This window comes from Perna viridis, chromosome 7 (genome assembly GCF_037379345.1).
Source record: "Perna viridis isolate PV_CMFRI_1.1 ecotype Kerala chromosome 7, ASM3737934v1, whole genome shotgun sequence".
Classification (NCBI taxonomy): domain Eukaryota; kingdom Metazoa; phylum Mollusca; class Bivalvia; order Mytilida; family Mytilidae; genus Perna; species Perna viridis.
Genome location: NC_142451.1, coordinates 1,675,322 through 1,891,794, shown reverse-complemented (window position 1 = coordinate 1,891,794; position 216,473 = coordinate 1,675,322). Strand labels below are relative to the sequence as shown.

At 32.3% G+C, this 216,473-nt stretch overlaps 8 protein-coding genes and 1 long non-coding RNA gene across 30 annotated transcripts; 5 read left to right on the top strand and 4 right to left on the bottom strand.

Annotated features, from left to right (window-relative positions):
• The first annotated feature begins 628 nt into the window (after nt 1-628).
• LOC148610913 (acetylcholine receptor subunit beta-like) lies at nt 629-2,574 on the top strand. Its single transcript, XM_088590825.1, has one exon. The coding sequence runs from the start codon at nt 696-698 to the stop codon at nt 1,878-1,880; it is 1,185 nt and encodes a 394-aa protein (XP_088446951.1). The 5' UTR covers nt 629-695; the 3' UTR covers nt 1,881-2,574.
• A 12,802-nt stretch (nt 2,575-15,376) lies between these two features.
• Nucleotides 15,377-26,337, bottom strand: LOC148610912 (uncharacterized). Its single transcript, XM_088590823.1, has 5 exons — nt 26,185-26,337; nt 22,987-23,091; nt 17,727-17,836; nt 17,067-17,204; nt 15,377-16,252 (listed from the first exon to the last, which is right to left on the bottom strand). Exons 1-5 carry the CDS (start codon nt 26,189-26,191, stop codon nt 16,118-16,120), a joined length of 495 nt encoding a protein of 164 aa, XP_088446949.1. The 5' UTR covers nt 26,192-26,337; the 3' UTR covers nt 15,377-16,117.
• Nucleotides 26,338-26,457: 120 nt separating this feature from the next.
• On the top strand, nt 26,458-48,666 carry LOC148610911 (cullin-1-like). 4 transcript variants are annotated; one of them, XM_088590802.1, is made up of 20 exons: nt 26,458-26,582; nt 28,558-28,824; nt 30,348-30,528; nt 31,516-31,683; nt 32,755-32,896; nt 33,446-33,609; nt 34,163-34,325; nt 34,800-34,930; nt 35,274-35,381; nt 35,626-35,732; nt 36,207-36,255; nt 36,453-36,584; nt 37,508-37,631; nt 38,528-38,604; nt 39,657-39,788; nt 40,215-40,307; nt 41,289-41,404; nt 41,738-41,843; nt 43,503-43,616; nt 46,235-48,666. In XM_088590802.1, the coding sequence occupies exons 2-20, from the start codon at nt 28,688-28,690 to the stop codon at nt 46,313-46,315; spliced, it is 2,325 nt and encodes a 774-aa protein (XP_088446928.1). In that variant the 5' UTR covers nt 26,458-26,582; nt 28,558-28,687; the 3' UTR covers nt 46,316-48,666. The 4 variants fall into 4 exon arrangements, with proteins under 4 accessions (XP_088446928.1, XP_088446931.1, XP_088446929.1 ...); XM_088590805.1 differs by having other exon boundaries at nt 26,478-26,494; XM_088590803.1 differs by lacking the exon at nt 26,458-26,582 and adding an exon at nt 26,677-26,728.
• Nucleotides 48,667-50,597: 1,931 nt separating this feature from the next.
• LOC148610910 (protein transport protein Sec61 subunit gamma) lies at nt 50,598-54,400 on the bottom strand. The gene is made up of 4 exons (XM_088590824.1): nt 54,264-54,400; nt 53,667-53,762; nt 51,236-51,338; nt 50,598-50,955 (listed from the first exon to the last, which is right to left on the bottom strand). Exons 2-4 carry the CDS (start codon nt 53,758-53,760, stop codon nt 50,946-50,948), a joined length of 207 nt encoding a protein of 68 aa, XP_088446950.1. The 5' UTR covers nt 53,761-53,762; nt 54,264-54,400; the 3' UTR covers nt 50,598-50,945.
• On the top strand, nt 53,965-62,988 carry LOC148610909 (uncharacterized). 3 transcript variants are annotated; one of them, XM_088590820.1, is made up of 6 exons: nt 53,965-54,048; nt 58,909-59,048; nt 60,020-60,115; nt 60,982-61,046; nt 61,709-61,837; nt 62,319-62,988. In XM_088590820.1, exons 1-6 carry the CDS (start codon nt 54,044-54,046, stop codon nt 62,640-62,642), a joined length of 759 nt encoding a protein of 252 aa, XP_088446946.1. In that variant the 5' UTR covers nt 53,965-54,043; the 3' UTR covers nt 62,643-62,988. The 3 variants fall into 3 exon arrangements, with proteins under 3 accessions (XP_088446946.1, XP_088446947.1, XP_088446948.1); XM_088590821.1 differs by lacking the exon at nt 53,965-54,048 and adding an exon at nt 56,501-56,553; XM_088590822.1 differs by lacking the exon at nt 53,965-54,048 and adding an exon at nt 56,512-56,638.
• A 756-nt stretch (nt 62,989-63,744) lies between these two features.
• Nucleotides 63,745-104,023, bottom strand: LOC148610908 (molybdenum cofactor sulfurase-like). Of its 5 annotated transcripts, XM_088590799.1 has the most exons (16): nt 103,843-104,023; nt 96,600-96,756; nt 95,561-96,303; nt 93,802-93,867; nt 91,377-91,500; nt 76,123-76,199; nt 75,190-75,389; nt 74,636-74,752; nt 72,087-72,644; nt 71,450-71,612; nt 69,913-70,000; nt 69,046-69,164; nt 67,501-67,620; nt 66,473-66,582; nt 65,321-65,425; nt 63,745-64,124 (listed from the first exon to the last, which is right to left on the bottom strand). In XM_088590799.1, the coding sequence occupies exons 1-16, from the start codon at nt 103,904-103,906 to the stop codon at nt 64,041-64,043; spliced, it is 2,895 nt and encodes a 964-aa protein (XP_088446925.1). In that variant the 5' UTR covers nt 103,907-104,023; the 3' UTR covers nt 63,745-64,040. The 5 variants fall into 5 exon arrangements, 3 of the variants coding, with proteins under 3 accessions (XP_088446925.1, XP_088446926.1, XP_088446927.1); XM_088590800.1 differs by lacking the exon at nt 93,802-93,867; XR_015924010.1 differs by lacking the exons at nt 63,745-64,124; nt 65,321-65,425 and having other exon boundaries at nt 66,553-66,582; nt 67,501-67,678.
• Nucleotides 104,024-104,226: 203 nt separating this feature from the next.
• Nucleotides 104,227-205,390, top strand: LOC148610906 (poly(rC)-binding protein 3-like). 13 transcript variants are annotated; one of them, XM_088590807.1, is made up of 14 exons: nt 104,227-104,360; nt 140,096-140,141; nt 146,683-146,776; nt 175,545-175,727; nt 180,505-180,528; nt 182,663-182,695; nt 183,270-183,386; nt 184,602-184,748; nt 191,425-191,553; nt 192,450-192,569; nt 195,953-196,112; nt 196,845-196,989; nt 197,345-197,464; nt 199,243-205,390. In XM_088590807.1, exons 4-14 carry the CDS (start codon nt 175,641-175,643, stop codon nt 199,559-199,561), a joined length of 1,401 nt encoding a protein of 466 aa, XP_088446933.1. In that variant the 5' UTR covers nt 104,227-104,360; nt 140,096-140,141; nt 146,683-146,776; nt 175,545-175,640; the 3' UTR covers nt 199,562-205,390. The 13 variants fall into 13 exon arrangements, with proteins under 13 accessions (XP_088446933.1, XP_088446943.1, XP_088446941.1 ...); XM_088590817.1 differs by having other exon boundaries at nt 104,245-104,975; nt 195,953-196,025; XM_088590815.1 differs by having other exon boundaries at nt 104,246-104,975; nt 184,629-184,748.
• Nucleotides 159,408-162,043, bottom strand: LOC148610907 (uncharacterized). Its single transcript, XR_015924013.1, has 2 exons — nt 161,734-162,043; nt 159,408-160,720 (listed from the first exon to the last, which is right to left on the bottom strand). It is a non-coding gene; the product is annotated as an uncharacterized LOC148610907 (long non-coding RNA).
• Nucleotides 205,391-207,350: 1,960 nt separating the features above from the next.
• LOC148610905 (gigasin-2-like) lies at nt 207,351-215,184 on the top strand. Its single transcript, XM_088590793.1, has 10 exons — nt 207,351-207,742; nt 208,170-208,250; nt 208,580-208,705; nt 209,047-209,166; nt 209,661-209,875; nt 210,388-210,494; nt 211,203-211,348; nt 212,355-212,439; nt 214,329-214,506; nt 215,041-215,184. The coding sequence occupies exons 2-10, from the start codon at nt 208,205-208,207 to the stop codon at nt 215,119-215,121; spliced, it is 1,104 nt and encodes a 367-aa protein (XP_088446919.1). The 5' UTR covers nt 207,351-207,742; nt 208,170-208,204; the 3' UTR covers nt 215,122-215,184.
• Nucleotides 215,185-216,473: the final 1,289 nt, after the last annotated feature.

Sequence of the window (216,473 nt, the reverse complement as noted above, 5' to 3'; positions counted from 1 at the left end):
AATTATTCTCATTTTTTTTTTCGAGGACTAAATGATAACGTAACATTAGAAGATGATCCATTCGACAAAATTCACAACAGTACTATCCGGGAATCGAAGTGAGTGATGACATGATTGGGGTTTTTACAGTTTTGGCTATCCTTACGGATCGCGTACGACCGCCCTTTACGGGGACTGTGTTAGTAGATGTCTGTAAGTAGTTGGAGGTAGCGTAGCCCAGCCTCCGGGATACCTGACCGAAGAACTCCGAGTATGTTCTACTAGCGGCTGTGCTGCTCTATTGACGCTCTGGCTTACTCCCGGACGTGGGTCCGGGAGCGCTTCTCCACTAACTATTTGGGAGTATGTCAATGTGTAGAGTGCGACGAGAGTGTTCCACTAGCGCAGTATTTAACTTCTTAGAAACGGAACGTTTTGATTAGATATCCGCATGCATGTGCTAAAATATATTTCATAGTGCAATTAACAGCATGACGACTGGAAGTTTTCGTGTTGAGTACTTTAACAACACAAAATTTCTTTGTATGATTACATTACAAATCAGAAGATTTTAAAAGAGTTTCGATATTTACTAAACAATGCAAAAATAGAATTCAATGTTGGCTTTTAAAGTAGTTATACGGTTGGTTAGTTCCCGTTATTAACTGCCTTGAGAAAAATTAAATAGAACGATTCATTTATTTCTTCATGGCATAATGTATCTAGTAAAAATTGTGTTATTTTCACTTATTATTACATTGGGAACTGCTCAAACAGGCGTTGATGTCAAAAACCTTCTAACATCTCTCTTCACTACAAACGGCTATAACAAAAATGTTCGTCCGACTGCCAACCAGACCCAACCGACACAAGTCATTGTGGATTTATTTCTCGTTGGAATCAACAGTCTCGACGAAGTCTCACAAAAGTTGACAACAACAGGATATTTATACATAGAATGGACAGATGAATATCTCACATGGGACCCTGTAGTTTACAATAACATAGAACTTATTCGTGTGTCCCAAAGTGATGTGTGGAAACCTGATATTACCTTACAAAATGGATTTACAAAACTGAAAGAGCTAGGGGATCCGTTCATCATCGTTTCCATTGATTCGTCTGGTTCGGTACAATGGTTGCCGATGGAAATTATGCAGACTAAATGTCAAATTGACGTGACATATTTCCCTTTTGATAGACAAACATGTGATATAAAGTTTGTAGTATGGTCCAACAGCATCAAAGAGGTTAATGTCAGCCGGGGTGGTAAAGGAATTATTTTAGATGAACTTGATACTAATGGGGTCTGGAGAGTGATTTCCACGTCATCTTCGCAAGACGTTGAGGCATTTGAATCTAGGGTTTCATTTTCCCTAACCCTTGCTAGGAGCGCTTCTTTTTACGTCATCAATATAATAGTACCAGTGATACTTTTAGGTGCGCTGAACGTCTTTACTTTCGTACTTCCGGCCGACAGTGGCGAGAAAATGGGATATTCTGTAACTGTTTACTTGTCATTTGCCGTTTTTCTAACTATAGTCAGCTCCGAACTTCCCAAAACATCGGGATCAATCTTGGGATATTATCTGATATTTCAACTTTCAATGGGAACTTTAGTTGTCATAGTAACAACGATCGAGTTACGCTTTCATCACAGAAACGGACCCATTCCAGAAAGAGTCATAAAAGTTCTCAAAATTGTTTCCTGTAAAAGGACAAAAAGTTCAATAAAAAGTTCTGATACGTTAGACGAAAAAAGTACCAGTAACAATACTAACACGGATGTAACTTGGAATGACGTCATTTCAAAAGTAGACTTTTGTTTCTTCTGGGTAACATTTATTGTGACGCTGATAGTAACTGCCTCTATGTTGGGAGTCCTTTCATCAAAGTATTGACCAACCTATAACAAACTCGGGACAGTGTATTCTCTGGAAATGTGGGATGTCAGGGTACGCTAAACTCTAAGCAGTTAACTTTTCTGTATTTTTTTTATCTGTACATGCATACCTATCATCCTTAATTTTTCATGGTAAATTAATCTTTATATATTTTGAGACAGGGATTTTAAAATGACATCCAGGTCCTACTATAGTTATAGGATACAAAGAAATCAGAACTCCATGTTTCCCTTACGAGCATACTTTCTCGTTTTTTAAGTACAAGTCTCTGTTAAGAATCGGTCAAATGGAGAAAATCTGACACATACACGGAAAACAACTTATACAACAATATAAAATTTAAAAATTGAGTCTTTTCTATTTGAAATTACCCCTTTTGATCGCTGAATCACTGGATTACTGGAGATTAAGGTTTTTGATGGATCTGCCCCTGTATGTTAATGCAATTATAACCCAATTAACTAAAATGAAAAATCTTGTCTTTATTCCTTGATCCTGATGGTACGAATAGTCAAACTAAACTATCAAAGTGTTAATTTTCTCCCACTGCCTAATTCTTACAGAGACTAAGGTAGAGGTACTAAATTTCTTCAATACACTTATATTCGATAATCATTATGTTTGAGAATTGGTTCTATTAAAATAAGAGGTGTCAAGTGCTTTTTAGTTATTAAAATATGTATCTCTGAAATGTTGCCTTAACTCGCCGAAAACACATTGGTATTAATTCAATGTGAATCCTGAAAAATTCGAAAGATGTTCTGAAAACCTTCAATTCAAGATCATTATCAGAATACTATAGTATTACAACCTATGATTTTTCTGCTCTTTGTACTTCTATTTCCCATATTCAGTTAAAATCCCGACTCAAAAACATTATACATCGTTGTTTCTCCAAAGAAGATGGTACACCTAGATACAAATATGTAGTTCTCGTGGTAGATTCCTCATGCTCTGTAAACAATTCGAAATATACAAATATATAGGTTTTCAAAATTCTTTTTGCATCGACAATATATTTGTCCAGTGTGATGGACGCGTTTTCCAACAAACGATCGGCCTTCCAATGGGAATAATTTGTGCTAATCTACTTGGTGAACTATTCCTTCACTCTCATGAGGCTGACTTGATAGTTGATCCAAAAGAAGGAGCACCGTTTAGCTAGATCCTTTAATGACAGTTTCCACTATATAGATAACGTATTATCGTTAAACAGTCCTAGTTTCGCGGACTTCATGCATCGCATCTCCCCAAAAGAACTCGAGATAAAGGATACTACAGACACTGTGAAATCATCCTCATATCTTGACCTACACTTAGAAATTGATGGTAAAGGTAAACTATTGACCAAACTATACGACAAACGCGATGACTTTTCATACCGTATTGTCAACTTTCCATTCACTTATGGCAACATCCCTTCAGCACCTGCGTATGGAGTTTTCACATCACAACTCATACGTTGTGACAGACTTTTTGTACCGCGCTAGACTTCTTACAATTAGGTTTTGGGAAAATCAGAGGACTTTTACACTACCGGGGCGTTTGGTCCATGCTCCCAGTTTTTAGTGGAGTCCAAATTGCTCATTTACTTTTTTTTACTTTGTATGTATTATTTTGGTTGTTTTTGTTGTGTGTGTCTGTTTTCCATGTCTGTAAGATCTTTATCCCTGGATTACATTCTTTTGATTTCCGCTAGCTAGAATCTTGGTTCCCTTGATTACGTCTTGTATATACAATTTATATTTGGACTTAGCTCTTACTTGTGATTTGATTCTAATGCTGCTGAGTTTGAAACACGTGTACAGCATGCCCAAATGAACAATATTGATGTAACTGTATTGTTTCTTTGCATTTTGTATGATATATATCATAGAATAATTACAGAAACCCAGAATTAAAAATCGAAAACCCTAAATCTCTGAGGCTTCATTTTTGTATTGCACGTGATAGAACTTCTCGATGCTGCATTTGGCTTCCCGTGTCGATATTATTGGGTTATGGTACTTCTCATATACACACCTATCTTACTCTGTATTGATTCCTATGTATTCGGTCCTTATATGTTGCAGATTAAAGGTTACTTCTTGGATTACAACGAACCGAAATGAAAAATTATTATTATATATAACCAAGTAGTGGTATTTTTGTCGATTATATAGCTTGTGTTCCACTGAAGTGAATTCGGCACATGCTAGATTATCTTGATTATCAAATTCGTTCGTCAATTGAACATAACACACCATTCTTTTTACAAGATTCCTATTTTTTTTTCTATGTGTACTTTAACTGTCGTTATTGGCTTTAATATCAGGGCTTATTCTCATTGTTCAGAAGAATAGTCGAGATTTGTCTTTCCATATGACCTTTGTAAGAGTTCTATAATTTAAATTTCTGACTAGTCAAAAGCAATTATACTAAAGATTATGTCAACATAGAAATTGAATAATTAACAATTGAATAAGTTCAACTTCATGAAGCGTTTTACGTAGAGATCTCATTGTCACCTACGAGTTTTTCATTAAATTCTACTGTCGACCGCTGTACTTATCTACTTCTTACAGACGGTGTATTGAAAAAAACACAAATAAATATTGTGTATTAAAAGGAACAAAAAGATATGATTGTTTCATAATACACTTTTCACTTAACAGAATGACACAATGTGATGGCAAGTAATAAATGGATTTTTTTTTACCTATTGTCGAAAGTGGTCTATTGTTGCTTTTTCGGGGATTGGGAGGGGGTAGAGAGACAGCATAACAGGTTTCATTATGATTCGTTTTTATTTAATTAATGACAAAAGACTATTTTAATTGGCCATTATGGCAGATTAAGACATCGTAGAAAACGAATCTTTCCGCAAATTCGTTGCTCATGGTCCCAAATACCATTAGCCCCGCTCTATAAATTGAAATCGTAACTTTTTTATGGATGTGAAGGATATGCCAGAAAATGGATAAAACGAGAACAAGAAGATCTTTGTTGGTTGTCAGAGTGGGTGAAAGCTGTGAGGTCTTTATTCTTGAAGCGTATGAGCTAGAGTTGTAAGTAGGTCAATGAGTGTCAATGCTACATCAGTTTGCAAAGATCCCGATATATCCAAAACAAGTGTGCTCTTGTACCAACAGACAAGAGAACATTATTTTTGTCTGAAAGACGCATTTTTTCCAATGTTTATTATCGAAGGTGAATGTAGAAAAGCACTAGTAGTAATTAGACCTATACTGCTACCATGATCTCCAAAGAAGAGATATTTGAAAACTATAAATTCGGCATATCCTCTTTTGGTCTCTCTACAAAAGACAATGATTGTGATCTTCCGTCGATCTTTTGGTTTCCAAAAACTCCACAAAAATCCATTCAAACAATGCTTTACAGGTGTCAATTATGTCTTCAGCCTATCGTCGACGCTTGTTGCTACCGTAGTGATATCAATTTAACAAGTATCTTTAAAAAAGGTAATTGACGCAGTAAAATTTCTTCTTTTTACTTATTATTTTATATATGTCATTCAGGAAGTAACACATGGCACGCAATTTCAATCTCAATTTCCGATACATTTTTTTTTCAACGCCACTACGTCATCAGTAGGCAAATCGGGAAACAGAATTTGATCAGGTGACTTCCGTTTCCATGGAAGGACGTCTTTAAGATCACAAGGTAAAAAGCGAAACTATACCGACTGCGTCTGAAGAATCGAAAGATTTTCTTGAACCCTTCAATGATAGATTATTATCGGAATATTATGGAATCAAGATGCATGTTTTTTTTCCAACCCTTCATGCTACTATTACCCATAATCAGTTAAAATCCCTACTCAAATGCATTATGCATCGTTGTTATTCTAAAAAAGATAGAACATCTAGATCCAAATGCGTAGTATTTGGCTGAGAGATTCTCTATTCTTTGTAAAAATCAATTCCAAATTATCTTCTATTAAAATGTACCGAAGAAGATGTCAAAATTTAGGAATTTTTTTTTTATCGAAAACATACTTGTCCAGTGTGGTGAACGCATTCTTCATCAGACGGTCGACATTCCAATGGGAACACATTGTGCTCCTCTGTTTGCTGATCTATTCCTTCACACGCATGAATCTGACTTTTAGCCAGATCATTTGATCTCAGTTTCAGCTCCTAGATCGGGAAATTTTATATACTGCATCTACACCTAAAGAACTTAAAATAAATGACACTACTAACACTATGAAGTCAGTTCAATATCTTGACATACTCATATAAGATCGATGGAAACGTAAAACTCATGACCCAATTATACAACAAACGCGATGACTTTTCATTCCGTATCGTCAACTTTTTTTTTTCATCTTTGGCAACAGCCCTTCAATGCCTGCGTATGGATTTTTTTATATCACAACTCATGCATTATTTCACAGCTTATCTGAAAGAGTAATCAAGGAAACCAACATTCTAGCGGAAATCAAAAGAATGTAATCTGAAACTTTGTGGACTTTTTGTACCGTGCTTATGTTGCTGCAATTCATCATTACAAAAGCTGTATGTTCGTCATCGTGAACTCGTCGATCGTTATAGTGCCTACACCCACACCATGATCATGATAACCGACTTGTTCATCGTGCCATAGTGCTCCTCTATACTCTCTGACTTATTCCTTCACTCTCCCGATGACGCATATCGTTAACCAATCCTAGTTTCGGGAATTTTATACATCGCTTCTACCCCAAAGAATTTGAGATAAAGGATACAACAGGCACTGAGAAGTCTGTCTCATATCTTTACCTTAGACATCAATGGAAAAGGAAAACTATTAACCAAACTATACGACAAACGCGATGACTATCGTCAACTATCTTACATCAAACATTATTTATCATCTCCTGTCGTCAACTATCTTACATCAAACTTTACTCATCATCTATATTCGTCAACTATCTGACATCAAACATTACTAATCATTTGCTGTCGTCAACTATCTTACATCAAACATTACTCATCATCTACTGTCGTCAACTATCATACATCAAATATTATTGATCATCTGCTGTCGTCAACTATCTTACATGAAACATTCTTCATCATCTATATTCGTCAACTATCATACACGAAACATTACTAATCATTTGCTGTCGTCAACTATCTTACATCAAACATTGCTGATCATCTACTGTCGTCAACTATCTTTCATCAAACATTACTCATCATCTATATTCGTCAACTATCATCCATCAAATATTGCTAATCATTTACTGTGGTCAACTATCATATATCAAACATTACTCATCATCTATATTCGTCAACTATTATACATCAAACATTACCAATCATTTGCTGTCGTCAACTATCTTACATCAAACATTACTCATCATCTGCTGTAGTCAACTACATTACATCAAACATTGCTGATCATCTACTGTCGTCAATTATCATACATCGAACATTATTTATCATCTCCTATCATCAACTATCTTACATCAAACATTACTCATCATCTATATTCGTCAACTATCATCCATCAAACATTACTAATCATTTGCTGTCGTCATCTATCTTACATCAAACATTACTCATCATCTACTGTTGTCAACTATTTTACATCAAACAATATTTATCATCTGCTGTCGTCAACTATCTTACATCAAACATTACTGATCAACTACTGTCATCAACTATTTTACATCAAACATTGCTGATCATCTACTGTCGTAAACTATCATCCATTAAACATTATTCATCATCTGCTGTCGTCAACTATCTTACATCAGACATTACTCATCATCTGCTGTCGTCACTTACCATACAGCAAACATTACTAATCATTTACTGTCGTCAACTATCTGACATCAAACATTACTAATCATTTGCTGTGGTCAACTATCTTACATCAAACATTACTCATCATCTACTGTCGTCAACTATCTTACATCAAACATTACTCATCATCTGCTGTGGTCAACTGTCTTACATCAAACATTATTGATCATCTGCTGTCGTCAACTATCTTACATCAAACATTATTTATCATCTCCTGTCGTCAACTATCTTACATCAAACATTACTCATCATCTATATTCGTCAACTATCTTACACCAAACATTACTCATCATTTGCTGTCGTCAACTATCATACACCAAACATTACTAATCATTTGCTGTCGTCAACTATCTTACATCAAACATTGCTGATCATCTACTGTCGTCAACTATCTTTCATCAAACATAACTCATCATCTATATTCGTCAACTATCATCCATCAAATATTGCTAATCATTTGCTGTGGTCAACTATCATATATCAAACATTACTGATCATCTATATTCGTCAACTATCTTACATCAAACATTACTAATCATTTGCTGTCGTCAACTATCTGCTGTAGTTTACTATCTTACATCAAACATTGCTGATCATCTGCTGTAGTCAAGTATATTACATCAAACATTGCTGATCATCGACTGTCGTCAATTATCATACATCAAACATTATTTATCATCTATATTCGTCAACTATCTTACATCAAACATTACTCATCATCTATATTCGTCAACTATTATACATCAAACATTACTAATCATTTGCTGTCGTCAACTATCATCCATCAAACATTACTAATCATTTGCTGTCGTCAACTATCATCCATCAAACATTACTAATCATTTGCTGTCGTCAACTATCTAACATCAAACATTGCTGATCATCTACTGTCGTCAACTATCTTACATCAAACATTGCTGATCATCTGCTGTAGTCAACTACATTACATCAAACATTGCTGATCATCTACTGCCGTCAATTATCATACATCAAACATTATTTATCATCTCCTATCGTCAACTATCTTACATCAAACATTACTCATCATCTATATTCATCAACTATCATCCATCAAACATTATTTATCATCTGCTGTCGTCAACTATCTTACATCAAACATTACTGATCAACTACTGTCATCAACTATCTTACATCAAACATTGCTGATAATCTACTGTCGTTAACTATCATCCATCAAACATTATTCATCATCTGCTGTCGTCAACTATCTTACATCAGACATTACTCATCATCTGCTGTCGTTACTTACCATACAGCAAACATTACTAATCATTTACTGTCGTCAACTATCTGACATCAAACATTACTAATCATTTGCTGTTGTCAACTATCTTACATCAAACATTATTTATCATCTGCTGTCGTCAACTATCTTACATCAAACATTACTCATCATCTACTGTCGTCAACTATCTTACATCAAACATTACTCATCATCTATATTCGTCAACTATCATGTCTGATGTAAGATAGTTGACGACAGCAAATGATAAATAATGTTTGATGTATGATAGTTGACGACAGTAGATGATCAGTAATGTTTGATGTAAGATAGTTGACCACAGGAGATAATCAACAATGTTTGATGTAAGATAATTGACTACAGCAGATGATGAGTAATGTTTGATGTAAGATAGTTGACGACAGCAAATGATTAGTAATGTTTGATGGATGGTAGTTGACGAATATAGATGATGATTAATGTTTAAAGTAAGATAGTTGACGAATATAGATGATGAGTAAACAGCCTATTGCTTGCTTTGCATTTAATTTGCTTATAAGTGCTTGTAAATGTCTTCGTCATATTTTATTTATGTCTCGTTTTATGTATTACATGTATGCATGCACTCACTGTTTTATTATTCACTTTATTTCGGTTATAAAAGCTCTTTGGGAGCTTGTGTTGTTTTGTTGCATAACTTGCCGACTTTGAATAAATCTTATTTGATTTGATTTGATTTGAAAAGCAACATACTATGATTGGTAATGTTTGATGTGACAACAGTAGATGATCAGTAATGTTTGGTGTAAGATAGTTGACGACAGGAGATGATCAGTAATGTTTGATGTAAGATAGTTGACGAATATAGATGATGAGTAATGTTTGATGTAAGATAGTTGATGACAGTAGATGATCAGTAATGTTTGCTGTATGGTAAGTGACGACAGTAGATAATGAGTAATGTTTGATGTAAGATAGTTGACGACAGCAAATGATTAGTAATGTTTGATGTATGGTTGTTGACGAATATAGATAATGAGTAATGTTTGGTGTAAGATAGTTGACGACAGTAGATGATTAGTAATGTTTGCTGTATGGTAAGTGACGACAGTAGATGATTAGTAATGTTTGATGTAAGATAGTTGACGACAGTAGATGATGAGTAAGGTTTGATGTAAGATAGTTGATCGCAGCAAATTATTAGTAATGTTTGATGTCAGATAGTTGACGATAGGAGATGATGAGTAATTACATAGTGAGTGCATGCATACATGTAATACAAATAACGAGACATAAATAAAATATGACGAAGACATTTACAAGCACTTATAAGCAAATTAAATGCAAAGCAAGCAATAAGCTGTTTAATAAAACGTAAAGCGTAAATTTAAGCAAGATATACTATTATTGCAGTATCATTTATTGTCTTTCCATGGATACATTTTTACGTTTAAATTCTTCGTGGTTTGGCTCGAGTGAGTGATAGTATTAGCTTGGCGCCATATGGAAACATATTTTAAATTTGATTTTGCTCCAATCTGTCTTCAAGGGCTACATTGTTATTATCTGTCTTCAAGGGCTACATTGTTATTATCTGCCTTCAAGGGCTACCTTGTTATTATCTGTCTTCAAGGGCTACCTTGTTATTATCTGTCTTCAAGGACTACCTTGTTATTATCTGTCTTCAAGGGCTACCTTGTTATTATCTTTCCCTGTCTTGTTTGTCACACCATACACTAAAAGCAGCCAAAATATACAAGGAAATAAATGATACTGCAATAATAGTATGAATATTTTTTTTTATTTATTTCTCTAGTAATCGACCCCGTGCAGGTCCGGGTGTTGAAAGAATAGGCCTGCAGCAGCGCTAAGCTTGTCGTAAAAGGCGACTTAATAGTGCTCAGAACCTTAGCCGGGGCTAGGGCGCTCTGCCCACAGAGCAACTGGGGTGTGTGCCCCGGGTGGTGGAATGGGGTACCCCTGGTGTGTTACATGCTGGGGTTGTCAGGCTATAATACGGAAAACCTGACCGCAAACCATAGTGGTGCACCGTGTTTGGAAAGATGACACGTTCCTCGCCCGTTAAAGAACCCTACTGTGGTATTCGATAGGAGTAGGAACCTCCCTATTTCCAGTGGCAATCAAAATTTGTCGACCCCATTGTCCTTGTGTCCCATCCCTTTTTCATTTCATCATCATTTCATGTTCATTTTATCATCAATGTCATGTTCATCGTCTGATTATAGCTGAAATATTGCTGCTTGGCGGTAAACCCCAACAAACAAACAAACAAACTCTAGTAATCGAATATTATAAGAAGAATTGATATGATGAGCTTGTCAAAGAGGCAACAACCCCACCGTGATAAAAATGTAAGCTCAAAACCACATATGGGTCCATTTATCGCACTATCCTCTTAGTTCTGCAAGTTGTTGGTTAACCTTTTACTTTGACGCTAAATTCTTCTCTCATATAATTTACTTTACTTTGTCATTCTGATTAACGTGATCGACCATTTTACTAGGTCTTATTGTGTCCAATAACTGCCTAAGAGGTTATTTATATCCAGGAACAAAGGCTGGACTAAGAAAACACCATAGATATTTCAAATTAACTAAAAAAAACACACAGAAACTTTAAATTAAATATAATTTCGGGTCGGACTAAATCTGGGAGTGTGTTCTCACTCCATGTGTACCCGTAGGGTAGCATCCTGTGCCCACCGAGTCACTCTTATGTTGTGAAATCGAGTTAAAACGAGATAATAAAACTGCAATATTGCGAACAAGTCAGTTTCACAGCGGAGATGGTCACGCCATAACGATCAATGAGTGTATGATGACGTTAAAGTTTTAGTCTTGTTGAAACAAAACTTTATTTATGCGATGTAAACAAAATCTACAGTGCAACCGAATTCTTCAGTGAGAGAGCATCATCTATTTAGCGGAAACTTGATTAGGTTAAATCCTTCAAATATGCTATGAAGTCTGCCTCATTAGAGTGAAAGAATTGAGGAAATAAGGAATTGTAATTTTGTGATGCTAATGCAACTACATACAAAATATATACAACAAAGTAATTAGAGCTTTTCAGTCGGGTTTTTACTTGCCTTGTGGCAAAGAAGTGTATAGAGTAGAAAAGTCAAAGGATTGATGAATGTTTCTTCAGTTAAGGACCCATTGCAACATTTCTTCCATACAAAAGTTCGGTTATTTAGGTAATTAAAATTGTGTTAATTTTTGTATTTGTCTTCAGTGATGGGCAGTGTTTCCTCTACATTTTGGATACCTGAATTTTATTGGGATTAGACATTTGACACACAGGATAAGAATTTGATCAGAATAAAATTTGCCACTTTTTTTTATCCATTTTCCTAAATGGTTCCATTCAAAACCTTCAAAATCAATCCCAATATGCCTTTGGAGTATGACACCTTGTTGTACAATTCAAAGGCGCCGATCAATTCCCTTTACTCAAGTTATCCAAAAAGATTTGTTTCTGGTTCCTTCTTTTTACTTTGCTCAAGTCACAACCCCCAAATTCAATCGATTAAATCCAAGTCTTCTTTTTGTGACATGGACATCAATATTATTTTACTGGAGTTATATAGTTAAATTATATGAAATGCTTAATTTTGGCCTCTTAATCTAAAACGGGTGGAGCCATAAACCCCCATATCAAGCCAAATCAAGACGAAAACTAAACATGATGAGAAAACTAACAGGAACAAAATGGGGTGCAAATGAAGCAAGACATTGCTCCTAACGGGACTAACATCCCAAAGCCTGTTGAACCCTGTACATGTGAGGACTAAATACAGGATGTGAGGTTTAATATTTCAAAATGCTCAGGGGGGGGGGTACAAACCCCAAACCCCCTAGCAAATTCGGACCACTTCGTGATCCTCACCGGTGATGCTGTCAAGAAATTTATTTTGGGCCCTCCTTACCTAAAACTCTGGATCCGTGACTGAAAGAAGAGATAGTGGAAAACTATAAATCTGTGCAATCCGCTTTTGGTTTCTCTACCAAAGACGATGTTGGTGATTTACCGTCTTTGTACTCGATTCCAAAACTCCACAAGAATCCAAACAACAACGTTACATAGCTGGATCTGCAAAATGTATCACCAACCCTCTTTCAATACGTTTAACTTCTAAACTCACAGCTGTCAAAGAGGGTCTCCAGTCCTACCACAACACTTGGTACTCCGTAGTTGTATTAATTCCATGTGGACCAGGAAAAATTCGAAAGATCTTCTGGAGACTCGCAATTCCACATTTTATTAGAATATAACAGCATTAAAACCTATAATTTTTCAACACTGTATACTTCTATTCCTCATACTCAGTTAAAATCCCGACTTAAAAATCATTATACATCGTTTCTCCAAAAAAGATGGTACACCTAGATACAAATATTTAGTTCCTGGTAGAGATTCCTCATACTTTGTAACAAATAATTCCAAATCATCTTCCAAATATACAGAAGAAAGCTGGAATTTTTGATCGACAACATATTTTATCCTGTGTGGTGGACGTGTTTTTCAACAAACGGTCGGCATTCCAATAGTAACAAATTTGTGCCCCTGTACTTATTGACCTATTCCTTCACTCATATGAGGCTGACTTTATAGCTTACCTGATCCAAAAGAAAGAATATCATTTAGCTAGATCCTTTAATCTCATTTTCCGCTATATAGATGACGTATTATCTTTAAACAATACTTGATTCAGGGATTTGATACATTGAATCTACCCAAAAGAAATCGAGATAAAGGATACTACAGACACTGTGATGTCAGCCTCATATCTTGACCTACAATTAGAGATTGATGGTAAAGGAAAACTATTGACCAAACTTTACGACAAACGTGATGACTTCTCATTCAGAATTGTCAACTTTCCTTTCATCTACAGCAACATCCCTTCAGCACCTGCATATAGATTTTTCACATCACAACTCACACATTATGCCAAAGCTTGTGGTAACTTCGCACACTTTTTGTATCACGCCAGACTTCTTACAATTAGGCTCCTGAAACAGGGTTATGTTGCTACAAGGTTGAAGTCATCACTACAGACGTTTGATGATCATCATCATGAACATGTTGATCGTTGAGGTGTATCCATCTGCACCATGAAAACTGATTTGTTCAACGTGTCATAGTTTTCCTTTCCTCTTTTGTCTACCCCAGACTTAACTTTTTATGAGCAACTCAGCGGATGGTTCTCGAAAAACGGAGGACACTTACCCTACCGGTGCACCTGGTCGATGCTCCCAGTTTTTATTCGAGTCCGAGTTGTTCATTTACCTTTGATACTTTGTATGTATTATTTTAGTTACTCTAAGTTCTTTGTTGTGTTTGTTTTCCATGTCTGCTCTTTGTCTCTGGATTACATTCTTTTGATTTCCGCTAGAATCTTGGTTCCCTTGATTACTCCTTCCCATGCTAAGGCAACCTCTAAACAACATCAAGAACGTATGAAAAGTAGTGCAATGGATTATATCCCTTTGTTAAATTTATGGCAAAGGCAGAGCAGGCAGACTAGCAAAGGAAGGAGCAAAATAAGAGCAAATGACCCAGTCACCATAGCTGAGATGAAGATGATTATAAAATCTTTATTCCATACAGCTCAACTACATGATAGTTACCATCAGTTGACAAGACATTCAGACTCAGAACTGAACACAATAGACTAGATCAACATTTATATAGAAAACTGAATTCAGTACCATTTTCTGTGTCAACGTCATGAAGAGGAACAACACATTCTTAAGAAATGTAGAAAACTCAAAGACCTCAGAGGCATAATTTGGGCAATACAAACTACTATTCACGAAAAGTTATATGGAACTATCAAAGACCTAAAGTACAAGCAAATTTGTCGATGAATCTAATATGCAAGTGTCAGCTGTGTACAAGAATCTAATATCCAAGTGTCAGCTATGTACAAGAAGATAAACTCCAAAATCAATATCAAATTTCATTTTGTGTTTTGGAACCTGTTCTAAAATTTTATAAAGATCAATCAATATTCAAGTTATTGCATGAAATGTCTATGGATGATGGTAGTGCCATACCATTATATGTATAAAAATGTTAAAAAATCACACTTTATGTCCCTAATTGGATTATGTAAATATATTAGAAGAATTTTTTATATATATTTATATTTGTAATTACATAAAGACTGGTGTATATTAATTATATTAATTAATAAAATGCATGTGTATAGCTCCTTGCTAGATCTATAATTTATTTATCTTATTCTGTATACAGTGTAAGAGTAATCAAGAGAACCAAGATTCTAGCAGAAACCAAAGAATGGAATCCATGGACTACATATGTTTCCATGTAATATCTATACATGATGGTGATGATGATAAAGATATATACATTAAATATGTATGTTAAACCAGTGTGATATACAAAGGGAAATAAATCTAATAGGATTTGTTTTCTACAAAAAGTTTTTATTCTAATAACAATCAACGATATACTGAAAGATTTTGATATACAAATAATCAACAATGATGCTTAAATATGACAAATATATACAAAAATAAAAACTACATTAAAATGATCTTATATCAACAATACAATACAAGAAAAAATAACAAATACTTTTGATCTCTTAATCCAATTCAACAAATAAAAAAGTAATTATGATAGAAAATTTTAATTACCAGGTATATAAGATGTTAATCGATTTACAAACTAAAAAACTGAAATGTTTAAAATGAAACTTTTTAAAATGAAAAAGTTGTTTACAGTATTTATCATATTATAATCTAGTTGTTCAAAGAACAGATTTCATCATATTTTCAATTATGGAACCCACACATTAAACCATATTCACTTAATCTTTAACATACCTTATTTGAGTGTTCTTAAAACCAACTTATTAAAAAAATGACTACAAAATTTCTATCTTCATAGTTAGTGGTAAATTTGAAAAAGTAGAAATATTTGGTTAAGCATTCAACATTTTTCATATTAAAGATGATTCACTTCATACAAGTATGTGTTTCTGAAGTATGATACCTAGGTTTTTATTTTTTTTAACATGATGACTATTGAACAGACATTCTGAATTAAGGAGAATAAAATTCTGATCAGTTCTGCATAAAACAGAGGTCAATTTACATCCACCTACACAGCATAACAGGTCTGATACAGACCAGCAGAGTCAATTACAGCCCACCAAGGGTCCACCCACCACCACTTCCTCCAGTCCAGAAATTGGACTTCTGTTGTGTACCAACCACTGTATGGCCCTGCATCTGAGCCATTTGGGCAGCATTTGGAGGGCATCCAGGGGGTGGTGGCTGAAAAATAATATCATTATGCGCAAGTTAAAAACTTCAAATTAAAAGGTTGACTTGGCTTTCATCACAGAATTTTAAAAAATCTTTTAGAACACCTTCAAGAAAAAAATAAGATCTCTCTGATTCTGAATCTACCTACATGTATTTTGATTCACTTTTTATGATGGTTAAAAGAATATAAATATATACATTATATAAAAAGATAAAAACTCAGAAAGCAGCCAATCTAGCTGAAATTAGCTCTTGGTCATAAAATCATATAGGTACATGTATCACAATTAAGTAAATATTAAATGAATATCTCAAACCATTTCAAAAATAGTTCAAGGGCAATAATTCTGTAAGAATTTATCTAACTGACCAAAAGTTAGATGTCAACTCTCTACTTTACATCTCATTAAAATTCTGAAAATTTACAGATATGATTCTGTTAAAAATTTGTTAATCTGAAAGAATTATGGATTCATTGGACATAATGAAAAATCTAAATAAACAATTAGAATCAAAGTACTTTATCACCCCTAAAATTTGACATTTTGAATTAAACCAAATTGAAAATTATCAAGAAATAAGCAACTTATACAAAGACTTAAAAAAGACAACCCGGATATGGTTCTACTTACCATTTTCATAAAAAATTACATTTACCGGTATACTTAAGTTATTGTCTGTAAACTAAATGTCTAAGGAGGAGGACACTGAGATCACCATTAAATATAGGACGGTATATTTTTGGTATTACAATGTCAGTAGGAAAGTGAAGATGATGTATTATGGCTCTAATTGTATTTTGCTTAAAAATATTTCTACTCACAGGAATTGTCTGCTGAGCAATGCCATCAAATCTGGCACCTGAGTCGAAGACATTCTGAGCTAAGATTGTTTGCTGTGTTGGGTATGGCTGTTGTGTAGGGTATGATGGACCATACATCTGTTGTTGTGGTGGTACAGACTGTAAAATTATAAGTAAATTGTTGTAATTTAATCTCTTATGTATGTAAACATTTTCACTAATGGGTCTGTGACCATCCTCTACTTATAAGGAACTTAGAAAATAGGGATTTCTAGTCTTAGGATCAACCATCATGGGGAGGACTTCCTATTTCTCTAAGATGGCTTTTAATTTTAAATCTCTGCAGAATGGTGGGCCTTTTGCGGGCTATCATTGTTTAAACTTATGTCTATGGTATCTCCTAAAGGTATTTCAGTTCAAAAGACATAGTTTGTCAAACATGCTAGTACACAGCTGGTGTTTTTAGTTAAGCAGTGGAAAAGCCTATATTCCAGTTTGGTCACTCCAGCTGGTCAGTCTTCTGTGTGTTTTCTATTTGGTTTCTATATGTTGTTGGTTGTTATTATTTTCACTGTTTTTGTCCATTATATATTGTAGTCTCGAGGATAACCATTTGTAATATCAATTTCACTTTCCATGTTTTCTGTGGTGCTTAGATCAAACTATCGTTGTATTACTTACAGCTGAATAAGGAGGGGGTGGTCCCATTGGAGGGGCACCATAGGCTCCGGGTGATTGGTAAGATTGTGCCATATGTGTAACAGATACCCCTGGAGCAGGCTGTGCATGATCTATAATGTAAAAATAACATTACAATAGTTTATCTGAACCAATTGAAATTACACATTAACATTTTCAAGGTTAAATATTGTGCTGATGATACTAAATTACATTTCCAACACCTGACATATGATGGCAACCTTCTATCAATATAAAAAGCTTCACTGAGCACAGCATGATATGACCACAGTGGTCAGACCCAGAACAGTTGGGACAAGTGTGGGCACTAGATTAGTTTTTGACACATTTAATCACAGGGACTTACAATTCATTATGGATACAACTGGTTTGCACACAATACTGGACAAAATTTGAAATTCAATTGAAAATTTTAACAATCAGTCCAAAAATTTAACAAGAGGTTCCCAGGAGCCTAAATCACTCATCTGGTCATTTTTTTGCTTTTCAAGGGCATAAACTCTAACAAGGAGTTGTCCAACAATTTTGACACAAGAAGACTTTTGTAGGACTTATCATGAAGATCATTCTTCTATTGAAAGTTTCTTTCTATCTACCATAATTTTCAAGATGTTGGCTGAAAACTGTAAAAAACATAATTTTTCACCTTTCAAGGGCAAGAACTCTAACAAGGAAAAGTCTGACAACTTTGACCCAATAAAGACTTTTGTTAGCCTTATTGTGAATACATTTCAGCATTTAATAGAATTTGAGTAAACCTATCAGTATTGGAGATACACATGCAAAAACTTCTGTCTGACCCCTATGTTCTATTTTTAGTAACAGCGGCCAGGGTTATCGACAGACAAAGTTCCCCATGTCAGTTCTATACAAAACACCCTAAGGAATATTCATACCAAGTTTGGCTCTAATGGTCAAGTAGTTTCAGAGGAGAAGATTTTTGAAAGAAATAACAATAAAAATAGGGGAAAAAAACGTCAAAAAAGGGCAATAACTCCGACATGGCTTAACAGATCAAAACAAAAATTTGACCAAAGATAGATCTCATCATACTGAACACGTATATTCCAATCAAAATTTGGCCAAACCTAATGGTTTTAGAGATATATGCGAAAGACTTCTGTCTATACCCTACAATCTTTTTTCAGAAATGGTGGCCATGTTTTTCGATGGATCAAAAATCCCCACATCAGTTCTATGCAGGATACCCCAAGGAACATTAATACCAAATTTGGTTCTAATTGTTCCAGTTGTTAACGATAAGATGACAATGACAGACTAAGCTGATTCTTTGGAGTGTTGTCCCTTTGACCCCTCATAATTCCAAAAGCATGAGAGATATCTGAAAAATGCAGGTAGGGATTTTCATAAGAAATCAAATACCAAAAAATTTGTGTTATACTATTTTTGTACAATCAATAGTTTAAATATGTAAAAATTTGCAACTTCAAACTCATTTTGCAAAGCCCATGTTGCAGATCGAATCGAGAACGTTGTGTTTATTTTATTTGTTATTCAGTAAAGAATACTTAGATATACATTGTAATATTCTATGGTGTCTTGTCATCTCTAAATTTTTGAAAATGCACTTAAATGCAACCAATTTTAGGGGCATATTTGTTCTGTGATTAAATAGTCAACTTTTTTTTGGAAAAAAATCTTTTTTCACATTTTTGAGTTCTATACATATGATCTTTAAATGTTACTTGTTCTCCAATACCAACAATGAACGATTTCACTTGAATTACTTTTTGAAGTCTATTGGGGTGGATTGATCTTTGACCTCTCCTCTAATTAATGCAAAGTAGCAGAAACTTCACCACTTTTCAGTTAAAAAAGAATGATATTCAATAGCTAAATTGATTTATCTTTCCATTGACATATGATACAGCGTATACCCTTTAGGCCCATTAAAGTTCTAAAAATTCCTTAGACTTCAGAAGCTCTATTACTAATTGACAGAATACTCCTTTGCTACTTTTAATGGCAAAAAAAAGTTAATAAAAAGCTTTGCCAAGCGCAGAATTATACGACAACAGCCAGTTGAACTGTGTTGACACAATATTAGTTTTTGACACATGGACACAACAACTCGTGTAAAATGGAAAAACCAACCCGCTCTTTTAAGACAAAGTGACAAAAATCAAAAACGTGAAATCAAAACTTTATAGAAAACGAAAAGAGCCTAAGACCATGGATACAAAAACATCCTAAAGTTTTGTGGCATTTACTGAAGGCATTTTTCAGTTAGAGTGCAAAAACAAGAAAAAAAAACACCCACTATTTTCAAAGTCCTACAACTCAAAAACTAAATAATCAAAATTAAAGTAAAATTAAGGAAAATGAGAACAATAAACCAAAGTTTTATTTAAATGGCTTAAGAGAGTTTTATGAGTTATTGAATGAAATGCTGACGATGGACAGATGGATGGACAGCAGTATGCATATACACTACATGTACTATACATATAGAAAGTCCCATCATTTTTTTTAGGCATGGCCCCTGTTACTCCAATACCATAAGAGATATCTTAAGGTTCCAGCATATAGATAAATGTAGGTTACTGCAAATAACTTAATGACAATTTGTCGAAATAATACTATCTTGAAACACTTAAACAAGCAAATCCAACAATTTTTTCCTGTAAAAAGTATATATTTTTCAAAACCTTACATTATAGAGATCCATGAAAAAAGATAGATATGCTTTTCTATCTTGTCAGGAAAATCTGTAGCCATGGTAACATAATAAAAAATATATATCATTTTTGGTGCATTCCCAAAATTAATTGTCAAAAAACAGGTTTCCTAAAATATCAAGCACTTTAAAACTGCCAGAAAAAGCAAGCATGGTGTTATTGTAAAAAAAAAAAAAAAATTAAAATTGTACCTTTTTCTGCTCATTTGTTCATGATTTTAATTTTTAAAGTTTTTGCCAAATTTTGCACATTTGAAAACCAGCCAATGGTGAAGAAAAGAGAACCCAATCTGACAAGGACTTGAATCTTTCTGGAAAGCTTAAAGCATGCATTTTACGCCTCTTTACCTTCACCAGTATTGCTTCTATTCTATTTATGTACGAATGCTCTACTACCCACAATCAATATTTGCACCAAGTTTTACCTTTTATTTTTCAGTTACACAAATAAGACCATGTCTATTATGTGTACGAAAGGGTGCACTTAATCACATCTGTATAGTACAACCTAAATCCATTTAAAAAACATGCAAGGTATTCATGCATATGAGAAATCTAATGAAAATAAAAGAACAGCGTTCCAAATTCACAGAAATTTTCAGGGCCATAACTTCCATAAAAATCAATCAACCGTAACCAAAGTTAAACTTAATCTGTAACTTCTCATAGTAAGCCTACATACAAATGATAAAATTAATTGGTAAAAGCATTACAAAAAAAAGTGAAGAAAACCATAAATTCACAGAAATTTTCGAAGTCCAAGGGCCATGACTTCTGTAAAAATTGTTCAACCATAACCAAAGTTAAACTTAACCTGTAACTCTTCATAATAAGGCCACATACCAAAAACAAATTTATTTGGTAAAAGCATAACAAAAAAAAACGTGCGGAAAATGTGGACGGATGGACGCCCGGTCTTTCCATGTCCCCTCCTGACGTGTCACGGGGGGACAAAAATTACAAAATCACATAAAAATAAAAGTCGATTAATTAGGGGTGACTCCATTTGGATCCTTATAACCAAATAATCATTAGAGATACCTTAAATCTGACTGAAAATACCAGCAGGGACTTTCAACAGGAATCTAATATTTCTTTTTAAAATCAGACCATAAATCAATTAAGAGTGTCATGGAGTGCAGTATATGACTGCAGTGCTCAAACCCTGAATAGTTGGGGCAAGTGTGGACATATTTTTTTTTTGACACACTTAAGCAAATGGACATAGTTCACTATGGACACAACTAGTTTGGACAAAATATAGCACAAGGTTAAAATTAATTAAAAATTTTCAAAATCAGATTAAGAATTAAAGTCAATTTTTTGGAGTGAGACCCCTTTGATCCCTTATAATTTGAAAAAAGGTTATAGAGATATCTGATTGAAAACCACGGGCAGATATTTTCATTAGGAAAAAAATTTTCGAAATCAAATCAAAATTTAAAATTTTTTTTGATGTGGCCAAATTTTGTACATGTACTCCTTTAACTCAATAACAGTTAAAGATAAGATCAGTTTTAATCAAGTTTTCGTAAATAAACTTAAGTTAATGAATGCCAACAATGATGACAACAGGGTTATTCCATTATGTGACCAAAAAATATTTTGCAGATGTATACAAAGTTTATTTTTTATGGTATGTGGCCCCTTTGGACCTTCCATTGACTGACAATGCTAAATGTTGTTTAAACTCTGTAACATATTCTTATAACAGAATTTCATAAGTAACAAAAAAAAAAGAATTGTCAAAATTGAATGAGAAGTAAACCTTCAAGGTTTCAACATTAATTTAGAATAAACACCTATTTTACCCCCCCCTTTTTGCCTCCCTTTTTTTGCAGAATGGCAGGGGCCAGTGACCCAATTTTAAATAGCAAGCTACTCCTGGCAGCAGTAACATTTTTTTTCAAAATTTCAGGACATTTGGTTCACTTCACTACATCAAAAGTTATGACATGGAAATGAAAATATTAACAACAACAATGATAATGACATCAACATCTTTACATTATACAACCATAAAAAATTGTGGTTGTATACATGTAATTACTCTGAATCTTATATCTTTTATATTTGTACACCTATTTAACCAATTACCGTTAAGTAGAAGTATTCATAGATGGGGTAATTGTAACTGTAATAAGTAATCAGCTGTAATTGATTATATTTCTTCAAGTAATCATTAATCAACCAAAAACCTGATTACATGTAATTTAATTTAATCAATTACTTTTCAAAATACCCTGTAATTCTGATTACTTTATGATTACATTATGATTACAATGGAAATATCAAAGCCTCAGATAGTACATGAATCTATGGACAATACATTATTTCAACAACAAATAAAGAGTAATATGATTGTTAATCATTCAATGCTTCTTTGTGAAATTTTTATTATTTGTTTTTTTTTCTTTTTTTCTTTTTGTGAAGATTTTACAAAATGTTGATTGAGTACCAACAAGTAAAAAAAATCTAATTATTATAATGGAAAAAGTATTCTGTAATACATGTAGTCAAATAATTGCTATATGCTATACTTACATGCCATATGACTGTAACCTGGGGGTGCTTGGGGTTGAGTTGGGTATCCACTTATTGGATAGCCCTGTGTTGGGTATCCTGATGTTGGATAGGGACTTGGTTTATCTAAAATTATAATTTCATCATAACATTCAATTATTAATAACAATTACAGTGAAATTTCTCCAAACCAGACCCTAAAAAACCGGTCTTCCCTTCAAACCAGCCATTTTAAAAAGTCCCGGCCAATATACCTTAAAACCTGTGTGTTCAGTCTTCAATAGACTGGTCACCCCCTAAAACTGTACATCAGCAGGTTTTTCACAGCTTTAGGTACGTAATTCAAGTAAAAAAGACCTCTCAATTCCAGCTGACCGGTTGTGGTTCACCTGTTATAAATGTGTCAGCAAAACAGTAAATGATTAAGTAACAAATAATTCATTCACTGACCAGTTTGCATTTCATCAGTGGACAGATGTTAATTGAAATGGACAGTTGTTTAAACAAACAATTTAATCCAGACATCACTTTTTGTCACTGGATGAGTGTTAATTGGTGTTTATCAGGGTCACTAAATAGTGCGATCTTTAAACTGTCAATTAATGCTATCTGTACCCAAGCAAAAATAATGAAGAGGTGAAATTATTACTTTTGATGAAAGGTAGTGTAAAAAAAAAAAAAACGAATGATTAATTACCAGCAATTACCATTTTCTCTTGTTTCACTGTAATAATTTTAATCATGATTTATTTAATCTTTTTATATAAATGGTGCAATCTGCAATGTAAAGTGAAATATGAACTACATGTACTATGTTCTACATCAGGGGTTAACCTGGGATATTATAACTATGGGGCATTAGTTCAGGCAGGAAGTCCAGGGGGTAGCTTATGGGGTCAAGGGACAATGTCCTTGGGAGTGAGGCAAAGTTCCCCAACCAAAAATGGTTTTCAGAGTATCTCGACCCCTATGAAACTGTTCTTTCGAGATATTTATCTTTACTTATTTAAATTTAGTGAACCCATATAATAATAGTTATTGCTTTTGTTGAATTACTATATTTTCCTGAATGGCAGCTGTTTTTTATTATTCTGTTAACTGCATAAAAAAGCCACTTTAATGTGCAGGTACCCAAATCCTGCCACTCAGCAACATGATCAAGAGTAAGAACTGAATATCTTAATGTACCTGCCAGGGAGGCAAGTTATCCAACAAGCTGCTTTGAAAGGTGCACTTAAGGCTGGGGATTTAGGGGCTGATCATGATCAAGCCACCCAAAAGCTTGCTGTTTGGTAAAAAAAAAAAAAAATTCACTTGCCCATTGGGATTCTGCCTTTGGATACTTATCAGTTCCTAACAATTTCAACCCAGTATGGGAAATCAGACATCCAATTATTTCAAACCTGTTACCTTCTGTTTTCAAATTATCCCACCTTTTCGGAGTTATTTTTTAATCTTTTAATATGTATATACTTTCGACACTTATTTTTTTTCCAATATATTTGTTCCTATTGCAGGAGTTCTAGGACAAAAAGCTTTTTGGTTCATATTGTGAAGATATTTTTACAATTCAAATGGATGTTTGTGGTACAATGCACAAACATTTTATTGTCCACATACTCTACCCAGGAGTACATTGCCATGGCATGCTACATGTATTTGCCTTTTAGTAATCAGGGACTTTATATTACTAAAATATTACTGTTGTAATGGGTAACCCTTTTCAACATCTGGGTCTAATTTAAGTTCATCACTTTCTCAAAGTTTCCGTTTGAAAACAAGTGTTTACCTGCATACTTATGGTTTTATGTGTTTCCTTCAATTCCTATAATGATACAGTACTAGGATTTTCCTTTTACCATGGTCACCCCTGTCTTCCTTTTATTTGCATTTCGTTCCAATGGGAAGTTGGTGATGAATACTTATACTCTGTTCTCACTAGATCAAGGGTTACACTGTATTGTGGTATGGCTAGATCAATAACATGGAACAATGCACATTTTCAATATTTGTTGTTCTTGCCCTAGGAACTAAGTGTAAAATTTGAAACCACATATTTGTCAAGTTTTCTCTAGGACAGGAAAACTAGGGACCAACTTGAGATTTTTATGTGATTTTTGACCATTTCAAAATTTTTGATGGTCATGTTTGTACAACTGTTGTCAAACTGAATGAAGATGAAGTATGGATCCCAAAGTTATCACAATCCATTGAAAAGTTGTTGAATTGCATCCTCCTGCGTATGGAGTGTTCATATCACAACTCATAGGTTATGCCAGAGCTTGCCGAAACTACGCAGATTTTTTGTATCATGCTAGAACTCTATCAAATAGGCTTCTAGAACAGGGTTATGTTGCTACAAGATTGAAGTCATCATTACAGAAGTTTTATGGTTGTTATCATGAACTCGTGGATCGTTATGGTATATCCATCAGTACCATGAAAACTGATTTATTCAACGGGTCATAGTTTTCCTTCCCTCGTTTTGTCTACCCCGGACTTGACTTTTTATGAGCAACTCGGCGGGTGTTTCTAGAAAAGCAGAGGATGCTTACCCTACCGGTGCACCTGGTCCATGCTCCCAGGTTTTAGTGGAGTCCGAGTTGCTCATTTGCTTTTGTTACTTTGTATGTATGATTTTAGTTACTTTATGTTCTTTGTTGTGCATTTCTGTTTTCCATGTCTGGTCTTTGTCCCTGGATTACATTCTTTTGATTACCGCTGTAACCATGGTTCCCTTGATTACTCTTTCAAATTATCATTGCATGGTTTTTGATAAAAATAATTTTATAGAATTTTCTATTCAATGCAGTGTTACAATGGGAACATTTTTTAGGCACAAAAATTTACCTTACCTTTTTGCAAGCAATTACTGAGTGTTACTGTTAAAGATGCTGCATAAGATTAAGATTAGGTTTTATCCAATAAAAGGTTAAATTTTGTACTAACTTCAGACAAAATAAAAATCCACTTACCAAAGACCTGTTTTTCCTCTGTCTAGAAAACATCTAATAACCGTGTTACAGCGACACCTCAGTATATACAAATGAAATGTACTTGCAATCGCAATTTTTGTAATATTAGTTCCTGATTTTTTGTTGTTGATTTTTTTCAACCAGCAGTTAACGTTATCATTATCCATAATATCTTCTTCTTTCACTTTAGCTTGGACTTAATACTAATATACGACATATGACGATCAGTATTAAACTACCTTACCTGACATTTTCTCTTTGTAATTGCAGTAAATATTTACAAAACTACTTGTGAGCTTCGATCATCCGTCACGCTTGAGTTGTGTTACCTGATGAAGTAACCGATAAGGAAAATAAATATAAGTCAACAAAAACGTCCCAATTATCCTTAGGTTCTTTATTTAAAGGATGAAAATAAAAGTCTTATAACTACAGAGACCTTTTCAAATAGGAATGCTAAAACATCAAGAAGGGCATTGTTAAATATGTTATTATTTAGTTCAATTTAGTGCGCCCTCTTTGGGGAATTTTTGAAGGGAGACAATCGGCATGAGGTCAATATCTGTTGATTCATAATGATGTATTCTTACAAATTCATCTGTCTTAATTGGTGACGTATATTGACGGGTAACTTTAATAAGTGTATGTATTACTGCTTTTTATTGATATCACAAATGTGACTGGTGTTCTTCGTGAGTTCGAACTTCATCTTTTCAATAATGTTGAATCGAAGGTCGCCATTTTGAATGATCTTTTGAAACAACGGATTTTTCCTTTAGTGGAACTATGTTAGTTCGTACATTACTTTTTGTGACTTTGAACGAGTATCACAATCAGGCCTAATATGCATTTTAGCAGCAAATTATTTTAGGGTATAAAAGTTTGTACAAAATGACTTATTGGAAGAAAACCAACAACAGGTTCCTCTAAGTCTAAAATAGGCTCTCTCATTTTCTGATGTAGTAGGATATTTTTAGCATCAATGTAATTTTTCTGTGTTGCTAAACAGAACACTCCTTTACTATATATTACTGTATAAACTTAATGTTTCCAACAATAAAGTGACTAAAAGTGTACTAATCAATTTACTTCCATGTCAACTTCATGACTATACACTGACTGTACATATACATGTATTAAATTTTTTTTTAAAATTGTGAGGGTTGTGACCAAACCAAAGTATTTTAATCCCGTTGCATTTTGTTTGTGCTTGTCCCAAGTCTGGAATATCTGTATGTCTTGTTCATTTTCAACTTAGTTATTTTTATGTTACTTGAGTAGATAGGGTTAACCTTTTTTCTGTACCTGTGTATAATGATATTTTGGGGCCAGACATAGTCTGCCCTGTGGTATGAGGATTTCCTTGATGTTCATTGAAAACTAATGGGTGGCCTTGGGGCTGACATTTTCATCCAGGTGGGGTTGTGGTCTCTTTGACATATATACCATACCTATTCTCGTTATATTTGATAAAACTAAAGAAACTGATATTTTAGAAGCTGTCAACACAACAGTGTTTTTTGTTATTCAAGATGCAAGTACATGTATATGATAATACTGGTGCCAATTTGACAAGCCTGACTCCAGATATGATGATACTGCAGTATGACTTCTTTATTGCATAGGGGCCCTTTTGATCCTGGTTAAATTCTAATCCTTCATCAAATATTTAATAGCAGAGCTGTATCAAGATTGTATGGTATGTACATCTCTTCTTTCCCCAACAGTTCAGGGTTTGACCTCTGCAGTCATATCAAGCTGTTCACAGGAAAGAATTTCATCTAAATTTATATTATTATAGAATCAAAACGTCTCATGAAAAGAAATGTGGATTAGGTAATCACATGTATCAGGTGATGATCTTGGTTTTATTCAATAGACATTGCAAGTCTTTGAGTATGCTCAATATACACTATGCTAGGTAGGGTTTGTTAAGAACAAAAAAAAATTTCTTTGTGAAAGTGTATATTGAGAATTTCCCACATTTGCTCATCAACCACACCACATTAAGAACAAATTCGTGTATTCAGTTAAATATTTTATTGGAAAGAGCACATAAGAGGCATGGTCCAGACTTGATGTATAGACATCACTTGTATAAATATTTATCATACATGTATAAGTAATTTCAGTGTGTATAACTATGTACCAAACTGTGAGTAGCTATAGTCATACAATCAGTCATGATAATTCATATCACAACAATGAATATTGACTAGAATGTGGTATAATCCCTGTCTTTAAAATGTCATTTTTATGATCAAACAAAGGTTTCACAATTTTGTTCAAAGAATGCAGATTCAAGACTTCTGATATGAATCATCTGTAACATTGTAAATTTCATATATATTTTGTAAAGTATAATACAGTCATATACATTAAGAGACTCTTTAGTGTACTTAGTTTACCCTTTACTGTCTTGTTAAATGACTTACTATAAACTCAAAGGATATAATTAAAAATAAAATTTTGTGTGTCTTATCTAGGGACTTAAAGTGTAGTTTAAAGTCACATAAACCATATTCAGAACCATAAGTTATAATAGAAGTTTTTATATAGTAAAACCATTGTGCATTGTATGCTTGGAATAATTTTTTCTTTTTTTGTTTTCTTTTAGGATCAGTAAAGAAAATAAAGACCTTGAAGTATGGGAAGAACTTGAACTGATTTTGGTGTTGTAGACTGCCTGCAAACTAAGTTAACCTCAATTTATCAATTATTACTAAGGACAGTATTATTTATACAGAATGGCTAGTTCTAGACAAAATCCACATGGATTGAAACAGATTGGACTTGATCAAATTTGGGATGATTTGAGAGGTGGCATAAAGCATGTTTACAATCGACAAAGTATGGCAAGAAACAGATACATGGAACTTTACACGTATCCTTTTTGTAAATGAATGGTACACTTGGTTGTCTTCGTCTCCTTTTGTCTTGCCCAATATATAAGTAATTCATTTACTACATATTGGTGTGTATAATGCACATTTATGTATTGTATAAAGTGCAATTTTGAAGGTCCAAATGAGGGAAAAAAAAGCTTTTTTTTAGTCTTAAATTGCAGTAGAAATTTGTAAGACAAAGGACTGATTTTGCACTTGATCGGTCAATTTATTTACCTTGATGCATCCTTCAAAAATGTGAAGAAAGGAACTTATCTTCACACTAAAAAAAGCATTTTAGATCTGTAGCTCCATGAATTGGATAATTTGAATTTGGAAGCAGGATGAAATTGCCACTGGTTGTATGAAGTGACTTATAAAACTTAATCAAAAGTCAGGAAAATCATACATTTCTGGTTTTGGTTGTTACTCAAATCTCACGATTTCTCATGTTAAAACGTACCTTTAAGGTAGAAAATTGTTAGAAATAACCAAAATTAGTTTCCAAATGCTTATTTTCTGCTGCAAAAGCATTTTCATGTAGTAAGGAGGATTTGACAAAAATACAATGTAGGACTTGTTACATTTCTGTTTTTAGTTGTTTCATGTAAATCTCTTACCAGGTTTTTTAAGAAGGAAATATTGTACAACCTTTGCCTGAAACATATTATTAAGACATTCCATCATGGTTTCAAGAAAATATTATTTAAAATTAAAATTCATAGATTTATTTGATGAATACATTGTAGATCGACTTAGTTTCTGTAACATTTTACCTCCAGTTTGCTTGTTCACATTTTTTTCTTGTATGAAAATCTTTCATTTCTTGGCAAATTCTTATACATGGTATTGATGCATAATATGCACCCCATGGTCTGGAAATGATTTCTATGTAAAATGTGTGCATTTTACACACCAAAATATGGTAATGACTTGTTCATGTTGCTGTGCCATGAAGACAATTAAATGATTACCTGTAATTCTAAAAAAGAAATATTTACTCCTTAGATTTTTTAAACAGTTTTGTTTTGGGCAGCTAAAAGCACAGGCTCATAGGCCATAAGACATTGGTAAGAATATTCCTGCAGTATCTGGATACATTTATCTTCACTTCTTTCATAAAAGAAATAAATACATGTAACTAATTGATATCACAAAATTTAGATATATAAATTTAATGTTGAAATAAATATTGTATTGATATCTGACACATAAAACATGATACTTTTCTACTATACATACACATGTATACCAGTACATGTATGTGTATATTTGGATTGTTTATTGTCACATAGTAGATACAGTGTATTAGCTTATGCAGTAAACAGTCTTCATCTCTTTCCAAATTTGATTTATTACAGATGTACATTTCACTACTCCAGCATTATTACTCTATATTTCACCGTCATGAAGATCCATGCAACATATTAAGACTTCTAACTTCAGTCATTTCTTGTCTGACCAAAATCTGAAACTTTTATATTTTGACTTAAATACTATCTTATCCTTAATAATTGACCAGTCATGTATATAATTACTGTACCAGTGTTCATCAATCTGGCCAGGCAGGGCAACAATCAACCTCAAGAGCTCAAGTCAGCAGACGACAGAAACCACCAACTGGTGGTGCACAGTTTGTTGGATTTGAACTGTATAAAAGACTGAAAGATTTTCTAAAATCATATCTGGTTACAGTACTGAAGGTATGTATGATTAATATTTGGAAGTGATAAAAATTTCTGGATCAATGTTCGTTGTGTCAACATTGACAGATGATTTGGGAGTTTGATTAGGTTGACCTCTTAGTACCATAGAATGCCTCCATTACTTTGGATATTGTTATATATTATGAAAATGTGTGAAATCATCATCAGTAAAGCCATGTGTTGACTTGAGGCCAGTGCAATCCAGGCTGACAGACAACAAATAGAATTGTCCCGTGTTATGGTTAAAATAGAACAATTTGTTTGTCAACAGAAAGATAATTGTCCAGTCAGACAAGTGAAAAGATCACTTCAAAAAGAAGGATAAAGACAAAATTGTCATATTTTAAGACATGAATGAATCGATCTTAATATCTTGAAATCAATAATCAAATCGAAGCTCCCCAAACAACCGGTAACTTGATGTTCTTGATGATCAGTGCAACACCATGTGTGATCTTTGTAGAATGACTGGTTAAATTTGAAGATAACTCTTTAGATTATATCATTTAAGATTCTATAATACCCTGATGGAGTGCTATATGTGCGATTATGCCTAGTAGTTGTGAAAAAAACAATTTTCAGGTGACTCCAGTGTAGTAGATATTCTCTGATCAAACACCCAATGAGTTAAAAGATATTGTTGAATGTCTGGCTATTCAGGCATGAAAATTTAGATAATAATATGAAGACGTGCAGGGCAGGCATCAAGTGTGACTTCTGTGCATAATTTGTTAATCCCTTCAATTTACATCAGCTGAAATTTGAAAAAAAGTAGGAAAGTAAACTCTGTAGTAAAAGCTGTGGATATATTTCTAGTTATATAAGTATTATCTGCCATGTAGTTAAAAACAAGTAAAAACGTCAATCCTTATTAATGAAATCCTGTGCATGACATAGTTCTGACTCATGCATGAGAATAGTAAATCATTAGTACTTGATATTATTTTAAATATTGAATATTATTACTATCATGGTAATTTTTAGGATGGACAAGATTTATTAGATGAACAGGTGTTATCTTTCTATACCAAACAATGGGAAGATTATCAGTTCTCCAGTAAAGTGTTAAATGGGGTATGTGCTTACCTTAACAGGCACTGGGTGCGCAGAGAATGTGATGAAGGCACGAAAGGCATTTACGAAATATATTCTGTAAGTTTCTTAAAAATTTGCAACAAACATTTGTGTTCAATGTCATTATTTTGATTTAGTTGTTTTTACTATATTTGATTTGCTGTAAACAAAAAAATATGAAAACAGTAAAGCAAATGTTTTTCTGTAAACAAAAAAATATGAAAACAGTAAAGCAAATGTTTTTCACTAAGTCAAGAAGCTTGTGCAAGCAGAGATTCAATAAATTATCCACACAAACTTTGGTAGAAGACTATTACAAGACATGATTTTTTTTCTGTTTTAAGGCGGAATTCCGCTTTTTCAAATCCAGAATTCATTGTTACGTTTCTTTTTTTTACCATATGTGGACTTCTGATTTCAACAATTTCCCACATTTTAGTTGGGTCTGTATTACCATGTCTGTGTATGTAATTTGATATTTTCTTTGTCTTGTTATGGCTTTCCTGATACCAATGGTGCAATGTATTCATTACAATTAAACACTAAGGCAAATAAATTAGTTTGAACAATGGTGTTGATAAATTGGGACTTAAGCATCATGAAGAACACCTTAACCTCCTTTGTAACAGCAAAAGTATACCAGTATGTAATACTAGTGTTCCCTACAGATTATTTTCTGGGGGTACCATTTTTGATCTGTCCTGCCCTTTTCTGTAAATTTTCCGTATGTGTAGATGTTAATACTTGCATGATGTGCCTTCAAAGCAAGCTAGAATGTCCTTTTTTACCTGAATTATCCTGCCTTTTTATAAAGTTGTAGGGAACACTGAATGTGTGTGGTAGTTACAACCTCATCAAACAGTGAAAGTACTTCTATTCGTGGGTACCAATTTTTGTGGTTCAGGGAAGAATGTTAGTTTGTAGGCCCTTGAATTCATGGTTTTGACGACACCATCTAACAGTTGAATTGGATATTTCCTTTTCCTTGGGAACCAAATTTCTTAGTTTACCAGATCCATAAAATCAACAAAAATTGATACCCCATGAACAATGATACTTTCACAGTAATATTGCAGTATTAAGTGATTGTTTGATACCAGTTTCCTTATGTATGTTGTTCCAACATTTTTATTTATTTTCTTATTACAGCTTGCATTAATTATATGGAGAGACAATCTGTTTAAGCCTCTGAATAAACAAGTCACAAATGCAGTGCTTAAATTGATTGAGAAAGAAAGAAATGGAGAAACTATAAATACACGACTTGTTAGTGGTGTTATTAACTGTTATGGTAAGAATTGTTCTGAAGGGAGGCAATTTTAATGATTTAAGAAAGATAGTTATATAAAGTGATTAAATTATATATGATTTTGAAAACTTGATGTAGTGGTCATACTTCACCATAACATGTAAGTTTTTATTTCTCTGATATTGATTTGTGACATGAGAAGAACCTTGAAAAATTTAAGTACAAAATTGATGACATCTTGCAAAAAGTTCCTGTGATACAAGGCTCTCTGTTTAAAAAAAAAGGGTACAAAAACAAAGTAAAAAAAACTGGCTTTTGGTTATTATATTTCTATAGTATGGATGATAAGTATTCAGAAGTTAATAAGTTTGATTATCAAATCTAAAGAACATTGAAAATGAATTAAATGCAAAGACGGATTCCTTGTTTGTCATTCTAAAGAGACTTTTTGAAAAGGAAAGGTGTCCTGATGCTATAATAATATATACAACTGTCTGAAAATAAATAAAACATCAAGTATCAGTTAGCATATTATAATGATCACTGTCTAATATACAAGAAGCTTAATGCTAAATTTATTTTTTTTTTTAGTTGAGCTTGGTTTAAATGAGGATGATCCCTCAACCAAAGGTCCAACTCTGAGTGTATATAAAGAACATTTTGAAAACCCTTTCTTGGATGACACTGAACAATTTTATACCAGAGAAAGTACAGAGTTTCTGAGACAGAATCCTGTCACTGAATATATGAAAAAGGTAAGATTGTTATGTTGTACCTCATGTGAGAGTTCCAACTTCCTCCAGTGAATACAGAAAGACAAGAAAATAGTAAGGTTGCTATTTAAATTTAGTACCTTGTATGGTTCACTCTATTCAGTGGCCAGAAAAGTGATATTTGAATGTTGTACTAAGTGTGAGAATCCTAACTTCCTATATAAACATGAATAAACATGAAGTGACAATAAACAAATTGAAACATTTCCATACTATACATATACCTTGTGTTGGATTCCTAACTTTCAGTATAATTATACCGAGACAATTAAAAATGGAAGATTGTTACTGTACCTGTGTAAATGGAAAAAAAATACAGGAAGAGGGTTTAGTCAAAATTTATTTTGATAGACTTGGATGGAAATTGAATTATTAAAATGAGCTTTGGAAATTATAGAAGAGAAGAATACATGTAGACAGTAAACAAACTATGAGTTCTTACAGGCTGTCACAAGATGAAGTAGTACATGTACATGCATATTACAGATGATGTATATGATAATGTTTCATGATTTGTTTTTTTTGGTTCTTGTAGGCTGAAGCCAGATTAATGGAAGAATACAAAAGAGTACAGTCGTACCTTCATGATAGTACACAGGATATCTTAGCCAGGAAATGTGAAAAGGTTCTCATCGAAAAACATCTAGAAATCTTCCACTGTGAATTCCAGAGTCTGCTTCATGATGATAAAAATGAAGGTGAAAAAATTTTTGTTCATGTACCATTTTTTGCTAGTTTGTATAAATAGAGAGAATTCAGGCCCAAACAAATTTTCCAAATAAAACTATACCATTTATTCTGGCATAGCCTTTGTATTCAAACTTTGCACAATGGAACTGGAAGTAATTTGTTGACATGTTCTGAAGTAAATCTGGTCAGCCATTTATTTTCGTGTAAATTGAATGGTACATTAACACAGTAGTTACAGGGACTGACGTTAGCTTTTTGAGAGCCTTGTCATATCTGGGCAGGTTGAAGAAAATTTTACTTACTCTAATTGAAAGTTGGGTTGTCCTCTACTAATAATCTATGTTGAAAATTTAGCTGTCATTTTGACACGTATCATTGAACTTTAATTGTTGAATGTTGATTATTCTGGCATTAGATGAGCTTTTAATGTCATACCTGTAATTATCAGACTTCTTGAGTATTAAACTATAATTATTTTATAGATTTAGGAAGAATGTACCAGTTAGTGTCTAGGATTCAGGATGGTTTGGGTGAGCTGAAGAATTTGTTAGAAACCCATATATATAACCAAGGAATGGAGGCTATTGATAAATGTGGAGAAGCTGGTCTTAATGTAAGTTAAAAAAGCAGGATTAATTAATTATTTATTAATCTTAGCTCTGCATTTGCCATGGTAATTTTGCACTAAAAAACAATTCTTAGATATGGACTGATAATTTCATGACAAATTTGGGTAGTAAGGATATTTTTTTCTTGATACTTTTATTTTTCTAAAGCTAAGAATAGTGTTATAAAATATTTTATCTAGATTTTGGAGGATTATTTGTTGTGAAAAGGTATGGAAAGTACTGTTTAAACAAGTCTTGTCCAAAAGTTTTATTTATTGAAAAATTTAGATCCTAGACTTCTGTCCACTTTAATGTCTGTTATACTAGGGACATTCTTGTTACTTTCAGGACCCAAAAATATATGTACAGACAATATTAGATGTCCATAAAAAATACCATGCCCTTGTGATGACTGCATTCAGTAATGACTCAGGATTTGTGGCTGCCTTAGATAAAGTAAGTAACTACAGTAAAATACACTGTCTACTCCGGTAATAATTATCTTGGATATTTGGCCAAACTCATAGTTTGAGGCTATCATATTTTGTGTACCACCAAATCAAGTTTATATTTTCTTTTTGAAGATTCTGTCTTAAGATTTAAAAAAAAATATTGTTAGATAAATTACAAATATTAATGATGTAGTTAACATTGTGAAGTAAAGGGAAAATCTACAGATTGTTCATTTATTTGATTACAGGCATGTGGTAGATTTATCAATAATAATTCAGTGACAAAGATGGCCAGCTCATCAAGTAAATCACCAGAATTATTAGCCAGATACTGTGATCTTTTACTTAAAAAGAGGTAAGTGTTCATGTTCATAATGCATCGACAGTTATAGATAAACATTATTTTCTACAAATCTTAGTCATGGTACAAGAAAAAAATCTATGTAGCTGGGGTTGTTATCACAACAGTTATATGTCAGTGCTGTAGTGTCATGTCACAGGGGTTATTGTCACAACAGTTACATGTCAGTGCTGTAGTGTCATGTAGCAGGGGTTGTTGTCACAACAGTTACATGTCAATACCGTGGTGTCACGTAGCAGGGGTTGTTGTCGCAACAGTCACATGTCAGTGGTGTAGTGTCATGTAGCAGGGGTTGTTGCCACAACAGTTACATGTCAAAACTGTAGTGTCATCTGTATTCAATATTTTCACAAAACTAAAAGAAAATAATAAGAATGAAGAGAAGTTACTTAAAAAACTAAATGACCATCGTGATATATGCTGTACATTGATTATTAAATATTGAGTACCTCAATCATTTGTATTTAGTTCAAAGAACCCTGAGGAAGCTGAATTAGAGGATACTTTAAATCAAGTGGTAAGTATAAACATGTATAAACATTTATAAAGATTACATCAGATGAATAGAATTAGTCATAAATGAAACAAATAAGATAAAGTTGGTGATCAGATGATCTGTCTGGTTTAGAATGCTGTATAATTTCTTTCTGTTAAGTTCTGATTTACTGAGTATATAAAGTGGAGTTTTAATCCTGCTTTTTTATTGTTATACAGATGATAGTTTTTAAGTATATAGAAGATAAGGATGTATTCCAGAAATTTTACAGTAAAATGTTGGCCAAGAGATTGGTACAGCATATGTCTGCCAGTGATGATGCTGAAGCTAGTATGATCTCTAAACTTAAGGTATTTACTCGTATCACTGAAGCTAGTCTGATCTCTAAACGTAAGGTATTTACTCGTATCACTGAAGCTAGTCTGATCTCTAAACGTAAGGTATTTACTCGTATCACTGAAGCTAGTCTGATCTCTAAACGTAAGGTATTTACTCGTATCACTGAAGCTAGTCTGATCTCTAAACGTAAGGTATTTACTCGTATCACTGAAGCTAGTCTGATCTCTAAACGTAAGGTATTTACTTGTATCACTGAAGCTAGTCTGATCTCTAAACGTAAGGTATTTACTCGTATCACTGAAGCTAGTCTGATCTCTAAATGAAAGGTATTTACTCGTATCACTGAAGCTAGTCTGATCTCTAAACGTAAGGTATTTACTCGTATCACTGAAGCTAGTCTGATCTCTAAACGTAAGGTATTTACTCGAACTGAAGCTAGTCTGATCTCTAAACGTAAGGTATTTACTCGTATCACTGAAGCTAGTCTGATCTCTAAACGTAAGGTATTTACTCGTATCACTGAAGCTAGTCTGATCTCTAAACTTAAGGTATTTACTCGTATCACTGAAGCTAGTATGATCTCTAAACTTAAGGTATTTACTCGTATCACTGAAGCTAGTATGATCTCTAAACTTAAGGTATTTATCACTGCTAGTGTTACTGGAATGTACATCAGTCATCTGTGCAACTTATATACGTGCATTATTTTACAAAAATTAAGCGTATCTATCAGACTTTACTGTGTGTCACACTTTAGTTTCCATGTGATAACTAAAACAAACAAATCAATTAAAACTTTTACCTGACATGATATTTCTGACCACATTCAATTACTATATGATTTGTATCTGCTTAGACAAATCGCAAGAATTCCATAGCATTTCATAAAATTCTCTTTCAACATTTAATACATTTGATACTTTTTTTCTTACAGCAAGCCTGTGGCTTTGAATACACATCAAAACTACAAAGAATGTTTCAAGATATCAGTGTCAGCAAAGAACTTAATGATCAATTCAGGGAACATCTAAAAAAATCTTCAGAAGATCCACTTGACAGTAAGTCTGATTATGGCAGAAAACTACAGCTGATTTATAAAGGAATGTACATTTCATGAGAAGGGTATTCATACATTTAATTTGATGATGGTAAATTGGGCTCACTTAGGTTTAATTTGATAATTCTGATATGATGCCCTGAAAAGTCTTTGAGACCTCTACTGTGGTTTATTTTTGATTGCTGTATGAGCAGCACATGACTTACTGGGTTTGGCTTGCTGCTCACTTTAAATCATGTAAACAATCACATGTAACATTCTGAAGTGTATCAGCTGTTTTCATTCACTTCAGTAGCATGAATGAACATCAAATTCATATTTAATAAAAATGTTAAACATTATGTTTTAGAAAAGTTTGTTATATTCCGTAAAATCACTTCCACACGTACACAGTAGCACTCGCCACAAGCGCCATCATGTATGAAAACATAATAAAAGTCGTTATTGAATTGGATGTTGTATTTGTGAACTCTGTGACCTTATAATGCAAACAATTATTGCCATATCTGACATCATTATACCCAATATACCCTTTATTTCATTATAAATAATATTAAGCACTAAGTTTCACTAGCGACCATTTCAACTGACATAGCGTAAAGTAATGTTCCTGTTTAATCTAGCTGAATAACATAGTCTAATATGATATTATAGTTACAGTAATAGTAAAATTAAGTGAACAATGAAAATAAACCATTCTTAGTTAAAAAGAAAAAAGAACATTTTCAAAAATTTTGAGAAATGTATAATGTATAAGTAATTTGGGGACAGTTTTGTTAGTAGTTGTCTCTAATATCTAATGATAATAAAAACAACATCTAATTACAGCAATTTCTCTATCAAAGATTGCATCATATTGTACATCATTTGAAAATCATTTTATATTTGTTATTTCAGTTGACTTCAGTGTACAGGTGCTTAGCTCAGGGTCCTGGCCATTTCAACAGTCTTGTACATTTTCACTTCCACAGGAGGTAAGCCAGATCTTACGAATACAGTAGGTGAAGTTTCAGTATATATACTTGAGTATAGGTCGATCTGCTTTTTAAGTCAGACCCCCCCTCCTTTTTCATTAAAAAAAAGTGGAACCTAACCTTGACCCGCTTATAAATCGAACTGATTTCTGACAGCTGTATTGCTAACATGCCTTAATTACAATGAGTATACTTGTTTGTTTTCTTCAATAAATTTTGAAATAAATAATTACAAGCCAGAGTCGTATTAATAGTATTAAGTAATTAAATCAAGCCATGAGAATTGTTTTAATATGGCCATTTTGTTCTTTCATTCTAATATTGGTACAACCAATAACCCAAATAAAAATCACGAAAAAACAAAGAATAAAACAGAAAGTGTATGATACTCTAACAACTTACTCTTTAAGATATTTCAGAGGTTTTGTCTTTAGGAAAAAAGAAATTCATAAAATAATTGTTATAAACAACTCAAATATTGATTACTTTTGTCATGAATTATGGTACATTATTGGGTCATGTTTCTATTACACCTTTCAGTTTTTGGGTATATGAGTGTGTACAGGTAAAAATCAATACACAAAATGGATGTCAGAGTGGAAAATATGAATAAAATCATAAAAAGCTAGTATTGTGGCAAAATAAAGACCAAACAGCAAATATTCTTCTACTGCATCACATTTAAGATGTAAAAGGTAGAAGACGAGGACAGTCTTCCTAAAACTTACATTCACAATTAACAGTGACCGTCTGACTGTTTAATGTCAGTGTCACGTTCATGTCAATTATCAAGCTTTTGACATTTTCAGGCTGACAATTTTATTTGATAAGATAGATCTTGTCTATAAGTTGGAACCCTTCTCAGCAGTTAAAAATTTAGTTCCAAAAATCTGAATTATTTTGTGAGTATATACAGTAGATAATAATGGTTTTTATCAACCTAACACATTTTGTAAACAAATTGTTTTGTTCTACTAGGGGAGATAATTTTATTTAGCTTTCTTGTTATTTATTTCATGAACTTCATTACAGTCTTTTGGTTTACTTTTTAGATGGAAAGGAGTTTCCAAAGATTTACATGTTTCTATAGTAACAGACACAGTGGTAGAAAGTTAAACTGGTTGTATCAGATGTCAAAAGGAGAACTTGTCACAAATTGTTTTAAAAATAGATATACACTGCAGGTAAATATTACTAATTAGCAGGTATTGAAGTCAATAAGTTTGAATGTGTTTATAATTTTAATAGTCAGGAAACATGTTTTTGTATCCTTTGATAATGTAATAACTATTCAGTGGTATAGGTAGTATGCAATAGGAGAAGTTTACACAAAGGTTGCATATTATGTCACTTGTAATTTTACAGTCAAATGACTGCTACAGTCACCATCTGCTCAATACTTACATTCTATGTTTATATACATGTGAGCCTGGTAAAAATATGTAACGAGGCTGTCATCTGCTAAATACTTACATTTTAATTTACTATTCATTGACTTTTATCTCTTTGAGTTAAAAATGAATATTGAAAACTCAAATTGAAGTATTTATGAACTTTCAGAGTAGTGGCACAATTATCGGGTGGTTCAATATGTAGTACTTTTTTTACAGGCCTCCACATTTCAAATAGCCGTCCTTTTACAGTTTAACACAGCAGATGCATTAACAGTTCAACAATTACAAGACAGTACACAAATCAAACTGGTAACCAGTCTGTTTATACACTATTTCATACTGATTTACTAATATCATACTAATGTCCTGGTGTTACTAAATATTAAAATGATAAGGAAACTGACCAGGGGTTCAAATTAGTGGGGTATTCCAATGTCCAGGACTGTAGAAATTCATTGACCTTGGTCCTGGAACTATAACTGTCATTAATACTTCATTGAAGAATTTGTTTAGACCATCTTAAAAAGGTCCAGGACCTTAGAAATTCATTGACCTTGGTCCTGGAACTATAACTGTCATTAATACTTCATTGAAGAACTTGTTTGTCCTTAAGTAGACTCTCAGAAAAGTCCAGGAACTTCAATTTTGATTCCTAATGACTCTTAATTTTTTTTTTGATAATATCTGTTTGGAGTTTCATTTGTGGAATTTTGGTCCCTACATCATTCTAATTCTTTTTCTATAACTGGAAATTTCTGATACTAAAATAGGAGTTTTAACATGTTGTTTCTTAGCTGGATTTTTATATTGTCCTATCTCCAGTTCTACTTAGCTCTAATGAATACTTCAGGTCTTCTTAATGGGTCAAATTAATGGTCATATAGAAGTATATATAAAAAATTGTTTCTCATTAGCGAAAATATGAATCCACTCAATATAGGTAATTCATTTAGGTATTGGTTATCAAAATAAGTAGTGACTTAAACCAGAGAAGTTATGGTGGGGAGAACATAGAAAATTTGTTTTTGCATTCATGAAATGAAACATTTTATTAGAAAAAAAGATTTACAAGTAAAGGTTGATCTTAATTCCCTCTTCTGTTACTTTTTCAAGTCCTTTATCATTCCTTTGAAGAAAGACTACCTCCTGATCACACTGAAGTTAAAAATTCAACAAGTTCAACATCACATAAAATCACTCACATGTGCTGAAAAGATATGAGGTTCATTCATTGCTGTCTTTATTTATTTGTGGTTACACATATGAAAAAATATTGATTATTATTTTTAGGACATGCTACAACAAGTCTTACAGATCCTGCTCAAATCCAAACTGCTTATCACAGAGGACGATGAGAATGATCTTAATCCTTCATCTGCACTATCACTTTTCTTTGGGTATAAAAAGTAAGTGTAGTTATGACTTGAGGAACTAGGGGCCAAAAAAGGGACCAAAACAAACATTTTACTGACTTATGGGCAAAAAGTTAAGTGAAATTGTATTCTAGTTGTAGAGTCCTGTTACAGCTTAGTTCAGGTCAGAATCACTCTCCTCTATTACATTTATATGTTGTGACAATACATGTCCTAACTGTTCAGAATGAACCAAGCTGTACCCTGTCTTTGAACCATTGACCTACATACACTATTATACATGTATGTATTCTGTTTTGATTGTGGAACTTTATTATAATACTAGTTTTGTAATCTTAGTTTTGTAATTCCATTGTTTTATTTCAGTAAAAAATTAAGAGTGAATATTAATGTTCCTATGAAAACAGAGGTGAAAATTGAACAAGAGGCTACACACAAACATATAGAAGAAGACAGGAAACTTCTTATACAGGTACCTTACCCCAGTCTTTATTATGCTAAACAAATTATTCTTGAGTGAAAAAGTAAGTTTTGAAATGACTTATTTTACAGATGGTCATATCTTTTGTACAGAGTTTTTTTGTGGAGCAAATAATTTTTTATGTGACTGTGACCTCTGACCATTTTGAACTGGAATAGCCCAAGGTAAATAACTGTTGCTAAATGAGTTACAATGGAGCTTACACTATTCTATTACAACTTCTTTCATGCTGCTGTAGGGGAATGTTTCCTTCATATGGAAAAATTACCCAATTAATTTCACACTTTCTCCCGCCAAAACGTCACAACATGAATATCAATCCGCCCTTCACAAAATTTTAAATTTATGTTGAAAATAGCAACAAATAATGGAGAAAATCTATATAATAAATAGAATAATTAATTTGTTATTGTGAATAACCCAAATATAATCACTCGTGCCCAGAAGGCATTACGACTTAACTTGTGCGTGGAACAAGTTTTGCATACATGTTAAATCTTGTTGTTCTTCGGCACTTGTGATAATATTTTGGTTATTCACTCTTTCCAATTATTTGTCCTATTAGTATTCATATTTTAGAGGGAAAAAGTCATGACACACTCTGGATAATTTGACCATCCAGTTGCAAAGTTTGCAATTTTTAATATATGTAACAATAGATGTGCTTAATAATTTTATTTCACATTAGCTAATGCAGATTTCTGAAATCCGTTTTGTATTTTATTATTGTAATTTCAGTAATTTTGATAAAAAATAAAGTTAGTCTAAATCTTTGTTTAGTTTTAGTATGAACATGTCCATTAGTTATAAAAAATATACGAAAATAATACAGCTTTAGCTGTTCACCATTAAGTCAATGTTATTCAACTTTCATCTGGCCAAAGTTATAAGGAGCTCAAGCTTTTTCATTTATTATGTCTTTTTCCTGTAGGTAAAAATTTCCTACTTTCAGCTGTTTTAACTAGCTGAATGAATGACCACAGAGATAAAGCTCTAGTGTTACTAATGCAATAGATCAGGGGTGATTTATTTTCGTTTTTGAGCGGAATTCCGCTATTTCAAATCCAGATTTTATGGTCACAATTCTTTTTTTTTACTGTATATTTACTTTTGATTTTGCCAATTTCCGTTTTGTTTGTGGACCTCATAAAATCATCCCTGAATAGATTAGTTCACTTAGCAAAACTGGTATTAACCTTTGGCTATTCCAGTTCAAGAAGGTCAATTCATCCAGGAAGTCCACTGCAAAACTTTGCCTTAAATGTTTTCTTTGAAGACAAGTTCTCCTTTATAGGTGAAAACTTATATTAAATTTGACTTATTGTTGATCTATGTTAAACTTCCCTTAAATTTAAAAAAAAAATCAAACATGTATAAGACTATGGCCAACTGTGAAGTAGATGAATTCTTGCACAATTATTTTGTCAAAAGGAAAAGAACTAAAGGATGAGAATTAACTGGTTTTTTGTACAAAGCAATTAAATGAATGATTCTTATATTTTTGGCTTATTTGCTAAAAAGACCATATAAAAGGTCTCAAATTGTTTAATAATGCTTAAGTTTTTTTTTTAATTATTTACTTCATGCTGTCCCCACTTTTACCTGTAGTTACTGCTGTTTTGACTTCTGAATTTCTTTTATTTCATGTAGGCAGCCATAGTTCGTATAATGAAGATGAGAAAGACATCAAAACATCAACAGTTATTAGGAGAAGTATTAAACCAACTGTCGTCTAGATTTAAACCTCGAGTACCTGTGATCAAGGTAGGCTTAGTGTTTAATATGTACTGTAACTTTTCTACACAACTAGTCAAACTACACTGACAGTAACCATAGGTATACGCTCATTGTTAACGTGATCTAGTCAAACTACACTGACAGTAACCATAGGTATACGCTCATTGTTAACGTGATCTAGTCAAACTACACTGACTGTAACCATGGGTCTACGCTCATTGTTAACGTGATCTAGTCAAACTACACTGACTGTAACCATGGGTCTACGCTCATTGTTAACGTGATCTAGTCAAACAACACTGACTGTAACCATAGGTCTACGCTTATTAACGTGATCTCGTCAAACAACACTGACTGTAACCATGGGTCTACGCTTATTGTTAACGTGATCTAGTCAAACAACACTGACTGTAACCATGGGTCTACGCTTATTGTTAACGTGATCTAGTCAAACAACACTGACTGTAACCATGGGTCTACGCTCATTGTTAATGTGATCTAGTCAAACTACACTGACTGTAACCATTGGTCTACGCTTATTAACGTGATCTAGTCAAACAACACTGACTGTAACCATGAGTCTACGCTTATTGTTAACGTGATCTAGTCAAACAACACTGACTGTAACCATGGGTCTACGCTTATTGTTAACGTGATCTAGTCAAACAACACTGACTGTAACCATGGGTCTACGCTCATTGTTAATGTGATCTAGTCAAACTACACTGACTGTAACCATTGGTCTACGCTTATTAACGTGATCTAGTCAAACAACACTGACTGTAACCATGAGTCTACGCTTATTGTTAACGTGATCTAGTCAAACAACACTGACTGTAACCATGGGTCTACGCTTATTGTTAACGTGATCTAGTCAAACAACACTGACTGTAACCATGGGTCTACGTTCATTGTTAATGTGATCTAGTCAAACTACACTGACTGTAACCATGGGTCTATGCTCATTGTTAATGTGATCTAGTCAAATTACACTGGCTGTAACCATGGGTCTACGCTCATTGTTAACATGATTTTTTATATACCCCACCACACAAAGGGGTGAGGTATTATGTGATACCCTCCAAAAATTTTTCTGTCAATCCATCCCCTGACAGTTTCCAGATGATAACTTGAGAACAGATAAATGAATTTTTTTTTTGAAACTTCACACAATTGTTAAATACAATACAGGTTAAGTTAAATTTTTAGCAAAACTTTAAAAAGTCGTCCTCGAGTTGTGCAATTTTGAACATCTTGCCGTCCCCTTTTTTCAACATAATGTGGCAGGGTATCACTTTATGTTCAATTAATGCATTAGTTCTTATACCACCGCAAAATTTTGTGTGGTGGATGATGGAATGGTACTGTCATCATCTGTGTCCTAACAAATAGACACATGGTTTTCATGCATTAACTTGAATATTGGTTGATCGTTATAAAATATTATGACAAGGTTCCAAATCAAAAAAGTACGATTGTATTGATTTCGGGGGTTATGGTCCAAACCATTATAGAATTAGGGCCATAAAACTAGCATAGAATTTATAACTCCGGTAGAAGCATAGGAATGTCTATGATGTTGTTCCACAATATTCTATACCACACTGTTCAGATTTGTATTGATTTGAAGGGTTAAGACTTGAACATTTTAGAAATTAGTGGCGTAAAAGGTGGCAAGAAACATGCATTTTCCTAAAGTCCAAACAATAACTTGACCATTAGTATTTGGATTGCTTTGAAATTGTATTACAAGGTGCCATATCACCAATGAAAGGCTGGGATTGGTTTTCGGGGGTTAAGACTTAATTTTGGAGGAAAAAGGGACCTTTAAAGAAGCATTTTCCCTTTGTTTTGACTTCAATAAAAATTAAATTATCTCATATAAATTTTACTACCAGGTGCCATTCTGCCAAAGGAAGACTGGGATTTATCTATGGGGTTGTGACTTGAGCTAAGCAAGAAAAAGGGGCTACAAAGGGGCCAGAAACACTTTTTTTTATTTGTGGATAATCATTTGTGTTTTAAAAGTAATGAATCACTTTGAAACTGTATCACAAGTGTCATACCACCAAAGGAAGGTTGGATTGATTTTGGAGGTTTTGACTTCAACCATTTATGAATAAGGGGCCAAATAAATGATGGCTTGAATTCTGGTGAAATTCTTATCTTTTACCCAATATCTAATCTTAATCAAAATTAAAAGCTGTATTTAGTTTGAATGGTGTGTCCATACTTGCCCCAACTGTTCAGGGTTTGACTCCTGCAATTGAATCAAGCTGTGCCCTGTGAAGCATTTTATTTTTAAGTTGTGAGGATGTCTTCATTGGTATTTTTGGCTGTATTCTTTTATTTATGACTACTTGATGGTGTATAAGAACAAACTAATAAAGACTTATCAAAAACTTTTGTTATACAAATTAGGCTGAGCATTTTCTATCCTAATCCTAAAAAAAAACTATAAAAAATTATATTACTGATTATGAGCTTTTGTCAAAATTGACGAAACAAATGTTTTCTTTTGTATTATTTTAAACTGAACATGAATATAAAAAAAAACTTTTTTTTTACTCAGACCTGATGGTCTTCACAAAAATATTATACTATATTCCATGATTGCTAACTTGAAATTTTATTCACTTTTCCAGAAATGTATAGACATATTAATTGAGAAGGAATATTTGGAACGTGTTGATGGACAGAAAGACACATACAGTTACTTAGCATAGTTTTCTCTCACTGCTGGATTTGTTATTTAATTTAATGGGAAGTAACTCTTTCTCATCGTAAAGGGAGACAATTTAAGAAACAGTAATGATTGGATGAAGAAGTTTTACCAATCTGTGCAGATTGTTGTGTGACAGCATCTGATTTTATCTGTACTTTTGAGAGTTCTCCCGCCATTCATTGGACACTTCAGTTTGGTGTATTAACACCATGTAGAAGCTGTGCCAACAGAAGTGTTTTTTTAACCCACAGAGTTGTTATGTTCAAACCAACTATTCAGGTGAATTCCTTACTGGCAAAAAATTATTTATTGTTCTGAATTTGAACTCTTTTAATGGCAGTCTTAATTTCATACATATATGAAATGATATGACTACTTTTGAATGGGTTAATTTTGTTATGGTATAGTGAATATTTTCATCTCATTGTGCCGTCTACTGGATATGGAGTTTTTTTTTTTACACTTCGGACTTTTTTTTTCATAAATACATATATCCTTCATACTAGTGAAGGTATTGCACTGACTTTTGTGCAGTTGATTGATCTATTATATAAATTCCCTTCAAGTATAAATGATTCTAATGCACTCGCTTTCCCTGAGTTTTCGTTCTTCTTGTGTTCATATTTAATTTGCATTTTAGCTTGTATTTATTTTGTTAAATACAATTCATTTTATTCTGTAGCTGGATTTTCAGGACTTTTTTTCAATTCTGAAATTTGACTGCATTAATGGCAAATTTGTTATCAAATAAGAAAAAGGAAATGAATCCAGTTAGAATGAAAGTCTAATTTGTTTTAGGCTCTCAAGTATTTTGATGGGAAAATTTAACACAGCCATTACCCTAGAATAATTTTGATAACCTGTTTTTCTGTTAGTAGAATATAAGTGAAATGTGTACATGTAATTTCATCATTATTTATTTGATTCTTAATAGTTTTGTATCTGCTACTCTGTCTTACTTTGGTTTCCTATTCACTTCCTTTTGTTCTATAAAGAATCTTTAGTGTTAGATTTTTTCTTTGTATTTTTCATGGATACTTCTCAAATCTAGCAGTTTTTAGTTTCCTCGTTTGGATGGTTTTGATCCTGCTACATCTTCAATGAATATGTACTAAATTTTGACACAGCAATGATTGTGCCGTCAAATATCTTAGTTGTGCAATGTACATTTTTAATTCTGTGTATTTATTTAAGGTTTTTATTATTTCATTTAAGCTTTAGTTTGTGTGTCAATTCTGTATAATATAAAAGTGCTTGTTTCTGTGCTATTATTTTAGTCTGCTTTCTTGGAAAGAAAGAGAACACCATTAGGAGTAGGTACATGGATTAATTTGTCCAAATCCAGTTTAATCTTAAGATTATAATTCATTACATAGATTATCCAATGTCCCTGCATACTTTTTTTCACTGTTCATAATCTTAAGATGCACTGTTTTCAATGACAGTCAGGGTTTTCCTAATGCTAGAATGCTGTTAAAGTGGGTAAGTTTCAGGTCTTCACTGAAAGGGGGTGAACTTTAACCATAGAGGTCTGGTTTTGATCACATTTAGATTCTAGAAAACAAATTTTTAGTCTGATTTGAAGTATGAAGTTTTTGTTTTTCCATTTTATAGCAATACTAATTATGGTACCAATATTTTGTATTGCTTAATTGATTTTCAAGTAAGTATAATTGGCAGGTGATGGACAAATTTGAATGGCTTGTTTTGTCCAGAAAAGGGTATTAAATTGTAGGATACCTCCTTTGTTGTTATGGTATGACATGTTAACACTAACCTTATAAACTTAGATTTAATACATATGTATTTTTTGTTATCTTTTAAATGAGTTTAGTACTAAGAAAATTATTTTTAGGAAGGTGTTGGTTTCCATAAAATTCATATTTTTATTGTCAGTTGGCAAAACAAAACAGAATTTGGGTTAACAAGGAAACACCACGCTTTTCTTTTTGAGTGTGCACTATCCTATATAAATTTGGTCCAATTGTCGACAGTGTTCTGAATTTCACTAATTATTTGCATGTCTTCATTTATATTGACAGATATCTATCAGTTGCTACTACTGTCATCTTAAGCTATAAAGATACCCCCCTTTCAGTATTAAATTCTCATTTCAGAATGTATGGGATTATACCTTTGTTGACAATAATGTAAATTTGCAAGGTAAATGAAATGTTTTTTCTAGTTAGAATGTTTATCTGAATGTCTTCCTGTTATAATCGGGTCTCTCATTATAAATAAAGACATGCCTTTCAAGATCAAAACATAATTAGAAGAACAGGAATCTCTTGCACTAAAATTGATTTAAGTTATTTGTTTCTTTTCATGTGAAATAAATTAATATGACATTTAGTTATTTGTTTTCTCATGCCTTGCAACCTCCTATGTATGTATAGGGTATAATATTTTTGTCCCCCCACCCCTGTGTGGAAGGGGACATAGAAATGCTGGTGTCTGTTTGTCACACTCAAAATCCACTCTGAATTTTGTTCAAGTTTTGAAGGATTGTTAGGTACCATATGGTGCTAACTTTCTGCCATTTTGATTTGACAAATTTTGCAGGAGTTTTGGAAATTAGCACTTTTTTTTGTGTCAGTGTTGACATGTGGCTATGTGTAGCATCTTGTTTAATACTGTCATCTTTTAGGAAGGGATGTATTACAGTATTCTGTTAATCTTTCTATCTCACAGGACACTAAAACTCAAAAATGCTTCCACCTGTTTTCATATTTGTTTATATCTACTGATGCCAAATTCCTTTTGATATGTTTTATTTTTATATGACCACAAAAACTTAGCTATTGTGTAATAGTATCATGTTGTTGTCTGAATACATTCAATGTTCATACTGTAATTTGAGTATAAGTGTTTAGATTTCTATGAAGTTGTACCGCAAGATGCCATACCTTATTAAGAAGTTTTGGATTGAGTTTTGGGTTTCTGACTTGAACCCTTTACAAAAGACTTTGACCAAGTTTCCCATGATTTTTTTCATAGAAAGTAGTCACAAGTTAATACCATTATTAGCTCTGTGGCCGATTGGAGAATCCCTGGACAATTGGGGTTAGAACATGAAATCAAAGAGAATGAGTACTGTTCATTGAGGAAATAGCAGAAAACGGTTACCCAAATTAATATATGCAGTTAGTATAATGACATTTTGACTAAAAACACAAAATCAAAAGAAGTCTGAGCTGGGGTATAACCAAAAACCTTTCCCTAACATTGTAATGTTGGTAGGACTATTACATAAATTGGGCTATGGACGCTACACTTGATTTGTGTCTTAATAATCTATTTACGGTATAGTGTTCACATGTTTGATGTTTTTAATAATGTTGCATTTTCACCCAAAAGCACATTTTTAAACCATTTTACACGATCAGAAGGGATGTGTTCTTAAATCACAGAATGCATAAAACCGTACGCTGTTATAGTTGTAAAGGGGCTACATTGAAAATTCCCTGACTTAAAAGTGTCCAAGAATCCAGAATCCAAGGGAAAATGGCCCAGGCGATTTCACAAAAAGGTCGTAAGTGTAATGTTTATCATAAGTACATGTACTGACATCATAAACTAAAATAGCATTGTGACGTGATAATTTAAGATCAATTTCACACTTACAACTTTTTGTGAAACTGACGCCAGGTTCTTAAGGGCAACAACAAAAAAAAAAAAACATGCATTTTTCTATGACCAGACAATAACTTATGTAAGAAGTGAATGTATTAGGAATGAGATGCCAGAAACAAGCCTTTTTCAACTTCTGGACAATAAGTTCAGTGCAAAGAAATAAATTTCTTTTCTTTGAAATTGTACCACATTGTGCAAAACCTTGAAAGGGAGACTGAAATTGTTTTTTTTGTTGTGACTTGAACTGTTTAGGAATTAGCTCAAAAGATCTATACACTAAAACTCAAATTTTTGTCCAAAAACCAAATGTCTACAGAAGATGGACATTGACAGTGTCATACAATTATATGACTGCTAATTGTTTGCAGTTGTGAAAAAGGATAACTAGAAAAACTGAGCAATGCTCACTAACCCACCACCCCCCATTTGATAACAGGCATATTTTGACCCTGGAACATGTAATAAACATTCTGTGAAATCCATGCAGTGGTGTCAGGAGTTACGAATAAGAGATGGGTCCCCTGTGTAACGGAAGGAAGGAAGGACTAACACCCCTATCACTTTGCAAGTGGGGGTATAATAAAAAGTTGACCAGTATTAAACCACCAATTATCATACAAAATGGGTATTAAAATCTAAATAGTGATATCTAAGCTTCACCAAGTTTATTGAAAAAAAAACAATTAAGTATATTACATGTTCTATGCATACAAGAAAGAAACTAAATGGTGTTTTTTTCACAATTTATTTAACAACTTTGTACATTACCTAGCTTCCATACAGACTGTCATTATTCTCACATACATAGTATAGTTACATTGAACACACAAAAGGAATTTATTGAATTAACATTATTGACCAGCATTAAGTCTGACAATCTGTCCAGTAAATGATACTATGACGTATTCTTCAAATTATGATAAAATATCAACAATGTCCTAAATAATTTACAACAAATAAAATCTGAGGTGGAATCTGTCTAATACTGGAGTCTTCATTCATGAACCTCTGAAGAAAGAAAAAAAAAGAAAATTGACAAAAATTAAAGAAGATTGGTCAGCTGCTTAAATTGGTATTGTACAACATGCATCAAGAAATGTTACCTTTTGTGTGTATTTTTTTACATCATTATGTATAATGTTTTCAAATGAACGCCAAAAACCGAACATGTCTTCTGGTTAGTAAAAACTGTATGATATATTTTCCCTCTCAGAGCTGTTAAAAGTCATGAAGTCTCCACACTTTATCTGATTTATGTCTGTGTGGTGTAGTAAAAGCCAGTACTTACACAATGATGTTGTTAATTGGAATGTGTATCAATTTCACAAAAAATCCTATGAAGCCCATGATAGCAAATCCAATTGCTGTTGCCATTGCAATCTTCTGAAATTCTGAAAAATAAGAAAAGTCATTCATTGATAATTACAAGAATTCTGTTTTAGTTGAACAATTAATGAAAGAGTAATCCAGAGAACCAAGGTTATTGTGGTAATCAAATGAATGTAATCCAGGGACAAAGACCAGACATGGAAAACACATACACAACAAAGAACATAAAGTAACTAAAATCATACATACAATGTAACAAAAGCAAATGAGCAACTCGGACTCCACTAGAAACTGGGAGCATGGACCAGGTGCACTGGTAGGGTAGATACAAATTGGATCTAAAAGCAACACATGTTTACAATGTTCCACACACACATGTAAATCTTGGATGCATTGCAGATTTGATTTGTTCATGACCAAGTTTTTATTAACCATATGGCTTAATTACTATTAGGAATAAAAAAAATATCATTCTAACTGATAGGATAAGCAATCACTTGAAGTTGGAATTCAGGGGCCATAGTTTCATTAATTTTTTCTGAGGCCCTGCCATAATGTAAATTGGGGAGGGGGCAAAATCCCTTCAACCTGACCACTCTAGACTTGCATAAAATGTAATGATAGTCCTAAAGATCTTCTAACTGGCTCTTCTAAATCTTGATCCAAGGAATATATGGCACATTTAAGTTTTGTTTTCATTCTAGGGAGATCCCTGAATATGGAACCATCTCAATACAAAATAAAGGGCCTTCAAAACCTCACACCAAGCAGGTGAACCTCCTGCTAATCGTATAAAAACCTGTTTTCATGGGCTTCCTCTTGACTTCTTTTAAGTTTTTAATTTTATTGTTAAATTTCTTTACATCATTATTTCTTGGCATAACTAATATTGATTATAGAAGTGAGGAAAATTTTCTACTTAAATCTATTCTAAAACAAGAGATTAACAGTTTCAATATAGTAACCAAAAAGAGGTAACAATATGGCTTCTGTTGTGTAGAATATTGGATGAATACCAGACTTGGACTTAAGGGACATGTCACAAAAGTTATCAAGAGGTTTAGATGTATATACATTATTAAATAAAAGTATTGATATGCTTCCTTTGGCAGCATTAATGGTTGTATTATCAACTGGGTCCACCAGGGATCACCAGATGAAAATTCATGGGTGTAGCAAATCAACCTATGTTCCAAATTCATAGTCTGAAATATCTAATCAAAGTTTTTCAGATACATATACATGTATGTTAGAGGTCCATAAATCTGATTTTCTGGTCTAAGCTTATATTTTGCTTCAAAAGAAAAAAATGTTATTTTCTACTCAATTTTTTAATTTACATGTAATTGATTATAAATATGGTTTTATTATCAATTTTCTCAAATTCAAGGGTGCAGCCTGTGGTAAACCATATCAACTATACATATGTGCAGAAGAAGTATCAATATCTGGTTTGAAACTTTCAGGGATTGAATTTAAGAACTTTTTCAACTACCGGTAGCTGAATTTAGCAAGTAGTGAAAATTTACACATGCTACATCTAAGTTTTTCAAGTTATTTCTTAACTTTACCTATAATACATATAGAATTCCGCAAGAAAATTTTAGCAAGTGGAAATTATTTCCACTTGTAAAATTTAAATAAAACTTGCATTTAACAAGTATTTCCCCTTAAATTTGATCACTGCCGTCATTCAGGAGCTTAAATTAATAATAGCATCATGACAGCTCTATTTTGGTATATTGTTATCAATGCAATTGAGAACCAAATCAGTTTTGGAAAACATTTGATAGCTTTGATGATTAAATAGATTAGATAGAATCATAGCTTTTACAAAGATAGGGATAGCCAAAACAATCAACAGTATGATGGCGCTCAAAAGTTAATAAAAAATGATGCAAAAAGTTTTATCCATCATTACAGAAAATTCAGTCTGACTACTACAATTAAGAGTGTGTATTAGGACAATTGAAAATATATATCAGGAAGATTTAAACTGTATTGGAAGTTTATCAGAATGATTTAACAGGGCTTACTAAATGAAAAGTGGTATTATCATTAAAGAGGAAGAAGTTCTAATTAAGTAAATAGTAATAAACACAAATTTAAGACTTAACATTAGAAGCACAGAGAACCAGATTTCAGCCTCACAGGAAATTACAAAAAGGGGAAATTTGCAGAATTTAGTGCAGGTGAAATGACGAATAGTTCTGTATGAGAAAAACAACCTGAATGAAGAGTAAGCTAGTAATGTATCTTAACAGATTGAACAACTCTGCCCGTGCTTACTAGATAAGGCCACTTTAGCTCTAACAGGTTAAACCTGCCTCATATTATTGACATTACTCATCAAAATATCTTAATGAAGGAATAATGTAATTACACATTACCTTTTCTATCAGGCTTAGTACATCTTTTAACCAATCTGATTGAATCTTTGGTGAACTGCTTTGCTGGTTCAACTAATTGCATTACTTGATCCATGTCTGAAAAAAAAGAAACCAGACACGTAATACTAGTGACTTACCTCCATCTAATATTTTACAGATCTATAGGTAAAACAGAATGTTTTGTTTATATTTTCACAAATTATGTTACATCCTGCAAACTTTTCATCAAACTGCATTTAAGTACTTAAGTATACTACTGAACAATGTTCCTACCAACAAAGTACACGTGTACGGTTTTCACTGATAAGCAGGTCGCATGGGTACCATACCGAGTAGGACTTTGATAACATAGGTAGCTAAACAAACCATTTAATGAGATGTGGTGAGTTCATTCATAACACATTTAAAAAAAATATATTCGCTTTGCAAATTGCAGGAAATTTTATTTTTAAAACAAAATAATGCCATTAATGGACACGTCATATTTTTAAACAAATTACAAATGCACAAATTTAGGAAAATAATAGAGCGCAGGATCCCTTTATAGCCCAACTTTTAATTTAAAACAAATACTGCATATACAAATACACAACTTACTTGAAATAGATATTCTAGCGGATGTCTGGTTTTCTCGAAATTCAAACTAATTTAATGAGAGAATGAGAATTGACACAAGCCGGAAGTTGCTGGCGTTTCAAGAGATTGCCGCAGGTACTATAATTTTTGATTTTGATTGGACAGGAAAATATATCATAAAGACTAAAAGCAAGATGCACATTTCGAACTCGTCATATACCAAAATACAATACAAAATATTTAAACTTTAAATGCAACTTCCGCATCTAGCACATTCCCAGAAATTTTGATAAAACTATATAACCTCAAGAGATCAACAAATCTGAAACAAGGCAAACTCAATATTCTGATACAAAATATTAGGATTGAAAAAATTTAGAGTGTATCATTGAAAAAAAAATCTGAAACGGTTAAAAAAAATAAAAGTTTCCATGTTTTGTCGATTTTCGCAACGCTTTTCATATTAAATATGGTGAATAAACATTAGTATCATGTGAATGAAATCAATATAATCACATAATGTATACAACAGGGATAGATTAGGTGTTAAATTAGACAAACAAACTGTTGGTGTATAGTATCTTTATTACTAAAATCAACTGAGAAGAAGTGATGCTTTATCATTATTTACTCACATCATTCATCAATGATCCTTCACCAACTCTTTCAGTAAACCAGATTAAATACATTTGAATGGAATAATTCAACAAAACTAGTACTGGAAAATTCATTCTTCTGGCAATTAACTGTCATCAACATTTGGCTAAAAATCCATGTATTATTACAGGGAAAATATTTTCAGTCAATTTTAATATGTATAAGAATATGAAGTCTTGTTTCAGGCATGGAAATAAAATGTCTGCATTTATAACTGTGGAATTGGCATGAGACAAGAAGAAAACTTGTATTCTTTTTCTGAATGATCTAGATACCGTTTTGCAAGACAATGAAATTCAAAATCTATAATTAAAAGAAAATTCATGTTCTGATATGATTGATGTATATGAGAAAAAAAAATTGTCATGCTTTATACAGATGACACAATTGTAATGTCAGAAACAAAGGAAGGTGCATAAAAGCATTGGACTTGTTTGCTCAGTACTGTAAAGAATATGGAAGTTACAAGTTAATTCTAATGTAAGAGTAATTAAGGGAACCAAGGTCATAGCGTAATCAAAAGAATGTAATCCAGGGACAAAGACCAGACATGGAAAACAGACATACACAACAAAGAACATAAAGTAACTAAAATCATACATACAAAGTAACAAAAGCAAACGAGCAACTAGGACTCCACTAAAAACTGGGAGCATGGACCAGGTGCACCGGTAGGGTAATCTTTGTAAGGAAGGGGTAGGAGATGAATTTAATTTACTCCTCCAGTGTCATACTAGTAACCCGTGTAACACTTAAAAGTTTAAGATCTCGTTATATTCCAAATTACTATTCAAAACACCCTAATGTGATTAAATTTGGTGCATGGGTTATTGTCTATCTGTAATGTTCAATTATACAAAATAATGTCTGTTTTTTTTTTAACGAGAAGATGCTAATATCATATAAATGTGAATGTGTATGTATTTATTTACTGTTCTGTATACTGTGCATGTATGTGTTATCATAGACCTGTAATTTAATTATAGGTCTCTGGTGTTATGTACATGTTTGTTAATTTCGTCCTCCTTAATAACAAGGGTTGAAATAAATAAATAATAATAATAATAATAATAATAATAATAATAATAATAATAATAAAACAATAAGTATAACTTAATTGTATTTTGTATTAAATTTCGTATCAATATATACACACAATACATATTCAATTACAATTACATAACGATTAGCATCAAAATTATACTAAAATACTAAATACTTCATTGACACAAACCAGGGACTTTATATTAATATACGCTCCTTGCACAAACTCATCAACAATAAAGGATGAAGGCCTAATACAGACAATCGTTACAAATATGTATAATGCATAAAATAAATAATTCTGTTGGCAACAATTTTTAAGTCAAACTAGTGTGCAGAGATTTCACAACCTTGCTAATCAAATATTAACCCCTGAAAATCAATTTTCTATAAATTAAAAAAAATCATATATCATTGACTATGAAAAATAAGAACGTAGAAAGTCTACAAACAAAAAACAAACAAACAAACAAAAACAAAAACAAAAATCAGAATCCCAGTCTTTGGTCGGGATAATTTTTGTTTTAGCAATATCACATTATGGTTTTTCCCTTTTGACTCGTTTTCGTTTGACAATTCTATTTTTAACTATCACATGTCTGGTGGTTATGTAAGTAAATAAACGTATCATGGATTAAAACAATCTTTCACGAGACTCTTTTTACATCAAAGTCATTATTTTGAAGCATTTAAAGGTACAGTAACATCTGCAACATGGATTCTTCGGTCACACTATATGAAATTTCAACCCACTCATCAACATTGTCAGCAAAGAATTATCCAGGATATTATTACTTAATATTAGCTGCGAAATCGTAGCTCTTGATCTTTTTTTTTTTGATTTTGCGATCTAGACGTTAAGAAAATATAAAAAAATAGTTAGAGCTACGTTTCGCAGCTACCAGGATATATAATCCCTTTTGGGATTCGACGCTGGAGATATTTTTTGATGGTGGTCAAAACAAAACAAAAAAAAAATCTCCAGATGGAATTATGAATTATACTGCACGCATACAGCCACAAAGCTCTTATCAAATATGCAGCCCGACTATTACATTGTATATACTAGTCGAGCTGCATATTTGATAGTGGGGGCAAGCCCCTGTGGTTCAACATTGTCATGAAGCCATTGAAGGAAAGATAAATCAATAGTTTTCCTCTTCAAACGAGAATTTGAATTGAAATATATACTTATGTAATAAATTTTCTTTTTTCTCTTACATGTAATTATGATTACTTTATCCGATTCCGCAAGTCTAAAGCAGTTTGATCAAGTTTGCTTTTTAGACATTTAGTTATGGATTGCAGCAATCAGGGTGCATATTTGATAGTGGGAGCAAGCCACTGTGAATAATTCATACGGCAAACAAATATAGGAGAGTTCTTCGTGATGTCATCACTTACCTGTGCTTTGGTTTTGGTTGGCAAAAAATCCATTGAGTGGCATGGGGCATCAACTTTAAATCATAATAACTTTTTCATTTTTAATGACGATAGAAAAATTCTTTTGGTTCCCAACATTGCAAATAAAATTCTTTTTATCCATGGAATTTTTTAAATAAATATTCAGTAATTAGACTATATGTGCATAAGATTTTAATTATACTTTTGTACAAAAATAGAGGTTTACATATAAATATCACTTCAAATTTATTTTTGAAGTAAAAGAGTTATAAATTCACATACATAAGATGAATTATTTTATCTAAATGAAACATTTCACAGAACCAAAATTGGATATAAAATAAAAAAGTTATAAAGTTTTGAAAATTGGGATTCTAATCGTGAAATTGTTAATTGTTTATTTAGTTGTTTATTTGCCAACCAATTTGACACTTAATGATATGCAAATTAGTGAATATGACATCACTCATAAGATTGGCGAACTCTCCTATTGTGGGGGTGTTAAGGAGGGTTCTTCATGATGTCAATGATCACTTACCAGTGGTTTGGTTTTGGTTGGCAAAAAATCCATTGAGTGGCATGGGGCAACAACTTAAAATGATCATAACATTTTCATTTTTTAAGATAATTGAAAAATTCTTGTAGTTCTTTAAACTGCGAATTATACCCTTTTGATCCATGGAATTTTTAAATAAATATTTAGTAAATAGACTATATGATCATAAAATTTAGATTATAATTTTAAATAGCAATATAGGTTTACATATAAATATCATTATAAATTTATATTTTTTAAAATAAAAGAGTTATAAATTCACATACATCAGGATCTATTATTGTCCTAATATTATTTTTTTTAAATTAAAAAACTTCGGTGTATTGCATTGAAGAATAAAAGGCAGGACCGACATATTTTCTCAAAATTAAATAGTAGAAAAGAATATTTGATCCTAGCCTCACCCCACTCAAAAAATTAAATAGTTGCTCCTTTAAAATAGAAAATAAGAAGGCTAAAGGAAGATAATCCAATTAAGGGTTTTACTTTCAATTAACATATAACTTCATTTGTGTATTGAAACTTAACTATATTCTCTTTGTGAGTTTGCTCACAATATTTCTAGTTTGAATGTTGGGACAAAGAAGGGATATGGGGAAATACAACAAATGCACCAGTGTATAACCTAAATACAAAATAGTAAATACTTTCATAGATCACCAAAAGGTCTTCAAGAAGTGTTACCACACCTTAAAGTAAGCTCTGAAAGGTGCAGACAACAAAAGTGATATAATTCATGGTCATAGAATGATGACAATTCTGTTGTGAGGTTAAACTAGTTATATAAGGTCTTAACCCCAGTAAGGTGAAAAATGAACAGAAACAACAAACACCATAAAATTCACTCAATAATACGTCCAAATCCTCAACGTAAACCATATAGACAAAATGAGATATCCATTTCAAGAATGCTTGCAGTTACTGAAAGTTAGCTCTCTGCAACAACAATTTACACATATTGTTGTTAAGTGGGTTCAGTATGCTAATTAGCCTTATTTCCTACAGGAATTTATTTCCAAGAAGCACACCTCTGTTGATCGTTGTAACCCAGTTGTTCAGAACAGGACCTCCAACGGCAAGTTTCTTTTCCATGGGTGAAATGTCTTCCAAAATCCAAATGCCACTGAAAGAGGAGGCACTCCCAGGTGAGATATGCTGTGAAAAGCTGATGTTACCAGGTGAAACAGTCAGGTATATAAGAAAAACCTGTTGTTGTGACAGAGTAGTAGAACTAAGAGAGCATTTCAGGACTGAATTCAGGCCTCAGATGATGATCAACAGGTTTTTGTTGGGGATTCTTAGGAGAAAATCCCCCTAAACATATTAGACTTGTGATTTACACAAGATACATGCTACTCTGGTGCATTCTGTGATTGAAACTGCATTCATTGGATATCAGACATTATTATACCTTACGAAATAAAGGATTAATTCTATTGGATGAAATATGATGACATGACATAGATTAAATCAGATATTTTTTGTTTTATTTGAGAGAAAGGTTGAATAATCCCCAAAATGCATGCCATCATTGAATGACCCTATTATACACCAGTGAATAACCCATCCAGCACATTTGAAACCATGCATTTTTTGTCAGTCCTTTCTTTGTTCGGTGAACTAGGGTTATTTCCCTGAGGGCTTTATTTTACAATAACAAGCATTTACAAAAACAAGCATTTACCATATGATCAGACAAAAACTTTACTCTGAGTAAATGGATCTCTTTAAAACTGTACCACAATGTTCATTACCGCCAAAGGAATGTTGGTATTGATTTTTGGAGTTATTACATGAAACAGTTTAAAGAGAAATGGTAACAAGTATACCATTTTCATGCTGTTCAGATGATATCTTAACTATAAGTGTATGGAACTCTTTGAAACTGTACTTTAAGGTGCAATACCATAGAACTGTTTAGGCATAAAACAGACCTCTTGGATTCTGATCAAATTCTTATGGTGTGTCTATACTTGTCCCAACTGTTTAGGGTTTGCTGCACTTGGCAAAGCTTTTTAAATTTCACAACATATAATAAACGTTAAGAATAGTACATGTATTGGTATAAGTGTGATCAGAAATATACAATTTAAAACTCAAAATAAAATTTTTGCAGGACGTGACAAGAAAACAGTTGTTTCCAATAAACATGCTGTGAATGGTCATACAACAATAGAACCTTTCCCTGAAGGTACAGAAATGGCAATGTTTGGTAAGTCTTTCTACAGTAGAACCTTTCCTGAAGTGCCAGAAATGGCAATGTTTGGTAAGTCTTTCTACATTAGAACTTTTTCCTGAAGTGACAGAAATGACTATAATTGGTAAGTCTTTCTACAGTAGAACCTTTCCTGAAGTGACAGAAATGGTGTTTGGTTAGTCTTCCTACAGTAGAACCTTTCCCGAAGTGACAGAAATGGCTATATTTGGTAAGTCTTCCTTCAGTAGAACATTTCCTGAAGTGACAGAAATGGCCATGTTTGGCAAGTCGTTCTACAGTAGAACGTTTCCTTAAGTGGCAGAAATGACTATAATTGGTAAGTCTTTCTTCAATAGAACCTTTCCTGAAGTGCCAGAAATGGCCATGATTGGTAAGTCTTTCTACAGTAGAACCCTTCCTGAAGTGACAGAAATGGCTATGGTTGGTAAGTCTTCCTACAGTAGAACCTGTCCTGAAGTAACAGAAATGGCTATGGTTGGTAAGTTTTTAAGAAGTGGAACCTTCCCTCAGTTTTGCTTTGTTAGACAAAAATATTGAGTATTTCTTTGTTGAAATTCAAATGCTGTATGTGAAACTTTCTGCTTACAATTGGCTTTTCGTTTTAATAATCTTATTTTGATGGTTGTTTTACAACTAAAGCACTGCCAATATCAATTACTTGAAATTGTTTTATACTTTTCAATAATGTTTCACTGAACACTATTCCAAGAAAGCATGAAATTTGTAATTATTTAAATGTCACAGGACTTGTGTACATTTTCAGCAGTGTAGTGATATTATAGGATTAATCATCAAATATATGGTATAGTTATTGTAAACAGTGATTCTTTCACCAGTTCTAATATTCCATATTTTTGCAGGTATGGGATGTTTTTGGGGTGCTGAGAGAAAATTTTGGAAACAAAGTGGAGTTTATTCTACACAGGTTTGTTTACCTCCTGTATATAATGATTTAATCAATATTCATAGATGGTGATTTAAATGAAACTGCAGTTAAATTGAGGGGTCACCAACCGTTGAAGAAAAATATTTAGGATTTAGTTAATATGGGGTTTCATCATTGTGTTCTCATAAAAACAAAAAATGATTGTTATACATGTACTAGTAAATAAATTGAAAACAATTAATAGATTTTGTTTGAAATTGGTGACAGTTCGTTATTTGTGATGTCGACTGATTTAAGAATTTTTTAGACTTCAGCCTGTACCAATGTCAGATAACACTTGAGCATGTACTGACATCAGAATTAAATGATTTTTAGACAGCAGTCTGTACCAATGTTAGAAGTACTGTAAACAATTCTACAGGTCTCAGTCTTGCATTAATATTCCCATAGACTTCTATAGTGGAGTGCATATTTTTAGGATTTTAAAAAAAAATATGTAAATTGATTCAATAAAACTTTCACTTATGTAGCATTTCTAGACATGAAAAATTAATTTCCTACAAAAAAGGTAGGGTGATTGAAGTTCACCCACTCAGGGATATGCAATGCAAGACTGGTACCTACACATAATTGTCATGAGACTAACACTTACAAAATAAATGATTTGAGTTATCTATCCTTCAACTGATTGTTTATTTTAGGTTGGTTATTCAGCTGGTTTTACACCTAATCCTTCCTATAAAGAGGTTTGCTCAGGAGCAACAGGTCATAATGAAGTAGTCAGAGTTGTATTTGACCCTAAGAAAGTTCCATATGCAGAAATTCTGAAGGTACAGTTTTATTATTTCTACTTTTCTCTGTTATAAGACGTTAAAGATGCCTTTTAAAAAAAAAAAAATATTTGAAATTTTCAAGGATAAGATGATTAGGCAGACAAATATTGATATTTTTATGTAACTTGGGAGACCAAAACACCGCCATGAGCATAAGAAAGATATTAGAACTTACACACTACACAAAGGAAATGATAAGTACACACAGAAACATGCAACATATATCCTAAGGGAATGAATTCAAGAGCACCACTTTCAAGAAAATTTCTCTATTCCCAAGGGATTTTAGACTTTTTTTTCAATTTTTCCTTGAAGTGCAAGCGCATCTTCAATGTTCATTGTATTTACAATATGCACCCTTTCAAACCTTCTTGCTCAATAATATAAGTATTACAGTTAGCATTCAAGAAGATAGTCATTAAAATACAGATGAAAGATATACAATTCTATTCTTGACATTCACTTTCTTTTATTTTAGGTATTTTGGGAAAATCACAATCCCACACTGGGCATGAGACAAGGAAATGATGTAGGCACTCAGTACCGTTCTGGAATTTATTACTATGGGGACAAACAAAATATGGTTGCAGAGGAATCTCGTAAAGCTTATCAGAAACTATTGACTGAAAAAGGTCATGGAAATATAACCACGGAAATCATACCTGCCTCAGAGTTTTATTATGCTGAAGACTATCACCAACAATATTTACATAAAAACCCAAATGGGTATTGTGGGCTGGGCGGAACTGGAGTTTCATGTCCTGTAGGTTTGTTTGGAAAAAAATCAAGGGATGAATTGTGATATCCAGACATTTTTTTATACTACTGTCTTTGCTCTTGGCAAATATTATACTTATCAAAACAGACATTTGTGTAGCAGATGAATGGTTCAGTGTACTTCAGAAACTATTTGTTATTTGGTATCTTCACAGGGGATATAGATTGATATTTCTGTCAGTGATCTACATTCCTTGAGCTAGAGGCTTTCTTGGGAAATTTCAATCTAGTAGAATTGATTATATATACATGTATTTAGTACTGAATGGTAGATTTATTCTAATCATTTTTTTAATGTGGATACCTTGTTCATTGTTATATTTATTGATCGCTAAATCAAGTTTATTAAAATGGTCTGATTATTTATAAAAGTATTTGATTTATCCCACTGAATTAAAGGATTATGTCCTCTGTCCATCCTTCAGTTACAATACTCTACAACAAAACAATCTTGGTTTGTTTCATTTATTGATGTGTGAGATCCATATTAATCACATGACTTTAATGAGAGTTATTGCCCTTTGAAGTGCATAGTTTTGCCAAAAAAGTGTCATTTTTAAATAGGTTAATGATTTTCAGTAGATAAAATTATTGCCATGCTAAACTTGAGACAAACAAATAAAGGAATCCTAGTTAAATAAAAATAATATATGTTGTGAAATGGCTCAAATTAAATGTACAGAAATAATGAATTAGTGAACAATAGCCACTTTTAAAAGGTAAAAAGATACGAAATACAAATAAAATATGAATAAAATGTAAAAATATTGAAAAATGTGAGCCCAAATATTTTGCCTTACGGCCTTCATCAAAAGCATTGAGCAGAAAACTGAAATAAAATAAGGTATACAAATATTCTTGAAATATCAAGAGATATAAGAAACGATAGACAGACTGTAAGTAAGACACAATCTCTATAAGAATCAGGCAGAAGTGGTTTTCCTGACCATGTTTCACACCATGCCTGATTCTGACAGAGTCTGGTACTTGATATGCTCAATATCAGCAAGAAACTAAATTTAATTATTGCTGTGATGTGAAAGAGGTGGTAAAGCTTTGACACTGAGGATATGTTTTGTTTCTTACCATAAAGAAAGGATTGATCAACAAAGCTTCGAAAAAAACAATTTGATGTACCTTGTTTCATTTTAATGGTAATATCTGTTTATAAATTAACAATGGTAAGACGTTTATAAAGTATCAACAACGACAGATACTAGCATTTAACATTGATAAAGACTCTTAAACATCAATAACAAACTGGAAAAAATAAATTAAAAACATAATCACAGTCTGAGCAAAAAACAAAACAATTCAGTACATTCTATAAGTTGTTCATTTCATAAGTGCTAAACTTCATGGAGTATCTTCAAACGGAGCACCAGACATTATCATGTTTCATGAAATCATTCATAACAGTCTTCTATTGAACCTTCAAGATATCACCAACTTTGATCTTTCCACCTATTGCTGATGCTGAATGCTGCAGATGGATTCCAAAAGGAATCTGAAATTATAATTTTCAGATTACTGACGAGTTTTATAAATTTTAATTGTTTTATTACATAATATCCGACTGATTGTAACCGTTAGTACCTGTATGATTCTCATACAATAGAACTATAACTGCAAAATACAATTATAAAGGATCAAATTGAAGTAACTGTTTATTTTGGGATTTTTTTGTATTTACATTATCTCCCTTTATCAAGGGGAGAAGAAAACATAGTATATGCATAATGACCATCATTGGGCAACCACTACTTGTACATACCTCATAACTACATGTATATAACCTTTAACCTCTGTAAAAATACATTCTTTATCTTGGGTTCTAATTTATATACTTTTTTTATTGGAAATTATTGGTAGGATTTGTTAAAATTTTGTTAGTTGGTAGACTTATTGAGAGCAACAAGTCTTTCCATTGAAGTTTTTCACTTCTTTTGAATTTTGAGTTGCTGGTTTAGACTGCACTATAAACACTTTAATCAACTTTGATAGAGACTAACTGTCAGAAAAATCTAGCAGTATTAAAAGGAACTAAATAAAACAAGAAATCTGAGAGCAATGACTCACTAGTGATACCCCTGCTTTCAATTACGATTTAAAGAAAATAAATAAAGTCCTCTGTAAACAGGAAGTTGTTGTCAAATTTTTCAGAAAATGGATCCCATTAAATGGCATACCTACAGAAAGAATGTGTTAACATTTCAAGCCACTGTGATGATCAGTTGCTGAGAAAAATGTGGTGAAAATTTAAACTTACAAAAAAATAAAGTAGAAAATTAAACAAAGTCCTTGATAAACAGGAAGTTGATGTTGAATTTTTCTGAAAATGAATTCCACCACATGGCATACCTACAGAATAAATGTGTTAAAATTTCAAGCCCCTGTGATGAGTAGTTGTTGAGAAAACTGTGATGGAAGTGTTACAGAAACATGGATACACGGATACACAGAAACACAGACTTCTTTAGAGCCAAGTATAATAACTTAAAAAAGGCAATAAAATGCTTCACAGAGCACAATTTGATACGAATCAAAATTTATCACACCTGGAACACCACTCTGTGCAATCTATATAATAATGGTTTAGACTTCAGCATAACCACTACAAATATCAATATATCAATAGTTTTTTCATGATAGAAGTTAAAACCTGGTGGTCAAATAAGAACATTTGGAGTTTTGTAAGCTTACTTTTCTTCCCCTCCAAGCAGCTAAAGTTCTTAGTGGTTCTTTACTCCTTTTCCCAGTGACTTGATCCAAACAGACCATTTGACATCTACTACACCCACCCTGACTCTGCAAGACAAATATCTAAAGGATTCAACTTTAATTAATATAGAGGTAGGACTTAAATAGACAACAATGAATTTATTTTCAGGAAGAAATGATCTTGATAAGTCAGTTTACTAATGATTACCATACCATAAATTCACGTCTTGAATATGGTAGTAAGGGTAATGACATAAATGTTCTGCATCACATGTGAGATCATCCTCCAGTGAAATGTATGAAATCATTTAAGTGCAATATAAGACTATTATATGTATTGAGCATCATGTGCTTAATATATATTTCAGTATACACATATTTAACACATGATAGTCATGTTAGCAGGCCAGTATTTATATATGATAACCATGTGTTAGCAAGCCAATATTTACATATATATCATGTGTTAAATATATATATGAAAATGTCAGCCCAAGGTCACCCATTGGTTTTCAATGAATGACAAGGAAATCCTCATACTACAGGGCAAGCTGCAGCTGGCTCCAACACAACATTATACACAGGTACAGCTAAAGAGTTGCCCATATGTACAAAAATAACATAAAAAAAGTAAACTAAAGGTGAAAAGAAAACAAAACATATCGATACACAGGCCAGATATTCCCGACCTGGGACAGGCACAAAAAATTTGGCGGAGTTAAAAGTACTTTGGTGTGATCACAACCCTCCCCCTTTAAAATCTTGTCACTCTTATAAAAATATTGCTCATTAAACAAACCGAAAAATCAGTTCAAAAAGGTCTGAGTCCCATGTTACAACAAAAATAAAGAAGCTGAATATAAATTACACAAATGTACAAATAAGGACTACAATCAGTTAATTGACATGCCAGCTCCAGACCATTTTAACCTACGAAAAGTATAGTGCCCATTGTATGTAAATCAATCCCAATTCTTCCCATGTGGGGTTGAGAATCACGGTACATCATATTTCATACAAATTGTATTATACAATAAGGAAACCCATATCATTAAAAAAACTGCTTTTGTATATAGTGTTTTAATTTCTATGTAAAGACCCTGTGAGTGAATACTTGTTTATATTACTTCATACCATAAAGATATTATTTCCTATTAATATATCCTGCCAGCTATCTTCATCAAATGGCTGCCCTCCTCCTATGACTAGATTAGCGCGGAATCTCTCTATCAGGTTTTCAAGTTCTGTAATATATTATTGACAATGAATTAAAAATAATCCAAAGATTTACTGAAATATTTGAAGTTTTGCCCCTTAATTTCCAGAAACTGTAAAACAACAATTTTTTGGATATTTTATTTTGGTAAAGAACAAGTTTACAGTAATTTCACAGCATAGACCGATGCACCTAGTCCATGTTCCCAGTTTTAAGTGGAGTCTGAGTTGCCCATTTACTTTTGTTACTTTGTATATATTATTTTGGTTATTTTATGTTCTTTATTGTGTGTGGCTGTTTTCCATGTCTAGTCTTTGTCCCTGGATTACACTCTTTTTATTTCCACTAGAATCTTGGTTCCTTTGATTACTCTTTTATTATATTTCCAGTCAATAATAAGTAGATTGGCTAATCCTATCCTACATTGTTATATACATCACAAGTATCACTGGACAGCATTATGAAAATACTGTTAATTTGAATAACATAAAGGGGAGAGAAAACCACAAAGTACCTGACTTGGGACAGATGAAAGTCATAAATGTACAGAAAAAAACAGCTTCCTTCCATCAATTTATGGTGATCCACCCCAAAAAGTCTCAAATTCTCTCCCTTGTTTCTTGGGAGTCACAAGTATTGAAACTTGTATGTCAAGTTACTATTTCTACTTGAAATCAGCCTAATTTTCTTCCTATCAAAGCAGCAAAAATAGTCCATGCAAGACAAGGCCAACTGAAGCTAATTGCTACAGCTAGAACTTCACTCACCAAGCTCATTGCTACAGCTAGAACTTCACTCACCAAGCTCATTGCTACAGCTAGAACTTCACTCACCAAGCTAATTGCTACAGCTAGAACTTCACTCACCAAGCTAATTGAAAACCATCTTAGGTCATTTAAATTTAACAAAACTTTAAAAACATTCACTATAATCATAACATATTTACCAAATGTACAATTATCTTCCTGTAGTAATATTCTGTGTTGTAATTCTTCTACACTCTTCCTAGTGATCAGTAAATACTGTGATTCATTCACTAGTGATAAAGTGGTCTTCTTATCTGATTCTACCAAAATAAATAAGTGATTCATTCACTAGTGACAAAGTTGTCTTCTCATCTGAGTCTACCAAAATAAACAAATGATTCATTCAATAGTGACAAAGTTGTCTTCTTATCTGAGTCTACCAAAATGTATCTGATTCTACCAAAATAAATAAGTGATTCATTCACCAGTGGTAAAGTGTTCTTATCTGACTCTACATAAGAAACAAATGGTTCATTCACTAGTGATGAACATTTCTTCTTGTCTGACTCTACAAAACCAAACATGTGATTCATTCACTATTGATAAAAAGGTCGTCTCTGATTCTATCAAGATAAATATATGACTCTTTCACTAGTGATAAATTAGTCTTCTTATCTAAGTCTACAAAAATAAACAAGTGATTCATTCACTAGTGATAAAGTTGTCTTCTTAACTGAGTCTACAAAAATAAATATGTGATTCATTCACTAGTGATAAAGTTGTCTTCTTATCTGAGTCTACAAAAATAAATATGTGATTCATTCACTAGTGATAAAGTGGTCTTCTTATCTGAGTCTACAAAAATGAACATGTGATTCATTCACTAGTGATTAAGTTGTCTTCTTATCTGAGTCTACAAAAATAAACAAGTGATTCTTTCACTAGTGATACAATTGTCTTCTTATCTGAGTTTACAAAAATAAACAAGTGATTCTTTCACTAGTGATAAAGCGGTTAACTTAACACCTATCTAAACTGAATCAATTTAAAGTCCAAAAAGAGGTTGGGTCTAATTTTAGCTATAAAATAGGTTAGGTCTAATTTTAGCTATAAAATAGGTTAGGTCTAATTTTAGCTATAAAAGAGGTTGAGTCTAATTTTAGCTAAAAAAAGAAAAAAAACTCTCAATAAAGAAAAAAGGGATTTTCACAACATTATTAGTTTCTGTGATCCACATATCAGCATGCTTATATGTACTCAGCTCTGTCAGAAAATGTTAAATTTGTAGTCCTCTTGTTTATTTTTTTTAAGTGCTGACAAAAATAAAATTATTCAATCTGGAACTGGGAAATTTAAAATGTACTTCCATATCACCTGAAAGCTTATGCAATGAAACAAAAAGTTATAAATAGTGGTGCATCTATTACTGATGGAAAATCCATCCACTATATTAGAAAGAATTAAATAATGTTGTGATATGGATAGTTTATATAAAAATAACAAAATAAGCACCCATACTATGAAGGTACTTAAAGTTTTACTTGACCAAAAAAATAATTCAGCATCCCTTCACTACAAAATCAAAACAAATGTTCACAGAAAAGGAAGCAGCCTTATGACACAGCTTACCTAACCATGCTGATACAGGATTAGTAAGAGTTATGGTTTATTAACTTAAGGTTCATGGCATTTTCATTTTATCATTGTGGATGATGTTTTTCTTAACCTTCTTAGCCATTGCTTACCACTAAGTTTACATGTTCTAGCCTGTGTCTTGTCCTGTCTTATTAATCTACATCCTGGTTTTTGGAGGACATCACTGATCCACTGTCCCACTTCATCACCACAATCCATTCCTGATATTCTGGAATTAAACAGCATTAACTTATCACTTCAGATAATCAGAAAACAGAACCAGAGGAATCCAACGAGTGACATGCCAGATGTAGTCACCCCCCCCATAAAATTGTGAAAAAAAATTGCACAAAATCTTTGAATTTCGCAAACTGCCTTGCTTTGCTCATCATTTAATTTTATTTATACCTCTCAAACCTGAAAACCTAGATCCACCCCTTATATTCAAGTATGATATACATGAAAAACAGATTTAAGTCTAGGAATCAGAACATATCAATACTGTATTGTACTGGAACGGATTATAAAGACAATGGCAAGATAGTCTGAGTTATCTGAAGTAATCTGAAACTGTCAAAATCATGACTAATAAAGGAAGAGATCTACTTTGATTTGTGCCAATTGCACAACTAAGCGAGCTGGACTTGTATGGAAGTAGAGATGGAAATTCCGAGCAACCTGTCCATTATAGGTCCTCTTGGTCTTCTAATACTTATATCTTCATCAGCAGTTGGCTATAATTTGCATAAAGTAACACATAATTTACTATGTATATCTCAAAAAGTTTACTTTTATAATTGTAAAATTATGTCACATCTGCATTTCATTTGATTTAAAAAAAAATCTGAATCAGTATGTTTGCAAGTAATTGCAAAACAAGTTAACTCTGTTCATGTGATTAAATGTAAAGGATAATTCCAAATCCAGTAGAAAAAAATATAACGAGATTAGAGAAATATGGTAGACATTTAAATTACCTATCACCACAAACTTTACCAACACATGGTAATGTTGTCTGCTTATCATCACCTGAGATATCTAACGACACTGTTACATGGCTCACACCTGAAAGAGATACAGAAAAAGTTAATGCATAAAAATGATATATATATTTGTATCTATACTGATAATTCAATAAAATATCATGTACAAAAAATCAATACTATTAAAGTTGTACCGGTAAATAAATTTGTCTGAATGATAGTCTGGAAAAAAGACTTACAATGTATTGTAAGACCATACAATTTTAATACTGTATAGTCCCAGTAAAAATAGGAGAGATAAAGTATATATACCCATCTTTTCTTACTATATAGTCCAGGGTAAAATTGGAGAGATAAAGTATATATAACCATCTTTTCTTACTATATAGTCCAGGGTAAAATTGGAGAGGTAAAGTATATATACCCATCTTTTCTTACTATATAGTCCAGGGTAAAATTGGAGAGGTAAAGTATATATACCCATCTTTTCTAACTATATAGTCCAGGGTAAAATTGGAGAGGTAAAGTATATATACCCATCTTTTCTTACTATATAGTCCAGGGTAAAATTGGAGAGGTAAAGTATATATAACCATATATTCTTTCTGCTGTGTTACCCCCACTGTAATATATCATTCTGAGTCTGACTGAACCAGCCGTCAATCTATGTTCTATATAATGAGAAGCAGTGACTACCAATTTTAAAGTCTTAGGAATTACTCAGTTGGGATCAAATCCACAAACTGCTGCACTTGGGGGAAACATCATCTATGAGACAACTAAAGCAGTCATAACAAAAGAAGAAAAAAAGTAAGAAAAAATAGTATGAATACAAATATATTGAAACAACAGATAACAAAACATCATGGTAACTTTAATCTCATGGTCTTGTTCATTCTCCTCCAGAAATCTACTGTTTGCTTCTTTTTATACTATGTATCTCTTCACTGTCTAAAATCGTTGTAGTGAAAAGGCATGTGCAATAATTGTTACTAATCCATGGAACTGTTTCCAGTGGACTGTTTTTACCAGTACTTGAAGAGGGGAAGTGAAGCAGGGAATGTATACCAACATTTACTTGTGAGCAATTTATTTTACTAATTTTGCGAGCACAAAAAAAAAAAAAGAAGAAAATAAATGAACCCTCATTATGCCATCTTGGTAGTCTCCCAGTAAGGCATAAACGTCAAATAAATAAATGCCTCAGTGGGTGGTCATTGAGAAAATGCCTCAGTGGTGGTCATTGAGAAAATGCCTCAGTGGGTGGTCATTGAGAAAATGCCTCAGTGGTGGTAATTGAGAAAAAGCCTCAGTGGGTGGTCATTGAGAAAATGCCTCAGTGGGTGGTCATTGAGAAAATGCCTCAGTGGGTGGTCATTGAGAACAAGTTGGATATGAAATGAAATAGCAATGAAATTTAATTGACATCATAAATTGTGAAAATACTATAAGTATCTGCAAAAATAAATTGGTTTACATTACCTCTGTGCATGAGTTTTGGTTATGTCCTGTGACCTGTAAGATATATTACCTTGAAAAGAGAGTTTTAGTAGTCTATTGGCTATATCTATTTGAGGTTTAATAAGGCAAAGTTTTGGCTCTCTCTTTTGACTGATTGTAACTCCACTCTCTGATACAATCATCCATTCTCTGTCATACAACAGTCCTGTCTCACACACCTCCCAACAATTCACCTACAATATCAAAAATATAAACAAAAGTCATACATGAGGTAACAGTTCAGCAGATATCAAAATATTAAAATACCTACAACTGATCTTGTCAAATACCAAACATAAAATCAGTCTGTCCTGTGAAAGCTGAAAAAAATGTGACAAACTTGTTTTCTGAGGCATGTGGAATGAAGGATGGATGAATGGCCAGAAAAGGTGATTGTGAAAGGGGGTATAAAATTAAGTACTACATAAAATTATTGCTTTTCCACTTAATGATTTTGCTTTGTCAATTAGATTATGCCACAGTCTTTTCACCAAAAATAAATCATATGTATGAACCTGTTTGAATAATTACTTATTCCAGTTCTACGTGTATGAAATGTATCTGTATGAGAGAATAGAATTCATTGTCTTCTACATTTCTCACAGAAACTTCCTTTTGCTTTAAGGTGTGACTTTAAAACCTTGGACAAGTTAATGGAATATACTGACCTCAAAAGCACCACATGATTTTACAGGATAGAGACAAATACTGGTTAGAATACAGTTGGACAACGAGCATTGTTGTACCACAATATGTAAATCAGATGGAGACACCAATGTCCAATCAGATTGCTCCTTTAGATTTTCTTCCTTCCTTGTGTCTACTTCACTAGTTTTTACGTATATCTTTGACTTAACATCAGTACTGTCAAAGTTCTTTGTTTCTGGCTCCTCTGCAGATTCTGAACCTGTGTCAGTTGTATTCACAGTTGATTTTGTTTCTACACTTAAGTCAGATTTGTTGTCATTTTTTACACTAAAATCTGGTTTGTTGTCATTTTTTACACAAAAGTCAGATTTGTTGTCATTTTTTACACTAAAGTCTGGTTTGCTGTCATTTTTTACACTAAAGTCTGGTTTGTTGTCCCTTTCTACAAAGCAGTCACATATGAACTTAAGACAGTGTTTAGCATCATCTATTGTGGACATGTATCCAAAGGAAATCCTAACAGATCCTGTAGGGCGTCCATTAATTAAATCTTTGTCGTCACCACACACGTGACCTGACTGTAAAAACAGGTAAATAAAGAAGTAGTGAGCATGCTCATAAATTCTCTCAAGATATCAAAATTGTTTAAGTATATAAGCAGCAAAGAGTAATCAAGGAAACCAAGGTTATAGTGGTAACCAAAAGAATGCAATCCAGGGACAAAGACCAGACATGGAAAACATACATAAACAACAAAGGACATAAAGTAACTAAAATCATACATACAAAGTAACAAAAGTAAATGAGCAACTCGGACTCCACTAAAAACTAGGAGCACGGACTAGGTGCACCGGTAGAGTAAGCGTCCTCTGCTTTTCTAGAAACACCCACCGAGTTGCTCATAAAAAGTCAAGTCCAGGGTAGCAACTTTTCATTTGTTGAAAAGAAACTAAAATAACTTTTTGCACATAACATGGGACATAACCACCTCCTTGGTAATAATTTGGTAGCATCTGAGAAGGAAAACAATCTATGCGAAATATTTTCCAGTTTGAATGAAAACCATTGATCTATTGAGGAAGAGACTGTTAGATAAAGTGGACAAACAGATCAAAAGACATACAGCATCATAGGCTAACCCAACCTTGTGTATTAGTTTGATCTACCTGTTTCCAGAGAAGCTTCAGAGCAGTTAAATAAAACTCAAATGTTCAATGTCATTGAAGAAGTAAAAATGTTTAATTGCAAGTCAACAACACTATACATATTATTTCATTTATAGTTCAAATGAGGGCTTACTTACTCTTGAATTCTGCAACAGCCTTGATTTGCACTTTACCTTCTACAGGGACTGTTTTTGTAGTGCATCTAATTTACTTCAGCAACTAAAGGCCCAAAAGGGTTTGAATCACTCTACTGAAACTTATTTCTCCGCCTTATGGATATTTTTTAAGTCAGGAATGAACCTTTTCCCTATCTAGTATAGTTCATAAGACAAGAGCCAAATTCTTGCTATATTTTGCCTTTCCAGAGACTAATGACTTAGACTCACAGGAGACTTTTGTAGGCCTTATCACAAGGATCATCTCTTAAGTGAAAATTATTAAGATATTGGCTAAAAACTACAAAACTATTTTTAAAAAAATATCTTTTTTTATATCATTAGTATTCCTCATTCAAAAATTGATCGACAAGATTCTATTAATAACACTGAAACAATTTGTTTGAAGAGTTTTTCAGATGAATGAACCACACTTATAACTGTTTTAATGCAATCAACATAAAATGCCTTCTTACATAAGATTGCCAGACTAATTTCAGAAATAATCAGAATGAAATGAGGCACTGCTGTTGTAATAAGTTAAAACATGATTATTTTTAAAACAAAATCTACACTATTAGCATATATTTGATATTACAAAATACATGTATTTTGTATTCACTAATGATGTTCTTTATACAACAGTTAAAGGCAGGTAAATGGGTGTTAGCTTTTCACAGACAATTTTCTTTCAAAGGAAAGAAAATTGAAGATGCATCTTAATTACCAGTATTCCTGTGTTTAACTAACATTGAAAGAGCTGTGGTATGTTGATAAGTACAGCAGACTGTTAACCCAACTGTATATGATTATATCTCCCCTTCAAAGAACCTAGACATACGGTTTTAGTATGCAGATTCCCTTCTGGTTCCTATTCAATCCTACTAGTACAAAGTAGCCAGGACTTTTTAGCCCCCAATCTAGGTATATAAATGAATCATACCCATAATGCACCATAATGACCTTGACTTTTGTACCCAAAATTCAACTTTATGTACAAACAGGGAAAATTTGTCTTGATGATCATTTCTATATTTTAATTATGGCCAATGATCCTTAGATTGTAGATGAATAATCACGGAGCAAAGTATTAAATACTATGCTGAAATATCAGATATCTTTAACTTTGACCTCTAGGTCAAATGCACAGAAAAGTTCCATCCATGTCATGACTTTTTTGTTAATAGATAAGGCTGCATTACAGTACAATAAAAAAAAACCATAATTGATACATTATTAAAACATTACCTCAAAATTTGTTTTGATTTGCTCTGACGACATGTTGAGATATTTCTGACATAATCCTATATTACAGAAACACCCGGTTCTCAGGTGGATATTGTACAACTGAGCCATCTTATCTACCTGCAAAACAATCAATTCATACCAGTAAGGTCACTCTAATAGTGTACGTTCATCACAACTGAAAATGATTTTTAGAAAGAGTGTCTGAGTTCCAGTATGTTGTGATATTTTTTTTAGCTATTTTTGTTGTAAAATCTGTAAAGTGAAAGTTAAACTGTTATGTAAATTTTTTATTTATAGTAAATTATCATCTGGTTTTTGGAACAATTTAAAACTGTGTGAATGTAGATAGATCACAGAAACCATGAAAAAAAGACGGAACGAGATTTCCAATACTAAATGATCTTTTAAAAAATGATAACTACGGTTAAATTGACCTGATCATGGATCTTGATTCTTCAGGTTGTATAAATTGTGTTGTCGTTGTCTTAGAATGGTGTGCTTTTGAAAGTATCTTTTTAAAGATTAATAGTCTTTTTCAAGAAGCTTGACTTTACCTCAGCAAAACCAATATAAGTGCCATTCACTCGTTTAAGGTTAAAGTTCACAATAGGACCTTGTGTTGATTGACTAGAAAAATTCCCATGACAATATATCTCAGCTACTGGTTGGTCATTGCTATGGCGAAGTCCTACCAGACTGTTGTAAAAATATTTGGCAACTTTGAAACTACGACTGGAAATAGACTTCATACCACCTGAAAAAGTATACTTTATAAATGTTCTCAATTTGTTTGCTATGTATCAAAACATGGGCATTCTATGTTTAATATCATTTAAATGATAAATTTTTTTTATAGTACATGTAACAATTATGATTAATTGCAGATCTTAAGGAGGTATCACTAAAAAAGATAGTCATGCTAGGTATACCCCCACTCACTGATATGTGACACCACCCAAAATTGCTTACAACATATGCTCCACTTCTATAAAGCCTCACACCAAATTTGAAGTCCGTGCGAGACCCGACAGGGTAGTCAAGGACGTTAAAAAACCCCTTAATAGCAGTTTGAAGTCAATCCATCCATTGGAAGCCAAGATTATTGCAACAATATTTGGAAGGAAGAACAGAGTTATGAAAGGATGAGGAGAGGAGGGTGAATAAATTCCTAAAAATCAAATGGTATAAAACTGTTACCAGACAGACATTGAACAGAATGTAACGAAACATGGCATGTAAATAGAGCCCAAATGAGCTAATTAGCATTATTTTTCATGTAAAAATCATTGACTTTTTGAATTTTTTGGTTACATTATACTTCACACTGTTTGGATAATACAAATGTACTTTCTTTTCAATTTTCAAAGTTCAGCAAATGTTCAACTATTAGTGGTTTATATTAGAAGGTAAATGGTTTTCCTGACGATGATTGTTAATTCCTATCAAAATGAAAAGTTGCCATGTATATTGTAAGCAATGTAAAGTACCTCCTAAGTTTTCCAAGGCATCAAATCCATGTCTTAAAGCAATAATATCTAGAAATGGTACTGTTCCATCTTCAAATCTGAAAAAAAAACATGAATCAACATATTAAACTTATATCAGTCCTGACACATTTCATTGAATGGTCTATCAAGTCTCAACCAAACTTCACACAATTTCCTTTACTTTTTTTAACATTGTTCCTCTTTGTTCTTTCAAAATTTTTGTCTTTTACAGTCCTGCTTATGGCACATAAAATGTAAGAATTGCTTCAAAGAAACCCAAACTGGCTATCCCATATACCATTTGAATCAAGTTTGGTCAAAATCAGTGATGCAATTTTCATGAAGTTGAGCAAAATATTCAGAGTTTAGAGCTGACAAACAACAGACAAAAAGTGATGGTATTAGCTTACTTGTACCTTTCGTTTAAGTGAGCTACAAAATTGATTGATTGATTGACTGTTGGGGTTTAACGTCCGAGCAGCAATATTTCAGCTATATTCAGACGATGAACATGAAACGGATGATAAAATGAACATGAAATGATGAAATGAAAAACGAGATGGGACACAAGGACAGTAGGGTCGACAAATTTTGATTGCCACTAGCAAAAGGGAGGGATGGGTAAGGTCGGGCAATTTAGCCTCCTGTGGCGAAGCGCAAAGGTTCCTACTCCTATCGAATACCACAGCAGGGTTCTTTAACGTGCGAGGAACGTGGCATCTTTCCCAACACGGTGCACCACTATGGTTTGCGGTCAGGTTTTCCGTATTATAGCCTGACAACCCCAGCATGTAACATGCCAGGGATACCCCATTCCACCACCTGGGGCACACATCCCAGTTGCTCTGTGGGCAGAACGCCTAGCCCCTGGCCAGGTTTCTGAGCACTATTTAGTCGCCTTTTACGACAAGCTTAGCGCTGCTGCAAAATTGAAATATCTTTACATGTTGTGACGACCTGTAAATGATAAACCAGCATCTAATGTCCATTTATTTGTTTCAATTTTTGTAAGAAAAATGTGTTTCTCATCACATATTGAAGGTAAGCTTCACTCTATTATAAGTACTACTCTGTCTAAGAATCAGGCCAAATATGTATCAGGTGTGGCAAATAAAATTTAAAAAAAACACAGAAATTTAATTGCATTTATCAAAGTTTTGATGCTTCATAACCTCCAGAAATAATCTTAAATAAGTTTGTCAAGTTCGCCATTTTAAGATATTGATAGGTTAAATTTAGTCAAAATGCACGGTTGAAAAATGGCTGGTAAAAATTCCCTACAAAAGCAGGAAAAACACATCTACATCACTGATGTTCAGGAACAATTTTGATACCTTTTCCATTGTTTTCTAGATGTATTGAAAATATTTATGGCAAAAAGGACCAAATTGAGAAAAATGACACCCACTGCCTTATTCTTACACAGAAAGGTACCTGGGATCCAAGAAATGTGTTGCTGTCAATACTGACATTAATGTGATGCCTTTTTTTTTATTTTAGTGAAAAATGTGGATATTTTTAAAAATACATGTACTGCTAAAAATATCAATTACACAAAGGTTCAGAATAATGTGCATGGGCGCAAACAAAATTAAACAAACTTTAGGTCTGAGAATTTTATTAACTGTCATGGTAATTCAATTGAAGTCCTGGGATTTCATGATTTCACAGAGAAAAAACTTTCCTCAGACTTCATATTTTTTTTTTTTAAGTTTTGAGGCAAATGGACAAGAGTTCAAGTTACCAGTGGCAAATCCAGAAATTCCAAAATGGGGAAACTGGCCTATCTACTGAGAAAGGGTGATGCTCCCATGATTCCCAGCTTTTCTATATAACCAATCAAACTTTTTAGCAGGAGGGAGGCTTTGGATTATTTGATTATTTTGCACTCTAACCTGCTTTATGTAATAGTACATGCAAATAAAAAAAAACATGTAAAGGAGATTTAAAGTATGTTATCATCTCTTAAGAAATTAAACATCATGAAACAAGACAGATCTATGATTATAAACATGATGAATATATGATATTTACACCTGATAATCTAAAGATTATATAAACTGATATCATAATGAGTGTTCATTACATAATTACTCAGACCTTTAAGAACTAAAGGCTCTAAAGAGCCTGAATCGCTCACCTGGTTCCGTAAGCAACATTCTATTTTTGTAAAAGCAACCATGTTTTTTCTTGGATAAAAATTCCTAATGCTCATACTTAGGGAACAATCATATCAATTTTCATTTAATTTTGTCCAGTAGTTTCTGAAGAGAAAATTTTTTAAAGTAATAACATTCACAATAGCAAAAGGATGTCGAAGAAGGGCAATAACTCCAACATGGCTACATAAATTTATATGAAAATTTTACCATTAACAGATCTCATCATGCTGAACATTTTCTCTATTCAGAATTTTGCTGAACATAACAGTTTTGGAGATATATGCAAAAAACTTCTCTCAGACTTTTATGTTCTATTTTTAGAAATGGTGGCAATGTTTTTCTACGGATCAGAAATCCCCACATCAATTCTATGCAGAACACACAAAGGAACACTCATTCCAAGTTCGGTTCTAATTGGTCTGGTAGCATAAGATGAGAAGATTTTTAATAGAAATAACATTACAAATAGTGAAAAAAATGTCGAAAAAGGGCAATAACTCCAACAAGGCTTACCAGTAACAGATTTACACAAAAATTGGAACACTGATAGAGCTCATCATGCTGGACTATTTTATCCTGTCCAAACTGGGCATAGCCATAAATGGCGCCAAAGTTTTTTCAACAGATCAAAAATTCCCACATTACTTCTATTCAGAATACCCCAAGGATTATTCATACCAAGTTTGGATCAAATTTGTCAAGAAGTTTTTGAGGAAAAGATTTTTAAAAGTTGTAATATTAAAATTAGCCAAAACATATTGAAAAAGGGCAATAACTCCAACATGGTTTACACAACTTAACCACTGATAGATCTCATCATACTGAACACTTTAACCCTTTCCGATTTTTGCCAAACCTATGGTTTTGGATATGGCAAGAACTTTGTTCATTTTTGAAACTGCTTGTTAATAATAAATGTATATGTATTAGATATATTTATCGTCATTTAGTGAAGATACAAAGTTATCTCCTCAATGTGAAATTTTTGAAATGGGAAAGCGAATTACATACTGAAATTCCAAATTGGAAAAAAATATTTTGTACTGAATAAGAAGTGTTGTAGTAATGCTTTTCTTGTCATTTACCAATACAAGTTGTTACATCGAGTTGTACCTACAAATATGTTTTTGCACAAGATTCATATAAAAGATTCCAATTTGTAGTCTTTTTGTAATCAGAGCACAGAGACTATAGAACATCTGTTTTTGACTGCTTACTCACCTCAAATGTCTTAGAAGATTTTCAAATTTAACTAAGAAAATTCTATTCTGATTTTGTTATGAAAATCAAAGTGCTGATAGCACTGGCAGTTTTTGATTCTTGTGAACATTGTAGAATGAACAAAATTTCAAAGATCATATGACGTTAAATAAAATTGAGATCATACATTACATTTTAAATACCATTAAGGACTGTCTTTTAATACAGAAAGTCAATCTATACTACTGAACCAACTTCACACACATTTACAAATTTTATTCCATTTCACTTTTTCCCCCATCTTTAAATCTATCCAAAAGTTAATGAGCATTTACATTAAAAAGCTTTATTAACAGAGTATTTATCTTACATAACAATTATACTTAAATAAAACCAATATCAGCTTAAGAAAACAGTTTCCTTAACACAAGATTTTCAAAAACTAGACACTTTTATCAATTTGAATTTTCCTGCCAATTTTACTTGGTTAAAATCACTGCTCTTCACTTCCTGTTTATAAAAGGTAAAATATTATTGATAGGATGGAGAATTTGACTTACAAGTGTGCTAAAATGAAAATACTTAACAAGTTTTAATGCTTCCAGAAACAATATTGCAAGAAATAATTTCCCCAAAAGCAAATTTATTACTAAATATCTTTTAAGGCCAAAAAGGAGTCCCTCAAATCATGAGTTGGTATGAAGTCTAGATCTTAATTTTATTTGCAGAAATAATAGAATATTACTGAGCTGATTAATTGCATGAAATATTTTTACTGAATATATACTACTTCCTTTTTCTGTGTTCCTGTGGCAGATATCAAATTTAATCTTTTGTTATTCATTGGAAAAAAGTACATATTCAAATGCAAATTGGAAAAAAAACTGGTTTAAAGCAAAGAATTCGACATTACTATCACATTGAACATTTTATTGCCCAGAAAAATGTATGTTTTACATAAAATTGAGGAGTTATGGGCCCCCATTTGAAATATTTCAGATATTCACTAAAAATGTGTTTATAAGACTTTAAAATACAAGACAGAATTTCTTCTTTTTTTATATCAAATTGTAAATTGAAATGTATGTATCATGGAATGATTGTCTCTTGAGCATGTGAGAGTGGCTAAGCCTGATAAGTGAAGCCTTTCAAATTAATATAATATAGTGAGGAATATTTTCATGTTTACAAAACCTCATTACACTCTAGTCAGGTAGTGATGTAGGAGGATGTTGTAAAACCCTGACTATAATATTAAATCAAAGTACTCATGTACTGAACCAATTTATATCGATCATTTGAATTTTAAGCCTCAAACAATCATCAAATTGCAAAAATATGGGATAAAAGGAAAGTATGGGGATCAAATTCAAACTTATCTAAACACAAGCTTATTGTTGTAAATGACTAATATTGAACTCTTTGATTTATTTTTAAATTTACCATTCTTGTTACGAAGGACAATTAATACAAACACAACAAAATTTGTGATGCATCGTAGCATGCAGTGCGCCAGTTTACAAAACATTCAGGTTCCATGTTGATTTACATGGAACACAGATGAATTAACACAAAACATCCCACATACTGCATAATTGAACTACAAACTACTAGTTGGTCTTTCCCAGTTTCTAAAATTTCAAGTCAAAATTCAATTTAAAGATGAACTCTGGATCGGAACTTTCTGTCAAAATATTCAAATTTAAGCCACAATCATTGAAATAAAGCATACTCTCAGATACATGTCCCTCGAAACTAGCTACACTTCTCAGTTGATAAGCTATATAGCTCAAGTCCTACAAGTTATCGCATAGACACCTGTGTGTCATGTAAAAGCACTTAGTTTCTGGGCACCTAGTTCCAGAGATACATACATAAATATAATCACCAAAGTCTTAGTATAATAAAGTTTCAACAATTATGTCTGGTGCAGGAAACACTATGCACTTTTAAGGCCCCGAAGCACCTACAGTGCTATCATTATAACACATGGCCAAATAGCTAAATAGAACTATTATTACAAAAAGCAATATCACCAGACCACAGACTTCATACCATTCCTGAGAAATGCATTATCGAAATTCCTATGCCACTGTCTATAAGCAAAGTTTCATTTTTATTTGTCATATCTGGGCTTCCAATGTCATGAGGCGGTAACCATAATAAAAATACATGATACAAAAGTTGATCAAAAAATGAGCGGAAAATATTAGTAGCCTGGGACAACAGGGAGTGTAGTCCCTGCCTGGAACCTCTTCCTTTATATAAGTTTCTTGATCGGAACCACTGCCCCCTTTTTGTAAATATATGGATCCGCCAACATGAAATATCTGAAGATAACTGGCACTCAGCATTGCTCTTTTTCATTTCTATGAATGATGACTATTTCTAATCTCGAAGGGTTTTCATTTCTAGCTAAACATCAAAAGCTTTACTAAGAATATTGCATTTTTAGGCAACTTAAATATATCAACATATTGATCATAATATAATGGATGATTGGTTTATTCGGATAAATGCATAGAAATAAACAGGTACTGTTGAGGTTAGAGGTCACCTATTTTTAATTGGATCATTGTTAAACCAACCAAATTAATCATCATATTTAGTTTTCAGTAAAAGTTGTTTATTGGGTTTGTTTATTGGCATAACTAGCATAGAATTAAATATGATATAATAGAAATAGTGATAAAATAGACCTTACTATCTGCATTTGAACCTTAATGGGGTATGCAAGACTATTTTCCTGCAGTGGTGTAAGATAATTTCAGATGCTAACAGGCTTTACATATCTAAAGGCTCTGGCGACTGCTATATCAATTGATAAAAAGAAATAAAAAATAATAATAAAAAAAAACAAACTTCTGTCTGACTCCTATGTTCCATTTTTAGAAATGGTGACCATTTTATTCAAAAGATCAAAAATCCCCATAGCAGTTCTAAGCAGAATATCCTTAAGAACAGTCATACCAAGTTAAGTTCTAATTAATCAAGAAAAATTGTTAACGGATGGCAATAGAAAGGTGAGCTAATAAACCTATAAAAATAAAATAATTTTTTTTCTAACAAGCTATATATAAATAACGAGAAAGGATATGGCGAATATGTTAAAGAAATAACAACCCCACCAAGATAAAAAAGTTAGCTCAAGGCCACCCATGGATCTTCAAGAATGATGAGGAAACCTGTACACCATTAAATATATAACTTATACTCTTTCTTTCTCACTACCTAAATCAAAAGTATACTAGGCCTATAGCTATGAAAAGGAGGAGTGGTGAATTGGTAACTCAAACTTCAAACTATAAACAAGTAAAATTTACTCACCACCCATTAAATATTCACATAACCTAAAAATCAGAAACTCATACAGGTGCATACCAGTATCTGAACAATTTGACCTTTTAACTCATAATTATTTGTTTTATAAATATAAATCTATATAACCAATTATTATGTTTGATGAAAAACTGGTAGAGAGGGACAGACAATCATGTGGCTCAATCAAACAGCCAGAATTTTTGTTACTAAATAAGAAGCAAGCTTGGGTTCAGTCAGACTCATGACAACATAAAAAAACAACATTTCATTGTCATTATAATATGAAGTATAATTTATTTATGATAATTAATCATTTTGATCATCAATTACTCCCAAACCTTTTTTTTATAATAAGTACAAATTTTTCCTGATTTCAATTCTAATACAAAGTTTCAATTTAAATATATTTAGAAAACTAAACTCTGCGGGTCTAGATAGATTGTAGTCGGAAGCCTCGCCCATGGGGCTTCACCATCATAGTTATGATCCCTTAGTTACTGTTGGCATGGAAGTTATGAAATCTAATGACGGTAGTCCTGACAAAAAGCAATTTTCTACATTCTATTATGAAACTTTTGTTTCACCTAATGGAAGCATTGTTTGATAAAAATAACAAGTTTTAACAATAAATCTACAGAACATTCTTGTCCCAAACAATAAAATACTAGGAAAGGTTACAATTTACATTATGTTATGATCAGATTACAAACAGCAAATTACAACAAGAGAATTTAATGTCAATTGATTTCCCAAGAAATAAAATAAAACAATTTATATGAATGTAAAGATAATGAGAGGTTTCCGTACACAACAGTCCATTTCCGGGCCCTCGTAACCATTTGTTATTCCTTCGTGAATAGAAACCATCAAATGTGTTATCAACACATTTCCAGAAAGAATCATAAAATACTTTTTCAAACATTATTCAATCATTTCTAAGCCCAAAGTCCTGTGTTATTTTATTCTATTTATTGGGAAAGACAATTCACAAGTTAAAATTACTGGTAACTTTCTAGCTTGTTTCTTGTCAGTCATTTTAAGACATTTCAGGATTGTTTAAAGCCATCACTATGTTTCAAGCCAGGACATGCAAATATTATATAACATTAAGGCAGAGGAAATTAAATAGTAGTGATTGAAATTATAAAAAAAAATTAATTTGAATTTACCATTTCCTTTCTGAATTCAAATAGATTACATCAGCTCAATAAAACAGCCATTTACTGAAAGAGGATAAGATTTTTCCAATGGGTTTATTTACTTAATTACACTTTAATTAATGTGAAGCAATTATTTTGGGTAAGCTTTCACATTCAACGGTTTTCAATGATTAAAGAAGCCATTTAGATGTACTTGTCTTTCATCTCATCAAGAAAATCTTATGAACTTAATACCATCATTCTATGGATAGACTTCACCACTGAAATTCTCATGTACTTTTCAAAATTGTAATTCTATCAATGGTTTTTCCACCATAAATAAAAAAAACCCAAAATTTATAAATTTGCTAAATTTAATCAATGCTATCAAATAGAATGTTACTTCTGCAGCCATTCCTGAGAACAATATGTTTTAAAATCTATAGAAGACTTGAGGCAAGTTTTGCTTAGAAAAGCAGTGATGTGTCTGGGTTAATTTATGGTGCAATAGTTAAAGGGATGAACAGACAAATTTATTGTTATATAAACCACTCACGTTGAAGTGTATCACCTCCCTACCTCACAAAACTGTCCTACCTGTAACTTCCAGCCCACAGACAACCTCATTTCTTACTAAACAGCTTCCTCATACATCAACATCTGCCATTTCTAAACATCCTCAAACTACCAACAACTGCCATTTCCAAACAACCTAAACCTACCAACAACTGTCATTCCAATACATCATTGATCTACCAATAACTGCCATTCCTAAACAATTTTAGCCTACCAATAATTGCCATTCCCAAACAACTGCAACCTACTACTGTGAAAATACTTTAATTCCTGGATGCCAATTTTCGTGGATTAGGGAAGAAAGTCAGAGGATTCTTGAATTCATGGTTTTGAAGTTTATCAACCTACCAACAACTGCCACTCCTAAACAACCTTAAATCTACCAACAAGTGCCATTTTCAAACAACTTTAACCTACCCACAACTGCCATTCCCAAACAACCTTAACTACAACCTACCCAAAACTATCATTCCCATATAACCTTAATCTACCAACAACTGCCATTCCCAAATAAATCTAACCTACCAACAACTGCCATTTACAAGCAACCTTAACCAAACTGCCATTTCCAAACAACCTTAATCTACCAACAACTGCAATTTCCAAGCAACCTTAACCTACCAACAACTGCCATTTCCATACAACTGCAACCTACCAATAATTGCCATTTCCAAGCAACCTTAACCTACCAACAACTGCCATTTCCATGCAACCTTAACTTACCAACAACTGCCATTTCCAGGTAACCTTAACCTACCAACAACTGCCATTTCCAAACAACTGCAACCTACCAATAATTGCCATTTCCAAGCAACCTTAACCTACCAACAACTGCCATTTCCAAACAACTGCAACCTACCAATAATTGCCATTTCCAAGCAACCTTAACCTACCAACAACTGCCATTTCCATGCAACCTTAACCTACCAACAACTGCCATTTCCAAACAACTGCAACCTACAAATAATTGCCATTTCCAAGCAACCTTAACCTACCAACAACAGCCATTTCCATGCAACCTTAACCTACCAACAATTGCCATTTCCAAACAACTGCAACCTACAGATAATTGCCATTTCCAAGCAACCTTAACCTACCAACAACTGCATTTCCAAACAACTGCAACTTACCAACAACTGCCATTTCCAAGCAAGTGCAACCTACCAACAACTGCCATTTCCAAACAACTGCAACCTACCAACAACTGCAACTTACCAACAACTGCCATTTCCAAACAACCTTAACCTACCAATAACTGCCATTTCCAAACAACTGCAACCTACCAACAACTACCATTTCCAAATAACCGCAACCTACCAACAACTGCCATTTCCAAGCAAATTAACCTACCAACAACTGCCATTTCGAAGCCAGTGCAACCTACCAACAACTGCCATTTCCAAACAACTGCAACCTACCAACAACTGCAACTTACCAACAACTGCCATTTTCAAACAACCTTAACCTACCAATAACTGCCATTTCCAAACAACTGCAACCTACCAACAACTACCATTTCTAAATAACTGCAACCTACCAACAACTGCCATTTCCAAGCAACCTTAACCTACCAACAACTGCCATTTCCAAACAACTGCAACCTATCATCAACTACCTAACCCACCAACAACTGACATTCACAAGAAACTCCCTAACCCATCAAGAACTTGCATTTCCAAATTACTCCCTAACCCACCAATAACTGGCATTCCTAAAGTAACCCCTACCCATCAGTAACTGGCATTCCCACATAACTCCCATACCCATCAACAACCCACATTTCCACATAACTCCCCTACCTAACAACTGACATTCCCACATAACTCCCCTACCCATCACTAACTGACATTCCCAAACAATTCCCTAATCCACACCGTACAACCATACTCAGAAAAGAAAAAATTATAAAAGTTACATTACAACATAAAGTAAATAAGATTTAAGTGCATTGCATGATACAAATTAGTCTGAATTCTCATGGTTTAATCTAATAACCTAAATGAACTTTCCAATTTCTTTGTTTCTTGGTATGGAAAAAGCATCAAGGATGCATCATTGCCAGCTAACAGCAATACCATTAAAGTATAGTTCCAATTAAACTTCATGCACAGGATGAATCAACAACTCTGTTGTTCGTAAAAATAGCTAGAAAACTTCCACAATCCAATGCAATCTTAGTGCAGTTCATATGTTTATGAATGCTTTAAAGGGAGGAAATGTATATTATTGGTATTAATATATCAAATCTGTATTAGATTTTTTTTTACTTTATTTCAAATCTATAAAATGATGTAAACCCACAATCATTTATTTTTTATATTTTACAAAGCAATGTTTATATTAGACTTACAGATACAAAGATGGAAATTTTAGCTTATTCTATTTAATGTAAATGAATCATCCTTTATCAGTTTTTGCATACCACTTAACCTGAATGATACATAATAGTCACTAGGATGAGATCATCTCCTCAACTCCAAAAAGGAGGTGTTAAATAGCAATATCCTCTTTGTCTACATCAAGATAACTGATATATTTCATTAACTATTCTATCTAAAGATAAGGCATAAAGTAGATAATGTCTACTATCAGCAGCTTTATCATTTCTATATTGTTCTTAATGCCATATTTTTTATCTCAGGGTACTACCATGATTCTAAAGAGTATCAGTAATTTCAATTGACAACTCATAAACTGTGACATTGCAGATAAACAGAACATGACATCTCGCTCTATCAGGCTCATTATGACATTGCAGATAAACAGAACATGACATCTCGCTCTATCAGGCTCACTGTGATATTTTCTATCTCAACCTCAAAATTTCTGATATTCTGTACATAGCATTGGTTAAAACACTTTTAACATGACATCAACTGGAAAGGTAAGAATCATAGAGGGATATTTGTATGTAAACTCACACCAGTAATGCCAAATTTAAAATATGTGGATAATTACCGTAGAGAAAATATTTTTTGTCATGTCAAATGTTCATTCGCAACTGAGAAAATGCAATGAACAGTTTTATTATGTACATGATATACAAAAATAGAAAAATGGGACAATAAACAATGCATTACCATCTGAGAAATGGAATTAAAATAATACGCTGCTGTTGAAAAGGAAGATAAATGTTATGTACACTCCTTTAATTAATGCCACGGGAAGATGGGCACTTAAACAAAACAATGACAAAAAAAATTATGTATAAAGTTCGCCTACTTTTAATGGTGTCAATAAGAAAAAAGCCTATTTATACTATGGTGCCAGAGGAGTGTGCATACCTTTTTGACCATTGTGTCAATAAGAGTTTGCCCTACTTTACCATGATGCCAATAAGAGTTTGCCCTACTTTACCATGATGCCAATAAGAGTTTGCCCTACTTTACCATAATGCCTATAAGAGTTTGCCCTACTTTACCAAGATGCCAATAACAGTTTGCCCTACTTTACAATAATGTCAATAAGAGTTTGCCCTACTTTACCATGATGTCAACGAGAGTTTACTCTACTTTACCATGATGCCTATGAGAGTTTGCCCTACCTTGCTATGATATCAATAAGAGTTTGCCTAATTTTGTTCTTGTGTCATTAATAATAAGCTTACCTTTACCATGACTCCAATTGAAGTTTGCCAACTTTTTTTTACCATGGTGCTACTTAGTTTGCCTCCTATCACTATGGTGTATACAATACTTTGCTTAACTTGTACCATGGTGCCAATAAGAATATGTCAATTTTATACCATGGTACCAATACAACTTTTTATGACTTAGTTCCAGTATAGATCTATATTGTAAGTTGTGGATACATTTTTACCTAACAGTATCTTTATCTACTGGTCTTAATTTATGCATTCACATTATCACTTCAAAAGCTGTACCAATTAAAATTTCTTAGTTATTTGCTTCCTGAAAATTTAATCAGTGCAAAATTTGAATATCTCACAGATATTCACTGTTAATAGCCATTTGTATGAAGCTTAATGACATTTTAACAATCAATTACAAATGAAGACGTTGTCCCTTGGTTATGCTATTTATAGAACTGAAAGTCATTACGATCCAATATGAAAAGAAGCCTTCAAGGTGAGAAAAACTGAGAGGATCTACAGAAAAATTTAATCAGCAAATATTACTCAGGCTAAAAAAGTTTAATTAGATTTTTATGATGTAAAAATCCATAAAGAGGGATGTTCATGTACATAAATAGTACATTCCTGTATATTAGTTTGCCTTTATCGTTCTTACATGAAGATGGAAAAGAAAATACCTGGCTAAGTGCAACAAACTTCCATAGGCAAACTCCTACTTACAGAATAAAGATAGACCTGAAACATGAAGTCCCACATTTGATAATAACTTTTTTTTTAAAATCCAGTATTGAATTTCTCTGAATTAAATATTGAATTTCAATTTAGTAATGAAAGTTTATCTTGAAACCAATTTTCTGAAACCTTGATGACTGTGACCATCTGGGTAAACCTGTTTCTTCCTAATGGTGATTATTGCAAATATGATTGATAAACAAGTTAAAAATAAAAATGCAAATAAATGCATAATGTGGCTGATGTTATGATATTGTCAACATAAAATATGAATATGGTAAACTTTTAACCTGAGCAACTTATTTCAGTATATAATAAACCAAATATAAACCAAAATTAATTTAAATCCAATATTTCTAACTGATAATGTTTCTATCAGTTGTTTTTACAAAGAAGATACAAATGAAATTAATTTTTTTGTTTAAGACTTGGCTACTTACAATGATAACATTAACATCTGAGAAAAAGAAACTGAATACTTTCATCTGAAAATTCTCTTAATCTATAAGATTAATTTCAATATTTGAATCATTTTCTAATTAGAAAACCTTTAAACAAGGGAATGATGTAATGATCGTCTAACAAACAACCACCACATTCCCTAATTTAATCAGTAAATTAGTAAAACCGCATAAATTAATATGTTTAAAGTAAGTTAAAATACATCTCAGTGCAGCTTTTCCTAAAATTTCCCCTATATATAACAGAATTTCAACTTTAAATTCAAATTACAAAATCATCACTCCAATTTCTTATCAAATATAACAATTAATGTCAATCAATAGTCTGTTTCATATTTTTGACTTTGACTAAGATATTATGAAGTAACTGTCTGACCCCACAGTCTGGTTTACTGTTCCACTCCAGAGACAGACAGCAGTAGACTTCATATTCAAAAATTTAACTTATTTGATAAAATTCAACTCAAATCACGTACAAATGTACTAACTGAAGTGAAAATAGTTTCAGTTTCAAAGAGCATGGTTTACTGCCAACCACAATGTTGGGCTTTGAAAATGCAATCCGTAAATATTTAAAAGGACTACATGTACTTAGATGTGGCAGTAAAAAAGTATTATAGTCATACTTTGCTATTCTAAAAAGTATTACAACATTCAATAATTTTAAAAAATGAAAAACTGATCTTATATAAAATCTTTTTTGACAATGTGGATGCAAAGAGAATGAGCACCATACATGTAATTTACATGTACATATACATTATGAAATGATAAAAGTTTTGAAAAGTGTGGTCATATAAAATTAACAACAATGCTAATAATACATTAATAATTACTGAAATCTGGTTTATAACAATGGCATAAACCGAGGGTATTTGACAAGGTTCCAGTCTAATCAGTAAACAAGTCTGGTAATTTGTAAAGAGCTTATTTTTGTTTTAATTTTCCTGTTAAGAAATTATGTGGCTGCTAGAAAATTAATTTAATTGTCAATTTCCCTAACAACTTCTTTAAACAATTGAATCATTGATTTTTCAAAAAAGAACAAACAACCATATTGATCCAAACAATTTAGTTGTTTGTCGCCTAGAACCGTGACACAGTCGTCAAATTCAGTAACATACACATTTCACAATGAACATTACTATTATGGAACGGCAGCTATATTTCCTACTTAAATTCAAAGATGTTAAGTAGTAATGGCTTTCATTTCCTCCAACCATTTGCCTTTAGTAATTCTGAAAGGGGAGATAATTAAACTGTTATCAATGATAACGCAGTGTCAATCAAGATGCCTATATCATATTATATTTTTTGCAATTTAATTATAACTAGAGCAAGTCGTAAATTGAAAGAAATGGAAAATATAGTGAAACAATAATAGGAGTCAAATCAGGACTGGCCATGTTGATAAAATGATTTAGTTTTTCTATCAGACTAGAGGGGATATTGAAACAGTGAACCAGTAAACAAATTACATTACCGATTTCCATTCACTCAACTGTCTGTGCATGACAGATTACACTTGGAACGATCTCTTTCTTGGAGAAAAAAAAACATTAGCCCTGCTGCCTAGTGTTCTGAAACCTTATCATGACCTCCTGATTCACCAAAACAAAGAACATTAAATCATTCTTCTTAAGCAAGAATCATTTACAAAATTACAAACAGGAACTAGAAGAGAGGACACCTGCCTTTCAATAATAGAGAAAGTATTTGTAGTGGTAAATACCTCTCTCCTAATATACAGTACAGTAGAAATCATTATGTTTCCAAAATTGTTTATAAACTTAAGTTCCAAGTAGATTACATTCTCAACCAATGAACCATCATTCCTAAAACTATGATAAGCAAGTGTAGCTATACTTCAAAATAATCAGTCCACTCTAAAACTCAATTTAAAATAAAGTTGAATAACAGATGTTTTATGGAAAACCCAACCATGTACAGACAGATGGATAGGAAACTACTACAATATACCTCAACCCGATCATATCAAGAACTTTTCTAGACAAGACATCTATATATCACCTGGATTCTAAATACCTGATATATAAATAGTATTTACCTTTCTGCTATATTGGGATGATGTACATGATAGAGTTCTGTAGGGGAGCTAACTTCAACTGTCCCACCACCAAAATAATTCTTCTTCAGAGCTAATGCAGATCTGTTTCTCACCAATAAAGCACCTACAATATTAGAATAAAACTAGCATGAAAGTTGTCTTTCTTAGAACAATTAAATATGAAAGCACAACATTTTTAAGACACTGTTTTTTTTTAAACTGAGAAGAACATTTCCTCAAAATGGCTGAGTAACATTTCTCTGAAAAATTAATTATATCACAACATGTTTGTTTTGATTGATTAACTGATTGATTGATTGATTGATTGATTGATTGATTGATTGATTGATTATTTGATAGATTATGGTTTAACATCCTAAGGCAGATATTTCACGCATTTCAGGGAGAGAACAATTGGCCATTTGAACAGAATTTGCTATGTACTGATCTGACATGCTAAGCCAGATTTTCATTGTGCTAGCTCACAGAAGCTACAGCCCACAGGTAGACATGCCACCCCACTCAGACATATTATTCTGACTCTGAGCAAACAAGTCTTCACTCTATCCCCTCAAATATCATGTTTGACAAAGAACTACCAATTTTAAAGTCTTTGGTATGACCCAACATGGGATCCAACCAACGACTTCCTACACTCAAGGTGAGCATGCTTCTCTAAGACCACTAAGGCAGTCATGCTAACAACATATTTTCAAAAGAAATTTCTAGGAAACAATCAGTGAACAAATACAAGAATCATATAACAGATATAACTGCAAGGCTTTCATAGTAGCAAATTCTGTAATAAATATCACATGAAATATTTACTTCATCAATTTTGAAACTTCCTCAAGAAGATAAACATTTTTGTAATTAATGTTGTCTATAATTTGTGTATTGCATAACTCTGTGTATTGGCAGATCAATCAGAGCCTAAATCAGTTCTGACAGTTTACAATGTATTACACCTGGGAAACTACAAAATAATCAAATAATTACTTTTTGGCATCATCAAAATTTCTGAGGTCAAAGTACTCTGAATATATTTCAGAATTATGTAAGGAATGAAATATTAAATCATAAAACTATAAACCTGAAGTAAGGTTAATGAGTTACAAGGCATTGGTGCCTAAAAATGGTTGCTCCAAGAATGTGATACAACTTCAACTGTTGGTTGTTATTAATTCAGTAGTTGATTAAAATAGATCAAATGTCTCCACTAAGACTACCCTAGAAACATCTTAGTGTCAAGGATAGACAGATTATGCCCCCGCTCATTGAAGATATGTTTTATGACACTGAGGCAACACAATAAATAAGCAACTTTTTCAATGAGCTGCTCGTTTCTACCAATCCTCCATAAACATATACATGTCCCAGGATACATATCAATGAATGATTGTTGTGGTGCATTTTCTGGTGAACAGGTTTTTATTTTCTTTCAATGGCATCCTTCTATCAATTAGGCTGACATTCAGTGGGGAATTTGTAACCATCTAACATATGATAGCAACAAACCAAAGGAGAACAAATGTCCCCTCGTACACTACATGTGGGCACAATCTTTGGTAGGACTGATCCATGCATGGATCACATCAGTTCTTACGCTACAAGTGAGCACAATCTTTGGTAGGATTGATCCATGCATGGATTACATCAGCAATTACGCTACAAGTGAGCACAATCTTTGGTAGGAAAGAGTAATCAAGGAAACCAAGGTTATAGTGGTAATCAAGAGAATGTATTCCAGGAACAAAGACCAGACATGGAAAAAAGACATACACACAAAGAACATAAAGTAACTAAAATCATACATACAAAGTAACAAAAGTAAATGAGCAACTCGGACTCCACCAAAAATTAGGAGCATGGACCAGGTGCACCGGTAGGGTAAGCGTCCTCTGCTTTTCTAGAAACACCAGCCGAGTTGCTGAGGACTGATTAATGCATGGATCCCATCAGCTCTTACACTATAGGTGAGCACAATCTTTGGTAGGACTGATCCATGCATGGACCCTATCAGCTCCAGCAGTCCTTTTCACAAATATCAAAAATAAAATTATTAGTAAGTTACGACATCATAATATATCAAAGTATCATGATGTCAAAACTTATGACTAATTTAGCTTAAGATTTATCTCAGGTTTTGGTGTGTCTGATGCATGCAGGGATCCTATCAGCTCCTGCATTTCAGGTGAGCACAGTTTCTGTAATGAATGATGCATGCATGGGTAATATCAGCTCCAGCACTACAGGTGAGCAAAGTTTTTGTAATACCTGATGCATGCATGGGTAATATCAGCTCCTGCACTACAGGTGAGCAGTTTTTTTAAATGACTGATCCATGCATTGAACTTCACAGTTCCTGCACTACAGGTAAGCACAGATTTTGGTATGGCTGATCTATGTATTGACCCATACAGACCTGCACTAGAGGTGAGCACAAATTTTGGTAGGACTGATCTACACATGGACTCTACCAGCCCCTGCACTAAAGGTAAGCAAAGTTTTTGTTATGATTAATCCTTGAATTGATTGATTATGGACCTTATGGACTCCAGCACTACACAATTTTCAGTAGATCTGATCCTAGAAAAATCAAATAAATTACTGCACAAAGACAAAGACAGAAATACCTAATTATGTGAAACAGAAAGTGGTAGTCCAACAGGCTTGAAATTATGAGACTTTTACCTGATGGAGAATACCAAATATTAAGAGGCTGTAATTAGTAGTTGCTGAGAAAAGTATAGTAGAGTAACAGGAATTAGATGCCAGATAGGCCTGAAATTGAAGCCTATGATACCGGATTTGTACCTGATGCTGGATACCAAATATCAAGAGGCTGCGATAAGTAGTTGCTGAGAAAAGTGTTACAAAAACAATTTCCCTGTCCACCCAACATTCACCGTATTATGTCAAATTCAGCCAAAAACAATAGTGGCAGGGCTATATTAGGGTTCTATGCTTCAGTATTAGAAGCTCTTAACAAAACATTTGTCTGCTTCTGGGGATTTGTGAATTCTGATAACTGTCTTAATGATGCTACATTATATAAGTAAGGGAAAATTTTAGATCCAGGTATATGTCACATCACTTTGACAGTGTCTAAAGATACAAATGTGTTAGAGTAATCAAGGAAACCAAGGTTATAGTGGTAATCAAAAGAATGTAATCCAGGGACAAACACCAGACATGGAAAACAGACATACACAACAAAGAACATAAAGTAACTAAAATCATACATACAAAGTAACAAAAGCAAATGAGCAACTCGGACTCCACTAAAAACTGGGAGCATGGACCAGGTGCACCGGTAGGGTAAGTGTCCTCTGCTTTTATAGTAACACCCGTCGAGTTGCTCATAAAAAGTCATGACCGGGGTAGACAAACGAGGAAAGGAAAACTATGACCCGTTGAATAAATCAGTTTTCATGGTGCTGATGGATACACCATAACAATCCATGAGTTCATGATGACGACCATAAAACTTCTGTAGTGATGACTTCAATCTTGTAGCAACATAACCCTGTTCCAGAAGCCTATTTGTTAGAGTTCTAGCACGATACAAGTCTGCGTAGTTTCAGCAAGCTCTGGCATAACGTATGAGTTGTGATATGAACATTCCATATGCAGGAGCCGAAGGGATGTTGCCACAGATGAAAGGAAAGTTGACAATTCTGAATGAAAAGTCATCACGTTTGTCATACAGTTTGGTCAATAGTTTTCCTTTACCATCGATTTCTAAGTGTAGGTCAAGATGTGAGGCTGACTTCACAGTGTCTGTAGTGTCCTTTATCTCAAGTTCTTTTGGGTAGATGTGATGTATCAAATCCCCGAAATTAGGATTGTTTAAAGATAATACATCATCTATATAGCGGAAAACTGAGATTGAAGGATCTAGCCAAACAATATTCTTTCTTTCTGATCAGATCAGCTATAAAGTCAGCCTCATAAGAGTGAAGGAATAGGTCAGCAAGTAAAGGACACAATTTGTTCCCATTGGAATGCCGACCGTTTGTTGAAAAACAAGTCCACCACACTGGACAAATATGTTGTCGATTATATATATATTTTGAAGATGATTTTGAATTATTTCTTACAAAGTATGAGGAATCTCTGCCATGAACTATATATTTGTATCTAGGTGTACCATTAGGTTTCACTACATTAATTATTCTTACCAATGCCAGTAGGAAAGCCAAACATCTTATAAAATGATAATGTTATAAAATCTGGTTTGTACTGGTCAAGGTCAAGGTCACTGGTACTAACATAAGAAGCAGCATCTAAAAGAACAAGCCATCTCCCTGGTGTTGACCACTGGAATGACATTTGACCTTGGTGTATCTTATCAATCCAATGCAAAGGATATTTTCTACCATTGAAGTTTGACTGAGCTGGATATGCAAACAAGGAGAATTCTGTATAACTGTTACCTTGACCTTTCTCATCACATTCATTTAGGAGTTTTCCAGGTAAATAATGGAGTTTAAAGTTTTCTTTACTATCTTCCTCAACACATATCATATATTTGACTCTACTTTTGACAACCTCTCTTATTCCCTGAACTGAGGTATGATTATCCAACAAGTATGCATAACAACCAGACTTGACCTTCATTTTACTTTGAAGCTCACATCCTTGTTCAGTAGCTTTTAGTTTACATCCCCAGGTATCATAATGATTTCTCTCAGATTCATCTAAATTACGGTTCATACTAGGCTGATCGATGCTGGTCAATAATTTGTCTTTCTCAAGGGTTGTAACTCTTTCATCATTCCTTTTCTGATAACTGTTCAGTGGTTCAATATCAATATCATCACTAAAATCAAAGCATTCTGCCACCAATTTGAGAGCCCCTGTACAACCTGAGGTAAATATTACTGAGTATTCTGTACTTGTTGTGTTGAAATGAGCCAAAATTCTACAAAATAAATGAGAAACGGTAATGAGTACATTAAATATGAATGATTTCCCACAGCAGTTCTTCAGGAATATGCAATAGCATGTGATTTACTACTCTTGTAATGAGAAAAAATGTTCTAATGGGGTAAAATGAGTAATATATTGTATTTCCAAATGGATTTTAGGTTAATTATCTCCCCTTTCATCAAATTTACAAGGGCAAAATCTAAAAATATACTGAAGTGATGTAATCAACAGATATTCCAGATTTACAGGAAGAATGTTGACAAAATAGAAAGCCATATTCATGAAAACCTGTATCTTATTTGGTCGACTGAGTCTGTTGCTAGGCGACTGCTCTGACTTCTGCTGTGAGGGTTGCCATACAAGTTGCTAAGCAACTCTCTTTGAAAAGCTTCCAACTGACTTTTACTATAAAGAGTAGCTCCAGAATGGTCAACATACACTGAATCTGAAATGATACATAGTCTGTTCTTCAACAGAAAATAACAATGCATCAGAATCTTTCAATTCAAAGATTGAAACCATAAAATGAACAACATCCTGTCCTACCATGAGGATGACATCTGTCACAACCAGTCAACCAATGCTGTATGGACACAATGATTACACTCACAAGTACAATAAATCAACATGTAAGTAACATATAACTTATTTCAATAAAAAATCCATCTAATTATCAGAATGAGCTCCATACATAAATTAAACCAGTTTCAGATATGATTCAAGGATGCAAATATTAACATATAACTCTAAAATCTTCCCAAACTTTCCATTTGAAGGCAATATATTTGTAAAAAATTTTGAAAAGAAATTCAAAATTTGCATTCTAAGTAGGTAGAATTTGCCAATTTCAAAAATTCATTCAACTCAACATTTTTATATTTAACTATTGAATGGACCTCTATGTTCTTTTTTTTTTTAGAAATGACAGACAACTTCTTTGGAAAAAAATTTAAGGGTGTTTTTTTATATATCAAATACAAATCACATCTTGTAAAACGTAACACATGAACTTATTATTGAATCACTGGATGTTAAAAAAAAAAGAAATTGTCAAAACTAAACAAGCAAGTAGTAGCCATACGTCCCCTGCCACAAAAAAAGTTGAAATGCAGAAGACCTGTAACTCCTGGAAATTGGCAGGGCAATAATATGGTCAACTAGAAATGGGGATTAATATTCCTACAAAACTTGAACAAAATCTGTCAGGCAGTTTCCAAGGAGTTGCGTCCACATGTGTGACTGGAAGACAGACACTGGTGTTTTCATGTAGTAGCAGGGGACAAAGACAAAACTAGAAAGTGTACGTCAGTAACACCATGATTGATGGAAACAGGTCTCTTTATTGACCTCACTTCAATAAAAAAAATTATCAACAAGACAGATCCTATCATAAAAATACTTCTTTACAATAAAAGTTAAATGAAATGAACACTTCACAACTACCTGTAAATTACTAAGTAATCATAAACTGCAGTAAAGTATAAAATAAAAAATCTCCATTGTCAACACTTTATGATGGACAAATCATTAAATTTAGAAATTGTACTTTAATCTACAAACTCAAGTAACATTTTATTGCAAAGTGCATACTAAAAGATCAAATGAGTTGATTGAATCAGTTTTACAACAAATCTTATTACAGATTTCTTTCATTTTCTCATTTTGTGACAGTGACAAAAATGTGACAGTGACTTAAAGTATTGATGATGAAACAGTGAAGTCAAGTGGGTTTTCTGGTCATTTTTTAATAATATTTTTAAAAATATTCATGAGAAAGTTCATCTTAACTGATATAGGAGATGTAAAAGGATTATACAAACTGGCTGGATCAAGGAATTATAAAGATATGTATGTATACAAAGTAAAACAAATGTTTATTGTTTTATTTGATGTTTGTTATGTTCCTTATTTTAACATTGAACTCCAACAATTTTTTATTTGAGTTTGTGCACATTTGCAAGAGGTAGTGGAGGATTGAACCCATTAAACTATAATATTACATGTAGTTAAACTTTGATGAATCTACTGTCACTGTCAGGAACCTCTAGCCTTTGAAATATCATTTGGTTATCCTTATTTCTAGAGTACATGAATAGTCATTAGTCTGGTACCCCTTTACCAGAATGATCAGTATCTTAATTTTTTGCCATTCATGAAAGTTCATTGACTGCATTTTGTTTTTTTTACTACTGTTTGTCAGGTTGTTGTCTCTTTGACACATTCTCTGTTTCCACTTTAATTTTTTTAGTTAAAAAGTTATCTTTTTAATGGAGAATGCTTTTGAACCCATTGTGTACAGGTCAGAAATCATTTGAGAGAAACTGTTTGATTTTTATGGGGGGGGGGCTAGCAAAAATTTTCATTATGTCCCCATATGTTGAGGAAATATAGGTCCTGCCTTTTCATGAACTGTCCAGCTTTTTTATTTCCTGAAAATTTCAAACCTGACTTTTTTATTTCCTATCCCTCCCACATAAAAATCAAATGTAAGTTAATTATTAAAGATTACCAATTGTTGCAGGGACAATTAACCTTTTTGTTTTGTGCATTTCAGTGTTGCCATTTTTTTCTTCCATTTCTTTCATTTGTGCCATTTTACAGGTACAATAGTTTTACAGGTACAATAATTTTTATCATCACAAATTTCCTCCCTAACAGTCAGTACACGCATATGAAGTATACATTAAAACTTAAGTAGCTGTCTTTGTAAGAATCATGCAAAATCTGAAAAATGTGATACACCCTAAAAAAGGCTACATATTTTTATTTTTATAATTCAGTTGTTTTAATGGTCGGTACTATGAAATGTGTAATTATTCATTCAAATCTACCTGCTCTTAGGAGATAATCAACATTGAAAATCCAGTACATTCTATTGTATTTAAGCGTCATTTACAGAGTTATCTCCCTTAATTTTGAAATCTACAGTGCCTTCTATACAATTTTTATCTCCTAAGAGCACGGGTTATATGAAAAACCACATGTTAATTTCTGTTAACAATGACATTTAAAAAAAATCCACAATTTTCAAAATATCAAAAATAAAAATATGTAGGCTTTTTACCCATGAATCACATTTTGCATGATCCTTAGCTGGAGTGCTACTTAAATGTTATTTATATTTTCCTGTTTTTTTTTCTAATACGGCCTTTGGAGTACTGCAGTGATTTAATTACAGGGAACCATCCATCATTTATCTCATTCCAAATGAAATGTCCCACTACAATCACATTTTTTTAACAAAAATGTTTAAGAATGGCCAATTGAAATTCTGAACGCCATTAGAAAATGGTCCATTATAAATTAGATATAAATTGTTGCTACAAAACTAGACTTTATGGTTAAAACCTTAACAGAATAAGATTTTTGAAATTCAGAAATAATTGCATATGTTTCTTCAGGAGCATAACATGTTTTTTTTAAACTCCTGAAGATTTATTATATTCATATAAATCTCCAAGCTTAGTGTTGGATTAAAGAACAGGTTTTGGTCCAACATTTAATTAAACATGCTCTAAATTCTTGAAAAAGTACATGTACAGGTCAAATATTTCCTGCTGTTCTAAATAGAACATTTATTAGTAGAATGTCCATGTAAATGAAGATTGTGTTTTCAGTTTTTGAGTAGACATTGACCAAACTGAGTGCTTTTTTGATCACTTAAAAGTGACTATGATTAAGTCCCCTTCAAGATTAAGGTTAGCTGCTTGCTCTTATCAAAAGTAGTAGAACTGTTTCACACTAAATATGACTTTCTAGCCATAACACAAGCACCAAATAGTTGCATAATACAGATTCTAAAAATCTAGGAATTGCCTAAATCCATATAAAATTTGAAGCATTAGGATGAGCACATAACAGTAAATTAGCACATCAGGGTAAATGAGCACATCACAGTAAATGAGCTTTATCTCCAGCAATACCTTGGTTCAATAATCTAAATCATCTAAAGACAGAATATGTAAATCAGAATGCCCACACAGCTAACATAATTTTTGAAGGAATCAGCAGATTTAAAAAGATCTACTAAGAAACTGAATAAAAAGAAGAATGGTTTTAGAACTAGAAAGCAAATTGACTTGACTAGAATGATTAAAAAAAAAAACAACAAAAAGCTTTCCAATGAAGCATCAAGTTTTTTTCTTGTCCTTCTAGCAAAGACTGATAAAATAGATTTCTTTGACACAGTAACTCTAACTCTGCACAAGTAAATATAGAATAATATACCCGGTAATAATAAAATAAAATATCTACAAACTATAGGTACGGCAAAAACAATATAATATTATATAAAAATGTCATAGACAAAGATGAATGAATTACTAATCATGCATATACAAGTCTCAGTGGAAGGTCCAGAGTGTGGTCCCAAGGCGCACTGGACTACCCCTTGTCGAACCTCATTTTTTTCAAGGTGTCATTTTCTCAAAGTACTGTAAGTGGTAATTATTTAATTAAATTTGATTGGATTGCAATATCCTGAGGTGTCAAAATGGCAATATATTGATCAATATGGTTTACTTGGAATTTCAACTGTCAAAACAGCTTCTAGACAACTACTTTAAGATCATCAAGGTTCCAAAAGCAAGCAACATATTATTTTAGCTGAAAAAAGTTGAATTTAGGAGAAATTAAGGAGGCTCAACTGTTAAAAGCATCTCTTTTAAAATATTTAAACCATCTTAACAACCACAGCTGTTTTTCGCTAAATATGGTGTTGGTGCTTTTGCTTGCAAATAACAACTCAACAATGAACAGAAACACCAACTTTTACTGCGGATTTCTATAGTAGACTTTTTAAAAGAGGGTGTCCCCACAAAAACCAGACAGTGGTAGCACATAAAAAATTTTATTTTCAGAAAATTTTCATCTATTTCAAATTACAAATGCATCCTTTCACAAAGTTGAGTGTTGGTTTTTGATTAACTGCAATGGTGAAAGAGAAATAAATTACATAGAAAGCATTGAAATTCATTGAAAAAGGGAGATAACTCTTTCATTTGGGCCCCGTGCAGGTCCGATGTAAAAAAAATAGGCCTGCAGCAGTGCTAAGCTTGTCGTAAAAGGCAACTAAATAGTGCTCAGAACCTTAGCCGGAGGCTAGGGCGCTCTGCCCACAGAACAACTGGGTTGTGTGCCCCTGGTGGTGGAATGGGGTACCCCTAGTGTGTTACATGCTGGGGTTGTCAGGCTATAATACGGAAAACCTGACTGCAAACCATAGCATTGCACCATGTTGGAAAAGATGCCATGTTCCTCAAACGTTAAAAAACCTGACTGTGGTATTCTCCCGGAGTAGGAACCATAGGGCTCCACCACAGGAGGCTAAATTGCCCGACCTTACCCACCTCTCCCTATTTCCAGTGGCAATCAAAATTTGTCGACCCTATTATCCTTGTGTCCCATCCCATTTTTCATTTCATCATCATTTCATGTTCATTTTATCATCCACTTCATGTTCATCACCTGAATATAGCTGAAATATTGCTGCTCAGGCGTTAAACCCCAACAAACAAACAAACAAACTTTCATATGGTGCAAAATTTGGTTGATTTCTTGGGGAACTTTAACAAAATCTTTTGAGCATTCATTGACAATTTAAAAAAATATTAGTACTTTTGGACATAAATATGATATAAACATTACTTCATTTGGATAAATTTTACCATGTGCCATCCATATAATAGGAACTGCCAGGTTTCTCATTCAACAATCTGTTAGAAATCCTTGCTTCTAAAGAACTATTACATTCCGAACCATATATAAATATGAATTCTTCTTCCTAAGTATGGGTCCCTTAGGGAACATCTAATGATGGCCTCATATATCTACCTTCCTAAAATTATTTCCTTTACATTTTCTTATTTTGATTGGATGATTGATTACAGGTGTTTTGTCATTAAACCACTAATTGTTACACATGGTCTGTGCACACTGCCAGCATATAAAGCAATTCTGGGAAAATGACAAAGAAACCCCTCTAAAAAAAATCAAATTATTACAAATACACAAATTTGGAAGAAAAAATTTAAGACACTGAGTGGTCTTGGTGTGATGGAAACCATATAATATGACATCAGTTAATCCTTAGCAAAAATGAAAAATGCAAAAAATGAAAGAAATGTAGTTAAACAAATCTTGCTTTCACAAGGTAATATTATAGATGACTCATTAACACGTATCTGCCACTGAGTCTGAAACATTATGCTCTAAAAAGGTGACTCATTAACATGGATTTGCCACTGAGTCTGAAACATTATACTCTAACAGGGTGACTCATTAACATGGATCTGCCACTGAGTCTGAAACATTATACCCTAACAAGATGACTCATTAACATGGATCTGCCACTGAGTCTGAAACATTATACCCTAACAAGGTGACTCATAATCATGGAACTGCCACTGAATCTGAAACTCTAATGAAGCACTAAACTCAACTTGATCCTTAACAAGTTCATGATTCAATCCTGAATGCCATCTAGATCAACATTTACAGACAAATGTACACCCCTTATCCCAAAATCAAGAATACACAGAGTCATCCAGGTGATGTCTGCAGAATTGATCAAATTAAAACAGCTAAAGTCAAGTCAGTTTTTGATACCATTTTACAAATACAAATACAAGTATTTATTCATTCAAACACATTTACAATAAATGGTCATGTCACAATACACAAATCTAAATATACAAAAAATAACAGTTCAATAACCATATTGAAAATCTGAAGTGGAGGTGCCTTAAACTAATACTTTATTTAATTGACAAGGCTAAACATTTAAATATATGTTCAATTATGGCTTTTAGAATAATCAAACAGCTACTGTTTAATATTAAAGATATATTATTTTATGTTATTGAAAAGAAACTTTTGTCTTTGTATTTGATCTTGTTGATGAGAACTTGTCTGGGTACTTTATAGGTGGACAGTGTATGAAAAAAATGCACTTCATCTTCAATTTGTGAAGTGCAAATATGGTTACTTTTGGGGATATTTTGGTAGCATCCCCTCTCAATTGCAAGAGAGTGAGCACTAATCCTAAATTTACAAATAGTGGATCTGTTAAAAAAGGTTTAAATTTGCTACATTGATGTAAGCAAGTCTACCATTTGATTTGTATAAACTTTTATAAAATCAGAGTTTATCTTAAGCAGCTATATTGATTTTGAATAGCTTGATCATATTCTTTGTTTAATATTTGATATATTTCTTTGATATCATGGGTATTTAATATGAGGAAGCTAAATCCCAATCCTTTCATCCATTTCCGGATTGTTGAGATCCATTTGTTATTTGGGGGAATATTATTATACATGTATGTCATATTAACAAGTGATTTTTTTTCAATTACATATGTGTTCCCAAATTTTTCATATCTAGGGGATGCTGTGCCTTAAAATTTTTATAGATACACATGTTTGTGTGTAGTCAGATGGAAATGTGTTGTGATTTATGCCATATTTGTCGAAAGGTCCTGACGAACATCCCTATATAAGATGTGATATGTGCTTAAGAAAAAAAATAGTACCTTTCAGTTGAGGAAATTCAATGTCTCTTTCATACAAGGTATTTTTAGTATCTGAATGTGACATTGCATACACTTAGAGACTTAAAATCCTTACGCGCACGTAAAATAAATACACCATCAAATGTAAATATTTTGTAACATGGGGGCTGCCATTTGCTTGATCATGTGACAGGCCCCTGTCGGTCATGACCTTAAAACGTCAAAGTGTAAAATATTCGTCCGCATGTTTAAATGAATTATGTAAAATGAATATAAATGCTTAAATTCCTGCAGAACAATATTTTTATTTGCTTTTATATTATTTATTTCGGTTTTGAATAACACTGTAAATCATCGCAATTACAAAAACACAATGTTTTGATCGAGCGGAGTTATCGGTAAGCGTAAATCGGCTCTCTACACATGATTATTATATTCCCGCACTGCTCATCTAATTGCATCTTTCCCTGGCTGTGTATTCTTGTGTGTTATATTTACTGTCAACCAAACCTGCCTATCCCTTGCTAGTTTATCCAAAGGTATGTTTACATCACTTTTCCTTTTAGCTTTTTACCTTTCACTTTGTTAACATGTTTTTCTTTTTATTTTTCCATTCATATATTTTTCATCATGCGCGCACGTTGCCATGAACGCACGTGCAGTAGTGGTGTATTTAGATCGCTAAGATATACACGTTGCTTTTTTCATGAAACTGTTTACCATGCATGTGTGTACTGTATACACCTTTTATTCTAATTAAAATCACGGTAAATGGAAAATCAATTCTCTTTTCCTCCGATATTTTCCCGTAGAAAATATCTGTATCCGACATACGCATTTCCTACCCAGATCCCAAACTTAATTTTTGTTCACCTGTCTTAATCCTAATCCCACCCTTATCGTGCGCGACCATCATGAAGATATCTATGAAGACTTCAGCATGGAAACATCCTTACATCCTTACCTTACTAACCCCGAGCTTTTTTCCGTAGAGCAGTGTACGTACATGTTGGATTTCAATAAACGGAGATTCAAAACACAGGAGAGGAGGAGAAAATATGTATATTTAGTGACACTTATCTATGACAATGAATTTCTGGAATCTTATTGTTAAAATTGCAATATTGAATGTTGGAATAAATTTGCATCAAAAGGTGGAGTACTTATTTTGTTATTCAGTATTATTAAAAGTAAAAACTTGTGTTGTGTGTAAGCAACAAACTTGTGAAGATTTAATGCAGTCCTTGGGTATCTCAGTTGGTGATTATTGTGAAAAATAAATCCCCTGAACAGTCATACATCTTTTATGGAGAGTGAATGGAGTTAATCTGAATAACAAGTTACTTGGCCTGTGATTTGTTGTTGTCTAAAATTTGTGAATTTAAACAATACATGTAAAATATTCTCAATCAGGCTAGCTAAGAAGGTTCTTGACATTGTGCATTGAAAATTGTTTTCTTAGATATTAGTTTAGATGGATTATTCTAAGAGTGTTCTGATTAAAAAAAAATTGAATATTAAATGCATAAATTACTGATGCAGGTCTCAGTGCTTTAAAAAAAAGTTGCTTAAAAAAAAGAAAACAATTTTCTTTGATAGTGACATAATTAGATGTTGGAAGAAAGTTACAAACAAATACATTGTAAATGTCAAAACACAAATAGCAACAATGTAACAATAACCCAACTCCAATACACAATTGTACATAAATACTGAAGATTACACAAAGTTTAGCACCTAGAAAAGAACATTTATCATACCTACATAATTACCTGCTAAAGAAATATATGTCAACATAGATGATTACAATGTCAGCTTTGATTAGGTAGAACAAAGAGAGTAATCAGTCATCAGATTTGGAGCATTTTTCTCCTGTTTTATGGTAGTGTTTGTGCTGGAATATCTTTGGTATGATTTAATGCATAGCATAAAGTTCAATCATTTTAATTGCTCTGAACTAATGCCAAATGGAATTGTCAATTTTATTTTTTTCCAGACTGCTTTAATGTATGGCTTCAACTTGGTTGCTATCATGTTAAAATTTGGAAATATCCTTACAAGCAAGTAAAATCATGATAGCAATGATGTTGGAGTACTTTTAAGTAAGGATATTGAATTGAGATACAGTGCTTTAGTGTAAATAATACAATTATGGTTAAAAGTGATTAAAAGCGATGTCAGCTCATTATTTATCTCAATTCTATACATACATGTAGGTATTAAGTTTAGACAGATGATGTTAATTTTATGGCAAACATCATGAAATATGAATATATATGTACATGTATATGTAACATGTGGGTGATAGTATAAACAATAAAACCATGTATTTCTAACATTTGTTTTTCTCTTTAAAAATATTGAAGTAAATTTAAGTGATGTAGCTGTTTCACACTTCATGTATCTTAAACATCACAATTATACTATTTCACCATGACAATGGATCAAAAGCAAGCTGTTGATCATGTTATGTAATGGAGAGAAAAAACTCAATCCTCATATGATTTGAATACTCATTGGTGTAAATCTAAATGGTGTTGTAAATTCAATATCCTTTAAAGTAAGGATTAAAATAAAAATCTTTCTGTACCTAAGATTAGAAATGCTTGACTCCTTTTGGATAATTCTATTCAGTATTTTGGAAGTTGTAATGAGAATGACTTAGTTCTTATGATTATTCATGAAGGATTTGACTAAGTTTGAATTTATACAAGAATTTCTCGTTCCGACGAGTGATGTCCTGTTATGATATTTGCATAAATCTTCTTTTTAAAAAAATCAGTCCATTATTCAGTATTTATATAGATTTTAATCTTCATTAAAATTTTATCCAAGTCTATTTAGAATCATTATCAAAAGCCTATACTTTGTATTTAAATTCACCTCATTAAAAGTTATTATTATATAATATATAAATCTGTTTAATCATCTTGGGTATATAAATCAATAGATATTTAACAGATCAGTATCATTTCATGCTTGAAGGGACACATTTTCACCTTGTGTGAGTTTGTTTACTGCCTTACTGCACCTGAATGCAAGGAGGTGGTGAAAAATCAAGATTCATATCTGTGATTTAAATATCAAATGTATCTCTACGGATATACAATACCTTTATTGAAATGTTATCAATCTCCTAATTTTATTTAAATATTGATGGATATCTTAAATGTGTTGAATTTACATAGTTATCTCCCTTTAATGTATGCATTTTGCAAACTATAATTATTTTAAATTCAATTGATTTTTATACATATTTTTTGTTGCTAAAAGTATTGAATTGGGTTGCAAAACATTCTAATGAATATATTTTATTTCTCTTAAACCTTTATTTATAGTTTAAGCAAAATAATTTCAAATTAGAGAAATAATATATTTTCATATTGATAACAAGAACCAGTTGACAACATAAAATAAGGGTTTAGCTAATTTTACCAAATGTCTTCGGCCTTGAGATAAGTTTCATGTCAAACAAACATTGACATTGTGTCTTAGGTCATGACTATAGTAGATCCACTATAAAAGGAAAGAATATCTCAAATATGACTAATCATATTATAATCCTTCTTTAAATGAGTTATAAAAGATTGTAATACCATGCCATGGTCAATATACCATAATAAACTACATGTAGTACCCAATGTACTACTGGTACTTTAAACATTTAGGTGTATTGAAAGTTTCTAATTAATGCCAAATCTTCAGGTATTAACTGAATGGCTATCAGACTTTTTTTTATATTTCTAATGCTCATTATTGGAAGCATTTTTTTTCTGAAACATCCTTGTGAAAATTTGAACTCGGATGAATTTCTTAGTGTCATCAAATCAGCATTAAAATCACAGATGATAGCAAAAGAGATATGATAAAGAACCTTCAATAAAGTACAAACCCCCATGGCCATTATTGGGTGGTATATCTCCTGCAGTGTTTTGAAATAACATACTTTTAGTGTTAAAATACTGTTTTATGAAAACAAGAAAAACTGAGAAGCAAGTCCAATTTTGACCCAGACTTTGATGTATAGCTTAAAAGTGTTCAGATGTTATGAAGACAATGTTTTGATTGATGGTGTTCGGTTGTCAAAGCTTTATGTCAACTTTATATCTGTTTTTCATTCATTTTACTATAAAAAGATATCCTTTTGTGTTAAGAAATGGTAGGTTAATTATGTACATGTAACCTGTACTGGCATATATTTTCTTCCACCTTTTCTGAGTTTAGGTTCATGAGTAAATCTTTTATTTTATATAATACTACCAAGTGAAGCAGTACTAGCTGGCAGAGCTCTGGTTTCCCATGTCCTGTCACCCAGCTTGGGGTATTAAGGCAAAGGAAAGTAACATGTAAGATTTGTACTTAACAAGTCTTGTATGTAGTTCAAGACCTAGGTTTGTGTATATTCCTCAATCTCGTAATATGTCTTGGGTCATAATTGTACCTTTATCACTAAAGTTAAGGGATGTCACTACAGTCTTTATATACCAGGGTTCTATCCAATGTAACAAGGTGCTACAAAACCTAAACATGTCTGAAAGTACATATACATGTATTATTCACTTTTACATGATTGTTGGTACAGATGGTATATTGTACATTGACATGTTAGTAGTACCAGATGATGTTTGAGTGGTGGATACTTAAAACAAGTATGGCTGATTCTTTTCTTTTTACTGCTGTGAGTGCAGTATATTCTTACCACATTATTATTGGCTAGTTGAAGTAGTCAGAAAGGAAGTACATGTAGTGGGGATTTCTCTTAATTATTTTACTTCTTTAGTGTCACTTGAAACTTTATCCCAAACATATAAACTTACAGTGTCACTCTTGTGGTGCTGACATACATGTAGATCCATGCCCTTTTAACCTACATGTTGTAGTAGATGTAGAGTTTATGATATGTTATGAGGTTGTCATTTTTGGAGTAGTTAAGCTGTCAATATATCTTAAAAATTGACTTCTACAAATCTCTTCTCAATACTATTTTAACAAATATTCTGTTTCTTGTCCTGATCAAGTGAAATATAACCCCGGGGAAAGTAAACACCTGATAATGGCTTGGAGACCATTTTAATCACACTCATGGGAACTTTCAACTTTTCAATATCCTAAAATATTAATGTAAATTAATTGTGGATAAATTAGGTGATGGTTTGATATCTGAGGATTTCTGGCAGGACATATTGCCTCAAGATTTTCATTGGAGGGTGTTGCCTTTAATAACAATACAAACAATAATAAGTCAAGTGGTTTGAATTAGTTTTCATTTGTCAGGAACACACATTCTGTTTAGAAATCGACTTCATTAGAAAATGTTTAGGATCCTAAATGTATTTATGTATTTGGGTTTTGGTAGTGAAATGTATATCTGTATTTCGGATGTTGGTTCATCTGACTTTATTATTATGAGATATAGGCCATCCAATAACTTTTTTCTATTTAGGTCAAGGACAAAGCTCTATCCTCCTACACCCATTAATTTAACTGTGAAAGATATGGTCCATTCAATAAAATCATTCTCATGTGAAAAGGTAATGTCTGTGTCTGTGACAGACTTTTAATTGGAGTAAAAGGCTAACAAACTTGGAGAAAAAGTAAAGCTCAACTGTTACTATAATTAAAAGTCTTCTTAAGTTTTTTCTTCATTTTTCTGAAGCGAATTAAAGAATGAATAGATTTTTATAAAACAATTTTAAAAATGTAATTCACATACTTATGATATTTAACAGAACGTTCTAAGCTACAGTTGCTGCTTGTTTCATAACAGATTTATAACAAAAGGCTTAGTATTAAACCCCCATCAACCCCCACCCCCCCTCCCACTCCCCCCAAGAAAAAAGACTTCCAGCAATCATGTGTTCAAGCTTAGCTATAATGTTGTTTCTTTGTTTCGTGTGTATAGTTTAGACTGACTGCACCTAAATAAGATAAATGCAATGTTACATAATTCTGGTACCAATTGTAGGAGGTTGCTAAGATTTTTCTGCTTTTTCTGAAGATTATTTCTGGCAGTAACATTATCCTAAACTGTCACATATCTCCAGCCTTATCAGCTTGTATGGAGGTACAGATCTCATTTAAGGACAGTTCCTTTGTTCATGGTTTTAGTGTACCGGTAGCTTTTGTTTTAGACACTACAAAGTTTAATTTGTTGAAGCTTCTAAGATAGAAGTAATTTGCCTGCTCTGAGCAATTGGTTGATATTTAGTTACTCTTGTTTCTGTATTCCTGCCCACAATTTACTGCTGCTAATAGAACAAGTTTATAATGTCCATTTTTAGTGAGACTTTCAGATAGACGTGCAAATTAACCTGCTTTGATTCAGTCAGAATACCAGTATATTGTAGCCTTTCCATTGTGCTGGAGAAAAAAGAGAATTGTTTGACTTCACAAACAACATAAACAACCACACGAAAAAAAATAAATACCAGATTTTATTAGAAATTAGAAAGTTCCTATATACTACAACACAAAAAAAATTAAATACCAGGTTTTATTAGAAATTAGAAAGTTCCTATATACTACAACACAAAAAAAAAACTACTAAGATGATCATTTTTACTGTTAGTTTCATTTTTCTGCCTTTTTCTGTACACACGTTTACAACCAGGCTTCACACTAAGGAACAATTTATGTATAGTTCTGACACAAAGGAGATTTATGAATAGCATACTCTCATTTTCTTGTAATGAAAGAAAATCTTGACTTAATATTCACCTTCACACTCTTTCTAATACACTACAGATTTTCTTTAACATCCTATCAAGTGGAAACATCTTCTTAACTTATGTGAATGTAATTACCAATTTGGTATTCTCATTGCTCTGTTATTCTCAGTACAAAAATAATGAGAAAACTTCAGCTTTTCCTATCTTTGAGGGATTATTTCAGTGTCAGCTGAGACTTTTTGAACTAATTGATACTTTCTCTGGGGTACAATTTTGAGGCTTTTTTTGGGGTATTGGCATCTGTCTGCCTGTGGCCTTGATGTGGAAATTGGTATTTTTGGCAGGAGTTACTGAGAAGTTGTTATTATCGAAGTTTATTTATTCTTTTAACAAGTTGAGTAATAAAATCTTTTCTATGCATTTTTTATTGCCAAATTTTCTTTTCTAAATTGGTTCAGGTTTTAGAAAACAGTTGAAAATAACATTTACCTTTAAATATAGTTTGCTTATTACAATACAGTCAGTATGAATACATGAACATACAATATACAAATAAATTTCTCATTCCATAATTCATCCAAAAAAAGGAGTTATTTCCCTTGGCCTTAATGTTGACAATTTTATTTCTCTTGGCCTAATCCCTTTCCACAACTGTCATGGTGTACCTGGGAACATCCTTATGAATACATAAACAAGGATTAAGAATTCAGTTTTTATTATACAACATTTTCTGTAATCCCTTTTATATTATTATTTGATATTTTTTGTGATGTAAGATTACACAATCAAGAGGCTGATTAAGGCTACTTGGTTGGAACTTAACTACTCATGTAGAAGTCCTCAGTGGTCATTATTATGGTGAAACACTTAAGTAGGCTTAGTACATCTTCTCACTTCTCTGGTATTTAATGATAAACATATGTAGGTTTTTTCTGTTGAAAGTCTTGTATTAATTGAATTTTAAAAATTATTAGTAATTGTAATTACAGTATATACATGTATTTGTAAAGATTAATCTTGTGTAGTTAAAGTGGATTTTTTCAGTTTGTTTTTAGGAAATCTAATCCTCTGATGTGACTTATCTCAGTAAAGTCTGTCCATATTTTTAGAATCACTCTTTAAGATTTTAAGCTATTAATGTTTTCTCAGATGTGGTAGGGATTTACATATTTATGAGATTTTAATGCAGTTTTTGTGTTGGGTCTAAACTTTAAAAGTAACTGAACTAGTTAACCAGTATAAAATCTACAGTATATGATCTTTAAAGGGGTCTTAATTCTTCCGTTGTTTATGAAATATGTTTTTGTTATTGAAATCAATATGTTTTAAGTATTTTACTATTAAAATCTTTTTTGATATGAACATGTCAGAACTGAAGAAGATTTTAGACAAACAAAGTCATTAGTCACTTATGATAGATGTGCTAAGTATAATTAGGTCTATATTGTTCATGTCAGATATCTGTATTGAAGAAAGTCTGCCATCACAAAGCAAAATTATACTTGTACTGTATCAAAGACACATGTATTTTAAACTTGGGAGATTTAATGTGTACCAATACCAACTTATATCAAGAATGAATTTTCATTTGAAACATTGCTGTTCATCAATAAGCAAAATGATTGAACCCATTTTTTTGAAATTATAAGTCTAAAAGTATGGAAATTAGGCCATTCAATTAAATATTGTTTTGCCAACAAAAATAACCAGTCAGAACAAGGGTTTGGCTACATCAAATTAATTTGTAGATTCTCATCCCCGCCTGCCCCTGCTCAAAAGGGCCCACCTGAATTTTTTTTTTTTTTTTGGATTTTTTATATTGGTTCAAATGTCTAGATTTCTTTTATGTCCCTGTCCCTCAGGACTCTGCTTAAACACAATACTATAGACTTCTGGTTAAAAAAAGAGTAACAAGAATAACATGATGTATGTTAATGGAATATCTGTGTGGTTTTCGTTGTTAGTCACATTACAGAAATAAAGCCTTGGTATGGAACAAACATGACCGAAAGTACACATATCCAGGATTTCTTTATAGAATTTGTCAGCAGGAATAAGATTTTACAAATCTTGGAAAAATAAAAAATAAAATCATCCCACCCACCCCATTTTTTTAGTTGCTGGTGGATGAGAATCTATAAATTAACTTGATGTGGCCTTTGTTCTAAACTGTATTATTTGGCTTTGTTAATAAGGAGCAACTTTGACTTTGTTATCATTTTAGAATTCACCTCCTTCTTTATTTCAAACTTCAGTTATGGCAAGCATTTCATAGTGCAAGTTTGAACTATTGCAATCATACTGTATATTTTCTCAGTAATTTCTGAATCTAAAATGTGGATGAGATGTTGATTCTCTACTGACTATAGTGGTGGAATTTGATTTTTCACAAGTTTATTGTATCTCACCAGTATCTGTTATCAATCATACAGTTATTGATTATAAATGCCAGAATCTGATGACAGGTGCTAAGAAACACCTGTTGGGAGTGTGAGGTGATAATTAAAATGTTACATGTAATGATTACAGGTGTTCTATGTACATGTAAGAGGATTCCTTAGGTAGTTATTACTTATTGAATTGATGATGAGCCCATTTACGGAAGGGACTTGAAGTGGATCAAGCTTTTTAAGCCTTTCAAGTAGGTTTATATGGAAAAGCTTTGTAATTGCAAAGTGATAATTTGCCATAACTAAAAGAACAATTTATCAATCACAAAGAGACAAAATATTAACAAAAACAGTAAGCTGTATATCAAATGTAGACAAATTGTCATTACTCCTTGTGATGAGATTGTACACTTACCCTTCAAAACCATACTTTCAAACTACTTCTACAAGATACTTATTCCATTTTCGGAATGTGTGAATGCAATGTATTAGTGTTATAGCTCCTAGCTGAATTTGTATTAGTATGGCAAGCTATACAACTTGCCAAGTAGAGGGTGGCTGTGCGAAAACCTTTTTTAATATATATATTTATTTAATGTAACTTTCAGCTATACCATGCTTTTACCACAAATGATTATTAATAATGTGGCTGATGTTGTCCACTATGCCCCTGCATGTATCTCATCAGTCATGCATTGGACAACCAGCATAGGTCATTCTACAGCTTAAGGTCTATTATATTTGGTTTCTATTTTATTGACCAACTGTTACAATCTCTAGTTCTGCTTACTGTTTCTTTGCTTTGTCTTATAACAAACCCTGTTGGTTAGGGCCCAAAAGTGAGAATGAACCAGTACTTCAGCAGATATGTACAGTTATACATGTCCTTACATTCAGTACTATAGAATGTACGCTTAGTCTACATGTAAATTCACTTCTATTTGTCTAAAAACTCAGGATTGTAGAGAGTGTGAAATGGCTGTAAATTTAGGAGTGCAGGGTTGATGGCTCTAGGTTGGAAGGATTTTATTGGAACTTAAGTGTAAAGTCATGAATTTTTATGGCAGGATAATCACACAATTCTCATTGTGAATTCTGGGAGTCGTCTCTGTGATTGTTTATGAATCAATAGAAAAACATGATATATTGTGGATTTTTACGGAAAAGACGTCGGAACTTAATCCAAGAAAATAGATTTTCTATAAAAAATGTTTTGGACCTTAAATCTCTCAATTACCTGGAAACTGGAATAATTATGGCAGTACTATTGATTAAATCATCACGTAACGATAGAGATTTATTTTTTCTGGTGTCCTCAGGCACGATGGCTTGGCTGAAGGATGTATTCGTTAAAACTTATAGAGAATAATTAATGAAGGGATCAGCGTAGGGAGTTTTAATGAGAGACATAGTTGGTAAATCAGCTTGTCGTTAGTCTCAAGTCTATATGGAAGGCTGGTGTAATCATGATAAGCAATCTAAGTCACTAATTGCATGGTTCTGCTTCACTCTAAAATTAGTCCAGAAATTCAATATCTATAGACACAAAAATCAATTTTTAACTTCATTCAGATTGCTTTAAAAAAAAAAAAAAATGTTTTCTCTGGTAGCTATTTAGGTTAAAGTCATTCCACATAAAAACTGACCATGTAAAATGCTGCAGGTTCTCTTGAAATTGCCATGTGTATGTTTTCTTGTATATTAGAATCCATTATCACAAAATCTGGCCCTGTCTTTCAATTTTTTTGTAAAGTAGAGGTAATTTTTAAAAAAAATACTGGTACTGTAAGGTTTACCAGTTTATACCAGGCACACCGGGCCAAAAACATGATTGGGTTATAACCCACTACTCTCATAAACACAAAGAACAGATACTGTAGGTACAACGGTCCCAAACAAAACAATTCTCCATGTCAACAATAAATTGTCACAATCATCTAGGTGCTGTAAACTTGTTAGCTATGTCCTCATGTTAATTGAAATGTATACAAATATCTATGTTTACATTATTAGTAACTGATTATAACCTTTCTGATTGTTTGATCCAATTGATGTCATAATGTCCTTTAAAACCTCTATCATAGCTTGTTAAGTCAATTTTATACTGTTAGTTAATTTGATGTTATGTATGGTCAGAGATGTGGCCCAGACTGGTTTCATGAATCATTTGTTCAATTAGTCTGTATTTATAATGATGGCCCTTGCACTATTTGGACATGGTTATTGTGACAAATTTATGATCATAAAAGCTTAACCATTGTCCTAATCTTCACAAGGCTTGGTCAGTGTCCTTGATTTTAAAGATTATGGTGTGGTCTGAGAAGGGTCAGTCATCTCAAATAATTTTATGAATCCTGGGAATATTTAAAAGTACATTGCTACAAACTTATACTGTATCTTTAATCCTATTAACATTAGATATTCTGATACATTTCTGTACATGTCAAGGTCTGTATCACATGCTGTATCAACCCATGTGATATGGATTTAAACATGTCATATTCATTATATCATATATTTTAACCATACTCCAAGTATGTTCTGTGAAGGGATGCAATATAGGTCTGGAGGTTTGATTTAGGGTATGCGATCTAGGGTGGACGATATAGAGTTGAAACAAACACCTATAATGCATATCAAAAAAATTACATTTTACTCTGAATATATGATATATAAATATATTGCATTGTCTTAGATGGTCAAAAGAAAGCTATGTGGATGATTGTAGAAGACAACTCTATACTAATTGCAAGATTTCTATACATTGTATGTAGGATTTTTTAGAGTATCATCTTCTATATGATGACTAACTTAAATGAATGATGAATTATTTTTACATATTTCCTAGTCTTGGATCCAGGTTTTATCAACACCAAGATTAAATAGGGAAACTGAATCAGCTGATTTGATTGGTCAAATGTTTTATGTACCTTTTTATTGTTTTATCTCTTAGGAATGCTAATTATAAGATAATAGAACAATATAAATACTTCCTGATATATGGCATTAGGAAGCGAAAAGACAGGTTTTCTAGATTAGAGCAAAAAACATCTGGATTTAACCCTGCAACAGTAACCCTTTGGTGTTTAATGTTCCCTTTAGTTTGCCCTTTAGGTGTTAGGAGGAAGTCATGATAAGGAATCAGTGAAACAGTGTGATGACTAGAGGTATACAGGTTACAGCTATTTCATGTTACATTGATTTCATAGTTCAGTTATTACATGTTACATTTATTACATAGTACAGTTCATACATGTTACATGTAATACATAATACAGTAAATACATGTTACATCTATTACATAATACATTTATTACATCTTATTGCTATTAACAGCATAACCTGTTTGCACATTGAACAAACCAGACACATTTTCCCAACCTGAACAAATTGAAAAAAATATAATTGTTATGGAAAGGTTTCCTTTAAAAGGAAGGATTGAAAAAAAAAGACAGTGTGAAATATAGAGTCCTTTGGAATTGCAAGTTTTGTTAGTTTGACAGACAAAAATTATAAGTCTGACAAAAATAATGTGATTTTACAGTTTCATTATTTGAATTCGCACAACACACGACATTCAAATGAAGTTCAATAAATTTGGCATTAAATTTTTCATGGATTTAATAAATCAGACCTAATTATAAAAAAAATATTTCTAAACATTTAAAGAAACATTTAACTAAAACAAGTAGTGTTAAAGGTTTGAAAACTATCATTTGTCTGGTGATAAACAATGTAGAATCATTCTTATTGGAGTATTCCTATTCTTTACATCAGATTTATCTGGAGAATGATTTGAATATGAAATATTATCTATATACCTGATTGACAGACAGGAACACCTGTTTATCTGACAGGTGATTATTACTATTATTGTCCTCCTTATTTACCTGTCATTCCCAAGTCGTTAAAGGTGTGATCTTGTCAATTTCATGTCATTTGTTCATGTATTGTGTCCATATACTGCAAAGGTCAGATATCTCTATTACTTTATAGGGATAAGGTGATAATTTCTTGAAAGGCTATTTTGTTGGTCATAATTGGCTTGTCATAGAGTTAGAATCAATACATGTACAACAACTATACTATAGACCCTGTGGGGAACTCAATGAGCATGCTAAACATACACTTCTGTGAGGAAATTCTTTTTTTCTACCCAAGCCATACCCCTCAGAAGTGCATATTCAACTCACCACAAAATAAAGAATGTAGAACATACTGAATACATGTACTGCTATGGTTACTACATGTATCAATCATGAAAGATTGTTCATTGTAATAAGATACTGAATTTTAATGTACAAGTTAATTCACTGAAATAAGATACTGGTTTAGAGTTTCTTCTGTAGAATATACATGTATTATTTCAAAAGGAAATGTATTGATTATTTAAAAGTGTCATCATGGTAACTGCCTCTCATTAAAATAGCCCTTTTTTTATCTTTATTCATTAAAATAGCCTAACAATACAGGTGTTGGATGTTTGGGAACTTTTTACTGGGTTATAAAATTAAGAATAAAAATTTTAAAAGATCACAAGAATCTAACATTTTAGGGAATTTGGTTATTTTTCCTTTAGATTGAAAATATTTTTAAGCCCTTTGCCACATACATGTACTGTTAACCATTCATGCCTATGATTAAACTAGAGTACATGTAGTCATGTCATGGAAATAAATTTGTTACAAAAACATTAGTATTGTTATGTTAATATAACAGTAAGTACTCAGAAGATGGTCCTTAGGACATAAAACATATCTCACACTTCTAAAATCTTCTCTGATGCCAATACACACTTTAAGTGAATCAGTGGCCCAGAACAGAACTGACATAAAACAATAACAGACTGTAGGCAAACCTTCACATATCTATACCAAAACAAATAGCCACAGAATTGTCATTTACTTTTCACATGAAATATAGGTTACATATGTAAACAGGCTTTTGATTGGTGGACAATGATTGTGACAAATATAACCCTATACAGATTTATTGTTGGCTGTTTGCTGAGTAAATATGTTTTCTAAGGCTGGAGTGGTTTTATATAGAAAGGAAAATATTTGAGTTTATATAAACTCATAAAGTAAATTATATCTTAAGTATATGAATAATGAGTTAAATTGAAAAATAATGTTTTTATAGAAGTTGTGCTGGGGCTATGCTTAGATTGGCCACTTTCAAGTCTTTTGTTGGGTCTTAAGAGCTAATATTAAAATTTTTAATCTTGCATTGTACAATACAAATAGTTCTTATCCTATTTTTGATTTGAATAATAAACAGTGAACTTGTTGGTGATTGTTCTGTTTGGTCTGAAGAGAAAGAACTTTTCAGAAAATTGAATAGGTCAGATGGAAAAATGAATGAAAAACATATATTTAGTAGTTAAAGGCTGTATGATGAATCATTTTTACAAAAATTGTAAAAATCAACTTTTGCTTTATAGATAGAAGATTACAGTTTCAATTCAAAGATCAATCAAAAAATTTATGTCCACCTGAAATGCTCAATTTATTTTCAAATGACTGAAATTTGCAAATAATTACTAGAAAGATATTTTAAACAAGTAATTTAGCTTTACATGTAAATTTTGATTATAATGATATGTGTCAGAAGGTTTTCCTAGGCATGAAACTTCAATGTAGTTTTAAATTTTGATGTTTTAGGATTTTTATCTAGAGTTATCTCCTCCTTACACTATAAGAATAAAAATAAATTTTACAGTCTGTGACTGATGAAGCTATAAAAACAATGAAACACAAACCTGTTGCATAGTTATAGGAGTATGAGAACTAATGGCTTTTTTTATAATATTTGCAGCTCCGTGAACTCACTTACCTTAGACATTTGTTGTGGCTGATGTTTTATAATTACATAACATAGACATTTAAAAAAAATGTATATTGAAAGGAATGATTTATTTGCATTTTGATTTTTAAATGATTGGTGGGTGGAGGTTTGGAATGAATGTACTTCTAAGTTTTTGTTAATATTTAAAGCATAATTATATAAAATCATCTCTGATCCTCGTCCAGATTTGTCAAGTACTGCCATTTGATATTAACAAATACTAAGGTTGTAAATAATATAAAAATTTAATCACTTTTAGTGGGAACATTGCCCCAAATTTTTTATTCAGATTAATTATCTTCCCTTATATAGACTTGTATCCAACTTATATGTTTCAATTGAATTTAAACAATGAAATGAAGTTGATGCAAAAACAACAATCATATAAATATCTGTGACAAAAACCATTAACATTGACTGATAAGATTGCTTTTGTACTTGACAAATGATAGGTTTGGTTTGATGGATAGCCATTTGACGAAATTTGTTTTGCCTTTTATCCTGTATATGTAAAACTTGATTCTTAAAAGTAGCTGTATTTAAATACATGTACATGTTGTTAAACTCTTTGTCACCATCGATCTGTCTTTATGTCTCTGGTTTGAAGTTCCTTTGAAGACTAGGCACTACAACTTTTGTCAAAAATCTTTATACACAGAGTAGTTAAAAAAAAATTCATGTTTGCTGGCTTGATGGTTTCAAGGAGGTCTTCAGTGCCATGCTTCAGTGCCTGGCTGCACCTCTGGGTTTCATTACTGGTTTGGCAGTACTTTCTTATTGATAATCTTTGAATTTGTATCTGGTTGTTTCTAGCTTTAATGTCAGTATCATTTGATTTGTTGAAGTACTTGTTGTATATATCTTGATATCTGTACTTTACCACTTATTACAACCTTGACCGGACTACCATGAGTTGCTGTATGTGATTTTGACAAACTGCCTGATTCTGTTTCGATAGAACACCTTATCATTTGTTGTCTATTTATGATAGTCGTAGACCGATCTAACCTTTGCAAAGTTGATATTTTTGCATTCCAGAGAAACATGCTGATTTTTGTATAAACTGTCAGCCTCAGGGCACACTTACAAACTAGAGAGTTAAGAGTAAACCATCCATTCATTGATGCTGGTGAAGCATGTGGATTGTTTGTATAAACTGGCAGTTCTATCTACAGGGACATGGTGGGTTGTGTACACTTTTAACAGCTACAGAACATTTCTGTTTAGATTTGGCAGTCTCTGTATGTACATCTGTTCTATTCTTTATTTATTATAGAACACCAGGGAGTTTCAGATCTGCTTGCATTGGAATTTTAATTTCTCTATAATAATTGGCATGTGTGGTGCTGTTGTATGTATTTTCCATATGTTTGGAGAGGTATATGACAATAACACCAATGTTACTCCACACAGTTGGGTTGTTATTTGTCTACATATTTTCATTAGTGTTTTTGTTCATTAAATTGTGCTCACCTAAATAACAGATGTAGGTCATGTTTCTTAAACCATGCTCTTCCTTCTTGCAATTACCATGATCTCTCTTTGCAGAATGCTCTCCCCTTAATGACAGATTTAAGCAATGACTCTTAGAGAATTCTCTCCAAATAAAAAAATTATAATGAGCAAAAATAGGAAATGCATAAATGTTTTTCTTTTGAGCTAGCAATCTCTATGATCCATATATTTTGAGATACCTGAAAAAAATCATGAAGGAAACAATTGTAATCAGTGTATGGGTTGTATCCATGACTTCTACCTTCTACATTGTACATGACTAATAGGAAGAGTCATATGAGGATATACAGTTGTTATTGATATCTTTACTACACACAATATTTGTGTTTCACAGACTTTTTGAAGGAATTCTTTCATCATAGCAGTAGTATACTAAACAAAAAGAGTGAAGTAGAAATTAACATATGTTTTTCATGGTAGATTACTAAACAATTAGTTTATAATGTAAAATTTTACCCCTCTGTGCTGATTCCATGACCACCCTGTCAACAGTTCAGTTAGATGGCTTTCCCAAAACATTGACTCATTGATGTAAAATAAACCTCCAGTTTCCATGGCTACCTTGTCTATTAATGGCTTCTTGCCCTGATTCGGTTTTGTGCAATAGTTTTCTCTACTCTTTCTACTAAAACGGACACCATTTTGTACAAGGGTTTCCAACGCTCCAATGTTGCCAGTTCACTTAACTAAAATTCAATTAACATATGGTAATCTAGGTTACTATAGCCATTTTTGCTGTTGTGGTTAGTTTTTAGTAAGTTCACTTATTTCTAAATGATTCCATTTTTTGTTGACGTCAGTACTCTGTATAACATATTTTTCACCAGTTCTCAGTGTGACATGTTGACTTAATGCATCAGATGTTTAGTTACTAGACCTCCTTGTCACCTGTCCAGCTTTATTATGGTTTCTCTGGCTTCTCTACTTAAGACTGTCTGTATATTCCACTGGTTACTCTGGCTTTTCTACTTAAGACTGTCTATGGATACAAGACTATTAACTTATCAATGTTAATTATTAATTGATTTACATGTGTCTGACTCCAATGGTCAATGGCTCACAGTGTATCTACAATTGGTCCAATGCTAGACTTTTATTCTTAGTTGGTCTTGTCACTAGTTACAATAACGGGAAAGCTGTAAGTAACTTACTTTGTTGGTCTTGTCACTAGTTACAATAACGGGAAAGCTGTAAGTAATTTACTTTGTTGGTCTTGTCACTAGTTACAATAACGGGAAAGCTGTAAGTAACTTACTTTGTTGGTCTTGTCATCAGTTACAACAACAGGAAAGCTGTAAGTTACTTACTTTGTTGGTCTTGTCATTAGTTACAACAACGGGAAATCTTAAGTACTTACTTTGTTGGTCTTGTCATTAGTTGCAATGTAAACCTGAAAACTGGTACTTACTTTGTTGATTCAGTTACAATAACAGGAAAGCTTCAAGTTATCAGGTCAAGTCATAATTTGATATGAATGTCTCTGGTTAGAAGTCACTACTACATCATGGTCATAGTTAAACCAGCATTTTTAACAGATTTTATGTTGTCTACCAAAAGCTTTTACCATGAAACTCATTCTGTATACATGTGTACTTATGAAACAGGGATATTTATTATTGGTTTTGCTTTTATTTCTAAATTTAATATGTTTAGGATTGTTCCAATATAATAATGCCTTTTCAAATGGGCCTTCCGTGTCTTCCACAGTTCTGATATAAATAGAGCCATTCTGGTATTTATCTTGGTGTGCTACTGTTTCTTGACGTCAAATATAACCTGTGTTGCATTGTTCTGTTGAAGGAAACAGGTTACATTAATAAATGGTTGAAGGTTACAGGGATGAAATTAATAGCTCCATTGTTTAAACTTACCAGATTTTGATACCATGATTTCTGGCTTTAATGATGGTATTTCTTACTAGACTTTCATAACAAAAGAACATAATAAGGGTGCTCTCAATGCTGATAGACTATTATAGTTCTGGAGCTTAGTAAAACCTCTCAATGAATCTGGCAAAGTGTCTTTTGTTGTCATAGAATCTATTGGTACTGCTTACTATACTGTATTTATCATGACAATTACAGGCGTTACTTCCTATAGTGGGTGACACAAAGAATGAGCAGTGTTTTACACAAAGACAATATATAGCACTTAAATAAAATTCTCATTGCTTCTTCATAGCAAGTGATAAAATAGTGACAGTCACTGCTACTTCTTTATTTTTATCTTGAAATGCTGTTTGATATCAGCTGAAAATGTAGCATGATTCGAACAACCATACAGACCTTAAGGATTTGACAATGGTGTATCTTTGTAGCTTTACCCTTACCAATTTTATGCACCAAATTTCAACAGCCATGCTTATAGATTTGAATGTTTTAATCAATTTTTGTTGTTTTTTCCCATATTTTGTTATCAGTTGACCTGATTTTCTTTTAAAACGAGCTACATTTAAAGATGAGTGGTTTAAAGGACACTTATCATTGTCTCTCTTTTATCTATACGAGATAACCCATTGTTACCTTAGTCAGATAAAGTAAGGAAGTTTTGAGTGACGGATATTAGTCCAAATATGTTCCTGTATAAATGCCTTGTACTGGTATGTAAAAAATCAGGAAAAAAAAAGAAATCATCTAGCCCATAGCATCTTAAAAGGAGTACCTGTTGTACCTGACAAAACAAAACAAATCCTTTTAAAAATAACCATGCATTCTTGTTTTTAAGGTTTTGTATTATGATGTAACCATTGTGATCCTTTACAATCAGCTTTTACTGGAATAACTAGATGAGTCGTATTGATTTTGAAAAAAATATATGCTTTTACATTAACTCTTTTTTTTGGTACACATCAAAAAGAGTAATCAAGGGAACCAAGGTTATAGCGGTAATCAAAAGAATGCAATCCAGGGACAAAGACCAGTCATGGAAAACAGACATACACAACAAAGAACATAAAATAACTAAAATCATACATACAAAGTAACAAAAGCAAATGAGCAACTCGGACTCCACTAAAAACTGGGAGCATGGACCAGGTGCACTGGTAGGGTAAGTGTCCTCTGCTTTTCTAGAAACACCCGCCGAGTTGCTCATAAAAAGTCAAGTCCGGGGTAGACAAACAAGGAAAGGAAAACTATGACCCGTTGAATAAATCAGTTTTCATGGTGCAGATAGATACACCATAATGATCCAAGAGTTCATGATGATGACCATAAAACATCTAAAAATTGTCAATCAATATGACTGCAAGTCTGTCAAGTTTCATGGAAATCTTGTGAGACATGAAACAATTAAAGCAAAACTAAAGCAATGTCTGCCTCAAGTCAAAACATGCTGAAAACTCCTTGTAGCTTATTTTGACACTGTTATCATTGTCACTGTGTGAATGATTTAAGTCCATGCAAATTAGAAATATTTGCAGGGGTAGCAATGAAAAGTTGTTTTTTTATTTTCATGTATTAAGATATGTTTTTCTCTGTCAGAATTTAGTTTTACCAGGGAAAGTTTTGGAAGAGAGAAGCCTAAAATATTGACTGATAATGAATAGCAATTTTTCACAAGAGGCAAATTTTGTCTGATTTATTGTACACTGTAATAATTCAAAAATTTACAGAACCCTAGAAATGACATCCCATGTGTTTATAAAAAAAGACATTGTTTTCTCTTTGATGATTGTGAAAACCGATGCTAGGATCCATTCCAGCTAAGAAATAACATATTATAGTATATACCATTCTCACGTTTCCAACAATGTTTCAGCTCTTGTGTAAAGATAAATCTATGATGGGTGATTGGCTTTATCACTGCTATAAATCACACTCTGTAGCACCCCAACATTGGATTATCTTATCATCCATAATCAATTTCTTACAAATTAAACACATTAAAAACCTATTATTATTTGGTGCACTCTATTGCATATTAAATAATTATACAAAAATTACTAAAAATGACGAACGGAGAGCCAGTTAAACAACACTACTGAACTTGATTCATGATGGCAGATTAACAGTCCTGTCAATGGAAGGATACATCTACTATCTACATGTATGGTTATATCATAAAATAGAGTTAACAAAAGTCTGAAAAAGCTTAGGTTTTCCCCTCTGCATAAGGTCAGCCAAAATACCTGGTAAACCTTCACTGGTAACAGTAGTCACATGAAATACTAAATATAAACACCCATTTTGTGTTGTTTATGATATGCCGTTCCAGTGTTGTTCGTTGAATGGTGCTGCAGAGGTTGGTAATGCTAGGAATGAATCAGGCAGAAATCCAGGACAACAACAATACAGAAAAAAATGAGGGTACTGACCTTAACCTTGAAGCTAAGGTGAATTATCTCTACTTGTTTCAACTCAATAGTAATGGTTGGCAGGTGACTGATGTGACAATGTTGTGTTTGTGAAATTATTAGCTAATAACTTAACCTTGTATTAATGAGTGACATTAATTGTCTGGTGACTTTGTGGAAACCTAAATTGACTAGTTAAACCACTTCTTCAAATTCAAAACTGGATTTTTTGTCATAAGCTGTAAATGTTGGTAGCAAGACATTAAGTAAATTTTGACATGATTGATGTTGGACTTGACCTTGGACTATTCTGTGATAGACAAAATATCTTGGCTGAACATTGTCAGACCTTGACCTTGATTTTTTTTATGATGGGTCAGAACTGTACCTTTATTTGTTGAACTGTCAGGTGACATAAAACAATTTGTATTTTTAAAATAGAAATCTTTTTAAGAAAAAGTGTTTTGCTACTACACTGTAATACCTCCTTGGAATAAAAAACAAGAGGAATATTGGGAGGTCGCCCAGTATTGAAGTGACCTTGTACTTATTCTATTAATAATCTTTATGTCATTCGCCTTTTTGATTAGAACAAGACATAATTAACAGTTAATTGGTGTACTTTATGGATTAATTTGTTTAACAAATTGTGATAATTGTGTTAGTTGTCTGTTTTATCCATTCTCTATACACCTACACCTAGAACCCAATGATAAATAGCCCTGGTTGACCTTGAAGCAAGCTAATGTCAAGTGTATCACTTCCTTCAAACACTGATCATGCACCTTATCTAACACTGATGAGAGACGATGCTGATTTTCTCTGATCATCTGGAATTTTGTAAATTTTCTATCATTTTGTTTGTTTAAATTTGATGTAGTTAGTTGTATAACTGTACACAGATCTATTTTTGAGATTTTATTATGTAATGTGTGAAAAATTCTTTTACAATTGATGAATGTAGTATGTATTTTTATAAACTTTTTGTTGTATGATAACTTGAAAACAGAAGTTCAGTTTCTTACTGTCAAAAGATAATAGGTTTTTGATAGGAAGATTAATATTGGTGGCATTTTTATCACAAGGCCATGAAACAGAACCATTGTATCACCAGCAAGCTACTGTGCCATTGTTTATCTTCAGAACTCCATTTCAATGGCAGGGTTTTGATAATTTTTATCGCAGTACTCCTGGCATCTTTATACCCCATCATAGAAAGGTTTAATATGGTGCATTTTCCCTGCATTTGCATTAATTACATGCGTCATAGAAATTACTATTACCAATCTATTATACTGAAACATGGATTGGGATGGTTTATGTGTGGTAACATCTGTTCATGGTATTTTAGTTGAAGGTTTCTGTTTCTGATATCTTATCAACAGTTATTTCCCTTGACAATGGGAACTAAAAAGTGTGCAAGGTGGAAATATTTTTAAAATTATATTCTTGTTCATGTATAGGGAATTTATATTTACATGTATGTAAATGTGATATTTTGTAGTAAAATATTTGTAATCTTTAAAGTATTGAAATATTGTTAAAGCCATCTACTTTTATTAGCTCAAATGAAATTACTTGTAGCTTTACATGTACAGGTGTTCAAAATTATATGTTAATGATGTGTAATAAATATTTAAAAAAAAAAGGAAAATATTAAATATCAAGTATTTCTGCTGCAGAAAATTGCCTGTAATAAATTTTAAAAGATGCAGAACTTTTTTCCATTGTAATTTGATAAATTTTAGAAGTTGCTTACAAATAGACATTCTGTTTTTATTCTGTAAGTTACAATGAAATTTTAGAGATAAGGTTTCTGATTGCATGAGAAAAAGAAAATGTTTTTGTGGTTGTGGCCAAACCTGAAGAAAAATTTGCAAAGAAATAGTTAAAGTTGTCAGCTCTCTGATGAACACAGCATGAACAGGAATAGCTGAACAGAAGTACATGTAGTGAGTTCTAGGGATTCAGAATTCTTAATCTGTTCTCTCTTCAAATATAAAAGATTCACAATCTGAACACTGGTAGTGAGTTCACGGCCTCCAGGTATCTGATCAGTTCCCTATCCAAATAAAAAAAGATTCATAACCTGAACCTAGGTACATGTAGTAAGGTCTAGGAAATCTAATCAGTTTACTAAAACAAGGAACAATTCATAGCCCCCCTGATAGACAATAAATCCAACAGTTAATTATTGGCTTGTGTTGAGATCTGCAATAAAACAATCAATGAACATTAGGATTTTAGCACCCATTCCCTGGTTCAACTAACTGTTAAGATTTATGGTTTCTTATCATTTATATATAGACATGGTCCTGGAAATCAATTGCCGAGTTTTCAGTTTAGTATCCTTATGAGGAAGTCAGGGTCAGGATTACTCATAAAATGGATAGATTAAAGTGTTAAAACAGATGGTTTTATGACTTTGGTAGATTGGGTATTGTAATGGTTGGGTAGAGTTGTTATTAAAATCTTAAGTCTGCTTCTATGGGCACATTAATGTCATCTTGGTTTATAGCGATATTTTTACTTTCATTTTCTTATTTTACCCTGTGGTGATTACAAGAGAAGAGGAATGAAAGACCAGAAGTTTCATTTTGCAAGAAGTAATTTATTTGGTATTTGCTTAGCAGAACTTTTTCCATGACTTGTCTGTATGTTTTGATTTTCTACATCATAATAAATTATGGAATCAAAAATAATGACATAAAAAATATCCAGTGTCATTATGTTTCCTTGTGGAAACTTGAACACTAGTTGAAAGATCACTTTTTAAAAATCTTAGCTTGAGTTTTCATTCTGCAATCAAAAGGTTATTGGTAGATTCATCTGTGAGGAATTTAGTTGAAGTCCAAAGCAATAATTTAAGAATTCATAGGGTTTCCCCACAAATTTGTTTTTCTAGTTCATAAGCATTTAAAGTTTTATCATGCTGCACTCAATGTAACAGTTTAAATGCATTCTAGAGGAAGTTAGGTATTGCCTTCATGGTGTATCATGGTGCATTCAGTGGAAATGTTGTATTAAGGAAGGAATGTGATGTACTACTTTCATGGTGTATCATGCTGCATTCAGTGGAAATATTGTATTAAGGTAGGCATGTGATGTACTACTTTCATAGTGTATCATACATAGTGCATTCAGTGAAAATGTTGTATTAAGGTAGGCATGTGATGTACTACTTTCATGGTGTATCATGACCTGTAGACAGAGGGAGATCTTTGATGTGGAGGTATTTTTTCTTGTTTCTCAGCAGTTGCAATCTTAAATGTCTTAATGGCCATGTTTTAGACTTTTTGCTGTAGAAACTCTCAGTATTTCAGGTTCAAGAAACAAGGTTATTGAGTACTTCAGATCATTTAGCTTATTACATAATTAAACCTCCTGCTGAGTTCTTTGCATCATACAATGAAATGCCATTTCTCTGGGAATATATGTTAATGGGAATTTAGAACTTGTTTTTTTCAGGGGGGGGACTAAAGAAACATCTGTCTAGTTGAAGGGTTTGCAATATAGAAAAAAAAATAGTACCAGTTTTATGGTTTTAGTTTCACATAACCACAAAACATTGTATCCCATAATGGTATGGTGATGTCTTCATTGTCTTAATCTTTGTGGGCATCATCATCATTCATGGACTCTGTTTCCAGACAATAACTTTAATGGATCTCAATGAAATTGTAGCATAAAGTTAAATATCACATCGAAAGGTTTGGATCAATTCTCAAGCAAGATAGATATTTCGTAAACTTTGTATAAGTTACATATTTCTTGTTCAACTTCACATGTTTTCATATTTTTATATTTTTTTTTAGTCTTGAAAATTTTGGGGAGATTTAATGAAACTGAAAACAAGGGATATTTGAAAAGGACAGAGAGTCAGCTATGTTATGTAGATGCTCTGAAACATGAATTGCTCAAAGTAGGAAGTCACACCTGTTGGTTGAGACATCAATGATATTACAACATGGTGCTTTATCAACAAGTGAGTAAAAATAGCCCCATCCCTGACATGGAAGCCTCAAATCATATCATGCTGAATCTGTATTAGATTTTGGATTTTGACCTGGTTTTCCATAGGGATCGAAAGTAGACATTATAAGAAAAAATTGAATTCCAAAGGTGCATGGATATGTTAAAACCAACTCTGTGTATTTAGATTTTTTATGTTTGACCATAAGGTTAATGTCCAATTTCATGACCACTGTTACTGTGTTTTGAAAACCTGGGTTGTGTCAACATTCAATCACAATCCAAAGTGAGAACTGTATGAAGTTTTGAACTCTTTAGTTGTATCATTCTGTACTCCATGGTGCATTTTATGTCTTGATTTCAGGGCAAAGATCATTGATTTCCTCAATACTCAATGTTTATTTTTTTATGAAACCATGTCCAGGTTAGCTGGGTTTTTGGTGAAATCATGTCCAGTTTAGCTAGGGTTTTTGGTGAAACCATGTCCAGTTAAGCTAGGTTTTTGGTGAAACTATATCTAGTTTAGCTGGGTTTTTAATTCATGAGGTTTCTCTAGGAAACATTGACTACTTGATTAACATTGATTGGAAAATCACAGTGTGAATTATTTTAGTGTTTACTGATAAAAGGGAAAAAAAAACACCTTAAATCAATGTGTTAGTTGTCAATTATGATAAACGGGTAAAATTCAGAAAAGTATCAGATTTTAGTCACTGAGAAATAAAAGCAGTGTCATGCTTGTTATCAAGAAATTGGTCGAATCACTTCTATTTCCATGAGGGTATGAACAGCATACAGGCATCTACATACAGTGTGTAAAATATATGTATTTCATGAATCCCTGACAAATACAATAAGACAAGTATGGACTTACAAAAGGATCAGGAAAACTCTCAGACTTCAATGGCTGGACCTACAATAGAAATCTGACAAGTTTTATAGACTTTTTACTTAAGGTTTTTGGAATTGTTAAGATAGTGTTCGATCTATCATAGAAGTTCTCTAAATTTCTTCACAATCAGTGACATTACTATAAGACTTCCATTTATATATGTATCTAATTGGCATCAAAAAGCAGTCTATATGAATTCACTATCAAATAGGATTACTTTAGCTTCAAAGAAAAATCCTTTATGAATTGTATATTAAAGGAACATAGCTAAGCATCAGAGAAAATCCTATTTATAGATAAATGTATCATTACTGAAGCTGTCTAGAGCTTAAAGGATTGTAGAACAGTATAGGAACATTACATCCTTAACACCCTATTCATGGTCACTAAACCTTAAAAGATTTATATTAACTTATTATTTATATATGGACAAGGGAGAAAAATCAATTGTTTTGACGGAGGATCAGTGGATGTGATTGGGTGAGACGTGTGATGTTTCGTGAGGATTGATTGGCCAAATATGATTAACTGATCTGCGATCAGCAAGGATCAGAGATTATTGATGTAAAACAACCATGTAAAGATGATGGAGAAAGATTCTGGTCCAGAGAGAAAGATTCTTGTCAGATTAATTGTACTTTTGTGGTGCTGTAGACCTGTGAATTCCTGACAGGGCTTTAGTACTAGGGTTATATAAGATTAGCAGAGAAAATATTTTTTCGAAAAATTATGATTCCTTAAGTCCATTCTCAAAAATCATTGTGGAAAATGAAAAGTCAATTAGTTCATTTCTATACATCTTGTACTGGAGTTTCATCCCTGTGCTAAGAATTAGCTATACTAATTTGATAGAGAAAATGTGAAAATAAAAGTGATGTTCTGCAAGTGCTTCCATAGAAGACTTTGTAAGGAAGTGTTCTACATAGGGATCAATAAATTGACAACTATATCATATTATATCACGATAAATGTCAGACTCAAATTTAATTTTTATCTTTACTGAATCATTTAATCATTATTTAATCTCTTATTGTTTTAAATAATTGACTAGATACATATCCCTACAGACAGTAGAACATTTGATAGACACACTGATCATAGAGTTGTATACACTAGAATGTCATATGTGCTAGATTTATTGTTGTATTAGGCAGCTATCATTTGATTTTTGCAGACAGAGCTCTATCAAACCTTTTGATTTTAATTTTCTTTTGCTCTTTTTGGAGACATTATCTAAATCTGATAGATAAGTTTTAGCAGGTAAAAAAGGCCTGGTCTCAGTTGCCAAAACTTTAGATGCTTATATTCCCTTTTGGGTAGTTCTGTGTCCATTGGTCTGTGTTTACTTGTTTTGTCACTTTTTCAATATACCTAATGTTATCTAATTATTGGTATAACTTTACTACTAGCTGTTAGATCTGGATGCTAGCTTCATGGACACATACTTCTCTTTTGTTTTTTATCTCATTATTAAGACCCTTAGGGTAAAGAACTTCTTTTCTAAGATAAATTTCCAGAAGATTTATAATGATGCATTTTTGGTGACATCTATTCCACAGCTTGACAAATCGTTGGACATATCTATCTTAATTTGAAACTGCTCAGTTTTAATTAGCTCTCAAATCGATCACTAATTTTGGTGTGGCTTGATTTATGCTAGTTGTACTAAGATCAAAGAATGTGAAGAGGGATTTAAAAGGAATTGGAAATCTTCAATTTATTTTAAAGATTTATCTTAATTAGACTTTTCCCTTTAGTTAACAAGAAACACAGGAACTGATAACATGTAGTAATGAACTGTAGTCAGCATAATGACATGTCCTTCATTTTCTTGTAAATCAGACTGTGGCTAGAACATAATAATCAGCTAAAGGTTTCAAACTAATATGTCATGTTCATATATGATGAAATATTGCAGAGTTGGTGTTTTTTTAAATATGTATTTATATAAATTATGTATAGGAGGTTCACTTTGAAACAAAATAATAAATTGAAATTTTGTTAGGTTAAACATTTACTTTCTATTGAGTCCTGTTTTTCTGCCATGCCATGTGAAACCCCAGTCCCCACTGCCTGAAAACATGAAGGATATACTTAGCATATTCTTAACTGTTGGTATTGTGATGTCTTAATGTTCTATTGGTAGAACAGTGACAATTAGTATGTTACCTCATTTAACTTGGAGATAAATATTCACAGACCTGTTATTCAAGTTTTACAGAACCTTGGCCTGATTGATTAGGAAACCTGACATACTTATACATCTTTCTTACTGAAAACAACCAATGCCAGTGCTGGGTACCACCAATGTAGTTAGGAGACAAACAGTTCATTCTGAAAAAGGAGGGGCTGGCAGTTTTTGGTTGGGGTAGAACATTTTATTTTCAAATGCTTTATAGCTAGATTATTTATTTTCAGTATACTGTACATTAGAATATGGAGGCCAGATTGGTTTTATTTTCTAGGTAGTGGAGGCCAGTTTGGTTTTATTTTCTATGTAGTGGAGGCCAGATTGGTTTTATGTTCTAGGTAGTGGAGGCCAGATAATGTATTTCCAATTTTTTTAATACTAGATATTAATCTACAAAAACTGCCAGGCCTCCTCCCCACAAAATCAGATGGTGATCCTCATGGAAACCAACCATGTCATCATTACCAGTGTATTTTGTTAAACATCTGTTTCATTGGTTTAGTTATATTAGTCACTGTCGCTAGTACCTGCACCTATTAATTAGTCACTGTTGCTACTACCTGCACTTATTAATTAGTCACTGTCGCTACTACCTGCACCTATAAATTAGTCACTGTCGCTACTACCTGCACCTATTAATTAGTCACTGTTGCTACTAACTGCACTTATTAATTAGTCACTGTCGCTACTACCTGCACCTATTAATTAGTCACTGTCGCTACTACCTGCACCTATTAATTAGTCACTGTAGCTACTACCTGCACCTATTAATTAGTCACTGTTGCTACTACCTGCACTTATTAATTAGTCACTGTTGCTACTACCTGCACCTATTAATTAGTCACTGTCGCTAGTACCTGCACCTATTAATTAGTCACTGTCGCTAGTACCTGCACTTATTAATTAGTCACTGTTGCTACTAACTGCACCTATTAATTAGTCACTGTTGCTACTACCTGCACATATTAATTAGTCACTGTTGCTACTACCTGCACCTATTAATTAGTCACTGTTGCTACTACCTGCACCTATTAATTAGTCACTGTCACTAGTACCTGCACCTATTAATTAGTCACTGTTGCTACTACCTGCACTTATTAATTAGTCACTGTCGCTACTACCTGCACCTATAAATTAGTCACTGTCGCTACTACCTGCACCTATTAATTAGTCACTGTTGCTACTAACTGCACTTATTAATTAGTCACTGTCGCTACTACCTGCACCTATTTAAAAAAAACAAATAGGGAAACAATACAAAACCATTGAAAAACTCTTGAAGTAAGAAGCTATATTTTCTCCATGGTATTTAGTAGCCATTCGTATTGTTAGTAATCTGCTGGTGGTTTTTTTCTCCATTTATCAGTAAAATTAAAATGGAGAGTTTCCAAGAAAATTCTCTCATTATGAAGTTTTTAGGTTAGTAACTAACATTAATTTAATATTTATTACATCATATTGCAGAAATACTAAATAGTTTCAGATGTAGTATCCAAAATAATTTTGGTTATAAATCCAGAATGTGAAGAATATATGTAATTAAGAAATTCAGGAAGCTATATATTTCTTTTCTTCTAAAACTGATTAAGGCTTTATTGAGCTTACACTTTTGCAAAGTTTTTAAGTAGGATTAAGTTTTCTACCAACTAAGGATGATAAATGTTACAGAAACAGAGAGCCGGAACTTGAATTTCCCGTAAACATACGTGTTCCGTGGGTAATAGCAGTATTGAATGGCAAGTAATAGGAATCACGTAATTGATACAGGTTGTTATTGACTTGACTTTTTACTGAAACACTGAGTTGACGAGATGATTGTGAGTAAACACTAGAAGTTTATTTGAACAGGGCTGCAGTTAATATTGTTTAGCAAACGTTCTGTTGATGAAGATTAATTCAAAACTAAAAGACCCAATCAATAGCAAATTTTATAGCTGTTTGATGTACTTTGGAAGTTGGTTAAGATATCTTTAATTAATATGAAAAAAAACACCATTATAAAAATTGATTCTTTTGGAAAAATTGACTACTTTATTAACATTGATTGGAAAATCACAGTGTGAATTATTTTAGTGTTTACTGATAAAAGGAAAAAAAACACCTTAAATCAATGTGTTAGTTGTCAATTATGATAAACAGGTAAAATTCAGAAAAGTATCAGATTTTAGTCACTGAGAAATAAAAGCAGTGTCATGCTTGTTATCAAGAAATTGGTCAAATCACTTCTATTTCCATGAGGGTATGAACAGCATACAGGCATCTACATACAGTGTGTAAAATATATGTATTTCATGAATCCCTGACAAATACAATAAGACAAGTATGGACTTACAAAAGGATCAGGAAAACTCGAAATATCAATGTGCCCTGATTTCTTTTAATATTGGAATTTGCGTAATGTTTGTTTAAAATAATAAAAATTGTAGGCATAGACATACTACATTGGTGCAGTAAGGTCAGGATTGACTTAATTTTGTTTGTTGATCTCTACCAAACCTTTCTTCGTCTTCTCTGATTAGATTCTAGAGGTCTGTAGCCTTGTCATTTACTATTCTGGTTGTATCCTGTCAAATAGTTGATTCCTTACAGGTTTCAATCACATCATTTCTTCAATATCAGACTCCTCCAAGAGTTGATTGTTCCCTAACTTGTTATGTTAGTTCCATACTTGATCAAATTTAGTTATGATTACGACTAAAATGATAACGATATGGTAACAAAGGCTATCCTTATAGAACTCCTTAAGTTTATTTGCAGCAGAAAGTTACATTTGTTACCAGTCACCAGACATCATGAATCATTGTAAGGTTACATGTACAGTATATTACATGTAGGTACATTGTATACATTGACAGTGTAGTACATGTAGGTACATTGTATACATTGACAGTGTAGTACATGTAGGTACATTGTATACATTGACAGTGTAGTACATGTAGGTACATTGTATACACAGACAGTATAGTACATGTAGGTACATTGTATACATTGACAGTATAGTACATGTATGCAGGGATAGTCTAGTACATGTAGGTACATTGTATACACAGACAGTCTAGTACATGTAGGTACATTGTTTACATCGACAGTTTAGTACATGTATGCAGGGACAGTATAGTACATGCATGCAAGGATAGTCTAGTACATGTAGGTACATTGTATGGTTGTACAGTAAAGTGTATGTAGATGTTGTATGGTGAAATTTTGGCTTAATTTAGTTATGTGTATTGCTCCTATAGATTGGCCAGCCAAGCCTTTAGACATTCCATCAGATTCAATACAACAGAATGTATCAAGTTGTGACTACTAGTATACAGGAAAATTAGCTATACTGGCCCTTCCATCACAAATGTGAATAGATGGTCTGTATGCTAAATAAATGTTAAGGACTTCCAATTCTGTCTTGAAATAGCTCTGGTAATGAAAACAGTTAGCATAATATATGTTCTCCTGCATTCTCTGAAAAGAAATATTTAAAAACTTTAACATACAAATTTCCACAAAAAAACTGAACATTGTACATGTTTGAAAACAGTTATTGTTCTGACATAAAGTTGTTGAACTTAGGAAGTCATAGAAATAGGGACAAATTTATAGCTAAAGAATTCCTAACAATTCCTAACCACAGGAATGTTAAAGTAATATTTTTATAACATTGTTGTAAGACTTCTGATGTCTATTTATTGTATGATGTAGTAGATTTCTTTAGGATGTAGTGTTGCAGCATTTCTATTTCCTATCACTGATGGCATGTTTGCGACAATTTTATTATATAAATTAGATTTTCTGGATTTCCCAATTAGCAATGTCTCCATATATAAGATCTGAGATACAGATATTGACTGCCACGGGAAATTCTTGTTTTACTGTTAATGGAAAACACTTCGTTAATGATAGAATATGAGAATCTTTTCCAAGCAAGTTTAAGACATTTAATGAATGAACATAAACATCCAATTTGGAAAACATTGAACTTGTGAGAAAAAACTGAAAAAAGCTTTTCATGAAATAATGGACAAGGACAAAATTTTGGATAGAGGTATTTGGAAAACAGCCTTTAGACAATGTCCAAGGGGTGATGTAAAAATGACCTTCAGGCATTATTCATGGGGTAATAGAGAAGTAACCTTGAGACAACACAGTCTCAAACCTTCAAATAAGACTTGCACTAAAATATCATGTTTAGCATAATGGAAAATGTTTGGAAGTACAAAACTTTTGTGAGATCAAGCTTCATTTTAAATATATTTAAGTAAGGCACAAGCAAGCTCTTTATACTCTGTGTTCCTAGTATGTAAAAAGTAAAGAATTCTATCAAAATATAACTGCAAAACATTATCACAGGGTCTGAAATTAGCAGGGACCCACTTGCAAATGGCCCCAAACATTTAGTGTGAGCTACTAAATTTCTTCTACTATAGAAGGAATTTACCAATTGGCTACCAAAATTCAAAGTTAAAGTGTATGGAACAAACAAAACAAACAAAAAGAATTCCCTCCCTGATGGTAAATCAATTATATATATATATGATGAGTTAAAACCAAATATTACATTGGTCCAACCATGAAGTAGCTGGACTGAAAGAAGAAGCAACACAATCTGAACATATTTATTAGAACAGTGAAAATATTGTTTCCTGAAGATATTGAACAACAAAATAGCAAGCGTATTCATTGATAACCTTGTCACCCAATTGTATAATTTCTGACAAACGATTCTGATGTAATAGATTTCTGCCTGTGATATCGTCGATTGCCATCATGCAGGACAAAGCTATAATGGAAGCGATGGGAAGTGTGGTTTTCTCAAGTTATTTATTGAGTTGCAGCCACTGACCCAATTCATTAGTTACTATTTGACTGACAAGTTAGAGTTACTAGGTTTCATTTATTGCTTGAGTCGGGACTTGAAACCTTGAGGTATCGATTCATGTTTAGAAAACAGCTTTATCGCAGGATTTGAATTATTATTTAAGTCAAGATGTTACCTTTAAATCAATAGGACCAAGACTTCATAATAGATATGGAAAAAGGACGTCATTTATAATATTAATGATTAGATTCAAGGATTATACATGTAAAGACAGATTTGAAAATCTCAGTTCGTCAACTAAATGTTGACGTTGATGTGATTCAATATATGGATTGTAAAGGATTACTGTATGTTTGATTTGGTCTGGCTGTTTATCCCAGAATAAAATGTCACATTGATTAAATGAAAAGAAAAACTGTGAATGTTTAATGAATTTGCCTTTCAGTTTATTTTATACTGCTACAAATATTATGAATTAACATGTATTTGGTCCTGTATCAATTATTTAGGCAGAAAATCTGGTTTTATTAAATTCAGGGTAATGAAAATAAAATGAAAGGCATGCATTTGGAAGACCTATGGTTGAAAACTGTGTGTTATATACTCACCATTTTCTATACATAATCAACATTCAAAAGAAAAAATAGGAAATGAACAGATTTGGTGAAACATAACAAATGCACCAGCATATAACCTAAATACAAAATATTAAGTACTTTCAGAGATCACCAAAAGGTCTTCAGTAAGTGTAATCACACCTTTAAGTAAGCTGTGGAAGGTCTTCAGTAAGTATGAACACACCTTCAATAAGTGTGAACACACCTTTAAGTAAGCTGTGGAAGGTCTTCAGTAAGTGTGAACACACCTTTAAGTAATCTCTGGAGGGTCTTCAGTAAGTGTGAACACACCTTTAAGTAAGCTGTGGAAGGTCTTTAATAAGTGAGAACACACCTTTAAGTAATCTCTGGAAGGTCTTCAATAAGTGTGAACACACCTTTAAGTAATCTCTGGATGGTCTTCAGTAAGTGTGAACACACCTTTAAGTAATCTCTGGAAGGTCATGACAACAAAGTAATGAAATCCATGGTAACTGAACAATGACAAATCAAACTAAAAAGTAATATAAGGACAAAAGAAAAAAGAGGTTTCCTACATTACAGTGTATATTAGGTATCACACTAACAACTGAATTTGATCATGAAGCAAAAATGATGTGGGGAAAATGTACATAAGGCAATGACCCCAGCAGTGAAATATTAACTTCAATAAGGGATAGTGGCAAGTTCTTGTTGACCCTAGCTAAAGTGAACATCTTTTCTTATAAGACAATCAAGTTATTTTTGAAATAACACTATGGACCAAGTTCCTGACTTAAAATGGGTGTACAGATATAGAGTTTAAGGCTGTATAGATGTGTCCATTATTCTCTTGAGTTCAGTTATCATGGAGCTTCAACTGTAGAAAAAATTCCTTGTAAAAGGTTTCACTTTATAAACAAAGCCAAAAATTCTTATTTGAAATTTATCAAATAGCTTAAAATTCTGAGTTGAGTGGAACAGTGTTATAATGAAACATAAATTCAACACAAGCATACATTCAAAAAGACTAGATCATTAAATAGAAAGTAAAAAAAAAACTGGGATGAGCTCAGCAGTCCAAGAATAAAATATAAACACAAGTGTACTCTACCTGTATTTGTTAAGGTCAAAAGTAGAATATAATTTGTTGTAAACTATTTTTGTTAAACAATAATTTTGTCCAGATAAAACCAATTAAGTATAAGTATTGGAAAATGTTTTGTTTTTGTCAGCTTACACACAGCCAATGTTTGTTGGTAATCTGACCCCAGACTTTTCTCATTCTAATGATGGTATTGTTCCTGTGGTAGACACTTCTTTAATGTTATACATTGTCAGTAAGGTATATAAAATGAAAGTTTTTATTTGAAAACAACTCTCAATAGATGGTAGAGGAAGATCATTTAGTAGCTAGTTGGTATTTATAGATGTTTGGGTCTAGATCCCATGGGTGACATTCCTACAGCAAATTTTATCAATATGACATTTTGTCATAAAGTGGGTCTGGTGTGAAGTTATAGTCAATGATGATTTGAATTAACAACCAAAGTATGGTCCCTTGTTGGTATTTTCTATCACCACTTGTGGATAGAATTATTAAATCGGTATGAAATCTTCTGTCGACGAGGGGAGGTTTGATTCGCATTGGGGAGATACGATGTTCAGATTATGGCTATATATCATAGCTGTTCAATATTAATATTGTCTGTGTATTGGTTTTTATTCAGAATTAATAGCTATGTCTTTTTATGGAATGTGATAACATAGAATTAGCTAGATTTATGGTAAATCGGCAGACTTTCAGAACCATGATAATAAATTGATGGCAAGTTCCTCATTTATGCAAGAAGCTGTATAAATGTATAATGGAATTCGTCTATTTATTATATTAAACATTTGAAAGCCATTGTTCAATAAGTCAATGAAGACAGCTCTTGACTTTAATATAATAGAATTTTGTCTGAATTAAAATTGATAAAGTCATCAAAAGACAAGATGGAAAGGTTCAATATTGAACAGGTAATTTGAGATAAGACAGGGAAACATACCAGATAAAGTCTTCGTCGTTAGTATAAGGACATTCTCCAAGTCATTGTTCTGTCTTATCATCCTAACTTTACTTCCATTCTATTGAGTAGTCAGTATTGTCCAACTCCTTGTTATGTCTTATTGTCCTAACTTTACTACCATTCTATTGAGTAGTCAGTATTGTCCGACTCTTTGTTATGTCTTATTGTCCTAACTTTACTACCATTCTATTGAGTAGTCAGTATTGTCCGACTCTTTGTTATGTCTTATTGTCCTAACTTTACTACCATTCTATTGAGTAGTCAGTATTGTCCGACTCTTTGTTATGTCTTATTATTCTAACTTTACTACCATTCTATTGAGTAGTCAGTATTGTCCGACTCTTCGTTATGTCTTATTGTCCTAACTTTACTACCATTCTATTGAGTAGTCAGTATTGTCCGACTCTTCGTTATGTCTTATTGTCCTAACTTTACTACCATTCTATTGAGTAGTCAGTATTGTCCGACTCTTTGTTATGTCTTATTGTCCTAACTTTACTACCATTCTATTGAGTAGTCAGTATTGTCCGACTCTTTGTTATGTCTTATTATTCTTACTTTACTACCATTCTATTGAGTAGTCAGTATTGTCCGACTCTTCGTTATGTCTTATTGTCCTAACTTTACTACCATTCTATTGAGTAGTCAGTATTGTCCGACTCTTTGTTATGTCTTATTGTCCTAACTTTACTACCATTCTATTGAGTAGTCAGTATTGTCTGTTGTTATTCTTAGTTTGAAGTAAAGACTGTTATTAGATCAGTCTTTTTTCCAGTGAATTTATTTATAGATTGTAGATTTATAAAGGAAGACTTTTTCTCTTGGTAAAGTGATGTATTTCCTTTCTGTAATATTGGTTAGGATTGCACAAGTTTTTACCTTAAGTAGAAGATATTAAACTAAGTACATTTAACTTCATTGTGATAACTTCTTTAACCATATATTCTACCGCCCTAAATAGTAAGTTGATGAAGGATAAAGGGCTAGAAGGGAGATAACTCTTGGTGTGGATTAAGTTATTATATGTTTTTTTTTTCTTTTGTAGGAAGAAAACAAGATGTTGGGTGTATGGACTACATTGGTAGTTTAAGGTAAGGATGGATTAAAAAAATATGAGTAAGAAATCCTTTATAAGTCAAATATTTAAAATGGTCCATGCTAAGTCTTGGCAAGTACAATTGGGGCAGATACAACTAGTCCATGTTCCAAGACTTTGGCACAGTGTTCGTAGGTACCATTGGTCCTTAGTAGTCTTAGTAGCTTTTTAGAGATATGTTAAACTTCTGATTAAGCAGGAATGTGGAATGTACGTCAATGAGGCAGGACTATAGCTAAATAGATTGACCTAAATAATCAGCCAATTGGGTAGGGTCATTGAGGGTGCTGAAAAGAAACGATAATTGGACAATGATACTATGAGAAACTTTTTTTAAAAAATTAAAGGAAACTTGCTATTCTTGTTACATTTACAGATTATATAAGTTAGATTTGAAAATAAGGGAAGTAATCAATAAAAATATACTCATAATAGATTTTAGACAGATATTCCATAAGTGTAAAATCATTTAAGATTTCATTATGAATTGGATAAGGCATAAAGATCATAGAAGGGAATAATTTGATGGCATTTCCACTCTCATGGGAATAATCTAATATCTCTATGATATAGGGATAATGCCTCTATTTGCTTGATTTCATTTGATTTTCTAAGACAGTTTTGTTAATGTGCATTTAATGGATATATGATTGTCATTCATTTTCTGCTGTTAAGTCCTGAAAAATATTCACCCTGTTCTATTAGCTTGCCATGGTGAATCTATTGCACCGATTTTTGTTGATCAGTTCTATTTAGTAAGACATTGTGCTTGAGAGTTAGTCCTACTTTTTGACATCACCGTGCCAGTTAAGTGGTCACACCCATTACATCACATGTTAATATATCTTCAGTGTTGCTTATTATTAATTAAATAAATGCCTCAATTAAAGATATAATTGCACTCTATATTGAGAGTAAAGATATATCCACCATTGACCTTCCGACCCTATCATTCTTCCCATGAAGAGACAATGTAAAAATAGAAATAATAGCCAAGTCTGTGGCTTTTGTAGAAAATCCTTCAAGAAATATACATCGGTCACTAAATAATGCATTATGGGAAGACTTAAACTGCAGTAATAATTAGGATCTGAAGGATTTGATCTGTCTAACTCCATGGTCTTAATTTAACATCAGGGAAGATTTAAGACTAACCATAGCAATGTAATTAATCATTCATTTGATCACTGATCAATAATTGATATGAATCCCATTCCTGAGATCACATGCTGTAAACTTGAGAAATGCTGTTTTAACAAGAATAAGTCCTTGACAATAAAACTTTAGATTTCACCCTTGTTTCCTTACAATTTCTTGGTTTATAATTCTATGTTTGGTATGAATTTCTGGTTTATAAAGTGATTTGAAATTTCTGTTCTGATAAATAATTTTGATACAACCCCCACCCCAACATAGTGCTCAGAGTTTACTTTTTAATATGGTAGTTATGACCTTGGACATGGAAAATTTCAGTGAACTTCAAGTTTTCCACTATTTTTTTTTAGTGGGACATTGGAACGCTGTTGTTTTATTCATCATTTTTTGCTATTTTTAATGTTATTTCTTTCCAACATTTTCTCCTCTGACACTACTTGACCAATTGGAATCAAACTTTGTATGAATGTTTCCTGGGGTACCCTGCATAGAACTGATGTGGGGATTTTTTATCTGTCGAAAAACATGGCGTCCTTACTAAAAATAGAACATAGTATAGTCCGAATAGTCAGACAGTAATTTTTTGCATATTATATTTCTAAAACCATTTGGTTTAGCCAAATTCTTTTAATTGCTAAAATAATCCTTATTATAAGGCCTACAAAAGTCTCCAGGGATTAAAGTTATCAGACGACTGCTTATAAGAGTTATTGCCTTTGAAAGATGATAAATGGTTTTTTTTTCCAAAGTTTTCAGCCGATATCTTGAAAACTACCCTATTTTCCGGACTACAAGTCAGTGTGGAGTATAAGTTGCCTGATTTTGACCAAAATCAACGGAAAAAACATTAATAAGTGAATTCTGCAGATAAGTCAAGGATCAGACGTGTGCATTGATATCGTATGTGTCAGCAGAGATCCGAGTTGAGCAGTTTGATTTCAACAGCATATTATTCCAGCGATGTTACTAAGTATAATATTTCTGAATTAAATTAATAATTGTGTTTTTGTTAAAGTGTACTTTGTCCGCAAGTTCAATTATTTTTATTGACTGGCATGTCAATGGCTCTGAAGCCTTAGATCATCAGGTGTATGAAATCATAAACTTGTCAAATATGGGCACACAGGTGTGAAATAAGCAGGAAAATTTGTTTGATGAATTGGTCATAATTACCAGCAGTAATTGATAAACAATATTATCTGGTATTACGAAATACAATAAAAGATAATTGTTACCTGCAAATTTGGTTGCAGTTAGCCATTTAGATAACACCTTAACTAATTTTAATTTGAGCCACATGCGAATGTGTTATGACATACCATAAATGGGTATAAATTTGCATATTAAAGGATCGATAACTCCAGAACACTCGATAATGTCTTTCCAGTTAAAAAGAGTTTGTTAAAGTATCTTCTAGAGTTTGTTTATATATTTTAACGGTTTCAAAGTTTCAAAGTTTTTATTAACATCGGTGTATAATTCGTAAAGAATAGCGGCAATGATCAATAATATTCAAATTCAATCGTCAGTTTGACTGTTCGAGTGACAGATTTCAGTGATTGCAGTTTACAAAAAAATTTGAATTAAAGCAATCAGAAGTGAACTAAACAAGTCTAATGAAATGCATTGTAGATGAACATTTTTTCTTGAAAAATCCTTATATAAGTCCAGGCTGACACTTTGCTGAAAAAAAATAGCGACTTATAGTCCGGAAAATATGGTATAATGAATAAAAAGAAACTGAAATGGTCCTTGCGATAAGTCCTACCAAAGTCTTCTTGAGTCAAAATTGTTAGACAACTTCTTGTTAAATTTATTGCCATTGAAAGACAAAATTTAACCAGGTGAGCAATTCAGGCTCCTGGAAGCCTCTTGTTTTGATGGTTTTTCGCTATTTTAAGTGTTATTTCCTTTAAAATCTTCTCCTTTGACACTACTGGACATTGATATGATTGTTCCTTAGGTTTTAGTGTTAGGAATTTTTATCCAAGAAAAAAAATGTGGCTGCTTTTACAAAAATTGAATGTTGCTTGAGTGTTTTAAGGCTCTTTTTATATACTACTAGTTGAGAAATCAGGGGTATTTAGTGAGTATTCATTAGTCAAATTTTACCTGTGATGATTAAAGAATCTGTCAACAAAATCTTTTCCTTCAACGCAATGTTTTTGACCATACCATATTGATTATCGTGTTTATTGTGTTTCAACTGTAAGAGTTATGTCCCTTTCTTTCTTCAGAAATATTGAATGGGAGGTTGTCAGTGATCCCCAATCTTATAATATTTAGCTGTTTACTTGAAGAAGCTGGAATGAAAAAAAAAACTTCAGAACTTCATAAGAAAAAGAGTTTGTTTTTTTGATATGTTAAAAAAGTAACATCTTTTTAAAAACTTTTCCATTATCAAGCGTCTGATAAATAATTATACATGATACCTAGCTTATCTTTATCAATTATCCAGAAGGAAGAGATACTGAAACCAAATTGGCTGTCTTTCCATTCATTCTATTTGTAATTCTCTCATTCTACCGTATAAATACATTTTGCATAATAAAGCAATTATCTGATTAATTCCTCCTCCATATTCATTCAGTTTTGGTCTTCCATTCTGTACAAGTCTGCAGCTCAAGTAATCGGAATCAAATAACGAGTGACAACATGAAAGCCATGACAAGCGTGTTGTCTCAGTGGAGATATGATGTCACATTCTCCGGTAATGAATATTGATTTGGATAGAAAATGTGTAAAAACTGATTTACTTGATACTACATCTTGCTAATATAACATTATCTGAATAGCCAGCGAGGAATTATTTTACCATTACAATAGGCAAACATAGAATTGTTTTGCAATCAGAGTTCTTCGGAGTAGAATAATTTTACTATATATTTCCCATATAATCTATGAATCTAAGATAATATACTGAGATATTTGTTCAATTTTGAGACTTGTAGTTTCTACATTTGCTGTAATTTGATGTAATGTTTTTTTTTTACTACCGTTGACAACAGATTATTATATCTGAAGGGAGTTTTGATAAATCTAATTTGAGAGCTTGCTGCTATCTCGTATAAAACAGTTGATATAGCTGTTGTTGACATTCTTCTGTAGTTTTCATACCAAGAGCTATCTACAGAATTGATAGTTATCTTTGGGTTGTTGTTTTTTTTTTCTAAGCATCTCATGTTTTTTTTTTTTGTCAAGCTACTAAGAAAGTTAGCAAGTTTGTATCATAATCTGCTGTTAAGTAGCCACTGTCACTTACCTTCTACATTAACCAGTACAAAGTTTAATACAGAGCATGTGAAAGTTTATATCAAACATACTTATACCAAATACGAGTAAAATTAATATACAATATAAAAAAACATTGTACATGTGTCTGTGTGGGAATATTAGCCTGGTTGTACATGTTTTAAGGATGGAGAAAGTAAATTAAGGTGGAGGTGCTAGGATTTATGGTACTAAAACTTTATTCTCTAATTTATATAAAATAAAATATTTCTCTATTTCCAAAACTGGATTGGTCAGGTCCTTGACATACCTGCCATAGTACATAATCAGTCTACACAAAAATTAACAGGTAAAGGGGGATAACTCTGATTTATATTTGAAACAAGTTCTAGTTCAAATAAAAGTTCTATATCAAAAGAGAGAATTTTTTTATTGTACTTTATAAATTGAAATAATACAAGTTGAAGGAAGGTGATTTCTGATTATTATTTCTTTAAGAAAGTTATGTTTTATTTCATTAAGAATGATGGTGCACAGATAGAACACATTACTGTTTAATTCATTGTTAACATATCTGTAACCATTCAAACCCATTTTTCATATTTTGCATTTTCAAATTTTTAAATGTCTGCAAAATATTCCAGTCAGTATTACAGCAATCCTAATATGTGTATATCTTATTATGTGTAACAAGTAATAATTACATCATAAAAACTAAAAGAATGCAACACAATTATAATTATTGATGTTATATAACACAATCTGTTGATAGAATTGTCTATTTTAAGGTTGAACAATATGACAGTCATATGGAACATCTTACTATTGACAATTTGATATCAACACTGCTCCATTTACTCAAGGACAGAAATTATTCTAATAGATTTATGATAATATTATAGGAACATTAACACTAATGGTTACCGCTGTATAAATAGAATTTTTACCAAACATTACATCACCAAGAATGTCAGATTATAAGTCATTCTTACCTAAATTAGTTGCCTAGGCTATTGTCATTAGTCATTAAGAGTTATCTATCTTTCACTGGAGTTGGCATTATCATCAAATTAGTACTATGTTATATAATTTAGTTTGGTCACATAAAGCATAAAACAGGAAGACAATTTTGGGGTGGTGATGACATCAGACAAAAAGGACCAGTTAATAGAATGGGTTTGATTCCAAGTCTTAAGTCTTATGATGTTAAAGATGAAATAATTTTGAGCATTTTTGGTCACATGTGGTGGTTATTATCATCAGTTTAATTGCTAATTTTATTTCAACATCATAGTTCAAAGAAAATCTAAGATATTTAAGATCAAACCAGATGAATTATCCTTGCTACTCCCTGTGCATATTGCTTGACATTTGAAATTGTTTGATCTTAAGTAGCAAGGTAATAACTTTGCTTTTGTTTAAACCTTAATAACCATCAAGACGTCTTAGATTTTTGTCATTTATTCTTTTGATGGGAAAATCCATAGATTGTGATTAGATCATTTCATGTCAGATTAAGGTTTAAAATCAAATTTAATGTTTCTGAAGCAAACCAGTTCAACCTTGTTCATTTGTCTGTTTGTATGTACATGTAATACTGTATACTTACTAATTTTCATGCTGAACAGAAAACCAAGAAAAATAGTACCTCTGATAATAATGCTTTTCCTTTTTTTACAGTGAAATTGATACCTGAGAATATGTTCACTTGACAGAATCTGCAAAAATTTATAGTAATCAAAGATTAGTTTTCTTTACACTGTACATACTAACAAATAAATTTCAGTCATGCTATAAAACTTCAGAACAAATAAGGCAGAATATGTACATAGATAAAATGTATGTACTGCTTGTCATGAATAAATCTGGGATACAATAGCCCTGGTATGGATGTGCCAAAATTTGAAATAGAATCCAATTCTGAGCTTTTGCTACTTGATATTAAATAAAAATTATTATAGAACTTTGTGTGATTCATAGGTTTGTGTCCAGACAGTGCAAAATTACTTACTTAAATTTGAAAACCTATCTTCTTTCAACATACTTATTTCATGCAATAAATTACTGCAGTTACTCTCTAAGAAAATTTGCAGATTTGTCAAGAATATTTGATGTTTGTATTCATACTTTGGTAATTTTTTTTTTTACAGAATGTGACTTATAGACAACAAAAGAAAAGGATCACTACAGACCATGACCTTTAATTGACCTTCACTCTGTTGGTTTGCTGGAGAATTAAGTTAGGTAAGTCTATTACTTGGTGCTTGGAAATAATTTGAATGAAATACTATTCTTCGAGTTATCTACCCTTTCTTATATAAGTTATCTACCCTTTTTTTGGCTTACTATTCTTCATACTGTGAAAAATATTTATGAATTAAATGATGAAATTCTGCAGTGGGATGATATTAATCTGTTCATAGGGATGATATCTGGGTTACTATTGTATTCAATTACAAAAAAAACTATGCAATCTTTGGAGTAGGATAGCTCCCCACTGTCAAAACAAAACCTTGAAAATAATTAAAAAAAAAGTGTAGCCATAAATATTTGTAGGTACCTCTGTGTCATTATATGTCTACGTTTGTGTTTAATGCAGTGGAGAATTTAAATACTATATATGTATTTTACAAGGGTTCCTCTGCTTGATGTTTGTGGTCTCCATTTTGCAAATGGCTTCTATAGCAGATTTTAAAACATATTATAATTTAGATGTACAGTTTGTCATTAAAAACATAAGTTTAAAAAATCTCTCCATTCATAGAATGAAATAGAAAATACATCAATAAAAATGGTTGCTTCTCTGGCATTTGATTTGGGCACTTCAGAACAGTTAGATTTGGCTATTAATGTTCTCGTCTTTGAAGACCTCATATAATTATAAATCTGAAGATATGTAAATATATTTTTCTTAAATACATAAAATTCCATCAGAAAGATTATGGTTTTGCATGTGTTTTATTACCAAATGAAAAACAGTTGGGAGTTTGATGTTTTCTTCCTTGTAATTGTTACTCTTGAGAATTCAGCTTGCCAACTCCTTCAGCCAAGTATTTATATTAGAAACAGACAGATATCTGCTTATTTTGAGAGCATATCATACAAATAACCACTAATTAAGGACATTTTAAGGAGGATAAATTATGTGTTGAGTTATAATGTCTGTCCATATCATGAATATGGTCTGATTATTACATAGTAATAGTCTGTTAATTAAGGACCATCTCACTCATTATCATCATGTTTTATGATTCTCTGGTTGGTAATTGGTTTGACCATATTTATCACATTGTCTAGGCTGTATCATTTCTTGTAAAGTATTTTCCCCAATCAAGAATTTGTGTTTTTCTATTTTGAAGCATAGGAAAATTGTAGCAGAAGTAAAAAGAAAGTTAAATAGAGATTTATTCCGATCAAGGTTAAAGGTCAAGTTATCATATCTATTTCATCTTAACCATAACCATGAAGTCCTTGTATATTATGATATAAAAGGTTTATCTTTGTCATTGACCACAAAGATTTGCAAATCCTGACTCCCATATCAAGACATAAAGGCCCAAAACATGCCAACCACAATGATATTACACCCCTACTTTGTCAGTCCCCATATCAAGACATAAAGGCCCAGAACATGCCAACCACAATGATATTACACCCCTACTTTGTCAGTCCCCATATTAAGAAATAAAGGCCCAGAACATGCCAACCACAATGATATTACACCCCTACTTTGTCAGTCCCCATATCAAGACATAAAGGCCCAGAACATGCCAACCACAATGATATTATACCCCTACTTTGTCAGTCCCCATATCAAGACATAAAGGCCCAGAACATGCCAACCACAATGATATTACACCCCTACTTTGTCAGTCCCCATATTAAGACATAAAGGCCCAAAACATGCCAACCACAATGATATTACACCCCTACTTTGTCAGTCCCCATATCAAGACATAAAGGCCCAAAACATGCCAACCACAATGATATTACACCCTTACTTTGTCAGTCCCCATATCAAGACATAAAGGCCCAGAACATGCCAACCACAATGATATTACACCCTTACTTTGTCAGTCCCCATATTAAGACATAAAGGCCCAAAACATGCCAACCACAATGATATTACACCCTTACTTTGTCAGTCCCCATATCAAGACATAAAGGCCCAGAACATGCCAACCACAATGATATTACACCCCTACTTTGTCAGTCCCCATATCAAGACATAAAGGCCCAGAACATGCCAACCACAATGATATTATACCCCTACTTTGTCAGTCCCCATATCAAGACATAAAAGCCCAAAACATGCCAACCAATATTATACTCTTACTCAGTCAGTCCAAAGGTCCGTCTGTATTTCTGTCCATCTTGGCTCCCACTGGTTGATTTTCAATTTTGTTGTGTGGTATTATGTAGAATAGGCCCACATTGTAAAAAGATTTTGGTTGCTGTCTGTTGTCAGTTTACTGCTTCATGTGACTTTCCCATTTTTGTTTCACCTTTTTGTAACGGAAGGCAAAATTAAGATATTGCTTTTCCAGCATTGGCATCTGCATTTAAGATTTTATGTAAAGTTTTGTTATTAGCTCAGTTTAATATGACCTACCTGTAGTAGGTCAATCATATTTGGTATGCAGGTGCATAAGTATCAATACATCATAGTTCTGTACCTGTTTCATGCATATCCTCTAGCATTCAGGATATACTAGTATTGGTCAGATTGATTTCAAATTTGGTATGTGACTGTTTAAACGCTTTTGACATTGACTTCCTGTACCGATTGGGGTATACCTAGCACTTCAACATTTGCAACTTCATGTTACATGTATGTCTTTTTTTTTTTTTAATCCCTTACAATTCTGCAGAGATTAAAATATATATATCCCTGTATGTTCACCTCGTAGATTTTTTTTATAAGTCTGATTCCAAAGTTCTTTACCAAACAGTTAACCAGGAATATAAGATTAAATGTTTTAACTTTGAAGATTTTTTGTCTGAAGCTCACGACAGGACATCAGATCACTAGGTATTGACAACAAAGATGTACACGGTCAAAAGGCAGACACGTAAATAGAAATTAATGACAAGATTTCCTGTCTTCATTAGAGATTAATGTTTGTACCGTTAGTTTTATTCTCTGCCTAGCCAATATATTTTTGTACTGGTTTATTATGTTCTAGTGTTTATTATCCCTAATTTTGAATTAATATGTATCCTGGGATTGTGCTCAAGACTTTTCCGTGTTCCACATCACATTGGTGGAGTATGAGGTCATTAATTACAGTATATTTTTCTCTATGTCTGGTGGAAGCTTATTTTCTAAAAAAATACAATTGATTCTGTGTGATGGCCACACTTATAGGCCACATTAGGCAGTGGCATATATCTCTTCCAGCCCTAGCAAAAGTCTCCTTGTAATCTGTTTATAATTACGGCAGAATTTGTTCTTGTAGTTACTACATGTAGTACAGGAAATGACATGTATCTACTTAACAGTAGGTTTAGTATGGTATGTTGGTCAGAAGAAACATTTTCATATATTTAATTCACAGTATGCTTCACATGCTTTACATGTTGCCTAAAAAAATGTAGTTGTCTGATATTTCTTCAGATTAAAGAAGTAAATAAAACTTTGACACTAACCATTTTTAAACTGATGGGGTCCTTGGATTATTTGAAAAGAAAAATTCATTCAAGTTTTAGCAAAAATTTCTTTATTTACACTGCCATGGAATGAAAAAAAACGATGATTCAATAACCACACCCCTCTTTCCATTAGTTCCCCCCCGCACCACTTTTTGAGAAGAAATTGTTCTGTGTTTTAGCCGTCTGGGCATATTCATGTATAAGCTCTATAAAACAAATCTTTTCTAACTTGTCTGTACCTCCAACCTCACAGTGAAGTTATTTGTAAAAAAAACCTATCATAGACGTTCTATATCTAACACTTTCAATCTCTTAAACAATTACTGATTTAATCTAGTATTTATCATTGCATTATCATTGCATATTTCTGAAGAAGCGTTTTGAAAGTATGGAAATGAAATGTACACATTATTTCTCTTCCATTTATTAGGATTATAGTAGTATTATCAAATGAGCCAAGGCCTAGCTAATGAGCATATTTCTTTAACTCCTCCTAATTAACTTGGATGTATTTTCTCAGTAACCTCTGGTGGAAGCTGTGAAGTTATTTCTGTAAAATATTAACACATGTTCACAGCTACCGTCTGTTCTTAATAATAATAATAATAATAATACCATGTTGTCGTGTGCACTGATCATCCTGTGTCGTCACAAACGTCTCCAATCGTGAAGAAGCTTGTCGTGTGTCGCTACGATCATAAGATAGGATTAAATCAGCTTATAGCAGGTAAGTAGTGCTCATCATAAAATTACTCATACTAATGCAGTTTTTTTTCCTTTTTTTTGTTAAAACTTAAAATGAATTAACAACCATGCCTTTTACACATTTTTTTCACACTTAAAAAAAGGGTTGTTTTTTTTTTCTTGGTCTTAGAGGAAATAGAATAACAATGATAATCCTGATACAAAGTTTTAAGTAACTGAGTTTTTTTTTACTTTATTGAACTAAGTTTAATTTTATCATGATGTTTGAAAATTATGTCTTAACATTTTTTACCAGAGTAAAATTTGAAAGTGCATGTTGCTTTGTTTCTGTGGGAAATTTTGTCTGTTTAAAATCTATTAAAATATTTCAGTAATCAGATGACATTTTATGTAAAATAAGTAGCAGAAAAGCTGAAATATAAATCATATTTTCACTAACTCCTCCATCTTGCTTTTTTTCTCTCTCTAAACCAGCTGTTCTTTTATTAATAATGTATGTTTATCAAAATATACTTAGAATTTATATTCTGCAGGATAAAGCATATAATTACATTAGTGTTATGCAATGCTTGTATACTGACTTTGAGATTCTTCTAAGAATATAGGAGCCACATGTAAACAATGATGTCAACAGTAATGGGATTTGTTTAATAAGTCCTGTCTTTAAGTTTTGATACAAAAAAATGTATTTGCTATTTTGCAGGAAGAGGGGCTTTGATAATAGATTTGTTGTTAACTATTTATTTAGAATATACAATGTATCAGTTAATTTTATGTTTTTTATTTCCCTCCTTTTGATGATTGGCTTGATTTGATATTACATTTGCTAATTCTTCTAAATCAAATTATTTTTTATTCATTGTAATGTTATTCCAATGTTTCAGTACAGATAGACATGTTCACACTCCATTCTCAGGGTGAAGTGTTCATTCATAAGAATAAAACATTTACATGTATAAATAACAGAATGGGGTTTCTATAAATAACCTAGGAGAGTTATGAGAACTAAGGGCAATTTCTGTCTTGGTCATGGTAAATTAATACGTGATATACTGAGGAATTTGTGTGTCTGTCATTACTTTGGCTAAGATTCTGTAGAAACAATTATATTTTCTTCTGAACTGAGTGAAATGTGTGTCTTTCTGATATAGGCTTCCTTGAACCTTACAAGCTTCTGAAAAATGAAAGTATGGACACTGTGTTATAATTAAACAATGTCATTATGTTAAAACAGAAGATGGGTTATATTGGTTACAGGCTTACAGATCTGAAGATTTGGCACCACTGGATGTTCTAGTCAATGTTTTCAGGAACCTACCACAACTTACTAGTGGTCTAGCCCATTAACTGCCAATGTTTAAAGGGACCTAACCATGACTGGACTGGAGGTCTAGCCCATCAACTCCCAATGTTTTGAGGGGCCTACCATGACTTGAATGGAGGTCTAATCCATCAACTGTCAATGTCTTGAGGGACCTTCCATAGCTTAGGGTTTTACTAGCTTATCAGAAATGGATTGTTTTTCTCTCCCACTAACATGGAATACTATAAGAAATCTCACTAGAAATTTTCCCCTTCTTCTCAAGAAAGCTTTATGATGGGAGTGAGTTATATTCATGATATTCATTTGATGTGGCACAATCTTAAAAGATGACAGATTTTGTTTCTAGATCTGAAAAAGCTTGGGTGATGACACACTTACCATTGTTAAAGAAAGCAGTTTTTGCTGTGATGGGGGCACAGTTAAGGTGGTAAAAGATGGTAAATTTGGCTCTCACGTCTGAATAAGCTGTGATGGTGGTATACTTAGGGTTGTAAAAAATGGTAAATTTTTTATCTCAGGTCTGAATAAGTTGTGATGGTGGCACACTTAGGGGTGGTAAAAGATGGTTGATTTTGCTCTCGGTTCTGAATAAGTAATTATAAAGAAACAATAACAATTGTTATATGTTGTATAAACAATTTGTTTTTGTATTTGTCAGAATAAGATCAGGTAGAACAAAGCCTGAAGCTTTCAACAATGATGGGAGATTAATGCTGTTTACTTTGGAAGAGCAAGAAGAAGAAAAAAATAAGACAAATGAAGATATCTCAGTTCTCTCAGGGTGTAATGTCTTTTTGGGATTTCCATGAGTTACTGATCTTTTTACTGAAGGTTTTGGCACAGTGCATTAGGTCTTGCCCTGGATTTTTAATTACTGTTGAAATGTTTAAGGTCTGAGATTTCCTTAGAAATGGCAGAATGGTTTTGGACTGAGGTGCCAAGATTTTCAAGGGCAGGATGGTTTGGACTAAGATGCTGAGGATTTTTTAGGGGATGGTGGTTCAGGCCATAAGATGCTGAGGTTTCCACGGACAGGATGGTTTTGGATTGAAGTGCCAAGAGCAGGGTGGTTTGAACTGTGATGTCAGGTTTTCCTATGGCCGGATGGTTTTGACTGTGATGTTAAGTTTTCCTATGGCAGGATGGTTTGGACTGTGATGTCAGGTTTTCCCAGGGCAGGATGGTTTGAACTGTGGTGTCGAGTTTTTCCAGGGCAGGATGGTTTGGACTGTGGTGCCAAGCTTTTCCAGGGCAGGATGGTTTGGACTGAGGTGTCGAGTTTTTCCTAGGGCAGGATGGTTTGGACTGTGGTGTCAAGTTTTTCCTAGGGCAGGATGGTTTGGACTGTGGTGTCAAGTTTTCCTAGGGTAGGATACACAGGCAAATATTTTTCACGTGGAATTCATGTTAATCGAGCTACATGTGAAATTCACATGAAATTAACATGATTTTCATGTGAAATTCATTAAACACAAATTTCATGTGAACATTTCGTGTGAATTTCATCTGAAAGCTCCATTCACCCAAATTTCATGTGAACTCTTTCACTTAGTTTATTTGCTCAATTCAGGTGACAATCATGTGAAATAATTTTGCCTGTGTAGTTTGAACTGAGGTGCCAATTTTTTCTAGGGCAGGATGGTTTTTGATCAGCCAATGTGTTTTAACACCTATAACTTTAAACAACATGTCAACAGGATTGTTCTCTTCTTAACTTCACAGGTGTGTACCGACTTCTTGTTTAATTTCAACAGATAATTTAACTAATGTGATAGAAAGGGTTTTCTATTAACAATACAAGGTTAGTTAGAACAGAGTCTTGATAGAATGATGGTAATAGAGGGGTGTAAGATTTATACAACCTTATTGTAAGGAATAATATTATGGCAATAGATAAACAAAGGAGGAATTAAAATAAATTGTTGACAGAATTATTACCTGAGATTGGTTTATGGTACATTTTCAGTTCAGAAATGTTTCATCCTTACTTCCAGCAATAAAATGTTGTCATAAATGTGCTGCCATTTGTTCTGAGTATGATGCAGTTGAGTTGTCTTGGTCAGGTCTTTTTATATTTCATTTCTATCTACATAGTACAGCATTGAACACAGTTACACATTTTTGTTTTGGGTCAGTGGCTATTTCATGGTCATATTATGGCACCAATATATCACTGCAATACTCAATCATCACACAGTTACATTAAAGTAAAGGGAAGCATTTTTATTTGAACAATTGTTATAATGGAGAGCAGCTGTATAAGGACTTGCAAAGGAGAAGGCATAGTGCTCAATATTGAACAGATGGAGGAGCCAAACTGGAAGCCTGAAACCCAAAGAGCAGTGGTTTGGGTGCCACAACTGACCTTCCAACTAGATGATGTTATGGTTATGATATGAAAGATTTTGGGAAAGTTTGCAACCAGCCGTAGATATTTTGTAACCAGGCAGAGGCTGTAGCAGACTTAAGCCAGAAATGGTCAGAATACCAGGATTTCTTAGAAGAATTACATTATCTTTTAGTTTACTACAACACAGGACAACACATGTTTGGTTATAGAGAAGAAATAGGAAATCCAGAATGTGTCAAACAGGCAACAATCATACCAAACTAAAAAAATAGATGAAGGAAGTTTTGGTGTAGCTGATGATAAGCCATCTAGCATTAGAGTGATTAGCAAGCTATTGACAGAATCTATGAGAGGCTGAGACAAGATACATGTAGTGACCTGCAAGAGAAGAAGTATGAGGAGGCATATGATTGTCAGCTGAGGTCAGATATTGTATCATATGTTATGTTTGTGAGCTTTATCAGAATAATGTCTTTTTTTAAAAGTGTTGGACTTTTTTCTGTTGGTCTGTGGTGTTGGGATATTTCATTTTAAATTTTTTGTTTCATATATAGTTAAAACCTGATATGACTTTGACATCGTTTATTGATATTGTAAATTCTAAAATTACTGTGTGCATCACAATGGTTCATGAACTTACTGTAACTGTTTGTTAACACTACTACTTGAATAAATCATTGATGTTGTTAGGCCAATAGTGATATATTCTTTCTATTCTGTCTTGACCACATTTATTTTGTATGTAACATTTCTCTACTATATGTCTTTAAATAACAAAATAATTATGTTAGTGATATGCATGTATCTACACACTGTGGTGGAACTCATTATTTCTGATAGAGATCCTGATCTAGTTGTCAAATTAAGGAGCTGTAAATCAACCTAAGTGTCATGCTTAATTGATAAAGGGACATAACTCCAATTAAAGAGTTAAAATGAAACAAGAAATGATTTCCTTGGTCAGGTTTTTTTATTGGAATTTATTATCATTTTTATTGACCATAAAAAATGGTGCCCAAACCTCATCTAAATAGTATTTTTTCTCCCTAGTAGCACTTTGTGTTTGTGCTTGCATGAATTTTACACAGAACTGTTCCTCAAGATTTGCACTTAAACACAGGAAAATATAAGCTCTTTTATAATTTTAATTATACTTACATTGCCTTCAATGAAAAACATCAGTAGCAAAACACAGATTTATCAGGGCATTAATTTAAGCCATAAAAATAATATTTCTGTTTATGGTTACAATTTAAACAAAAACAGAGTCAGTAACTGTTTCCATACATCTGTGTTTATTATAAGTTTGTAATAACAGACTGGCTTGCTGTTCATTTGACAACAGTATGAGCCTGAAATGCATGAAATATCTGCCATAGGACTTCAAAACTACAATCAATTGATCTTTGGTTTTAGCTGAGTCTAATGTATGAAATTCAGAATTATAGAAGGTAGTATGAATTCTATAGATGATCTGAAATTAAAGCTGTTCCCAGTCTTGTCTTGCCAGTTGTAGGTTCCAGATTTTACTTCATAAAGCATATATATATATATAAATCTGTTGTTCTGCCCAGATAGTAGTACCATTGGCTTAAACATCTGGCTTTAACTAATAATTCAACTTCATCATATAGCTGAAAAAAGATTTCTGTAAATTAATGAAATTTGATTGATCTATTAATGCGATCCAATAAATGTAAAGATGGACAAAAACTATGGCTGCTTTATAATGGAAGAAATATATCATCAGGAATTACTTCAACTGTTACAGAAGATTCTAATGAAATGCAGATGGTATCAGATTTTATAGTAGAAATGTTTTATTTAATTGAACTTGACAGTTTTAACACATTAAAAGAAAGATACAAGATAACCTAAAGATGAAATGCTTGATATAATTTGTCAGGAAGTTTATCTTATCCAAGTTATCTCCCCTGTTTACCTCAGTGATATATAGTGACAGTTTATGATCCACTGCTACTGTCTAGCTGATAGTGTTTTAATTACCTTTGATGTGCATATCTTTTCATGGTGCATAACTTGCACCAACATGCAGAGAGAAGAAGGAGATGGTTGCCTGGTGCAGCTTTAAACTCAAGGACAGTTATATAGGACTTCTTTATCTGGTCACTGAGAAGGAAATAAGTTTATTACAGTATGCTGTATTTTCTGATTTGTTTGCATGCATTTTTCAAAAATTGTTATTTAACACCAAAATGTTATTTTTATTTTTGCAAATTTGAGAAAAATCTGGTACTTAAATGTTGAAGACTACCATTTTGTGAGTTTTAACTACTTTGGCTACAAAATGTTTTTTCGATAATAAAAGCATTGCAAAAATTTGTAAATTTTCATTAAGTATATTTTATATACTGATAGACACTATAGATATAGATATGAAGAAGGGTATGATAAGGTGTGTAAAACAGTAGGATGGTAATTATTAATAACTTACTTGACTTCTTAGGACTAATGTCTTGAGTAATTGGTATTTGGTTTTTGGAGATGTTAAAACTTCGTACTGGCCATTTATGTTCCAGCATCTTCCCACCTCTCCATCTTTGTAAATCATTAACTAAGAGAAGCCTTCAGTAAACTTATTTACGATGAAATCAGCTGTTCCTTCATCACAACTTTATTTTAACTTTAATTTAATTGTATTAGTGTTATAATTACTGTCTTTAGAAGCAAATTAAATTTATTTTCCTGCGAGCACAGCTCAGAGTTATTTCCCTTGATTAAATTAAGCATTTTATTGCCTGTTTTAACAGCATATTATACACCACAATAGGTGATTACATGATAGATGAGGGAGCTGGTGTGCAGGGGAATGGTATCTCTATATAAACATTTGTAGAACAGATGCCAGAAGATGAAAGAGCTGCACTACAATAATGATACATCATTTGATATTCTCTGGGAACTCTTGCAAAAAGCACACTTTAATTGAGAAGATCATTAGGTTCTCTGGAAAATACCCTCTGAACAGGTTTAAAATGGGATTTAGATTCTATATTTGTCAGAGTTTCTAGCAACTTTAATAAATATGTGATGTTCTGAATATGTTAGTAGGTGATGGGTTTCTGAGTTCTAATTGTCCAAAATTCATTCATTTTCATATGCCATCAGATTATTTTAGTTTTTGTAAACCTGTTAATGTATTCAAAAGATTTTTGTGCAACATCCTCATCTTTTAAGTAGACAGAAAAAGTGATCACCATTAATCATTAATCATATATTTCTTATTCCTTTGTTTAATTTCAAATTTTTAAGTTCTTTGTTAATCTAAATTCTTGTTACGAATTTATACTGTGTCAAATATTTAATCACAATCTAAATTCAAGGTTCACCTCTATAGTCATATCTAGCTGTACCATGCAAAGCATTTTATTACATATATGCAAAAAAAAATACAAAAAGAATCATTTGTAAAGATTCTTGCTAGTTTTCATTAACTCACATCTACTTGTAAAACAACACACTTGTACAACAATATGAACATAAATTGATTAACTCTACACATAATGAAGGGGTGCTGACATAGGGAAAACAATATAGCCTGAATACAATTTAAAAAAGTCAGTAGCTCACTTCATTAGCATGCTTGTTTTTTTGTTCAAGGACTTATAAGTATTAGCTGTATATAATTGTGAAGTTGACCAGAGAAGAAATAATTGGTCTCTTCATATTTCCCTCCTTAATTGTTCAGTACTTAATTGTATTTAAGTGGTTTATAGCTTTAGGAAGTTTTTTTTGTAGAAACAAAAGATCACCAGATTGTAATACTTACAGTTGTTGTTGTAGTAGTGGATGAACTGCCATTTCATGAGTTAAATACTTTTGAATGTTTAATACTCATGGTTTTATATTTCAATGAGAAATATATTCAAATTATTTATTTCAATAACACTGATCAAAAATGTTATTTATTTATTTATAGTTAATAACCCACATCATTTGAAGTAAAACTAAAACAGTTAAGGAAACTTGAGTGATACCTTAGTAGTCCAGTAGAGAGTCTTGCTTGCAGCACATCAAATGGTTGGTAGTCACTGACACAACATATTCAGACTGTCCATATAGAAACCAGTCAGTTCCTATGATATGGGTGGCACATGGTTAATTTCAGCCCACAGAATTTTTTGTTCCAATGTAATGATTATACCATACGTATATCGAATAATGCAAAAATATTTTTAAAATCAACTATGGATGCCTCAGAAAATGATTTTAAAGTTCTCTTCTCTTAATAAAGCAACCAAATTTTGCACTATATAAAGAGTTATCTCTCTTTTTCAATGAACTCCAATGTTATCTATGTAATGTATTTCTCTTTTATCATTGCAGTTCATAAAAAACCAACAGTCAACATTGAGAAACGATACATTAGTGATATGAAAAGGGTAAAGAACATTTGAAAACCAACTCTGTCATGTGCCACCCACTGCCTGTTTTTTTTTTTTCATGGACACCCTCTTAAATATTTAGAGTGGCAACTAGTTAGCTCAGACTCAGAATAATGTGTCCAAGATACATACCTGCATATTGTGGCATCTGTGTGCTAGCACATTGAACATCAATCTCAGAAAAATTACAAAGCAAGGTTTTTTGTTCGATTGATAAAACTTTCTCATCCTGAAATGCATGAAATACCTGCAATATGATGTTAAGCTAAAATCAATCTACCTGTAGTCTCACAAAGCTGAGGCTGGGTATGTGCTTGATACGACCCACGTACATTTTCTGTGATCGCAGTGCTCCAGCTTTCTGCCTTGTCAAGATCAATTTTACTTTTATTATGTCTTCTTTTATTTTCTCATTTGATTAAAAAAAACACCTTTGAATAACATCTCTTACAAATTTTAGTAAGTAAACAACCTCTAGACATAGTTATGTTCTTAAAAAAAGGTAACAATCTTACAAAGCACTTGAACCTCCCAGATCCAAGGGAATAATTAAGAAAATCAGAGAACTGTATTGTCTCCTAAGTTCTTCCTCATGCAATAAATCGTCAACATACAGCTGAGGGTTTGTAAAAGAACAGTTCATCTTTCATTATCATGAAATATTGTATCCACAGGCTATCTATGAAAACTTGATGTCATTCTTCTCTAGTCTAATTAGCTTTCTATTGTTAGCTGTTCATGTTCAGGCCTTTTAATGGTTACTGTAAACTATATACATTATAGAGCAAAATTCTAAAGTTTTCCATCCAGTATTGGAATCACCTATGTCCATTCCTCTGATTAAGTAATATTATTGTACACTACAGTGTATGGTATATTGGAATCACCTATGTCCATCCCTCTGATTAAGTAATATAATTGTACACTACAGTGTATGGTATATTGGAATGTCCATCCCTCTGATTAAGTAATATAATTGTACACTACAGTGTGTGGTATATTGGAATGTCCATCCCTCTGATTAAGTAATATAATTGTACACTACAGTGTGTGGTATATTGGAATCACCTATGTCCATCCCTCTGATTAAGTAATATAATTGTACACTACAGTGTATGGTATATTGGAATCACCTATGTCCATCCCTCTGATTAAGTAATATAATTGTACACTACAGTGTATGGTATATTGGAATCACCTATGTCCATCCCTCCGATTAAGTAATATAATTATACACTACAGTGTATGGTATATTGGAATGTCCATCCCTCTGATTAAGTAATATAATTGTACACTACAGTGTATGGTATATTGGAATCACCTATGTCCATCCCTCCGATTAAGTAATATAATTGTACACTACATTGTGTGGTATATTGGAATGTCCATTCCTCTGATTAAGTAATATAATTGTACACTACAGTGTCTGGTATATTGGAATGTCCATCCCTCTGATTAAGTAATATAATTGTACACTACAGTGTATGGTATATTGGAATGTCCATCCCTCTGATTAAGTAATATAATTGTACACTACAGTGTATGGTATATTGGAATGTCCATTCCTCTGATTAAGTAATATAATTGTACACTACAGTGTATGGTATATTGGAATCACCTATGTCCATCCCTCTGATTAAGTAATTTAATTGTACACTACAGTGTATGGTATATTGGAATGTCCATCCTTCTGATTTTGGTTGCTGTCCTCTATCAACTTTTTGTTTTGTGGGACTTCATCATTTTTCACTCTATGAAAAGGTAGAAAGAATTTTCCTCACAAAAATATCAGCTCTGGATTGATTTCACATTTGGTGTTTGGCTTTGGGGAATAAACTGTATCACTGATATGAGAAATCTTGTTTGATATCTAATATCAACATCTGTATGAAAAGGGGGATACCTAGCACAATAACGCATGCATCTTCATGTTCATTTTTGCCTGATTTTCTAAACCCTCATTTACTGAATGTCTTAGGTTACATCTTTATGCTACCCCCAGTAGGAAGGAACTCAATTAGCTCTTCAGAACTTTTGGGGGAAAATGATGCAAGAGTGAATCAGCTTCAAAAACTACTGGAGGAAATAGCTTATTTTGCACATATTGAATTGAGATTTTGTTAAGTAAGCAATCAGATTATCTTGATACTGTTGTTTCTCAAATCACTGAGGACCTATCAACAATATCATGGTTATAAAGTTTATTGAAACAAGAAAACTTTACTTTGGAAGAGGTCATTTAGTTACATACATCTACAGAGCTATTAATTTATGGAAGTATTTGATATCAGAATCATTGATGATGTAACATCTATGATTGTTGATTATTTCATGAACATGTGTTATAGTTTCAGTGATAAAATACACATTTTTGAGCCAAAAGTATTTTTATTGGCAGTTACCTAAGACTTATCTGACGTAATAGCTCAATATTGTTTATATGATGGTAAAGAAAATGAGAATTTGATTATGACAGACGTTTAGATATGGGAGGTTGACAAGAGGGTTGCTATCACTGTAGGCCTTCACCATTTAATTAGGAACTCTTCAGTTTGAAGGTAGAATGTTTCTAACAAAATATAGAATTGCATGTAAGCAGAACAAATTGAGGAATTGGGAAGGTTAATGAGGAGAAATATGTTGAATTTGTTTAGGAGTGGATCAGTACAGTTGTATAAATGAATCAAATATTTGACATTACATTATAGATACTCTGATTCCTTACAGTGATGCTGAGTTATCATTTTTACAGATTCATTGTTACCTTGATTGAGTTATGCATCAAGTGATTAGTTTGTTGTGTTACAAAACCATGTCATGATAATCTGTGTAACAATGGGTGCTTGCACTGATTGGTTAGGCTAAAAATAGAAAGTTCAATGTTCCCAAGGGTTATCACTCTTGAAGACTAGAGTTAATTAATCACATAACTTTTTTCCATTTATTGGGTGCAGTTAAATGAATTTTTTTTCTATTTACATAAGGTCTATATGTTTTTGTCTGAGAAAAATAAAAATTGTGATGGTCTGTTACCAAATTACCAGTACTCCAGTACTTTGATTACTGATTTATTTATTTACCCTTGGTTTTTTTTATTTAAGAAATAAATAATTTGTTATGTGACAAAAATTAGGAGATGACAATCTGTATAACAATTGATGCCACTGTACCAGTTGGTTGGAATTAGGTTGGAATATAAAAAGAAAGTAAGGACATGCAAGGGGGATAACTCTTGAGGGTCAGAGAGAGTTGTCTCCATTTATTTGACCATACTAATGTAGTTTTGATAACTGTAACTTGCTTTTTCTTTCTACTTGTTTTTTAATAATTTTTCCTCTTGCATATATTTGGAAACTTGAGAATTTATTATTTACTCTTCAGTGCTTCGTAACCTACTTTGAGACAAAGCTAATTTTTTAGTTTCCAAATTTTCTTTGTCTATTAACTACTTATTGTTCACTTCATAAAACGTTTCAGACAGTGTTGCATTTCAGATAGAAAAAGAAATAAGATACCTATTTAAAACTGCTTGATGTGTCTTCTTATAGGTGTCAAAATTATCATGGTCTGTACTGAATATCTTGTTGTCTGGTACAGTCACATTCTGTACAAAAAAAAAAAAAAAAAAACAGTGTTATAAATAAGAGGGGTGGTTTACCTTTACCAGTCTGCATGTAGTTTACATCAGCAGACAGTGGAATCCTACCAGAGAGAAGTATTTGTTTTACTAAGATGCTATGTTCATCTAATATTAACTATAATTCCATTTGGTGATCAAAGAACAGCTGGCTAGGTCATAATTTAGATCATTTCAATTTTACTATGGTTGGAGAAATATAAGCCATGGCATACGGTAATTTATTTTTGGTATTAAAACATGATTTCAAAAATACAGAAAAAATCCCATTTGATTTATGTCATAACCCTATAGTGAATTATTCTTACAGTGTGCTGAACTACAGAGTTTTTCTACAACATTAAAGACAAATTTTATCTGATAAAAGGTATAAGTATGATTTTTTTTTTTTTTTTCAGTTTTTATTATTAGTTGAATGCATTTAGTAGTAGAACACACTGAACATTCCAACAGATTTTCTCCTAAAATTATGTAGATAGAAACATAAAACATGTAGGTAGAATATCTACCCAAGGTACCCACACCAAAGCGTTTTGATAAACATACAGGGTTGTAATAGAAGCATTGAAACATGTCTATAAAACTTAATAAAAGTCAGAACTGTGCATCCTGATGGCCTTAATATATAAAATCCATATGTTTCTATCAGCATGCCAATAGAATTTCCATGTAAAACAGTAGTTAATGTTTCTGACAGACTTCTTAAATTCAAATTCATTTGATGTAATGTGCTAATTGATAAATATAGCAGGTTTTACCAGGCCCTACAGCAGCTCCTGTGGTATTATTGAATCTTTAAATGAGGAGAAATAGTGGTCGATTTATTTCAATAAAACTCGGGGGACTTCATTAGTTTGAAACTGTAAGATTACCCAGACTATTTGCTTAGTTTTATCAGATGGGGTATATTTTGTCTGTCAGGTCTTTTTATGGTAGAAACTGAGTATGGTAACTCTAGTCTGTACTGTTTTAAACCATCCGAGTTGTTGTAAGAAACCCTTTTTTGATATGGTTTTTAAGTTATAGTGTTTGAACCTAAAATAAGAGGGAAAAGACCATATAAGTTTGTTAATTTGATATGTGTTGCACCCAATTTATTTTTGGAGTAAACAGAATTCATGATCAATTTACTTAAAAAAGGGGGAGGGGAAAAGATTTTTGTTGTGTGTAGTTTTCTTTAGTATCAGCTTTGTTTTTGCATTGTATTGTGGGAGTGAAGTGGACCAAAAGTTGAATTCAAAAGCATATTAAATTATGAAACTAAAATTATAATTGAATTTATAATTTAAATGACAAGAGATTTGAAAGATGACATTATGTCACTAATGAAGCCAATACATTGAATAGCCTTCTCTATTAACATGGTAACATGTTTTGTTTTGTCAATTTTCCATTGTAGTAAAAATATAGTAATTTTCTAATCAGCTTAATATTATGTAACTAGATTCAGTTATTGTATATATTTATGGTGGATTAATGGATTAAGATTATAATTGGGATAATGACCCATTCACAAGTTTTATTTTGGACCTATGGTTCCTTGTTTAGATTCGTTGTGTATTCCATATTTTATTTGTTTTCAAATGTGATCAAAGACGTACAATATTCTGCTGGAATAGTTGTAACTTGATAGGTAAGGTTATATTCTATATGTTTCCTCTGAATTAATTTTTAACAAATGAAAATCTTCCTGTTTTTAGAGTTTGACATTCTTATTACTTTGTTGCTTACTTATACAAAAACTTTCAAGGAAATGGTAGAATAAATCTGTAAATATTTTCTTCAAGAAACAATGTGACATGATCCCTATAGATAGCTTGATTCTTATTTAATGTCATGTATTGTATTGTTTCTAAATATTTACTCAGTTTTTCAAATAGATTATATATTTTAGCTGTAATTACAGAATTTGAAATGACAAGATTGGAGGAAATATCTGTGTGATTTCAATAAAGATGTAGTAAATGAGGAATAAATGACAAACAATATCAAGGAATGCATATTATTTTTGTAATGATTAGTGAAATATTAGTTTCATATACCTTAAAGGATAACCAGCTTGTATTGGTAATTGGTGAAAAAATGTTAATAAAAAAATGTCACCGATAAAGGAAAATTATGATACAATGATCATAAACCTCTATACATATGTAAAGAAACCTTTTTTTGAGTGATTTTCTCTACATCAAACACTGATAAATATTTGTTTATTTTATGTTTTTTAAAGATGAGAAATATTTACCTTGGGAGGAAATGATATAAGACTTGGTTGAATATAAAATAAATAATATTTTGACACCTCTGTTAGATGATAAACAAGATATTGCCTGGTAGTAATTAACAGCTGTTAATTGGCTAATAAGCTGTCATAAATCTGTTGGCATCTCTCAGCTGGTCATATGGATTGTTATCAATCCTAGCTGTGGAACTGGAAGGAGTCTGGTGTTTCTATGAGGTTAGTCCCATCTTGGAAGAAGTTTTGTTAACTGAATTTAAAGGATGTTGATATGGAGGTTTATTTGATAACTGTAATTTTCAGGAATTTTTTTTGTAGGAATAAGGATAAAAATCTGGAACTAAGAAGTATTGCAAAAGAAAGACATCATTGGTTTGGACATAAGCTGTATGTTTTACCTGCCACTTAAACAATTTAACCTTGTTTTTACACAATTTTGTCCACTTGTCCTGCTAACTCAATTTTTAATATAAAATTTGGCCCATAACCTTATTTTGTACATTGATCTAGAAAACCCTGAATTCAAATCTCAAAATTCATACAGTTAGCAAAATATGTCACAAATTTCGCTCACCTAATAAACACCAAGGGTATTTTCAAAAGTTGGCACATATGATATGAACTGAGGATGACCATGTCTCTACCCTGGTTTCTGGGCCCAATTTTAAGCTCACCTTGCCAAAGGCCAAGTGAGCTTATGCCATCACTTGGCGTCGTGGTTGTGGTCATGGACAAATTTTTAAAAATCTTCTCCTCTGAAAGTACTGGACTGACAGGTTTTAAACTTGGCATGATTGTTTCTTAGGGTGTTCTGCACAAAATGACTGTTTGGATTTTTTATCCATGAAAAAACATGGCCGCTGTTACTGAAAATAGAACATGGGGGTCGGATTGCAGTTTTTTGCAAATAACTCGAAAACCGTTGCCTTAAGCAAATTTCTGACATGTGGTAAAATTGTTCAGCATCATGATATGGATCTGTACCAAAATTTTCAAAACGATTGGTCAACTGATAAAGGAGTTACAGCCCACTGAAACAGTTTTTTTTGCATTTTTCACATGTGCAACTTTGAAAATCTTCTTCTCAAAATCCATTGCACAGAATTCATTGAAAGTTGGCATTTATGTTCCTTAGGGTATCCCACACAAAATGATTGTTGGGATTGTTGATTGATATAAAAACATTGCTGCCGTTATTAAAAATAGAACATAGGGGTCAGATGGCAGTTTTTTGCAAATAACTCAGAAAACATTGCCTTTAGCAAATTTTTGGCTGCTTAAATTGTTAAGCATCATGAGTAAGACCTAAGACCTATGCCGAAATTTTCAAAACCATTCATTGACTAATGTAGGAGTTACGACCCCTGAAACAGTTTTTTGTTGTTTTTTTTTTTTCGTATGTACGGCTTTGAAAATCTTCTTCTCTAAAACCATTTAAGATCATTGAATGAAAATAAGCATAATAGTTCTTTAGTGTATTGTGCTCAAAATGACTGTTGTGATTTTTAATCCGTGAATAGATATGGCTGCCTATACTAAAAATGGAACTTAGGGGTCATAAGACAGGTTTTTGAAAAAAATTCAAAAATTGTTGCCTTTACCAAAATTCTGGTTCAGGTCATGAAATTGCTATGAAAAGCATTTCTTGCATTTGACATTTTAGTTGATTTTAACTTAGCCTGTCTCATTCCTCAAGTTTTTCAAATAAGCAAATGGTTAACCAGGTGAGCAATGCAGGCTCTTTTGAGCCTCTAGTTCTTCATCTGTACCACCCTATTTCTGGGCCTATTTATCCCATTCTTGCTGTGATTCCTTATTACATCAAGCCATTATATGGCAATCAGTGTTTTAGTCTGGTCCCTAGGGAGCTTTAACATGACAGGAACCCAGATCAATGAGATCATGTGATTTAATCTCATATGTTCTGCCACTATTTGACACATTGTTTTAACCAAATTGAGACAAAAGTAAGATAGGGTCATTAATTTCCTCCAAGCTAATGTTTTAACTGACTTAAGTAGATACACTTCCTTTCTCTGCTCATTAGGACGTAGATTTATTTCTGAAAGAAAGAATCGGTTGCCTATTAATGGCAAGTGTTGTTTGGTTAGGTCACATGGATTTTTAATTGCTAATAGTCTAACCTTGTATAATAGAAGTTGATAATGAAGCTTTGACAATCACGAAGAAATTCTCCATTGAAAGATAGATGATCAATAGTATATCTTTTGTCTCTGCGGTTAGAACTTTGAAATTATCTCTGAAAGGTAAGCATATGTGTGTTGTCTTGTATATTTGGTATTTAATTCACATTAAGGTCTTACATTTTAGTGCACATGCAACAGAATGCTTGGTTTTTTTAGCCATGGATATGCTGAAAGTTATTCTTCAGTAGGTAGCAAAATGATGGAGATTATGTGTCTCAATGCTGAAGACATTTAGCTTTGTTGACAATTTTGATTGAATTATGATCATAGGTATAAGAAGGTTCATAGGAAAGTTGGTAACATGATGTCATATGTTGAGTTCAATGAAAGACATATTTCCTAGTTTGTCTACATCTCTATGTAAATGTTGAGACTACATGTACTTAATTTCTAAACTTTACCAAGTACTAATACTTTATAAATAATTATGCCTATGAATACTTAGTAAGTGAAAAACTTCAATTTTTTAAAAAGGGAAAAAATTAAATCAAATTGTAGTGTTATTTGTTTCTTTATTTTGTATATTTTATAAATGTTGTATGTGTGTAGCTACACTTGTTTCTGAGCTTAGGTTTTCTTTTGAGATTTTTTACCCTTTTCAGTGACAAATGCAACTGTTGATTCAATTTTCTGCTGCTGCACTCCCTTACACAGGAACTCTCCCTGCTGATGGTAGACTCTTACAGTTATTATTAGGAGTAAGATGTTTTAGTTTATTTGCCCTAAAGGAGCAAGAAACTGTAGTGGTTCACAAATTCAATCAAAGCAAAGTAATACCCTGGGCTGATTCTTTTGGAAGAATCTAAGTGGTGTTTAAATGAAATTACTTCGTAATTTTTAGAGCAGTCATAACACTGTAACATAGCAACACTGTCAGAGTACTTGGTTGTCCTTAAAACCACATAAAATTCCAGTATAGAATCTCAGTTTGCTGAAAATCAGTTTCAATAGCTAGGTGTCTTCTTTGATATTTTGATTACTTGGATTAAGCGGGATAGTTTATAAATTGCCATCAGATGTAATGGAATACCTTTTGACAATGATTATCAAAGCTTGTAACTATCTTTGCTGTTGTGTATTTCTATTCCTTGTTATTATTTTGAAAATAACCTTGTGTTCTACTTTGATGTCATTTTATCGGAAACTGCAATTAGTAATGATACAAAATTAATTTGGTTTATAGAAAAATCTATAAGATTACTTTTAGATTGAAAATCTAACATTTTTGCTAAGGGTTAATTAAGATCAGAATACATTTATGTGGTTGTCATCAATGTCTCAACGGATCGGTGGTTGTATCGGATTGGGAAAGCTTAAGAACACTACAAACTCTGGTAATCCTTTCATCTTATTACTGACTTTCTCTGACCAGTCCTACAAACTGTAGATTGTAGAAGGAAAGGTCCTATCTCTCTGGAAAAGCAGATTTATGCTTCATTTCAGTTACTGGTAGTTTTGAAGATGTTTTATTGCTTTCTAAGTTTTCCTGATATCTTTTTGTTCTAAACCAGTATTAAACTGGAGAGGGTCCATGGATTATCTTCTACCCTATCTGTAAAGGAACCGTAATGACCCAGATCACCTTGGTTAAAGTTCTTCCATAATTTATGCAGATGCTTTAAAGGGGACGTTCCAATTATGCCTCAACTCATGGAGTGGGTGGTATATTAAAATCACCTTGTCCATCAGTCTATCAGTTTTAATGGCAATTATTTATCTTTTCTCTGAATGGGTGGATTGATTTTGTATTTTGATATTTGGTTCATATAGGTAGGGCATACTTTGTTAGCAAACTTTTGTTGCTGTATGATTCCTATACAAGTTTGTTTATACATGTATCTACTCAGCATGGATTGTACCTACTCAGCATGACAATCCATGCTACTTATGTTTTCATAGAGGATAGACCTTTGTCTCTAAATCTTAAATAACTTTCATTTATAGAACTATTTCAGTTACTGGGAGTAAAATGTTCAGTTCATTTGATTTGAGTGTGTTTGACAAGTTAGTTTGTGTTGTCATTTCCTGTTTATTATGTAAGAGTTATTTCCCCTTGTAAAAAAAAAGTCAACAATATGGTCTAGTCAGATAGATGTGGCTGCCTAATATCCCCGGGGGATGAGTATTTTATGATGTAAATTGTTATGTTGTACATGGACATATTGGGGACGTATTTATGTTTTCTTTTCTTAAAATATTTTAATGGATATTGCTCAGGAAATTAAAAAAAAGCATTGCTGTTGTGAACATTTTCCACTTTATTTTCATCATCATTTTCCCCAATCTGTACACCACTCTGTATGTTTTTAATTTACGAAAGTCTCAAACCCCATTACATGCTGGCAGTGCATTAAATTTAATTTCTATAATGATTTTTAAGGCAATTTCAAGTTCAAATAGGGAAGTTTATGTTGTGAGTATACTTTACCATGGAAGGTTTTACTTCAGTATCATGGTGATGGAGAGAATTACCAGTAACACATAATTAGAATTTAAGCTTTTTGAAATAAAAAAAAAATTAACAAAATTCAATTTTTTTTTTAGTTTGTTAAAGACAATTATCTTAGACATGACAAAAAAATTTATATGTGAAGAATACGCAAGCAAAATTATTTCATATGATTTTCAGACAAATTTCATGTTATTTTCACCTGCATTGAGCAAATAAATTTTGTGACGGAGTTCACAGGAAACTTTGGTGTGTTGAGCCTTCATTTGAATTTTTTCTGTGTAAACTTTATGTGATTTTTTTTTCTGGGTGAGCATCACATGAAAATCGCCTTAATTTCACATGGAGTTCATGGTAAGTGATAATCAAATGAAAATCATCTTAATTTTATGTAAAGTTCACATGCAAATCATGTGAAAATTGATTCACATAAAACTCACATGAACAATATCAGCTTGTGTAACCATCTTGGTCAATTTGTGGAACAGAAAACATATATATGTACATGTATATAAATCTTGAGATTAATTGACTAATATTGTGCAGGTTTGTGTTTCTTTATTTGATGATATATAAGGCAACATCTAGTTAATTTGTAGATTCTCATCCCCACCTGCCCCAAATTTTATTTTTTATTTTTTACAGTGGTTGAAATTTCCGGATTTCATTTCATGTCTGTATCCTTCATGACTCTACTTATACATAATACTATAGACTTCCAGTCGAAAAATGAGTAACATGGTGTTTGTTTTCAGAATATCTTGATATTTTTCGGCAGATCTCAGGATGGTTTTCATAGTTTGTCACATTATAAGGGGAATTAAAGAAATATAGCCTTGGTATGGCACAAACATAACCAAAAGTACACATTGCCAGGATTTCTTCAGCAAATTCGTCAGCGGGAATAAGATTTTACAAATCTTGGAAAAATAAATAATAATATCCTTCCACCCACCCCATTTTTTAAGTTGCTGGTGGATGAGAATCTACTTATTAACTTTGTGTGGCCTAATGGTTGAGGACATAAAATACTGAGGATGATAATTAGTAGTACCCAATCAATACTTATTCTCGCTCTACCTTAAACAATTAAATATTGATTATCAACCAAAATTACCTTCATAAAATTGTTGGTGGGTAAAGCATCCTACATTTCCATGGGCAGAAATACAAAGAGATAGAAATTGGGTCTCTATTAACGTTGGCTTTCTCTCTGTGATACCTTTGGAAATGGTTTCCTGTTGTAATAACTGGACAATTTCCTCTGAGTTAGAGAACTGCATTAATAATTCACGTAACTTTGACCATTCTACCATCAAAGAATGATCTCCATTTAAGATTCTTTAAATTTACGTGACAACTAACACTCACCAACTTTATAGGACTTAAGAATTAAATGGATGTCTATAAAATCGAGGGGAATAAAGAAACTTAATGGACAGCTAAACTCAAATAAGGACAATATTGTTAACATTATCAGGAAAAACTTTCAACAACAATAGGGGGATGCTGGTTATCTTAAATTTGAATTATCACAATTTGGAAGAGTATCATCAAGTTCCTGATGAAAAAGTCTCAAGCAGGGTCTTAGGCTTACTCATGTTGTGGTCAATGAATTCAAAAAATATATTTGAACTTCATCCTTAAGAAGTACTCTGTGTGGTACAAAACTCTGTCCATATAATTCAATTCCAGATTCTATCTAAATAAGTGGTTCAAAATTTTGTCCATATTCATTTCAAGATTTTACTGGTAGCTTGATATTTTAATGTTCAGAATTCTTGGATGTTTAAATCGGTCAATCAATCAATAAAGAGGGATAAGCTGAAGTATTGATTCAATTTCAACTCAAATTGTTAAGTTATTTCCTCTTTGGATCAGAAAGAAATTCAGTGAACAAGTTATCTGCCCTTCATTGATAACACAGTGCTGCAGTACAACCATAAAAAGGCAATGAAGATGTGCTAATTATCCCAGCAAATTATGTTACTCTCCATCAAACATTTACCATATTGTTATAATATCAAAATTTTGATTAAAGAAAATTGTATAGATACAATGTCTTTATGGAAACCTGCTGAAAATATTTCTCATTATCAACTTTCTGTATGTGCTGTGATAATTATTTATAAAAAGGTGATAACCTGTGTATCTATTATCAGTTCTGTAATTACTGCTCTGTTATGAAGGAAGAATAATTAACTTTCTTCATTAAACCTAATTGTTACAGAGAGACCTTCATTGATTAAAGCTCGGTTTTAGATTTATAAATTTTTCCATACATATTGTACCTTTCATTCACAACATCATGTTTGTGATGTAAGTTGATGATATATCATAGTGTTGCACAGTAGGTAACTTTTATATTGTTAATCAAGCTCTATCTATTGTTATCAGGGTTTCATACTCTCCTAATCAATCATTTTTCTTTCTGGAACTAGCTGTTTTTCTTTTTCTTAAGTTCGAAAGATAAAATGTCTTGATTTTATGTGACAGAGCTGTCAATATGAACAATAGAAAACTATGCAATGTTGTAGGATACTTGTTTCCTTATTGCTGGTGTAGGTCTTTTGTCTGAACTGCAGATTTGTATTTATGGATGCCTCAATGGTCTTTTGCACTACCAAGGCACTGCCTTAGAGAAGTATGTTGTCACACATGCTCCTTAAATGCACTACAGTGCATCTACGGATAAGACAAAATAAATCTTACCTTTGTGTTTTAACATTTTTCTTTACTTTGTTTATAATTTACTACCATTATAAGAATTGTATTAATAGTGAAAAAAATAACAATGTTTTCATCATGAACCCATGGATTGTTACGTTGTATCCATCTGCACCATAAAAACTTATTTGTTCAATGTGTCATAGTTTTCTTGTCCTCTTTCATGTACCCTGGACTTGACTTTTTATGATCAACTCAGTGGGTGTTTCTAGAAAAGCAGAGGGTGCTTACCCTACCAGTGCACCTGGTCCATGCTCCCAGTTTTTAGTCTTGGTTGCTCATTTACTTTTGTTACTTTTTATGTATTATTTTGGTTACTTTATGTACTGCATAACTGCATACATTTTTGTTCTACACATGGGTTGATTCAGTGATTAACTCAAAACAATCCTGTGTAAAAAAGATCAGTTATTGAAAACATTCTTCATCAGACGGGAGCGAATATATTTTTTAATATTTTATAATAATCCAGGATTTCTATACATTTTCTTAACTTTTGTTTAAAAACTTCTGTTTTGTGTTTACAATAAAAAAGGAATGTGTTTACTTACTGTTGGGCATGTGTGATCTGATTCTATAAGATAAGTAGCTTATCCTGTGGATTAGTATATAATCTATCCATGTTATGTCAGATTTATAAATTTCCACAAGTTTACATTAGAAGTCAGTTAATCATATTTCACCCCTCAATCAGCCTCTATTGTATATTTTACAGTGAAAGTGTTGTGACATTAAACTGGATTCAAATTATTTGTGAGGTTTCCTAAAGGAACTATTCTACTAATACTTAGTGAAGAAAATTGAATTATTGACAAAATAATAAATTTATACATGAACTTATATGTAATAAGTAAAATTATAGAAGGTGTCAAATGCTTATATAAAATCAATATTATTACTTAAATAAAGAGATATTTTAAACAGGACAACAAACAAATCTTGATTATGTTTTTCGAAAGTTTCTGTAAGGTTTTATGACATAATAATATGTTTCTTTATCACCTCACACTCTATATTATGTTCCAATCAGGGTAACTAATTAATTCAATAAATCTCTGCTGATTATCCTCCAACTATAGTTCACTCTATCCCCATAGTGTATGCTAATTGTTGATGAAATTAAGAAAAAGGGTAAAGCTTGTATTAATTAACAAGTTAATATCATGCAAGGACATGTTTAGTGTGGCTGTGATATCCAATATCAGGGGAGATAATTAGGGTCTGGCCTCAGTAGGGGGTGTGTCATCTGGCTCTAGATATCAGCTGATCAGTATGTTGACAATCTAAGAGAAGTACACAGTGGAGATTATGCTAGTATGGTCTGAAGATTATTGTTCTGGAAAATATTAATAATTGGATAACTCTGTTTGAGTTATTTTTATTGGATTTTTCATCCTGTAATTTGGGACTTGGCTGAAGGTAGGGATATTAAATTTTAAAAGAAAACATATATTATATTGGACTTCATCATGCTGTTTTATTCATTCTAATACTCAGAAGGGATACTTTTTTCTTGAAAATAGTGATTTTTGTAACAGTAAGATGTCATTCTTAGTATTGATGGGCAAACTGAAGTTTTAGACAGGTGTTTACAGGTAACTTTACATAATCGGTCAAATTTCTAATCATTTTCAGCTTAGTGCTATAAACCTTTTTTTTTCTTTTTTCGTTTAGCTTATTTTTACTTGCAAATTATACGGTCTTTTGAGTACTGTTCTCAACAAATAAAATGTTTCATTTTTCCCTTTACTTTTGATGCATGGTAATAATATTGACTTTTGTATTATATGAGTAATGTTCTTCTGATAATTGAAAGTTTTCTACCAAATGTTGCTAATGTATTCAGGAACATATTTTCTTGAGATTATTTTCACCAGTCTACTTTGTATACAGTGTGACATATGTTAAGAATTGTATGTTTCTCCATGGTTTGCTGTAGGACTCTGTTACCAGTAATAGAAAATAATTCACCAAATTTTCAAAGGAATATTTGTTACTGTGTTTATGGCTGATTAGGAGTTTTAACAAGTTAAGTGCAAAGTTTTATCAAATTTACATATTTTGTAAGGAGGAAAAAAGAATAATTAAGCAACTTGATTCCTTGCCACTGAACAAATTGATTAGATTTATTTTTCAAAGTGTCAGTTTTAACAAAACAAAATCTCACAGACCTGAATACATCCATTTAAATGATATACATACAGAGTTAATTTTTATTTTATTGAGAATATGATGTTACATATTTTATGTATCAATATGATCTTTAAGTTAATGAGAATGATAGGGTTCTGAAGATTTTAGTTCTCTGAATGGGGATATGGAGTATCCAGTATAACTAATTTGATATGACAGATTTTTCATCATAATCAATGAAATTATAACTGAATTCTGGAGGATAAAGTTTCTTAGTGTGGTATACTAAAATGTATGTTATATAATTAGCATAAAAAATGAAATGGAGAACATTTTAAAGATCGTAAGTAATCTGAAATAAATTGGGACTTAATTTATTAATATTGTTATTGTTTTACTTTAGTAAAGATATAGAAATTGTAAAAATTAATCTTATTCCAAAATACATTTGTTTATACTATAGAAAAACAGTGGTTAATATAGTACTAATTTATTCAGTCTAACTTTCAATTCTGGTTAAAGGTTGCATTAAAATCCACAAATTTCAGGAACCAATGAAGGTTGAGAAACCTCAAAAATTGATACAAATGAATAAAAAGAATGCTCACAGTAAAAAAACTTGCTGATACATGTTTATGGTACATATCTACATGTATTTATTCTAGTTGCATTCTGTTATTGATTTACATTAATAAGGACTGATATGATGTACATGTATCTGACAAACTTTTGTGAGGAATTCTAGTAACAGTTTAAGACAGATACATGTATGTCAGAAATTAGATATAGGCATTAATTAAAAAATATATAAGAAAACATCTACATATGATTGACAGACTTGTTTCTGGTTATCACAATCACATATGATTTACAGACATTTTTCTGGATATCACAATCACATATGATTGACAGACATGTTTCTGGTTATCTCAGGGTCTGATTCTTACTGGTTTTGGGTCATGACTTGAAGATTGGGTTGCCTCATTCTGTTTTGGGTCATGACTTGAAGATTGGGTTGCCTCAGTCTGTTTTGGGTCATGACTTAAAGATTGGGTTGCCTCACTCTGTTTTGGGTCATGACTTGAAGATTGGGTGGCCTCACTCTGTTTTGGGTCATGACTTGAAGATTGGGTGGCCTCACTCTGTTGTTATAATGATTTAATGTTCTGTTATTTTGTCTTTGTAGATAGTAGAGTAAAGCTGTGGAACCAGTAGTGTTACCAGTAGAAACTGTTTCCCTGTACGGGCAACATACCTATCCCCCCTTATTTTGTGTTGTGACATGGCCACAGATATAAACAATATGGTCCAACAGAACGACAATTCCCCTCCCACGATGTTGACAGTCCGAATGATCATGCAGGGAAAGGTTTGTTCATTTTATTGCATGTAAAACTTAAGTATATATATATATCTATGTTACTTAAACACCATTATACAATGGTACAGAGAATGGAAGGTAAGGGATATCAAGGGAACCAAGTCAAGTAAATAGGCTGAATACACCAAATCAAATGTCAGTATGTAGGGTTGGGTTTCATTGTTAGTAGTGATATCAGAGTGGTAGAATGAATTGCGTTCTGTATGATTATCTTGTTTACACAGAGTCAAAAAGGCAAAATTTGGAATGGAAGCCTCTTTTAGATATGATTAGAGATGAGTGTCTATATTGTGGAGTAAGGGAATAGTTCATTGAATAATTCCTACTTAAGTATATGTAGTCAAATTTGATAAATACTGCACATAAAACCAAGAAAAGACAAGATTCCTATTAAACAAACATCTGATGGAATCATTTTGTGATCATTTGGGATAATGCTCTGATTTTAGGTGTTTAGGACTGAGTGCTTCATCCACCCTCTCCCTGGGAATACCTTATTACTGCAGTTGATCAGGGAATACCTGATACTTTCTATTGACTTGATACTTGATACATTTATGTACTGTAGAAATGCCAAGTCAATTATTTTATTGGAGGTTTTTTTCTGGCTAATTTATAAATTACATGGATAAAAGAAGGTAAAATGATAAAATGAATCTATGAAATATTACATTTAATTTGCCAAGAAGTCAATTAATACTATTCTGTGATGTTTTAGTTAGATTATTAGGTTTATATGTGATCATTGAGCTTAATGCTAACACCAAAGGTACCATCATCAGCTGAAGTTTTACTGGAATGTGTTTTACTCTATCTATTTTACTCATCAAGAAGCTTTACGGCAGTAATTTCTTTCCCCAAGAGCACATTTTACATTATTTTCTATTGTGAAAATACATTTTTTGCATTGATGTTGTTTTTCAATTAGATAACAATAGTGATGAGAATTTCTTAAGTATGCGAATGGATGGAGAAAAGTATACAAAGAACTCTTCCATTTTACCTTAGGAGAGTGCAAAGCAAAATACATATTTTTTACTAACAAATGGTAAAAAATGGAAATCTGATAACAGGAACTGACTCCTTGATTTGTATTCCCTTCATAACTTAAGAAGTAAATCAAGATTTGGTGATTAGAAGTTTTCTACTAAAGGTAAATTTGGACATGTCACTGCATCAGGAAAAAACTATTTCATTAACTGAGGATGGATAACCAAGGTTTGGAATGCAACTGCAAATGAGCAAGTTTCCTAGGGTTAAAGTTGGTTTCCGTAGTGATTTTTCAATAAAGTAATATTTTAAACTTGATCAAGAAATATATCAATGTCATGAATTAAGTCTTTTGTTCTTAGTTTCTGTAATTATGCCATGTTTTTGTGACAATTAGATGATGAAATATTACATTAGGAAAAGTCAGAGGCCAATTTAATGACATGATATTAATGATGTTTGATGGACAAAAAGAAATGATATTTGTTTTGGGATTTGAAGTAGATGAGATTAGTTGTTCTGAGATATGTTCCAGAATCATTTATATATCTAACTAATACAGAAAGTTGAAACTTTAATATGTATTGAAATTTTCTGAAAGTCCTCCTTTTTGAACTGCAGTGTTTTCCCAGGATACAGATCTGAATCTGATAAAATATGGTTTGGTAAATAAAGTCAGGCAGTGTCTTGTCAGGGTACAGGGATGTAGTAAATTCTGTCAGTCTTGTGAATAAAGTCAGGTCTTGCCCTTTTAGAGTGTATTGGTCTAGTAAATTAAGTTAGGCTATGTTGGGTACTAATTGTGATTCTCTGTTGGGTAGTTTGTCCCATCAGAGTCAAGGACTTGAGAATTGACATGAATTACTAACTACTTGGAATATAATCTTCTCAGTAAACATGATATGGAATAGATTAGAACTATTAAACTGTGAACTTTGAATATCAATTGAACTTTAATATGTTATAGTTAATCTCTGTTTATTTATAATCACAACCTTTACACATCTTATCATAATATTTTAGATAGCAGGTAAATTTGGCTGGGTGAGGGTCAGTCTCTTTTGGGAATTTTTTTCTTTATCCAGACCTATGATATTCTGTCCATTTCTGTTAAATCAAATTGAATTCTAAAAAAATGTTATTTGGACCAGATCTCCTTATTACACCATATTGACAAAAATCTGTTTTGACCTTAGAAAACTGGCACAATATACTTAGATATAACTACAGTAGGAGAAGAATATGTTGACCATGTGATCACTTCATGTTATACCTGTCCGTCCGTCCAATTCTTGGTTCTTTGACTTACTATAGTACAATCAAGAAAGATGCCAGCTACAATTCAAATTGTGGAAATTTATTTTTTCAAGCTCCTCTGAAAGTTTGCAAAGAGCAAATAAATGTGTGATGTCATAGGCTTGCCTTACTTTTGCCGATGTCCCTTGTCATTCATTCAGGTAATATGTACTACTGTACACTGTCCCTTGTCATTAGGCCAGGTTATATGTACTACTGTACACTGTCCCTTGTCATTAGGCCAGGTTATATGTACTACTGTACACTGTCCCTTGTCATTAGGCCAGGTTATATGTACTACTGTACACTGTCCCTTGTCATTAGGCCAGGTTATATGTACTACTGTACACTGTCCCTTGTCATTAGGCCAGGTTATATGTACTACTGTACACTGTCCCTTGTCATTAGGCCTGTTTATATGTACTATTATACACCGTCCCTTGTCATAAGATCAGGTTATAATACAAGCGAGGACTCTATCTGTATTCCATGTTTATTATTATAGGAGCTTTTTTGTATCTCTTAGAAAATAATACTGTACTTTGAAACACTTAAAAATTCATAATAATTGATGTTATGTTTAAATTTACAGAACACACTGCTACTCTTTATTAATTGTCTGTAATTTTTGTGTGTCAATATACATCACTATTTTTTCTGTTCACATTTCCTTTGAAAACTCCTGATTGTTTTTGAAGGTCTTTACCAACTAGAGTAGAACAAATGTCTTCGTGGAAGAATTGAGGCTTCATTTCTTCTTTATCATTTTTTTTTTTGTTTTTGATTCTGAGTTGAGGAACATTACAGGGCTGGCATGTAATATTTCAAGAGTAGCTGTTATTTTTTTATTTCCATAAAAGAACAATATGGCAATTGTATTAACTTAGAAAAAAAAACAATAATTCTTTTTTTCTGTTTTCTGTGGAACATCTTTTTTGCTTCATAGAGTTAATGTTGTAGAGATCCTGAGAACAGATTTTATTTCAGTTTTTAATTCTGAAAATCAATAGACATAAAATAATGTGACATTTATATCCATTAGAAGATGCTTGGCTATGATATACCTTACTACCATAATTACCTGTCTAATTACCATACAGGTAGTTTTTTGTCCTTTTTTATGTATTTCCCCAGACTTTATAAAATATAAGCCTTATTGATTACCAAGATATTAGTTCTCCATCCAAGATGATAAGTAATATAAGTCCTTACTGAAACATGATCAAAACTTCCTCTTTAAATTAACAGTTAATGTTTTTAGGATGTTCATTTCTGTCTTTTATTCGATATTGGGGCATAAAGTCTTCTCAGGTTGTCAATTTCTGTCTTGTATTCACCGTTGAGGTAGAAGGTCTTCTCAATTATCCATTTCTGTCTTGTATACACCTTTAATGTCTACATATGACTGGTCTGGTTACATCATAAAGCTTTTCTTGTCTTTAAAAGTATCTGCTGAATAAAAGAACAGAAAAGAAGTAATGGACTATTTAAAATTATCATTTTTGGAGTAATGAAATTGATTCTAAAGGTTTCCTGTAAGCTTATTAGTCAAACAGTCTTTACAAGCATACCCTAGACCCTTTCAAAGTAGATTTTACTGTTTTTTTTCAGTGTTTGTTTATTATTTTCTATTAATGAGTTATAAGTTACATTTACCTCTCTGTGTAATTCCCCAATGGTCACATATACCTCTCTGTGTAATTCCCCAATGGTCACATTTACCTCTCTGTGTAATTTCCCAATGGTCATATCTAGGACTATTCATTTACCTCTCTGTATAACTGAATATTTCGGTCTATTTGTTGGCCTGACTTGAATGAGACAATATTTAGCAAGTCCAATGGACATCTGGTTGATTCAAGTTAATCATGTACAAACCTAGAACTGATCTGGATAAGTTTTTTTTTCTGTTGGAAGGACTCTAAACTTCCTAACACTGTGTTAATAAATTCATTGAATTTAACTGACAGCCAACATCAGAAGGGATTTTCAATATTAGATTTATATACCAACTAAATAATCTTCCTTATATCTTCTATGAATATATTACTATCGATTTCCGTTAGGATTTTTACAAGTTTATAAAGTCGAGAGATAAGTGACAAGGTAAATTCAAATCCTTTTTCTCTATATATTGTTATTCTAAAGTAACATATGTGTTTATAGAAAAACAGCAATCTGAAAATCAATAGAGAAAACTAAACAGTATCTAGGGATCAGAAAGTGAACATGATCAAATTTGGATTAATTAATTGTCCATGATGCACATCCTATCATCACTGTTAATGTTGCATGTTATTGTAATGTAACTGTAAGGTTGATGCTGAACATTCAGTTGGTTGCTATTTTCACGGATTGTCAAGAATTTAAAAAAAAGTAGTTTGATAATTGTTAGGAAAACTTTCTTAATATGAACTAATGCCAAACTATTTATCTTGTTTATTTTGTAAACTAAACTTTTCTACTTTTATATTTTCAGGAAGTTGGTAGTATAATTGGAAAGGTGAGTTTTCTACACTATCCCCTCCTCAGAATTTTAATATTTAGTTAAATAATAAATTTTAACAATAGAAAAACATTTCAGTCATTGCCCTTGCTTGATGACTTCATGACAACACATAAATCATGTGTTAACTAGAACTGTTATTGGAAAATATACTACCCCAAGTTTTAAAGAGAATACCCAGATATCTAATTAGAGGCAGGTGCTTGTATCCAGTCACCTTCCCAACAATCATACAAATCAATATTCCTTTAGAATTCCACACATCATTAATTAGGAAAAAATAATGTTCTGATGATATGGACAAATAATTCTTAATGACAAATTGTGATCAGCAAAATGTTGCTTTCAGGGGAATTGGCTTAAATCAATATGACATTGACTTCTGACTTCTACTGGTTCATAAAGGTAGGCAGGGAACCCTGCTGATTGTTACATCAATCTGTGTTCTTCTTTAAATGAAATGACAGAAATTCTCATTAACAGGTAAAAAAAGGGTGTTTAAGGTGATTACAAGTCAATGTCTTTGTGCCAAGGTACAATATATTGATTGAATTCTAAATTTATTTTCATTGCTTCTATAAAACTGCATGTGATAAGTAAAAATGTAAAATCAATTGCAATAAAACAGAATTGTCCTGGTCCTGTTAAGGTTGACATTTTAAGATTTATTATTGTTTTTCATGAAATTTGTAATAGAAAAAGGAAGTTGGAAAGGTTATAGGTTAATTTGTAAAGACAATGTTTTAAAGAAAAATATAGAAGTTTTTGCTTATTTTATTTGTTTCTGACAGTGGGCTTTCATTTTAAGCAAGGAAAAAGGAAGTGTCTTATTGTTCAACTAAAATAAAACACCACACCAAAATGATTATTTTGATTACCAACTACAAACCTGAATTCTGAAAGACTAAACCTAATGTTGAATCAATGTCTGAAATCTTAGCCACTTAGAACAAATTGTGTTTACATATTGAGTATAAGGGGGAAAAAAACTCCAGTCTTGAAATGTTAAAAAGATAAGTACAGGGATTCAAAATTTACCCAATAGTTGTATGTTTTTGGAAAGAACCAAAGAAGGCAAGAATATTAGTAAACATTCAAATTTAACTTGAAATGTGATTCAAGTAGCTTGAACTAAGTAATGAGACTTTTATTCATGACCATTACTTAAAGTAGTCTAATGATTGAGGGAGGAAATTTATACTTGGTGTTTTTTTTTAAGATATTAAAGCACTAATTACAGTAAGATGTACTTTTATAGTCATATTTCAATAAAGAACATGAATGTTGTACATAGAGGGTGTTTCTAATTATACTAAATTACATCTGATATCAACGAGTCAATCAGTTTATGATGCATTTTATACTAGGGAATGTTCATTTTTTAGGAAGTCTATCGCCCTATTAAAGTAACTACCAAATACCAAGTAGCCTTTATTACATGTAACACCATTCAAAGCTCTTTGGATTGAATCTTCAAAGGCCAGACTCTGAATACTAATGTAAAGCTCAATGTAAAATGTTTCTATAATTCCTTAGCATTGAAGGTGTCATAATTGGGTCTATCAGGAATGATATCTTCAATTAAGTATATTAAAGCTTCCGCGATCTTGAAATGCTGCATTACAATGCAAAATCTTCTATTTATTGCTTTTTTAAACACTTTTATCATGTAGAAATATATTTTTGTCTTTTTTTCTCAGTATTTTTACACAGGAAGATGTTTTACTCATAAATCTGATTAGCACCAATTCTTGTGAAACACAGTGTCCAGTGACTAGACTTTTGCAGTAAATGTTTGACTTTGTGTAATTTTAATTTCAATGTCATACATGCCACTGGAGACCATTTTACTTCTAGAGATTAGTAACAAAGTTGTATGAACTGTATAGGTTTCCTCCATTATTTGTTACTGTTTTCAACATAAATTTTAAATTTTGTGAATTGCGGAATGATATTCAATATTATGTTACATTTTGGTAGAAGAAAGTATGAAAATGAAATTACTGAATTTTTTTCACAGTGTTAATTTGTGAATATTTTTACACTGGGAACATTTGGTAAAGCACTGCTATTTATAAAATAAATACCATTATATGATTCTAGTATAAGTCTGTATATTTTTACTTTACAGAAAGGAGATAATATAAAGAAATTCAGGGAAGATGTAAGTATAATTGAATGACAAAAACTTTTTTTAATCAAATTAAACATGTTTAATCCCTGCATTTTTAGTAAACTTCAGATATCTTATTCATTTCAGATTTTAAAAAATGTGGGTTTCTTCACCTTGGCCTATCAGAGATTATTATTTTGTTTCTGTTTTGCAAAAAAATGAAGATTGAATGGCCTGTTATTTTACCATTGTTTATACCAGTATTCAGACTAATGTGATATTTATAGAGATTATAAAAATAAGAAAACCAGTGCTTGTGATCTTTAAATTATTAAAAGATGTAGGAAATATGGTAGTACATTTTATGTATTTGATCTGTATCCATTATTTCTGATGAATTTCATTTAAAAAAAATTATCTGTATTGTTTTGACGTATTCAACACAATTGAATTACAATGATTGTATAGCATTTTTCAATATTTTAAAGATAATATTTTCATGATCTTGTTCATTAATTTTACAAGCAATAAAGATATGTATAATTGTAAAAGCCATCCATTAATGCAAACAAGCAAATTTTAAAGGAAAATTTACAAATGTTTTGAAACTTTTTTGTTATTTCAGAGTGGTGCTAAAATTAACATATCTGATGGATCTTGTCCAGAACGAATTGTCACGGTGACAGGAACTACGGAATGTATAAATAAAGCATTCACATTTATTTGTAAAAAGTTTGAAGAGGTAAGATTTTGTTATAACCTCCCTTTTCTGACTTGAGTCTTAGTTACTTTACTGAAACTTAAGTCGAGTGCCCTAGTTCTCTCTTTAGAGTGGAAAGGTTGGATTTTGAAATGACCTTTAACCTTTAGCCTTCCTTTTTCCATTGGTATGCTTGCAATAGTTTATCAGAATGTATTCACAAATATTTTAAGAGTTTCATATCAGTTGTTGCACACAAGAGTTTAAAGTCATGTATATTTTTTTCAGTTAAATTTGGTAACTTTTATAAATGGTCTGTTAAGTCATTTATTCTTTTACTGTTCACTATATCACATATTTTTGTTTTTATAATTAGTAAATGAATTGACAACAATTATATTGGCACATTAGCTTGGATGGAATAGGGTCATCCTTTCCTGAACCTTGCTTGCCTACAACAAATGTGGGTTGCCTCCCTTACCTATCACACAAATGGAGTTGATTATGACCTGCATTTAATACACATACAATCCAGACATCTACACATACCTGTTTATTTTATACCTGCATATATATTTGTCAACCTGATGTCTAAATTGATATGATTTGACTTGATAGTTGTATTTCTTGGTTGACAAAAATAAATGCAGTAAATATAATGCAGTGCTTGTGATTACTTTACTGAAAAACTTCTAGAACATTTTTTTAAAAAATTAGCTTATTATTGAGTTTACAATGAGTTTTATATGATACCCATTGTGGTTGTGTAATGTTATGGCAATATCGTCTTATCATCTGCAGACATTTGGTTTCAGTATGCAAGTTATACCACAAGGTTCCGAACAGAAATTTTGTTTTCTTCTATGGTGAATCCTGTCTAAACCAAACTCCATAAAGAACTGGATTGGTTTAGACAGGTAATTTATTTTGTTTATTTGGTAATACAAATCTAATATAATATTAAGGGATATCAGCCTTTAATAAGTAAATGTCAAATTTCAATTTTTTTCAAGTTCTTGGACTTCTTTCAGTCGTGATAGGAACAATTTAAAAAATGAATCAAGCTTGTGCAGTTGTTCAAAGTTACTTCTCTGGGATCATTTCTAGCTGTACCCAGTGGAGCATTTTAAAAGAATTGAATAAAGCAAAATATTTTTATATGATTGTATTAACAAAGCACTGCATTGTGATATTAGTTTATGTTTCTGCATGAGTGAGCATGTGATTGACAGTTTGTTCCCTTTTTATATTTTGCAGGATTTACAGAATGCCTTTGTTTTACAGGACCTACAGAATACACCAACAGTGCCTAAACCCCCCGTTACATTACGTTTGGTTGTGCCCGCTAGTCAGTGTGGATCACTGATTGGTAAGGGAGGTTCCAAAATTAAGGAAATTAGGGAGGTAAGGATGGAATGCCTTTTTTAGTATGAGTGTTGTAATATGTATCATAATGTCAATGTTATTTATTTTTAGTTCAAGCTGATTTGTTTTTTCCAAAGGAAACTGACATGGTAAGTTAGAATTGTATTGATGCTTATTTTTGACATCAGTCCTTTTGCAGGATGAATGCCATGCTTATAATATATCTTACCAAACCAGCAAAGTAAAAGATGATATTGACTGAAGTGAAAGGTTTCCCTGCAGGTTTTGTCCCTTAGCTTTTGCTCTGAACATATGTCCTTTCACTGAATTGCAGCTCTGCAACAGTGCTTGAGCTCTTTGATTTCTGAAAGGTTTTAAAGATACCATGTTATCATATATGGTTTGAGAACTATGCCACTTTTTTTGAAATACTAGTATTACTTTAAATTGGAAAATCTGTTCTCTGAGATGTTCTGGCAAACAAAGGGTGTTGAAAATGATAAAAAAAATCTGAATCTTAAATTACATCACTGTAACATTCTTATGACAATATTGCTGTCAGCCAATCCTGATGATTTCACACTTAAACAAGAGAATATTTCTTATGTAATATACCTGGTATAATGGACATTTTATGGAGGTATTTAGGCATTAGTTGGCAAAGTGTTCAAAATGTTCTGTATTTGATCAGTAGAGTGAACAATCTCTCAGAGATTTAAACAGCATTGCTTAAAGTGGCTTTCCTACTCTTGACCAAAGCTTGTTCCAACTGTCTTCCATAGACCATTGGGTGCTGTGACCTGATGTCTCTATACTGTAGGATGTAATCAGATGGACTCTGAATTGTTGATGATACTTAAAGTATCACATCTTTTAATTTGATTGCCTCTTTAAGCCCTGTCAATTTGTTGTTTGGACATACAGTTTATTCTTTGTCCGTATCTCTGTGGTTTAATTAAAATCATTTTTCAAGATTTTCAGACATTGAGATGTTTTTAGTTTGGTTTATATATAATCTGCTTCACTGAATTTTATGAAACTTCAAGAGTTGTTGGACCAATTTTTTTAAGAAATGGTGGTAAAACCTTTTCAAATATCTATGCATGTACAGATTTAGTGTTTTTTTGTATCAGTTCTTCATAGGTTGCAAATTTAGGGTTTTTTTTCTGTGCTGCTGATTTTTTATGAAGTCACAGTCTTTCAACTTTAGAAAATTTGTTTTTCTGGACCCTGTATGTCATTAATGCTTGCCGATGTTTGTTATGTAAGTGTCATACTGGCAAACAATTTGAGATAATGTTTAGTGCTTATTGAAAACCATAGTGTGTTTATACGTGGAAAGATGGAAAAACCTGCTTACTTGATATGGCGGTTAGGATAAAAGCATTCTTGATGTGAAAACTGAGGTGCGAGAGGAATTCTGTATAGAATTATTATGACAGACTGATTGGATGTGTAGGTCCTTGTCATTAACTGTGTTAGTGTTGGCAGCCTCTGTAACATTCTATCATAATGCACTACACATGTCTGCTGATGAATCGCTGGTGACAACGGCTTAATCTATTCTAATGCATCTATATTGACTTGATGGTTCAGGTCATTAACATCATAAGAGAAACATGTAACAAGTTGTGCAAGAATAAAAAGTGAGAATAAAACAAATATTAAGCAGATACATTAAGATCAGTACTAAAGTACCTGTGGTCTTGACTTACAGTGGATGTCTGTTTCATTACTGTAAAGCAACTTTTGTGTTTGAGGATCAGTTCAATTTTTCTACTTCTTGTTGGCAATAGAAAAACACTATGTTTAACTTGTATCTCATACTAAAGGAACATAATTGCAGTTATTCTTTTCTTGTTAGGAAAATTAGTGAAAAAATGTTATCACTATATTGGTTGTTAATCATTATAATTAACTAGAGTTAAGATCACTTCATTCTGTTTTCATTGCCCACAAAATTGCTATTCCATTTGTTTTCTTTAATTAAATGTAATCCAGATATATAAAGATGTGTCACCCCCTCATCTTCACTACCTATGATTTGCAAGTTTTAGAAGATAAGAACTAAGTAGGTTAGATAATTGGGATAATTAATTTTCGTCATTATGTAATCATTTATATAGAGGGCTGTCATGGAGGATTAGTTAATGTCTTTATTGTCTGATATCTCTACCAAGAAATTCTTTTCTACCTGAACAGTTTCTATACTGTATGTTAGTCAGTTTCATTTTGTTACTTAACCCTGTAAGTTAGGCAGAGTTTTAATTTTGTGTCTGCTCTGTCAATAAGGCAAAGTTTTTATTTTATGTTTACCTTGTGAATTGGGCAAAGTTTCATTTTGCCACTAAACACTGTAAAATAGGCAAAATTTTTATTTTGTATTTTCCTTGTGAATTTGGCAAAGTTTTATTTATATCTACCTGGTAAGTTAGGCAGTGCTTAAAATCTGTACTTCCCCTGTTAGTTCTGCAATATTACTTGTTACCACCTCATGCTTATGTATTTTGCAGTCAGTAATGTATGGTTATCTTGCTATTGTTAGTAATAGCTGGCCCTGTTTTGATTAAAGTAATGTTAATGTGCTGTGTTTGTTTCTATAAAAGATTTAGGTGGTTAATGGCAATAGATAGAAGGGCAAGTTTCTTTACTTGAATTTTTGTCCATTCATTCAGTTTTCATATACTCCAGAGAGTGTATGTAACAAAGATGGAAGATCCTGATAATAAAGTTACTTCCAAGGTAACCTAAAACAGTTTTAACATAGTACATAACTGATAAAATTTGAAACCTACAGTGTGTTTTACTCTTAACTCATGGGTATACCATACTTACACTTATGATATACAATAATCATTGTTCTGAGGAGTAATTATTTTTTAATCTTGTTGTGATCTGCCATCAGTGACACAGAACTCATTTTCTAGAAGATAAGACTTGTGAAGACAAAGTATATTGTCTAGATAGTAGAATGGATAGCTTCATCATTCTATTACAGGGTTGGGGGAGGATATGACTTGACTCATTATCTTCTAGATTGTATGTAAGATAACTCACCATTTCTTGTCACAGTAAATAGTGGAGTAGAGCTTATTGTCAAGATTTTATGATAAAAGTTGGTTGGCATTGAGAATACTGAATGGAAAGAATATTAGCACTTGACAACAGTCAGTAATTATAGGCTCTTATGAGGCCCGTAGACTACCTTTAGGTGTTCAGTTAGGGTTGTCTCTCACTTTCTTCTCTAGTTGTAACAGTACATAACAATTGTACTCTTTGTTGTGATATTGTCTTTGAAGTCTTTGTCAACATTTTGAGGCAACATTTTTTCCTTTTTATCTGCTAATAGCTTATTCAGTGTTATTACAGCAGTAATGGGTCCAAGATGTTTTTATTGTCCCTTTCTTATATTTCTAATGGCAATTTGACATAGTTGTTCCCATACACCTCAGGATCCACCAATTTAACAACATTGTCTCAACCATGTGTAGATAATTACAGTGATCATTAAGTACTGCATGTAAGTGAGGGTGTTCTATAGTTTATATTGCTGTCATATTCTGCTAGAAGAGCAGTGCCAGGGTTTATATATATCTGTAAATGCTGACCAAATTGTCATAATTGACTCAGTATGTGGAATGTTTTGTGACCTCAGTATTATCTGTATTAATTGGTCATGTTTTATTAATGTTTACTATAATTATTGCCATTGTTTATTATGGCTCTTGTAAAAATAAGCTGATGGACATAAACATTATGGGATGAAAAAATGGTATGCCTTGGTATTTATATTGAGCTATCGACAGCTGATCCTGATTAATCCCTCATAACTGAGACATTTTCAAGTATCACTAATTAACTTAGCCATTACCTTTATTGTTTCAGTCTTAATACCTTTGTTCTTTGCCTGCTTTAAAGTAGATAGCTTTATATGATGACTTGGGGCATGTAACTCATGTATTAAGTTCCAGAATGCCTTGATGGTTTTAGCTATACCTATGTCCAGCTAGATAGCTTTATATGATGACTTGGGGCATGTAACTCATGTATTAACTTCCAGAATGCCTTGATGGTTTTAGCTATACCTATGTCCAGCTAGATAGCTTTATATGATGACTTGGGGCATGTAACTCATGTATTAACTTCCAGAATGCCTTGATGGTTTTAGCTATACCTATGTCCAGCTAGATAGCTTTATATGATGACTGGCTACATGTAACTCATGTATTAACTTCCGGAATGCCTTAACGGTTTTAGACTTACTTATGTCCAGGTGGATAGCTTTGATATTTTTTTAGTGAAGTCCAGGTTGCTAATTTACTTTTCTTTCTTTGTGCATGTTAATTTGGTTATTTCTTGTTGTGTGTTTCTGTTTCGCCTGTCGTGTTGTGTGTGTCTGTTTCTCCTGTTTTGTTGTGTGTGTCTGTTTCTCCTATCTGGTTGTGTGTCTGTTTCTCCTGTCTTGTTTTTGTCCTTGGAATATATTTTTCTGATTTTTGCTGGAATCTTGGTTTCCTTGATGACTCTTACTCACATGCTAACTTCTGGAATGCATTTACAGTTTTAGCTTTATACGTGGTCCAGGTAGATGGCTTTATATGATAACTGATCTCATGTTACTCACATGCTAACTTCTGGAATGTTATCATTCTGTGTTGCTTATAATTTAGTTAAAAAAATGTGTCATTATTAAGTCAGAATACATCACTCGATTTTAATGTCTTGTTATTACAATGTTCCTTTGTGTCTTTTGACTTGTTTCTTAATTTAACAGTCATATTGTTCATCATCAGATGATTAGTATCTTTCTGATTCTTCAGTTTTAACATTTGTTTTTCATTATCTTAATTCTTTGTCTCTCTAATTGTTACATAGTACTTTGAATTGTGAGCAGCTTAAATTCTTCTCTTTTTTTCTTTATTTCATCTCCTGAAGTGGTGTTATATCTACGTATTATTTATGTGTGTGACCTTCTCAGACTTAAAAGCTAGAGTTTTTTCACATTATTATTAAACAGTGTCATCTTACCACTTGGGTAGATTGATACTTTGAGTATTTTCGTTTTTTTTGGCATGAAGTATTGATGAACTATTCTTAGGTTTTGATGGATTGTAAGAAGATTTTATTTTACCTTATGACATGAGATTTTGAAAAGAAACGTATTAAGTAGCTGTCTTTGTAAGAATCATGCAAAATCTGAAAAATGTGATACACCCTAAAAAAGGCTACATATTTTTATTTTTGTAATTAAGTTGTTTTATGGGTCTATACTATGAAATGTGTAATTATTCATTCAAATCTGCCTGCTCTTAGAAGATAATCAACATTGAAAATCCAGTAGATTCTGTTGTGTTTGAGCTTCATTTACAGAGTTATCTCCCTTAATTTTGAAATCTACAGTGCATTCAATACAATTTTTTTCTCCTAAGAGCACAGGTTATATGATAAACCACATGTTAATTTCTGTTTACTATGACATTTCAAACAAAATATCAAAAATAAAAATATGTAGGCTTTTTACCCATGAATCACATTTTGCATGATCCTTAGCTGGAGTGCTACTTAAGTCTTTATTGATCATTTATCTTTCACACAAAAAAGAGGATATTTCAATTGGGTGAGGTATTGAGTCTTGAATTTTAATGAACTCTCTGTGAAGTACATTGTACAATTTTTACAGTTAAAAATAAAATTTACTTGTTTGACATACTGTAATAACTTCTACATACCTTTTTTGACATGTCTGTTGTTGTCTTTTCTTGTTATGGCATTTGCTTCTGAAGCCAGCATTTTTAATGATATTTTCCAGAAGTGTTTTAATCTTTGTATTACTTTTTTACGATCCTCAGTAGCTTCATAACAAAACAGATAGTTATGTGACATTTTGTTAATAATTTGTTTTCTTCATTTATAATCTCCTGATGGCTAGATTGTAGTGAAAAAAAGACAACATTAATTTTGTTTTCTTTTCAAAACCAGATGGAGTTAAAATGTACTATTATTTCAAATCAGAAAAGGTATGAACTGGTCCAAAGTATTTAATTGGCCAAGAGCAGTACTTAAGTATGGTTCTGCCTAAAAACCAGGCAGGGGGGTATTCATCATATCAGTAAGATAATCAATGAAACTGTATAAAAACATTTGTTGTCTTTCTTTGGACTTGCTATCAAGAAATGGTTTTTGACTGGTTGTAGTGTATAAGTTCTGGTGAGAACTTTTCCTGTACTTTTTTGTAGTAGAACATAACAAAAATTTTGTTAATATCTCCAGTGGGCAACTTTCATTTGCACTTTTATTTTTTAATACAGTTTCTATGAGGCGTACTGAAGGATTTCCAATCAAAAAATATTTGGAATCTCATATTTATTGTGAAATGTTTTTGACTGGTTATAGTGTAAAAATTTTTGCTTGAAATTTTCCTGTACTTTTTTGTAGTAGAACATAACCAATTTTAAGTTTTTAATATCTCCAGTTGACCACTTTCATTTGCACTTATATTTCCTAATACAGTTTCTATGGGCCTTCAGAAGGATGTACAATAAAAAATATTTGGGAATAAGAAATGCACGAATCAACCATTATAAGCCTCTACCTGGTTTTTTCGTAGATCTGTACTTAATTCCATTGATTTTCATTTGCACCACAGTATTTTTTATTTACTTTTATTGTTCCATAAAACAGGCCTTAAAAGCATTTTTTCTTCTTATTTTTGTAGACAACGGGTGCCCAAATTCAAGTAGCATCAGAAATGCTGCCAAACTCTACAGAGAGAGCCGTAACAGTATCTGGGACAGCGGATGCTATTACTGCCTGCATTCAGAATATCTGTAATATCATGTTAGAGGTATGTTGTGTTGTCTTGATGCTTATATAGCTTCTCATAATGACTACAGTTCAAACATTTATCTCATCTATTTAAACTTGCTTAAAGTCACTCTTGTAAAGAATAGACAAATAATTCAAAATATTGTCCTTAAAGGTATGATAGAGATAAGTTTTTTGGCTATTTTAGAGTAAGTTTTTTTTGCCTTTTTTAGAATATTATATAATGTTTTCAAGACTAGACTAGATTATCTTTTATTTATTTTTTTATTCTTGGAATATTTTTTCTACCACTGCTTCATTATTAAATCCTAATTAATGTAGAAAATGTTATGCAGTATTTGTAAGGTATAAAACAATGACAAATCTAGAAGATAAATAAAAAATAATACTAGAAGATACTTAATAAATAAATATTACAGGCATCCTTAAGATCTCTAATGCTTAAGAACTAGCATGAATTAACACGTAGGATTTTAAAACTAGCTTGTGCAGTACTACATTTTACATCGATTTTGGTAACAAATTTGGTTCACAGAGAAAAATCATGTTTAGATTAACCTTTAATATTTCTCTTCAAAGAATTTTATTTTGTTTGCATTATGTAAGATCAAGATGCTGGTATTATGTATAAAAAGTGAGTAGTTTCTGCACAGGTTTATATTTTTATAATTTAATTTGTTTTTTATCTGTTCATATTAATTTTGATAAGAAATAGATATTTTCTTAGATAAAGCACATTATTCTGTAAATTTTTCCAGCCATCAGTCTCGGGATTTATAAATGCCTGTCTCCCTTCTATGTTACCATGGTTATACTGCTTAATTCCTTAATTTTAGTACCGAAACTTGTAGCTATAACTGACTTCCTGTTGATGTTGACCTTTAACCTTTGGTCTCCTTTCCTCTTCCTCTACAGTCCCCTCCCAAGGGCGCGACCATCCAATACCGTCCCAAGCCCGTAATCCCGCCAGTCATCTATACTGGGGGTCAGGCATACACAGTTCCGGGTGGACAGATCCCACTCACCATACCTGAGGTAAGTTGTTGCTATAGTAACCAGGCTGATCTAGGTCATAGGTATGTTTGATATAGCGAACAGTTCATTTGATCATTCAGAAATTTTAACAAAAAGATGAAAATGAACTCTTGTAGTAGCCAAAATATTTTCTTTGGATGATTTCAGTTCTGGTGATACCCGAAGCATTTGATTATTTATTGGGATTCTGTTAGAAAAGTTTTTCCATTTTTTCTCAATTTATTGAGGAAAAAATGGAAACGTAAAAAATATAATAACATAAATATGCACCTAGTGACATGCCATTTTTAACAATTTATTTATTTCCCTCAAAGATATTACTTCAGACGCCAATAAGTTTTACTAGCCTCATTTATATTGATAGAATTACTTGGTTTTATGCTTAAAGGAATTTTCAGAAATGCTTTTTTGTGCAAATAAATTTTGCTTATACAATTAAAGGGCTAAAATAGTTGAATGATGAAACAAACTTTGAGGGAAATGTTTATGTATTATGTGACAATCTGGTTTGAGCTTAGATGACTAATGCTTGGACCCCTATATATCTGCTGTAGAATGTAGCTATGTGTTGTCTATAGATATCTTAGTACGTGTAGTTATTACTTTTGGTACATGTATTGCTCTCTACCTCACTTTTCTTCACAGTTAGCAGGAAAAAAAACATGAAGAAAATTTTACTATTGTCGTTGCATTTTACAATAATGAAATCAAATTAGTTTATTTTAGAAATAAAACATACTTGTAAATATAGTCAAAACTAAAACTCATGATTTTTTGGATGAAGTTTGTATGATCTCTTGATAGCAAAGATAAGTATTTCAAACAAAAACGAAAAAAAAAGAAAAACGCAAAAAGGAAAATGAGAGATACATTATGATAAAAATGCTGTTAATCTGTGACAGAGTAACTGTAAGAGAGGATAAACTGACATGGAATCACTTAAACCAGTGTAGGTGTTACCAAAAGTAGGTGTTATCAAAAGTAGATGTTACCAAAAGTAGGTGTTATCAAAAATAGGTGTTATCAAAAGTCTGCTGGAAAAATACATAAAACAATGTCTCCTGATAGAAAGGTACTGTTATATAGTCATGTCAAAGATTAGATTTGCCAGCCAAGCTGTTAGTACCTTTATTAGATTAACAAAGAATTTGTGTAAAGAAGTACAGCTTGGCTCTAAGTTTGAATAAAAATACCCGAGTATAAACTGGTAAAATTAATGCTTCATGGAGTTGTCTTGTTTTCTTTGAAAGTGTGGAATATTTATAAATTTAGAAGAATTAATTGTCAAAACTGTTAGTTAAGTAAATTGGTATTGATCATTGGGTGACCTAATTTTACTTTTGCTCAAATTTAAAAAGCAACATACTTGTGATTTGTTTTAATCATCTAAAAAATGTTCCTTGAAAATAATTCTAAAGCTAGTCTTTATCTATGGTTTGTATAGTGTTTCAAATAAATTTTTACATCCAGAAATGTCAAACAAACTATGTAATAATCTGTTATAAGGTAGAATCTCCCCAGTATTTGTTGGAATCCAATCTTCTAGCAGCATTGCTAATCTCTTGGCTTTCCTGTTTCTATGTTATTTGAGGACATGGTTATATTATTTATTGTTACTGAGACATCTTAGTATCTTTTTCAAATCTTTAAAACTTCACATTCACTGCCTTCTTGTTAAAACATTCTTGTGTGTGATCAAGCAAAATCATTCTTTCTATTTTAAAACTGAAAACAAATCTAATTAGAGACATTTTTTTTTTCCTATCAATGTTGATGAACTTAAAAAATTATTTACCATGGCCTTATTTGCTCAGTCTGTGGGTTGACAATCAGATCTAGGGATTATTGGTAATTGACAATCCAATTGTTTCCTGGATTGTGAATTAATCTACTGCGGGTACCTTACTATAATGTCTCACAGAACAGGAAATAAATATCTTGTGTAGTCCAAATTAAATTTATCTGTACAATAAAGTTTGACTAGAATTTTAATGAAATGCAAACCTTACATTGTCATACTTATAGAAAACAAAAGGAGAGATTTATTTTCAATTTCTAAACTTAAGACACTGACAAAAATGGCTATATATCCACCTACCATTCCTATGATTCAAAGCACAGTATAAATATCTGTCATCAACCCATACTTAAAACTTCATTAAATTGTGAAGTGTCATGTATTGTTGAAAGTCTTTTGTCAGGTTTATAGACATGGCTTCTGTTCACATTTCCTCATCAGAAAAAAAATAAAGAGAAAATGTTTTGTTTTTTTTATGATTGGCATTATTTTATGAGGAAGATGATTACATTGTTAAATGGTGAACAAATGATGAAGACAGCCTACGTTTGGATTATAGTATTAAATATCTTCTCTTTAATATTATTTTTTTGAATAATTTTCATGAACGAATGAAGTCACTAAGTTCTCTCTTGGTGAATTTGTGGAAAATGACACAAAAATATGATCAGGTTTCAAGAAATGACACCATCAAGTTAACACATACCCATTTATTTTTTATGCTTAAGAAGTCTAGAATCTAAAGGAGAAGTACCTCAATATGTAACTCAAGTTCATCCAGTTCACTTGAACAATGTTGCAATATTGAAAATATAATCTAGAAAAATATGACATTTGAAACTACAAATGGATAAACACAACATTTGAAACCTCAGAAATTATACCTTTTATTATCTGTATCATCTATTTAGAAAATGAAAATTTGAATACCATTGAAAGAATTTTTTGCTAGAACTGAAATTAATGGAAGATACGTAGGCCTGACTTGACTATAATCCTGTGTAACTGTTACAGCCCTCTTTAAATAAATGTCAATTGATCTTCTGGTAATCAGGGAAGATTTTAGGAAATGAATTCACTTAATCGGTCCATGAACCACAAGAAAACTTCTTTGTCAATTATTTATAATTTTTTGTGGAAAGATCCATTTTTTATGCTAGAGATATCTTAAATGATAAAATGTTTACAATGTATTTGTTCAAAATTTCTTCATATACTTCAAAAGGCCGTCATTAATTTAGACAAGGTTTAAAGGAAAAGCCTCTTTCATGTATAACAGAGAATATTCTCATTAATTAGTTGAGAAAATGGCACTTGATCAAGTTCTAAGTGGAAGATTTCATCATTAGAAATTTGATTAGTTTTTGTAGACTTGACAACCCAGGAAATCTTGTTAAGAAATGATGTTATATTTTCTCTCAGAATCTTTGGAGGGTTAATGTTGTCAAATGTAGAATTTAATGTACTACTCAACTAGGTTCCCATGGTGATTTGTTATTCAGAGGTGCAAGATTTTTTATTTGCTGACATCTAATCAATATGTTAATAAATGCCTAAAAGATGTTGTTTTTTTTTTTAATTTCAGATCAACAAGTTACATCAGATGTCGTTACAGCAGGGTATACCCATAATTCCTACATCACAACCGTTACTTCCAGGTGAGTGTCGGGGAACGGAGGTCACGGGTCAAATGTCGTTTCAACAGGGTATACCCTTAATTCCTACGTCACAACAATACATGCCAGGTGAGATATTTTATTTGTTTTGCATCAGTTTATCTTGCAGGGGTTGAAGAATTTAACTCCTGTGTTAATCAACTTTCATGAATTTATTACAAGGAAATTCAGCCAAATTTAGGCCATCAACCGTTAACCAGGTGAAAGAGATAACCAATGTTCATAAGGAATCTGTCTCCATTCTGAAATATAATCTTATAGCCTTCTGAGATGACGTAAAACTGTTAATTCCTAGCTTTATATCTATAGTCTAGGGCTTTTATTACCTAATTGTTAACCCGACACTAAAGCTATGTTACTGATGATAAAAAAAGATCATACGGTACCATCTGTTTATTGGAATTTATAGAGAACATATGGTATCAACTAGATTGGATCATTAACTTTCCAAATTCATATTGCATCAGTTATATTTGAAGTTTGTAAGTAAAGTGATAATAAAAAATATTCTTCAACTAGCTGCTGGTGCTTAGTGAATTGGGCTACAAACATGAATGATGTTACAATAATGTGCCAAAAATAATTACAAATTTCTCTATACACAAGATTTGGGGAATTTTTTTTTATGATGGTATGTATTCTTTTAAATTATATTAGAACCCTTTCATAACTGAAACTCCTTGGCTTTCCTTCTGTATCTGATTATGAGGATTACCAAGCATGTCCAGACTTCAAAACTCTACTTTCATATTTGCTATAACAATAACTTTTGACCAAGCTTACCTTGACCTTTACTTCCAGTTGCTCCTGGAATACCAGTGGCATATAGACCTGCTAATCCTGCAGCCATTCCACAAAACACACAGCAGACACATGAGATCTCAATACCAAATGACTTGATTGGATGTATCATTGGTAGAGGGGGTCAGAAAATTAATGAAATCAGGTATTCTCTTTACAATTCCAACAAAGTCTTAGATTTAATTGTGATCACTTTCTGGGAATTACTCAGAATTGGCTTAGGTGACTTTCTCAGTTCCCTTAAATGGTGATTTTAGATAGGTTGTACTTGCTTCTAAGAGGATTCAACCTAGGGTTTTTAAACATTCTTAAAAATTGGATTTTTGAATTCTTAGACTGTTTTTTATTAGTTGGTTCTTAGTTAATTCAAATCAATTTTTTTAAGTATTTGACAAGACTTTTCCAATTTCTAAAATCCAAACATAGGCATAGATGATAAATGGAGAAAAAATTTCTGAGTACATCGTATTTATTTTTTTTATTTTTTTTTTTTTTTTCAGACAAATGTCAGGTGCTATGATAAAAATTTCCAATGCAGAGGAAGGAGCCCCAGATCGTAAAGTAACGATAACTGGCACCATGGAAACAATAGGACTGGCACAGTATTTAATTAACACAAGGTTTGTATTATATACTCTGTTGTGTGAAAGGCTTCATTTAGTGGTTATAGGTTAATATCAAGATTCAATACAGGATTTTTTTTGTTTGTCCTGCAGTAATGAAGTTCCATAAATGAAGGGAGACAATTTAAATGTATGTATTTGCAAAATACGTACTCAGTATTTGCTACATGTAATAAATATTAATATTTGAGATAAAAGGTATACTAGTACATATTTTGATGCTTCTAATTATCTTTTTTTTTTTCATCTTATACTAATTATGTCAGGTCATTTTTGTTCTGCTGTTCACATTATTATTGCTGTTAGTAGCTGTGTTAAATTCTTCAATTTTTCTTTGAAGTATTTCTATCTGTGACAGTAAGTTTATTCTTCATAATCTGATCTAATTATTTTGGATTTTTTTATTTAAATGATAATGGATGCTATTACTATAATGAAGTCTTTCACTAAATGGAAAAGTTAAAAGAATAAGAGTGATAAAAGGCTTACCGTTGAGTCAAACATTTGTAAAATATTTTTAATATATTTACTTCTGTAAGTGAGAATTAAATAAGATAGGATACAAAAGGTATGAAAAGAATACCAATGATATTTGTGTAATTATGAAATGAATTGGTATCTTTATGTGTGACTGTCCCATCTTATGTTAAAAGAAGATTTTAGTCAAAAGATCTGTTATCATTGCAGTATAATGTATGTCCAGCCCTGGTACTGACTAAATAAAAACGGTAAATTAGATTCCATTTTTTCCACAAAACTGCCCAGTTTTTACTCCATGTGTTCTTGTGCTTTGTGGTCTACATTTATTCACTTGCCCAAAAGTTTCTCCTTGTTTTACCTAAGGGAGGTAACCCAGTTCTGTGACTGCCATAACTGCACTAGTTATCTCCCCTTTGTTATAAAATGTTATTTTTTGTAATCTTCCTGTTATTCCCACCTCGATAATTGTTGTAATATGTGTCTCTAGAGAGGTCAACATTAACATAGCATGTTTTTTGTATAAAATCTTCCTAAATAACAGTATTTTGTCATTTTATTCAATTTCTTGGCTTTTTTCTGCATGATATTTTACGTCTTTTGAGAGATTTGTTAAGTAAATGCTTCATACCTTGTAGTTGATGAATCAATTGCTTAAAATTGCTATCATAGTTTGGGAAATTTCATTGCATTTTTATAATAGTTAATAGATCTTTCCTCTCAATGCAAATGTTCTTGAAATTTTCAAATAAAAATATTTTTTTTTAAAAACTAGTTTATACTCTTTGAATGATATTTCAAATAGTTTAATTATTAATAATTAATAATATTAAGTATTAGCAAAAAGTAGTCTTTAAAATTGAATAAGATCAGTAATGGAGATAATTGTGGGTTGCCTCCCCTTGGCAAAAAAAGAAAGTGGGTAATTCTGGTAGAGGGAAGATTTTTTAAGTGTGGCCAGATTTTATATTATATAGCATTTTGTATTTGAATAGGTGTATTTCAACACTAACTCACTTTTGATGTGAACTAAGACTAGTCCAAAAATTCCTAAGATCTAGCACTCACTTATGATCCTAGGTATTAAACCAATGTTGTAAAAAAGAATGTGGGTGTTTCAGATTTTACTGTCAGTAATATAAAAAGAAACTGGGACTTGGGGGTACTCTTCTTTAATGGTAGAGTATTAGTTCACACTATTTTTATTTTGGCATTTGTGTAGAAATTGTGCCTGGTTTGTGGATTTTATTTATTCCTGTTCTAATACAGTTCCCTCCCATTTCTTTTTTTCTCTGCAGCATGGAATTGCATAAGAATTTGACCCTTGACCCGACTACCTCGACCAATCAACCTTCTGCATCGTCACCCTTGACCTCTGTTGTCCAGTCGTCTCCCCTGCCAGCTGCCGCGGCTCCGTATGCAATCACGTTGAACCAGCTTGCCATGAACTCGATGAACTTGAATGCCTTGAAGCCAGTTCCTGTGCCTGTACCCCAAATGGGCCAGTACTTTGGAATGATTGATACCATGGCACAGACACCAGTACAGCATAAAATGAGAGTCGGGGTGGCAGCTAATGCTATTGTCACGGAGAGGAAGAAAATAGCTCCCTACTAACTGTCTTTGGTGTTGATTTGTTATCACACACAATGGGAGCACCTTAACTACCTGGAGTGGTCAGAGATTTAAACGGTTATTTGACAGGTCCACTATGTTAGGTGCTCCTTTTGTCTATAGATGTGATTGATCACTTGCTAGCCATGTGATCTTTTGTTTATGTCTCATTATTTATTTGTTATTTTGTTTTCCTTTTGAAATCATTATTGAATATGATAGATTCATATTAAAGCAATTCAGAATTTATAAGTATTGCTTACAAATTTTATATTTGGTTGATAGAATTTCAAAGATTTATTTTAATTTGCCAAAAGTTTGTTTTTGATATGTATTTTGTACATATGAGGCACTTGCCGTATTGCCATGGACTTTGACTTGTTATAAACTTGTTGATAAAAAGAAACATATCGTCATTTTTCTTATCGAGTTCAAATTTTATATTTGCAATGTTTTGTGTAGAAAAAGCAAAAGAATATAACATCTATTTTTCTGATTTTATAAGATAATAAGTGTTGTTATAATGTTGTCTGTCACACTTCTTCAATGATTTCACTTTTTTATTGCCAAAAACTGAATAATTAAGAGTTTTTTCTATTGGATTTTGTCTCCCTGCATGTATTGATGGAACTATTATTGTGTGCCAGCTTACCACCTTGTAGTTCTAAACTTTATGGTAATCAGTACTTTTAAATGGCAACATTTAAGTGATATAACCAGATTATACTTGTATTATTTGTGTGCCAGTATTTGAAACAGTGACAATGGCTAATTTTGTTTTATCAATGTTAGTCAACCTGCCTGATGGTTTGTGTTGACATGGTAACAGATAGATTTTTGCATGATAGTGCTTCAATTTTAACTGTGAATAATGATCTACAAGTGCAATAGAACTCTATTATGATTTGTGAGTTTTGACTTTAGATGATATTGCTAGAATAGCTTGGGACTGACAAATCATATTAGTTAGTAGTAATTCGGTGAATTTTCATTCAAAATTCAGGTCCATCTTGCTATGGTTTCTACATGGTATAACTTTCAGTTTCCAAACTTGTAACTGAATATTCTTCAGTGATCAAGTGTATTTCAGCATTTAAAACTAATATATATGATTATTTTAATGTTAAGTAACAATGTAGTTTAGAACTTACCTTCAGATGTTTACCAAAATTTTGTAAAAGATAAGTATCTGGTGAAACCATAGCATGATCACCTTATCCTCAGTACTGTCATCGCTTTGATTTGCACATGTACGTACTTAGCACTTACAAACATTGATACTCATTCAGTGCAGTTATGGTGTATATATTGGTGATTCTCATTAGAAGGTTAACATTCCAAGTCATTTGGTCTCGTTTCAGGGTAGATGGAGTCAATATTATTGACACCATTTTGTTTTTTTCCACTGGCATTATTGCCCCAGGATTCTAAGTCATTCAATTTTCATAGCTTTAGTTGTCATTAGATTGTTTTGAGATGGTTTTTGTTCATATCAATAATTTGTATGCTTTTATATATGTTTGTATATGTACATGGCTAATAGGTTTAGAAATGTACATTTCCTTGACTGTTGATGAAATGTTTGATAGCTTATTTTACTCGTACATTAGTATGATAGGTTGTCCATTCCATTGGACTCTTGCTTCATTAGTGATACCATATACATGTACTGTTTTGGTTGCTTCATTAGTGATACCATATACATGTACTGTTTTGGTTGCTTCATTAGTGATACCATAGACATGTACTGTTTTGGTTGCTTCATTAGTGATACCATGGACATGTACTCTTTAGGTTGTAATTATGTTCTATCTTTCCTATACTGGCAGTCAGTGATCTGGTCTTCCACATTTCAGATTTTTATTTCTTGCCAATTACCCGTATATAACCAGAATGCATTTATTTTCTTGATATGAACAGAGAGCCATTAAATAGTTGTACAAAGTAGACTTATATCTATATATATATATCTATATGATTCTCATTTTTTGTGTGATTTTAAGCTTGCCAAATATATTTCCTTCTTTTAAAGTTAATTGTTAATATATGTTACTTGCATTTACAAGACCAAATCCCCTAGAATTGCATGTCATTTTTACTTGTGATAAAGCAAAATCATTTTTTTTAAATTACATTCACCAATCTATGTATTGAGTAAAAAAATAGTACAGTATTTGACTAAAAAAACTACTTTAACAGAAGTTTCAGGATTTTTTTAGAAATGGTGAAATTGCTTCCTTCTAAAATCACATTATCTAGTAAAAGGTCTGCCTGTCTACCCAGGGGTAGATCCAGGATTTCAAATGAGGAGGTGTAAATAAATAGAATCAAAGAAAAGTTAAAATTGGTATCAAATCAATATTTCCTGCCTAAGACGGATTTTTTTTTTTGGGGGGGGGATGTTATAGGCTGTGTCTGCCTCCTGTACTCTTTAAAGTAAAATTGACATGCAGTGATTGAAGAATGTCTCAAGTGAATGGATTCTATATCCATTGGTTTATGCTCATTTTACTTGTTTTATATACTTTGAAGATTTAGTCCCATTATTTTGCAATATTCCATTGTTTTATTGTTAGCATAGTATAATATGACTCCTTTAACTGCTTAATTCTCCAAAAACATGTGTCCATTGGCTCAAACTTGGTTAATGTTTTGAATTATCTTTCATTGACTATATTCAAGATAACTATTACATTCAATAGTTGTTTTTTTGGGGAGTTTTATCATTTCTGTAAAGAGTTTATAAGTTATGCCTAATAAGCTTTGTAAAATGTTTGTTTTCTGAACCAGTAATATAAAGGATTCATATTATATTGATAAAATAATAATTTTACGTTCCCGTCAGAGTACCTCAGTTTTTGTTCATTACTTTGCATAATCCAGTTATTTGCAATATATAGCATTATGTTTAAGCATTGATGAATCAGTTTGTTCAGTATATAAAGTAGACGACAAGACTATCATTTTGTGTATTTATCATAAAAAGTTTATAAATAAGTCTGGAAATGTAATTTTAATGAAAAAGACCTAAAGCAGCCAACTCAATACACTGTAGGTTGAGTCCAGATTGAGGATACCTTCAGAAAAATAAATTCAAAAAATCTTTGTTTTCATAATGTATTGGAGTAAATTCAGGTCTCCCGGCAGTTTTCACATGTTCTGATTGTATATAGTTTTAACTTTACTGCCATTTATCTTGTCCTAGTGAGGTGTGGTTTGGTTGGTGTATAATTCTCATGTATGATTTTAGTCTTTTAGCTTCTAGTCCTCAAAAAAGGGTACTTTACTATGATATCTAAAGCCATGTATTCACTTTTGTAGTGTCAGTATCTAATTTGCTACAAAATTTGTTCAAAACACTGTATCTGAAAAAGTACAGTTAACTTGAAGATGTATTTGTAACCCAGGTAAATGGTAAGGCTTCAAAGTTTCCTCTGTGTTCTGTCTTTATACATGCCTCCTTTAAGACATTTTTAATTTGTTTCCTAGTTGCAATAGTTCATGGGTAGTGAGGTTGTAGGATGTGGCAATAGATGATAAATAGAGAGTGCAATGTGGTTGTAGATGGTTATAGTTCTTAGTTTCTATGAGTAAATAATTCCATACCCTAAATCCTGCCGTTTTTATTGACTAGTGTATGACTATCACCAATCCTATTCTGGAAAAATTCCTGCCATAAAATTTGAAATGCCAAAATATGACGTTTGTGTAAACCATATCCTTGCTCTTTTCTTTTTAGGATAACATCAGAGATGTGTGGAATGGGCATTCGCTAAAATGTGGAGTGGACCATAGAATTGAATACATTTTATTTGTTGTTTTTTTTGTTTTTTTTTTTAGACAATCGGTGGATTAAAAGATTTAATTTTGACATGATTGGTGAAATGACCAATTTTTTAAGAGTTGTCTTTCTTTGAATAGCATTTTATAGTAAACTAGTTTCATGCCAAAAATATCATTTGTGTTTTTTTTTACACTGACTACCTTTTGAAAATGGCAAGACTAGATTGTCAACTTGTAAGGTTGTAAAGTAGTGCAATATTCATACTTTTTAATCACAAGTAAAACAATTGCACTTTCATTAATTGAGACATTTCATTTCACGTATTTTAGTGAGTAACCAAAAGTTGAGTTTAAGACTGGCATAGATAAGCATTCCTAAATGAGGGTATACAATTCAGTGATTTGAAGGAAGGATTTGTTCTTAGTCTAAACTATTGTTATAAGACACTTTGAGCCATTTTTTTTTTTTTTTTTTTTTTTTTTTTCTTTTTTTTTTTGTTAATTTCATTTTAGGTCTTAATAAATGGAATATGAGAGAATACAATCCAAGAGTTATTTATTTCCTTATTATTGTAATTTTAGTTGTAGTATTTTTTTGTATTAAAAGTAAGATTAATAAAATTATTGAAAAGATAAAAAAAAATTGATGTATATGAAAACTTAGAAAAACAAAAATGTTAGGATAATAAACAAAAAAATATATAGTCCTTGTATCCAGTCCTTTGTTTTCCAGAACCCCAGAACCTTGGTTCAGATCTGTCAGTTTTAATTTATTATGACCTAAAATTTAAGAAGAGTTTAATCTCAGCTTTATTATTTCGAAGACAGCTAAAAATTTGTGTAAAACATTTGATCTGTGATAATATATGTTATTTTATGTATTGTTTTCCATCATTTATTGACAATGTCAAAATTTCTTCAGAAACAAAAAATTACATTGTAATAATATAGCTTATACAGCTATGATATGGTCACTAATAAACTAGTATGGAGATTCTAAAATACACTCTTCTTCAAATGTTTGTAAAGGGTTCGATTCATAGTAAGTGACTGCTGTAAAATAAGAAATGTACTTAATGCACAATTTGATACATATCAAGGAACTACTAGGACATAATGTATTACAGTTTCTTTTGGCTAATTCGTAGTTTTAAGGCTTGTTGTTGATTACTTGTTATTATGTGTTAGTATGTGAAATTTACTTATGCCTCAATGAGGAACATTTATTTCAGAGTGGTTCTACACTTAGCCAAAGACTGGCATTTGACTTGAAATAAATCGAAAGACTGAATTGTGTAACAAAGATCTTAATAGTGGATAAGGACAAAACAGCACTGTTTAAATGGTTTGTTCTAGATGTAATGGCAAAGTTTCATGAAATAGTTACTTTGTCAAGTTTTACAGAAAAATACTGATTTGGGGCTCAGTTTGGGGACTATACTTTTGTTTTGTGTTCTTTTTTTGAAATATTGTATATAACTGTTGAAACATGTATATTTGATTTGATTTTGGTTTTTGTAGAAAATCTACGTAATTTTATATTTTTCTGAACCCATTTATTGACATTCATCCATTGCTTGGCAGTGCAGACACATGATTCTTAGTCAACGAAATTGATTGATGAATAGAATTAACCAGGAAATAATACATTCTTTTATGTTTCCAAGGACAAGGTACAAAAACATAAATTTGAATTTTTAGATCATTTTAAAGTCAATAAATTTAAGGTTTGGTCCTACGACATCTTTTTTAACAATGTTTGAAGGGAAAAAATCAGTGAGCTTATTTTACCTCGACTCCTTGAATAAAGAGCATGCTAAATCCCTTTAGTACCTTCAGCGCTTTGATTTTTCCATGTGACTGTTACTCCTTTGTACTAATAACTATTATGAATGTTTATAAATGGGACCAGATGATTTTTTTACATGTGAACATGTGTGATGTGAAAATCGGACTGTTTTCGTAAAGGGTAATTATCATCATCAATATTTATCATTTATTTATTATTATCATGATCATTAAAAAGGTGCTGCACCTCTTAAATTTGAAGATTGTGTCTATCAGTTTATTCAGCCATCGATTTTCCAACTGTTGGTAAAAAAAAAAAAAAAAAAAAAACAGTGATTAAGAACTGAAAGCCAAACAAATGAAGGACAAACAGTGTAGAGAAAATGTCGAAAGAAATACAGTAAACAAAAAATACAATTGAATATAAGAAAACCCTCCTACAATTTACTTTGAAAAATGTTTATTTACCAAGAATGAAAAATAGCAAGGAAATTATGAACGAAAAGCGATCACTAAAATAACAGATTCTTGTAGAGAAAAAGAAACGATAAAAGATGACAGAAATTAAGAAAAGATATATGACTCACAAGTCCTCTTACTGGGGAAGACTCGTCCCTCGAGGAGTAAAAAAATAAATAACAATTAAAGGTCAAGTACCTCTGTACACGAAAGTAGTTATTGTATAGATGACCTTGATCTTTGACCTAATGACTTCAAAATTAATACCGGTACATCAATTAATTCCATCCCAGCAAATAAATATTACGTCGCAAGACAGGCGGTCATGGCAAACAAAACAAGCCTTTAATGAAATTCGTACCAAGGATGAAACTACATTTTTATAACAAAAGAACACATCATATATTCACGTTAAACACTGATAATAACAAATGGTTGTAGACTTGTAATAGTATATTTTCATAAAGCATATAATGAATTAGCAGTCTGAATTTTTATATTTACCTCATCTACAAGACTGCAGATTTAAATTGAAAATGACAAAGAAAAGAACAAAATTGAATGTGATGAAAATAACAGATACTAAGTAGATAGTGCTACAAGAAAAACCTCTTACAGCATTCGAAGTGAAGCCAGCACTAAAATTGAGGAAATTATTATCTCAAATCTGTTAGTTCCTTTGAGATTAACAAGATTCCAATATCAATGGATGTACATGTATGCAAGTATAAACCTTGAAAGACAAAATGTAAATGGAAAACAAATGAATTAGGTTTGAAGGTCATGCTCCTTCTTAATAGGGTGACTCCGCAGTTCTACTAGCACTGTCAAAAAAAATTTATAATCATAAAACCGTTCCATGCAAGTATGGTACAAAATACATAGTTCTTACAGGCGCGTAGCTGCCGTTAGACAAAAAAACTTTTGCCTGCACTTGATTTTGCCAATTTTTGTTTTAAAGATAAAATACATCCAGGAGAGGCATAAATGATGCTCTAAAACGCTATCTCCGTGGAGCTTCGGGGGGGGGGTTTCGCCCCCCTGGACCTGCTGGGGCCTTAAGCGGCCCCCAGACCCCCTGTCGTAATTTTGCCTATACTTCAATTTGGCCTCAGCTACGCGCCTGTCTTAGTCTCGTGTTATCTATGGTGTTATGTTTGTTTTCATGATAACGCTGTCAAATTTTAAACCTACAAAAAAACGCCTTGAATAACCTACAAACGTGCAAACAGGTCTTTCTTTCTTAAAACATGTCAATAGTAATATTATTACTGAACAAAATTATCTGACCTCATTTTTTCCCTTAACCACATATACGTCATTTGAACAGAGTAACAACATATATGATTTGTGGTTATGTACCTTCTCACAAAATCATCGATTGTAAACCTGTGCACTTAAGCACTGAAAGACTTTCAGGTGCGTAGCTGAGGCCAAATTGAAGTGTATGCAAAGTAGGCAAAATTACGGCAGGGGGTCCAAGTCTTCGCCCCCCCCCCCGAAGCCCCGCGGAGATAGCGTTTTAGAGCATCATTTATGCCTCTCCGGGATGTATTTTATCTAAAAAAAAAATTGGCAAAATTAAGTACTGGCAATTTGTTTTCCTAACGGCAGCTACGCGCCTGACTTTTTTAATAGTTCAGCGAAACTTGTCTAATCTTTTAACCAGAGAAAAAAATGTCAATCAAGCCAGGTTGACGGAACAGATAGATAAAACAATGCTTTTAAGTCTGACAGGGTTCTGAAATAAAACGACTTTTGGATTGGCAGGCTTCACTGTACTTTTCGTTGTATATTTTGGTATGAGAAAAAAAAATATCAAATATGTGCTGACACTACATTTTTATTCGCTTAAAAATAAGAATGCTTTGAAATTCATTTTAACAGGAAGTGTTTTTCTGCTTGTGTTTTTATCAGAAAAAAAGAGAAAAACTTGATGTTTGAATCAATATTGGTGCGATGTACTTCAACGGAAGAAGTAAAAAAATAGAATTAATAATTCTGACCAAACTTATTTAATTATTCAAAATGACATGTAGATGTTTCAATCACGATTATATTTCTAACAGTAAAGTAATTGTCATGATATGTCGTAATTTACATATTTTAAAATCATTTATACATCAAGAATATTCGAGGGAGTACCACTCAAAAGTAAGTGAAATTTTCTAGTTCATTAAATGCAAAAGATTAAATGAATAGATCTAATAATCCTATCGAACTACTTGATTAAACAATTACGATGGTGATAAAATGTGTTTCCCATCTGGTTTAAATCAAGTGCGTGTCGCGTTTCTTGTTTTATTACAGAAATATGCATGATTAAAGTTGAGTAAATATCTTCATAGGGATTAACTGTTTTATCGATATAAGAACACGGTTTGAACGGCGATGCAAGATACTAGTAAAGTCCCGTATTTACAATATTCTCGAAGAAAAGGTCGACTTGGCAATGGGGTGAAGCAAGGATATCCAGCTTCTTGTCTACTATTGGTCGTTAAACTAAGTATAGGTGGGTCAATTACAGATTGGTGTATTAATATGTAAGGAAACTATACTGTTTCACAATTTTTTTTTTCAGGAACTCGTGGATCGATTTATCAGAATCTTAGAAACATGACAGTATTAACAACATTATCAGTTTTCACATTAATGGTTTTAGGTAAATAGTATTTGTCAATTATTTAGAATCACAATTCTTATCATCTGTTATGAAGAATCTTCTTGAATAATGAGTTTATAACATGAAAGTTCGTTCTATTTTTCATAATTATGTAAACAAATCTATCAAAATATGCAAAATGATGATTGAAATGATACATCACTTCCTTAAACATAATTTTCGTCATTTGCCACACATAACTGTACTTAGTGTCATGATGCGTTTTAATATATTGGACATAGTGGCAGGATCAATATTGAAGCTAGCTTTAGTCGTAAACGGGACGACAACTGCACGAACATTGACAACTTAGTCACGCTTTTTTATAGTTTCGGCAAAATATAACTGCAACAATGAAGGTCCAAATGGTTGCCTGTATGGTGGACATTGTACATACTTTGGGAATTGTGAATGCTCCCCTGGTTATACGGGACACAACTGTGGTTTACAATTAGGTATATTTATATGTTGTGAAGATTATCAACGAAAAATAAAATAGTGATGCTAACGATTGTTTTACCCCGGATGTGACAGTGTTTTGATCCAGTTGTGTCAACGATTGTCTCCATGTAAAACTGATTGTTCTTCTCTTTCTCTTGATAAAATTCAAAAATATCTACAATTCCACAAACGATAATGTTATTTTAAACGAGACTTATTTTTTCTGTAAGTGTATCTTACCATCAAGACAGAGGAAAACATCAAATGATCTGACATGAATAGGCAACCAATCAATAACTTGAGAAATTTTTCAAAATTCGAGGTGATCTTAAAAATTCTTTTGAAAATCTTGCAGCACATCAAAGTTATGGTATTGGATGTAATACAGAATGCGTTAATGGAGGGACGTGTTACAATGGGACGTTCTGCTTCTGCCCAGTGGAATTTTATGGAGACAGATGCCAGCACAGAAGAGGTAGCAGGTTGTTTACTCTTGATTCCAAGAAATCAAACACAATCGAAAAAAGAAATACATTATTTGATTGTTTAATTTTTTATTATATAACATGGACGTGACATGTCACCATCAACAGGAATAATGTCAATTTCCATGTTGAAATATGTCAATATATTGTATACTTGGCATTTAAATAACATAATTATTTACTGCGCCAATAGCAGCTTAACATTTCATCTTTTTTCATTAACATTTTATATTGGACATTGGGATAACAAAAAAAAAGGATTATAAACACGGGCAGAAAATAATTATGTTCATACTTTTTTATTCATCCATCAAAAGATCTTACCTTTCTAATTAAATGTTAGTTACGAAATCTAAATTTTACTACATGTAAATTGTTTACAAATTTATGCCAGGTAATGTGTCACTATGTTCTTGATCAGTGGAAGTTTAAGATTTTGTTCGATAATGATAAATGGTGCAATTCTAGTATTTTTGTTTTGTAGAGTACGTAAAATGTGGTATTGAGGGCATGGAGATAACGATTTTGGTACCAACAAGATTTACCGGAGAAATAATCACAAAACCAAATCTGACAGATTGCCCTTTCCAAGAATATTCATCAGAAATGACAACACAGTTCAGAACATTCAAGTTTATAACACCACTGTCATTACTACCATCCAACCCATGTTCATCAGCCATTAACAGAACCGTTACCGTAGGAGACTTTATCTTATTTTTTAATTGAAAAATGTGTAAAAACGAACAAGTGACAATTAGGCGTTAAACAACTAAAACAACGAAGATTGGGATTTTTCTATAATAATAGTGTTATCCAACAAACAAGGGCAGTGCGATCTGGATGTATTTTACCTACCAAAGTTCATATAAAATATGTAGTTCTAATCTCCTGTACAACAGTGTGCGACAAGGGTGCTCTATGTCTCCCCTTTTCCATAAGGCTCTGAAATTTACATGTGTATTACATATGACGTTTTTAAAATCTGAATGGTTTTCTCCTGATTTACGATTAAAATGGAAATTTAAAGAGGAAGAAAATGATTGAAAGAAATTTAAAATGTTGTCATCGTTCAAATATTATATGAAAATAAAATGTTAGAGAACGTGACAAACATGAATATTGGGTAGAGCAGACGTGGTTATATATATACTTGTTTTTACTTAAGACCTGTACAATATATAAAACGGTGTAAATTCGTTTCTTTTTAGCCAGACAACGTTACTTATACAGTCGATGTTGCTGTTTCGGAAAAGAAAGGCATATACAACCCACTTACCGACAGAATAGTCAGATTCAAGTGTGATTATCCCAGAAGGTATTTATTTTTCTTTTACTGAAAAAAAAACTATAACGTGATTTAAGGTTCAGCTAAAGTCAATATCTTGGATATTCCGTAATGAAATATTTTTATAGTTTCAATAATACATTAAATTTAGCGCTGAAACATTGCTAAATGCATCTTTATATATGCATTTATCACACAAGCACGGGTCACATTTAGAAAAAAAGTTTTATAACTTCTATATAACATTAATAACAGAAGTGTAAATAACATATTTTAGAATAAATCTACAGCTGTTAAAACCAGATTTGAAGTCTGAATTTCGTAAAGTCTTGTTCCAAAATGTATTATGCAGTGCAAGCTAGATTTATTTTAAAATATGTTGTTTACACTTCTGTTGTTAGCAACATATGACTGAAGTAACATGTTTTGTGAAGGAAGGACGCATGCCTATACGTAGAATACTGTATAAAGAAGCATTAAGCAAAGTTTTAAAGAACATAATAATTGCATTTTTTAACATCTTGACACTAAATGTCCTAGATGTTGACTTTATCAGAACCTTATCATTTGTCAAAGACAGAACATAAAACGTTTGTCTGTTGAAATAGCTCTCTTTGCTGGGTCAGAATTCTGAGTTAATGGGTAAACGGAAATTAAAATAAAAAGAAAACAATGAGGTAACAATAGCTTTATTTCATATCCCAAGCCACTTTAACAGAAAACAATATTCTATTTCAGAGCTGGGAGTGGATCAACAAATGACATTACACACAGTTTCACTCCAGTTGTACTTCAGTACTTGGACAAAACGAAACAACCGCTTGCCCATGGAGTGCAAGAAGGAGAAATATTTTACATCGATTTTGCACCAACTGTTGAATCGGGTTAATGTTGTTAACTTGTTCGTGCTCATTAATCAATGGTGGCAACTACACTAGAAATTTCCATGTTGTTAGTTAAGTACTTCTCCGTCTAAGAATCGGGCAAAATGTATATAAGGCGTGACACATGAAGGAAAAAACGCAGAGAATTTGTTTTATTAACCAATGAATTTTACCTGATAACCACCAGAAATAACCACCAAAGTGTTTGTAAAATTTGCCTTTTTTAAGATATTGATAGGTCAAATTTAGTTGAAATGCACTACGGAAAAATGGCGGGAAAACTTTCCCACACCTTTTCCCAGTCAAAAAATATCTACGTCACAGATGCTTTAGGATAAACTTAAATAGCTTTTTGGTTGTTTTCTTGATGTACTGAATATATTTTTGGCAAAAATGACTAAATTTGGGAAAATGATGTGCCACCTATTGCCTGATTCTTACACAGAATGGTACTTAAAACATAAAAAAAGTTCTTTCTGATAACTCATTGCACACCTACATGTATGTTATAATTCTCCTTTCGTCACCAGTATAAGCCTCCTATCGACGGGACCATGTTATACTTTTCGGTTTCGCCCGACCGTCTGTCATTTGGTTTCTGGACTTCTTTGAAAGTGATTTTAAAGTTTGACCTGTAACTTGTCTTCTACTTTCATCTAGATAAATGAATTTTACAGACAATTAGCTTTTGACGTCTAATGAATGCCTTTGGTTTCTGGATTTGTTTTTGTTTTTGTTTTTTTTTTAGGGGGGGAAATATTCGATGGTTTATTATAATGAACTTGATATATTTCTTTGTTTTTATATCTGATTTGGATTTCACGCGGAGTCAGACAACTTTAAGAGTTATGTTCCCCTGTTTTCAATACTATACATTTTTGGCCGATAAGGTATAAAGTATTGCACAGAAAGGAAGGTGTGCTCTAATATATAGCTGTTGACATGTCATCAAATAAAGAGAAAACCTAACTAATTACCAAGTCTTGTAATTTATGTTTAATTTCAGATGCAAACGGTGTTCAAGTCGTTAGTTTGGAAGCATTCAGCGTTCACAGTGGAAAAGTTATCACATTTAAAATGGTAGAAAAGGGGTACGTAGATTTATTTTCTTAGGTCTTGCGTTGAAGATTAAACCCAGTGCACATCCTCTTCAACACGTAGATTTGGGAAATTCCCCAAAAGAACAAAAACAGCTACGTAATGTGGGTATAAGACACTCGTTCCCACCCAAACTAAATAACTTCAATAACTCGTGATCAAAGTTGTACTAAATTTTTAGAATGAATGTACATAATGGACCTTTTAGACATTCAGAATTAACAACTCGTAATAGTTTCAAGCATTCACAATATACGGAGTTCAATAACTCGGAATCGAAAGTTTATACAAACGATGAGACCATTATAACAGATAGATGCATTTTAATTTCAAAGCAGTTCAGAAAATGTTTTTGAGATACAGCTTGACATGTACAAAAAAAACTTTCTAAAGAATGGTTAGATATCTCTGGAGCAAAATAAAATCATTACGCAGGCCTTGGGACCATCATAACAAACACTTGTAAATTTTAATGCTATTATTGGAAGAGAAGACGTTAGACAACACCCCTTTTTGAGTGTAAAACTCATAACTCTGCAACAGAAAATATAATTTTCACCAAAAAGTACACAAACCTTTTATAAACAATTTTGTAAAGACTTAATTAATTCGAGTGAGAAGTTCTTAAGCTATGTTGCGATATGCTAACATGGGTGGACGGCCGGGCGAAAATTTGTTTATCATAATAAGCTCATCTTAAAATAATCATAATAAAATTGAGTTGAAATATCGAGACAGTATTGAAAGAGTAATCAAGGGAACCAAGGTTATAGCGGTAATCAAAAGAATGTAATCCAGGGACAAAGACCAGACATGGAAAACAGACGTACACAACAAAGAACATGAAGTAACTAAAATCATACATACAAAATAACAAAAGCAAATGAGCAACTCGAACTCCACTAAACACTGGGAGCATGGACCAGGTGCACCGGTAGGGTAAGCGTCCTCTCCTTTTCTAGAAACACCCGTCGAGTTGCTCATAAAAAGTCAAGTCCGGGGTAGATAAACGAGAAAAGGAAAACTATGACCCGTTGAATAAATAAGTTTTCATGGTGCATATGGATACACCATAACGATCCACGAGTTCATGATGGTGACCATAAACTTCTGGAGTGGTGACTTCAATCTTGTAGCAACATAACCCTGTTCCAGAAGCCTATTTGTTAGAGTTCTAGCGCGGTACAAAAAGTCTGCGTAGTTTCGGCAAGCTCTGGCATAACGTATGAGTTGTGATATGAACACTCCATACGCAGGTGCTGAAGGGATGTTGACACAGATGAAAGGAAAGTTGACAATTTTGAATGAAAAGTCATCACGTTTGTCAAGTTATAAGCACTCACTCGTTCTACCTTAAATAGTGGACGAAGAAACACGCAAAATATTTAACAAGAAATGTTATGCGAGCTATTGTATATTAGAACTTACTATTTCGCGAAAAAACGTGTTGTTGTACCAGACGACGTGGCCAAAAACAACAGATCTTGTTAGCAACAAATGTTACATAAAAAAATTAACAAGAAATGTTATGCGAGCTATTGTACATTAGAACTTACTATTTCGCGAAAAAACGTGTTGTCGTACCAGACGACATGGCCCAAAACAACAGATCTTGTTAGCAACAAATGTTACATAAAAAATATACATCAGTCGCCACTAGTTCCTTCGTGAACATAGTCGACTTCATTTAACTTCTATAATTGGTTACAAATTGTAATCGGCTTTACCAAATCAACCAAGTATAATGAGGTTTGTAGAAACTACTCTGCGATGAATTCATTTGACAAATGTTAACACTACACAGAGTCCAACATTTTTTTCTTCAAATAGTGATATACGGAAGCATAAGGCTTACTTACATTATTATCTCGTATCGTTTTAGTTGTATTCTGGAAACCGCCAAATCAAGAGTGAAATCCATGGAGTTGGTCAGTGGTCCTGGTCAGGACGGAAGCATGGTTTACAAGACCAGAATAGAAATGACTGCTTTCTCATTACACGGAAACAGCTATTTGCATTTCAACTACGATCTGAAATATTGTCATGAGTCGTGTACACCGGTATGTAGACCATGATTAACGGAGGAGTGATCATTGATCACATGATCAATCCACAGGAGCTTGCTCCCACTCCAGACTAGTTTATTAACATGAATATTAGTCGGGCGCAATATTTCATAGTGGGGGGCAAGCCCCTGTGGATCGATCACAGAAAAAAAAATCCCCGAAAATCAGTTAAATGTTTGATTTAACTCTGTAATGGGAAAACATGATCAAATGAGTTTGAAATTGCGATTTTACTGTTCAGAATGTTTGATACACAGAAATATTAATATATTTTAAATGTTTCTTTTATCTGACAACTTGAAATAAAAGTAGGCATGCAAAACACAAAAAAAACCAAAAAACAAAAATAAAAAATCGTTCAACTAAATTAGTTTAATTTTAGCGAACTTCGTCTCATTATCTTTGTTTGATAGCTTTTCTTGGTTCCTTATCAAATAAACAAATCGTACAAGTAAATACCTAGGATTAAACACGCACCATTCAGTTTTAAGAATCTTTTTGGTTTATGTTTCCATAATTTGTTTTCAGATAATTTGTACCAAACCCACTATGCAGCCTAAACCAAAGAGATTGAACCGGTTTGGACCAGGACTGAACATTGTCATATAACTTAAATTATAAACTGTTATCACCGGTGAATTATTATTTCTTAACTCCAATAAAATTCTAAAAATCTTATATTTATTACAATGTATATTTCTTATCCCCAGGTTTAGTAGTTCGATTAATTACAATTTATATTTCTTACCCCAAGGTTTAATGGTTTGATTTAACATCATATCATCAGAAACAATCGATTATTGTATTATTTACTAAATCTCACAATATTCTCTGTTTAATATTCAGTTGTTTGTGAAATTTAGTAAACTGTAGACTGGTGACTTGTTACAGTAGCTTGGTGACTTGTTACAGTAGCCTGGTGACTTGTAACAGAAGCCTGGTGACTTGTTACAGAAGATGTGATTTGTTACAGTAGACTGGTAATTTGTTACAGTAGCCTAGTGATTTGTAACAGAAGCCTGGTGACTTGTTACAGAAGCCTGATGACTTGTTAAAGTAAGTCAGGCAACTTGTAACAAGCCTGGTGAGTTGTTACAGTAGCCTGGTGATTTGTTACAGTAGCCTGGTAATTGTAACAGAAGTCTATTATCAAACAATAACACATACACCATATATCCAGTACAATAACACATATACCATAGATCCAGTACAATAACACATATACCATATGTCAAACAATAACACATATACCATATATCCAGTACAATAACACATATACCATATGTCAAACAATAACACATATACCATATCTCCAGTACAATAACACATACACCACAGATCCAGTACAATAACACATATACCATATGTCCAGTACAATAACACATATACCACATGTCAAACAATAACACATACACCATAGATCCAGTACAATAACACATATACCATAGATCCAGTACAATAACACATATAGGCTAAAAACCACTAATTCCACTTCCCATAGGCTTCTATGCTAATTTCACAATATTCAATGGCTTCTCTGGACTTTACCTTAACTTTAACCTGCAGAGGACTATATATCAGCATGATTCTACATATGTCAGCTCACAATCCTCAGAATGGCATGTGGGGTTAGCAGACTTGCAGTACAGTATTGGTTACCGGAAGTGAAGTGTCTATAAATAGCATGGGAAATCCCAGTGTTTTCACAAGATAGGGGTATATTTAGAAATCATTATGGAGATTAGGCTTCACATCACAAGAAGCAAAATGCACCTATAAAACAGAAATGTTTTTCCTTTCAGAAACTGTTTAAATTTTTTAAATGAGATGAGAACTTTTTTCACAGCACTATGAGGGACAGGGGTAATTTCTGCGTAGGACTATTTTTGCGTACGTTCCAAATGCTCATTGGTTGAATTGGTGGTCTGTAACCTAAACAGTCACTTTCTGTCTTAGAAAAA

Excerpts from the sequence above, each read along its gene's own strand:
- LOC148610913 (XM_088590825.1), top strand. The coding sequence starts at position 696 with ATGTATCTAGTAAAAATTGTGTTATTTTCACTTATTATTACATTGGGA.
- LOC148610905 (XM_088590793.1), top strand. The coding sequence starts at position 208,205 with ATGACAGTATTAACAACATTATCAGTTTTCACATTAATGGTTTTAG. Across the intron at positions 208,706-209,046 it reads CAACTGTGGTTTACAATTAG|CACATCAAAGTTATGGTATT; the intron begins GTATATTTATAT and ends AAAATCTTGCAG. Across the intron at positions 210,495-211,202 it reads AAGTGTGATTATCCCAGAAG|AGCTGGGAGTGGATCAACAA; the intron begins GTATTTATTTTT and ends ATTCTATTTCAG.
- LOC148610911 (XM_088590802.1), top strand. The coding sequence starts at position 28,688 with ATGGCTAGTTCTAGACAAAATCCACATGGATTGAAACAGATTGGACTT. Across the intron at positions 33,610-34,162 it reads TCACTGAATATATGAAAAAG|GCTGAAGCCAGATTAATGGA; the intron begins GTAAGATTGTTA and ends TGGTTCTTGTAG. Across the intron at positions 36,585-37,507 it reads GTATGATCTCTAAACTTAAG|CAAGCCTGTGGCTTTGAATA; the intron begins GTATTTACTCGT and ends TTTTTCTTACAG.
- LOC148610912 (XM_088590823.1), bottom strand. Across the intron at positions 17,837-22,986 it reads AGGTTACAGTCATATGGCAT|ATCATGCACAGCCTGCTCCA; the intron begins GTAAGTATAGCA and ends TTTACATTATAG. Across the intron at positions 17,205-17,726 it reads CACCCCCTCCTTATTCAGCT|TCTGTACCACCACAACAACA; the intron begins GTAAGTAATACA and ends ATAATTTTACAG.
- LOC148610909 (XM_088590820.1), top strand. Across the intron at positions 59,049-60,019 it reads GAAAGAGGAGGCACTCCCAG|GACGTGACAAGAAAACAGTT; the intron begins GTGAGATATGCT and ends AAATTTTTGCAG. Across the intron at positions 61,838-62,318 it reads CATATGCAGAAATTCTGAAG|GTATTTTGGGAAAATCACAA; the intron begins GTACAGTTTTAT and ends CTTTTATTTTAG.
- LOC148610908 (XM_088590799.1), bottom strand. The coding sequence starts at position 103,906 with ATGTCACATTCAGATACTAAAAATACCTTGTATGAAAGAGACATTGAA. Across the intron at positions 74,753-75,189 it reads CTTATATTGGTTTTGCTGAG|GTAGATAAGATGGCTCAGTT; the intron begins GTAAAGTCAAGC and ends ATTGTTTTGCAG. Across the intron at positions 71,613-72,086 it reads AATCATGTGGTGCTTTTGAG|GTGAATTGTTGGGAGGTGTG; the intron begins GTCAGTATATTC and ends TTGATATTGTAG.
- LOC148610910 (XM_088590824.1), bottom strand. The coding sequence starts at position 53,760 with ATGGATCAAGTAATGCAATTAGTTGAACCAGCAAAGCAGTTCACCAAA. Across the intron at positions 51,339-53,666 it reads TACTAAGCCTGATAGAAAAG|AATTTCAGAAGATTGCAATG; the intron begins GTAATGTGTAAT and ends CTTATTTTTCAG.
- LOC148610906 (XM_088590807.1), top strand. The coding sequence starts at position 175,641 with ATGGCCACAGATATAAACAATATGGTCCAACAGAACGACAATTCCCCT. Across the intron at positions 184,749-191,424 it reads AAATTAAGGAAATTAGGGAG|ACAACGGGTGCCCAAATTCA; the intron begins GTAAGGATGGAA and ends TTATTTTTGTAG. Across the intron at positions 196,990-197,344 it reads CAGAAAATTAATGAAATCAG|ACAAATGTCAGGTGCTATGA; the intron begins GTATTCTCTTTA and ends TTTTTTTTTCAG.